We start from the raw sequence: 233,658 nt of genomic DNA on the forward strand, positions 1-233,658 counted from the left end.
CTTTGGATAAGGGAAACACCTAGGACTTCTACAGTCAGCAAGATCTTTGGGGGAAGGGGCTCACCATCACCAACATAGAAGAGGCCTGTGGACATAGTCACAGGCTGTGGCTTACTCTACCTGCTACTACACTACAGAAGGAAGAATGGGTTGGGGAAGGGAGAGGGAGGGGTAGTCACAAGTTAGGTTTTGGTCATGTTTCATTAGAGGGGCTTATAGTATATCTCCATAGATATGTCCTGTGGGCTGTGGATAACTCTGGCCTGAAGTTTGGGACCTTCAGAAGCATTTTTCAGTATTTTTCGGCAGGTGCTACTACTCTCTTGTAGGACCTGCTATATTATAATAAGTAATTAACTTGTTTCAAAATACCGGATTATTAGCTCCTTGAAGCCAAGGATTTGGTCTTTTTCATCTTTATATCCTCAGTGCCGGACACATAGTAAATGGTTAATAATTATATGTTGAACAAATGTGTAGTTGTGATTTAGAACCTGAACATTAGGGACGTTTCCAAGTAGACTGATAATACGATCATAACATCATGGTATTTTCCCCTATTTCGTACTTGAAAAATAAGAGAAGGGAAAAGAAACTTTTTAGCTTTTGATATCTTTCAGTACATATCAACAATTTATATAATCTTAGTTCAATGAATATCTTTTTTTTTTAATTTTTTTTTTCAACGTTTATTTATTTTTGGGACAGAGAGAGACAGAGCATGAACGGGGGAGGGGCAGAGAGAGAGGAAGACACAGAATCGGAAACAGGCTCCAGGCTCTGAGCCATCAGCCCAGAGCCTGACGCGGGGCTCGAACTCACGGACCGCGAGATCGTGACCTGGCTGAAGTCGGACGCTTAACCGACTGCGCCACCCAGGCACCCCGTGTTCAATGAATATCTTAACATATCATCTTCCATATTGTGTTTTTTTGTGTTTAGCATTCTTATGTACATGGATTTCCAGTGAGGTATCCATATAGTAGATATTTTTATGAACTTCCATTGTTTTGATATATCATTCTACTCAACCATGCCCCAGTTGTTGGATGTTGATAGTACAGTGTCAATCAACATAAGACTGGCGTAGGTGTATAAATTAACTTTAATCTCAATATAGAGGTTTTAATGTTTAAAGTCCCTCCACACTCCCTAGATAGCTACACAAGAATTCCAAATATCTTACTGAAATATACACAACGGTTTATTAATTAGTTGAGGAATATGAGAAACGATCTTTTTTAGATACAATTTTTTATTGGTGAAGTAAGTGAGTGGTGTTCAAGATAGGCTGTGTATACATCATTGCCTTTCAACAAGGTGTAAGAATCCAGGAGGGCCACAGGTTTTTACCTTTGATTTAGTGCCTGAGGTCTAGGGCTTTGTTTTATCTGGCCACTATCTCCTCGTGAAAGATTTTGTTTCCTAATAACTAGAGGATTAACTGTGTAGCTCCTGAGCCCGCTCAGAGTGAACTTCTGTTGCATTCAGAGTGCCTGAAGCCAGAAATTGTGGTCTCACCTAAGTTCATAACAACCAGCTACATGACTGCTTTTGTGTTTGCTTGCTTACAAAAGTAGTTTGGCAGAACTTAAGGTTTGCTTTTATTTTAACGTATCACCTGGAAGCCCGGTTGTGTGAGAGAGGCCCATGGATGCTCCACCTTTAATCATCCGACATCTAATGACCTGATTTTAACCTGACAAGTGTTGAACAAATGGGCTTACATTGGTTCACGATAGACTACTTGCAAATGTTCCCTGTCATAAATAAGTGACAAGAATGAGATTTTTAAATAGGAAAGTACAATCCCCTGAGATTAAAGTATATAAATCCCCTGAGATAAAGCATATAAGTAAACTGAGGGCCTCTAAAGGTGAAGTGATTTGTTTAAGACCCATACAATTGTTAGGGCAGGGCTGAGGCTAAACCCCAGTATCTTGTAGCCTGGAATGGTGAAAACATGTCTCTCCACTTTTCTAGGGACGTCCAAGTTTTCCCAGTAATGGGCTACACGGTGATGGTGAAGGCTCTATGAGGTTTTGTTGATTAAAATTTGTGTAAAAAAAAGTCCAAAGTTGGTATATGAGGACCGGAGTTTTTTGGAAGCTTCATGTGCATTGTTTGGAGGTTTCATTTATGCTTGTATTTCTTTTCAAGTTTATTAACCTTCGCAACTCCAGTTTCATGATCTAATTTTTACAACGTTAAACTGGAACATATTAAACTTATATAATTATGTTCAGCTTCACTTATAGTTACGAATCAGTCCAGACTGCTACCAAGACTCCTAGCTCCCATCAGTTATACAACGGTTAATATCCTCAGTGATGTATAGATTCATATAAGTTACTTCACTAGACAATTGTAGAGGCCTCAAGTATTTCAGAGAAGTCACAGATTATATACCATGCTCACTTTTATAATATATCCAATAGTTATATCCTAGCTGCATCCTAATGGGACATTTTTTCAAGCTGGCTTCCTTCATTAGTCTGGCTGATCTTGGGTAAATCATTTAACCTCTCCAGACCTTCTATTGTGAGAATCGAGGTATAAAATCTCTAAAAACAATTCTCATCTCAAGACTGCCCTTCATTTTTCACAACTTGGGTGCCTCTTAACATTCATATTTACTTCCAAAGTGTACCCCCGCCTTTTTTTTTACAACTTAGATTGGGTATTTTAGAAGGAACCTTCCCGTCCCTTGAGACTAGAACCAACCTTCAGAAGCCTTAACCTCCCCGAAATCAAAGGTAAATCTTAAGAAAAAGGAAACTCTCCTTTCTTACCCAACCTCAAAATGCACTTTTTCTCTACTCATACCTGATGTCCCACACTCTTCAGTTTTCCTGAGATTATAATGTTTTTCTCTTCTGGACAAAACACCATTCCCTGTAAATGTTTTATTTTCGGGGGCACCTGGGTGGCTTAGTCAGTTAAGTGTCTGATTCTTGATTTCAGCTCAGGCCATGATCTCACAGTTCTTGAGTTCAAGACCCATGTCAGGTTCTGCACTGACAGCACAGAGCCTGCTTAGGATTTTCTCTCTCCCTCTCTCTTTGCCCCTACCCTGCTCATGCATGCACGTGCTTGCTCTCTCTCTCAAAATAAATAAAAATAAATAAATAAATACATGTATTTTCTATTTCTAAGAAAGGAAGAAGGTATCAGCCAGCTCCCATTCATGACCCAAAGGATAGGTTTTTTCCAAACTCCAACCAACTTTAATATTTTTTCTTACTAGTTTTTCCTCACTCCTGTTCTATTTAATTAAATTTCTCTTCTTTTTTTTCATTATAAAAATAATCAGCAATCACTGTAGAAAATTTGGAAATTACATAAAATTACCAAAAAGCAGGGTAAAACCAGGGTTAATCTACCTACCCACAGAGAGTCACTGACCACATTTTGACTGTTTCTTTTAGTCTTTTTTGCTTCTTTTTGTGACCTCTCATTCTATCCATCCAGTTGTCTTTCCCTATATGCCTTCACAGTCTGAGAATTCTCAACCTACCCAAACCACCAGACTAAAAGATCCAAGAACTTGAAAAGGAAATTGAGTTCTGGAATATGCACAACAGTCCCCTCTTTTTCAGACCATTTCCTCCCCAATTTTTGAAATTATAAACATTTTCAAACACACACAAGAAAGTTGAAATAAAATTAAGTCCTGAATGCCTATCACCTAAGTTCAATAATTTTTAACATACTGCAATTTTATTTTATCTCTATGATCTACACATACCTTTTCTCTTCTGAATTATTTGAATGTAAGGAGGCAGACCTCATGGCACTTTATCTCTAAACACTTCAGCAAGCATCTTCTAAGAATAAGACATTTTTTAGATAATGACCATACCATTACTGCCCTAAAATTTTTATTTTTCAATGTTTATTTATGTATTTAGGAGGGGGAAGGGCAGAGCGTGAGAATCCCCGTCCCCTGCATCGTTAGCCCAGAGCCCGATGGTGGCTTCATCTCATGAACCGTGAGATAATGACCTGCGTCTAAATCAAGACTTGGAAGCTTAACCAACTGAGCCACTCAGCCACCCCTGCCCTTAAATCATTAAGAATAGTTTCACAATATCATCTAGTATCCAGTCCCTATTCAAATTTGCCCCATTATCCCAAGAAGGCATTTGTTGCTTTCTTTCGAACTAAGATTCAGTCACATATTGGCATACAATAGTCTCCCCTTATCTTTAGGGAATATATTCCAAGACCCCCAGTGGATGCCTGACATTGCAGATAGTACTGAATTCTATATAGGCTGGGGTTTTTTCCTATACATACATACCTATGGTAAAGTTTAGTTTGTTCACCAGGCACAGTCACAGATAAACAATAATAATAAAATAGAGCAAGTATAACAATAGACTGTAATGAGAGTGTCGTGAAATGGTCTTTCTTTCTCTCAAAGTATCTTACTACACTGCACTTACCCTTCTTAGGATGTGAGACAATAAAATGCCTACGTGATGTGATGAGGTGGGGTGAATGACTAGGCACTGTGACAGAGCTTTAGGCTACTGTTGACCTTATGATCAGTCAGAAGGAGGCTCATCTGCTTCTGGAGTGCTGTGAACTGCGGGTAAATTAAACTGTGTAAAGCGAAGCCACAAATAAAGAGGGACTTTTGTACTGTATTTACTTATCTCTTCAGGATCTTTTAATATAGAATGATCTCTCCTCCTTTATTATTTGTTCAAATGAGCTTTACTTTTTGAAGTCAGACCATGTTTTACCACCACGTTTTAAACTTATTCCCACTTTGGGGCGCCTGGGTGGCGCAGTCGGTTAAGCGTCCGACTTCAGCCAGGTCACGATCTCGCGGTCGGTGAGTTCGAGCCCCGCGTCAGGCTCTGGGCTGATGGCTCAGAGCCTGGAGCCTGTTTCCAATTCTGTGTCTCCCTCTCTCTCTGCCCCTCCCCCATTCATGCTCTGTCTCTCTCTGTCCCAAAAAATAAACGTTGGAAAAAAATAAATAAATAAACTTATTCCCACTTCAGAATTAGCACAATGCACTGTCTTTCACTTGTACAATTGCAATTACCTCCCCACTCAAGTTTTGACTCCAGTCTATCCAATACGTGTTGTTGATGAGATTATTTTCTTACAGAGCATCCCATGTCACCTTCAGTTTCAAGCCCAGTCATTCAGAGTCCTGCATCCACCATAGAAGCATGACTTGAACTGGGCCAATTAGAGTGAATCTCAGGATTTTTTTTTTTTTACTTTTTTTCAAGTATTTTTTTTTTCATTTATTTTTAGATAGCAATAGAGAGAATGAGCAAGAGAGGGGCAGACAGAGAGGGAGAGAGACTCTCAAGCAGACTCTGCACTGTCAGCTCAAAACCCGATGTGGGACTTGAACTCATGAACTGTGAGATCATGACCTGAGCCGAAACCAACACTCAGACACTTAACTGACTGAGCCACCCAGACGCTTATCAAGATTTTGATGGAAATGACCAGAAACTACTCTTACTGTTCTTGCTAGACTTTGAACTTGAGAGCTTTTGAGGCTAGAGGACCCACAACGAACTTGCCACCATTAGGGGAGAGACTCAAGTTGCTGTGGCTGCGCTTAGAGCCAGAAAAAGAAGGCAACATGACCAAAGGCAGAGCAGAGAAGTAGAGAGAAATAAAGCCTGGTCATAACTGGAGGCCTAAATCTAGCTATGTAGAAGTCAGAGCTACCTCCTGGACTTTTTAGTAACGCGAGCCAATAAATTCCCCTTTCTTGGCAAGCTAGTTCACGTTGGATTTCCTGTCACTTAACCACCCAAAGAGTCCCAGCAGATACATGCTTTACAAATGCACTTTCACAATAATCACTGATTCTTAGCAACTCTTTAAACTTGAGCCTCAGAAAAGTTTAAGAACTCTTGAAATGGAATACTGTTGTATGGTGGAACTGGGATGACACATAAATTTTGTGAATCCATAGTCATTCATTCTCTGCGTGCATTCTCTTCCTGTAAATTATTCAAAAAGGTCACGCAATCACATGGTTTGAAACTCGCAATACATAAAAAGGTTAACGATGTCTCTCATCTGCTCTGTTCCCAGCACCCTCCTCCCCATGGGGGGTTTCTTAGGTATATCTCCAGAATATGTAGTTTTCCATATTCCCTTTTTTACACAAAAGAATGGATATAACACACGGTGTTGCAAACTTTTCTTTAAATTAACATATATTGAAAATCTTGCTATATCAGTAACAATAACAAAAGAATACACTTACATAGTGCTTACTTTGTATCAGGCACTGTTTCCGAATGCTTTACATAAATTAACTATTTATTTAACCATCACAACAATTCTGCTGATAGGTAGTGTTTTAAAGAGGTGGAAACACAGATACAGAAAAGTAAGTAGGGGGCACCTGGGTGGCTCAATCGGTTAAGTGATCGACTCCTGGTTTTGGCTCAAGTCATGATCTGGTTTTGTGAGTTCAAGCCCTGAGCAGGGCTCAGGGCTGACAGCATGAAGCCTGCTTGGGATTTTCCCTCTCCCTCTGTCTCTGCCCCTCCCCAACTCGTGTTGTCTCTGTCTCTCTCAAAATAAATAAACTAAAAAAAGAAGAAAAAGAGAAAAAAGAAAAGTAAGTAGTGGAGCCAGGATGTGAAACCAGGCAGTCTGACTCCAGAATTCAGGCGCTAAATCACTATTCCAAACTGACTGACAATATTGTTTAGTGAATAGAGAGCTCTTTGTTGTTTCTTTTTTCTTTTGCACTCATATAGTATTCTTTTGTGCGGATGTAACATATGGCCATATATATGGGTCATTGCCAACAAGTTTCTATTTCAAAAAATTATGCAATGCATAACCTTATACACACATCATTTCATACGCAGGTATAACCTTCAGTAGATAACCAGAGCTGTAACTTCTGGGTAAAAGGGTATACGCATTTGTAGTTTTGACAGATATTATCCAGCACCTCTTCATATGAGTTATAACAATTACACCAATGTAAATTTATACTTCGCTACAGTGCCTGTGTCCCCACTGCTTTGGTATTACACGATTTTGTCTAACTTTTAGATTTTTACCAATCTAATAAACAATAAACGATAGTATCTCAGTGTCATTTTAAAAATTCTCTTTTCAGTAAAGAAAGTGAACAGATCACAGGTGTAGAGAGTTTCACAAAAGAACATCTGCAGAACCAATTTAAGAAACAGAACTCCTCCTCCCATCCACATATAATCACTGCATTGACTTCTAACAGCACAGATTTGTTTTGCCTTTTTCAAAACTTTATGTAAATTGAGTCACATAGTATTTACTATTTTGTGTTGGCTTTTTTTGCCTAAAATGATGTTTGTGAAATTTCTCCATATTGTTGCATGTAGTTTCAGCTCATTTGTCCTCATTGCTATATATGCAGTATTTCATTGTGGAGATATATCACAAATTGATTGTCTATCGTACTGTTTATGGAAATTAGGTGGTTTCCAATTTAGAGCTATTAAAAATAATCTCATACTTTTATTTGTTGAATGGAGATCCACACTGCGGCTGGATATATATCTAGGGTTGTGTTTGCTTGGTCATAGAATATATATACATTGAGCTTTGGTAGATACTGCCAAAGAGTTTTTCAAAATGGTTGGATCAATTTATGCTCCCACCAGCAGTATGTGAGAGTTCCAGTTGTTCTACTTCTTTACTAACACTTGTTAGTGTTAGTCTTTTTCTATTTTAACCATTTTTGTGGATATGTGGGTGTTTGCATTTCTCTGGTAACTAATGACACTGAGTACCTTTTCTTAATGTTTATTGGCCATCACAATGTTGCTTGTCGTGAAATATCTGTTCAGTAATTTTGCCTATTTTTTCATTGTATTTTCTGTCTTTTCCTATTGACTTGCACGAGTCCTTTATATACCTTTGATGAGAATCCTTTGCGAAATGTATTACAGTTATCTTCTACTCTGGATTGCCTTTTCATTCTCTCAGTGGTGTCTTTTAATGAACAGAAGTTCTTACTTTATATATATATATATATATAAATATATATATATAAACATATATATATTATATATATCTCTATATATTTATATTCTATATGGATTGTGAAATGACCTAGAATCATTTATTGAAAAGACCAGTCTTTCTGTAGTGCACCGAAGTATCAGCTCTGTCAAAAACCAGGTCACCATTTATATGTAAGTCTGTCTCTGAATTATATTTTATTACAGTTGTCTGTATGTCTTTCCCAGTGTGAGTATAATAATATTGTAATTACTGTAGCTTTGTAATAGATTTTATCTATTATAAATATGCCTAGGTATGTAACTACTACAAATTTGTTCTTCATGATTACCTCATATATTTTCATATAAATTAAAAAATTTTTTTAACGTTTATTCATTTTTAAGAGACAGAGAGAGACCAAGGGTGAGCAGGGGAGGGACAGAGAGAGAGGGAGACACAGAATCCAAAGCAGGCTCCAGGCTCTGAGCTGTCAGCACAGAGCCCGGCACCCGACATGGGTTTGAACTCACAGATGGTGAGATCATGTCTTGAACCGAAGTTGGCCACTTAACTGACTGAGCCACCCAGGCGCCCCATTTTCATATAAATTTTAGAGTGAGCTTGTCAATTTCCACAAAAAAATGTGACTTTTTAAAAAAAAGGATGAGAATTGTGCTGAACTCATGAGTACAAATAGAGTTGATATCTTTAAAATATTTATTTATAATCTGTGAACATGATGTAACCCTCCATTTATCTAGGTTTTCTTTAATTTAACTCAATAATGTTTTATAGTTTCATCTAGAGCTTTTGTATATCTTTTACTAGATTTATTGGTGGTTATTTTATGGGTTTGATGCTATTATAAATAATACTGTTTTTTTTTTAATGTTCATTTATTTTTGAGACAGAAAAAGAACATGAGCGGTGGAGGGGCAGAGAGAGAGGGAGACACAAAGTCCAAAGCAGGCTCCAGGCTCTGAACTGTCAGCACAGAGACAGATGCAGGGGTCGAACCCACAAACCGTAAGTTCATGATCTGAGCCGAAGTCAGATACTTAAACCGACTGAGACACCCAGGCACTGTGTTTTTAAGTCCAATTTTTATTTATTTGAAGCTTGAACATAAAAATATAATTGATTTTTAGAGTATTATCCTTGTCAGTGATCTTGATTAATTTATATATTAATTCTAATAGTTTGTCCATTCATCAATGGACATTTGTGCTCTTTCCATAGTTTGGCTATTGCTGATAGTGCTGCTATAAACATCAGGGTGCTTGTGCCCCTTCGAATCAGCATTTTTGCATCCTTTGGGTAAATACCTAGTAGTGCAATTACTGGATCATAGGGTAGTTCTACTTTTAACTTTTTGAAGAACTTTTGTACTGTTTTCCAGAGTGGCTGCACCAGTTTGCATTCCCACCAATCATGTGAGATGGTTCCCCTTACACATCCTTGCCAACATCTGTTGTTTCTGAGCTGTTAATTTCAGCTATTTTGACAGATGTGAGGTGGTATCTCATTGTGGTTTTGATTTGTATTTCTCTAATGATGAGTGATGTTGAGCATCTTTTTATGTGTCTGTTGGTCGTCTGGATGTCCCTTGGAAAAAAATGTCTATTCGTTTCTTCTGCCCATTTCTTCACTGGATTATTTATTTATTTATTTTGGTGGGGGGTGTTGAGTCTGATAAGTTCCTTATAGATTTTGGATACTAACCCATTATCACATACGTTATTTGCAAATATCTTCTTACCTTCCGTAGCCTGTTTTTAGTTTTCTTGATTGTTTCCTTTGCTGTCCACAAGAGTTTTATCTTGATGAGGTCACAATAGTTCATTTTGCTTTTGTTTCCCTTGGCTCCAGAGATGTGTCTAGTTAAGAAGTTGCTATGGTTGAGGTCAAAGAGGTTGCCGACTACGTTCTTCTTTAGGATTTTGATGGTTTCCTGTCTCACATTTAGGTTTTTCATCCATTTTGAATTTATATTTGTGTATAGTGTAAGAAAGTGGTCCAGTTTCATTCTTTTGCAGGTTGCTGTCTAGTTTTTGCAATAGCATTTATGTTGAAGAGACTGGGTTTTTTTTTTTCCATTGGATATTCTTTCCTGCTTTATTGAAGATTATTGCCTATAGAACCATATAGTTGTAGGTCCATTTCTGGGTTTCTATTCTGTTCCATTGAACTATGTATCTATTTTTGTGCCAGTACCATACTGTCTTGATGATTACAGCTTTGTAATGGAACAAAGCTTGAAATCTGAAATCGTGATGCCTCCAGCTTTGTTTTTCTTTTTCAAAATTGCTTTGGCTATTCAGGGTCTTTTGTGGTTCCATACAAATTTTAGGATTGTTTGTTCTAGCTCTGTGAAAAATGTTTGTGGTATTTTGATAGGGATTGCATTAATGTGTAGATTGCTTTGGGTAGTATGGACATTTTAACAATGTTTGTTTTTCCGACCCATAAGCATGGAATATTTTTCCATTTCTTTCTATCCTCTTCAATTTCTTTCATAAGTGTTCTATAGTTTTCAGAGTATAGATCTTTTACCTCTTTGGTTAGATTTATTCCTAGGTATCTTATGTTTTTTGGTGCAATCGTAAATGGGATCGATTCTATGATTTCTCTTTCTGCTTCTTCATTATTGGTCTATAGAAATGCAACGCATTTCTGTACGTTGATTTTATGTCCTGCGACTTTGCTGAATTCGTGTATCAGTCCTAGCAATTATTTTGGTGGAGTCTTTGAGGTTTTGACTTCCTCCTTGCCGATTTGGATGCCTCTCATTTCTTATTGTGTCTGATTGTTGAAACTAGGACTTCCAATACTATGTTAAATAACAATGGTGTAGTGTATACATACAATGGAATATTACTCGGCCATCAGAAAGAATGAAATCTTGTCATTTGCAATGACGAGGATGAAACTAGAGTGTATTATGCTAAGTGAAATAATTCAGTCAGGGAAAGACAGATACATGTTTTCACTCATATGTTGAAATTGAGAAACTTAAGAGAAGACCTGAGGGAAGGGAAAGAAAAAAATAGTTACAGAGAGGGAGGGAAACCATAAGAGACTTTTAAATACAGAGAACAAACTGAAGGTGGAAGGGAGTGGGGGAGTGGGGGGTGGGGGCCAGGGAAATGGGTGATGGGCCTTGAGGGGGGCACTTGTCAGGATGCGCACTGTCTGTTGTATGTAAGTGATGAATCACAGGAATCTACTCCCGAAGCCAAGAGCATACTGTATGCACTGTATGTTAGCTAACTTGACAATAAATTATACATTAAAAAAAATTTTTTTTAGGGTTTCTCAGCCAGTTTAGTGTCTGACTTCAGCTCACAGTTTGTGAGTTTGAGCCCTGCATTGGGCTCACTGCTGTCAGCCCAGAGTCCACTTAGGATCCTCTGTCCCCCTCTCTCTGCCCTCCCTGTTCAGAGTCTCTCTCTCTCTCTCTCAAAAATAAATAAATAAATAAAATTCAAAAACATTTAATGTTTTTGCCTTTTTTAATGCCTTTAATGCCTTTAATGTTTGTGCCATGACCTTTTTGCCATGCAAAGGCATGACACATGACCAACTGGAAGAAAATATCACCAATAATGGATAAATATTCATGACAACAAACACATCTCAAATCTAATAGCATATAGTGGGGTGACACCAATTAGGGAAACCCTGTGGGCAAGCAGGAACATAGTAGCATTCATTACCTAGCTCCCATTCATTTTAGGATTTAATACTGCAGTCTTAAGGGCAGAAAGGTAGGAAATGATTAAATTAATGATTATCTTTAGATAGACTCTACCAATTGTCAGAGGTTTCAAACCTCATGTGCATAGGAATTTCTGTCAAATCTATAAAAACAAAACATGTACACTATATCCTATGAAATATAAAGAGATTTCAAGAATATTTTTAACTCTGAAAATTTCCCTCCCCATACTGTTTTAAAAAAAAAAGTCCCAACATCCTATTGGAATTCCATTTTTACACTGATTTTAGAACCTAACCCCCACAGATAATATGACTCCTCTGTCTGGCAAAGATGAGATTTTAGATACTGGAAACAGAGTAATTGCATCTGTGTGTAAAAGCTCCATGAACTTCTATTTAACTACCCATCGGCTCTCTTGTCCTTTCTTTGAAATATTTACTGCAAGAAATGTTTGTTGATTTCATATGACTGTACAAGTTCCTGCTTAACAGTGTTTATTAGAGTCAGAGCTTCACTGTTAGAATCATCAACAACTACACCAGACCTACTCAGAGTCCAAGGATAACCAGAATAAGAAAATAAGACACCTTTAGAATGTGATTGATGAATGGAATACTATTGCCTAACCGTGAGAAGGGAATTATAATAATTTCAGGCCATCTTCTAAAATAGCTTAGGGAAACAATCAAAAGAGGCCCAATGGGAAGGTAAAGGAATGAAAATACCAGAAAGACCGGCATGGTAACCCATAATGCAGTCCTTCTAGAGGACATGTTACTCCTTGCCGAATCTCCTTCCTGCCATGTACCACCTTCGACTGCAAGTGTGGGAGACAATTCCTAGCAGGCTAAAAGCTTCTCTCCTCAAGAGCTCACTGTCAAGTCTTTCAACTTTTCCGCCTCAAGGTTTTTCCAAAGCTTCAGTACATCACTCCTTGTACACATACAGCTGGAAGTATGCTCCAGAGGGCATTTCTAAACCAAAGAAGGACTGGAGTTGGTGAATGAATGGTCCCACTGCATCCCACTATCCTTCAGAAGTGCATTTTACAGGGCTCTTCAGAGGTTCCCCAGCAGGGTTGAGCCCTACTTGTCCACAACGGCAACTAGCTGGATATTGGTTTTTCCTTCTTTCCCACTATATTGTGCATTTTTGTTCTGACTTTCTGGGATCATCCCCAAATAAGCTGTTTCACCTCAGTTTTTGACTCAGTCTTTGCCTTTAGGAACCCAAAGCAAGAAAGTCCTACTACTTTTCTCTGGTAAAAAAAAGGAACAGGATCAACGAAGAGGCAGGTTGAAGTTTCAGACTCCACTGGGCCTGCTTGAGAAAGCGGATCAGGAGGAAGTGGAAAATCGGGAAGGAGCACTTCACTTCACCTAAGGCCTGCTGGAATCAGGAGTCCTTCTTTCTCCGTACCACAACATTCTTCCCTCTTTTTCTTTTTGTTGGAGCGAGAAGGTCGCCTAAAGACAGAGACCAGTTGAACAGCTTCATTATCACTTTATTCCCTGTGAAACACAATGTCACGCAATGGCCAGGTATGGCCACCAGTTCTTTGAACTCTTTAATACAATTGGGATTATCTGGTGGCCCAACCAGTACTAGATTCCAAAAGAAAGATGTTTCCCTTGCAGAGGAATGAGATAGAGACATAGGGCTTTGTCCACCATTGGAAGCCAAGCACCGGTAGAGTTTCCAGAAAAACTCGCTCCATAAAGGGCCAGGAAAGGAAAAAGATTGTCCTGACTGCCTTCATTACCATCCTGAGGGCAAAATTATTAACCCATAGTGACATCAATTATAATTTTCTTTCAATAACTTTTATTGGTGTTCATGGGTCAGATTTCTTCCTAGAGTTATTTATAGTGACACATATTTCAAAAGAACAAGAAAGTAGTAGTTCTAAAAGAGGCACTGAAGAGAATATTTGCAGGTGTATTACGTTTTCCCTTGGGGAAGATGAGTGGCCTATTTTTCTGAAAGAAGCACAGAGGCCTTGGCAGTGTCTGTCTTGAGAATGGTGGGCAGTAGTAATCCTATTCACTTTCCATGAGAAGGAAAAAATTAGCTTTCAACATGTCAGACCCAGCTAGAGAGATTTTACCAAGAATGTCTCATAACATGCTGTCACTGAAGTAGCACAAATTACCCAAAGCCTAGAAAGTGCAAAATGGGAAGAAAGAAGTAAGATTTTAGGTATGGAGCCAAGACTGCAAGATTTATCAGTGTTCACTGGACCTCGAAGTCATGAGTTTTGGAAGCGTTACTAACTGTAGCTTTAGTTCAGTCCAGGGGAGACATGCAGAAAGTGCTGGAAACCTTCTCAGGGAGGCAGGATTCACAGGCAGAAGAAATTTCCAAGGGGGAGACAGCTATTGTCGCACAGAGTTAAAATAGCATAGAGAACCTGCTAGGTATTTAAAAATGCACAGGAAAAAGCAGGGGGTCTGGATAATGAGAAAATCAAGACAACTAACTGTTTAGAAAAATGCTGTATCACATGCATTCATTTAGGTGTCACAGGTGCTGAAGAGAGAGCAATGAATAAGACCATTGAGACCCTTTATTCTTTTTTTTTCTTTTTGTTTAGTTATTTTGAGAGAGAGAGACAGAGGGAGCATGTGCGCAAGAGAGCATGAGAGCACGTGTACGCGAGCAGGGGAGGGGCAGAGAGAGAGAATCCCAAGCAGGCGCCGCTGTTGAGCCTGAGGGAGCACCGGCCTCATCCCAGGAACTGTGAGATCATGGCCCCAGCAGAGATCACGAGTCCAATGCTTAACTGACTGAGCCACCTAAGTGTCCAAGGCCCTTTACTTTATTTTTTTTTTAATTTTTTTTTTTCAACGTTTATTTATTTTTTGGGACAGAGAGAGACAGAGCATGAACGGGGGAGGGGCAGAGAGAGAGGGAGACACAGAATCGGAAACAGGCTCCAGGCTCTGAGCCATCAGCCCAGAGCCTGACGCGGGGCTCGAACTCATGGACCACGAGATCGTGACCTGGCTGAAGTCGGAGGCTTAACCGACTGCGCCACCCAGGCGCCCCAAGGCCCTTTACTTTAAAAAGAGAGCCCACTTGGCTAGTTTACCAGATTGCTTCTTTACACTGGACCATTTGTAGCAGTATTCCTTTCTGGTGGATTTAGCTAAAAGTCAACTCTATGTGTTAACGAGAGTTCCATCGACATTTTAAGCTCATGTTTATAAAACATCTTTGATTTTAGGTTTATGTCCTTTCCTTTGCCCCCATATTCTTGATAGTAAAAACTGTTTCCTGTTTATGAGTTAAGCGGTCAGTAACTGTATCGGACCCTCATTGTGCGCTCACCCTGTATGGGGACAACAAGAAAGACAGAGAAGTGGGAGCCTTTCTTCAGGTTTGAGCTGGGCACGTTGCTGCTGAAAATGAGGATTCTATTCCCCAACTCCTTTGTTGCTAGATAAGGCATTCTGGTCATTGAGATAAAAACTGTGAAAAGAGAGCTGACTCAGTTGGGAAGGGCCCCTTTTTGCCCACTTGTTTTTTATTCTGCTCCTTCCAGAAGGATGAAAATGCAGATATGAAGGCTGGAGTTCTAGCTGCCTTCTTGGACTTCAAAGTGACTGTGAGGGTGGAAGACATGCTGAGGATGGTGGAGCAGACAGATAGAAGGGTCCTTGGAAGCATCCTGGACTGCCATGCTAATCCTAGGCTACTTATCTTCAGTTTCCTTTACCCAAGAAAGAAAGGGATGCTTATTTTGTTTAAACCGATATATTTTTTTTCAACGTTTATTTATTTTTGGGACAGAGAGAGACAGAGCATGAACGGGGGAGGGGCAGAGAGAGAGAGAGACACAGAATCAGAAACAGGCTCCAGGCTCTGAGCCATCAGCCCAGAGCCTGACGCGGGGCTCGAACTCACAGACCGCGAGATCGTGACCTGGCTGAAGTCGGACGCTTAACCGACTGCGCCATCCAGGCGCCCCTAAACCGATATTTTTAAATAGTTGTTAAATATTTTAGTTTAAGTTCTCTGTTACTCGTAACCAAATTTATTACAGGTGTGTAGCCCTGGGCAATTTGCTCTTTGGCAATTTATGGGGTTTCTTAGAAAAGCTGAGGTGGGCCTCTTTGGGCCATTATCCTTCTTTGTTTTGTTTCACACTTGCCTCGTGTGATCTTATCTACATCCTTGCAAGCTCTTCCTCTTTCCCCCTCACTCTTACAATCTTCTGCTGTCTCAACTGGGAGCCATACAAAGCTGGAAGGAGAAGATGGGATTGGAAAGATGAAGGTAAACAGGAGAAAGTTGTTGGGACATGACAAGTGAATTGGATACAGCCTTTGTCATCAACAGCACACTCCACTCTTATCAACTGAGACCAGGACCAGGTTTGTTAATGAGGGAGAAAAAACAGTGCTCATATTTCAGTTAAAATTCGTTCTTCCTTCCCTCATTCATTTCACCTCCTTTCTTGGTCTTTCATTGACTTATGAACCAGCCACCTTAGCCAAGAATCCCTAAGAATCTCAGGGATACACGACACTCACTCTGACTATAGATAGGCTGTTTCTACATTGTGTGAGGATTCTTTTTTCCTGAGGAGAGTAAATTCCTTTAAAAGAAAAAAAAAATTATTCCAATACAGTTCATACCTACTCCCAACAGATTCTGCAAAGCTGGCGGGGGTGGGGGGAGCCTAAGAAGAGGAATGGGGGAACTGTGAAGAAGAAAACAAACAAAAACACAGTTAAACAGTGAAAACAGGCTCGGTGGGCAGAAGACATGTCGAATTGTGTGCACCCTTTCCTGTGGAGATCTTTGTTCGGGACTGCAAGAGAGGCTCCTGCTGTGGGGTGCAGCTCTAGGAGGTTTTAGGCATGAACAAGAAGCAGAATTTTAAGTTTTGCTGCTGAACAAAAGTAGCAAAAGAAGAGAAGTAGCTGAGACTTTTAGCCCCTGTGAGATGTCACCTTGGGTGACAGAAACTTGGGATTTTCTGTCAACCTGCTCATGACTGCCCCACCTTTTAAATCTCTCATATTCCACAGTACTTTAATGTTTCTGCTTAAGTAGGGGCACCTGGGTGGCTCAGTCAGTTAAGCATCTGACTTCAGCTCAGGTCATGATTTTGTGGTTCAGGAGTTCGAGTCCTCCATGGGGCTCTGTGCTGACAACTTGGAGCCCGGAGCCTGCTTCGGATTCTGTGTCTCCCTCTCTCTCTGCCTCTCGCCTGCTCGTGCTCTGTCTCTCTCTCTCTCTCTCAAATATAAATAAACATTAAAAAAAAATCTCTGCTTAATTAAACTTTCTGCTCCTGATCCATGTCAACCTCCATTCTTATTCTCACTTAGCTGAAATAGCCTTTCTTCAAACCATTTCCTTCCCTTGTTCAGAATGTACTGCATCCAAACTCCATGCCCTACCTCTTTCTCACTGGACCCTCTGCATATTTCACTCAGAACACTGACTCTATTATCTGGAAAGGTTCTGTTTGTGTCTGTTTTCTTATTGAACTCTGTACCTTGGATGCCCACCCCTTTGCCTAGCGTAGAGACCCTTGTGTTGAGTATTTCTTGATCTTGGACAGGAGAGATAATCAATAATATTATCTGTCAAAGTTAAGTGGCCAATTATCACTTGCAAGGTACTAGTTAAAACACTATCTCTAAAGTTAAAAAAAAAAAAAAAGAGTATGTAAGAGAGAGAAAACTGCCTGAGGTTTGAAGATATAACTTTGAAAGCAGCTGAGAACAGTGAAAGGGAAATAAATAAGTAAATAAAGATGATTTTTCGTTGAGATTATGAAATATTTTTTGCAATGGAGTGTCAGAAGCTTAGGCAATCACAACATGTGCTAATACAAAGCAGTACATATTATGTTGGTGCAAAAGCTAGCACCGTGGAGTTGTTTAGAGCATCCACTTGGGAGCCAAATTTCAAACTTCATATTCTAACTCCACCACTTCCAAGCTGCATGAACTTAGGCCAGGGGCTTAATCTTTCTGTTTCTGTAGCTTCATCCCTCATGAAACGCAGATTCTACACACCTTTCTCATAGGACTGTTATGAGAATTAAAGGAGTTAATATCAATAAAGCACTTAGAAAAGTGTCTGGTACATAGAGTTATTTAAGTACTTATTCTTCTTCTTATTTTTGTTGTTGTTATAATTCTCTGACTTAATGCATGACCCATGACAATAAAAAGAGGGAAAAGTGAAGCTTGGAGGTCTAACACAGTTACATAGATAAATGCTAAGGGTAATATGGATTGAGATGGCAATTTGTACCGGGGCACCTGGGTGGCTCAGTCGGTTAAGTGTCTGACTCTCAATCTCAGTTTCAGGTCTTGATCTCAGGGTCTTGAGTTCAAGATCGCAATATGGGCTATCCATTACTTTAAAAGAGGCTCTTAAAATTATACTTTAGTTTTTAATTTTTTTTTTTTTTTAAGTAGGCTTCATGCCCAGCATGGAGCCCAACGCGGGGTTGAGCTCATGATCTTGAGATCAAGACCTGAGCAAAGATCAGGAGTTGGACACTTAACCGACTGAGCCACCCAGGTGCCCCAAAATTATACTTTAATAAACTCCTCGCTCTGAGAGTATACCCACAAGAAAAGAAGGCACATAGATTCCCTTGACCCCATCTCCCACTTTCGCCTTCTCTCTTGTGTCCATGCCAAATTTTGTGATTTATCATTAAGTACAAATAACAAGTTAAGTGCAATAAAAGATTCTTTTGAAAGACATTTTGGAACCCATATAGAAGTTGTTTTAAGTACATAAAACCAGACAATTAGCTTTTTGTTTGCTTTTGAACCCGTATATTCATTGGAATTCTCAATTAAGCAGAATTTGGGAACAAAACTTTCCAAATCTTGATCTAAAGGCTTTTGTGAAAACAGCTTCATAATCTTCCCTTGATTTTATATTAGTATTTGTATTATCTGTAACTTTTAATTCTGAAATATCTGACCTTTTAGGCTTCTAGGGACATTGAAAGTGTGAGTTTCTCAGCTATCAGTACTTACAGATTTTCCTCCCTCCCTCCTTTCCTTCCTTCCTTTCATCCATCCTTCTTTCCTTCCATCCTTCTTACCTTCCTTCCTTCACTCCTTCTCCTCCTCCTGCTTTTTCTTCTTCCTCTTCCACTTCTTCCTCTTTTTCTTTTCTCCTTCTCCTTCTCCTTCCTTTTGATAAGACTTAGAATATTTCAATCTTGTTTGGTTCACTACAGTCTTCTTCACTGTGAAAACGGTTTCCTTCCACTATAATTAATTCAATAAATATTTAATAACCATCTATTCTGTGAAGGGATATAAGGTTCATAAAGGCAATCTCCATGTCCGTCATGTTTGTCACTGTGATTCAGATGCCAACTATGGCATGTTGCATATAATGGGCCACCCAAAAATATTTGGTAAAGAGATGTGAATAAAGGTCATATACTGAAGCCGTGGAGTGTAGAAGAGCAAGCATAAGCTTTAGATGTGGGCTCCAATCCCATTTTTCCTAATTATTATCTGTGGTCTACAGTAAGTTGCTTAACTTTTTTTTTTTTTTTTTTGTAAATGGAGATAATACCTATTTTACAAGGATTATGGAAACTTAGCAAGATGATAGTTTATTAAAGCTCCTACGGAGTGTATAGTATGTTCCAGGGACTGTGTTTTAAATATAGGACTTTAAAAATTCAGTGGATTATAATTCCTGTTTCTAAGAAATTTCCACATAATAAGACAAGTCACAGAATATTATGGAAATATGAGTGTTCAAAGTAGGGAGGAATGACATGTGCTTGAAGGTATCAGGAAAGGAGGTGGCATATGAAATGGTCCTTAAACGATAGGATTTCAACAATTAAAATGGGTAGGTACATCCAGATTAAATAAAGAGAACATAAGCAGAGACGTATAAAGCAACCGAGTGTGACCGAAAAAAGGCCAGTTACTCTTGACTGAAACGTAGGGTTGATACAGGTAAGTGGGGAGAGATACAAGAAATGTTGGGTGGGACCATATTTGTGGTGTCAGGTTCTTTAATCCAGTAGACAATGAGCAACTCCAGGGGGGCAGTCCTATGGAATAACAGGATCGAAAGGTGCCTAAGAGTGGAGTTACACTATTTCATCTAAGAGATAATAAAGGCCTGCAGCGAGAGGAGGGAGAGAGAATGCAGAAGGCACAGTTGAGGCATATTTCAGAACTGACAGTGGTGTGTGACCAGCGCTCCACACAGAAGCACTGTGCAGGGGCAGGGAGGGACCCCAGTGACTGGAGCTATTTACACAGATGGGTAAATCGCAGGAAGGTGCTGTTTTTAGATTCCCAATATGGGTCAGCTTGAGGTTTGGGCTGCATCTCGCTGCCACCTTCTCTTTTTTCAGCCTCATCTCCACTTCCTTCCATCTCTCTATCCACTAAGTAATTGGGCTTTCTATCCTCAACCTGACTCTGCGTTTATTGTCAACCTCCAATTCTGCTTCTCACTGGTGTTTCCTATAGTACTCTCACAGCCGGGATGGCAACAGGTCAGGTCCTGGCCCGTAAGACACTCCACCCGCCAGATCCCCTATCGCCTTGGCCTGAGCACCTACCATGCTTGCGCCCCCAGGGCTCTTGGGCCAATAGGCAGGCCCTAGTTCTGGGACTCGACTAGCTATTGGCTGGCCGAGCCATGGTGAGAGATGGTGCGGTGCCTGTTGTCCGCAGCAGTGAGAGCTGTGGGAGGTTGTTAAGGCGACCGTTCGTGACGTAGCGCCGTGAGGCCCAGCAGCCCCCAGATGATTGGCTAGACGATCGGACGATCCTCTCTCATTGGTCGCAGGCTCAGCCGGCTCCGAGTGTGCGTAAGCCGAAGGTTCCTTCCGCTTCGCGTCTCCTTTGACTGGAGACAGACGGAGCGCCGGCGCCCCGGTTCGGTGACCTCTAGGGAGATCGGGAGGTGAGGCGGGCTGTGGCCCCGAAGTGGGGCGGGGGCGGCGGGGAAGCGGGATTAGGGCTGTGTTGATGGCGGTTCTCGGGCTCCGCCTGGCCCTGGAAAGGGGCAACCGGCAGCCCCTGCGGACCTGGCGGGAGCTGCAGTGGCGCCTTTGCGGGTGCGGGGGGCCTGGTCCCTGGGAGGTGTAAGGAGACGCCCTTGAGGCGCGGCTGAGCGGCGGCCGCACCGATGCCAGGGGGGGTCTGGGGCCCGGCTGGGCCTGAGGGGCGGGCGGCGGGCTGGCTTCTTCGTGGCTGCCGTCACCATCGGTGGTCTGGCGGGGCGTAGCCGCGTTTGCCAGCCTAGTCCGAAGTAGTCGGTGTGGGCTACGCAGTCACTATCATCCGGGCGGAAAGGGTGCCAGGTCGGGTGACCCCGGAAGCCCCTCGATCCAAGAAATGCTGGGAGTGTGTGGCATGTGTCCCGCCGGCAGCTCGCGGAGAGGACTCGAGAAGTACTATCTGGTGCAGGCGTTCACGCCCAGGCGCTGCTGTTCGTCAGCACCTTTCTTTAAAGTGCTGGGAAAGGTTTCTGTAAATGCTGCTGACTAACACAGAGCCATGGAAGAACCGTGCATCTGTAGAGATGTGTCTGGTCATTTACAGGAGCCACGAGTTGAGAGAATACGGAGCCCAATGTAGGGATTTGCCCAAGGACCTAAAGGATTCCTCGTCCTTCTTTTTAAAGTTTATTTTGAAGGAGAGAGAGTGCGAGTGGGGTAGGGGCAGAGGGAGAGAGAGAGCGGGGAGAGAGAATCCCAGTCTCTGCCTGTCAGCGCAGAGCCCGATGTGGGTCTGGAATTAACGAACCGTGAGATCATGACCTGAGTGGAAACCAAGGGTTGGAAGCTTAACCGACTCAGCCACCCAGGCGCCCCAAGGATTCTTCTTTTTCTATTCACCTTTCCCCCCTCTTCTCCCTCCTCATTTTTCTTTTTCGTAAGGGGCTTGAGTCTCCTTGGTGCTCATGTAATTGAGTCCAGACCTTGTAGATTTTCTGGAATTATTTGGTTTGGATTAGGAACATAGGTTTCAATATAGAATAGGCAATTTCTGCGGTGAGAGACGGCTGATGTACTCCATCTTAAATGGTCATTTGAAATATTTCATGGCTTGGTTGAGGACATGCCACCTTGGACTTCGTCGTGAAAAGTTATAGGAAACATTTTTTTCTGGGCCGTACTAAATAATCATGCATAATTTCAGCATCTCAATATGGAGGATGTATTTTTTTGCGTGTGAGTATATTTTACTTTTCATGCAATGAAAGTCGTTTTCTGATTTAGAGGTAATCTAGCAAAAGCCTGTAGTGTACTTTGGGATCGACTGTTTTTTGAGGTCCCGATTTGTTGTGTTTTTCTAGGATTTGTGATGAACTTGGCAGTAAGTACAAATGGAATTTAGTAACATGAAGGTTAAGAAACTGTGCAAAGATTAATCATTAATATATGAAAACTTGGGTGTGGCGTGAGCATTTCATGATGAAGTGTGTATGTGTGTGCACATCCTCTTTTTGTTCTTGTATGATCTCCTTTTTAAACCGTGGATGGATAACTACATGTGTATCAGTATCTATTTAGGTTTGACCCATATAAAATTGCAGATATTTGAAATTTGACTTTTTTTTAAACCTACACAAGTAGCAGTTTCAGATGGCTCCACATAATACTTGTGTTTGTTAAACAACTTTGGAGCTCTAGCTTAGTAACTGAATAGAGATGTGACTCATAAAAGCATGTAAGAGAGTTGAATGTAGAATCCTGGTTTCCTGATTTCCAGTACTATATATATATATATAGTATATATATACTACATATATACATATACATATATATGTATGTATATGTATATACGTATATATATGTATATGTATATATGTGTATGTATGTATGTGTATGTATATATGTATATATTTATTTATTTATTTACTAGAATACTAGTTTGAGCCGCAGAATGCTAAATCCTTTTGGAACTAAAAATGACTCAGTATAAGACATGGTTCTTGCCTTCAAAGAGTCAGAATGTACACAGCAGTTACTTTGAGAGCCGTGTAAGATGGTGTATAATCAGATGCTGGAATGTGTGGCACAGGAGGAGTGTAGGGTGGGAGGAAAGAATTAAAGTCAGAGGCCAAAGCATCCTTTTCTGCAGTTGGCCGTGGTAGGTGGTTTCTTTGGTGCATTGGATTGGAGTTTGATGATTCCATTGAATTTAAATGATCTCTTCTTTTGAAGAATCTGTGAAATGTTTGGGGAATACTTCATTGTGCATAGGCAAGGTATACATTGCCTATTTAACTGTTTTTTTTTTTTTAAGTAAAACTTATTTTTGTTGCTGCATGGCCTATATAGTGTCCATTGAATTCTCATGGGCTGTCCTGTAGCCTGCTTATGACACTTGCAACTGCTGATGAAGGTGGCATTTAACTACTTTGCATAATCACCAGGAAATGGGGAGGATGCCCGTGAGAAATGAGATGGTGTATAATTATATGGTTACTTTTGACACACCTTGTACATTTGATTACTGAGTTTGTATTTCCAAATAGGTGAGATTCTCTGTTTGGGGCTGGTTCACAGGATCATGTGTAATTTTTTCCCTGAATGTTGCAAAGATGACTTTACCTAGGAAAGAAATGTCCCAGTATTGAAAATGCTACCATGAAATCTTTTTAAGGGACAACATGATGTACCTAATATATAATTGTGGGTTAATGATGCTAAACCAATTTGTGATCGAATTGGGGTGGTTTTCTGCTAGCAGCTCAGATTTTAATTCAACAGAATTAACTTTTTAATAGTGAAGGATACATTGACTTAATATGGAATAATCTAACTTGAGAGTGTTTTTTGGTGGGGAGAGAGTGTTGGAAATTATTTTGACGTAGTGTTGAAATGTATTTTTAGTTGATTCATTTTCTGGAACATTGATGCTTGTTGATCCTTTAGACCAGCTTGCAGAGGTTTTGTTTTTTGCTAGAAGGATGTTATGTGATAGAAAACTCTCCTGAAAATCTAGGCTCTTAGAAGGCTTTTGGTGTAATGAAGTAGGATGCAAATCTATGATTATTACTCTCCAGTGCTTTAAGTCCAAGTCTCTGCTCATTTAATAGAAACTCTTTTTGTTATTGTTCATTTTCAAAAGCAGTGTATAGACTATAGCCTCTCTTCCCTACTCCATTCCGCTTTCATATGTTCCCAGAATTCTCTGCTTCAGCCCTTAACTGGGGTGGCGGGGTGGAAGGGGGAGGGCTAGCAGGTGGGCAGTTATATCTGTACCTTGTTGACTTATATTCATTTTTAGGTCTATTTCAAGATGTGTCAATAAAATGCATGCTACTCTAGTTTATGAGTTTATTTTCAATTAAGCAGGTATTTGTTGAGCAACCGCTGTATGTGGATGCAAGGTGCTGGAGGATAAAATGCGGAACAAGACTCAGGGAGGAAGTTTGAAAAAGCATGAATAAACGCAGGCAGATGCATGCCGCATTTGTAGATCTTAGTGACTGCAAACCTTTTAAAATTCAGACCCCCAGGAAGACATGGGAAGCCACTACACACACTCCTATATGTATAGTTTCAGGAACCCTAAACTTTTAAGAGATAATACCTAACCCATGCTACATGTTTACCTACAGCTGTTTTTTCTATTTTATTAAAAAATGTTTGTTCTGATTCGCAAAACTGATTTCATGATTTAATTGATCCAATGAAAGGTGGTTGCCTGCAGTCAGAAAGCCAGCTGCCCAGCTGGTGGCTGGAGCAGCTGAAATGGAGAGAATATAGAGTGACACAGTGTGAGATGACATTCAGTAATTACTTTGGTTCCTGAAAACTACTCTTATTTTCTGTCCCTTAGTCCTTAAGGTAGCGTATTTAACTTTCTTCTTCTTCATTTGTTGCCATTTAATTTACTGTCTTCAATAAATGAGTCATTTTCTTAGCTGTTACTGTAAACATGACATTCCTTTGAATTCTTGCTAGTGTGTCAACCAGTAGCCTTACTTTAAAAATCTTAATTTGAAATAGATTTTTATGGGTAATGAAATACGCTTTATTGTAAGCATTAATTTTAGTCTAAGACGTTTTACAAGTTCCTGTATTGGAGACCAGTGACTATCAGATTTTTTAAAAATCACAGTATCGGAATGAACAGAGTTGGCCACCAAGCATGGGGAAGTTTAGTCATGGTATTCGTTAGATCAGAATTACCTGTATGTTCTATTGGGAATTTTTGAATGTTACAGACATCTACTTTGGCCAGCCATCCTCTTCTTCTTTTACTGTTCTAGCATTTTATTAGCTGTAAAAATGGAAAAAGACTTTTTCTGGTGACAGCAACAGTAGGAAGTTTTATTAAACATCATTTTGCCACTAACAGTATGCCATGTTTTGAATGGAATGGAAGACTGTAATGGTTCTCTGCCTTCGAGGACAGGCAACAAGTAGATTGGTATTTGCCTTTTGTGTAATTGGAATACGGAGAATGAAGAGGGTGCTAATGCGCATTTTATGTCAGGGAAATTAGAAAACGAATGTGAACAGTTGTTTTTTACTTTTTTTTTTCTGTCTCATTGCTCTCCTCCTTAGCTCAGATAATATTGTGGCCTGAGATATTTATTTGGTTTCCTCATAAAAGCTTGAATTCTACAAATTGTAAGAAATAGCTGTTTTTAAGTTGGTTGCTAATAGAAGAATATTTAAGTGTTATGAGTAAAAAAGTAATATCAAAGTCCTCATTTTAATTTTATAATTATTTTCCAGCATTAATAAGGAACACTATCAAATAGTATTATTCATATGTATAAGACAGTGTGCCTACAAAAGCAGAGTTTACAATGCAGAATCTTCTTTTCCTAAAAATACAGTGAAATGTGTACTAAGTGTTCACACTTGATATTCCTTCCAGGATCCAAGGATTCTGTAGCTACAATGTTGTCAAGACTTTTCCGAATGCATGGCCTTTTTGTGGCCTCCCATCCCTGGGAAGTCATAGTGGGGACGGTGACACTGACCATCTGTATGATGTCCATGAACATGTTTACTGGTAACGATAAGATCTGTGGTTGGAATTATGAGTGTCCCAAGTTTGAAGAGGTTTGTGAAATTAATTTGATACTGACTAAATTACACTTTCAGTTTCTAAAGAGCATTTCCTCTTAAGAGATCATATAATCAAAAAAGTTCCAAGTAAAATTTTTATCTTAGTGTTCATGAACTTATCTCAAATTTCCATTTACTTACAGTGTTTGGAAACACACTGGAAATAACCTTTCTTCATGCCTTTTCTGCATAAGATGAGTGTAATTGACTTTACTTGAGAAAATAATAGCTTAAAGTGATTAACGGAGAAAAATGATGGGCTTTAAACAGTGGATTGTTGAAAACTGTATTTAATTTTTGATATACATATTTAATATTTTTTATTTGACTTGTATTGTGCCTGTATTTATATTATTGTGACAAATATATAAACTAATGATGCATACAAAATAAAAATTCTTACATATCGTTGCTTGTTTTAAAAAGTAAAACTGTTGGGATTATTTTTTTCTTGTGTCTTCCAACAGGATGTTTTAAGCAGTGACATCATAATTCTGACGATAACACGATGCATAGCGATCCTGTATATTTACTTCCAGTTCCAGAATTTACGTCAACTTGGATCAAAATATATTTTGGGTAATCATGTTATACATTCAACTTCTTTGTGCTATCAAATTTTTGTTTTGCTATAGAAATACATATTTTTGTTCAAATCCTGTATATGGAAACCTGTATATTGCTTAAAGTGCTGCCGCATAAATTCAGTGGTTTCCTTATTGGGAATAAATATTCTGATAGTTGAGATCTTAATAATCTGGAGAATATAATATTTCTTTCAGAATATTGTATGGGATTATGTTATTTTTATAATAAAGGATGATTTTTTTCTCAGTTTGAGTTTTGTCATTGTAGGTATTGCTGGCCTCTTCACGATTTTCTCAAGTTTCGTATTCAGTACGGTTGTCATTCATTTCTTGGATAAAGAATTGACAGGCTTGAAGTAAGTATTTAAAGCATAAATATACTTTTTTTCCCAAGAAACAATGTTAACAATTTTTCTTCTCCAAGTTATAAAGTATTATATACATTTTCAAAAATTTATAGAAAATATGGGGAAAATTTTCATGTAGTCATTTAGCTAATGATAACACCTTTTGGTATTTATCCTTTCCTACCTGTTTTTACACTTAAACAAAAATTCTGAGATCACACTGTATATATTGCTTTGTAACTTCTTTATGCCTAATGATAGTTTATCAACATCTTTGCTTGCCCTTAGTGCTAAACTAAATTATTTCTGAGGAGTTTCTCGTATCCCCCTATGTGAATATATTGTAGGTCATTTACTAAACCCTCTAGGATTCGATTCTTAGTTTATTTAATTTCCTCTATTAATAACACTATGGTGAATGTCTTTGTGGATAAATTTGTGTTCATATTTATTTTCAGAATATATTCCTAGGTGTGAGACAGTGGCTGTGTAAATTTTTAGGGCTTTTGAGTGCTGTTATTGCCAACTTTCTCTCCAGAAAGCTTGTTAAGTTTATCCTCCTACAAGTAGTGACCAAGTAAAAGAAATTACATGCATTTCACTTCTTTTCCCCATGTGAATTCAAGGAAACATTTTTTACCTAGGATGTTATTTTGCTATAAAATTATCAAAAGGTGTTTCTATGAAAATATATTGACATTTTTAACTTTACAAATAGTTTTTAATTTTGTTTGTTTATTTATTTTGAGAGAGATGGGGGGCGGGGAGACAGAGAGGAGAGAGAATCCCAAGCAGGCTATGTGCTGTCAGCACAGAGCCTGATGTGAGGTTTGATCCCACAAACTGAGAGATCATGACCTGAGCAGAAAGCAAGACTTGGATGCTTAACCAAATGAGCCACCCAGGCACCTCAACGTTACAAATAGTTTTAACAAATATTTTTGAGCAGTGAGTATGTTTAGCTTTGAGGATGTCACAGGGGAGTGAGTGTAAGGTATACCTTATGGACTACAAAAAGGTACCTATACTAAAGAATCATACAGTGTATGGGGCAGGGGTTTTGTCTTAGAAAGCATTTTTTTTTTTGTCTTAGAAAGCATTTTTAAGCTACAGTTTTTCATCTGGTGAATGTTCCTGATCATCTTGATTTTTTTGCAGTGAAGCTTTGCCCTTTTTCCTACTTTTGATTGACCTTTCCAGAGCAAGTGCACTAGCAAAGTTTGCCCTCAGTTCCAACTCACAGGTAAGTATTATTTTTAAGACACAGATGTCAATATTGTTCTTTTTTTCAGTTTGTTTACATTATTAGGGCAGATTAATAGCTTCTTCACAGTTGAAGATTCACGAATTGCCCACAGTTTTAATTGTCAGGTCTTAAGACTGGTCTTTTGGGTACCTAATAACTCAGTTATAATTGCATAGCTTCTGGAATTTGGGATCTCCATTTTCCTGTTTGAAGATTTCAGAAATTAAGGTAGTAAGACTTTTGGATAAGTAAGATGTTCCCCAGTGAAACCTATCAGAGAATAGGACAGGATGTAATAGAAGAGAGTCTGAGGGTAGATTGAGTTCTAAAATTTTGGCATTACCACTTGTATTTTTTTCCATCTAAAGTTTTATCTTGGTGTTCATTAGTCACTGTAAAGAACCTAATATTTTCAGTAATCTTGCATCAGAGTATTTGATTATAAAGTAGCTTGCCATTCTGCCTTGATTATGTATTTGATAACTGTCTCGAATACTTGAACATGTTGACAAGAGTATGATTTAGGTTTCATAGTATTAAGGTCTTAAAAAATTTGCAATTAAGAACTGTCAATTGTAGCCAATATAAAATGTTGTAGTGTTTCATTATGTGGTATTTAGATGGCAGGATTGACGCACCACCTCAAAGGAATCCTCCCAAGAAGTATCTCACTCGGTGGAAAGGGAAAGCAGGGCCCCGGATATGACTTTTTTTAATCCTTTGCACCTGCAATGCCTGTTAGTGGTATTATATTGTTTTACTCTTTGTATAGCACATTCGCTTTTAACAGAGGCCTTAGGATGCTCTCTGACTTTTTCCAAAGTTATTTTGAACCTTACCCTCATTGATATGTATGGTCTGTGTTTTAGGATGAAGTGCGGGAAAATATCGCTCGTGGAATGGCAATTTTAGGTCCCACGTTCACCCTTGATGCCCTTGTAGAATGTCTTGTGATTGGAGTTGGAACCATGTCAGGTTTGTAAGAGATTTTTAATGTTTTTTAAACTAAGTTTGTAGATGAAGGGAAAAAAGAACATCTGAGATTACATTGGTTATTCTTTTTTCTTAAAAAAATTTTTTTTGTTGTTTATTTTGAGAGAGAGACAGAGAGAGAAAGTGTGTGCATGCAAGTGGCGGAGGGTTAGAGAGAGAAGGGAGAGAGAATCCCAAGCAGGCTCTGAGTTGTCAGTGCAGAGCTCGACTTGGTGCTTGATCCCATGAACCATGAGATCATGACCTGAGCTGAATCCAAGAGTCGGAACTTAACTGACTGAGCCAGCCAGGTATCCCTGCATTGGTTATTCTTAAATTCTGACTTTTAAAAGTGTAACATTATTCTTAAGAGGTTTTAACTGAATGAATGTGTGGATTTATCTGACCTTAATGTCTGACTGCTTTTGTGAAAACTTAGTAGCAGGTTAGTGATACTTAGTTTTCAAGACTGCTACCTTCTGTTTCTGTACTCCACCCTTTTGCTGATTTTGTGGTGTTTATTTTTTTGCTTAGTTTTTAACCAAGATTGTATTCTACGCTTCATCTTAGCCAAAAGGCCGAGAAGCAATAACCAGGATTGTATTCTAAGGCTCATCTGGGGCACCTTCCAGTGCACCTGCCCAGACTAAGTTAGTGATTTGGTTCCTTGTGGGTTTTGTTTTTGTTGGTTTTTTGTTTTTTGTTTTTTTTGGTTCTTTGTGTTTTTATTGTCCTGTAGGAGACAGTGCAAGCGTCAGAAGTGGGCCAGATGTAAGTTAGGTCCACCTAATAGGCTGGTTGGCAAGATTTAATCAGATGGTATGCAGTACATCTTACCGAGTACCTAGCATTGATCTCAACACGTTTCTTAATCCTTAATTAGATAGTAGAGAATTAGATGTTAAATATCAAACACAGGACGGAAGTTGTGGCCTGGCCTGGCCTGGAAATTTGCCAGAGTGAATATATCATGCTGTTGTTGTGAAGATTTCCTAATCATTAAAACTAGACTTTATGGCTTCCTCAGGGAGCTACCCTTAGTAATGACAGTTGCAGCTTGTTTCCTGGTGCCTGAGTGCCCTGGATAAGGGGCTTCATTCTTCACAGGTAAATTATTTAGCTTTTATGAACGCAGTTGGTTGTCGTTACTTTTTTAGTCGAGGGCTCATCACTTGGTAGTATGTTAAATACATGTTTCTTCTTTCTGAGGGTAAATTTATTATTTATTGTTTTTTAATCTGTCATTCAACATTTAGCAAGGAAGGTATTTTTAAAAAATGTTTTTTATTTGTTTAAAAAAATGTTTTTAATGTTTATTTTTATTTTTGAGAGAGAGAGAGTGCGAGTGGGGGAGAGGCAGAGAGAGAGAGGGAGACACAGAACACGAAGCAGGCTTCAGGTTCTTGGCTGTCAGCACAGAGCCCAATGCGGGGCCTGAACCCACAAGCCACGAGATCAACATCCGACTCTGGCTCAGGTCATGATCTCGCACCTTGTGGGTTTAGGCCCTGCGTTGGGCTCTGAGCTGACAGCTCAGAGCCGGGAGCCTTCTTTGGATTCTGTGTCTCCATCTCTCTGCTTCTCCTCTGCTCACACTCTGTCTCTCTCTAAAATAAATAAACAATAAAAACATTTTTTTAAAATAAAACAAAAAAGTACTTAAAAATACAGTATGTGTTTTTGTTCTATTATTTAGTCATATGATCTGTTTAGAATTCAAAAATAAAATAGACTGTTGAGTTTTTTGTTATTCTAGTTAGCAGTTTTATAGGAAGAGGGAATGATTTTTTATTTACATTTCAAAAAATTTTTATATTTAATATGAGTGACATCAGAAATATGTGTTATATTCAAGTTTATTTGTAAAGTTGAGGGAATAGGATTTGGTAATCAAAGGTATTTTTCAGCTCTCTAATTCTGCTAACCTTCTGTTTGGGACATATACCACGTGATACCTTAAACATTTTGTAATGGAACATTTGTTAATTTTGGATCTTGAGTTGCCTTTTTGCATTATTTAATTTTTCAAACAGATCCATGAAATTCATCAAAATTATAAGAACAGCATTAGCCACGATAGAGGTTGTACTGAAATTAGAGTTCATTTAGTGCACATAAAGTATTTATTATGATACTGAATCCGGAATGGCATAACTGGCAGTATGTTTTACTTTAATCAAAAGTAAATCAAAGGTAAATCCACAGGTGAATTGCTTTTCTGGCGAAGAGTGGAATTGGATCCAGACTGTGGGAGGTTGACTCATCAGAGTAGCCTGGCCTTGTTAATCCCTATTTCAAAACTGATTGCTACCATTTGATAAAAGGGGATTATCATATGTAAATTAAATACAATGACTGTGCCTGGCATTGTGGTGTTGGAGACCTGGGAGGAGACAGGTTCTTTTCCCCGAGAGGGAGTTATTCCTGTTCTAATGCTTGGTATCACATTGGAGTTCCTCATTTCTTTTTCCAGTAGATAGGAAAGAGTTTAATATACTAATGTTTTCTTGTATTTGTCTACCTAGAGGAAAGGTCCCTGTGATGTATGTAGCATCAAAAATATAGGTACTTTACTAATTATACATTTAATTTTTCTCTAACCAGGGGTGCGTCAACTTGAGATTATGTGCTGCTTTGGCTGCATGTCAGTTCTTGCCAACTACTTTGTGTTCATGACTTTCTTCCCAGCTTGCGTTTCCTTGGTTTTAGAGGTAAGAGCTGTTCTTACGGCATTAGTAGAAGAGTAACGTTTCTCATCAAATCTGTTCACTTAAATAAAATCTGTACCTTCTAATGTAACACTGGTTTACTTTGTAGCTTTCTCGGGAAAGCCGTGAGGGTCGTCCGATTTGGCAGCTGAGCCATTTTGCTCGAGTTTTAGAAGAAGAAGAAAATAAGCCAAATCCTGTTACTCAGAGAGTTAAGATGATTATGGTAATTTCATAGTTTTCTTTTCCCTTCTGTATTTTCAGTTCCAGTGTTCCATATGTTCTGTTCATATGTTCTGCTTTTTGATTTTTTTCTCCTTCCTGTTATCTTTCTACATTTTTTGTCTCTTTCATTGATGTTCCTCTTTCTTTTTTTTCCTTGTCTCTCATTTCTTTGAGGCTCCTAGTGTCTCTCCCCTAAACAGATGTTTCAAATTCCTTTGCTTTATTTCTCTTTGCAAACCTGTTTTTTTGCAACGTTTTCAGTAGTTTAGTAGGCCACTACTTTAGTCCCAGAGCAAGTGCAGGGCTTTCTTTTCATGCTGAGGGGAGACCATGAAAGATGGTGCCTGGCTATCCAGTTGCTAAGGATGAGAAGTTTAGGTGGCATTGATATGCAGAGGATATATAATTTATAACATTTTATTTCAGTCTCTAGGCTTGGTTCTTGTTCATGCGCACAGTCGCTGGATAGCTGATCCTTCGCCTCAAAACAGTACGGCAGAAAATTCTAAGGTTTCTTTAGGATTGGATGAAAGTGTGTCCAAGAGAATTGAACCAAGTGTTTCCCTCTGGCAGTTTTATCTCTCTAAGTAAGTTACCTGAGACCTGCTTTGTTGTGTATTAATCATAGTAGTCTGGTTACTAAAAGTTTAGGTTGTACCATTTTAATTTCTGAGTAATAAGTTTTTAATTTCCTTTCTTTTATTTAGAATGATCAGCATGGATATTGAACAAGTTATTACCCTTAGTTTAGCTCTCCTTCTGGCTGTCAAGTACATCTTCTTTGAACAAGCTGAGACAGAATCTACACTCTCATTAAAAAACCCTATCACATCTCCTGTAGTGACCCCCAAAAAAGTCCCAGATGATTGTTGTAGACGTGAACCTATACTGGTCAAAAATAGCCAGAAATTCCATGCAGTGGAGGAAGAGACCAGGATAAACAGAGAAAGAAAAGGTGATTTCTTGTTCTCTTTATTTTCCATTTTTCCAATACTGATTTGTTCAGAAGCTGCGTTCGTTTTAAAATGTATGTTCACTGTTGTGAGATTTCGTTTGGTTTCTTGAACAGTTGAGGTCATAAAACCCTTAGTGGCAGAAACTGACACCTCCAGCAGAGCTACATTTGTGGTTGGTAACTCTTCCTTACTTGATACTTCACTGGAACTAGAGGCACAGGAACCTGACATTGAACTTCCCATCGAGCCTCGGCCTAATGAAGAATGTCTACAGATACTTGGGAATGCAGAGGTGAGGAAAATAAAGTTAATTCAAGCTTTGTATCTTTTTGCTTTTTTTAAGAAAGGAAGGAAGGAAGTTCTCGCTACTGAGTACTTAATAAGTTCTGGGCACCGTGTTATGTGGTTTGCAGGTAGTGGTCTTTTTTATTCCCCACAACTTTGTGAGATAGTTGGAATTACCTCCATTTTTCAGATGAGAAAGAGAAAGCTGAGGCTCCAGGAGGCGTATTTCCCAAAGTAATACATTATTTAGGAAATGGAAAAGCAGAGATCAAGAGTCCAAGATTTACTGACTCAAGAGACAGTGCTCTTTACCCTTTACTACCGTTTGCCAGAGAGATGAGCCACTACTCTATTCTCATGTGTGTTGGGGCCTAGAAAAGGTTTCATTCAAAAACGAGCTTCAAAGACAGAAGAAAAGTTTTTTGTTTTGTTTTCTTTTTGGTTTGCTTTTTAATAAGCTTCATGCTCACCAGACGCTTGTTTTCCTTTCTGATATCTGAGGGGGTATTCTGCCTACACGGCCGTAGGAGTTAATTCATGCTTTAGTGTGACTTTGTGTTCCATCCATATCTGCTTAATCATTCCTAATTTATGTGCACATGAGTGAGAGTAGCATCATGTTTGTTTTTCTTTCACTTTCCCTCATTGCTATTAACATGTGTGCCAATTTTTGAACTGTTTTGCTGTATACAGAGTTACCAAAACTTAGGGGGTGGCCATCAGAATCTGAATTGTGGTTTTGTTTTGTTTTGTTTTTCTATGAACTTCCCTTGCAAAATTTGGTGTTTTGGTTTTACATTTGTTTAGGGCCACATTTTTATAGAGAATTTGCTTTCATTTTGATATTCTTATTTCCATTCAAATCATCTTTAGAACTCCAAACTTCTTTGGGTTCTCCTCTGCTGAGCATTGTTTGTATTAAATGGTGTATTTGTTATGAAGAATACGAAGTGCGCTTCAAATTTTTTGTCATCCCCCTCCCACAACTCCTTCCCATTTTTTTTTTTCATTTCTTTAGAAAGGTGCAAAATTCCTTAGTGATGCTGAGATCATCCAATTAGTTAATGCTAAGCATATCCCAGCCTACAAGTTGGAAACTCTGATGGAAACCCATGAACGAGGTGTATCTATTCGCCGACAGTTACTGTCCAGAAAACTTCCAGAGCCTTCTTCTCTCCAGTATCTACCTTACAGGAACTATAATTACTCCTTGGTATGTTTTCTTGATTTGAGAAAGTTTGCTTTTGTAGCTTTTTAGTCTTGTAGCTTTAGTCTTCAGCTTTTTAGTCTTTTCTTTTTTTGTTTTTTAATTTTTTTTTAATGTTTATTTCTGAGAGAGGGAGAGAGAGCACAAGCAGGGGAGGGGCAGAGAGAGAGGGAGACAGAATTGGAAACGGGCTCCAGGCTCTGGGCTGTCAGCACAGAGCCCGACGCAGGGCTCGAACTCACAAACCGTGAGATCATGACCTGAGCCAAAGTCGGACGCTTAACCAACTGAGCCACCCAGGCGCCCCTAGTCTTTTTCTTGGCTAGTCTTTTGTATGTACATAATTTTATAAAACATTTGTTTAATCACTTCACTGTAATTTTGTATTCTGCTTATGATTATAGATCCTAGAAATTCAAAATATTTTTCCTGTTGTTTATAGTCATTGTCAATGACTTTTGTACTTTTAAATACTTACAAGGAGTAGATAAAAATGTTGAAAAATAAAGGGTTATGTTTGAAAACAGTTTTGGATGAGAAGGGCTGTGTATTTGTGATAGCAATTTTCACTCAGTACCTGACTTCCCCTTTTAGGTGATGGGAACTTGTTGTGAGAATGTTATTGGATATATGCCCATCCCTGTTGGGGTGGCAGGACCTCTGTGCTTGGATGGAAAAGAATACCAGGTGCCGATGGCGACAACAGAAGGTTGTCTTGTGGCCAGCACTAACAGAGGCTGCAGAGCAATAGGTGTAAGTAGGCATTTCTGTATTTGCCTGTTTTAAGATATGCACTAGGCCAGGCAATGAGAAGAGATCTGGGGCCAAGCAGAAGTGTTTTCAGGATTAACGTGCTTCCGTAACTTCCTCTGCATAGCTTGGTGGAGGTGCCAGCAGCCGAATCCTTGCAGATGGGATGACCCGTGGCCCAGTGGTGCGTCTCCCCCGTGCTTGTGACTCCGCAGAGGTGAAGGCCTGGCTGGAGACACCTGAAGGGTTCACAGTGATAAAGGAGGCTTTTGACAGTACCAGCAGGTGTGTGTGGGGTTTGTCTATGCATTTATGTTTATTTCAGAGCTGGTGTCGTCATCTGTGATCGCTAAACATAACTGTCGACATACTGCCTGCTTCGGGTAATGTACCAAAATCTGAACTTTAAGTCCATTTATTCAAAATGAGTAATATTTATCCTTGGGGCAGAATGTTGGTCCAAATGAATACCTCCAGAGGAGTAAATAGGGAAAAATAGTATGATCTAGTAAGTTTGTGTGTTGGTTTTATAAGACTCAGGTTTTGTTTTTTGGGTTTTGGTTTATTTAGTTTTTTGTTTTTTATTTTGTTTTTTTGATGTGTATTCATTTTTGAGAGAGAGAGAGACAGAGGGTGAGTCATTTTTGACAGAGAGAGAGAGAGAGACAGACAGACAGAGGGTGAGCAGGGGAGGGGCAGAAAGAGAGGGACACACAGAGTCCAAAGCAGGCTTCAGACTCTGACCTGTCAGCACAGGGCCTGATGAGGGGCTCAAATTCACTAGCCATGAGATCATGACCTGAGCTGAAGTTGGATGCTTGCTTACCAGATTGAGCCACCCAGGTACCCCTATTTTGGTTTTTTTTGTTTCAGTTTTTAAAAAAAATTTTTTTTTTTTAACATTTATTTATTTTTGAGACAGAGAGAGACAGAGCATGAACGGGGGAGGGGCAGAGAGAGAGGGAGACACAGAATCGGAAGCAGGCTCCAGGCTCTGGGCCATCAGCCCAGAGCCTGACACGGGGCTCGAACTCACGGACCGCAAGATCGTGACCTGAGCTGAAGTCGGATGCTCAACCGACTGAGCCACCCAGGCACCCCTGTTTCAGTTTTTATTTAAATGTTAGTAAGTTAACATATAGTTGTAATATTGGTTTCAGAAGTAGAATTCATTGATTCATCACTTATAATACCCAAGGCTCATCACAAGTGCCCTCCTTAATGCCCACCCCCACCCACTTCTCTCCATCAGCCCTCAGTTTGTTCTCTATCATGAAGAATCTCTAGGGATTCCTGGGTGGCTCAGTCAGTTAAGTGTCAACTCTGGATTTTGGCTCAGGTCATGATCTCATGGCTTGTGAGATTGAGCCCGAGTCAGGCTCTGTGCCAAATAGCTGGAGTCTGCTTGGGACTCTCTCTCCCTCTCTCTCTGCCTCTCCCCGACTCGTGTGCACATGCACTGTCTCTCTCTTTCTCAAAACAAATAATAAACATTAAAAAAGAAAAAGAATGAAACAGTTGAATTAGAAATCTCCATGAGTATTCTCTTATGTGTAAAATCAGCTAAAGTAGATTTTTAAGATAACTTGCATCTTCTTAACAAAATAAAAAACATTCACTTTTGTTTATAGATTTGCACGTTTACAGAAACTTCATATGAGTATGGCTGGTCGCAACCTTTATATCCGTTTCCAGTCCAGGTCAGGTGATGCCATGGGGATGAACATGATTTCAAAGGTGAGCCTAATAGACTATAATAGAGTTTGTAAGACTGAATTCCCCAGGGGAGGGGAACTGGGTGTCAGGGAGGTAAGAGTGGGGAGTAGACTCACTGTATATGTTCTCCTGTATTTTTGAATTTGGTGCTGTGTGCATATACTAATTCAAAGGGTTCATTGATGGAAAGATTTTTATTGAAAGCTAAATCTTGATTCATGTAACTTATCAGGCATTTATTGGCTCTGATATATTTTTGTATTTGATATGTTTAATTTAGGTGGAGTATTATGCATGTTCTGGGCCTACTCAGAAGGGGTGGGAGGATTCTTGGGGTTACTGCTCCTTGGCTTTGTCCTATAAACTTTGAAAGCTCACCTCTTTTAGAGACCTCAAGACTTGTATTTAAGAGGCCAAGTTCTTGTATGTAGTCCATTTATCTCCTTATAAGAATATTGTGTATGATTCTTAATCATTAGAGTATTTTATTCTACTGATGTTTTCTTATTTACAGATACTATTTTTTATTTACAAATATTCACAAATGTAAAATGTTAAAGTCAATTAGGTTAGCAAGATTTATTTTGTAGTTTAACCAGAGAGAGAAGAGGGGGGAATAATGACTAAAAACTTAAGTTTTAAAAGTTGCCAATAAATAGTATAGTGGTTCCTCAAAAAATTAAAAATAGAATTATGATCCAGCAATTCCACTTCTGGGTATTTACCCAAAAGAGTTGAAAACTAGGTTTCAGAGACTTATTTGTGCCCCTCTGTTCATAGCAGCAGCATTCACAGTAGCAGAGAGGTAGGAACAACCCAAGTGTTCATGGACAGATGAATGGATAAATAAAATGTTGTGTGTACATATAATGAGATATTATTAAACCCTAACAAAATAGGAAATTTTGACATGCTAAATGAACCTTGAGGTTCACTTGCTAAGTTAAATAATCTGGCTAATAATAAAGACAAATACTATGCGAATTCACACTTGCGAAGTACCTAGATTAGTTAAATTCATAGAGACAGAAAGTGGAAGGGTAGTTGCCAGGGGCTGAGGAGGAAGGGAAATAGGGAGTTGTTTAATGGGTTTGGAGTTTCAATTTTGCAAGACAAAAGAGTTCTGGAGATTGGCTGTACCGACAGTGTGAATGGACTTAACCCTGATGAACTGTACACTTGAAAATAGTTAAGATGGTAACTTCTATGTTATATGTATTTTACCACAGTTGAAACAGTTTTTTTAATTGCCAGTTAGTATGTTGGGCTACTGAGATATGGGTTGTTAACTGAATTAATTTCACTTAATTGGAAGTCTCGTTTACAGTTTTGTAAGGTAAATCCCAATGACTTCCCATTAACGACAGGATTTACTTTTATGTCTGACTTCTCTTTGCAGACTTGCTAACTTGGGTTTTTAGGTAACAATTTAATAACTAGAAGAGAGAATTTATTACTTGTTGATCATGGGTTGAGTTACTTACTACCAGTGACGTGATGATGAGTATTATATTCTCACTGAATGTTTTTTAATTCATTTTTTAATTTTACTATTCTCATTATTTCCCATCTACATCCTGTTCACCCATGACTATGAAGAACTTTGTTTTCATTCTTAGAAGGAAACATAGGAGTCTTATTTCTTTTCTTTTAATGTTTATTTATTTTTGAGAGAGAGAGACACACACACATAGTGTAAGCAGGGGAAGAGCCGAGAGAGAGGGAGACACAGAATCTGAAGCAGGCCCCAGGCTCTGAGCTGTCAGTACAGAGCCTGACGCAGGGCTCAAACTTACAAGAGGTAGATCATGACCTGAGCCAAAGTCGGACACTTAATCCACTGAGCCACCCAGGCACCCCCATAGGAGTCTATTTCTGACTGAGAAGTTAGTCACTGTGATGGTTAATGAAACTATTATTTTATGCTCACTTCCTTTGAAGTATATTATATTTAGAAATATTGTAGTTATTGTGTTTATAAGTATTAGTATTACTAGATACAAATAAAGCCTCTGATCTATCAATAGCTTTGTACATTTTAATTTTGTTGTGTTGTTGACAGGGCACAGAGAAGGCACTTTCGAAACTTCATGAGTATTTCCCTGAAATGCAGATTCTAGCAGTCAGCGGTAACTATTGTACTGACAAGAAACCTGCAGCTATAAATTGGATAGAGGGAAGAGGGAAGTCTGTGGTTTGTGAAGCTGTCATTCCAGCCAAGGTTGTCAGAGAAGTGAGTGATTGGATGATCATTTTATTTTGTAAATTGGTTTAAAAATTGGGAAAGGAATATTAACATTCTGAGTGAAGTTTAACATATGGATGGACGTGTTATGTTAAAGATGACTGTGGGATCACATCTTGCCCACCTGTGTATGGTATTCACAGGAACAAGCTTTACTGATACTCTTCACTGAGGACAAGGCCTCAGTGGGGCCATATCTAAACTCTCTTGGTTTCCGGAGGACAGAAAGATAGAGCTGGGTAACATGCCCTGAGTCTTCTGGGAGAACATGTAAAATGTGCACAACTCTGTTTGCTAGGTATTAAAGACGACTACGGAAGCTTTGATTGAGGTCAACATTAATAAGAATCTGGTGGGCTCTGCCATGGCCGGGAGCATTGGAGGTTACAACGCCCATGCGGCGAACATCGTAACCGCCATCTACATTGCCTGTGGACAGGTGAGGGCTCCAGCCTCTCCTTCTCTTGTCTTGGGTTGTTCTAAGTTGAGAGAAGTTTTATACTTCTCCTTTTTATTTTTTCAGGATGCAGCACAGAATGTTGGTAGTTCAAACTGTATTACTTTGATGGAAGCAAGCGGCCCCACGAATGAAGATCTGTATATCAGCTGCACCATGCCGTCTATAGAAATAGGAACTGTGGGCGGTGGGACCAACCTGCTCCCTCAGCAAGCTTGTTTGCAGGTATGACGCCTCAGCCCCAAAGCCTGGTGACCTCAGGCCAGTTCTGACTTGCTGGGATTCTCTGTTTCTGCCTGACATCCCATGTCACTCAGCTGTATTTTAGCTGGTCTTGTCATTCTTTTGCTTCTCACCAGCCTAACCCATTGTGTCGAAGCAAGCATGTTGAGACGTGTGCTTAGTAAATGAGAAGGTAGATTAAGAGAGGAAATGAATGTTCATCTATTCTGATTAAGTGCCCTGCAGACCAGGCTGTGGATGTTATGTTAACTATGGTGCATGTTATTGTGAGTACTGGCTGTCAAATCTTGGAGATTGTATACTTCTGGAATCCGTTCTATTCTTATGCCATTGTAGTTGCCCTTATTTTAGCTGATAGAGAAGGAAGTTGTTGCCATGAGTTTAAGGGCGAGTCCCGCTGTGTCTCTCCCTGGCTGCAGATGCTAGGTGTTCAAGGAGCATGCAAAGACAACCCTGGGGAAAATGCCCGGCAGCTTGCCAGGATCGTGTGCGGTACAGTAATGGCCGGGGAATTGTCACTGATGGCAGCGTTGGCAGCCGGACATCTTGTCAAAAGTCACATGATTCACAACAGGTAAGACTTACATATTTACTTAACATGTTTTCCTGTACTTAAAAATGCAGTACAAAAAACCTACTACTCACAGACAATAGTCCTAACTTAAAATTCTGCATTCGTGATATTTTATATATTCCTGCTTTGTCTTTTTCTGCCATAGGTCAAAGATAAATTTACAAGACCTCCAAGGAACTGGCACTAAGAACGCTGCTTGAATAGTCTGACAGATCTGAACTGAAACACGGGCATTGGGTTCTAAAGGACTAACATAAAATCTGTGAATTAAAAAGCTCAGTGCGGTGTTATGTTGACGATGAATAGACATGATCTGTGAGGTGACTGCTTGGTGTTTGGCTCTTTCAGGGATCCTTCTTTCCATGCAGATTTCTCGGATCTAAAAATAGTGTAGTGCTTTATGTGCTGTGCTCTCTGGAAGGAAAGATCTCAACATGGATATCATGCTCTGAACATCACAGGTTGTAACCTACAGCTCAGTTCTGAAAGAGAATACGAGATGGAAACAAGTGTTTTCTTTTGATGAAATCCATGGAGTTCGTGGTGATCAGTGTGAGATTGACCCTTCTCTCCATCCTCCCCTCCCTCCTGGTTGAAAATGGAGTTTTAAATTATACTGTAGCTGACAAACTGATTTCATAATTAATTTATTGAGTCTGGGTTATAGAACTTAAATAAGAGCTAAGTTTATTTTTTGTAAACTAATAATTCATTTGGTGCTGGTCTCTTTTGATTTCTTTTTGGGTAGCCATTGTGATTCTTCAGAAGGGGGCTTACTTTCTTCAAGGGAAGAATTACTCTTATTCCCAAACTACTGAATAATGTGCTAAGCAGTGCTAATAGTTCTCTGTCAAGAAAACAAATCACTGCATTCATCTCTGTAGGCTATTTGTTCAGAGAGCCCTCTTGTCTAAATATAAATGTCTGTCTAGATTGCTAGAACATTTCTTGTAGTGTAAGACTTTAAGAAACAAGAGTTTTGCACTCTTTAAATATACGAGAGCTCTTAATATTGCTTAGACAAAGGGGACTCTCTTTATCAAGAACGTACAAGTCTGACCTCTCAGAGCTCAGAGGTTGGAAAACACAGGCTTGAAAAAAATGCCGTTTCTCTAAGCCAACTTTAATTTCTTAAAAGACTTAAATTTATTTAGCTGAAAAATCTAGGTGGTTTTTTTGTAAAGAACTGTATCAAATCTGTATATGTTGTAATAAAACTTCTTATGCTAGGAGTTTATTGAAAGTGTTCAAGAAATAAATAAAAATCAACTTGTGTACTGATAAGACACTAAGCTTGGGCCAGAAAACAGAGTTGTTTAATGTTGTCCAGGAAACCCTGGCTTGCCTTTCAAGCCCAGTGAAAGGGAAAGTCAGCTTTCAGAGCCAGTGAAGGTGCCACATGAATGGCCCTGGAGGAGCGTACTTTGTTCCTGTGGCCAGGAGGTTGGTGACCAAAACATTCACACAAGGCTCTTTGGATAGACCCATAAAGGCTCTTTGCTTCCTCAGGGGGTCAGCAGAGTTGTTGAATCTTAACGTTTTTTTAATGTACAAGTTTTGTATAAATAATAAAGAACTCCTTATTTTATATTACATCTAATGTTTCAAGTGTTGGTCTTGGAGAGAGAAGATGGACTCTGAAGAATATTCCAGTAATGCCGTGGCAGCATGGAGAGCCTCTGAGTGATTGTGTCTGCATTACTGTTTTGGAAGATTGACCTTTGCTGTTGTATGTAAAGTTTAAATTGCTTCCGTTGTGACTTGCAGCCAGTGACTTATTTATCCGAACTTTTCATGGAAGTGGCAGTGAAAAGTGTGAGTCTTCATTCTGGTGACTGTAACCAATATTGTCTTGCTAAATGAATGTTTTGTACAATTACTAAATTGTATACATTTTGTTATACTTTTTTCCCAGTTCCAGTAAATTATGAAAAGGAGGTTAATATTGATTAGTGTAAGCAGTAACCTTTTTTTGTTTGGACTGACCGTTGGCCTGAGGCCTGAAAGCTTGAAAGTCAGGCCAGAGTGGTAACCTAAATACACCCACTGGGTGTCCCATGACCATTTATTATTCTTCGTCATATGCTCCAATTCCTACAGCATTAATGGCAGGCCAGTGTTGTATGTGCATTACATTACTTTCTTTATACTTAAGAGAGTTTGATTAGTTCAGATTGATCTCCCAGCTGGACCATTTTTGGATATTGGGAATGTGAGGGTTAGTTGAGAGGAATGGGGCATAAAGATTAGGCAGCCAAAACCAAATGGCCACTGTACATTTCAGCTGTATCAGCTGACTGGGGGAGTAGAGTTTAGCAAAGCTGAAGTTGGACTCTTTCAAGGCTGATTGCCATTTACTTGGAATTGTTGATTGCCCTTCTGCTATAGTTGGAGGTGAAAGGGGAGTATGAATCACTTAAGAACCAAGGCCCAGATGCTAGAAAATCAGTTTGAATTTTTTTCCTGAAAATGACATGTGATCACTTGTAGGGTCAACCCCCTCCAGAGTGAAGCAGGCTGGACAGGTGACCGTGGAGAGTTTTCAATGCCCTTATCTACTGGATGATGGATGAGCAGTGAGCTGCATGTGGCAGGACAGGATTTTTTCCTCCTTTTAGGAGAGGATAGAGAATTAAATTCAAAGGAACATCATAAGAGGACACAGAACAGCAGAACACATCAAATATAAATCCACTGTGTGCAGAAGGTTGAAATAAGGGTGGCAAAGTCATTATAGAATTGTTTTGAAGACTAATATTTTTCAAAAACTATCTGTTACGGATAAGACTTGAATTTATTGATAATGAACTTTGCCCAGTCAGCAAAAATAATGAATGGATAACCTCTACACTGGAAGTCGAGAGAGCATGGCAAATGATTTAGTTTACAATTACATTTGAACAGATTACCTTTTCATTGTGATGTACATGGAACACACCACCCTCTTGTTTTCCTTTCCTTCCTGAGCAAGTTTGATGGGAGGCATGGGTACCAGATTGTCACAGAACACGTGAACGGTTCTCAAGCAGCTGCTCCCTAAGGCCAATAGAAGAGCCCTGGGCTAACGGCTGGATTTAGGAGGTAGAGCATGAGAGTGTTCTCATCCAGTGCTTCTCCAATTTGAGTGTGCAGCACACTCACCTGGAGGACTTGTCCGTACAGAGTGCCAGGCCCCACCCCCGGAGTTTCTGATCCCCTTGGTCTGGGGTGGGGCCAGAACATGACAGTTACCTTGCAGCTGCTGCTGCTCTACCAGTCTTGGATTTCAGTATGAGGTACCTGGTATTCCTGTGAACGTGAGAGTGTTAGAATATTGTTTATTCAGAAGCACACGGTTGGAAAACACCTATGGAGAGACCAAGTGCCAGTCAGTAAGACTTAATTAGAATTAATCCTAGAGATTAATTAGTTAACAGAACAACCAACTAGAATGGGTTATTTGACTTTGGTGTCTCCCCTCCCACCTACCCTGTGACAACTCATCCCCCAACATTAAAGTCATCACATCTGTAGTTTTAGCAGCCTATTCCCCTCACTGTCCTCATTATTCCCCTTGGTCCCTACTCTCTCTCCCAAAGGTCCCACATAAGAGTAGGGGGGACAAAAAAAAGGCAAACCTACTTTTAAAGAGGTTTGTATCTACCACTATCCACTCACTGGCCTCACTCACCTACCTTGTAGCCCCAAAGTTTGAAGCCTCGCCTCACCCTCCTTGTAACCCCCCAAGTTTGACTCTTGTAGTTTAACTTCTGGGGATCTCAGGCCTGGAGCAGGATTACTCTTGACTGTTGAGTCAAGAAACTGACTCAACAGACCATTCCATTTGGTTAATTCTGAAGCCAGATGGCAGGGAGCATTTAAAGGAAGAAGGACCCTGTGCCAGCTGCTAACACAGAGCAGCACCTCGTGTGTTTTGTTGAGGAAACTCTCAGCATAAGGAAGTAATCCAGAATAGAAGGGCTGTAGTCATCTAGCCGATGTTGATTATGGAACTCCTTTGCTTTCCTGTCACTTGAAATTTGAAATGGTCAACAGGGCTTAGTAGATGAGGTGGGGTGGGGGGTGGGGGCCAATGGAGCAATTCTGTCTCAGTCTCCATCCTAAAACCATCTGGGATTGCATGTTAGGAACGTTGGACACAATAAAGCAAATCCAGAGTATTGATTGCCCTAAATGATATGGGACAGAAGAACCTCACTTGCCAGCTCTCTCGTACCCCTTGAAGCTCACAAAAGAGATCAGAGGAGTCTCTTCCTCCCTGCCCATTTCACTGTCTGGACTTGGGCTCTAGCCTCAAAGGGCTCTTAAAGTAAAACCATCCCGTTTTAATGCACTGCCTGCCTTAGTCTTTTGTGATCTAGGGTATATATAACCTGTGAGAGATCTACCTCATTCTTAAACTTTATTGCTCTTAAGAGCAAGATAGAGTCAGTGTGTATGGAGCAGCCCATTCACCTCTGGCCATCTGGATGCTCTCGCCCACATTGTACAACCCTTGGTAAGTAGCAAAAGCTTAAAGTTGGCTTGCTGGTATAGCCTGGATAATTGTAATTTTACATGGGAAGCTCTTGGGGAAATGCTCATCTTTTAACTTGTTTAGGACAGTGCCTACTTCAGCCAGTAGAAAACAAACCTTGAACACCACCAGAAAAAAAATGTTGGGCATACATCGCCAATAAATGTGTATTTCTTGATAAATTATATTGAATTATGTATATCGTCAAATAAAAGACTTGAATGATAAAAAAAATATATATATATAGAAATAAAACTGAAGATCTTTTTTTTCTTGTATTTTAGTGGTAAATCTTGCCCACATTTTCCTCCAGACTGGACAGAAGTCTAATGAAGACAGTGAAGGGACCATGCCTTTTCTTGTCACCTTAGTACAGCATCTTAAAGGTGCTCAGTGTTGTTAAATGGCCGACAAAATGAGTATAATTAGGACTTACTCCAAAGAGAAAATAATAGTCATTTACAACAGGAGGAGCACAGCAGTGTTGAGTTGGGAATCCAGAGACCTCCATTCCAGCCATGGCTTTGGCACTCATTGGCTGTGAGACCTTAGTCTCTTTTCCTTGGTTCCCTTGCCAAAGGAGATTGCTGGATTAGTGGCTTCTAAGGCCTTAAGTAGCTCTCTATGTTCTATGAAATGCTGTATTTATGCATATATATATATATATACACACACATATATATATATATACACACACACACACACAGACTCATTCTATTATCCAAAGATGGAAATATCTTTTTAGTGGCTGTGGTATGGATCTCACGTCTGTCCAGTTTAGGGAACAGCTTAGTTACCTAATGCACAGCACCACAGGGGCTCTGGGCAGAGGTCGCTTAGCCAATGGTCTTCCATTTTGTCATGTTTCATCAGCTGCTCAGCTAAGTCTACTTGTCTTTGCAGCCTAGACCCATGTGGGCTGTGACAGTGCTTTACAATTCCTTGCACAGCTGCTACTATCCTTGGCTGGGAGATTGGGATCTCTTTCTAAGGGCTTACATCCTAAGGGAAGAGAAGATAATTGTGTCCCTCTTGCTAGATCTTCTCCTTTTGTATGTAACATATCCTTCTTGGACAACCTCTCCTCCCTTTATCTCTTCGGTTTTCAAATCTGCACCTTTCATTGAAGTTAAAACCCTCTGCCCCTCTCTGCTCCATTTACTGTATTTCACAGCCTATCCATTTTTTCCCTCTTTACTGCCTTAAACATTCTATTGAAACTGCTGATTTTAGGTGGAGAGGGAGCTATGTTCTGAGGTTTATGTCAGTGGGGCTGAAAAGCTGGAGTCTAGCTTATTAGTTAATACAACAATGTCATACTGTTATATAATCCAACTCTGAAGGAGGAAAAGCACAATGGAACTGAAGAGGAAGAGTTGAAGGGCTGGTGTAATTAAGGTCAGAAATTGGGACCCTCAAGCAGGTTCTGAATGTTGACTGAAGGGAAGAGAGAGGAGTGCCTGAGAAGGTAACTTGCTTCTGATTGCTGAGTGACAGACATGGAGTAAATCCACCCGACAGGGATGATTCATTTGTAGAGGGACTAAGGTGAGTCGGGCTGGTAAGGCAGACAGACTAAGGCTAAACTCTTACAAGATAACTTTTGACATTAGACTGAAGTCAAGCAGTGTGGACTCCGTTCTAGAGAGCACTGGTAAAACATTTAAGCAAGAGGCATTATGTATTACGGTACAATTTCATAGTGGCAGGAGGGAGAACTGATGATAAATAGAAAGGCAAAGACATCACTTAGGAGACTCTCTACACGGATTCTCCAGCTCAGAACTCTTTCCCATTCAGCTGCTATTTTATAAACACGGGACAGACGGCCAGGCAGCTCTAGTTTGAGACACGATGCTATTGCTTCCATTTCTCAAGTTTTAAAAACTCATTATTTCCCCTCCCCATTTCTGACATTGTAATGAGAATTATGTACAAGTAAAAATGACATTAGCAAGACTTATTCCACATCCTAACAAAACCAGGCATCAAACCCCATTGAGTTTTTTCTCAGATGTGTTACACAATAATGCTCAAAACAGACCTTCAGTGCTGGTAGAATGAATCAAACTACTTCACAGAGCCTTCTGGGTTCCATGAAGTGGCTTTGTCTCTCTAGTTTTCTCCCTCACTAGACATACACCTGCAGGCAGAACCGCAGACAGACAAGGCAAGTAACTTACAGTTCAGCCCAAAGCCCAAAAATGTTTACATCCTTCAACTCAAAAGACAATATGCAGCATGCATGTGGTTGACTAAATAATCCCTAACATTTGCAGAGTGCTTTAAAAGTTTTCAAGAAATTCTAAATATGTTGTCTCACTCTTCCCCAAACAACCCTGTAGATGTAGATGATTATTACTTTACAGAAAAGAAAAATAGATGCAGACATTGAAATGACTTGGCAAGATCAAAACTGCTCAAGTGAGAATCCAAAAATTTCGTCTGTCTTCTCGTCTTGTCTTCTAAGCCATTCGTTCCTTTCTGGTATGTTAAACACAGGATTCCCAGGAACATGGTGAAAAATTCACTTAGAAATAACAAACTACTGGATGTTAGTAATGAAAAGTGAAAATTCACAAACCACAAATTACACAGCAGTTTTAAAATAAAGTGAACAATTAGACAATTTACCAATTTGGTGCTATCAACATTGACAGAAGTTGGTAACTTGTTAAAACACAGCAACAACCCATTTCTTACTTTTTCAGAACACAACTGAGAACCAAGAATCAAAAAACAAAACACTTGCATATCTTGAAGGTAGCTAAGTATATCATTCAATGCACCTTATTCAAATGTTCCTGATTGCAAAGCCTATTTCCTCTTAGTTTATATACATTCCTAAAAAGCTTGGTTATGACAAAAACAACATAGGCCAGATGTTCTGTTCATTGTTGTATCCCTGATCCTGTAACACCGCATGGCATGGAGTAGGTGCTCAATAAATACTTGCTCTTGGAATTGTTTTGAGTGTGGAGAATTAATGCTATCTGTACACAAGGCTAAAATTGCATGGACGGGGGACTAACCTCATGTAGCTCTTGCACATGGATCCCCCTGCTGCTGGACCCAGTTCCCACTTTGGCTTCCCAATTCTAAGGAAGAGTAACATGAAAGAACCAGAGTGAAATGACTGGAAGGGCATCTACAGCTTGCTTTACTTGCTACCTCAGGGGTCGTTTTGCTATTTTATAAACACGGGTGGTTCACAAAACAGTGGTAGCTATGCTGGAGGTTGTCTGTGGATTAAAAAACCCAATAAACGAAATTTCTTGGGCTTGTGGCTTTTTTTTTTTTTTTTAAATGATAAGAGTTCCTTGTCTTACCCCTCTAAGCTGGAGGACAGGAAGGCAGTCAAGGCATCAAATGATGGTCAAATTTAATCTTAAGATAAAACTTGTACATTTGGTAGGATTTTATGACATACAGGTATTTGGAATTTTTGTAAAGCCAATAATGAAGTGTGTGGTGTTAATACCCATACCTCAAAAGTGCTAGTCTTCATGCATGTCAATTCTACTCCATCAAACACTAATAGGTATTAAATACCTAAAGCGTTAAAAATCATCAGAATCTAATGGAAAGAAAAGACTTTGGAATCATTCAAGTAGGCCCGGAACCCAGCCTGGCCTGATACCTTACTGTAAAATAGGGGCGATACCACCACCAACCAGCAGGGGCGGCAATGCTGGAAGAAGGTAGATAAAAGGCAGTTAGGTGCTCATATTCCAGACACTTAATGAGAGAGACATCATCACTCAGCACCTCAACAATCATAAAACCTGGGTAAAATCCTGGTTGGATCTCCTTTTGTAGCTTTAAGAACAGTTAACATTTGTTCTAGTACTAAACTCGAATTCTGTGGAAGAGAGTTTAAGAGGCCAAAAAGTTTACCTTTATGGTATTTGTTGAATGCTATCCAAAGTATACAGACCTGGAAGGCTCACAGAAAATGTGTTTCAATGGGTAAATAATGCAAATACTAACAATATGAGTCCTGTTGTAATCTAGTATACACATGGCAAAATTTGGAACATGCCATAAAGTCAACCCAATTTGAAATAGTTAGAAGTACGCCTTATTTGCAGGTTACATTTCAGGTCAAGCCTAAGGCAAAAACTGCATATAGTTAAAGTCACTATTCAAAAACTTCTTACAAGTGTGCCACAGGGACCACAAACTATTTCTGTCAACAAATCCAACACATTAAAATAAAAAAATCCAATGCAACAGCCAGATTTTCTCGCCAGCACCCCACCAGTTTAAGTAGTTGGCCTGTTTTTAGAGGTCATGTTTTTTTAGATGGTATATATCTTTGAACATGAGGAGAGAAATATGCTCAGTGTCTTTCAATATAACCATGGAGGAACCCACTGACTGAACTGCAAATCCACACTTCCCTTCTCATGGTTGTCCTAGAGCATAGATTCCCTAAGTGTAACAAGTGGAGCTGTCCATGTCATTTAAATAAACGAGACAGGATTTATTTACCGCTACATGTAGTTGAATTTTAAGTGTGCATGACTGGCACTGTGCTTTCATTTTAGAAATACCCAACTATATATGGCCTTACTTTCTAGCAATCTGGAAAAACTTTGCATCAGCTTTCATAAGTAAGACATTCATTTCACACTATAATCCACTACACACACACACACACACACACATATGAAAAAAGATTCACAAAATATTTAAATATTCACGCGGCGCCTGGGTGCCTCAGTCATTTGAATGCCCGACTTCGGCTCAGGTCACGATCTCGCAGCTCATGAATTCCAGCCCACACTGGGCTCTGTGCTTACAGCTCAAGAGCCTGGAGCTTGCTTCAGATTCTCTAACCCTCTCTGTTCATGCTACGTCTCACTCTCTCTGAAAAATATAAGCATTAAAAAAATATATATATTCACATGCTATGTACTTGATCTATTCCATTCTGTTCTATTTTGTTGAAAAATATTTACGTGGCTTTCTTGATCCCTAACTGGGTTACAACCCCTAGTTTAAAAAATATTAAACTGGAGTTATTTCAAGCTCTTAACTATTTAGAATTATGCAGGCAAGGGCGCCTAGGTGGCTCAGTCGGTTAAGTGTCCGACTTCAGCTCGGGTCATGATCTTGCAGTTCGTGGGTTCAAGCCCCTCATCAGGCTCTGTGCTGACAGCTCAGAGTCTGGAACCTGTGTCGGATTCTGTGTGTGTCTCTCTCTCTGCCCCTCCCCTGCTCATACTCTGTCTCAAAAATAAATAAAAACATTAAAAAAAATTTAGAATTATGCAGGCAGTATCTAGGGGTTAAGGAAAACAAGCAAGCAAGTACATTTGTCCATAATATTTTAATACTTTTCCACTTTTAAATACTGGTTTTAATTTTGTGATTGTAACATGGAAGATCCAACTTTATTATTTTTTAAAAACATCATCAGGATCATAAAGCTATTATAGAATAGTTACACTCTACACACTCCCAAGGTACTTTAAAATGATTATGTTTTGAGTTTGTAGGTGAACAATGACAGTAATCCAAATACATTGTCTGTACAACTCGGACTAAATACTGGTGAAAGTGTTTAATTGAACAAACAATTGATAAGCTTAATTAACCAGCACAATTTCACAAGAGAACCAGCTCAGCCCAACTAAAATGTTCTCAATAGCAGTTGACACTGATGTTGTATAGGTGCACAAGTTAGCCGATGAAACTCAACAAACGGGAAACCCATTCTTCCTTTTCCTTATTTTGTGTTCTTACACCTCCCTCCCAGCCATCCCCTCCTCGGTCTACCTCGATCGCCTTTGTGGTGTTCCCAAACCAAGAGCTGCTGTGATCACCCTCCACCTCAAAATCAGGAGTCCTGAGTTCCAAGTGAAACACTGTGCTCTCCTGTCCTGTACAGTGGGCAGTCAGGGACAAAACCCATCATTACCAGTATTTTCCAAATTTCTATCACAGTACAAAAGAGTGAACTAGTTGAAAAGAGAGTAGTAAAAGGATCATTTTTTTTTGTTTTTTGTTTTTGTTTGGGAGACAGAAGAAATTACTGTGTTTGGGAAAACATCATGTATATTCAGATACTGATTAAAGAATTAGCCACACAAATAATTCTAGAGGGTCTGAATATTGTTTAAAATGGCTAGTACCTCTCCAATTTTGAGCTCTTTAAAACTCTTTTCGCATTCCCCAACTCATTTCTAAATCTGACTGGATGGGATTAACTCTAGTGAAGTACCTGTACAGTTATCTAAAGGTAAAATGTATCTTCTTTTTTTTTATACAAATATTTTTAGTGTAATCATTTCATTTACAGAATTGCAAAAGTGTATCTAACAGTTAGTGCAAATGCAACTAATGATAATTAGATTTAGACATTGCTTTGTTAAGTTTTCCATACCTTTGTAAAATGAAGCTATTCAATTTAGTTATGAAAGAGTTACTTGTCCATGTTCATGATAGTTACCAAAAATGGCAAACAGAGGAACATTTATAGTGGGCATAGAGAATTTTTTAGAAGATTCCCATCAGCGGCTTAAGGTTAATAAACCTTCCCTCCCCAACCCTCCCATATTCCCATCCCAACCCCACAGCTGATTGTAAAATAAAATACACATTTGAGGTATAAACTTTTCTTTTTTAAACATCACAATATAAAATGTTAACTGGTGATGTAGTAAACTCATATGATAATTTGTCTTATTTGCCTTACTAGCATTACCACCATATAGGCACTTTTCCACATAGTCAAATTATGAACAGCATTTTTCTGTATAAGGCATATTCCATGCACATCATTAGAGAAAGGTAAATTAAAAAATAGAAAAGATTTATGGAACATGAAATCTGCGTGCATGTAATATAAGCATATGTTTTATATGTATTTTTCTCTCTGTACAGAATAATAAATACCACTATATCTGATGCAAGTAATTCACTTCCAGGATTGTGCATATTAAGTGATCAGACTAATCCCATCATTAAATTATCACCTTGCATTTATCATTAAGACTCCATTACCATGTATGAAATATATACAGGACATGTTCCAAGTGACATGACTTTCTGCTTTACAAAATGGGTCTGATTTCTGTGTTTCTACAGAGATGAACAAGTCAGCATAGCATCTACAAAATGCCTCTGACATATGTAAGCACATTTGTGTATAAACACAATGAAGATTTTGAAGTGGGCAGTCATTTCTACTTCAGTGAGTACCATTCCTTGCCTCAACTCCATGCTTCAAGGTTTTTCACAGAGGCCTAAAACTAAAGAAGGTATTTTACATTTAAGCTCTTACAGCAAGTAAGGAAAGAATTTCAGTTTGAATCACATGGAATCCTTTACTGCTCTGCTGCAAATTCTGATCAAGAGGCAAACCGGAGCACTGCTCACATTTTATATGCATATCCTGCAACATATCTTTTAAACTGAGCCAAATTAGAAGAACTGACAAACATGCCTGTTATGAACACCAGAAATACTGAATCAAATGTCAAACCCCAACAGCCTGATTTACCTTAACAAGAAATACCGTATATCCTCTTACAAATTTTGAGAAAATATGAGCTCATTTTATCCTTACCACTGTACCAAAAAGTAGTTTATACCCACAAGATTTCTGTTTCCGTTTGGAGGCAGACAGAACCAATTTAGGAATTACCAAATTGTGTTTGTAAACAAACTGAAAAAAATCTGTAGCACACATTACACAACTAAAAATACAATAGAAATATAAAGATACCTGGGGGAAAAAATAAAGCTTTTCACTCTTTCTCCATCAGAACCAAGGTTCTTCATAGGAGTAAGACTATAGAAAAGGTGAAATCAGAGGTTATTTGACAGCCCTCAGTTATTAAGAGACACTTTACGTAACATGAATCATTATAGAAATCAGCAGCAATGAATTCTATGATTATACAAAGCAAAAAAGTCAAAAAATTCTGAACACAGATTTAACCATAGGCCTGAAAAAAGAACCCCATCCAGATATTTGGTGCACAGAAAGCACATGCCCCATGTGCATTCAACTTTTGTGCTTTTCTTTTGTGCACAAAACCTGATACAAATGAGGATCTTAGGCCGGACCATAGTAAATTAAAAATTCTGAAAAAGTTTCCAAAAATTAAAGCATCAATTCCTAGTTGTGATTCAAAGTTGATTTTTTTTTCTCTTCTAGGAGCAAGCAAATAAAAATATAGCCATATACATGTAATTTTACATGTATTTATAGTTATATGCTGAGCGAGGAGATCTAGCAGGAGACAGCTAGTGTTAGATGTTCACCTTTGCTATTGCAATATTTCTTCATTTTTGTACACAAGGCCAGGGTGTTGGGCCACAGACAAGGCTATAGATCCTACGTTCCAGCTTAGAGCATTCAATTTTGTTTTTTATTTTTTTCCTCCAACATGGAATGTCACACAGCCTTGCTTCAGTCACTGCAGGAAAGAAAATAAGTAAACAATTAAGAAATACATTATTACTGAGAGTGGCAAGACTACCAGAACAGATTCCTCCTACCCTGTGAATTCATGGAATACACAGATCTCTATTAAATATTTATGCTTTATAGATTTTCACCGTTAAAAATGTTAAAATTGTAAACCTTACATATTTGAAACTGATCAGCAAGGAACAGAAGGAACGTTTTGAAAACTCAAAAAAGAAGGGAAATATACCATAGATAAGCAAAGAGGGGATCAACCAGAATTCTCTGGGTTTACACCCCCAAAACCAGCATTTCCTTCTTCTTAGTCTTCAATAAAAATTATGCTATAAAATACCAGTTATCAAGAATTGACTATGAGTTTTAACTATCTTTGGACCTCATTAATTCTTTATGAAATTTCACTAAAGATCATAAACACTATTGGAAGTTATAATTTCTTCATCACTAAAATTAGGACAGCTTTCCTAAAATTTCAATGCTAGAATCCACTTCATACATACATCTGTCCAAACTTACTATGAAACAAATATTACTTTAGGTAAACAAAGATTTTCACTATGGTGTTAAGGTTTGAATTTGGTGCTTTGTCAGAAAGAAGCTCAACCTGGACTCAAGGCCAGAGCTAAGTTGTGGCCACTGAATCTTCATAGTTCTGTCTTTGCATACATACACATACATCCACAAACAATGCTACCTCCTTCCTCTGAGATGGATTTCAACCCCCTCCCTGCTAGGTACTGTGTGCACACACAGACACAGACTCACACAGACACATGCACACAGTCAATAAACAATGCCCTAAATCCAACAGTTCTGAGGCAAAATGCTGTTAATAATGTTAGCATGTATTTTACAAATGCTTAAGAAAATTCTTCTTTTCAAACATAGGTGAGAGCAAGTTCTACACATAACTGCATTCTGATTTCTTTTGCTTAATAGATGGTTATATTTTCTGCCCTGCTCATTTTAGCAAGGCTGGGGGTAGAGATGAAGAGAGAAAGCAGATTATAGCTGCACACTTGGTCTTGATTAGAGCAAATAGCATTCTTTAGAAATCTTAAGGCTCTGGGGAGAGACAACCAGCTAAGTCAGGTGACATGGCCTGCTGCCATGACACAGCATCACGTTTCTGGTTAATTTGAGGTAACAGGGCAAAGATAAAATCAGCAAATTTGTGTCCAGATCTAGCCATAACAATCCTAAAGTACGAGATATTCCAAAAGCTAGTACACTTATGCAATGCACTTGCACTTGAAGACAGAATCTCTCAAAGGTCAAGCTATATCCCAAAACACTAACCCTTCAGGTAAGATTAGAATCTGTTTAACATTTTCAGGTAAGCTTTTTCTTAGGAAAGGCTAAATATCTGGGACATCAATGCAACAACTCTGGTTTTAGCATCTGACAATAAATTTAGCCTTTTTTTTTTTTTTTTTAAGAGAGGCATACTATAAACAACATCAGAAACCAGAATTAGTTAAAAATATCAGTCATTATATAACACTATTGAACATACTAATTTAATCTAAAGACTCAAGAATAAAATAATCTAAGTTACTCAAGAATATAAACTTCTTGGGGCGCCTGGGTGGCGCAGTCGGTTAAGCGTCCGACTTCAGCCAGGTCACGATCTCGCGGTCCGGGAGTTCGAGCCCCGCGTCAGGCTCTGGGCTGATGGCTCGGGGCCTGGAGCCTGTTTCCGATTCTGTGTCTCCCTCTCTCTCTGCCCCTCCCCCGTTCATGCTCTGTCTCTCTCTGTCCGAAAAATAAATAAACGTTGAAAAAAAAAAATTAAAAAAAAAAAAAAAAAAAAAAAAAAAGAATATAAACTTCTCGGGGCGCCTGGGTGGCTCAGTCGGTTAAGCGTCCGACTTCGGCTCAGGTCATGATCTCGCAGTTTGTGAGTTCAAGCCCCACGTCGGGCTCTGTGCTGATAGCTCAGAGCCTGGAGCCTGTTTCAGATTCTGTGTCTCCCTCTCTCTCTCTGACCCTCCCCTGTTCATGCTCTGTCTCTCTCTGTCTCAAAAATAAATAAACGTTAAAAAAAAAAAAGAATATAAACTTCTCAGCCAATGATTTAATATCTAACATAGGTGAGAATAAGAGAACATTCATAAATACTGTAGTTTATGAATTATACTTTGGTAATATCTATTAAAAATTTAAATGTTAACACATACTGAGAGTTCACAGAAACAGAATTATACAAATTTCTCTCAAATGGACCAAGAAATGTTCAAACTATTCATAGTAAGAGAAAGACAATAAAAACTATAGAGAAAGTATTTCTTTCCTATCAAGGTGGGAATAATCCAAGTTTTATTTCATATACTGTGTGAGAGGGTAAAGAGAAATAGGCACTCCAATACATTATTGCTGGTGAGATGATAAATTAATACAACTTCTTTATGGGCAATATCTAAAATAAAAACACACAACCCCCCATCCCCGGAAGTGCTGGCAGTGTCATATCTAGCAATTTATCCCACATATAAACTTGTAAGTGGATATACTTGTAACACCGTTCCAGCAAAAATTGGAAACAACTTGAGTATCTAGCAAGGGAGGACTGGTTAGAAAATTATGTAAATCCATGCAATGGGATACTGTATAGCCACAAAAAAATAATGAGGAAGGTCCATACTGATATGCAAAGACCTTCAAAGTAAAGTAAGCGCAAAGACAAGATGCAGAACAATGTATTTTCTTCAACAACAACAAAAAGGTGTAAGTGTGGGAGACATACACTTGTATTTGCTTGCTCAGGCATAAAAAATTCTCTGGAGGGGTGCCTGGGTGGCTCAGTCGGTTAAGTGTCTGACTATGGCTCAGGTCATGATCTCGTGGCCCGTGAGTTTGAGCCCCGCGTCGGGCTCTGTGGTGACAGCTCAGAGCCTGGAGCCTGCTTCCGATTCTGTGTCTCCCTCTCTCTCTGCCCCTCCCCTGTTCATGCTCTGTCTCTCTCTGTCTCAAAAATAAATAAATGTGAAAAAAAAAATTAAAAAAAAATTCTCTGGAAAAGATATACAAATAGCACTTATACTCCTTCAGTTTGGGGGTGGAGGAAAGGCAAAACTGGGTGAGCAGGGGCAAGGGATAAATTTCACTGTTCATCTTTTCACACCTGACTTTTGAACCACGTTAACATATCATTTCTTGAAAAAGAATTAAAGATTCCAGCACTTTATGGAAAGATGTTCAACACAGCATTATCTGACAGTCAAAATATGGAACCAACATTATGATGGGACTGGTTAATAAATTCTGCAACATTCATGTAACAGTTGTTAATGGAATGAGATAGTTTTATATATCTCATGTCTTTATATGCAGTACTAGTCAAGATATATTGTTAAATAGAAAAAGCAAGCTGCAAAACAAGAAGTATAAACAAGTATTATTAACAAATAATCAAGAATACACATCATTCACTACATACATACAAAAGTATGGAAGAATAAACAATGAACCTCAAGTACTTTCTGGGAAGGGAAGAATACAGGGAATTTGTACTTCTAGAATTTTATAGCTCCATAATGTTAAAATGTCTTTGCATAAGCAAACATTGCCTCATATAAGCAGAAGGAAACAAGTTTTAAAGGCTTTAAAAATTACAACTTTGGGAACATTGTAAAACACATTAAAATTACTTTCAACAATTAACTAAATTTTAATATCTGCAGAGTCATATTAATTAAAGTTTTAAAAAAAGGGTAATATATATCTTCCAGTACCTGTTAATACTAGAACAAAATAGGTTTTCCTGCAGTTTTTTCTTGGACATAAGAAGTAAAGCGTTTTAGAAACTTTGGATACTCTCGCTTTGCCACTGCCCTTAACACTGAGGCTGGTGCCCATCCTCCAGGGTTCACTGCAAGATAAAGGAAAATTAAAATAAAGCCCGTTAAGATACAATTCTCCAAATGTATGGGAAGCACTCATTTACTTCCTTTGCTTTCAAAATTTTCTCGCGTTGGAACAGTTAACATCTCAAAGTCCTGACTGCTAATTCCTTAATGCTAACCACCAGACAAGGACACATAGCAAACAAGAGAGCATTTATTACCTATTTAATAGGTTCTTGGCTCCCTAAATTAAATGCAAATATTAATATAGCAACATTTCAGGTTATGTAAGATAAATCTGTCAAACTCTACTATAATCAAACAATATCACTCGGACATAACTGTCTCTTCAAACACAGTAGCAGTTACAGCCCTGTACGAAGAAGATTTGAGGATTTGATGGGAGGGATTCCAGTGACTACTGCAAGTAGGAAATGGGTGTAGTTAAGAATACAAAGCAGGCAATAATTCAGAAAACAAAAAAGCCTGACAATAAGAAAAAGAACTATTAATTTTCTTTACCATTATTGCTTTTATTTCTAATCATACATATATTCTATTAGGCAAATATATAATAGATGGATTTTTAAACCAAGCATATGTGATAGTGATCTAGAGATGAAGTTTAAATTCTGATACAGTAGTTCTGGGATGAAATTCAGATGTGGATATTTTCAAAGTTTCCTGATAATTTTGGTACACATCACTCCAAATTAAAAATAATTAATCTAAAAGAGAAAAACTAAAAAGGCATGGAGATCATAATAAGAAATTTAGGGGTGTTGGCTGGTGCAGTCAGAAGAACGTGCGACTTTTGATCTTGGGGTCGTGAGTTCAAGCCCCACACTGGGTGTAGAAATTACTAAAAATAATAAACTTAAAAAAAAAAAAGAAAATCTACATTACCAAAGTATCAAAAGAAACCTCAAAACACATACCATTAGCTACATACGTAATCTTGCATAGAATGTTGTCCCTGCTGATCTCCTGGTTTCCCTCTGGTGGGCTTACCAAGGTTTGACAAATCATAGCAATATTTATTTTGGCACGGACGCATCGATTGTTTAGCTGCCAAAACAAAAAATAAAAACAAAACACCAGTGTAATAGATGCCTTGTATTTTATAATCCCTACTGTTCTAATAGCACATTAGGTTATCCAAAACCATAGCTCATCAAAATGTCCAACAAAATCTTATTAGCACCACTAAATAACACATGCCAAGCTGCATGACATCAGGAATGATTTTCCCTCCTCTTCAGTAGTAGATGGAACTCAACTGAGATAGAAACCACAGGGGTTTTGCCAGTAGCTGATCATGGCTTGAGAGGGAAGCTTGTAGAAAGTAGCTTCACTTATGTACCCATTCAGCTCTGTCTCCGCGTTTTAACATCAGGGGGAAAGGAAAACAGCCCCTGCTGCATGTTCACAGCCATGACTACTGCCCTCAAGTAACACAAGGGCTATAGTGTTCCAAGGAGCCAATCCAATATAAAACAAAATCTAAGAAACGTTATCAAATCAAGTACCAGTGTGTGTCATATGTGTTTGTCACTTTTGTCCCACACTGTATATTTAGCTTTATATTATACAACTATACACATTTATACAAGTGCACTTACTGGAGCACTGTCGTGATCCACAGAAAAATTACACACTATCCAAGTTTCGGGGTCATTTTCAGTCAAGGCTGGTATCTTTCTAATGGCAGAGAGATATAATACATCTCGCTGAGAAGCAGGCCACACCCTCTGTGGAAAAAGTAAATATCTTTTGAAAAGCCGAATTACTTTTAAATTCATATGTAATACGGAACTAACAGAGACACAAATGTTAAACAAAAATAAATAAAACAAAAATAAATATCTTAGGTGAAGGTACAATCTGTCAAATTTTAAATGGAAAGCATCTGAAAATACCCAGCAAAGGATTAATTATGAACAGTGAATTAACTGCTTTGCAGAATATCATCAAAGTAATATTTTTAAAATTGTGGATATATATAACAAAAATTTTTGCCATTTAAAGCATTTTTAAGTGTACAATTCAATGACATTACATTTACAATATTATGTAAACATCAGCACAATGTCCAAAATTTTTTATCACCCTGAACAGAAACTCTATACTCAGTAAGCAATTAATTCCTTCCCTAGTCCTTGGTAATGTTCTGCTTTTTAGTATTAAACCTCTGTTTAAAGTGTTCAGAGACTTAAAAGCTAAGATTTTAGTAAGAAGACTGCTTCTTTGATATAAGCACATTTGAAGAATACCAAATCAGACTGAATCTTTCAACTTTACAGTATGCCAGGAAACATAAAACACGTTGGAATGATATGGAAATGAGGTCTCTGGAAACTGAGACTATGTACTTTTAAATAAGAGAAAATCTGTGCACTGACTTTCTTAAGCGTTGAGTTTCATTGGAAAGTAAAATGGTTATCTTTTAAACATGCTACATTTTATGAAATCAATGAAAGTAGTGTTGAGCAAAGCCAATAATAAAGGAAAATTGGGCCATGTTTGAATGAATGAATGCAAATCCACAAGGATGATGAGAAGATAAAAATTTACAGAGTGAGGATGACTTAAATATCAGGAGATAAGTAGCCCTCTTTAAGAAACCAGATTATAGGGGTGCCTGGGTGGCTCAGTCGGTTGAGCGCCCGACGTCAGCTCAGGTCACGATCTCACGGTTCGTGAGTTCGAGCCCCGCGTCAGGCTCTGTACTGACAGCTCAGAGCCTGGAGCCTGCTTCTGATTCTGTGTCTCCCTCTCTCTCTGCCCCTCCCCCATTCATGCTCTGTCTCTCTCTGTCTCAAAAATAAACATTAAAAAATAAATAAATAAATAAAAATACTTTAAGAAACCAGATTATAAAAGAAGCCAAACGTAAAGGGCAAGATGTTGCATAGCATTATTGAATTTTTTTGAAAAAAATTATGCTAGAACAATCTGTTTATTCAATTATAACTGTAATTTAAATTGTGTTAAATTTAAGAGGTATTACTTTAATAGTTTTTAGTTTTATTTTTCAAGTGACCTTAATATAACCTATATAAATTCTTCGCTGCATCTATGATTTACCAAGTGAAATACTTTCAGCAGACTGTTTTCAAGGATCAATTACCTTCAGATTACAAGATTCTTCTGATTCTAAATTACTGGTCATTTCTCTTCATTCCACATTATTGACAATTAATTAATTTTTTTAACATCTGCTAAGTTGTAGGTGTCACTTAGACTCCCCAAATCTGTATATTAAAGAAGAATCTTCATTGTTACACTTCTTTTTTAATTGAAGCGAAGTTGACATATAATGTACTTATTATACATTTCTTGAGCAGGTGCCATGTAAAAATCAAGCCTAGCTCACTCTCATTACATAGGAGATGCCTCATATGACAAAACTGAGTTTAAGAAATACGTAACAAACCTAAAATATTTTCATATATTCAGCTCAAATTAAAAAGTCATTTAAAGTAAAGAAAAATAAAGTACCTGTTGAATTACTGTATTTCTTATATAACATACAATATCACATTTGATGGATCTTTCCAAAATTATAATTCCTTTATTTCCCTTTCTTTAAAATGAACATGAGTCTCAGGTGTAAAACACACTGATCTGACAATTTTATACGGTATCCAGTGCTCACCACAATACATGTAGTCACCATCTGTTACCATGACGCTATTACAATATTATTAGCTACACTCCCCATGCTGACTTACTTTTTTTATAACTGGAAGTTTGTTCCTCTTAATTGCCTTCATTTATTTTGCCCATCCTCCCAACCCCTTTTATTATCCTTTATACAATATATTATTTGGCAATTTTCAGGGAACAGAGTAGAATCAGGTAAGGGAAATAATCTTTAATTTTTTTTAAAGTTTGAGAAAGAAAGAGAGGGAAGGAGAATAAGCAGGGGAGGGGCAGAAACAGAGAGGGGAGCAAGAGAGAAACCCAAGCAGGCTCCATACTGTTAGCACAGAACCTGATGTGGGGCTACATCTCATGTACTGTGCGATCATGACCTGAGCTGAAACTAAAGTCGGATGCTTAACTGACATGACAGAGCCACCTAGGAGCTCCTAATTCTTAAAATTTAAATACCTAGGATAGCACAGGAAGAAATGAAATGAATGTGAAATGAAAGCAATATGAAAGTGAACCAATTTAGGACAATGTTTCTGTATGCTCTGGTATATGACCAACTTCTTAATAGTTATGCATGGCAATTTTCTCTTGCTTTTAGATGATCTACTTACATGACTTTCTTATCAATCTTAACATACATTAATAACATAATTTCCATTCCACTTAACATTGTTGCCAGAGGAAACTATGATTCACTGTTTTAAATGTTTACTTATTTATTTAGAGAGAAAGATTTATTTATTTAGAGAGAGTGTGTGTGTGCATCAGCAGGGGAGGGGCAGAGACAGAATCCCAAACAGGTTCTGTGCTGCCAGTGTGAAGCCTGACATGGGGCTTGAACCCACAAACTGTGAGAACATGACCTGAGCCCAAATGAAGACTCAGAAGCTTATTAACCAACTGAGCCACCCAGGCACTCCTATGATTCTCTTTTGTAGGTGGTAACTATGACTTCTCTCCTATAAAGACTAGATGCTAGAAAAATATTTACTTGGGTTTCAGTATTTTCTTTTCTAAACTTTAAGTGCACATAACTAACTGGAGGTCTTTATCAAACACACTGTTCCTGGGTTATTTCTCAGGTTGTCTCAGGTTCTGCTTTAAAGGAGCTGATATCCTTTCAAATATGTGACATTCATGCATCATTAATAAAGTCTGTGGATCTTTTATGGCATTTAACTTCCTGCCAAATTTTACTCGAGAGAATTTCTATGTCTCAGTTTGAATTAGGGTGAAATCCTTTTGGGATGAAGAGATCTTTACCTTGTGCGTTTGATAAATGATGATTGCATTATCAGCTAATGTTTCCACCACATGAAAGTTTTCTATAGTTGCTGAAATGAAGAGAAAATATTAGTAGCCAAAAAGATACATTGCCTCTTTCTACAATGTGATTAACTCATTTATACTGATGGACATTGTAGTAACATGAGCAGAATTCTGCCCTATGTACGCTGTCTAAATGGAAGGTGGTTAAGACTTAATAGTAGGGCTACAGGGGCCATGACACCTGATCATAAGGAAATCTCATTTTCTTTGGCTCAATCTCTAGCTTCCACATCAAGAAAGCAATTCTACTCACATGTATAAATTACTCAGATGCAAATTCCTATCTAATACTATGACACTTTCCTATAATTCCTAATTTATTGATGCTGAAGAAACTGTCCTAAGCTTAGTTGGTTATATTTGTGAAAACAGAATGTCGAACTGTCATAGATAAACATCTTATGATGTTCAAAACTATCTCTATTTATGAAATTTGGTGACTAAGAGGCGCGCGCGCACACACGCATGCACACACACACACACACACACACACACACACACACACTCCAAGAATAACTCTCAACAGACCACAGCAGGATTTATCCAGGGTTTACAAGGGACACAAAACAATCTGGAAAAGGAGATGATAAAACAGAAACCTTTAATTTTAGTCCCAGTCTTTCCACTAACTAGGCTCTGTAGCTTCTGACAAGTCACTTAACCTATTTTTTTTTTTTTTACCTACCTATCATGCAGGATTATTGAAATACTGGATCAAATGCTATAATATAGCAAGAAGCATTCTGTACAGCAAAATGCTCCATTTAAATGCAACTTAAAAAAAAAAAAGTAAATGCAAGCTATTGTCAGATTCTCCAGGTATTTTCTACAATGACTTTGTAAACTGTAAATGAGATGCAAAAAACTAGGTTGGATTTGATATTAATTTTGAAATAATTATATTAAGATATATTAATAATGGCAGCTTACTTTCCCAATCATTGCGAACATCAACATTCCAGAAGTAATTGCAGACTTCGTGTCCTGTAACGCCTTTCACTGCATGGGTAGCTTTCAAAGGATCCAAAACAATCCCATTTTCTTCTACTTCCCTTCTATATACCTAAAGAGGATATATTTAAAAACCTGTTTAAAAAATAAGAATTAAACCCCTAAAGTACAAACCTGAAAGCAGGTTTTTAAATTTAGCTGCTTTTTAGAATTTTATTTATGAAAATCTATATATGGAATATAAATATTCTGCTAAAAGAAAATCTTAAATTTCAAATTATTAACACAGACAACACATAAAAAACAGTTAAAACTACAAATCTGAGGTAAACTTCAATTAGGAAAAACATGCACACGCAATGAACACCTAATTACAGGAGTTGTTAAACTAAGCCTGGTTTAGAATATCACCTCCTTAAGGATACCAATGCACAGCAGTTTTGTTCAATGCCTCAGACCCAGCATCTAAAATAGTATCTGAAACACAGTAGGCTCTCAATTATTTGTTGAATCAATGACTGAAAGCTAAAATGACACGAAGATCTATGCTATCTTGCTTTAAATACTGAAGTTGTGTACCTAAACTGCTAAGTAAAATTAATTATTTCAAAGTTATAGGTTACTTCAGAAAGTTTTAGAAGAAGTTAATTTCATCAACATGAAATGAATAATGTTATTATAAGAACTAGCTCTCAATTTATGGAGTGCTTTATGGGTCCAGATACTGTTAGGCATTTCACATACAGTTTCTTTTTTAAAATGTCCTTCACCAAACTACTTTTTCCTATATGCTCATTTATTCATGTTATTGGGACTGCTATTTTCCAGTCACCTGAACTGGAAAGTTTAGACTTTTAACTCCTCCCCTCACATTTCACATAGCTATTAAGCTCATTACTCATCATGTAGGAGATTCTTGACTCTTCTACTATTCAACAGCTTGACTTTTCTACTATTGGTTACTTCTTTTAGCTGGCTTTCATCACTATGTACCTGACCCTCTCAAGTGGTATACTTGGTCTCTGGTTTCTTCCTTATGAGCTTAATCTTCCTAAAATGTTACTTTGTAGGGCCGCCTGGGTGGCTCAGTCGGTTGAGCGTCCGACTTCGGCTCAGGTCATGATCTCACGGTCTGTGAGTTCGAGCCCCGCATCGGGCTCTGTGCTGACGGCTCAGAGCCTGGAGCCTGTTTCCGATTCTGTGTCTCCCTCTCTCTCTGCCCTTCCCCTGTTCACGCTCTGTCTCTCTATGTCTCAAAAATAAATAAGTGTTAAAAAAAAAAATAAAATGTTACTTTGTATACAGTGGCTAACCTACTGCTACAGACAATAGACTATTCTCTCGTCGGGCTATTTCACACTATCCACAATGCAGTCACTCTCTTTCCAATGTGGGCTGTAGGAACACTTATTCTCTATTCTTCATTCTGCATGGAGGGACTTCATCTAGACTATCAGGTTCTGGTTTCTCTGCACCCCTTCACTTTCTCCTCCCAAGGGGGGAAAGAATGTCCTAAGTGAATGTCGAGTACAGAATAAGGACTGGTAGGCTTGGCTCACCCCTTCCTCTACAGAGAATATGTATCCTGGTTTTCTTTTGGGGCTTACTCTTGGGGGAAGGCCTGTGATTATCTAGTTATGTCAGAAACATTATGCTTAAGTCTGGAGTAACAGATTATTTTTTTTAATGTTTATTTTTGAGAGAGACAGAGTGCAAATGCCAGGAGCAGAGAGAGACACACACAGAATCCAAAGCAGACTCCAGGCTCTGAGCTATCAGCATGGAGACCTACATGGGGTTCAAACCAACAAACCACGAGATCATGACCTGAGCCAAAGTCAGACACTCAACAGACTGAACCACCCAGGTATCCCTCAGCTTATTAGGTTTATAGCTAACATTTTGTTATCTCAATTGCTTGTCTCCTCTTTTTTTCTTCTTAATTCGTCCTCTATTCAGGAGGAAAAGAAATTCCAATATATTTAATATTGTGTCTCTATTGCTAGAATAATTCTGGTCAATACAGTCTATTCAAAACTCCTGAACAAGAAGTTTGTCTTCAAGATTTTGCTTGTGTTGTATTTTTTGTCTAAAAGACCCTTGCCTCATCTTTGTCACAACTTTGCTTCCATTTCTAGACATAGTTCAAATGCTTCTCCTCAGTGTAAAACAATCTAGCTGCTTCAAATCAGAGAACTCTTTCTTTTCCAATTTTCTTCACTACTCATCTGTGCTCTTCTTCAATACATTATCAGAAAGAGACAAGTAACAGTATCTTTAAAAGTCAACATCCTCCTTCCCCAATGAAAGTTTCAGGTTGGAAAAGTCTTATTAAACATCTCTTTATCTTTAGCATGGCCTTGGGCACGAGGTAATCCAAAATTCCATGCAGCTGCTGTTTAGAATCCATCTCTAAATCTTGTTCTTGCTCTATTCTCTGTCTCTGGTGTTTAAGGATATGAACAAGATTAGCAGACCCATCTCCAAATACTGAAAGAAGATGTAGTGAGAGAAAGGACTAGAAGTATATACCAAAAAGGGGAACAAAGTGATCTGGGTACATCATTTAATATATTAAAAAATAAATTAAGAGAAATATCCAAATAGAGAGCCATCAGCTAGTTATGATTTGCTCATATCTAAAACCCCAAATTTATTTTCTCCATGGCCCAGGGAAAACAGAATGGGTTGCACATTTCTTTGATCATATGTAACAATCTGTTTAAAAGGAATTTTACAACGCTATCCTCTTTCACATCACTGGGCAGTAATGATACTATGACTGTAACACAGCTGTATTTAGCAATCTAACATTTTACTGGGAATTACCTTCATTTCTCCTTCTTCTACAACCAACTGCCAATTAGCATCTCCACCTACATCCTGTAATGAGTAAGTCATGTGGTTTTGCACCATCTCTTCAACCTTGGAAAGAAAAATAAAATCATAACAATCCCAATCCAATGAATAGCCAAGTCATCATCTCTAAAAGAGAACGGTATTCAGTTTATTTCAGTTTAGAAATGATGTTTTTAGAAAGCTGAGCAACCAAATGCACAAGGTTAGTAGATTGTATACAGCGTTGAAGAGTTTAGTCCACATTCCAGATATCATATCCAGGTTAATGACAGGAGGGAGAAATGCAGAGAAGGAAGACGTTTCACTCATATAACATATATTGGCCTAATGTGCAGCAAGTCAGCAAAAATAAGCATTTTCTGGAAAAAAAAAAAGTTCCTTCCTTCACTAGAAAACGTTTTCTTACAGAAATAATTATTTAACACATAAAATCATGGGACACTAAGGGTAAAAGGGGCACAAAGAGACAATCTAGTCCAGTGCTTTTATGTTTAAGACTACACAGATAACAGTTTGTTATATGTATGGCAAGATTTCGCTACAAAATGATAAAAAAAAAAACTTCTATTACTTCACTGATAAACTTCACTTCACTTTTACTATGAATGAAAAATAACCAATTCCCTACTTACTTGACTCCAATTTCATTGTTTTGCATTCTTTTAGGGAAAATGCTAATAATCACATATGCAGACATTTACAAATAATCAATTTTTAGTGTCTTCTTTTAAATTAGTCTTTTTCCTGAAATTTAAATAAAACCTCTGCATTTAACTATCACCAGTTACTCCTCCACATCTTACATAAACTTTAAATAAAACTGAGTATTTCACACTCCCAGAATCCACAATCATTTATTGGTAAGATTTCATGTGAGTGCTATTTGCAAACTCTCCTAGTTTGAAACATGTTTTGAAACAGAAGTGAAGTGATAAAAAGATGGTTTCTGAAGGAGCTGCTTTATCCATCTACAGAGACGGTTTCTCTAAGCTCCATTTTCTAACCTTTTACTCATAATTTTGTTTTATATAATAAGTACATTAGAGAAGGCATGAAAAGAGTTGGAAATATGTATATTATACTTCCACTTAATTTATTCCTAAGTTTAACTACTTATTTTGCATGAAGTCTACTGTGCTCATTAGGGATACAGACAAGAACCAGGTTTATTTTTTGAAATAAATATATTAATGATTTGGGGGCAAAAATTCCTAAAATTATTAACTCTGAAGGTATAATTTTTCTACACAGAAAGATGTTACCAATATGTTACAGTGACATATACTTTTACTACATAAAGTTTTCTCGATTTCAGAATGCATTTTTGCTACTAAAAGTAGGTATGACTTTTAAGTGTCATTGGTAATAATCATAAAAGTTTTTGATAAAGATTTTATACTCAGGTTCTACAATCTATTTTTGTACTAAATGAACACGAACATAACATTTACGTCTTAAAAAAATTTTTTTTAACATTCTATAGCTTTACATATTATCTTCCAAACAACGTGAATGGCACTGGGCTACAGACTTGAAAGAAATTGAAAAAACGTAACTAATAGTATATTCTATAGTTTTAAAAAGGTTCCATTAGAAAACATAACTCCAGGGGTTGCATGGAAAAACTTATGTGCCTCCAAAAATGTGAAATCTGCTCTGAGACAGTAACGAGGACTAATGCAGGGTTCCAAATTATGAGGACATACAAAATTTAACTGAATTCCCAAAGAGGAAGGAACAAAGAAAGTTCCAATTAGTAGGCATAAACAAACAACCACCATAGCACTGGCTCGATTCATTTGTCTGTATTACATCGTGATTGGGAAAAATTCTTACCCTTTTTAGATCCAAAGATATTAAAAATCTTTAGATATGAAATATGTACTTTGTAGATGGGACACTAAGAGTTGAGAACACCTATATTTATTATGAGATAAAAGGCAGAAAAAAATTTCTTCCCAGAAATAAGACCTACTTCAAATAGACTACTTAGGAAAGAAGAATGAAAGGATTTTACTCTGTTAAAAAAGAGTTCTACTTAAAAAAAAAAATTTAGTACCATGTAAGCTTTTGTTGGAAAGTACACAGGCAACTGTGTTTTTGTTTGGGCGATAATTCTGACAAATTACTTCAAATGTTGGAATAATGTTTTTGTGTTTTGATCCCCCCAAAACTAGATTCCACAAATATAAATTGACAGCTGGTAACATAAGTTAAGACAATGTACAGTAAGCACATTTAACACTGTCTTTCTAGGTAGATGAAAAAATGGTATTCCTATCCTAGTTACCACTGCATCTATGGAAAAGTGTTCAGTCTTTTGTTCTTATACACTTACTAGACTTAAGAGGGCAAGAAATAAACAAGATGAATTTAGTGCTGTGCTTCTTTCTAGGAGATGAAAGAAATTGAAGTACCCAATTATTGTAGTAACCATCTCTGCAAAGCTTTTATCATGGAATCTTTATCCATATGGCATCTTCCTTGAGGTAACAACACTGAGATTAAGAAGAGAGGTGATACAGGTAAAATCTCACTATAAAGAATTTCATGTTCACTGTAATGAAATATGAAGTAGTAAATGTTACTACTGGGGCAATGACTCAGGCATTTGTGTCCACACTGACAGTTCCAATCTAACCTAATGATCTGTTTACTGTTTTCAGTTATGACTGCACATCCAAAGTGATTGGAAAACATTAAGTTGGGAGGACAAGGATAAATACAAGCAAAATTTACCATTTTATTAGGCTCAAAATTCGATATACTAGGAAATAATATTAAAAAAAATTTTTTTTAATGTTTATTTATTTTTGAGACAGAGAGAGACAGAGCATGAACGGGGGAGGGTCAGAGAGAGAGGGAGACACAGAATTTGAAACAGGCTCCGGGCTCTGAGCTGTCAGCACAGAGCCTGACGCAGGGCTCGAACTCACGGACCGCGAGATCACAACCTGAGCCAAAGTCGGACGCTTAACCAACTGAGCCACCCAGGTGCCCCTACTATGAAATAATATTACTAGTAACATCTGCCATCACTTTAAAAGACTGGATCAAAATCATTGAAGCAGGTTTCATCTGCTCTAATAGCATTCACTAGTTTTAATTAGATAGTATAATTTCAGGAATCATGCCCTTGATTTTTTTTGGACCTAGAGTCGAAAATGATGAGATGACATACAAAATATCTTCATAGCAAATGAACTATGAAAAATGGAGATGAAACACACTTTAAATAAGAGATGATGGCACTCCAATTCTAGCCTTTTCTTTCACTTCCCATTTGAGACACTCTGTATGCTATTTGAGGAAACTAAATGGATTTTTCTAACATTATCAGTACAGAAATTTTAAAAGAAAACTGCCTTTTGATGACAAAACAAAAACTGCTCTTTGATGTAATGATCAAAACTCTAATGAACAAGACTCTAGAAGGGCTCAAAGACTGCTCCAATCTCTTTCTCTTACCCATGTGGAAGGAATACAACTATGCTTATTGTTACAATCATAGAGGGATTTGTTGGATAGAATGATTTATTAATAACAAATTAACAGTGTACTATTAACGCAAAGGAAAAATGGACAAGGACATAAATTGTCAGTTCAATGAAGAAATGCAAAAGGCCAAGAAACAAAACTTTTAGTCTATCAGACTGGCAAAAAGTAACTGAATTATAATATTCAGTGTCAACATAACAAAAGAAAATTGACCTGGGAGTGTCACTGGTTCCACTTGTTTTAATGAACAGTTTGGCAATAAAAATTAAAAAAAAAAAAACAACAAAAACTTAGACATGTGTATGGCTTTTGTCCTAACAATTCTACTTCTAGGAATGTATCCTAAGGAAATAATTGGATAAGTGTACAAAGATACACACACACACACACACACACACACACACACACACACAAGGATGGTGTATTTAACAGGATGCTCCTGTAACACTATTTACAATACAGCCAAACTGAAAACAGGCTCAATGTTCAATATTAGATGAGTAGGTAAATCCAGTATGCACATCTGTACAACAGAAAAGGAGATAAAGATCCATATTTACCAGTGAGAAGATGGGCTTAATTATATGTTTAAAAAAAAAAAACACTGGTCACAAAATAGTATGTACTGACTTACTTACTTTGGTAGGAAGACAATTATTAAAGTCTGTGTACTTAATCAACATGTGACTGATTTTCTATATACATGGAAAAAGGATATGCATGAGAATATTAACAGTGATCTAATATTTTAATTTTATTTACTCTATTTTCTAGTTCTGCTAAAATTAACATGTATTATTATACAACAAACAGGGTGGGGGTTAAATAATTAATTACCACAATAATAAAGTGTTGCTGTGGACATAAAGGGGGGAAAGAGCTTTATACAGAACCGTGGTTGCAATAATGTCCACTAATGATTAACCTGATGTATTGCCCACCTTTTGATATATTTTTTTTCTGAATAGAGAAAGATTTTTTTAATTTTTGCTTTTTAATTTTTGAGGTGACATCAATAGTTGCTGTGATATACAAATAAATGTGATCCAAAAGATCGACTTATAAATTCAAGTTCTTTCTACTTTCTGTACAGTGTAAGAGCTACTTCTTTCTCCAAATCTGCCAATTAGATAGACTCGTGTGTTGCTACTAATTTCCTAGGAGATTCACATATTTTATTTGAAGTTATTTTCAGGACATCTCTCAGTTCTATGTTTAATTATTCTACTCAATCAGGAGCATGAATATAACTTCATCAAGAACAAAGTAGTCATAAGCCTAGATTTGTACACACACGGCAAAGCCAAATTAATAGTTAAGGGCCAGAGCCCAAATTTGCTAATGACAACAGATACTTTAGCAAGGACCATAAATACTTGAAGACCTCAAAGTCATTATTCTTCAATTTTGCCTCTTTTGGCATATAGAACGGTGGTGCGAAAAGGGGGACCTGGGTGTCTCAGTCAGTTAAGCGTCCAGCTCTCGATTTCTGCTCAGGTCCTGATCTCACTCACAGTCCTGAGATCAAGCCCCACATTGGGCTCTGTGTTGGGCGTGGGGCCTGGTTAAGATTCTTTCTCTCCTTTTCTCTCTGCCCCTACCCTGTTTGTGCATGGGCGCATGTGCTTGCTTGCTTGCTTGCTTGCTTGCTTTCTAAATACATAAATAAGTAAAATGGTACAATAATCAAAAGCTAAAAAAAGATTATAAATAATCACAAGCATCACCTATTAAAAAAATTCCACCAGAAGATCTTTCTCAACTTATATACATGAGTTACACAAAATATAAAGAAGTATGCTACAATGTGGCAAAGTCTTGTAAAAACATGGGCACCTGCGTCTCAGTAATATATTCATCTGTACGTGAAGAATTTCAGCTGTTTTATAGCTCTACAGCTTGGGTCGGAGGTCTGCATTCTGAGGCCTTAATTCTTAGGCACCTATCAGTAGCTTAACACTCATTTATCGCTCTCATTATGTTTTCATTCATAGCTTGTGTATTCCTGTATTTTAAGGAAAAATGGTGACTGGTACTGATGAGCTTTAGTCTCTTACTCTATTACTTTAATGCAAGGTGGAGCTTAGCAGAATAAACCAAAGCCTCCCAGTATTATCTAGTTTTGTCACGGATTTATTGCAAATATGATATGCCTTTAAAAAGCTTGCACAAATGGATGAACATGATTAAGAAATATTAGAATAAGTTCGGTTCTAGGTGGTTTCTGAAGCAGAACTGATACATCTCTCTCTCAAACATGTTCAAGGAGAAAAAGGCTGCAAAAGTCAAAGAATACATTTTGAGTCTTAAACTTAATTTTCCTCTTTCCTGCAGAGTTAAAAACAAATGTCAATTTTATTCATATGTATAAACTAAGAAATCTGTTTTAAATTAGGACTTTTAAAAAACTTTTACTGGAAGGCAATTGACCCTGGAACATCCAGGTTTGAACTGCGCAGGCCCACTTGAATGCAAATTTGTTTCAGTAAATAAAGTGCAGGACTGCAAATGCATTTTCTCTTCCCTACAATTTTCTTAGTAACAAATACAGTATATATGTAACATAAAAGTATATTTTAATCAGCGATTTATGTTCTCCTTAAGGCTTCTGATTAACAGTAGGCTGTGAGTAGTTAAGTTTTTGGGGAGTCAAAAGTTATATGTGGATTTTTGACCGGGGGGGGGGGGGGTCAGTGCCCCAATCTCAACGTTGTTCAAGGGTCAACTGTACTCTGATAGCAAAAAAAAATAATGTGGAAAATTTTGACTAGTTCAAAGAAATTGTTATTATTATAGTAACAATAGCTAACAAATAGCTATATAATAACTAATAAAAGCTCACACTTATTTAGCATTTACTTCAGGCCAGGCTCTAGCCAGATCACAGTCCTAGCTAGATCACAGAAGTGAAGCACAGAAGAGTTAGAAAAATTGTCCAAGATCATGCAACTAACCAGTATTTACACTTGGTCATTCTGACTGGAAAGCACAGTTTCTTAACATAAGATAACATAATGCAATCCAATAAAACACAATCACCATAAAGATACATAGCTCAATGGCAAAGATACAAGGATTAAAAAAACTTTAAAAAACGAATGCTGATACTAAAAAATATTCCTCTGATAATACTTGGACATTATTATGAGGGTAGAGACAGCAAGCATGTAGTTTCCAGTCTTAAATTCCTAAATCCTTAATGATGTATATGAAAAAGAACATTAATTTATAATATCCAAGGGTAATTTGCATAACAAAATACAATCTGTTCAATGGAGCTTAGTATAATAATAGTAATGAGACAAATATTATTTAAAAAGACATTTCCCTGTTGAAATATGAGATACTCGAGATTAAAAGGGAGACTATTAAAACCTACTTTTATGCGATAACATACTCTGTAAACCATGTTCATCAAAGTTGTTGAATCCTATCTAAAGAAACTACATGGTATTTAAAAACCAGGTATCTCCTACTTGTTACAATTCAATTAGAAATCTTTCAGGAGTGCCTCCTCCATGGCAAAATTCCAAGCTATTCACAGTACAGGATACAAAGGGCACATGCAAGCCTGATAGAGGAACTATTTAGTAGATAAGGAAGGCCTTTTAAATGCTTATTGTTACCATTTAAAATTCAAAACCAAACAAGTGGCCTAACAGAAAGATATCTAGGAACTGGGAAAGCAGGCTGAAATATAGCACGGAAAGACTCAAGTCCGCTCTATACATTCATACAGTACCTGGGAGCTGAATCTGTGAACATCGTCAGAGGCACTGACGAGATCAATGGAAGACATGGAGGAAGAGCGACTATAGGGCTACCAGAGACAGACAAAGAAAAAACCAAGTAATCAGAACAAAGGCACAACAGAGCATTCAGTACCAACTTCCAAACACAAGATAAAGAAAGAGAGAACAAAGCACCATATGAAACAGGCTCAGCAGCAAGTGCTGACTTCATGCACCTATTATGGTTTATGCTCCAAAATCTTTCTAAAAAGAATGCAGTGCTTCCAGTAATACAACATAATACCACTTAACCCCAAAGAAAAAAAGTGACTTAATATAACTAGTTATGCTTCTGGTTAACTATCAGATTAGCCACTCCTATCCACCCCCATCCCCCCCTTTCCCCTTAAAGAAAAAAGAAAGAACATTATATTCAGAAGATGATTTCTAACCATTTTGGAGGAAAAACATACAAAAATGTATGTTTGGAAGAAAACATAAAATACCCAAAAGTCTCATTACCTAAATTCAAGAAGAGAGAAACCTTATACAACAAGATAGTTCCATCCACACTGAAGAACAATACAATATATAATTTCAGTGAGCTGTGACATTAGCTTACCTTTTGGACAAACCTATGAGTCCCCACAGAAGAAAAGGCATCTCCAGATGGCATGGATGTAGGCCAATGTAATCTGACCTTTTCACTCTGTGACTAAGAAAACATGTAATGTTAGGTGGGAAGGTTTTAAAGTGTACTTTGTAGCTTGAGAATGGATAATATAACCTGGAACTATCAACATTTAATTACTGAACACTTTAGTACTTATAAATACTTGAATCACAAAAATACTCGAAAGATACAAGCCTTGCCAAATCCCGACACTTACTTCATGTATTCTAAATCAGTCTCTTCTTTCAGACGCCATAGGTACCACCTTTGACCAGGGATGGGTTCTTTGATTCTGCCCCTGGTCAGACTCTCCAATACCAGCATGGCATTATTTACCATGAATCTTAATTAACACTGCTGTTAAAGTAATTTTCTTATATTCAAACTCTGGCCAAATTATTCCAATCATTCTACTTCATCAGGGATGTGCAGAGCTATACCATCTGAACCAGTGTCATCGTTTGCTTCAGTTTTGTTCCAAAGACCAGGTCATGGATATCTTATCTCCTTTCCATTAAGGTATCACACCTGTTAAGCTGTCACTTAACCTGCTTCCTCCTCCTGAGCTTGCCTAGTTTCTTCTCACTTAGTCAATATTTACTAAATATAATGTACCAGAGCCTGTGCTGTGTTGTGTGTGTACTCATCTTCTAACTATGCAGAAGACAAGCAGTAATTTCTATTCAGCACTATCTGAACAGAACTAAGATCTCATTTCTTATTCACCACTTTATTAAAAATATCTTTCCTTATATTGGCAAATAACCTAGAACAATGTAAACTCAAAAATGTCACTGAAGAATACCTAAGTAGTGGCTGTGCTGTGGAGAGCCCCGTGCAATATCTAATGATCTGAATCTTTGGAACTTCACTTCATGAATTACTGAAGTTTACTACTCTAGAGCATTACCATACTATAATTATCTTCGCGATATCAACATGTCTATTAGGCAAGGAAAATCATGGTCTGTTTAATGACCTATTTTGTAGCGTATCTACCACAGGGTCAACAACAGACTGAAGTTAAATAGTCCCATGAATATTTTTCTTTTAAAATTTACAAAAGTGTTCATCGATCCTTTTAAACTTCAACTCAACCACTGCATTAGTATCCAGTAGAGTAGCATTTTGGAGCCAGAAGAGAGAATTTGAATCATCTTGTGTAACTCTTTGTTTTACATATTAGAAGACCAAGGCCCAGAGAATTTAAGTGATAAGTTTACAGCTACATAGTTAGTCATTTACAAAACTCAGACTGAAGTTGTCTCGACCTACTCTCCCAGAATAGCACACGACTCTCCCCCAAATAGCACAACTTAGTTTAAAACAAAATCAAAATAAAAAAACACCACGGTGAAGTAAAGCCAAACACAATGATACTCCTTCAGGTTACACTTTAGGCGTACAAATATGGAGCTCATTTAGGACCTGAAAGTTTCCACTCTTATTGAATGCTGCATAATCTCTTTTGAATGAGTGATATACTTTATAAATTAATGTAACAACACCTTTTTATCACTGATTTAGAATAATGAAAAATAAACATGAAAAGAAAATGTCACTGTTGGAGGTGATTTACCCTCAGGGAGACAAACCAGTAAATGGGCATAACGGTCATGACTACCCTAGCAATGACAAAGAATGACAAGCCAACTTATCTACGCAAGTTAATTTGTAGTACAACTGATACATTTACGAATTTATTTGCAAGATGCTTAAAGCCCTGTGAAGAGTGACTAAAATTCACCCTTAAGTACCATCTAGTGGTAATATATGGTAACTTCACTACTGCATAACTAAAAGAAGGCAAAGGATCATCATACTAATCCTGAGACTAGAGTTAAAGGATTTAAGAAATGTTTTCCTTCACTTTCCAAAAAGAGCTGGGTATGTCTGTTGTGAATTTGATAACAATGAAATACTGAGCAAAGTCAAAAGTGAGGAAGCAACTGAAGGTGAAAGTTGTTAAAGCTTTAAAGGAGTTCATAATAAAAATGGAATGGTAGTAATTTAGAAGAAAAAAAATACATTCTTGGTCTTCTTCCTTGTGAATTCATATGGTCAGTACTTTGTGGTAAAGAGAAATTCACAGAGACTGTTTTATTCAGATTAAATATATACTTGTTCTAAATAGAAAGATAATAAAAGTTGGATACTTCAAGGGGAACAGGTGGAATATTTCCGTTTAATTTCATGTAAATTATTCATGCTTCCTGTAAACAATCAGTGGTCTCCTTTCCATTGCTTAGAAATGAATCAATGAAGGAAGTGACTTGTAAAGATTCTTCTACATCTGTGACTCAGTGAAGACAGTTCATTTTCTGGGCTATTAGGTTCACAATTTTCAAATTTTATTTATATGAAATAACACACATCAAGAATGCCTAGTGTTAGAATTTTTGTGTGTGTGTGTTAGAATTTTTAAAAACAGATATACCTGTTCTTCTATTTTATCTTGTCTGTCAAGAGCAGCTTCAACAGCATCAAAGAACTCTTCTTCATTAATCAGACTGTTTGGACCTTCCTATTCAAACACACGAGAGGAAAAAAAAAACAGTTGATTAAAGAAAATATAAAACCTTTATAATCCTAGCATTAACTCTACAGGAAAGTTGAAATGTGACTTGACAAATATTTATAAACCAGTTAATATATAAAGTAATATCAAAAGACAAGTAACATATGTTCTGTGCAAAATCATGAGTGTCACAATTAATTCATATACTCAATATTCATATACCCACTGTATACTGACCAACACTGTGTTAGGGTGATAGTTTAGAACAGGGCTGTTGCTGAACTATGCCCTGGAGTTAAATTTAGTTCACTGCCTACTTGTGCATGGCCTCTGAGCTGAGAATTTCATTTTTAAGTGGCTGGAGAAGAAAAAATAGCAACATTTCATGATGTGAGAATTATAATATGGAATTAAAATAATGTTTTGTTGGAATATAATCATGCTCATTCATTTAGGAATTGTCTATGCCTCCTTTCATGCTACAGTGGCAGAGGTGAGTACTTGTGAATGAGTACCTGATAAGAGAAAACATATAAAATCACAGAAAAGTAAGTACAAAGTTACATAAGATCTATTGATAGCCGATAACAAGCACAGACAGGAATTTTCTGAGGGGCATCTTCCTAAACAAAGACTATTATTTCATGAAGAAAGAAAAACTGAACTGATGCTTGAAAGCCTGGTTAGATGGCAAAGCAGTGGTTCTCAATCAGCTAGGAAACTGCCTTGGGAACTTGTTAAATGGAAAATTCTTAGTCCCCGTACGCAGAAATTACTTTTCAGTGGATCTTGGGTGAAGCCAGGAATATGTATGTTTAATAAGTTCTCCAACCGATTCTCATGCAACTGGAACCTCAGCTGTATCAAATGTACAAAGAATAATAGAAAACAGAAATAAGCACAGTATGTTCCTGCTGACACGAAACAAGTGAGTGGACTGTAAGTGGAACAATAGCTTCATGTTAGGGGAAAAGCTGAGGCTGAAAAGGTAGGCTGGGTTTAAGGTTCCCTAAATTTTTAAATATCCAAAGTAAGACACATGAATAATTGCTGGTCTGTCTGGAGTTTTTCCAGTTAAATGATTACCCTAGGCCATCACTATCCCATTAGAAAGTACCTAACCTAGCAACGTGACATCACCTGGGGCCAAAGCAAAAAGGGTGGGAGGAACTAAGGTGTAATGCTCTTGTCACTTGTCACAGGCATATGAGACATCTTGATTTAATGCACTAGTTTTTTGTTTTGTTTTTTCTAAATTTTTGTAACGTTTATCTATTATGGACAGACAGAGAGAGAGCATGAGCAGGGGAAAGGCAGAGAGAGGAGGAGATACAGAATCCAAAGCAGGCTCCAAGCTGTCAGCACAGAGCCTGACACGGGGCTCGAACTCACAAATTGCGAGATCATGACCTGAGCCAAAGTCGGACACTCAACCGACCAAGCTACCCAGGCGCCCCAATATAATGCACTAGTTCTTTTAGAGCTATGAGGCTCCCTCATAACCACGTTAAACGCACACACACACACACACACCTTTTTATTCAGCTACAATATACAAAGAGTGCAAATTTCAATGAATTATCATTAAGTGAACACAGCCATCAAACGACCAGCTGGATCGCCAACAAGAATAGTAACAACACTCCAGAGGCCTCTCTCCTACAGGATTCCCTTTATAAGTCCAAACATTTCTGACATTCAAGTAACAGCAGTGTAACTTTGCTTAATGTAAGAAAAATACGAAATAGCCAAAATCTACTCTGAACTCAAACATATTTCCTAATGCTTTTAAAACCTCTATTGATCATAACCACATCTACACTTGAAAAATTTTAATGCTCATTCAATCTATGCAATCACTTCAGTCTCAGGAGTCTACTAATTGGGAACTATAGCATTAAAAAATTCTACTTTGGTAAGTGAAATGGGCAAATAAGACAGGTACATCTTTCCTTTGATGGCACATGTAAGGGAGAACTACAGTAACTGGAATAAAATTTACTTTATCAAAAAAACAACTTAAAAAAACCATTTTAACTCATCATGTTTACCAAGGAAAATAGCTATTTATTGCTAAATCTGTGGGAAACACCACTCTTTAGCTTACTTGCTCCATTAGCAGCATTTCTCATGTTAATGATGATCTTGGAAGAGATCTCTCTCCTTGGATTCCTAATTTCCCAATTCCTTTCTATCCAAGACTCCTCTTTGGACTCCCTTAAATGTGGGTGTTCCTCAGGGTTCTACTCTTGCTCTCCCCACAGCATTGGCTTCAGTCATGTGATGATTCCTGAAATCCACAGCCTATCTATCCATTTCTCACCTAAGGGTTAGATCTTTGTATCCAATAATACCTAAAACCTCCTCCGGTTAATGTCTCAAAATTCATATGCACCTCCAGTTCCCTTCATTCAATCACTACACTCTTTAATCCTAATTTTAAATATGTAAATTTATTTCTGGTGTCTGTTCCTATTACTGTATCTTAATCTAGGTTATCTTCAATTCTCACCTGCGAGCCTGAAGTCTTGGAAGCTGCCGGTCAATGGCTGTCAACTTCAATCCACTACCCTCACAGCAGGGAGCAAGAATGATTTTTCTAAATGGTTTATCTGAAAACTTTCACTTGCTTAAAACCCATTGCCTGAGGATATATAAGGATTCCTGTAGACCTTGCAAGCCTGGCTTACTACTCCCTCCTCTCAATAGGCTCCACCCTCCGATAAGGTCTTTCAGTTTCCCTGTGGGCAAAATGCTTTTGTTTTTTTTTTTTTAAGTTTTCCTTTTCAGCCCCTACAAGCAAACATTCTTGCTATTCACCTGGTTACTTTCTACTCAGACTACTCATTCATTTTTTTTAAAAATATCATTTACTGTCAAATTGGTTAACATATAGGGTGTACAGTGTGCTCTTGGTTTTGGGGGTAGAGTCTCATGATTCATCGCTTACATACAACATCCAGTGCTCATCCCAACAAGTGCTCTCCTCAGTGCCCATCACCCATTTTCCCCTCTTCCCCACACCTCCATCAACCCTCAGTTTGTTCTCTGTATTTAAGAATCTCTTATGGTTTGCCTCCCTCCCTCTCTGTTTGTATCTATTTTTTCCCCTTCCCTTCCCCCATCGTCTTCTGTTAAGTTTCTCAAGTTCCACATAAGAGTGAAAACACATGAGATGTGTCTTTCTCTGAATGACTTATTTCACTTAGCATAATACCCTCCAGTTCCGTCTCATTCTTTTTTTTTCTTTTTTTTTAATGTTTATTTATTGTTGAAAGACAGAGAGACAGAACACGAGCAGTGGAGGGCCAGAGAGAGAGGGAGACACAGAATCTGAGGCAGGCTCCAGGCTCTGAGCTGTCACCACAGAGCCTGACGTGGGGCATGAACCCATGAGCTGTGAGATCATGACCTAAGTGGAATTTGGATGCTTAAGCGACTGAACCACCCAGGTGCCCCTAGCTCCGTCTCATTCTTAAGATTTCAGCTAAGATGCTGGGAAGCCACCCCTGACTCAAAAACCTCTCGGTGCTAACAGTGTTAAACTCACCTGTTAAATAGCCTGTTTTCCCATTAGGTACTTGGGCAGGATCCTGTATATCCATGCCTAGTACAGTGTCTTGCATACATAGCATATCTTAAGGAATGAATTTAAGATTATAATGTAATTTCTGGGGATGCCTGGGTGGCTCAGTCGGTTAAGCACCTGACTGCAGCTCAGGCCATGATCTCGCAGTCTGTGAGTTCAAGCCCCGCATTGGGCTCTGTGCTGAAGCCTGCTTCGGATTCTGTGTCTGTCTCTGTCTCTGCCCCTCCCTTACTCGCACTCTGTCTCAGTCTCTCAAAAATAAAAATTAAAAAAAAAAATCACTTTTATTATGATAGAAGAAGATAAGATTCAGTAGGTTGAGAGGGAAAGATTAGGGCCTGAGGTCCCTGGGTGGAGAAAAACACATATTTTGGAACAATGCTGGGAGTGTCTGACCACAACAAACCCCCTCAGGAGTAAGGTTCCTCTTAAGAATGTAACAGACCCCACCTACTCCCTTTCAGGTTTTCCTCAGAAATTTGACAAAAGACCTAAGTATGGCCATAGACCACTCAATTCAGTGAAAAGGAGCCAACACCTACAGAATAACCCAGAACCTAGAGTGATCAAGCCCATAAGGGTAGAACCTGAGAAGGAACAAGGGGGAAGGGATGAGGGAAAGCTGACCAGAACTTTACAGAACAAGGACCCTTCTCTATGGTCCTTGCATTCACTTCCAAATGTCCCTTCTCTGTAAAGAGAACTTTCCTACTGTTCTTCTTTTCTAATCTTATACTCTAATAAAGTTTTGCCTACTGTTCATTTTGTGTCCAAGTCTTCATTCTTCAAAGCAGTGCGACAATGAATCCCGGGTATTGTGGTAAAAAAATCCTGCAACATTATGATAGGTATGACCTATATTTTCCTCCTTCTAAAATCAAAATGTAACTTCATACCTCATAATCTGGTCCTCCAAAGTGGGATTTTTTCTTGAGTTCTGTCATGGCATTTTTGTATGCTTCTTCTATTCTTCTTCTCTTCTCAGTTTCCTTAAAAAAAAAAAAAAAAAAAAAAAAAGGCAAGTGAAAAATTACATCTGAAGTGGAATTTTCTCTTCATTTCACTGAAATTTTATAATTTGGCTAAACAACAACAGTAATAAAAAGAAACATCCCACTCCTGTGAAAAATGAGCATTGTTCTGTCCAAGAAAACACTTTTCTCTGAGATATACTTTACACACAAACCACCATTTAAATCACCACTAAGAATTACCTTATAGGTGGGCTATATATTTAGGTGTATTAAGTAACTGTGAAAGTGCCTATGCTTAAAAAAAAAAGAAAAAAGATAAAATTAACACTAGAAATGCCTACAATGTATTTATGTGTTTGTTTCCCCCCAGTAAAGGTGTATTTATTTTGCTTTAAAGAAAGAAAGCAATGGATGTGAAGAAAATAACCAACAGGCGAAATCAATGAATGCTAAAACATATTCTAAGAAAGATGAATGCCTAGTACTTTTCTCACTGTTGGTTAAAACTATTTTAGAGCTGAAAAAGAGCTTAGATTTCTACTTTGACCCTCACCTTTAATCTATAGCCGTATGGGGTTAAAAGACCCAAAGTCAACACATTAAAAAAAAGGCTGGCCCTGGGGCGCCTGGGTGGCTCAGTCAAAAGAGTGAGAGTAATGATTTCAGCTCAGGTCACGATCTCAGCTTCCTAAGATCCAGATCTGAGATCTAGCCTCGCCATGGGCTCCCCCAGCTCAGAGCTGACAGTGCTGGGCCTGCCTGGGATTTTCTCTCCTCTCTCTGCCGCTCTCCTGTTAGCTCTCTCTCTCTCTCTCTCTCTCTCTCTCTAAATAAATAAATAAATAAATAAATAAATAAATATTTTTTAAAAAGGGCTGGCCCTGGCACTACCAATCTCAAACTTCTTTCTACAACACGAAATGTACTGCCCTGGTCAAATCTGATAACTTAAGTCTAACAAGCTTATAAGGAACATGTATTTATTCTCTTTATTCCCTTCCCTTACCTCAAATCCTTAAGGGCTAAGTTAAAGTCCACAGGAACACACACAAAGCTAACTACTTCCAAATATCCTATCTGCATTAAAGCTTGTACAAATCAGTTAATTGTTCATTGGACTTAAAGACTAATTTTTGCACACTCAAGAGAAAGCAGGTATATAGACCCACCAGAATGGCTAAAATTTAAAAACAAAACAAATTCCCACAATAACTTGACAATAACAAGTGTTACTAAGAGTAAAGAGGCAAGTGAATTCTCATCTATTGCTGATAGAAGTATAAAGTGACATGACCACTTTGGAAAACTGTTTGCCAATATCCACCACAGCTAGCATATACCCCATGAACCAACGATTCTACTCATAGGTATATGCCCAAGAGAAATGAGTGAATATCCTCCAAAAGCTATGTACAAGAAAGCTCATAGCAGCTTTATTCACAATAGCTAAAATATAAAAACCAAAGGAAAAACTGATAAGCAAACTGAAGTCATACAATGAAATACAACAATAAAAAAGAATAAACTACCACTAAATGTAACAATACAAATAAATCTCATGGTCAATGTTGAGGGAAAAAACAGCCAGACACAAGAGTGTATACGTATATGGTCACCTCTTGAGATGGTGGTATGGTATGGACCAGGAAAAGGCATGCAGGAACCTTCTGGGGTACTATAAAAATTCTTTATCTTAATCTGAGTGGCAGTTATAGAGGTGTATACATATGCATAAAAATCGTCACACAGGACACTCCAGACTGGCACACCTTACCATACTTATGCTATACCTAAATTTTAAAAACTGAACACAACAAAAACATACAGCACAATAATAATATTCAAAGGACTTAAGGGAAAATGAAAAACCACATGAAATTACATATGAGAGCCTATTAATGTAAGCAAACATCTTCAGTGAATTGATTTTCTCTTACTAATACCATTAATAAGTAAAATTGTTTAATCTTAGAATTTCTGGTCTTCTTAGACATGACTAGCTAACAATTCAGTATATGTCTTCTGTAATACAAGGGATTATTATAGGTAACCAAGAAAAATAACCACTAAATATTAATTTTCTATTACTCAGCTGAAAAAATAATAGAACTGACATTAGAAACAGTATAAACAATACTGCTATCAAATACCTGTTATTATATCACCTATTACCTATTTAATTGCTCTCAATAGATTAAGCTCTTTGAGGGACAATTTCCTGCTCATTGCTGTTTTCCCATTTCTAGCTTAGAGCTAGCACATTGGAAGCATACAAATACTTTTTGAAGGAAACAGAAATTTCACTTAAATCATATTAAATTACCACTGTACTTTCCTTCCCAATTATACGAATTACTTAAAAGACCTATTTGTTGATAAACTAGTCTCTCCACTCAAGAACTTTCTATTTCTTATAGAATGTGTCTTATACATATATAAATATATACATATATACTTATATGCATATATACACACATGTATATACACTACACATATACACGTATCTATATACATATCTGTATCTATCTATATACACGTAAGTATACACACACATACATACTGTGTATCACACCCACATTCTTACATTTCACATAAAATGTAACTGAGATCCAAAAAGAAAAAGGAAAGGACCCAAATAAATAAAATCAAGAATGAAAGAGGAGAGATCACAAACAACACAGCAGAAATAAAAACAATAAGAGAATATTATGAGCAATTATATGCCAATAAAATGGGAAATCTGGAAGAAATGCACAAATTCCTAGAAATATATAAATTATCAAAACTGAAACAGGAAGAAACAGAAAATTTGAACAGACACATAACCAGTAAAGAAATTGAATTAGTAATCAAAAATCTCCTAAGAAACAAGAGTCCAGGGCCAGATGGCTTTCCAGGGGAATCCTACCAAACATTTAAGGAAGAGTTAACACCTATTCTCTTGAAGTTGTTCCAAAAAATAGAAATGGAAGGAAAACTCCCAAGCTCTTTCTATGAAGCCAGCATTACCTTGATGCCAAAACCAGACAGAGACCCCACAAGAACTATAGACCAATTTTCCTGATGAACATGGATGCAAAAATCCTCAACAAGATATCAGCCAACCGGTTCCAACAATACATTAAAAAAATTATTCACCACAACCAAGTGGGATTTATACCTGGGATGCAGGCCTGGTTCAATATCTGCAAAATAATCAATGTGATTCATCACATCAATAAAAGAAAGGACAAGAACCATATGATCCTCTCAACAGATGCAGAGAAAGCATTGGACAAAATACAGCATCGTTTCTTGATAAAAACCCTCAAGAAAGTAGGGATAGAAGGAGCATATCTCAGATCATTAAAACCATATGCAAAAGACCCAATGCTAATATCATCCTCAATGGAGAAAAACAGACCTTTCCCCTTAAGGTAAGGAACGAGACAGGGATGTCCACTCTCGCCACTGTTATTCAACATAGTATTGGAAGTCTTAGCCTCTGCAATCAGACAACACAAAGAAATAAAAGGCATCCAAATCAGCCAGGAGGAGGTCAAACTTTCACTCCTCACAGATGACATGATACTCTATACAGAAAACCCAAAAGATTCCACCAAAAAACTGCTAGAACTGATCCATGAATTCAGCAAAGTTGCAGGATATAAAATCAATACACAGAAATCGGTTGCATTCCTATATACCAACAATGAAGCAAAATAAAGACAAATCAAGGCATCGATCCCATTTACAATTGCACGAAAAACCATAAAATACCTAGAAATAAATCTAACCAAAGAGGTGAAAAATCTATACACTGAAAACTATAGAAAGCTTATGAAAGAAATGGAAGAAGACACAAAAAAATGGAAAAAGATTCCATGCTCCTGGATAGGAAGAATACTGTTAAAATGTCAATACTACCCAAAGCAATCTACATATTCAATGCAATCCCTATCAAAATAACACCAGCATTCTTCACAGAGCTAGAACAAATAATCCTAAAATTTATCTGAAACCAGAAAAGACACTGAATAGCCAAAGCGATCTTGAAAAAGAAAACCAAAGCAGGAGGCATCACAATCCCGGCCTTCAAACTGTACTACAAAGCTGTAATGTTTATTTATTTTTGAGAGAGAGAGTGGGAGAGAACGGGGCGGGGGGTGGGGACAGAGATTTCTGCACAAAGTCAGATTTTGACTACTGTCTGGCCTAGTATTCAGAGCTGAAATATAACATAGAGTAAAATTCTTCCAACTGCTACTTAGCATTTCTGGACCAGTCTCTGTACCTCAGCTCCTTCTTTAAATGATGGCATTAGACTAGAACTAAATCTTCTAAGATATGTTACAGTTATAACATTTTATTGTTTTACTGATGTTGAATTCTAAATAGGAGTTTTCCTACTAAACAAATTCACTGAGCCAAAGGTGACATTAGGAACTAAAGACTCATATTGTAATGTTATTATGAATGCTAAAGTTTAAGCAAAGGTGTAAACAGGTGAATATGAGGCAAATGTTCAATGAACAACGTAATATATGTTAAATAATAGCACAATGACCCTGGAAGTATACACAGCTATGAACACAGTAAGCTAGTGTTTAACTTCATAAACTGGTGTTTAAGAACTTAAATACAGCTGCACGTATTTCACAATTAAGCTAGGTAATGTTAAATGGCTTATCACTTCTATTCCAAGGCATTTCTATTACTACAAAATTTTTTATATTAAAATCCTACCAAGAATTTATGTTGTATGTAACCAAATACATAACTGGTGAATCTCATTAGGAAAATGAGTTTAAGATGCCCACAAAATTTCAGAAGAGTAGTACCCCCTGCTACTTCTATCAATCCCAATAGATTTTTCCCTAAGAAATTACTATAAAGCTGAATCAAATTGGATCATTTTTTAAAAAGAAGAAAAACAACACTTACCTTATCCAGTCTTTTTTGCCAGCTGTCCTCACGTTTTACCATCAGTTCAATACAATGAGAAAGTGTAGCAAGGATTCCAGCAGTAGTTGCTTTAAAAGTTATCGCCTCCCCTTTGAAGTCTATACCATTAATTCCTCTTGGTGTTACATGTGGAAATACTGGGGGAAAAAAAGCTATTCACTGAACATCTTTGTAATGAAGAAATAAGTCTTCATCAAAATGTAAAACTAAAAAATGTTTAAAAACCCAGTAAGTCAGAGCAGGCTCTTGGATTCTAATTCTCCTCTTGATGGCCAACATTTAAAAATTTCCATCCATACTCTACAAGCAAAGAAGCTTGTGGCAGCGTATGTACTTTCATAGCTTTTTTTCTGGATGTTGTTTCATGAAATCTATTTGCTGTACTACACCCAGTGAACAAAGTGGTAGGAGGAATACTTTACCAATAATACTCTGACATCTTAAAGTGGGACGAAACTATGGCAAGAACTACCTTACATTTTGAGAGACCTAAAATTTAAAAAATACCTAAAGATAAACCATACAGAATTGAATAAGGTATGTAAAATTAAAATAAATGTCCAAAATTAAGTCTGAGACCAATGCACATGCTAAATGGCTCTTATGTTTATATTTTATAATTTTAACTCAGAGTTAGTCTTTGAATTAAATGAAAACTCTTACAACTCACAAGATGCAAGCAAGAGAGCATAGTACCTTATACCATTAACTAATAAAAAACCACTCCAAGAGAACTCCTTAAGAGAAATAATGATACTTTCAACTTTAAAAACTCCTATATAGATATGACTTAGCAAAGGTATAATCCACAAAAGAAGTAATAAAATGAACTTCATCAAAATTTAAAATTTCTGCTCTTGAAAGTACTGTTAAAAGAATGAAAGTTGTAGTTATGCAGAATGAATAAGTGTAAAGGTCTAATGTATGGCAAGAGGACTATAGTTAATAACACTGTAAATTTGCTAAGACAGATTTATCAACTTTGATATCTTTTCAAAGAACCAATTTATAGTTGGATTGTATTGTATTTTGAGTCTCTTCTTTTATAATAAAGGTGTTTCAGCTATAAATTTCCCTCTAAGCACAGCTTTAGTTGCAGTCCATCAGTTTTGGTATATTGTATTTTTGCTTTCATTCATCTGACAATATTTTCTAATTTCCTTTCTGATTTTGTCTTTAATCCACTGATTATATGTGAGGGTGTTAATGTCTATGTATTTGTGAATACCCTAAATTTCTGTCACTGATTTTTAATTTTATTCCATTGTGGTTAGAGGACGTACTTTGTATGATTTCAATCCTTTTAAATTAATTGACGCTTATTTATGGTCTCTCCTGAAGAATGTTACATATACTATTCTCCTATTGTTAAGGATATTGTTAAGAATATATATTCTCCTATTGTTAAGTGGAGAGTTCCATAGATGTCTACCAGGTCTGTTTGTCTTTATAAGTATTTTATTTCCTTGGTGTTCTTCCTACTTGTTGTATCCATTATTGAAAGCTGGATAGTCAAGTCTCAAACTATTACAATTCAATTGTCTTTTTTTTCCTCTTCAATTTATTCAGTTTTTGCTCCATGCATTCTGTTATTATATACAACTACAAGTATAATTGTTATGCCTTTTTGATGAATTGACACTATTATCATAAAGTCTCCCCTTTTGACTCTAGAAATATAAATTAAGAAAAGGATGCACAGAACATAACAAGAAAACTTACATTAGAGGTAAATATTGTTCACAAAAGGTTGAGGAAACAGTCCTTACATCATGATTTAGAACCGTGAGATCATGACCTGAGTTGAAGCTGGATGCTTAACTGACTAAGCTACCCAAGCGCCCCAGGAAGGTGTTTTCATATCCAAAAATTCCTCCTCTAGTCTAATATTCAAATTACCTTTAAGTGTCTTTATTATCATCTTAGAACCTGTGGAAGTTTTATTCTAATCTTCACATCTCACCCTCAATCCTATTCTTGGAATACATAGAATTTATTATCAGGTCGGTATACTAGTTCTAAATTTTTAAACATCTTAACATATTCACTAATCACAATAGGTAATCTTGACCAAATCTTTTTAAAAGTTTATTTATGTTTTAAAAAGAGAGCGTGCATGTGCATGAGTGGGGAAGGGGCAGAGAGAGAGGGAGAGAGAATCCTAAGCAGGCTCCATACTGACAGCACAGAGCCAGACGTGGGGCTTGATCCCATGGCTGTGAGATCATGACCTGGGCCAAAATCAAGAGTTGGGACCCTTAATCGACTGAGCCACCCAGGTGCCCCTAGACCAAAGCTTTAATGATGGCTCTAATGGTAAAATTTGTTACAATGACCACTCCCAAGAATCAAGTATCATTTCTCCCTTTTCTGATGTTGGCTGCATCTAGCACTAAGAGCCTGTCTTTTTTGAGAGATGACTGACACCCTAATCCCATGCTATGATCAAGTAGTACCAGATTTAAAGACTACATGTTCTATCCACTTTACCAGATTATATAGAAAACTTCTAACTCATTTCTAACTCTAACAGAAAGTTACTTTCCATCTATGGTAATTAACAAGAGTTACTTTGCATCAACAGTAAGAAAGGAATTATTCTGTTTATTTTTAAAGTTTTTATTTATTTATTTTTTCGGGGGGTGGAGAGAGTGAAGAGAGCACGAACACAAGTGGGAGAAGGGCAGAGAGAGAGGGAGAGAGCAGGGTGGGGGACAGAGAATCCCAAGCAACCTCTACCCTGTTAGCACGGAGCCCAATGTGGCAATGTGGGGCTTGAACCCATGAACCATGAGATCTGGACTGAGCTGAAATCAAGAGTCAGTTGCTTAACCGACTAAGCCACCCAGGTGCCCCAAGAAAGCAATTATCTTATTTTATTTTAATGTTCTTTTAATTTATTTTAAAATGAGAGAGAGAATGAATGAATTTTTATTTATTTTAAAAAGAGAGAGAGAGAGAGAGAGAGAGAGAGAGAGAGAGAAAATGAATTAATAAATAAATGGGGGACTGGCAGAGAGGAAGACACAGAATCTGAAGCAGGCTCCAGGCTCAGAGCTGTCAGCACAGAGCCCGATGTGGGGCTCAAACTCATGAACCGCAACATCATGACCTGAGCCAAAGTTGGACACTTAATCAACTGAGCCACCCAGGCACCCTGAAAGGAATTATTTTAAACAGTGCATTCCACAAGTGTACTTCAAACATGACTCATGATTTAAAAAATTATGTAAACATCTTGTAGGGTATTTCTCTAAATGACTCTAATAACTTTGCCTTCTGTTGCTTGGTTTCAAGTCTCCAGAAAAAGAGATTGGAGGCTTTCCTCAAATGTCTGGAAATCTGGCTATCTGTTCACATTTAAGAGTAAGTTACTAAAAGCTCTGTAAGCATTAGCAGGGTTTTAAACCCAGTGGACTTCATTTAAGGGTGATCTGGTAGTGAGACAGCTTCTTCATGGTAGATGTAGAAAATCTCTATAGGTCCCTTCCTTGTGGTCATTCAGCATCTAGAGTTATGTTCTATTTTTGTATCAGAAAATATACATCTGGTTGATGGGTATTCTGGAAACAGGGTAAAAGAAGGGAGCTTCAGTACACAGACTTTCATTTCGTGCCTGATCACCAGAGTTCTTGGAGATAAAAAGAACAATGAGGTTGCTAAATTTCAATACTCAGTTTGTAAATTTCTGCATAATCACTTTATTGATGATAGGCCAATACACCTATCTTTTGCTGTGCCAGGTATTCCAGAATCTAGAACCGTCCATTTCAATTTCTATAGAAAATAAATTTCTATTCTATTCTGGGGAGTGTAGGTCGGGGAACTGACTGGGCTGGAAGATTGGACTTGCGAGTTTTACAATTTAACAATTTTCCCAATGTCCAAACAAAATCTTTTTTCCATTAAAGCAGATTATTTATTGTGAAATTAAAATATAACTTGAAATAATCTTCCCCAAATAACCCTCTAATTTAATAAAGATAAGTCTAGATGGCTCAGTAAGGTGCAACATTTCAGTCCCAAGTCCCAAGTCCCAAGGATAGATAACCGTGTAGTAAGAAGCTAGTATTTCACAAGACTGAGGGGAGGGCAGGTCATAAGCAGAAAGAAAGCTATGATGAAACTAAGAAACAGGAAGAACCAAAAAGGAAAAAGTAGGGGGAGAGAAGTATCAGATTTTAGTATCAATAATAGAATATTCCACTGTGATCTACGAAAAAGAAAATTAATTCCACGCATACGACAGTTTGAAAAATTATTTGAAAACAGGCCACAAATTATACCTCACATTCTTTTACAACATTAGCAAAAATAAGCTTAATTAGATTAACTTATTTTTTCACAATGTCTTATTTTTGTAACTTAAAAATTTTTTTACAAATCTAATCCAGCTTTTTTGTAGGATATTTCAAAAGAAGAGTACTGACTATGGATCACAGGTTTCTGGATTTGTTTTTTTTGTTTTTTCAGGCTTAAGATTCCTCATGTAAATGATACCATGCAGTATTTGTCTTTGGCTTATTTCTCTTACATTAGGCCCTCGAGCTTCATCCATGTTGGTGCAAATTGTAGGTTTCTAATGAACAATTCAGAATTCCATCTAATAAGTTAGCCATTATAAATACAGCAAAAATAAATGGGTATATGAAATAAACCACCTTGCTCCTGTGTCTATAAACAAATACGTGGTGAAATCAGAGCTATTTTTAATAACTTACATTTAATAACACTGATTATATACTTTTTAATACCAGTTTATTAAGTGGAGACAGAAAAGTACGTTCAACAGAGAGAATATACTTTAAATAAACATTCAAGTTATATTATAATGCTTCCTCTCCAAGAAATAAACTTTGAGTGCTAGAAACTGATTTTATAAAATACTGCTGAAATAAGCAGGTCAATGTCTGGAATTTAGAACGAGTCTTTGTTAGATAATGAGCTGCCATTATTATTTAATGTCACAATGTGTATTTTACTCATATGTCTTTTCCTGGAAGAAACTTTCACTTTCCAGTAATTACACTGCTTTTTAAAAACTACTCAATTAGATAATTATTCTTGTTATATACTTAGTTATTATATAACTTTAGAAAGTACACTTAATCCAGCCAACCAGAAAAAATATACTACTTACACTTTTCCTTATTGCCATTAGTATTATGCAAGAAGTCTCCATCGGAACGTGTTGTAGGAAAGTCATCTTCATCATCTTCTACCACTAAAGAAAATATATTTCAGGATATTAGGATTAAATAGAAAACCAATTTATTCTTATGTTCGAATGAAGTCAATATATTCTAGATTCTGTGAGTACAAGACCTTATTTACCCTTGTATTTTCAAAGGTTGTCAAGGTATGCCCAATAAACATGCTGTGCAATGTCTTGAAATACATTAGAAAAATTGTACCCATTCTCATTTGTGTAAGGGATAACATTGAGATATGAATTGTTTTGCCCTTTAGTCATCCTATCCCTTCCTACCCAGCTTGGGGTTGGGGTGATTTCATAAGTCTACCAGAGGCCTGCAAGGGCTGAGCAGGACTGTAAGAGAGTAAGTTACATGCAAAAGATACCTTAACTTGCCTCTGGGAGTTCTTAAATTTACTATTTCTGCATGTGTAGGGAATGACTTACAGGTCATGACAACAAAATGACTTACAGGTGTGATATCAATTTGCATTCATCCTTATGTGTCTGTGCCTGGACATTCCTTTTAACTTACTAAGTTCCAGAAAAAACAGAATCCCCTATGTTCTCCTTCTGCATACCTTTTTGTTCTATGTCCTATCCCTTTTTCTACTAACATACTTTAATCCACTGTATTATGTATTCCACTCTTAATGCAAATTTATAAATCTTATTCTCTGCTATCACTTTTTTAATGGCTTCTTTCTTTTCTTTTTAGGTACTCCCTTTCTATGTAAGAAGTCTTCATTCTAAATTAATGTTTTACTTCTTGTCTGTATCTCTTTACATCAGGAGTAACTTAATCCTACAATAAACATTTCATCTACTTTAGCTCTCTCTCTCCAATGGATGTAGAGCCCACTCCTGTTTATTATTCCTCCCTTAAATGGTAATAATCACCATGAAAAATAAGTTTCTTCTGTACTGCCATTTTCTAGTTATTAGGCTATTTCATTTTTTCATCACTTAAAAATTTTGCTACGCATCTATAACAACTTTTTCAAATCATAAGCTATTATCTACTAATACCTACTATTCATTTCTACCTAGCAAAGTAATATCAATACCTGACTAACATTTTTCTTTTCTATGTCCATCATTCCTATAGACGTCAATATTCATATTGAAGCCTCTGCAGGCATCTTAGTCCCAAGATTCATCAGATTCCCAGATTGTGTGGATCTTCATCTTCTTGTCAATCATTTGCAAATATGGTCAATTCTAAGAAGTTCATTAACACAGCATATTGCTCTGTTTTTAAATCAGTACTTACCATCAAACAAGATCCTGACCTTGACGCAATACTACTTTGATCAACTGTTCTTAAATACTACTGAAAGGTTTGTGCTTCACTTATCTCACTAGAATCTATTTTGGGTTTTGTATCTCTAACCATCTAATAGCCTAGTACCACCAAACAGGGATTTTCAACTTTATTTTTCTAGCGCAACACTCAATATAAAATTGATGAAAATAAGAGCTGTTCTGGCTAAAAGAGTGGCGTTCCTCTTTTCCTTCCCAACCAAGCACTCCTTGTCCATTGTTGAGCTACCTTTAAGGGATGTGTGACATGATTTAAAGCTACTGTCCTAATATAAATCCCCCATCCCAATCAGACTGGTTTTCCTTACTAACATTCAAATCTATTATGCTAAATTGTATCTTTGGATCTTGCACATTCCTGCTTTCCCTATCCCTGCAATAATCTAAACGAACCACATTAAAAACAGCAGCTATTATTTATTGAATTGTTGCTGTTATGCACAGTTCTAATGTATGTATATTCTCACTTAATTCTCACAATCATATGTGCTGGATATAATATTCACTTTATAGCTGAGACAACAGATGTGAAAAAATGTTAAGTAATCTACTTCAAGTCAACAAACTAACAATGAATAAAAGAGCAAGATTAATAGAAACTTTCCTTTAATGTGATACATCTATCTTCTTTTAAAATCAAACACTATGTTTAGGGTAGAGATAATGTTTTCTACTTCTGCAAACCATACACACACACACACACACACACACACACACACACACGACTTTAAGGGTTAGTTAAATCCTACTGAAGTATGTGTGGGAATGTGGGTGGTCTGGCTAAGACTGCCTAACTAACCATTCTGATTAAATATTTTATATAAAAACACTGAACACCTAAAATAAATGAGAATTTGCTGTTATCGTTTCAATGACACACTTAAAAAGCACAGTGATTCTTAAAATTCTTTAAGCCATAAAAACACTTCAAACCAAGAATACTCTACCCAGCAACGTTATCATTCAGAATTCAAGGAGAGATAAAGAGTTTTCCACACAAGCAAAAGCGAAAGGAGTTTGTCACCACTAAACTGGCCTTACAGGAAATGTTAAGGAGACTTCTTTAGGCTGAAAAGTAAGTGTGTTAATTAGAAACAAGAAAATATATGAAAGAATAAATTCTCATTGGAAAGGTAAACAGAGTAAAGGTAGTAGATTAATAACATATAAAGCTAGCATGAAGGCTACATGACAAAGTATTAGAGCAATCCACTACCTACAATCCGCTGTTGTCATATTTTGATAATTTTTATCTATTTATTTAGAGAAAGATAAGAGAGAACGTGAACAGGGCAGAGAGGGACAGAGAGAGGGACAGAGAGAATCCCAAGCAGACTCCACACTGTCAGTGTGGAGCCTGATGTGGGGCTCAAACTCACAAACTGTGATCATGACCTGGGCTGAAATCAAGAGCTGGATGCTTAATCGACTGAGCCACCCAGGCACCCCCAAGGTATTGATAATTTAATGAAAGATCCTTAGATTCAGTTCAGCAACTCTGATCTACAAAGTAGGAAACTATGGTCCATGTCCTTATTTCACTTTTACCCAGCATGAGTTCTTAAAAATATCAGTATTTTTTATAATAGCATTTATAGGGAAATCAGTTGTTATGGTTTGAATTATGTCCCTGCAACATTCATATGTTAGAAGTCCTAACCTTCCATACCTCAGAATGTGACTGTATCTGGAAACGGGGTGTTCACAGAGGTAATCAAGTTAAAATGAAGTCACTAGGGTGGGCCCTAATCCAAGACGACCAGTGTCCTCATAAACGAAGGAAATTTAAACACAGGCACTTATAGAAGGAAGTGTCTTCACAAGACAAGGGAAGAGACAAAGGGAAGAGACAACCCATCTATAAGCTCAGGAGAGAGACCTAAAATAGATCCTTCCCTCATGGCCCTCAGAAGAAACCAATGTTGGTAACAACTCATCTCAGACTTCTAGCCTCCAGAACTGTGAGAAAATAAATTTCTCTTGTTTAAGCCACCTAGTCTATAGTACTTTGTGATAGTAGCCCTAACAAATTAATATATTAGTCTACCACTGTTGCTATTTATTCAAACATGAATAGCATTTAAAATTATTTTTCAAAGATTCTATACAACCTGGTTATCACTGTATCCCAACGTCTAAGCCTTCCATTATCACTTTTGTCCTCGAAATGTTCTTTACTACTGATAAGATCATTTAAAAATAAATAGATCAATTCTGTATGTATTCTCTTTTTGTTGAAAGGGCTATTTGCAAGCAAATGAAAGATGATGTGTAATGTTTAGTTTGATAAAAAAAGATATACACACATTTTTCTTGAGGAGAAACACAAGTTGAAGGGCCTTTATTTTTATAGAAATAAATATCAAATGTTAACCTAAAACTTAAAGTCTATGAAATATAAAGAACATTAAGGCTACTTAATTTAGATAAAATTAAGTACCTAAATTAAGTACTTTATGAGGAATATGGGTTTCTGCTTCTGACCAACATAGAAGAAACAGGCTACCCTCTAGAATGAAACTAAAAAACTCGAAAAACTACATGAAACAATGGTTTTCAAGACATTGGATATTAGGCCACAAAGGACAGTGATTCCTGAGAGTCAGGGAACAAATAACATGAGCCCTATGACTGCTCCAGGTTACTGTTTTGGGAGAGTTTCCAAGCTCTAGAGTAAGGAGGAAACCAGGAGTCTGGCAGACTCTCTAAGGTGAGAAGGAACTGACAGTACAGAGAATCAAAGGCAACTGGAATTCACAAGGCAGATGACTGGAGAGGAGAGGCCCGTACAGAGAAAGAATTCTGGAGATCAGCAGAAGGTCCCTTTGAACATTCAGTAGAGTACTGTTAGCACATACAAGTGAGGGAACTATAGAGGCCAGGGAAAGAACTGTATGAAAAAATTCCAGGGAAAAGTATCCAAAACCTACATGGTACAGGGAAAAGTATCTGTTTCCAAATCACGGACTGGAAAACCTCATAATTCACAGTGTACTGGTTAAAGAACACTGAAAACTCTTGCCTCAGTAGTGGGGAGAAATTAAAATACATAACTGTAAGGTTCTTATACTATGCTTGGAAGTGGCATGTTACTTGAAGGTAGTTAAATGTACATACTATGAACCATAAAGTAGCCACTAAAATAACGAAGAGTAATAGCTAAAAAGTCAAAGGAGGTGACAAAATTATTTACTAAATACTCAATCCAAAAGAAGGCAGAAGGGAGGGAAAAGAATAGAGAGAACAAAAAGTATCAACTCAGATCAAACACATTTAATAAGACCAAGAAATGAAACCTTGTCAAGCAACCTAGTTATACTGGGAATGAACATGGTGCTATTTAGGAATACTGAAGGCATTTTTGTCTTCACAGCAAAGTAAAGGAACAAATGAAGAGCAGATGTTAACAACATCAGTAATATCTTTAGCAGTAACAAAGAAAGAGTAACTTTAAAAACTTACACGAGTTAACTTAAGATCATGTCTCTTAAATTAAAAAATTCACTAAAGATTATTTTTAAACGTCTATGTAGCTCCATTATTGATTTCTTCTTCTATGAGAAAAAAGCCAGAGGAAGGGAGGGGGAGAGAGAGAAGTGAAGAGAAAAAGGAAGGGAGAAGAGGAGGAGGAAGACAGAGGAATACAGAGATCAAATGATTTCAGATTTAGAGGATTTAACATAAACATGCTTCTCTGTAAGACTCATCAGGGGGTAATTTTTTTTTTTTTTTAAAGTTAAGCTCTAGGCCTAACGTGGAGCTTGAACTCATGACCTGAGATCAAGAGTTGCATGCTCTACCAACTGAGCCAGCCAGGTGCCCCACAGGGTAAATTTATTAGACGTGATCATGTGAAATACCCCATACTACCGAGATGATAGATATATTTTTTAATGGAATAAAGAGTTTAAAAACCATGTAAAAGTCTTCAATGGCATCTGGTTTGGGTGATCAGATTAATTAGGATATGTTAATATAGTATACAAGTTATAATACTGAAATCTGTTACACTGGGGGTTTTCAGCAAGTGACTATAGTTACCTTTATCACTTAAAGACATTACCCTTTAAGATCAAGAAGCTTTAAATCCATTCATTCTCCAAGTAAAAATAGTGGTAATAGCCTAATTAACCTTTATCCCTTTGAAGTTCATCCTTGGAGACAGCATCAGCACAGGCATCAAAGTACTTCTGTAAAGTATCAACTTGTCTACACAGGATATCTCTAAAGGTTTCCATTTCAGCCAGTTTTTCACGTAAACTGTGACCTTTCTGCAAAACACACAAAGTGGCGAGGTAATCCAAGTTAACAAAACTGGAATTTATATACTCCTATGATGTTTCATCACCTTTTAAAGTCTACATCTTATTACTGAGGGGATGGGGTAGGGAGAGTTGTCAAGTTCAACGTAACACTCCCAGGAATAGACTTGAACATGACTAATTAGTGGCTTGACAGTGATAAGCCTGAAGGAAGTAGAGAACAGTTAAGTCTGACAATGTGCTAATATAACATTTAGTATTTTCAAATTAAACACTGTGAGGAAAAATTGTGAAAGACTTTGGGCAAACATATTACTCGGTGACCTTTCAAAGGAATAGTGAGTGTCATCTACAGAACTCTTAAGAGAGCGTGTTGTTTGATCATATAGAATTTAATTTCGTTGCACTGGAGTTATTTTACAACTCTTTAAGTAGTAGAAAACTGAGAGCAATGTAAAGTCCACAGAGGTGCAAATTAATTTTGTCCAGTGAACACACTTGGTTACTAATCTCTGAACAGAATATATTTGCATATATTAACAAAATCATTTCACTGTTCTTTACATTCTGCTTTGAGCCAATTTTTTTTACATCTTAACTCATTAATGAATGAAATAAAATCTGATATGTTCATTTTATATTTGTAAGAATCATGATTTTGCACCTTAAAAACCATAACAATATGAAATAAGTTACATTGTGGAATATTTCTTTCAAAAACCTATCAAGTTCTTTTCACAACACTCAGTACTCAATTTATGCTGCCCTATAGCATAACAACAAACCTTGAATGAAGAGGTGGATGTTGCAGAATAGCCACTTGCTCCAGACACCAGTGACACCATAGAGCCATGTCGACGCAAGCTGGATTCAGATCCATATCCAGATTCGGTCTAAAAAGGAAAGTAAACTAAGTGAAAAAAAAGTTAAATAAAAAATACTTCATTATTACAAGAAAAAAAAGTTGTAACTGTGAGGTAATGGGTGTTAACTAAACTTATCGCAATATTCACTTCACAATACATATATATCAAATCATTACTTTGTACACTTTAATACAATGTCACATGTCAATTATATATCAATAAAACTGGAAAAAACACTTAAGAGCAAACAAAAGTTTCCCATAAATAAATAAGGTGATTGTAACAATAATTAGCAATTTGAGTCCACTCAAGAAATACAGGTAACCCAATGGCATAAGTAATGCTTTTCAATTCCTAGTTGCCATTTAATTGGGAACTTTACTGAACAACAACTTCATGTTGGGCTAGTGGGCTAGGAGGGTTAAATAACAGGAAAACTACCTTGAGTAGTCAAATTCAGAGACAAAGTAGAATAGTGGTTACCAGGGACTAGAGGAAGGGGGAAATGAGGAGTTGGAATTTTACAGGCAGAGTTTTTGTTGCAGAAAAGGAAAAAGTTCTGGAGATGGATGGTGATGTTCGAGATGGATGTACTTAATGTCACAAAACTGTACACTTAAACATGGCTAAAATGACCAATTGTTACATGCATTTTACCAATAAAAATTGGACAGAACAAGGATAAAAAGATGATGATAGGAAAACTTTCAGTACTATTTCTTTATAGGTGAATCACTTATCCCGACATAGCTCAAATACAACTGTCTCAGTGAAGCCTTTCTTATTACACCAGGCAGTGCGTCTCTGTATTCTCAACCATTCTAGAGCATGATTACGGCACTCAATTAAAATAGTTTTACACTTTGTAATTACGACTGGAGTTGGAACTTCTAGAAGAAGATTGTATCTTTAAAAAATTTTATAGTAACTTCAATAGTTCATAACAGAAAGAAAGTTTCCAATTTAGTCAGTCTGTTAAGTAATCATACCATGGAAGATAATTAATTGAACTCCTGGATATTTGGGTACAGTTAGATTCCGTACTGTAGTACTACTTGGGGTTGGCATTCCTCAGAGCACCAATTTTCACTCTTCTTATAACAAAAGCAGTAATAATAATATATACAAAGGAAATGAACATTTGAAAAAAATACTTCCAAGTACCTGAAACCTGCTCAACTATTGGATTTCTGATTACTTTCTATTGTTATTTATTTTTTTTTTTAAATTTTTTTTTTCAACGTTTATTTATTTTTGGGACAGAGAGAGACAGAGCATGAACGGGGGAGGGGCAGAGACAGAGGGAGACACAGAATCGGAAACAGGCTCCAGGCTCCGAGCCATCAGCCCAGAGCCTGACGCGGGGCTCGAACTCACGGAGCGCGAGATCGTGACCTGGCTGAAGTCGGATGCTTAACCGACTGCGCCACCCAGGCGCCCCTCTATTGTTATTTTTAAAAAGTACTATGGATAATTTTAGTCTTAGTCACAAAACTTAAGGTAAAAAAATATCTAATCATTTCTGGTATCATGCCTAGTAGCAACATTTAGAAGGTTTTAGAAGTCTCAAGATTAAGACTAAGGAATCACTAAAATTAAGCACGATGTATTACAGAAACCATTTCTACTGGCATTTTTACATCCTCTGTGCTCTAGCTCCCGAAAATCCAGTACATTTCCTATATACCTATTGGTTTACCCAAGACATTATTCTAACTGAAAAACATTCTTTTAGGTATAAGAACATTAAGTTTTTATACTGATTTAATTACTAAATTAAATGTTTGTGTTATTGTCTTTATGTAAATGATACTAATACTAGTTCAAAACATTTCCCAGTTCAGTATCACTTCATTTAACCGAAGTTCATTATTCTAGGAAGAAGATGGAAAAGGAGGAAGAATGAGAAAGGAGGAAGAGGAATCCAAAATCAAAAGAGTAAAACAGCTCATGGAAAAGAGAAAAGTACCTTAGGCAAAGAGACTAGAAACTTATCCATGTGAAAACCTCTTAAAATTCAAACTTCCAGTATATACTGGTTGCCACACAAAGTGAAATTATCATACTTCAATAATGGTCATTAATAAAACACTCTGTGAAATATACTGCAATATGTTCTTAACTATGAAGTTACTAAGAAATTACATATAAACTTAAGACTGCATGGAATCAAAGCTCTTCTCCAAGATTTACATACATCATCCTAACACAATTCCATACCTCAAAGCAAAACAGTGTTTTAGTGATGAAGCAAAATATGTATTTTTGTGCCAGGAAAACTATTCATGAAACTTTATGTAAAATTGTACCTCAAGAAAATTGGTATTTTTTTTAGAAGATAAAACTAATCTATGACAAAAGAAAATAGGCCAGGGAACGGGGGGAAATGGTTACAAAGAGGCACAAGAAAATTTGGGGGTACAGGTTATAATTGTCCAAACTCAACTGTCCATTTAAAATGGATACATTTTGAGGCACCTGGGTGGCTTAGTCAATTAAGCTTTCAACTCTTGATATCGGCTCAGGTCATGATCTACACAGTTGTGATACCACGAGCTAGCTCAGTGTGCTCTCTCAAAAGTAAAAAAAAAAAAAAAAAAAAAAGGAGAGGTTTGAAGAATGTAATTTGTACCTTAATAAAATAAAAGAAGGTAAGCTTGTTTCAGTATCACAGAATCCTACCAAAAGAGAATTCTAACAATCATATAGTTTACAAAAAATAAGACTTTTGAAATAATATCCTAAGCTAGGTTCTTTACCTAAAATGGCTCTAGCTTCTTCTCCTGTCTTTTGATAATAATGTTAACTTTCTAAGGGTGGTGTTTCTACACTTTAATTGTATTGGTTTGGTAAAGGTTTTCATTCAATTTCAATACAGAAGACTGGGGGCGCTTGGTGGCTCCGTCAGTTAAGCGTCTGACTTCGGCTCAGGTCACGATCTCACAATTTGTGGGACCTCACACTTTGGGCTCTGCACTGACAGCTCAGAGCCTGGAGCCTGCTTTGGATTCTGTGTAGTCTCCTCTCTCTGCCCCTCCCCTTGTGCTCTCTCTCAAAAATAAAATAAACATTTTATAAACAAATAAATAAATATAGAAGGCTAGAATTAAAAGTGAGAGGAACCTATAAGACTAAAAATATAAGGTACTCCATAAGTCACTTATCTCAGACAACTATGCGTTATTCATTAATAAATAGAAATTAATCTGAATTGCCTGTTTAAATACAAAACCCTCTTTTGACTTACAAAAAAATTTTATAATATTAAAATAGATTTTGGATGTTTATTTGTAAAATATTCAAAACCAAACAATTTGAAATTTAAATAAATCTACCCTCTCCATCCAGTTGCATTTTATCAATGGGTCTTAGAGGAAGTAAAAACTGCTTATTTTTAAAAGATCTTTTCTTTTAAGATCTTGAAACAAAATAGAAATACAACAAAGTTTTTCTAAAAGTACCTTCACCATAAAACATACCTTTTATCTTCTTGTCTATTTTTTCAGGTTCCACTATTTCAAAACAAGTAATATCTCCTCACAACTAAGACGTGATAGAACAGAGACTCCACTGTAGCAATATTGATAGTGTTGTACATTTTAAGTAATGGATAGTAAATGAATGTGGAGGCTGCGAGTTTAGTGTAACTGTATTTCTACCTCTAATAAAGTTTCACTTAAATAAATTCCATTATGAATTATATAAAATCATTCCAATGAAAAAGAAATATACTAAGCAATTGCGTGGTTATTCATTTTAAACAATGGAGATTCATGTTACTCTATTTCAGTTAATAACTGCACTAGGATAAATTTAAATATAAATAAATGTTTAACAAATATACATACAAATACACACACACACTCACACACAAATGAATCCTCACTGTTTAAAATCTAGTCATTTTGGAAATGCTTGTGATTGTACAATGATACTGACATTGCATAAAACTTCTTAATGGTATACACCACAGCATTTAGAGTAATTTTATGACAGCCACAAAATGGACCAAATCATCTTTGGGAATCACAGAATAAAAATTGGAGAACACTCTCATTACTTTAAAAGAATAGATTCAAGGGATGCTTGGGTGGCTCAGTTGGTTGAGCATCCGCCTCTTCATTTTGACTCAGGTCAGGATTCCAGGGTCATGGGATCAAGCCTTATGTCGGGCTCTGAGCTGTCAGCTGGGAGCCTGCTTGGGATTCTGTCTCTCTCCCTCTGTCCCTCTTACCCCACTCGTGTTCTCTCTTTCTTAGATACATGAAAAGTGAAAAGCAAAAAAAAAAAGGGATATTTTCAAACTGTATAATTAAGCCTGACTGCCTTTCTTATTCATGTGATGTGGCTCTGATTTAGATTTCTCTAAAAGCATCTAATCTATCACCAAAGATATCAATATTTTAAAAACATTTGGTCATAAGTGCTAAAAATATTTCTAAAGGAAAAGGTATAGGGGCGCCTGGGTGGTTCAGTCAGTTGAGCGTCCAACTTCGGCTCAGGTCATGATCTTGCGGTACATGAGTTGGAGTCCTGTATCGGGCTCTGTGCTGACAGCTCAGAGCCTGGAGCCTATTTCAGATTCTGTGTCCCCCTCTTTCTCCGCCCCACCCATGCTTGTGCTCTGACTCTTTCCGTCTTTCAAAAATGAATAAACATTAAAAAAAATTTTTTAAAAAGTTATAAAACTATTCTGAAAAGGGACAATGTTCCTGGCATCTCCTTTGTCTTCCCAAGATATTCAGTTTAAAGGCAGCAATACTCATCCTGAATTTATAAGGTATGTTATTTGAAGGTGATGTGGGGTGAGGGAAGAAGGATGGAAATGGGGAAAAATTACTTTATTGTCACAACTGATATTCTGTTAAATGTTCTTAAAAACTGTAACATGCTTTTAAAATCTCATTGGTATGATTGGGAAACTTCAGAGGCATGCTAGCTTTTTCTTAATGTCACTTACTTTTCCACAAGAAATATAAAGTTGAGCTTAATTAAAACCTCTAATCACCAATATATATTTTGAAAACACAAAATTCTATCTAAAATTAATAATGCAGAATTCATATATAGTTACTATAGGAATATTTTCCTTTCAATATATCTGCTTAAATACTACAATGAGATCACACCTTTATTATAATATTCCTTTTTATTAACACCACACACACACACAAAAGTCCCAAAACAAAAACAAAACGCACTCTTTTGGCCACTAGATGGGATCAGTAGCATTTTCCAAGTAGCAGTACACTTGGAAAACTGAGGTTACTACTGGTCAAAGTACAATAGTAACGTTTAGACTAATTCCTTTATGTGACCTTTACCTTCTGTATTTTCACTTTTTGAAAAAACTTAAAAGCATAATAAATTAAATCATATAGTTCAAAGTTATGAATTTAATAAAACACCAGAAAAGCCTAAAAACTGATTTGAAAAGAAAACTCCCTCAAAGACACAAATTTTATGGTTTGGCTTAATCATGTGGGAGATAAACTTACATATTCTCATTTTGTACAATCTGTTCATCATCCCATCTAGATTCCAAAGGCCGTGGTTAAAAATCATAGCAAAAAGGCTGACTTATTTTAATAGCACCTGCCTTTTGAAAAGCTCATTCTTTTTCCTAGTAACACTCTCCAACAAGAAACACAGCAAAGAAATTTAGACAAATTAAGTAACTTCCTCATGGTGTCAAAAACCATCTAGTTATTAGTGGCAAAGTTCCCCCTAACTCCAACAACACTGTCTCTTTCCATTTTAATTACGGAGAGAATATACAAGACTAATATAAAAACAATGGAGCATTTTCTAGAAATTAAAATTCTGAAACCCATAGTAAAACCAAGTAAGCTTGCTATGCTATAAACATCCACACATCTACCTTCAATACTATTTTAAAGCAAACCACGAGAAGCAAGACACTATTTAACCAAAAGGACTGTGATTTAAAATATCATTTAAGTTGCAGTGGAAACAGTTTTATTCTTGTCTAAGTCAACATAAACATATTATTTGAGATAAGAAAATTTGGCAGAACAATTTCATGTCCGTAAATATTAAAATCTCATCCATTTAGACTTTCAAACACTGATGGACCCCCCTGAAACAACAGCGGTCTCCAGAGTAACAAGAACACAGGATAAGAGAAGACAAGGCTCTAGCATCACTGTAACCACTAGACAACTACACAATCAGTTACTACCTTCTTGGGCTTAATTTTCTAATGTTTAAAATGATATGAGTAGTCTAGGATCATAATTCTCTGTGCCAAACCTAAATACCAAAACTTAGGCTAAAAATGTACATATGCAGTGGAGGCCAAATGTAAGGCCAACTGTAATTCCTTTTTGTTGAACCAGACGGAAAGATGTAACACAATTCATCAATTTAATGTACCAGATAAAGAGAGGTTCAACCCACCCTGATTTCCAGGAATTGTAGCACTTCATGAATCAAAGAAATTTTAAAATATATTAAGAAAATGATACCACAGAGGATTTTTAACATATTCTGGCTGCCTAAATCCTAGCAGCCCTCCACTAAATACTATTTGCTTACTCTCAAGATATTTTTCTCAAATAATACTGGAAAATAGAACATTTGCTCAGATTAGTCCTATAGACCTTTTTCTTTTCAGATCCTAGTCATTCTTGTATCATAATTTAAAAACCAATATCAAGGGCGCCTAGGTGGCTTAGTCAGTTAAGCGTCTGAATCTTGGTTTCAGCTCACGTCACGATTTCACGGGTAGTGAGTGGTTAGTGAGTTCAAGCCCTGCATCAGGCTCTGCACTGGCAGTGTGGAACCTGCTTGGGATTCTCTCTCTCTCTCTCTCTCTCTCTCTCTCTCTCTCTCTCTCTCTGTCCCTCCCCTGCTCATGCTCTCTCTCCCTCAAAAATAAATAAATGAACTCAAAAAAATAAAAATCAGTATCAAGTAAATGATTTGAAGGTCATTTATGGAACCTGGTTATTTATTTTGCATTTTCTTCTGCTGGAACATGAGATGAGCTTTCGTTTACAGAAATATCTAAACATGCAAAGGGTTGTACTGAAATCAGACTGGAGGAGTTAACCAGGGCCTTATCACATGCCCTAGTTAAGTGTTAAAAAGAATGTTAGAGGAACAGAAGAAAATAAGACACTGCCTATTACAATCCCCCAAAATGCCCAAATACAATATGGTACTATAGAAATAGAGGGTAACAACACTCTCTTCTTGACGTTAGAACTTCCTTTCTTGCACTTAGAATTTCAGGCTTTAGATTCCATAACACATCCTTATAGCTAAAGGGGAAATTAGTAAGGTACAAAGTACTTCCTCTGTAGCAAAAGCTGTTGACACAACCAGTGATGCAAAAGATGATTCTAAACAATTGTGACACTCTGAAATTCAGACTTATCTTAAAAAATTTTTTTTCTCCTTCCTTTAAGAGAATCTGGAGGTCCAAGTGTCTTTTTTTTCTCAGTGACATTAAAATGGAGGTGAGAAATAACTAGATAGCTATCAAATGAAGCTGTATAAATGAAGTCTGTTAAATAATTTTTCCACTCTAGTTTTAGAAAACAAGTACCAAGTTTTAGAAAACAAGTAGAGAGATCTTTTTTGTTTTTCTTTCAGAGGAGGGCTGATGAGAGTTGAGTAACTTTCTAAAAAATGGATGTTTTAGATATTAATTCCAGAGAGCCACCTTGGATAAATTGTAACAACAACAGTAAAAGCCAATATTTAAGATACTTACTTTGTACCAGGCATCATGCTAACACTTTAAGTGCATTATCTCATTTAATTCTTTCCATAGCCTATGTGAAATAGGTATTATTAGTATACTCATTTTACAGGTGATTTTATTTATTGTCTTCAGAGTCACACAAATGGGAGCCAGGATTTAATTCCAGGTTCAAGAGCCCATGATGTTACTTATTATATGCTATATTGCCTCAATATCCAGAGACTTTGCTTCTACTTCTTTCAAATGTATCCCTTTTTCTATTTTCCTATTGCTATTCCCTAGTTCTGGCCAATGAGAGACTCATTTGGATAAATTCTCCAGCTTTCTAACTACTTTCAAGTCTTGTTCCTCTTAAAATCCTTTCTAGTATAACCAGAGTAGTCCTTTAAAAATAGATATCTGATTCTTTACTTCCTGTTTTAAATCCTATTTGGCTTCCTATTTCCATAAGATCAAGTCCATACATTGCCTATAAGGCAATGTTAGAGGGAGAAATAGAATTACTCTAAACGACTATCAGTATCCATAAGCATTTACTGGCCATTATTTAAAATGTGTTATGTCAGAATTGCTGTAATGGAGTCTTTTGTTCTAGCATATCTTTGTCGTAAGGAGATATCACCCGTTTTGAAATAGTGGAACCTGAATTAATAGACAAGGAAATAAGTGTGCTTCACAATGAAAAAATCTTTAATAATACTTTATAGTATTTATATTATATCATAAATGCTTGATAAATGTTAACTAATATATTTCTTCTTCACCCCCCTCACACAGGAAGGATATTCCTTTATATCTCTACTCCAAAAACACTTAACAGGGGAGAATAAATATAATAAATAAAAAAAGAAGCTAGCAGCAAATGTAACAAACTTATCAATACTACTCTTTAACTTTCTTATTTTATAGTTTGCCCTAGAAAAAAGGGTCATTGCATATCTTCTTTCAGAAGGAAGTTCCACAGGCACAGGATATAGAAGTCATAATTCTATTTTTTTTTTTCTCTAAGTGCAAAGAGATGACAGTGGCAAAATGACTTTTTGAAGCTCCCTTAAATGTCCCAGTAAGAGAAAAAAGCAGATTTTCAATGTTTAGTATTTGCAGGTTTACTGAAATGTTAAGAGTATAGTTAGCCAAGGAAACTGAACCATAAATTCTCTGCAAAGATCCTGAAAGAAATACATTCACATAAAACAATGGTAAGCAAATGAATGTTCTTTATTATTCTGAAACTTTGGCCTCAAACCTAAATTTTCTAAAGAAGGTAGCATTCCTTTATTAGGGGTTAAGGGAGAAATCTAGATCTATATCAAACACGAAAAAATACACATAACTTATTCCTGGATGGAGGAAAAGCAACAAAACAGTATATTATCATTTAAGTACAAATATAAGTCTGTACATGCAAAGGAAGTATCTGAAGAATGAATAGTGGTCATTTCTAAATGGCCTAAATATTCATTTTCTTTTTTGTAGTTTTCAGTATTGTCCATATTGTTTGAAGTATTTATAGTAATCAAGTATCACTTCTACAAAAATAAACACAAAAAAATAAAGTCACAGAACACATTTTTAATGTATCTCATTTAAAAAGGGTCAAAAAACTAATAATACTGGTAAAGTTGCAGTGAAATGAATACCCACAAATTCTACACATGGAATGTACATTAGTGCAATCCTTTCTGAAAGCACTTTTGACAACAGATATCAAAAGTGCTCATATCCTTAAACCTAGCAATTCTACCTCTCAGAAACTATTATAAAAACACAACTAACCTGCAGAAAAATGCTTTATGTAGGAAGGCAGTAAATACTAAATGCAAAAACCAAAAAAATCTAGAGGCCTAATAATATGAAATATATACTAAAATTACAGTACATTAAAACACTAACAAAGCTATATTGTAAGAAAAAAATTGTACTAGATGGAAAGGAAAACAGGATAGAAACTTTATCTCCATAAGGCTTTGGTGAGGGCATGGGATGTAAACACAGAAGGTAGTTTTGTATTTTTTTTCCTTATAATGATTAAGTATTACTTTAAAAATTTTTTTCAACGTTTATTTATTTTTTGGGGGACAGAGAGAGACAGAGCATGAACGGGTGAGGAGCAGAGAGAGAGGGAGACACAGAATCGGAAACAGGCTCCAGGCTCTGAGCCATCAGCCCAGAGCCCGAAGCGGGGCTCGAACTCATGGACCGCGAGATCGTGACCTGGCTGAAGTCGGATGCTTAACCGACTGCGCCACCCAGGTGCCCCTAAGTATTACTTTTAAAAACCAGAGTGGGACAATAAAATCTAATCAACAGAACTATTCTCAGGAATGATTTTTAAAGACTTGAATTAAATGATGACAGTACATAATTACTCCTTTATCCCTCTACAGACCAAAGGGATGCGTCTGAAAAGAAAAAGGGACTAGAAAATGAACAGTGATAAAAGCATTCCTACCAATGATCATAGCTGGTCTGTCAAGGACATGGACGTTCTGTGACTAAACACTGACAAAAATGTTTTCAGCTAGGATATTCATTTACTTTGCTACCTATTCTTATTGTTTCTAACCCAAAGCTATACTTCATCCTTCAATTCCAAACCAACACAGAATATTTACCAGACAATAAAGACGACAACGTAAGCAAATCTTTTTTAGGCTATTAGCTAAAAGGATTTATTTAATGAAAAGAGCAGTTTTGTGTTCTTTGATTTTTTAAGAAATATTTTCTCCCAGATAATGTCCAATATATTCAGCAAGTAAAATCAGAGAAGTTTTCACTGATGTCAATATGCATGAGCCATGCCACCCACTATTACTTTTCTACATCAAACACAGAAAGAACAGAATCCAATCTGTCTTGGTAACTGTCAGAAATCTTCCCTCCTGATTAAATAAAAATTCAAATATAATATTGAAACACTGTAAAAAATAACTTTTGTAGCATAAAGTCTCATTTTAATATTTTCTATAGTAATGATATAGAAGTTACTGAACTCTATATTAACTGACTCCTTTAGTCTTTCTTATCTAAAGAAACATTTTCAAAGCAAATTAGAGACTAATAAAGGATAGAAGAAAAAGCTGAAAAGTTAATAGTATTTATGTAAATTGTTAGTAGTAAGAATGCGGCAAGCATTATAAAAACTTGCAAATTTGGTAAATGCCATACAAAATTATAGATTACAGTTTCAGAATATTATGTGTGTATAACTGCCAATCAATCCCACCCTACCCAAAGCACATGTAAATATGCAATTAATTATAAATGGACCAAGAGTGGCCAGTTCCTAGAAACCTAGAGTGAAGAGGCAATCAGATTTATTTAAGATATTTACTTTGAGGAATGTCAAGAGATTCGGGCAGTTAGGAGTAGGAGCTGAAGCCAAACAGAAGCCAAACAGGAAAAGGTCATGACAAACCAACAAAAAGAAACTAAGAGTAGGATGGGAGAACAAAAGTTATGAATAAACAGGAACTATGAAAGAGGGAGAAGAACAGACTGAAACTAAGCTACATTAACTATAGGTGGGGAACAGGTGATGGGACAGTAACAGTTTTGTGAATAAGAGCACTCAGAGTTAAGTATACAGATCCAATTTTCTTTGTAGGCAGGGCATTCTAATTTTTCTTGGTTCATGGCAATATTCTCATTTCTCAAGGTTAACATGAGTTGACCTTATTTCCTGTAACTTAAAAAGCTTAATTAAAATGAATGGACCTATGGTCAATACCTATGGGATCTTTTCAAATTTTCAATATTTATCTGATCTGGACAACTATGTTCAGCTTTAGCAGATGCTACAAAAGTCTCCCAAAGTGTCTGCACCAATTTACACCTGTTACTCTACATCCTCACCAACACTTAGTATTAAGTCCTTTTTTCTTTTTATTTATTTATTTATTTATTTATTATTATTATTGTTGTTGTTTAAGGTCACCCTGCCTGGCGGATGTGCATTTCCCTGATAACTTAATGGCATAGAGGACCTTTTCACATGTTTATTATCCATTTGAATATCCTGTTTTATGAAATGCCAGCTCCAGTCTTTTGGATATTATTTTTTAAGTTTACTTATTTTGAGAGAGAAAGAGAGAGAGAGAGAGAGAGAGAGAGAGAGAGAACACAAGCAGGGAAGGGGCAGAGATAGAAAAGCTCAAGCAGGTTCTGCACAGAAACCAATGCAGGGTTGAATCTATGAATTGTTGAGATCAGGACCTGAGCTGAAATCAAGAGTCAGATGCTTCACTGACTGAGCCACCCAGGTGCCCCAACTATTTTTGTTAAATTGAACTGTAAACTCTTCTTACTGATTTGCAGGGCTCTCCCTGTCTTTTTGACATAAATGTTGTCAAGCTAGATCTCAACTAGCTACACAGTTAATGTGATTAGCTGCCTAAATATCTTCTTTTTTCCCTGATGTAAAATCCTCTGATTCCTCTTTTACCATCTAGGTAAAATATAAACACCTTCCACAATTAAAAGAGCATCGCTAAAAATTCTAAGTTAATGACATTCCCTCTTTTCTGTATGATATACTTTACTGAATATTTAGAAATCAATATTTAGAATTCCATCATATGGAAATGCAAACTGCAAATGGCAGCTCAGGTGAATTCAGCTTTCAAAAATTCTAGGTAACAAAACCTTACAAAGTTATTTTGAAAGCCCTTGGCAATTAAGTTATTTTTTATTCCAGAACACTAAGAATATTTAAGAGGGTTGGTAGTTTGTTTTCCTTGATTTCACCTCAAACCTCAAAAGTGCTGGCTGGTAGTATCTACATTTAGGTGTTAAAAAAATTATTAACCATGTATGGATTATCACTGCAAGCAATTTAGCGATTAATTCACTGGTAGGAACTGACCAAAGTCTTGACCTTAATCCAGAGACATAAGGAACTTTTTTTTTTTTTTAATTTTTTAAGTTTATTTATTCATTTTGACAGAGAACAGAGCTCATGAGTGGGGGAGGGGCAGAGAGAGGGAGAGAGAATCCCCAAGCAGCCTTTGTGTACAGCCAGCACAGAGACCGATGTGGGGCTTGAACTCACAAACTGTGAGATCATGACGTGAGCCAAAGTCAAGAGCCGATGCTTAACTGACTGAGCCATCCAGGCATCCCGACATAAGGAACTTCCTCTGCTAGTTCTTTGTAGTTCAGTTGTGATCCCAACCACTTGGGTTTTTCTACAGCTTATACGAGAAAATGACAGACCTTTGACTACTTCAGCAGCTGCTAAATTTGCACTTCTCTTAAAAATTAAAACTTTTTGGGCGCCTGGGTGGCGCAGTTGGTTGGGCGTCCGACTTCAGCCAGGTCACGATCTCGCGGTCCGTGGGTTCGAGCCCCGCGTCGGGCTCTGGGCTGATGGCTCAGAGCCTGGAGCCTGTTTCCGATTCTGTGTCTCCCTCTCTCACTGCCCCTCCCCCATTCATGCTCTGTCTTTCTCTGTCCCAAAAATAAATAAACATTGAAAAAAAAAATTTTAAAAAAAAAAATTAAAACTTTTGAATGTTAAGAGAAAAGTAAAATTTGATTCCATCTTATTCCCTCCATCACTATGGTATGATGCAAACAGGTAAATGGAGAACTAGTAATCCACCAATCTCATGAAATTACTTATATAAAGAATACACCATGGGTGCGTGACTGGCTCATTCAGACCTTGGGGTCATGAGTTCAAGCCCCATGTTGGGTGTAGAGATTACTTAAATAAAAACAAAACAAAACCAAAAATAGTCGTTAAAAAGTTACATTTGCATTCTTAAGCCTTTGCCAAGTAGATCAGATTCAAAATGCAAAGCTAGGTTTATATGATAATCATTTATAAAGCAGACAAGTATAGAATCTCCAGTATCTGTTAAGAACTTTTTCCGCTATTATAGTTCATTAAATATGGCAGAGATAGTATGACTTTACATGACCTTGGTATTTAAGAAGTGCTAAGAACAGGTGTATTCTATCATCTAGCTAGTTTTAAATAGTTTCCTAATAAGCGTATGTCAAATTTAAGACAAAAGAAAGTAAAATTTCAAATAAGCAGAAACTGCTCCTAAAGATAGAGAAAAAGCACCAAAATCAAGCTGACCATGAGACCGTACATAAAAAAATATTTAATTATGCCAAATAGCAACACAGTTTCTAAGAGATCTTCAAACGGAGTCTTGGGTATCATTTAGGTGGCTCAACCATGAGCACATTTCGGTAAGAAACTTTTTTCATACTCCATCTCATTTCAAGTAAAATGTGTAAGTTCTTTTCAAAAATTGTCTTCCATCTAATTTCCTCGGAAATCCCTAAACTTCTCAGACTAAGAATAAGCCTTTCTTCTGAAAGTATTCAACAGAACTTCAGATATGAATTAGTGGGCCTTCACAAAAGCATAGGAATAAATCAGCAAACATTAAATTATGGAACTGCCTACATGCAGATTCCCACTACAGAAAATGAACATCTGTATAATCATTACCATTTGGATTCTTCCTGCTTAACTATGTTATCTTCCTATGACTCCTCATGTTTTGGATAATTTCCAAAATGTGGGAAAGGTCTGTGTGGCCCCTGATCACCAACATTTCAGATCTACTAAGGTTTTTCCCTCATGGAAATAAAGGAATGTCATGACTACCACAAACAAATTATCTGAGCCAAAAAGCGTAACTTTTTCAATATGATTCTTAAATCTGCTAGTGCCAGCGGAGCCTTCCTGCTAGTTTTTTTTGAGGTGTGGGGTGGTACGGTGGGGCAGTATACTCATTTCACAGTAAGAAACTGTTTAGTTAAAATCATATTTATTGCAATTGTAGAAGATCCTAGGAATAATCCTATGACTCTTTTAGATAATACCATCAACAGACAGCTTATCACATTTCTTTGAGAAGCTAATTATGCAGAAAATGTTCACAGAGGCCCTTTGATAATAGACCTTTGATAATAGACCATCCATTTGATAATAGACCATCCATATTAGAAAAATGTTTAATCCAAATAAAAATAACACCTTATCTTTACCTTCATACAGCTTTTAGTCTTCAAATAATTTTCATGAACACCATCTCACTTGACCTCAAGACAATATGAGAGATGGCCAAGAGATTAAAAAATTACAAAAAAACTTTGTCTTTAAAAATCATTTTACTTAGTAGTGTCTCAAATCTTACGAAGAAATGCAGAATATGAATGGACTCCACACAATATTGCACACTATTGCATAATACTCCACACTATTGCAAAATAAAATTACTGGTCTGGTATACGTATGCCCCTTGGTATACTTTAAACCGAAGTAGATTCTTCAAATATAAGAATGAACTCAGGAATATCTTTCTTCCACAGGGGCTACTGTCTAATGTCACACCGAATTATGCAACTAACTTCCAATATAATGAGAGCATTTAAATCACAGAATCATCTTTCTTAAACTTTTCTTCTAGTAAGCAAGTTATTCTGAAATGAATACCAAGGAGAACAAAACAATAGCAGAGAATATAGAATGTAATGGATTTCTATTCTAAGATCAATCATGAAGAATGAAAGAAAAACAACTTCAAAAATTCCAAATTTCCCCCACAAAATTTGTTTTACAATACTGTAAATTGTTTCAACTGGAAAATTTATGTGCTCAATGCTTTGCTGATTCCTACAAAGTTGTGTATTTGAGTCTTTAGGGGAGCTTATGGTCTAAAATACACACAAGAGATATGAAGAACATATAAAAACTATGGGAATACTGTGATTCAAGAAGCCCAATGATTTAAGTCAACAAAATATATTCTACATAAATACATATTTATAAGGATGGCAGATGTGCTTGTTGGCTAAAAAACTGGTGCTCAGGTCAGATAGACCTGGACCTGAATGCTGTGGCTCCTTCACTGATTAGCAATTTGACCTTGGACAAGTTACTTAATTTGTTTCAATTTCTTAATCTATAAAAGTAGGATAAGAATCTTACAAGACTATGAGAGTAAAATGAGATAACGTGTACAATGTTTATCACCATATCTGACACACATTAATCCTCAAAACTGTTAGCTATCACCACCACATTGCTGAAGAAGTCCTGTAAGAATTTTTGGTGTATGTGAGCGTGTGTATGTGTGTGTGTGTGTGTGTGCACGTGTGTGAAATGGATTGATACACAGTTATTATAAAGAGTAAAAGGGCTACCTGGGAAGGAAGGAACAGAAACCTTTAATATCTTCCAGATAGTAAAAATTACTAAAGCCTGTCAGGAAAGCCCTAACAGAGGCCCAATAGCAAGAAAAGGCAATGAAGGGCCATCTGATGACATCAGAAGAGAAAAAGGCCCACTCTTCCAAGTGTTCTGTGTCCTCACAAGGGCAGGTGGTGAAATGAGGAATTAACTGTAAATTGAACTGAATGAGCTGGAATGATGGGAATTTATCAATTCTGAAGTACTCTTGGTTTATCATGACTAGGCTACTTTGCTTGCTTGATCATTTTGTTTTGTTTTTGTGCGGGTGGGGAGGGTGATGTGAGGGGGAAGGGATATATACAGCATACTGTCATCTTTCCTCCACTAAGTAACTTGTCAAGGTCACACAGTTATTATATAGTATAAGCAGTAGTGCCAAGATTCAATCCCATATCTGTCAGACCCCAGAATCCACTGCTCAAACAGTAACCAAATAATACAATGCTCTTTTTGAGAGCCCATGGGCAGAAAGATGAATTCGTATTTGTCTTGCATATATATGGCAGTAGAACTCAAATGATAAACGGATCTAATCTGCAGGAGGTGAGCTTATGGGAATGATTTCCAAATACTCAGTCTACCAATGGAACTGAGTGAAAGCAGAATCAACATAAAATTGAATCCTAAGCATCCAAGAACTAAAAGGTAGTAGAGTCTCATGCAAGTTACTTAAATTTAATCTAAACCTCCATTTTCTCTACTGTAACACAACACTTCCCTCACCTATCAGACGAGCAGGGAGAATATAAAGCACATGAGTACATAATGCAATCATTAATACTCGGGTGATCCTCAATAAGTAGTAGCTCCTATCATCATCAACATGCGTTAACAATTTGATATTAATTTTGAGTATCAATATAACAATGCATGCTAAAATAGTAAAATTACTAAATTTAGGTTCCGATATGTAATATTCTTTGGTAATGGTGAAGAATGAATTAGGAAATATATCCTCATTACCTCCCTGTTTCTGGTCTACAGAAAAAAACAACAAGAAACCAAAAAAAAATTTGCTGTTATGTTTGGAGATACCATTTGAATTTTTTCCCTCCTATTAGTTCACTAACTCAAACAATTTATTTTTGGAATTCATATTCAATTTAAATTTTCATTGATATGTTGCTTAGTTGGCATATATCACATATTTTATATTAAAAAATTATATATATATATATATATATATATATGCTTATTTATTTACTTATTTATTTTTAGAGAAAGAGCACGAGCATGGGAGGGGCAAAGGGAGAGGGAGAGAAAGGATCTTAAGCAGGCACCACACCCAGTGTGGAGCCAGACAGGGTCTTGATCTCACGACCTTGACTGAGGTCAGGACCTGAGCTGAAATCAAGGGTAGGACAATGCTTAATCGACTGAGCCATCAGGCTCCCCTACACTTAAATAATTATTAATAAAAATCATAATTAACAATGATTTCTTCTTGTCTATGAATAAACTATTTTTAGAAATCAGGAAGAAAAAGTCTGCATAATGTATCTGAAATCTTGCTGCTGAATCTTTTTTCTAAAAACTTAAAGTTCACCAAAAATCTGTTATCTCAGCTTAAGTCACACTGCACTAATAAAACTCAGATTAAACCTATCCATTGTTCAATGATGCAAAGAAATCAATGATACGGAAGAAATATATGCTTTATGCATCCTTCTTCACTTGTGGAGAAAATACAAAATGGGAACCTGCAAAGAATTCAGGTTCAGCTTTACTAAGAAAAACAAGCAAAATAAGATATGCTTAAAACAGAAAAAAAAAATCCTTATAATCAACTAATCAGTTAATCAACTGATTAAGCTTTTAAAAGTCATCTCAGTTAAAAATATAGAAATTAGTTCTACTAAATGATATCTTTAATCATTAGTAAAAGGGTTGGCCCTGATTAAATACACAAACCACGCTACTCTCTTTATGTGCATACACATTTAGCAACTCTCACTGAATGTAGAATACTTCAGTCAAAAACAACAGGTATAATTTAGTAAATTTAGTTGTCACTCTATAAAGCCCTTTCTTTTTTACTGTCATAAATGAGAAAATATATCAGCCACTCTGGTAAGTAATCTTACATATTTTATCTCATGTATTACTTATACACACCAAGAAGAGGTAAATTATCATGCCAAAAGTCACGTATGTCATACACAGCACAGGATGTAGTGTTTGAATCGAGGTCAGCCTGGATTCAAAGCATTCAGATTCTGGGATTTTAGCTCACCTCTTTTTTTATATAATAGAAAACTATTAGCCATTTTTTCAATTTTTAGACTCTTTTCTGAATAATATAATAACCAACATTCACACGATTTTAAGATTTTATTTAATTTTTTTACATTTATTTATTTTTGAGAGACAGAGAGAGACAGAGTAGGAGGCAGGGAGGGGCAGAGAGAGAGAAAGAGACATAGAATCCGAAGCAGGTTCCAGGCTCTGAGCTGTCAGCACAGAGCCTGACACAGAGCTCGAATTCACAAATGGTGAGATCATGACCTCCGCAGAAGTCGGATGCCCAACTGACTGAGCCACCCAGGTGCCCCTAAGATTTTATTTTGAAATGATCTCTACACGTAACTTGGGGCTTGCACTCACAACTTCGAGATCAAGAGTAGCAGATTCTTTGGACTGACCCAGCCAGGCACCCCAACACACAAAATTTTAAACCAGTTTTCAACTAAAGCTAAAACAGAGAGGAAAGAAATGGGCATTACAGCCAATTTTCTTTATGCCAGGAAAAATTTATAATCAATAATCAAGAAATAAAAGCTAATGCATGATTCATACCAAAAAGAATGCCTGTCGTACCTCAAATCAGACAGGTTCTTCTTGTTTATGTGTGTGTGCATGTTGTATGTGTGCATGTTTTGCATCTGTTAAGTGACCAAAACAGGTGTTTCAACTACAACTCTGTGAAACCCAAATAAACAAGTACAGACAAGTATGCAAAGCACAAAGTTCTCTTAAGTCACACTCAGGAATAGCATTGTGAATTTATACCTTTCCCTATTCCTTGTTTTATCATAATATACTGAATTCACTAATGCTGCAGATTTATTAATATCTACTTAGTCTACTTACCAATTATTATTCACAGCTTTAAATTACAATGTGGCTTATACATTTACCTAAGAAAGGCTTTCTAAAGGTTTATTATTAGATGGCTTCTTATTTACAAAAATTAAGTGATTTACAAATATTTACACTATGAATTTACCCAAACAGCTATAGAGGACTGCAAAAATTAACATGTAAGTTTCTAAATATTAGGGTATTATACCCAATATTATTTCAAAAGTCCTTTTATCCAGATCATAAAAGAGGCATTAACTATGAAGCAAATCCTAAGTATAAAAATCAAGAATATGTTTTATTTTAAAAAAGGCATATTTTTTTTAATTAACAATTAAACACATTTGTTGGGGTGCCTCTCAACTTGCTAGATGGGGTGCTACCCGACTCATGTATTGTTTAACGAAGTCAATTAAATCTTCAAAAAATAAATAAAAATATTTGTTGTAGCAAATTGCTTCAGAACAACTCAAGTGTTAGAAATAAAATTAGTTCAAAAATTTATAGGGACGCCTGTAAGCGTCTGACTTCGGCTCAGGTCATGATCTCATGGTTTGTGAATTCGAGTCCGGCATCGGGCTCTGTGCTGGCAGCTCGGAGCCTGGAGCCTGCTTCAGATTCTGTGTCTTCGTCTCTCTCTGACCCTCTCCTGCTCACACACTCTCTCTCTCTCTCTCAAAAGTAAAAATTAAAAAATTTAAAAAAATTTACACCTGTACTGCTTTAATCTTTACCACTCAAATATTGTTCAACTTTTCAATAACACGTTACATTTAAAAACTTTTTAAAAGAATTACTACCAGTCTCTTGCTTAATCCTTCATGGATGGATAAACATTGGAGACCCTACCTTGTGCTGTTCGATGGCATCTATCCATTGTTGTCTGTGATCTGGATCCTGAGCACGAAGATACCAAACGCTATCATTTACACTAATATCAAATCGACATTCATCAAAATCATGAGGCTGTGGAGAAAACAGTAGAAAATGAAAAGCTAGTTATATTCTTAGAAGTGTTACACCCTATAGCAAAAACGAACACATACATTCTGGCTGTTGCAAGACGCCTGTTATTCTTTTGTTTCTACTCAAATAACTTTTTTTGAAGATGTCTCACATAAAGAGCACAACAAGAGCATAGTTACCAAAAACTAAGTTTCATTCACTATTCTTATAAATGAGTTGATACGTAAATATATTTAAAAAAAGAACGGAGCTAATATTTTCATCAACTGCTTCCAATTAGCTTAACTAGTGGGAATGCCACCAAAAGCACACACACAAAATAGGCCAAGTTTTAGGGATGATATTTACTACTTTTTCCCCTGGCTCTATCATTCAAAAGTAAATGCTCATCATGAATAGTTGTATTTCATTCAATGTGATAAAATATTTTCACATTCTGTGACAAAATAATGTTAACATTTGCCCTCAAGTATTTCAAATTAACTTCTAGCTTTTTAAATATCTTTGATAGTAACAGCCAGGAGAGTTTTGAATGAAAAGAAAAATAAAATAAATATTACATCAGACCTCTATTAGATAGAGGAGATTGTCTCTATCAAAATGTAAACATCTCATAAAAATATCATTTGGTTCAGTCTTTCACATTCTTTAAAATGAATATTTTATATCCTTGACTTTTGTCCAGTAAATGAATTCAAATATGACAGGACCCCATCACATATACCACCTCTTCTTTTACCAGAGTATTGAGAGTCAACGAATTTCTTCTCCTGTGAACAATTTTATCTATAGAGGGGAAAAAGTTCTCCCTGCCCAATGTAACAATTAACTTATTTGATAAACAGAATCTACATATTGTATTTCTAAGGTTTGTTTATTCTTTCCTCCCTTTAACAGTATCAATCTTTTATCACCTTATGTGTTTGTTTAGGAAAAACATTTGAACTCTACAATGTCCTTTAGATTATGAAACAGTTTCTCTTTTAAGATTAATACAACAAATCATGGTTCTGACTAGCTAAAGGATATAAATTAAGTATTTTCTGAATCACTATATGCTAGACATCATAGTTCAGACTGTGGTGGGAGGTAGAATATACTAGAAAGAAGAAAAAGAAAAAAACAAGACAATGCATACCCTGCTTCAGTAATTAAGAATACAGAAACACATTAAAAAAAAAAAAACCAATACTTAACAATCATAAATACAATGATTACTAGAAATTTAATGAAATGCCAAACATTCAAGTCTTAAGAATGGAATTCAGTTCCTAAAAAAAGTTTCTTGGAGGAAGGGAAGAATACACACTATCTGAAGAACCAAGTAAATAATTTAACTGATTAGGTCTACTGTTCTAAATAGGCCAGAAGTTTTTAAACTTTCACTTCACAATCATTCTATTTCCAGCTACCATTCCTCAAAATGTTTTACAGTTTGTATTGGGCTTAACATCCTTAAAGCTTTAGAAAATAAGATCCTATTAGTTCAAAATTCACTAGTTTCTCCATCAAATGGTTTTCCTCCCTCTTTGACATCTTCAAAACTTGCTTACAATCTTCCAATGAGTACAATGCCACAATTAAAATATTCCTGAAAAGGTAAACTCACTGCTAGCCTTCCTCTGGATATGAGCGACTTAGTAAAATCTGAAGTCAGTGTTGAAGATTTGCCAAATTCCTAAATCTGCCAAAGTATACCAATTATGATCTCATCTCCCTCTTTCAAAGTTTAGAAATGCAGAAAAATGTCAAGCTTTTAATAGAGTTACAGAGAAATGGAATAAAATGATAATCTAGAAGGTGGAATTAAAGAATTTGAAAACTTACTATGAGATGCAGTATCTTGATACCTATACACAGAGGTGGTAGTTGACAGAAAATGTACAGTTAGCCAGTTCTACCATCAGCAATCTGACAGGCAGGTGGTAGAAAAGAGGGATGCACCAATTGTCAGATAATATATAATCTGTGAACACGGAATTCCCAAAATGCGAAAAAGTGAGGGAAGCTAGATCTATAGGGTAAAGAAAATTACGAACTTCTTAAGAGAATGTGTTTAAGAGAATAAATTGAAGTCTAGAGGTGCCTGGGGGCTCCATCAACTAAGCGTCCATTTTCAGGTCAGGTCATGATCTCGTGGTTTGCAAGTTCGAGCCCTGTATCAGGCTCTGTACTGACAGCGCAGAGCCTAAAGCCTGTTTCAGATTCTGTGTCTCCTTCTCTGCTCTTCCCCCGCAGACAGACCCTCTCTCTCTCTCTCTCTCAAAAATAAATAAACATTAAAAAAATTTTTTTTAAACGTGGCAGTACCCCCCCCAAAAGAGAATAAATTGAAGTTTAAGCAACCGAGCTTATATATTGTCTCAACACACATACAACACCTCCCAACATATAATCAATAATTGCTTCATTCAAACACAATTGCAATTAACACAAGTGAGTTTATCTCACTCTCCCCAAAACCAAGTTGTGCCCCCACTGAGAACGCACGCAATAGAAGAAAGCCAACATCAGAAAGGAAAACATCAAGGAAAATGTAGGTGGACCTCATACTTTACCATGTCAACATTCATTGTTAAGGACAGAAAATATACCAAAAAGTAAAATGGCACTTATACCTGTCTTGGTTTGTCTTAGTTCTTTGGGATTCTATAACACAAAAACCATAAAGTGGGTAGCTTAAACAGAAATTTCTCACAGTTCTGGAGGCTACAAGTCCAGATCAGTGCCAGCATGGTGGGGTGTTTGTTCAGGGCCCTCTTTCTGGTTTGCAGATGGTTGCCTTCTAGCTGTGTCCTCATGTGGAGAAGAAGGAGAGCTCTCTGGTCTCTTCATCCCCTCATAAGGATGCCAATGTCATCATGTAGACTTCAGTGTCATGACCTCATCTAAACCCAATTATCTCCCAAAGGCCCTGCCCCACCTCTGATTACTATCACAATGAGAATTAAGGCTTCAACACATGAAGTTGGGGAGGACACAAACATTCAGCCCAAAGCATCCATTATCTGCCAAAATAACCGTATAGGAACAAGAGGCATAAATCCAGAAAGAAAAAAAAAAAAGAAAAGTTTTCAACAAAATTTAAAAGTAGAATGCAGTAACTGACTCAGCAGGCTTGAAAAAAAACTGAAAATTAAACATCTACAAGAAAAAAAAAGGCAAAAGAATCAAGCCAGTTTGTATGCAATTATGGAAAAGCAAGGGAACTGGAAGCATCAGGTAGCCATAAAGGTAAAGGCAAGGGTGGAGTTGAAAACAAAACTGACCAAGAGTCATTAAAAGGTAAACTAGATCCCTGGAATCCCAAGCATTGGTGACTACTCACCTACCACTGTACAGTGTTAGAAGCCCCACCCTTGGCCCTCAGAGAGATGGTATGAGACAGGTGTAAGAAGTAGGGACAGTCTTACACAGCAGTGGGTGTGGGGTGTAGGGAAAGGGAAAAAAAAAGCAAATCAGAAAGTATTTATACTAAAGATCTTTCCCCTACTTGACTCCCAGAAACCTAGCACTCACACTCTCTCCTTCCATCCTCTTCTGTCTATAGGAAGATTCTTCCATGAGAAAATTTAGTCCAAGAAAAAAGACATATAGTAATGATATTTAAGGGTTTCACACCCAGGCACTTAATTGGTATGAAAGTTCTAAACCATGAAGATAAATAAAAATTTATCTTTCAAAACTGGGAGATATGCATCAGTAAAATGAGGGAGTAACAAAGAGAAGCAAGAAGTATTTGAGATCCATGAAAAGAAGAAGCAAAGGGACTTCCCAAGAAGACAATAAGGAAAATTCCAGAAGCAGCATTATAGAAAAGACCTAAAAGTCTAGAACAGTACCACAGGATACTTTAGAAGAGATTTCTCTGGTGCTGGCACAAGTAGAATGAAAGACTATCTGAAAGGTTAAAGTCAGTGGACAGAGTGTAAGAAGACATAGAAACTCAAAGTCAACTAAAATTTTAGTGAACTTCATATTGCTTATTTATTTACTTGTTGATGGACAATTGCTTTCACTTCTTGGTTATTTTGAATAAATTTGTTGTGAAAATTCATATCTTTGTAGGGACATACATTTTCACTTCTCTTGACCTAGAGTGGGATGCCTGGCTTATAAGGTAACTATATATTTAAGGAACTGCCAAAAATTAGTTGTATCATTTTACATTCTCACCAGCAGCCTATCAAAGTCCAGTTACTCCTCATCCTTGCTTGGGTTTACTTCTGGACTCTGTTCTGTTCCATTGACCTATATGTCTACTCTTGTGGCACCTGGCTGGCTCAGTCAGTAGAGCATGCAACTCTTGATCTGGGGGTTGTAAGTTTGAGCCCCGCGCTGGGTGTAGAGATTACTTAAAAATAAAATCCTTAAAAAAAAAAAAAAAGAAGTCTATTCTTACTCCCAACACCAAATTATTGCTGCCCAATAATCAGTCTTGAAATCATGTAGTGTACGTCTTCAAACTCTACTCCCCTTTTAAAACCTATTTGGGCTAATCTAGGTAGTTTGCATTTCACATTGTATTTCCAAGAACATTTAGTACCAGGTTGCAGGAATTCCATAGATTTTTCTATAGATTAATATGGAAAGGTGTGACCTCTTAACAATACTGAGCCTTCTAATCCATGGGCATTTCTCCAGTTATTCATGTCTTCTTTAATTTCTCTCAATAATCTCACGTAGCCTGTATTACACATGTCCAATCCATAATGCAGGACTGATTCCTAAGTCTTGTTATGTTACTGTACATGGAATTGTTTTTCAAATTTCACTGCTTATAGTATATAATAGATCTCATAATTGTATATTAACCATATATTCTATGATTTTGCAAAATTCACTTAGTACTTCCAACACCTAAAACACCTATTTTACACCTAAAAATATCTACAAAACCTTGATGCTACTGCAAAGTTTTTCTTCTGGCTTTCTGATCTTTATTCCCTTTTAGATCTTTTTTCTTGCCATACTGAAATGACTAGGATGACCAATACAATGTTAAAACTGAAGTGATAAGGGCACATACATTCTTGCCCTGACCCTAATCTTAGGAGAAAAGCATAAAATATTTCACCATTGAGCATGATGTTAAACTATGTGTTTTTGTAGATGTGCTTCATTAGGCTGATGTTCCTTTCTACTTCTAGTTCCCTAAGAATTTTTTTTTTCAATTTAAATGAATATTAGGATTTTGTCAAAACCTTTTTGATCTATTGAAATTTGTTATGAATTTTTGTCTTTAGTTTGTTAAAATGGTGTATTACATCAGGGAAATACAAATCAGGAAACAATGAGATACCACCTCAAACCTGTCAGAATGACTAAAATTAACAACTCAAGAAACAATAGATGTTGGCGAGGATAGGGAGAAAGGAGAACACTTTTGCACTGCTGGTGGGAATGCAAACTGATGCAGCTACTCTGGAAAAAAGTATGGAGGTTCCTCAAATAATTAAAAATAGGAGCACCTGGGAGGCTCAGCTGGTTAAGCGTCCAATTGGATTTGGGCTCAGGACATGCTCTCATGGTTTGTGAGATCAAGCCCTGCACTGGGTTCCACAATGATGGCATAGAGCCTGCTTGGGATTCTCTCTCCCCTCTCTCTATCCCTTTCCTGCTCATGCTTTCTCTCTCTCTGAAAAAACAAAACAAAACAAATTTTTAAATAGAGCTACCCTATGAGCCAGCATTTGCACTATCAGGTATTATCTGAAGGGGCACATGCACCCCAATGTTTATAGCAGTGCTATCAACAAAAGCCAAATTATGGAAAGAGCCCAAATGTCCATTGACTGATGAATGGATAAAGATGTGGTATAAAACCTTAGTTTGTGAGCATAATTTGTTCAGGAAACATGCTTGTAATCCAAAGCACTTGCATATCAAAGTGAATTTCCCCACAAGAAATAATGGAAACTCAGATGATTCGTTCTACAACCCAAAAATACCCATAAAAAATGATGACAATATTGTAATATAATACAAAATAGAGAGAAAAATAGACAAATTAACCTGCACTTACCTTTGAAAACCTTCATGGCTGGTGTGAGGGAGACAAGAGAGAGGAGGACAACTTTCACTATCACTAACAGAATCACTGCTATTTGTTGGCTCAATGGAATCTTTTTCTTCCTGGGGGCCACTGTATATGCTTGCACAGATGTTGACTACACTACAGTATTAATATACTCTTGTCAAATACCGTATTTAATGTAATTGGCAATAAAGCAGCAAAGGAAAGGGTCTATATCTGCAGGCAGCCTGACTAAAATGAAGTAAAGCATTTCTTTTTTTTTTTTTTTTTCAACGTTTATTTATTTTTGGGACAGAGAGAGACAGAGCATGAACGGGGGAGGGGCAGAGAGAGAGGGAGACACAGAATCGGAAACAGGCTCCAGGCTCTGAGCCATCAGCCCAGAGCCTGACGTGGGGCTCGAACTCACGGACCGCGAGATCGTGACCTGGCTGAAGTCGGACGCTTAACCGACTGCGCCACCCAGGCGCCCCAAGTAAAGCATTTCTAAGCTTACTCTTGTATGGAAAAGCAAAGGACTGTCCACAGGTGCTTTGAAGTGACAAAAACTACACTCGTGCCATTTGTGGGCGTCTTCCAACGTACTGGAAAATCACTGATTTCTGTCAAACACCGTGGCCTGAGACGGAGTATCCAAGCATGGGAGACCATCACCCACAATTCAACAGCGAGAGAGAGAGAGAGAGAGAGAGAGAGAGAGAGAGAGAGAGAGAGAAAGAAGAACCACTGGTTCATTTGTGATCATGTGATGTCAGTCACGTACTACTTGTATTGCAAGACATTGTTCATTTATCAAGTTAAAATTTATTAAAAATGTTTGCCTGTCTTGTGGAACACTTGCAGAACAAGTTACTCACAATCCAAGGTTTTACTATACAATGGAATAAAAAAATGACATCTTGCCATTTGCAACAACATGGGTGGAACTAGAATTTATTATGCTAAGCAAAATAAGACAGTCAGTGAAAGATAAATATTGTATGATTTCACTCATATGTAGAATTTAAGAAACAAAATAGATGAACACAGGGAAGGGAAGGAAAAGTAATATAAAAAGAGGCAAGCAAACCACAAGAGACTCTTAAATACAGAGAACAAACAGGGTTGCTGGAGGGGTATTAGGTGAGGGTGGGCTAAATGGGTGATGGGCATTAGGGAGGGCACTTGTTGGGATGAGCAGTGGGTGTTATATGTAAGTGATGAATCACTAGATTCTACTGAAACCATTATTACAGTATATGTTAACCAACTTGGCTTTAAATAAAATTAAAAAACTGGTGAATTATAATGACTGATTTGCTACATTAAATTAACCTCTAATTCCTAAGATAAAGTACATTTGTTTGTTCATTATATATAATCCACTTTTTTGTTTTTGTCCTGAGGGTGCAGGCAGTGCAACATGCCTGGAGGAACTGCAATACAAGGTCGATGTGTGGAGTGGATGGAAGAACCTCCTATTCCATCTCCCTGCTCCAAAAATCCATTTACTATATTGTCCATGGATAGAGGATGTATCAAATATTAAACTGATAAGAATAGATACTACACATAATCTTAGCCAAAAGGCTGAGAAGTTATACATAATTCTTCTACTATTGATTTGCTAATATTTTATAAAAGAATATGGTATCTATGTCTACCATAGAGCTCTAATATTCTTGTGATGTCTTCATCAGGTTTAGGTTTCACAGCTACGCTGTGTAGGAAAGTGTAGGAAAGAGTTTGTACAAGATTGGAACTATTTCTTTGGATGTATTAAACAACATACCAGGGAAATCATGTGGACAGGTTTTCTTGGTAGGGAGATATTAAGTTCAGGTTTTTAGATCTGGCTTATTCAGATTTTCTGTATCTTAAAAGCATTAAAAGGGAAAAAATAATCCTATAATTACCAACACATATTCACTTTTTCTGATGTTCTTCATTAGTTCCTAAAGATCTGTTTACCTCTGGTGTATTTCTCTCCAGCTTGAAAAAGTTCCCTTAGCATCTCTTGTAGCACAGGTCGTCTGCCCACAAGTTCTCTTAGTTTTCCTTTATCTAAAAATATCTTTATTTCACTTCATTTTTGAAGAGTATCTTCACTGAATCCATTATAAGATGTCTTCTAGCCTCCATGATCTCTAAGGAGAAGTATACAGTAGTTTGAATGTCCCCATTTATGTGTCATTTTTCTATAGCTAAGTTCAGGATTTTTTATCTTTGGTTTTCAACAGTTTGACTATGATGTATCCGGCTTCAATCTGTCCTATTGTCGGTTGAGCTTCTCAAATATATAAATTTATATTCTTCACCAAATTTGGAAAGTTGTACTATAATTTCTTCAAATATTTTTTCACTTTCTTTTCTCTCTGAAGACTCCTAAAACCCATTTAATTCTGCTCATTTAAAATAAAACAAAACAAAACAAAATAAAAATTGGGTTAAGAATGACTACTTGGGGGTGCCTAAGTGGCTCAGTGAATTAAGCATTTGACTTTGGCTCAGGTCATGATCTCATGGCTTGTGAATTTAAGCCCCACATCAGGCTCTGTACTGATAGCTCGGAGCCTGGAGCCTGCTTTGGACTCGGTGTCTTCCCCTCTCTTTGTCCTTCCCCTGCCTCTCGAAAATGAATAAACATTTAAAAAAAATGACTTCTTTTGATGTATATTCAAAATCCTAATTATTTTCTGTCATCTCTACTATAAATTCCAGACAGCGAATGGTTTTTATTTCAGATATCATTCTTCATGGTTCTAAAATTCCCATCGGTTCTATGTTTTCTTTTTCTCTGCTGAAATGGTCTACCTTTTCATTCATTACAAGCCTATTTTCTTTTACCTCCCACAAATATACAACCTGCTTTAAAATCCCTACCAGATAATTCATCTTGCTCATCTTGAATTTGGCCTTGGTTCATGTCTTTTCCCTTGAGAATGTGCTGTAATTTCCTGGCTTTTTGTATCTTGAGTAATTTTGAGTTGACCCTGAAAACTGTGAATGTTAGGTTGTGAACTCTGGATTCTGTTTTACTCTGAAAAATTCTGTTTTTGTTTCAGCAGGCAATTAACATGCTCAGACCCAAATTGCTAATTCTGTCATGTGTTCAATGGGCAGCAGCTAGGGTCTCAGTTTAGAGTACTTTCAGTCTGGCCTGTACACACACAAATGAAAGGTCAGGTACAAATTTGGACCGAGTTTTACATTTGGGGTTCCCTTTCTCTGGCTCTTTTTTTCTGGATTATCTCCTCACTAACTACATTCCTTCTCTTGGTACCTACAGTTAAAAAAATGGCAAATGTTCTTGAAAGCAGCTTTAGCTCCCCCACATCTCTCCCATGGTGGCAGTGACTCAGATCACATTTTAAGACTACTTTCTATCTGTCTCCCACATACATTGTTTAGGAGTCAACCAGAGACTTGGGTAGACTTTTTACACAACTTTGAGTTGCCCTTCTCTGGTTTCTCCTCTGTGGATTCCCTACTCATTTCCCATCAGCCCTGGTTGTACCACAACCTTTGTCAGGTTCTGTTGGTCAGGAAGATGCCTGGCTGGTTTTTCTGTTTAGTTTTAGCCACCTAGTACCACCACAATCGAGATTTCACCCTTATTCTACTCATTGCCAAATATCTTGTCCAATGCTCACTGAAGTTAAAGACAAAATTATCTAAGCTGAGCATCTAATTTTTTTTTACCAAGAAATGCAAAATATTAAAATATCTTTGTTCAACCAGAAAATAAAGCCTACCAGATTCAAATAAAATACATCAAACATTGCTCTAAATTACAAGTAAGAGAAACTGATGCTTGCTCACTGAAGAAGTTTCTTTTGAAAGTATCAGGCAGCTCATATTGCTAAGAAATATAAATAAACGAGGTCAGAAAATGGAAAGGAGCCAGGGGAGACTAGGTAAGAGAGAGAACTCTGAGACTGCACCCCACGGTGTCAACTGTACAGACAGGCCACTTCCTCTTCTGGACCCTGGAAGCCACTAGTGGCACTGCTGCTCCTAGAAACTGGATGCTGCAGTTGCCAATATTATCATAAGAAAAACTTTCTGTCATTGCTTCTCTTTAAGATCCTGCTTCACAATCAAGGTAGGGCTGGGGGAGACAAGGGGCAGTAGAGGTGGGGGAGGGTATGTATCAGCAGCCTGATTACCTAGGCCTAATTCACATGTAATATGTATAAAATGTAATAACATAATATACATAATAGATAACATATAAAACATATAATGTATATAATATATAATAATTCATTAATAATGTATAATGTATAATATACATAACAATCACATATTATATGTAATAATATATAACATAATATGTATAATCATGTAACAAGGGGAGTTGATGGGCTGGAGGGATGCTAGGGTGAGAGGGGAAAATGAGACTCTGGCTTTTGCAGATTCACTGAGAAGACCTATTCAGACTCATAGCAGGGAATTCTTTAAAAGCTCATTTGATAATGAGCTTGCCACTTCTTATTAACCATATCGGCTCTCTTAAATCCACCCTTCTATACTATTTTATGCTACTGGGACTGGGATACGGCAAAATACATTTCTCCTCTATTAGTCTTCTTTGTTGGTTCAGTAGGGCACCATTCTAGCCAGAGATTGGAAGCCAGGAGGAAGGCAGAAAAAGCCTGTGTTTTTTGTTACATACTGTTTTCATCAACATTTGTCTAGCAAAGGTCCTTAGTCCTGGAAATGGTAGTCAGTTCTGGGCTCCAGCCTCTTTTAGAACCCCCTGAACTAGCTGGCCACCTCAGATGTACCAGCATCAACTGTGCAAGGGCCACTTACTAGATACGTGAAGTGGAGCTCTACAGCATTCCCCTTCCAACTACTAAGATATTAATACCAACTACACTGGGTATAATCCTTCTTCTAGATGTCACAGTGCATTTCCTCTAAGCTTCTGAGATAGCAGATGAACAGTGTTCCCATCTCCAGATGCCTGAGTCTCAGCTTCTGAAAGTACTAACCAGGCAGTCCTTTCAACTCAGATGTTGAAGCCTCAGTCCCAAAAGGCTCCTGGGATACTGGTACCAGCACCAGTGGGCAACCCTTTCTCTTCAGAAGTCCAACTCCCAACTCGGCGGGGCTCTCCCTCCAACTTCTAAGTTCAGATAACCCCAACCTCGTCCCTTCGTTCCTCTGACCCAAGGAATAAAAGCTGGTTCCTGCAGTTACTACCTATGCACTACCCACAAAGTGTTTCTTTTGTTTAGTTCTAAACACTTTCTGGCTGAAAAATCTACAGCGATTTCTGGTTCCATGAGTGGACATCTGAATGATACAATAAGCAGTCCAAAAATGGCAAATGTTCATTTCCTAATGGAGTAGAAGATATCCATTCAAAAACAGTATTTCCAAAGTCTGGAAAGTGAACAACTTAATATGTGGGAAGATACAAAGAGGTTACAAAAGCACACAAAAAATGTGAGCCCAAACATACTGTTCAGGCATGTGTGATTACATACATATGTGATTAAACATATGTGATTAGAGACTGTGTACAAGAGTCCCTGATAGGTACACCAGTATAATTCCGGCCCTAGGACAGTGAGTGACTTTGAACAAATATTTATTTACTGAATGCGGAGACCAAAATTCAGAAAACTAAGGTCCACACAAAATCATGCACATCATTGTTCATGAGACCTTTATTAGTAACAGCCCCTCAATTGCAAGCAAACCAAATGTCCTTTGATTAGTTCTTGTTACACAAACTATGGTACATATACTACTTAGCAATAAAAGGAACATATTATTGACATATTCAATAGCCTGGTGCATCTTACTCATACTGAGGAAAAAAGCCAATCTCACAAGGTAATATACTGTGTGATTCCATTTATATAAAATTTTCAAAAGGATAAAAGTACGGAACTGACGAAAAGATGAGTGGTTATAGGGGTTAGGAATGAGAGAGAAGGCTGGAAGGAGAGAAGAGAGAGATAGAAGAGCCTATAAAGGGGTAGAATGAGGGATCTTTGTGGTGATGAAACAGTTCTCTATTTTTACTGTAATGGTGGTTACAAGAATCTTTGCAAGTGATAAAACTGCATACAACTACATACACACGTGCATGCATGCACACAGACATACACACAAATGAGTATACGTAAACCTGGTAAAATGTGAATACAGTCTGTGGGTATCTACAGCTATGTAAGATCTTACGATGCAGGGAAACTGGATGAAGGATAAATAAAACCTCTGGTTCCATTTCTGCAAGTTTCTGTGTAAGTACAATTATTTCAAATTTAAAGTTTTTTTAAAGTGAAAAGAAAAAGATATTCAACAAAATGTTCAAAGTGGACCACATAAGATTATCATCACTTGTACAGGCCAATGACAGAGGCATTAAAGCAGGCCAGCTGGCTATATTCAGAATCTAACATAGATGGTATGATCTTGGGAAAGTCCCCAGTGTAAGGAATGAAAATAGTGCTATGTAAATGCAGAAACTATCAATGAACATAGGTATCAATGAATACATCATATGATTTACAGGGAGGAATAAATGCTATGGTAAGCAGACATTTCCATTTTCTGGTAAATGCATTCCTTGTAAGAATTCCACCCAGAAAAATCATGATAATCTGAAAGTTTTAGCAGAGAATCAAAATGAGGAGAATCAAGTTGGAAGATTTTTAGTGGCGAATAATGAACCAAGCTTAATTCAATGTTTTTTCCAACTTTCTTTTTAAGTCATAGAACCCTCGTCCACCTCCCCACCCTTCAAATCTTAACCATAACATTTACATATAAAAAAAAGCAGACAGGTATCTGTGCCTCTAGTGAGATATACCCTGAGAAGGACACCACATCATTTTAGTGTATTTTGCCAAGGATGCATAACCTGAATCAAATCACAAAGAAACATCAAGTCCTAAATGAAAAACATTCTAGAAAATAACTTGCCCAGAGTCTTCAAAAATATGTTACACTAGACAAAGAAAGGCTAAGGAGCTAATTGGTCTAGATTAAAAGAAACTAAAAGAAACATGACAACTAAATGCAATACATGCTGTAGACTGGATTTTGTACTGAAGGGAAAAAATATGCTACAAAGGATACTGCCGAACAATGGACAAAACTGGAATACAGACTTAAATTAGAAAAAAGATATTACTACATGAAATGTCCTGAATTTGCCAGCTATATTATGGTTATACCTGCAAAGAGAATATCTTTGCTCTTGGAAATTATACACTGAAGTATTAAGAGGAAAAGAAGTATGATATACGAAACCTACTCTCAAATGACTCAGGGAAAGATATAAGGCATGTGTACATGTGTCTAGAGAACATGATAAAAGAAACATTAAAATATTGGTGAATCTAAGTGTCCACAAGAGTTATCACATTAGTCTTACAACTTTTTATATAAAATTATTTCAAAGTAAAAAGTTAAAAATAATACAAAAGTCTCTTTCCTTACAACCTTCCTCTTTCTATCCCACTGTTAACCAAGAGCCACACATTTGACAAATGTTTAGCAAATATCATCTAACATTTTACAAAACCACTAAAATTAAAATCAAAAATTAAACATACTGGGTTGGCGGGGGAGGGAATTCTGACGAAACAGTCAATGATATGAGGATCAAAAGATAAATTTGCACACATACCACTTGACACATGTACATTCACGTGTCCACAAACACACACAATTTATATTGTGTAATTTATATTACACAATTAAGAGCCAGGTCCTCTTTCCCTAACCTCCAAACTCTTACTTAATTGCCTCTTTTGTGTCTTTTCCTGACTATTTAAGAGGAATCTCAACACATCAAAACCAGGTCATGTGATTTGCTTCACCAAACTCTAGGCTTCTACATTTCCATAAATGGTAACCAACAGTTGCTTAGACCTGAAATCATCCAACTCATTTCACTGAATCATATAAGGCATTCATCAGCAAATCTGCAAACCTTGTCAGCTGGACCTCCAAAATAAATCTGGAATCCATTCACTTCTAATAAGCAATACTAGCTGGATCCAAACCATTGCTATGTCTCACCTGGATTATGTGTATAATTTCTTAGGGCTGCCTAATTCTGGTTTCCTGCTTCCATCTTCCTACAAACTATTCTTAAAGCAGCCAAAAGTGATCTTGTTACAAGGATCAAATCACTCCACTGCTCAGACTTCCATAACTTCCCTTTTCATTTCTCATACAAAGTCAAAGTCCTCACAAGGACCCACAAGGCTCTATAGAATCAGGAGCATACGTCTGCCTTCTTTTCCTACTACTTTCCCCTTGTCTACAGACCACCCAGGCCTCCAGTCACACAGGCCTCCTTACAGTTCCTTCAACTAGCCATGGAGGAACTTGACAACTGCTGCTTCCTACCACGTTACCTCTTACCACATTCATTTTCCTCTTTGAGATTTCTACTCAAATACCTCATTTCACCCATTATAAAATTCCCTGCCACACATACAAATTTTGTCTCTGAAATAAGGATGTCTTACAAATGGTATCAACTTGAAATGGCAATGTGACATATAAAATAACAGTGCATCTTAAATTTGGTGGCATCAGACTCATTAAAATACAGTAATATTTTGCCAGAAGAACCTTCCCAGACTCATCCTACAATAAAAAATGCTAAAATAATTAAAGCCACTTAATAAAAATGTTACTTTAAGAGAGCAGAACCTAAGAAAAGATTCTTAGACAAGGTCAGTTTGAATAATCTCACTGCCCTCAAATGCGTGATGTCTTTTCCAAGACTGTATTTTCCCTTCGTAACTTGCAAATCTTAAAGAAAATATATAGGTAAGCAAACTGTAAGTATTAAGTATTCATTTCAATTTTTTTCATTTAACACACTGATTTGATATATCTCAATTTTGGGAATTTGTGAATAAACAAAATCCTGCTTTCAAAATTTACCCTGAGATAAAGGCTGGACCATGATGCAGGCAGCCCCCAATTTCTTAATTTTTAATATGCTTTGACATTGAAACCTGTGCTGTCCAATATAGTAGTCATTAGTCATGTATGGCTAGTCTGAACTAAAATGAGCTGTAAGTGTATAATACACACTGGATTTTGAAGACTTGGTAAAAAACAAAATGTAAAATATCTTAGTAATAATTTCTTATGACTGTATATTAGGACGACAATATTTTGGATATATTAAGTTAAATAAAATATAATTAATCAATCTCACTTGTTTTTCCTTTTTTGATGTGGCTACTAGAAAATTTTCAACTACTTATATGGCTTGTATATGTGACTAACATATTTTTATTGGACAACCATGATTTAAACCTTTCATGTTTATTTATTTATCCACGTAACCCAACCAACCAACGAAATATTTATGAACATCTATGATTTACCAAGTACTATTCAAGGCACTGGGGATACAATGCCGAGGATAAACAGGCATGGTTCTTAACTTTGCAGAACTCACGCTAACCAAATCAATCACACAAGAAATGTAAAACTTCAACTGTAAAAGCCATAAATAGAAAGGTACATTATGTTGAAAAGCCTATATTAAAAGTAATCTAATCAGGGGCACCTGGGTGGCTCAGTCAGTTGAGCATCCGACTTCAGCTCAGGTCATGATCTTGTGGTTTGTGGGTTCCAGCCCCGCGTCGGGCTCTGTGCTGACAGCTCAGAGCCTGAAGCCTGCTTCCGATTCTGTTTCTCCCCTCTCTCTGCCTCTCCCATGCTCATGCTCTGTCTCTCTCTGTCTCTCAATAATAAATAAATGTTAAAAAAATTTTTTTAGGGGCGCCTGGGTGGCGCAGTCGGTTAAGCGTCCGACTTCAGCCAGGTCACGATCTCACAGTCCGTGAGTTCGAGCCCCGCGTCGGGCTCTGGGTTGATGGCTCAGAGCCTGGAGCCTGTTTCCGATCTTGTCTCCCTCTCTCTCTGCCCCTCCCCTGTTCATGCTCTGTCTCTCTCTGTCCCAAAAATAAATAAACGTTGAAAAAAAAAAATTTAAAAAAAAAAAAAATAAAAAAAAAAAAATTTTTTTTAAAAAGTAATCTAATCAGGTAGGCCAAGGTTTCCAAGAAAGTAATGGAATGGACAAAGGAAGAAAGAAAGAACATTCCAGACAGCAAGAAAAGCACATATAAATATTTATGGGCAGGAAAGAGTAGGCTTAGATAAGACACTAAAAGTGTAGCATGACTGGAGGGAGTCTGGTAAGAAACGAAGTTTAAGAAAAAGGTAGACCATGCAAAACCTCAAAACCCAAGATAGCCTGAAGCCCAGCAGAGAAAGGATAGTGTAATGCATTTTCTTTTCTTCCCTGGGCCTGAAATACTTCATTTCACTTTAGAAATTTAGATACTGGGGCGCCTGGGTGGCTCAGTCGGTTAAGCGTCCAACTTTGGCTCAGGTCATTATCTCGCAGTCAGGCTCTGTGCTGACAGCACAGAACCTGGAGCCTGCTTCAAGTTTTGTGTCTTCCTCTCTCTCTGCCCTTCCCCTGCTCACACACTGCCTCTCTCTCTCTCAAAAATAAACATTAAAAAAAATTAGAAATTTAGGTACTAATTCTTTCAGTGGGCTAACATTCAACTCCTGATTTTTGGCTAGGTCATGATCTCATGGTTCATGGGATCAAGCCCTGCATCAGGCTCTGTGCTGACAGTGCGAAGCCTGCTTGGAATTCTCTCTCTCTCTCTCTCTCTCTCTCTCTCTCTTTTTTCTCTCTCTCAGAATAAATAAAAACTTAAAAAAATATGTATATAAAGATTTGCTATAGGTCAACTGACAGGTTTTCACACAGGTACTGTGCTAGGTACTGGGAAAAACCACCCAGTAAGGAACTTTTATTCAAATAATTTGATAGTAGAACCATGAAGATGCATTTACATAATGATAACATTACTGGAATGTTACAAAACTTTGCCAGAAGTTATTTGATTGTAATAATTTTTTTGTTAAAAAAATTTTTTTTATCTTTATTTTTGAGAATGAGAGAGACAGACAGAGTGTGAGCTGGGGAGGGGTAGAGAGAGAGGGAGACACAGAATCTGAAGCAGTTCCCAGCTCTGAGCTGTCAGCACAGAGCCCAAGGTGGGGCTCAAACTCACAAACCATGAAATCACGACCTGAGCCGAAGTCACACACTTAACTGACTGAGACACCAAGGCGCCCCTGATTATAATTACTTTATGATCAAGGCATATCTTAATGACCTTAACTTGGCTTCTAAAACTAATTCTTTCCAAGCCTTCTAAGTATCAAAAACAATTCAGTAATTTGAAAATATTCATGTCTTTCAAAAAAATTTCACTTTTACATAAAACTTACAAATATAACTGGAATCTGTTTCAACAAGCCTTCTAGATGCACAATGACGTTTGGGAACCAATGGGCTAATGGAAATCCTTGTACTATGAAATAGAAGTGGTCAATTACCATTCTTCTTGAAATAAAAACCGAAGGCACAAACCAAGAAAAAAGCACGTATATGAAAAGGCTAAATATATGTTAATCTTTAGTTAGGTTATAAGGAGATTATTATGATGACTAAAGGAGGTAACATGTAAAACACCTAGCATAATGCTTAGCACATAACAGCTGCTTAGTCCATGTTTTATTTTGTTTTTAAGTCTATATATTTATTTTGAGACAGAGAGAGAGAATGGGGAAGGGGCAGAGAGAGGTGGGGAGAGAAATCCCAAGCAGGCTCTGGAGCTTCACTACTGGATAATCCAGTGCAGAACTTGACGCGGGGGCTTGATCTCATGAAGTGCGAGATCATGACCTGAGCTGAAATCGAGTCAGACACTTAACTAACTGAACCACCCAGGCGCACCAGAGTCTATGTTTTCTTTTTACAAAATCTTACAGTTAAGTAAAAAAGAAGAGCAATGGTTTGTTGAAAAGTTGTGGCTTAGGTTGGGCCCAGAGAAAAAACAGGCTTTTGATAGTGGAGGAGGGAAAAAGACATTTTAGATCATGGAAAATTCAATGAACAATGCTAGCAGAAAATGTCAAGATGCCATTTGGACCAGCAGTCAGATTGACATATGGTAGATGTTCATCTGTTCAACTCATAACTAGTCCGTTTCTGAGACAATTACCTGACTTAACAATTTACCAAAGTCTGAACCTTTCACATCCATTGTCCATTCAGATTGCTAGCACCAATAGCACAACTAATAGGAATTCTTCTGCCTTTATGTATAATGACTCCATTCAATTAAATGTTAGATCAAGGGGCACCTGGGTGGCTCAGTGGGTTGGGCAGCCGACTTCGGCTCAGGTCATGATCTCGAGGTCGGTGAATTCGAGCCCCGCGTCAGGCTCTGGGCTGACAGCTCAGAGCCTGGAGCCTGTTTCGGATTCTGTGTCTCCCTCTCTCTGACCCTCCCCCATTCATGCTCTGTCTCTCTCTATCTCAAAAATAAATAAACGTTAAAAAAAATTTTTTTTAAATAAAAAAAAAATGTCAGATCAAATATCAAAGTCCAGAGAACAAGCTGTTAAGAGAAATGAGATATCCATTCTTTACTTGAGCACAGCTATTTTTTAAGTGTGGCTCTCAAACTTCCGTATATATCAGAATCATTGAGACAGAATACCAAACCTCATAGCCAGAGTTCCTGATTCATTAGATCGGAGGTTGGGCCTGGGAGTCTACACTTCTGTCAAGTTCACAGTTGGTTTTGATGCTACTGGCCTGGAGATCATACTTTGAGAACAATGTTCTGTGCCCTATCTTCCTTTTTATTTATTACTTCCTTGTTTTCATGGAGCACATTTTCCAAAAGAAAGCTTTGTAGTAGTATGTGCATTTGTAAGTTTACTTTTTATTATGGGAATTTCCAAACCTATGCAAAAATAAAGAATAGGATAATAAAGCCCACACACCACTATTCAGCTTTAACAATTAACATTTCTGGCCCTTCTTATTTCATCTATACCCTCCACCAATTCAAGCCTTTCCAGATGAGTTATTTTGAAGTAAATTCTAAACTTATCATTTCATCTGTAGATATGTGAGCATGTATCTCTAAAATAAGACATTTTAAATGCTGCAACAAGTAAATGTTTTGAGACATTTCAAAATGTTTTTATCTGCCCTTTTGGCATTTGTTTAATGGTCTGGCTGGATAAAGTTCAGTGTTGAAAATAATTCTTCAGAAGAATGAAGGCATGGCACATTGCATTCTAGCTTTCAGTGTTGTTTTTGAGAAGTCCACAGTCATTTTGAATCCTTATCCTTTGTTGTGACCTGTTTTTCCCCTCTGGAAGCATCCAGGATCTTCGTTCTTCCCCGTGATCTGACTCACTACAATGACATGTCCTTAATAATGGGTCCTTTTTCATCTATTATGCTGGCCTTTCAATGTGTAAACTCACGTCCTTTGACCCGTTCAATGTGTAAACTCACGTCCTTTACTTCTATGGATTTTTCTTGTTTTCTTTTATTTATTTATTTTTATTTTTTTTAATGTTTATTTATTTTTGAGAGAGAAAGAGAGAAAGAGAGACAGAGCATGAGCGGGGGAGGGGCAGACAGAGTGGGAGACACAGAATCGGAAGCAGGCTCCAGGCTCCGAGCTGTCAGCACAGAGCCCGACGCGGGACTCGAACTCACGAAGTGTGAGACCATGACCTGAGCCAAAGTCGGACACTCAAATGACTGAGCCACCCAGGCGCCCCTCTTGTATTCTTTTATTGATGTTTCCTTTCTTCTCTGTTCTCTCTTCCTGAAGTTTCTACTCTTCAAATGTTAAAACTCTTGGATCATTCCTTCAATTTTATCTTTTCTCCTATTCACTATCTTTATCTTCTGGATTTTCTGGGAAATGTTTAAAATTCTATCTTCTAACCCTTCTGATTTTTTTAAATCATTGCTACCACATTTATAATTTACAATAGCTCCGTTTTATTCTTTTTCTTTTTTATAGTGTACATTTTTGTTTCATGATTCCAAATGCTCTCATCTCTGAGAATACAGAGAAAACAAACTTTCTTCTTTATTTTTGTGGAATATTAGAACAGTTTGTTACCTAGTCTTGTATTTACTCTCTTGATCTCTTTCATACTGGAAACTTCATATGCCTGGTGATCTTAACCGTTCATTTTTAAGAGTTGGGGATCTACAAAGCTGACTGGAATCTGTAAAGTTATGCATGGTTAGTTTATCAAAGATGAGCTTCACTGCTGGATAATCCAGTTAGGCTACTTTGTTGGGGAAGTTCTGATGTTATCTTTAGGTCTTTCCTCTTGGGCTGGTCAGATTCTCTAGGAGTCCCCAGCAATTTACTGCCCTCAATATCTGTCACCTAGTGTATGGGTAGCCAAGTGGGGAATGGGGTAAAGTTAAGGTCTCAGCACCCACTTTGCACATTTCCCTTAATCACCTCTATTTAGTATCATTCCTTGATTTCAATAGTTTCTATTGCCTATTTCCCCACTCTTCAGCCTAGAGAGCACTATTTTTTTCTCTCTATAGAATAAACCTCTCCTCTTTGTCAGGTTGGTACAGGGATAAGTCAATCACCCAACTGCACAGTTGGGAGAGAAAAATCTGGGGATACGAGTGTTTCTTAAACTGATAATCAATGTATCCTCTGTATTTTTTTTTTTTAATCAAATTCCATCTCCGAATTCTTGTTTCAAGAGGTATCTGGTACTGCTAAAGTATTACATTATTGTGATGTAAATCTAGTTCCTAACTTTTTCAAATGATAACTTAGGATTTGGATTTCTAGGATCTACTAATTTACTGTGCAGTCCATCAGTTTTTCAGCTTCTAAAATGCTCTCTTCTATTGTCTCCTCTCCTGTTCTCCCTTTTCAGGTTAAAGATTTTTTAATTCATTTACTATGGGCAAGGAAATAAAGTGGAGGTGATGAATTTCCTAATTTTTAATTTTTTTAAATGTTTTATTTATTTTTGAGACAGAGAGACAGACCATGAGCAGAGGAGGGGCAGAGAGAGAGGGAGACACAGAATCCGAAGCAGGCTCCAGGCTCTTAGCCATCAGCCCAGAGCCCGACGTGGGGCTCGAACTCACAAACCGTGAGATCATGACCTGAGCCGAAGTTGGACACCCAACCAACTGAGCCACCCAGGAAGCCCTGAATTTCCTAATTTTTAAAAAGCCAAATGCAACTCCTTGACATCTTTCATAACAGGAGAAAACTTCACTTCATGAAACTGGGTTTATGTGTAAGTTTCGGAAATCATTACCCAACCCTGTCCCTTGCTCTCAATACATTATCATTTCAGAGACCACCTTAATTTCTGGATGAGCTTCAACTCATCACAGCCTCTTGGGTCTCTTGGTTCCTTACGATCAATTTGTAAGTGACTTTTTCTTTTTTAAGTGATTAAGTATATTTTTAAAAGAAATAATTGTTGCAGAATATATATTCTGTAATGTGGTGACCAAGAGAACATCTCATTCTTTATCAGCCATGGTCTTCTTCCTTCAGTGAAGAAACAACAAAAGTCAAGCCTACACAGTACTCACTCCCAAGAAGCAGCTCAATGGCAGTACCAGTGAATTCACTACATGATGAGGTGTAAGCAGGTAATTTGAAAACTAAAGCTTTCTCAATTTAAAAAAAAAAATTTTTTTTTAAATGTTTATTTATTTTTGAGACAGAGAGAGACAGAGCATGAATGGGGGAGGGGCAGAGAGAGAGGGAGACACAGAATCAGAAGCAGGCTCCAGGCTCTGAGCCATCAGCCCAGAGCCCGACACGGGGCTCAAACTCACAAACCGTGAGATCGTGACCTGAGCTTAAGTCGGACGCTCAACCGACTGAGCCACCCAGGCACCCCTAAAGCTTTCTCAATTTAATTAAACAACAGTGCACCCCTGTACACCCAAACTAAAAAATAAAAATAAAAAAAAAAAGAGAAATATCACCTCTGTACAAATAATGTATTTAATATCTAATAATAGGGCCAGCATCTTTGTAAATTATACTGGGAAATAGATAGCCTTCAAGGGCTCCTAAGAAATCAAAGCAAAAAGTCAGCAAAATAGGGGCGCCTGGGTGGCTCAGTTGGTTAAGTGTCCGACTTCGGCTCAGGTCATGATCTCATGGTTTGTGAGTTTGAGTCCCGTACCAGGCTCTGTGCTGACGGTGCAGAGCCTAGAACCCATTCGAGTTCTGTGTCTCCCTCTTTCTCTGCCCCTCTCCTGTTCACTCTCAGTCTCTCTCTCTCTCAAATATAAATAAATATTAAAAAAAAAAAGTCAGCAAAATATACATTCAAACATGATTATTTTAGAAATAGAGCAAGAGGGAGAGCAGGGGAGAAGGGCAGAGGGAGACAGAGACAATCTTGAGCAGGCTCTACACTCAGCACAGAGCGCAATGTGGGGATCAATCCCATGATCCTGGGATCGTGACCTGAGATGAAATCAAGAGCTGGACGCTTGGGGCACCTGGGTGGCTCACTCAGTTAAGCATCTGATTTTGGCTCAGGTCACAATCTCATGGTTTATGAGTTTGAACCCCACATTGGGTTCTGTGCTGACAGCTCAGAACCTGGAACCTATTTCAGATTCTGTGTCTCCCTCTCTCTCTGCCCATTTCCTGGTTGCATTCTGCCTCTCTCTCTAAAAAGTAAACAATAAACATCAAAAAAATATATAAGAATTGGATGCTGAAGTGACTGAGTCACCCAGGCGTCCTACATTTAAATATATTTTAAATGTGATTTATTTTCTGATGATAGTGACAAAAATCAGTCTGTTAGGCTAGGAGAAGATATTTGCCAAATAGATGTCTGAAAAAAAAAACCTATGTCTGATAAAAGTTATGGTATTTGGTAAACTTAAAGAACTTTCAAAACTTAATATTAAGAAGACAAACAGAGGGCACCTGGGTGGTTCAGTCAGTTAACTGTCTCACTCTTGATTTCAGCTCAGGTCATGATTTCATGGTTCATGAGTTTGAGTCCCATGTGGGGGTCTGCACTGATAGTGTGGAGCCTGCTTGGGATTCTCTCTCTCTCCCTTTCTTTCTGCCCCTCCCCCACTCATTCTCTCTCTCCCTCTCTAAATAAATAAATAAACAAGTAATTGAAAAGGAGACAAACAGAAACAAAAGACTGAACGTGCATATCACCAAAGAGATACAAGTAACAAGCAGATGAAAAGATGTAAAACATCAGTTATTATGAAAATGCAAGTTGAAACCACAATGAGATATCACTACATAGCTACTAGAATGGTTAAAATAAAAAAACAAAAAGTAAAAAATAAGTGCCAACAAAAATGTTCAGCAACTGGAATTCACATGCATTCTGGGTAGGAATATAAAATGGTACTGCCACTTTGAAAAACAGTTTGGCAGTTTCTTTTAGAGTTAAACATACACTTAACCATATGACCCAGCAATCCCATTCTCAGTTTTCTACCCAAGAGAAATAAAAGCAAATATTTACACAAACAGCTGCATAGTGAATAGTGAATATTTACAGCAGCCTGCTTATAGCAGTCCAAATCTGGATACAAACACATATCCCTCAGTGGTGAATGGATAATTAACTGTGTGCATCTACATAGTGGAATAGTACTCAATAATACAAAGCAACAAGTTAGGGATACATGCAACAGCATGGATGACTCTCAATAGCATTATGGTAAAAAAAACAAACACCAAAAGCTTTATACTTACTGTATGATCCCATTTATATAATATTCCGGGAAAGGCCAAACTACAAGAGCAGTGATTTCCAGAGGGTGGGGATGGGGAGTCTATGGACTACAAAGGGGTAGGAGAGAACTTTCTGAGGTGATGGAAACTGTCTATATCCTGATTGTAATAGTGATTACATGACTGTATACATTGATGAAAGCTATAACTGTATACGTAAAAGGGGTGAATTTTACTGGATGCAAATTATACCTCAATAAATCTGAGTGGTTTTTTTTGTTTGTTTGTTTTTTTAAATTTTTTTTCAACATTTATTTATTTTTGGGACAGAGAGAGAGCATGAACGGGGAAGGGGCAGAGAGAGAGGGAGACACAGAATCAGAAACAGGCTCCAGGCTCCGAGCCATCAGCCCAGAGCCTGACGCGGGACTCGAACTCACGGGCCGCGAGATCGTGACCTGGCTGAAGTAGGACGCTTAACCGACTGCGCCACCCAGGCGCCCCAATAAATCTGAGTTTTAAGAAGGCATGACAAGACTTAAAAAAAAATAATCAATAGAACAAGGGGAAAAAAGTCTGTCAGGAACATGCAGAAAGCATATAAAAACTTAACATGTTTATATATATGTATTATAGAAAGACAGAAATTAAGAGACAGAGAAAGAAAGAGCCAGTAGGTGGAAGAAAAGTGGTCATAGGAAATGCATGAGAATATGTTGAAATAGGAGGTGAAACATATCTTGACTCAAATAAGTCACCTGCATCTTTTTCTCCCTTAATAAAGGCTTTGCCAGATTCTCCTTTTCCGTATTTTTTTTTTTTAACTGCAGACTTTCTTTTAAATATAAGTATCTCACAAAGTAAACTTAAAGAAATCTGGGTGCCTTCTTTATGCCAAGACTGGACAATCACCTTTATGTTATTTTGTTTAATACACATAATCATCCCATAGTTAGATCTTATCCCCCTTCATCTTTAATCAGGTAAGGAAGGTCAAACTCAGAGCAATTCAGTAACCTACCCGAAGGTAACTTTGGTGGTAAGAAGAGCCAAATGTAAACCCTGGTGTGACTTCAGAGACCATGAATGGTATGTTAAGCATTTTGGAAATTAAGATATAATGCTAAATAGGCACCTGCGTGGCTCAGTTGGCTAAGCGTCTGACTTTGGCTCAGGTCATGATCTCGCAGTTTGTGAGTTCAAGCCCCATGTCAAGCTCTGTGCTGCCAGGTCGGAGCCTGGAGCCTGCTTTATCTGTCTCTCTCTCTCTCTCTGCTCCTCTCCAGCTTGCGCTCTGTCTCTCTCAAAAATAAAATAAACATTAAAAATAAAAAGATATAATGGTAAATAAAAATACTAAATAAAAACTGGTGTATGTGAAGCTTAAAAGACCTTCAGGAAAATTAGGAAAACAAGCCCCTTGCTGTTTTAAGCACGGAAATCTAGAAAATTTTGTATATTTCTTGCTTTATGGAAACCTCAAGGCTAAAATACAGACTATATTTATTATAGAGATTTAAGAGAAGGCATTAATACTAAGTCACAAATTTAAAGAGCTACTTTATAAATATTTAACAGGCATGTTCCTGCAAGTCTTACACAAAATAAAATGCATCACATATACATTTTTTCCTATGTCATGACATGTGATACAATAACACCAGATGGGAATCAGGAGACTTGTGTTACAGTCTTAATTCAGATTATTTTGTATTATGGGTTGAATTGTGTGCTTGAAATGTATGCTGAGGCCTGCATACCTTAGAAATTAACTTTACTCAGAAACAGGGTAGCAGAGATGTAATTAGTTAGGATGATGTCACACTGGAGTAGACTAGGCCCCTAATTCATTATGACTGGTGTCCTTATAAAAAGGGGAAATTTGGACACGAATAAGCCCACAGAGAGAACACTATGTGAACATAAAAGCAAACATGGGAGAACTGCATCTACAAGAAACAGAATGCCAGATAGCCAACAAACAAACAAAAGCAACAGAAGGAACCCACCCTGATAACACCTTGATCCACCTTCTAGTCTCCAGAACTGTCAAACAATAAATCTGTTGTTTAAGCCACACAGTTTGTGGTTACTCTGTTATGGTAACCCTAGCAAACAAATTACATTCTGTAATTATATAATTCTGAGCAAATTATTTTGACATTTTGGGGCCTACATTTCAATAGATATACTTTTTTATATTTTTCTTACAAAAACCTTTTACCATTTTAAATATTTCCTATTACATTTGAATTATTTGAGTTACATTATACGAGTTACACTCGTTATCTAAAGATAGAAGATAGTATTTCCAAATGAACTGAATAGCTTATTATTATCTTATATTATTATCTTATATCTTATTATTATCTTAATAATCTAAGATTCTAATTTCTTTTAGAAATTCAGACGTGAGTGTTCTTAGAATAAGAATTATCAACTAATATCTTATCCCATGCTTATACTTGTGTACACCCTCCTCTTTCCACCAGTTCAATGTAGCAAAATTACACAGTTGATAAAAGGCCAACTTCTTAATTTCTCACTAATCTGGAGTTCCTTGTATAATGAATGATTGTTTATGGCACTACTCATCTTTGGTGATATCTAATTTGCTGAACATTATTCTGTATCATAATTTCTTATTTTATAATTTTTGGGGAGTCTGGGTGGCTCAGTCAGTTAAGTGTCCAACTCTTGATGCTGGCTCAGGTTGCAATCTTGCTGTCATGAGATCGAGGCCCGTACTGGGCTCTGCGTGGAGCATGGAGCCTGCTTGGGATTCTCTTTCTTCCTCTTTCTCTGCCCCTCCTCCATTGGTACATGCATATTCTCTTTCTCTCTCTCAAAATAAATAAATAAGTAAACACTAAAAAAAATTTTTTAGATCTAATTACTCTTTAACACTTAAAAATTTTGTTTAGTTTTATAGTTTTCTTCAATTTTGAACACTTCCTTCCCTTGCTTTTACATCTCTATTAGCTTCTTTAATTCTGCCAGAATCTTTCAACTTCTCCAACCGTATGTACCTAAGAACTATTTGGCTTTAATTTTTAAAAATCTAACCATACACATTTTCACTATCTTTCAGTTTTCCTTCTGAAAATATTAAACCATAAAATTGGTGGATAAACTTACGTATAACCAAACTCTAAGAGTAATAGGAATTTCATTCATTTGGTAATTAAAGAAGTTCTACAAAGTTTCAGGTACACAAAGGCAAATACCTAAGGTGAGACCTGGGACTACAGACCCTAGGCAAACCAATTCTAAAGACATTACTATTTCTGTTATACCAAATATCTCTACCTACCTAATTCCCAAAATATCTTATCTCAGTAAATACAAACAAACCACTTCTTTTATCTTCATGAAAGGATCATGAATTGTTGGTTGACAAACTATTAGTATTATAATTTTAAACATGGTACAAAGAGAAGGAATACACAAATCAAGTGAACAGAAGAGAGTGTAGAAACAAGTGCAAATACACATGGGAATTTATAGTGAAGGTGACATTTCAATCCAGTGGAGAAAAGGTGAATTATTCAATTAATGGCATTAGAATACATAGTCATTTGAAGAAAAATAAAAAAGCTAAATTCCCCTATCACTCTTTAGGCTTAAAATAACTCCTACAGGGGGCGCCTGGGTGGCGCAGTCGGTTAAGCATCCGACTTCAGCCAGGTCACGATCTCGTGGTCCGTGAGTTCGAGCCCCGCATCAGGCTCTGGGCTGATGGCTCAGAGCCTGGAGCCTGTTTCCGATTCTGTGCCTCCCTCTCTCTCTGCCCCTCCCCCGTTCATGCTCTGTCTCTCTCTGTCCCAAAAATAATAAATAAACGTTGAAAAAAAAAAAAAAACTCCCACAGGAATAAAACTCAAATATAAATTTTACATGAAAATATAATTACATATTATATTGTATATAGTCTCTGAAGTAGGAAATACCTATCTAAACATAACTAAATGCAGAAGCCATAAGGAAAGGTCAGTAAGAGTATGTAAAAAATTATAATTTCTGTAAGGCTATAGAAGACTATAAAACAAGGTAAGAATAAACAAATGACAAATTGGGGAAAATATTTGCAACAAATATGATAAATGGCCAATTATCATGTTATCAAGACCTTCTATAAATCAATAAGGAAAAAAAGAGAACAAGAGATGAATAAATGATTGGAAGAGGAAAAAGAAATATAAATGAGCTATAAACATACAAAGTACTCAATCTCATAAATAGAAAATGCAATTTAAAATATTAAGGTACTATTTTTATCTAGTAGATTGACAAATATTTTAACATTTGCCAAAACCTAACTTCCTCAATACTTCAGGGTATGGGGAAATAGAGACACTCATACATTATTGGTAAGAGTGAAAAGTGGTACTCTTTTGAAAGAGCCATTTGACAGTAACTATAAAGAAATTTTAAAATAAGTTTGTTCCTACAATAGTCATTCAGTAAAAAATCAGATATGTTCTACATGTCCAAAAAAAGGGAGGAGGCATATAAACAAGATATGGTACATCCATACAATTCAACAGAATGTAGTAAACACGTCCAAGTCATACTAAAAGAAAATAAGGTAAAGAACAAGAGATTTAGTATGATACTATTTGTGTAAATAAAAATGAAGGACATAAACATACAAACGCTTGTATGGGCATACAAATTATTGGAAGAAAACACCAGAAATTTAACTTTATTCCTTGAGTGCAGGACTAAGAGCAAAGAGAAACATTCACTTTTTCATGCCACAGATTACATCTTTTTATCAGGAGTGTTTTATTTAAAAACAGAACTTTAAAAATAAAGAACAGTTTAAATATTCCATAAACATTGTTTTTGATTGAAGAAATACAATTAACATATATTGAACACCTACCATGGCTAGTTTTGTAGCACAGACTGGATCTTAAGCAAATAAATTATAAATAAACTATTATAATTCTGAAATTCAACTTTATCTTTCTATAATCATTTACTCTACATACAGATAGTTCATTTTTCATAAAGTGAAAAAAGTATTGCTTTTCTTCTTACCCACTGCTTTCAATCCCTTCACATTAATTTTTTCCAAGTAACAAATTCTCCCAGGAATTATTTTGTTCCTTGAAAGTATTTCACTCAATTCATTATCACAAAGCTAAAAAACATGATTAAAATAATTAAGAATGACTTAATTGTTAAACTAAAATAAGAGCGAATTTAACAATAAATTAGGTTCTATCAGAAAAGGTGGGCTCAGATAGTAGGTTCACCAGTAAGTAGTATGTTAAGGTTACAGCAAAGTCACGATTCAAGTCCAGATTTCTCCACATATGAATACTGTCTATTTTATAAGATGCCATGTGAGCAAATTCAACACTGCCATTTATTTTTTGTCTTCAGAGGTGAAGTGATATATATCATAGCCCATATTTAAGAAAAGCAAAGGATACCTATTTAACAGAGATAATTAGTATTACATTTTTGTTATTTAACTCAAGTACATGTTCTATTTGTAAACTTCATTGTCAGAAACTCATAGAATTCAGTTGTATTTTATAACTTCCTTGATATATGGAACAGTGAACCTGTGAACCCACAGTCAAGGAAAAGACTGAAAGTTGAAGGAGTTCAGGAATATAAATGCTTGTGTTTCTCCTTACCACTTGTTTCACGGTCTCTAAGACTACCACTCAGAATTTGCTGCCTCATTCATCTTTTTAACCTTCCCTACCACTATTTAGCTTAGTGAACACCACTAGATTCCTTCCTCATCTCTTTCAAATTGTTTCATTTTCCCACCCATTTCTTTGACCCTATACCACAAAGAAAGATCTGTAGGCAAATATAGGTATAACAAAAACAACAACAAAACTACAAAGAACAGGTTTTTTTTTTTTCTGAGATGCAATGTAATTATTTACTAAAATTTTTTTTCCTTCAATAAGCCACACACTGTTACCATAGTTCATAACTCAAAACTATATTTAACTCTACAGAAACAAGCATAGTACTCTAGGAATACTACTATTTAGTAAACAATAAAGTTTCATTCCTCCCCATTTTCACATCAACCAACAGCTTATTTTCAAAGTGTAGTAGCTAATAAGCATCTGACAAGATACAAAAGAAGGAAGGATAGGAAGACTGGAGGAAGGACATTTCAAGATTGTAAAACACGTTTCTATCCACTGTTCTGTCCTCTAGCATATACAATAATCTATCTCAAGGGAAATAAAACCCCAAAATACAAAACTAGAAACAACTTCAAAATACACCATAATGTACAACATACAAGTCAAAATAAATACTGAGCTTTTATATGTTCAAAATATTTCTTTAAAATTGTCCCTAAAAATGGAGAGTAGTAGTTTCATTCTTAATTCTTACAAACAATTCCTCTATAGGTTTTTCCCACTCAACACTAAACTTTGTTTTCAAACTTTGAACATATATGAGGGGCAGAATGTACCAAAAAAACCCAGAAAAAAACTGTAGGATTTCCCTTAAATGTGTAACATATACATACCTGAGTCAGATTTAGAAATCGACACAGATTCAAAGTATACTTTTTATTTTTACAAGCAATATAAATTTTATCATAATGTGAATTATCTTTGAAAGTATCAGTATAATCTATCATTAAGTTTTAACATACCCATTTCTAGATTTTAAGACAACAGTTCCCTTAACTGACCTCCATTTAACAGACCTGTTTTAGCCAACACTTTTTTTTTACTTTTATTAAATAATGGCATACTGACTACTCTCAACTTGTAGGCTATTTTTAATATATTTAGGCACTTCTGATCTCACAGGTTGAGTTATGTTTAACAAATCAGTTGGTTGTTCCCAAACCTGTTTATGCCAGTTTACTTGTGATCCTTGCATAACTTAATTAATATTTGGTAAGTCTATGGAATACAAGTGCAAAGAGGGTTGTTTCTATGTAAACTAAGTTGAATGCAAACTAAGTAGAATGACTCAATAAAGGTGAGTCATTCTTTAAAAAGGTATTGAATTAGACAAAGGTGAGACATCTGTAAAATATTAAGGAAAACATAAAGTCAGAAGATCCTATACTTAGGTCTTTCAAAACTATCTTTAAGCATTTATCTCACTTTAGAGAAATCAAAACTGGAAATTGCAAATCATGCATTATGGATATATTTACAAGCACTTCTCTCAATTTCACATTTGAAGAGATGGTGTTAGCATTACATCAAAAAGCTGGCAAATGAATATAAATTTGCATATTTTAAGTTAAAATTTTAAAATGTTAAGATACATTTTTTTTTAGTTTTCTGCTTTACCTTTTTCAATAACCTACCATGTAATTGTCATTATCTCATCAGATATGAAGTCTTCAAATGTTTTTTTTTCTGCATCCCTTGTTTAAGGGCTTGCTGTAACAACTAGATATATAGTACCCGTCTTTATAAAGTAAAAGTATCTAGTAATAAACACTGTAAAATAACTTTATGGAAAGAAGTATTAGACTTTGTGCTCCACAGAGGCAAAGATCTTTACTTGTTTTGTTCACAGATATATCCCTAGGACCTAAACAAGTTCCTAGTGTATAGCTGATGCTCAATAAATACTTGTTGAATGAAGGATAGGAACTTACTGTGATGACAGCCTTGCTAAGACAGATGGATCCTCTGCAGCCGTACTCTGTCTCATCTTCAGATTTGTAGTAACTCAGAGTATTATTTTTCAAAACTACCCAACGATCCTGCCACCCATGAATGTAGTTTGTCCACTAGAGGTAAGGGGATGGGGTGCGAGGGAAAAGAAAAACAAAATATAAAAGTCAGTATTTTAGAAATCCAAACTTTCTGAAACAATCAATCTAATTTAAAACCAAAATGTGAAAAGCTCTAACTTACTTATAAACAAAATGATTATGGGGCACCTGGGTGGCTCAGTCAGTTAAGTGTCAGACCTCAGCTCAGGTCATGACCTCCGATCCATGAGTTCAAGCCCCGTGTTGGGTTCTCTGCAGAGCCTGCTTGGGATTCTCTCTCTCTCTCTCTCTCTCTCTCCTCTTTCTGCCCCTTCCCCACTCACGTGCTCTCTTTCTCAACTAAACTTTAAAAAAATTGCCAAAAGACGAACTGGCACTTCATAAAACAGGCTATTCTGTGCTGACAGCTCAGAGCCTAAAGCCTGTTTCAGATTCTGTGTGTGTGTGTGTGTGTGTGTGTGTCTCCCCCTCTTATGCTCTGTCTCTCAAAAATAATAAACATTTAAAAAAATGATTGTAGAAAGTGAAAAGTTGAGATTTTCTAGATATGATTTTCAGTAATTTTTACAAAATTACAAATAAATATTGTATTCTCTTCCATTTAATATTTGAGGAATAAAACTGTTTCAGTTAAAAATTCTGCTCTTCATTTGTGTGCTTCATCCTCCCCTCCTCAGCAACTTCATGAGACTTGGATTGTTTTGTCCCTGCCATAATTAACATATTCAACATAAAAGTCTGGTTATGTAGCCTCTCATTCTCTTACACCAAGTACTGCATGAAGCTTTGTAAATCAACAGAAGTATGAAGCTAATCATGGCCAAATTCTACTTTGGTTGTAAGTTACTAATATATGAACATATATGATATTTATGACCACATCGAAGTAAAAATACAAGATCATTAATCTTTAAAAGTCTGTATCAACTCTACTGTTTCCCCCACAGAACTCAATGCTACATATTTAAAAGTTATTCATTTTCCAAGTTTCTCTGAATATCTACTTTTTAAATTCAAGAGTAATAATATATTGTGTATTAAAAAAACTAGTTTTCAAAAACATACTTGGATTATCAGTTTCTGGTACCTACAAATGGTTTCTGTGTTGCTAAAGTCTTGATGCACAGTACAGATCACAATCAATAATCTTGCAAAGGCGGAAATGTAACCTCTATGGGAATTCTTGATTTTGCATATTTTAATGCTCTGGGGGTTTTATGTATGTAAAGACAATTCCAAAAACTATCTAATTCCAAAACTATCTGCCAAAAACTAATTCAAAATGGATTGTTAAAAATATATTGCATTGGCTCAGGCTCTTTACCCATTGAGAAATCTTTACTTTTCTATTTCCTACTCAGTATGTTTGAGACATTTCAGCTCTTAAATCTTCTAAGGTTCATCATTACAACCCCTCCCTAAGATTTTATCTATGTTGGCAATTTAATACATTCTCTCCTCTGAGCTCTCTAATCACCATTTCCTTATTTCTAATTCCCTGTGACTTACCATTAAATTACACAATGAGTTGAAATAATGATGGTTACATGTAAAATTGAATTCATCTCCTCTTATAAGGTGCATTTTCCTCCTTATGTTTCTATTTCCTTGGCTATACTGGTATTTGTGCAGCCTGATTCATATTCAAACCTGGCTCAGTGCTCCTGTACTATGTGGACAGAACAGAATATACAAAATCAGATAGATTCTATTAGTTGTGTGATGAGTTTTGACAAGTTATTTAACTTCTCTGTGCTTTAGTTCCTTTCCCTATTATTTGAATGGCTGAAAAAAATCATGAATGCCTCCACTACAGTTTTAACAGATACTGTTCCTTGTCAATGTCTATAGCCTGTCATCAACTCCTATTCATCTTTCCTTCATATAAAACCCTTACATTTGGCTCTTCTCTATTTTCAATTAATACAATGATTATCAGGTTACTAGGCTCTTGGGAAGGCTTAAGAACCTTACCTCTAATATCTTCTGCATTTTATTTCATAACTTACATAATTTTACTTATTAAGCACATAGGCTTACTTATCTCACATATTAATCTCAATGAACCTCTAGCTCCAAAACTTATGTGGACAACTCCCCATTGTCTGTAATACAAATTATTTAGACTGGCATACCTTAACGCTGCCTCATTCCACTTACTGCCCCTCAGAGGGCTGGTAACTGTGTGACTGTGGTCAAATTGCTTACTGTTTCTTTGTCAAACTTTAGCTCTTAAAGTTGTCAACATAAACAAGAATAGAGTTAGAATACTGCCAGGCACAAAGTACTTTCTCAGTTGGAGACAGAGTTATGCAGAGCTAATGAAGCTTAAGCTTCAGTGCAGTTCACTAAAACAGACCTCTTCCAGAGTGACAGAATGGGCCCCAGCAATTGTGTACCATAATTTTATACTTTTTTATAGAGGACCCATTAAATTACATAAGCTTCAGGCCCCTTTACTCAGTAAATGTTAGCTCCTACTATCACAACTAGAAGGTAGAGTTTTGGTTTCTCATAACATCTCCTCACTCTTCCCCAACTAACAAAGACAAAGCAATATGCTAGACACAGCAGAAGAATCAAAGATTTCTGTTGCCAAGAGTTCAGCAAGCACAATTTCAAGAGGAAAAAAAATCATTTACAGTAAGAGTCAGAACAAGTTACAAATAAAATACCTATGGGAACCCAAGGTAAGGAGATCTGAAATGGTTGGCAAAATAAAGAAAGGCTTCATGGTAAAAATAGTTTTTGAGATAAACTCTAAAGGTGGATAGAATTTCAGCCAACAGTTTGGTATGTGGGGAAATAGAAGATAAGGTAAACCTTGAAGGATTGAGAGAATTCATAATAAGTTAGATGAGATTTATTTTATCCAGGCTTAGTTGCTCTCAATTCCCACTAAGGCATGAATCTTTTCTCATCAATGATCCACCTTGATATTGTTATAACCACCTAGAATTATTGTCTATCCAGTATTTTTGGAACCTATGTGCTTAAGAAGTGATTCTACAGAAAATATGCTTCATAGGTATTTCCATGTATTTTAAATTACCATATACAAAATAAAACTTTGGACTAGTATATATCTTTTCTTAAAATTTTTTAAAATATGTATTTATTTTTGAGAGACACAGAGAGACAGAGCATGAGTGGGGGAAGAGCAGAGAGAGAGGGTGACACAGAATCTGAAGCAGGCTCCAGGCTCTGAGCTGTCAGCACAGAGCCTGACATGGGGCTTAAACCCACAGACTGTGAGATCATGACCTAAGCCCAAGTCAGACACTAAACTGACTGAGCCACTCAGGCACCCCAGGACCGGTATATTGCTTTAAAAAAAATTTTTTTTACATTTATTTATTTCTTTTTGAGAGACAGAGAGAGAGCACGAGTGGGGGAGGGGCAGAGAGAGAGAGAGAAAGACACAGAATTTGAAGAGGCTCCAGGCTCTGAGCTGTCAGCACAGAGCCTGACGCGGGGCTCGAACTCACAAACCACGAGATCATGACCTGAGCAGATGTTGGACGCTCAAATGACGGAGCCACCCAGGCGCCCCAGGACTGGTATATTTCTAATATAAGTTTATCCCCTCTGTCCATTCCAAATCCACTCAATTTTGGAAGGGAAGAAACAATACAAATTAGAGACTTACCTACATTATTCAGTTGAAGGAAAAGAACAGTTGCTGAATTCTATCTAACGCTTGTGTAAATTACCAAGTGAATACAAACGGATCAAAATATAGAAGTACTTTACATTTTAAAACATGTATTCAATATAAAATACTCCTGATTAAAAAGCTTCCAGAAATCATTTTATACAACCATATACTAAATTTCAGGGAAATTTCCTTCATAGCTGTTAACAAAAATACCAAAAACTATATTCCTGCTAATTCTACATATACAGCAATACCAAAGTTATTTACGTACCAGAGAAGTGATAAAAAAAATACATTTGTCCATATTTAAGTATCAGAGAGATACTCTTCCATTTTTTGTCATAAGGTATGTGTACTATACTGCTCTGTATATAGTGAATACTCAGAGTACTGGGGACTCTTTTCACCAGTCACTACTCCCGCCCCCCCAAAATAGTGGTATCAAATAGGTCAAAATTCAGCCTCTTTTATAAAATACCACTACTAGAGTACTAATTTGGAAGTCTGCTTCTCATTTAATGGGAAAAGTGATGAATCTACCAGAATTGAGAAGCAAATTCCTTCTGAAATTCCACCTGAAAATGTGTATCTACTACACAATGTGTTCGAGAGATTCCTAAATTACGAGATACATTTAATCTAAAGAAACCCTAGGGAGGTTCACTTTAATGAAAGCCTTTCACTGAAATTCCAATGATCACATATCAACACACATCATGATTTTTCTATGTAAATAAAAGTTAACACTTGGCAAGTCTTAGTTCTGACAGACTCCTGTCTTACCTAAGGCCTTTCTCATCAGCCTTCTAAAGACAACAGAAAAACCTAATATGAAACAAGTCCACAGAAATGTCCAAATGCTTAGCCAAAGTATGTATACTGGAAGCAGCATGGTTTCTTAATAGCCAGTAGGCTGCACATGATCTTGTATCTTATGACCAGCTTGCTGAGGGACTGGCCATTTCTAAAACTTTAACAGGAAGAGAGAAGGAAGTAATAAAGGCAATATGCATCTTATTAAGCAAAACTTTGAACGAATAAACAAGCAAACACCCATATATTACCAAAAGAAAAAAATCAAACATCTCAAAAAGGGCCTGATCGAATTTAATTAACTGGCCTTACAGTCCTACAACTATATGCTTTGCTAAAATTTTGAAAGACGGTATTTAAAATTTTCAGGAAAGATAAGATGTGTTTTCCTTACTCTGGCCCTTTGACTGCAATAATATTTTATTATTAACAGTGTTCTTCCTGGACTAAATAAAGGTTGGCCTCTATTCTGACTTGTTCCAAGTTACTTGGACTAGTTCTTGTACCTATCACGTGCCGAGTCGACAGCTCTTTTCTGAACTGGGGAATAGGATGAGGGGAAAAGTACAAAAGTCACCTTCCCTGAGATCTCTCACTGTATCTAACTTGGCATAGTTTACCGCCTCAGTTTTCCGCACCATATCCAGTTGCTCCGGCAACTGTCTACACAGCCGCGTTCAGCGAATCCTCCAACCCTGCTCTCCATCTCCGAACTAACCTCGTTTGCGAGGTCCGATCTGCACTGCTCCCAAACCCAGGCATTCGAACACTGCTGTTGCCCAACCCGGGCTCCTATGGCCAGGACAGATGCCGCTCTGAGTCCCAAGTCACGATACGCATGCCGCTCCCAAACTGAATTCGGGGCTGGGACGCGTTTTCTCCGGTCTTTGGCCACCGCCGCCGAGCCCCAGGGCAGGAGAGCAGGACAGTCCCCTTCTCCCTCCCACCCCCACCCTCACCCCGGCCCGGGCACTCCTGCAGCAGTACTCAGCCCCGCACCCAGGCACATTCCGCAGCCCCCGCCCCGGGACAGTCCACCACTCCCGCCCAACCCCACCCCATCCCCTCAGCGGCTTGCCTCACAGCAGGTGAAGTCTGAGCAGGAGGCCCTCGGACGCGCGGGCTGCTCACCTTGCTGAGGACTCCGCAGCGCTCCACAGGCGGCCCGGACTCCGTCTCTGGATCCTCCTCCGAGCCCGACGAGTTCCAGCTCTGGTTATCCGACATGGAGGCGCGACAGCCGAGCGGGAGACCGGCCCCCGCTCCCTGAGCTGCGCCGGAGGAGGCGCCCAGTAGCCGGGGTGAAGGGTCGGGAGATGGCGAAGGGAAGAGTGCCCGCTCCGGCGCCGGGGGGAGCTGGAGGAAGCACGAAGTCCGGCCGCTGCGCCGCCGCCGCCGCGCCTGACACCGAGCGGACCGGGGAAGGAGGACAAGCGGCGAAGGAAGCCTGCCCTTCCAGCCGTCAGCAGCCGCCGTCGCCGTGACCCCTGCGCTGCGCCCGGCGCCACCACCCGAACTCAGCCCCCTCAATGCCAATCTCGTAGAAGGAAAAGGAAAGAAGGGGAAAGAAAATCCAGTTGCAGAGACACGGGTCCACTCACACCTCCGCTACCGCCGCCATCTTCCTGCCTGGCCCACTATTTACCCTCCCCTCCCCTTTCCCCTCCCCTTCGTCCTCCCATTCTCCCCCTGCTCCCCGCCCCGTCCCCCTCCCAACGTCTGACGAATCACGCCGAGGGCTGGAGGTCCCCTCCCGCACCCTACCTCCGGTTCTCCCGGGTGACGCCGGGTAGAAAGGTGGGAGGAGCGGAGAAAGGAGAAGGGGTGGGGTCTCCGTTCTGTTGCATTCTGGGAAAGACGCTGCTCCTTGGGCCGTTCAGTCGCCTGGGAGTTGTAGTCACGATCCTGAGGTAACGGGTGAGTGCTCCGCGCCAGGAAGGCTCGTATCCTTAGGGACCGGTGGAGTGGTGGGAGGGCTTCGTTTGACAGTTGTGTGACCCACCTCCTCGGCCACGATTCTATCTCTGCCTAGAGTGTTTATGACGAGCCTGCTGAGCTTGCGGGCCCGGACGTGAGATAACTCTCCGCTGAGGATGCCGGGCCTGCCTTCCATGGCGGTTTCCTGGAAGCCGGGGAGTATCGAGCCGCTTTCCTGGGTGGGGATGTACGGGGCTCTTCTGCTTCAACCACGGGCCAGGGGTTTGCGACCTTTCTAGTGAGAAGGAGGTTTCATTCTGCCAACCCCACCCCCCTGCAAATTTTGACGGTCTTTCATCTCGCTCTTGAGAAGTTAAACTTAGCGCTTGACGTTTCCCGCCTTTGAAGGAAGAATTTTCAGTCACTTCTAACGTGAGCAAGTACTTCGCATTATTAGATTTACAGAGTGTCCTTTTTGTGGAAAGTAAGTTGAGGGTATCAAAGAATAAATGACGTTTGTGGAATTTTAAAAGTAAAATGAGAATGTGAAATGATAGCCTGGAGTTTAAGTTTTAAGTATCTTCCTGAGAGCTAGGTTAACCATCTCTACGGACCTATCTCTGAGACGTAGGGAAGGTTGTAGAGTAGAAGCTTTACGAGAAAAACCAAAATGCAGTAGTCTTATTGAATAATAAGAGATTAGACAAAATAGGACTAGAATTGAAGGGGTGCCTGGGTGGCTCAGTCTGTTGAGTGTCCGCCTCCTGCTTTTGGCTCAGGTGCTGATTGATCCCAGGCTTATGGGATCCAGCCACCCACCCCTCCTCCCCGGTTGGGCTGGTACTGAGGGTGGAGCCTACTCAAGATTCATTCTCTCCCTCTCTCTCTCCCTCTCTCCCTCTCCCCCCCCCCGCCCCTTTCCTCTGTTCACGCGTTCTCTCTCTAAAATTTAAAAAAAAATTTTTTTTTTCCTAAGGCTAGAATTAGGAAGACCAAAAGAAGATATAATAGATCTTGATCTATTTTTACATAAATTATAAGGATAATTTTTATTGTGAGATCTTTAATTTTGTAGCTTCAGTTCTTTACGTCTTGTCAATTTCCTAATGATTGCCAACAACAAAATTCGTTACTAAACCTTAGAGTACCTGCGCACTGCAGGGACTGAGGATGGGAGTGAAATTTTGAGTCTAGGGGAGAAGGCACAGTGGTCAGAAATAACTCTGGTAAGATAGAGGCCAACTAACTGTGATCTTTGGGAAAAACCAGAATGATAGGAATTGTCTGAGAAGGACCTGTGGTAACTTTTCATTTGCCTGATGCTTATAGACGCCGAGTCTGTTGTAAATAAATAGGTTACAGATTGTTTTTCCATTGTAAAATCAAGTAATCATTATTAACAGCCATTCAGATGAATAAAACCTTGAGATAACGCTTTAGAAAATACTTTGACAACCTGTTAATTAACACAAAATCCCAAGGTTGTCATTCAAAAGAGAAAAAATCCATGTAGCATATTTTCCTCTATTGAATTACTAAATTATGTCTTTAGAATTTTGAATACTGCAGCAATTAAGTTTTTTTTTCTCTTTTGATTACCTAATACATATGGTTAGATGTAATATTTGATTCTTTAAAGCTCTAGGTTTTATTTTCATTTTGTTTATTTTTATTTTAGAGAGAGGGAGGGCGAGCTAGGGGGGAAGTGGGGAAGAGAGAGAGAGAGAAAGAGAGAGAGAGAGAGAGAGAGAGAGAGGGAGGGAGGGAATCCCAAGCAGGCTCCACACTCAGTGCTCAGCCGGACCCCACAGCCTTGGGATCATGACCTGAGCTGAAATTAAGAATCGGTTGCTCTACCAACTGAGCCACCCAGAGGCCCCTTAAGCTCTGAGTTTTAAAAGGACATTAGTCTTAAGGGAATGATTGTGAATTTGAGAAATCTACTTCATAATGCAACTTAGAATCATGAGAGCATAGAATATGTTTATATTGAAATTGAACTTTTTATCATATTTTAGCATTGCTAAGTTTTGTGTGGTTGCAACCATAATCACTTACATCTCTGAGGTTCCCACTTTATTCAGTAGGAAATTGTTTCACTGTAGTAGTCTGTTTGTAACTATAGGAGTGGGAGAAGGGGCATTCTGAGAAATAAATCATTTAACATGTATGAAAGTCCCATTGTTGAACACCAAACATATTATTTCTATTCAAGGGCAAAGCACATGATAAATGTTTAAATGGATGTATTAGACTGAATATATTATTTTGTTCCACTAGAAGGTGAGTTCTGTGGGGACAGGAATTAAAATTTTTTTTCATCCATTTTTTTTCATAACTATTTTCGATCCTTAGTCCCTAGAATAGTGCTCAGCATGTATAAGGCATTCATTCGATATAATTCAGGTATTATATCCCATCTTCCAGTTAATAATTTAATTTAACAAACATACAATGTGCAGGATACTATGACTGGGTGATTTTAAGATAGTAAAAAGTTAAAAAAGAGGGGCATGGGGGCTTTTCCTTTAAGGAGATTATAACAGAAAACAAGGTAAGAAAGGTACACATGTAACTTTAATAGCTGAATACTATTTAAGAGAAGGTAAATGACAGACTGGCAATGAAAAACTCTCTTCTTTAATCCTGTTTTCTAATCCTGCATCTCTGTAGGCCACTTGCCCCAGGTCTTTTTAGTTAAAACAATAGCTATTTGGAATTTTAAAGAAAAAAGGATTGTCCTTATTTGCTGATCTCCTTATACGAAGTTATCATGTAAGCTATGTAATGAATCTTGTCACATTTAAAATAATATAGTGGCACCTGGGTGGCTCTGTGGGTTAAGCTGTTAAGCCTCTGGCCTCTTGGTTGCCGCTCAGGTCATGAACACACAGTTGGTGAGATCGAACCCCACTTTGGACTCTGTGCTGACAGCTCAGAGCCTGTGTGGGATTCTCTCTCTCTCTCTCTCTCTCTCTCTCTCTCTCTCTCTCTCTCCCCCCCCCCCCCGCCTCTGTCACGCTCGCACTATCTCAAAATAAACTTTTTAAAAATAAATAAATAAAATAATATGAATTGATAGATCTTTTATGACTTGTTACTGTGTTTGTGACATTCAGCATGTCCCCTAAATGCAAGTTTAGAAATAAAAGCTACTCTTCAAGTCTCTTTGCCTTTCCAATTTAACCAGAACTGGTTGTTCCTTTAAATGCATTTTTTTTTCATGTTTTGAATACTAATTGATCATATTAGCTTCTCAATGTTCCTGTCAGGACTGTTCAAGAACCATGTAGTTTGTGCCACTATGGTGATTCATGCTAGTTCAGGGTGAGCAAGTTCCTGAGTATGAATCCTAGCTGGCCATCCTTAATAATCATGATTTTGGATGCATATTTATACTAACTTAATAAATGACATTAGTTTAACTAGTTGCTGTTTATTACTATATATATTCCCAACTATTATGCTGTTAAATACATTTGTAAATGGATATTTGCATGTTTATCAAAATGGATATTCATTTTTATGGTAGTAAATGTGTCTATGTCCTTTTTTTTCATATAAAAAAATTTTTTTTAATGTTTATTTATTTTTGAAACAGAGAGACAGAGCATGAACGGGGGAGGGTCAGAGAGAGAGGGAGACACAGAATCTGAAACAAGCTCCAGACTCTGAGCTGCCAGCACAGAGCCCAACGCGGGGCTCGAACTCACAGACCGCAAGATCATGACCTGAGTTAAAGTCGGACACTTAACCGACTGAGCCACCCAGGCACCCCCCCTTTTTTTTTTGAGAGAGCAAGTAGGGGAGAGGCCGGGGGTGGTGGGGGGGAAGAAAATCCCAAGCAGGCTCCATGCTGACAGCACAGAGACCAATGCAGGGCTCGAACCCATGAACATGAAATCGTGACCTGAGCCAAAATCAAGAGTCCGATACTTAACCCACTGAGCCACCCAGGCGCCTCTCTATGTCCATTTCTGAACAAGTAAACACTAGTTTCAAAAATGTAAAGGGCTACAAGAAATTTTCATGTTTTCATCTTTTGTGATATTGTACAGAATTATTGTAAAATATCCTTGCAGGTGTATTCACAAAAGTGGATATACTAAGTGTGTAAAGTGAATATAGGAATACTGAAGTGGTTGCTCCCCATTGTATCTTAATCTTTTCTGTTGGTGCAAAAAAAGATTGTATTTTACCTATCTATAATCAACATCTGGCGTGCATATCTTCCAAGTTAACAGTTTTCCAGTTAGACCCAGATCATAACAGGTACATTTATATCTAGTGTAAGCAACCCAAGTATACTAGTCTATGAATGAACTTTAAAGGACTGTCAATTTTCTAAAAGAAAAAGGTAAGTAATTCAGCCAGCAAAATTGAGTTTATTCAAGAATAGCAGAGAAATTGTAGTTTGTGACAAACCATGGGGAACCATAGGCAAGTCCAGAGAACAGAGAAGATCTTCCGTTTATAAAGGAAAGGAGGAAGTTGGGAGGGGTTATTTTCTACAAAAGTTCATTGGGGGAAATGAGTGTTTGAAGTGGTGGTGGCTTCTCATTGGCTGCAGGGGAAGGCAGCTTACTGTTGACAGCAGAAGGCCATCTTCTGTCTTCCTGCTGGACTATGCAAGCTATGATGAGTGATGAGTTTGTGAGAGTCCTCTCTCCATGACTTCCCAACTCCAATTTTACTTTAGGTTTCCTTAATGTATTTTCACATTTCCCCCATTTGATAAAGAATTTTCTTTAAAAGCATTGCTGATCAAGAGTTGGGCCATTTCTTCCTTATTAGAGTCATTTTTGTCCATCACTGCCAGGAAGGACCTTTTCTGGGTGTCATGTCTGCAGATTGGAAAACTTTGAGGCCACTTTTGAGTGACTAGAGGTAAGAGGGAGAACTCTCAGGCATTTCCCATTTAAAGTCTGTATCTTACTAGGTTGTATCTGTTGGAGATCATCTTGAAATGCTGAACCAGCATCACTCTTTGGAGTATACCATTTCTACAAAGGTTTGGTAGGCTACAGTATATAATCTAAAAATGATTTTACAAAATAAATAAGAATAATGACCCTAGTTTGTATATTAGTTCTAAACCAGGAGCCCAGACCTGAAGATAGCCAGCTAAAGAGATCAAAGGGCCGTAGATGGTCAGGTGGAATTTGTGGTAGTCAGTATGCTTGTTCTATAATTTTATGAACTTGGGATTTTACTTCTCCAGAGGAATTTAGGTGCAACCTGTGGTGTTTGCTATTTCATAAACATCTTGTTTGGCAAGTAAGTAATCAAGGTCTATGCAATTATCCAAAACTATTTTAGCCAACAAGTAAAGTGATCGTTGTTGGACTGCTACTGCCTTACTGGTGGAATCAGCAAGTTTTCCCAGTTACAGAGAGAGATTCTTAATCATTTATTCACTGGCATGAACAGCCACCAATGGGATAAGTGCCCTTATGATGGAGGCAAATCCAGAATAATGTATACCTCCTGGGAGTTCCCATGTAAGGCAATAATGAAGGTTTGATGGGGAAGACCAGTAGGAGGACCAACGGAAGGCTTCATTTTTATAGTGGATGTCTGTGGGCTAGTTAGTAAGCCTCTAATCTGCCAACTATGTATTTTGGCCCGTTGAGTGGTCCACTTGCCACAGACAGATAAAACCAGGTGGTGCACATAAGACTTTTGCTAGGGTTTGATTATTAATTAATGCCATTAGTTGGGATTATTCAATTGGACCTTTGAACCAAGGGTCAGTGGTGGTTGGGGAACAATTAGGGAGAAACTGTCCTTTTCGGTGAACTTTATTCTTTTTTTTTTTAATGTTTATTTCAGAGAGAGAGAGAGAGAGAGAGAGAGAGCGAGCGAGAGAGAGAGCAGGGGAAGGGCAGAGAGAGAGGGAGACACAGAAGCCAAAGCAGGCTTCAGGCTCTGAGCTGTCAGCCCAGAGCCCAACCTGAGGATCGAACTCACGAACTGTGAGATCATGACCTGAGCCGAAGTCAGGTGCTTAACTGACTGAACCACCCAGATGCCCCTATGGACTTTATTCTTGAAGGGTGTGCAGAGGGGGGTTGTTTTGTTATAGTGAGCCGACCTGTAGTAGTAGAAAGAACAGGGAACCATGTGATTAGTTGCATCGAGAGCTAGGATAGCAGACAGCTCAAAGCAAAGCACAGGAAAACCTGGTTGTAGAAGTTTGACCCTGTAATATCTAGAGGGGTGTGGGTGTAGTTAGTGGTCACACTGGAGATGAAGGAAAAGTTTGCTCTGAGGAAGACTAAAGGGTTGCAAGTCTCATGGACAGGTCCAACAGTCAGAAAGGTTTCCCCTTTTTTTGAGGGATTGGGAAATACGAATGAGGGCATCATCTCATCAGGATAGATAAAGGAGAAAATGAAATGAGAAAAAGCAGAAAGGAGAGAATATACAGGCCCGATCCTGTCATCTTGGGGAAGCTGTCTGCTTCAGTATCCTGTGTTTCATTTCCTAGAAATCTTTAAATTTTTTTTTAAGTTTATTTTGAGAAACAGAGTGAGCAGGGGAGAGGGGCAGAGGGACAGAGAGACAGAATCTCAAGCAGGCTCTGTGCTGTCAGCATGGAGCCCCACGTAGGGCTCCATCCCCAAACCCTAGGTATTTGACCTGAGGTGAAAGCCAGAGTTGGACGCTCAACCAACTGAACTGCCCAGCTGCCCCATATTTCCTGGAAATCTTTAATTTGAGGTCAGCAGTGGATGGCAATTCCGGTCAGCGTTCGGGCTATCTTTAGATGAGACTTATAAATTCAGGAGTCAGTTCCTTGTAGTTAAGTGGTACAAGGATTGGTTCATAACACTTGATAAGGACCTTTTCAGTGTGGTTGAAGAGAGTCTTTTTGGAGATGTCTATTCCAAGAAATGAAATCCTCAGGTTGCATTGTCTGGTGTTTGAAGTTTTCATCTCCCAAGAATGTGATGTCAAAAGACTGTTCAACTAGAGCATGATTATTTTTGAGGGATGTAATTAGGCTTTTGCAATGTTAAGTATAGCTCCTTTTATTAGGTGCAGGTCAAAAAAGATGGAAGCTAGGGGTATAGAGCATCCAGTAATTATCTCAAAGGGTGAGAGCTTATGAGTTCCAAAGGGAGTGGATCTGAGCGTTAGAAGGACCATCAGTGCTACTTTTGGCCACGGTAGTTAGTTGGAGGGTTTCCACAAATTTCGCCGGTTGAGTTTTGATGATGCAGTTGGTTGGTGTGACTGGTTCTGAACAATGAGGATGATAGCAGTGAAAATGCTGTAGAACTGGCCAAACAGCATAGACTTGCTGTAATATTTGACCAGCATAATGGGTTTCCCAGTCACTGTGGAGCTCAGGTAGGGTTCCCCAAATAGGGATGATTTTTTCCCAATAGGATATTAGCTACTGAAGAAGTAGTAGCTTGTCTACATGGAAAGGCTTCAAACCAGTGGGAAAACCTGCAAATCATTACCAAGATATATTTGTGTTCATGAGATGGGTGGGTAGCTGAGTACAGTCCGTTTAGAAGACCTCAGATAGTCCTTTAGATAATTTAAAGTGCCCAGGAGCAGTGTGGACAGAATGCTTGGGCGATTTTTTGAAGAGGGCATCTTGCTATTGCTGGACAAAGGGGAAATCTTCCTGGTGGACTATGCAAGCTTCCACAAGTGGTATGTGGGTGTTAGTCTTCCCTTTATGGCTTCATGAATCCCAAGTTTGAATTATGCTTCCTTAACACATTTTCACAAGATCTATCAGATTTTTTGAATAGTAGAACAAGCTTTTGCACTTGGTGAAAGAAAAAGACCAAAAATTGACCATAAAATCTAGTTGAATAAAAAACTTGTAATTAATCTGACCAGATTATGTGCACTCTTTCCATATGAAGGGTCTTCACAGCCAGCCAGCTGCAGAATTTCTCTCTTCTTGCTGCATATGCTGATACTATTTTCTTTCTCCTTATTTCTCCCCTTCCCTTGCATTACCATTGTTTATATGTGTTGTGTTTTACTACTGTCTGTTAATATTTTCCCTCTTGTATTACTTCTCTACCATAGCAGTCATTGGCAGCAGTGATGGGAAAAGCAGAGGAAGGAATAGGTGAGAAAGAGTGAGAAGCTAGGAGAAAAAATCTGTATTGGAACCTTCCATCCTCTTTTAATTGATTCATAGGAAAAAGGAAAGGAAGCTTATGTTCTACCCACTCTTAATTTTTACTTCACTCTTGTTTCCTGCCCCAGTATCCCAAGAGCCCCTAATCCTCTCACATTTTTTCCGGCCTTGTGATTGCTCTTTGTATCCTGGTCTCAAATAAGAGGCTTGATGTTTTCTTCCTACATCTTAATCTCATATTTTTGTTTTCCTCCAAGGGGAATAATTATGATTCTAAATGATTAGTAGCGGTAAGTTAAGTTATCCCTGATATAGAGCACAGGCACTGTCAATGCTTACTTTTCTTGCTTAACCCACACTCTGGGTCAAAAGACTTTTATTAACATCAATTATTATTATTATATTATAGGTATACAGCTAGGTCTTATTCTGTTACTCTGATCCCTAAGGTGACTTTGTAAATATGTCTTGGACTCCCTTGTATATTGATTTTCAACTCAAGGACAACTGTATAGGGTGGGGGTGTACTCAACTGATAACCTTAATGCATTGCATGCACTTACTTAGGAATATGTCATATCCCATAGAAAGTTCTAATACTTGGCAATAAGACAGGGATTTCAGAAACAGAATTTCAAAGGGCATGTAGGGCTACCCTTTTATCTCATTTCATGTTGTACAGAGGAGAGCCAAGCCAGGCATGTTCCAAGCAGAAATATTCATTCTTACTGTTGAATAAAATTGAAATTGTATTCCTTTATCTTTTATTTTACATCTGTTTGGTTTTGTGGGATAAAAACTTGTCAGGGGTATTTGGTATTTCATGGGTTTCACTATAACAGTAAAAAATCCTTTAGTCTAAAAAGTACACAGTATGCATCTATTATGGATGAACAGTGCTATTAATATCCACTCTCTCCATGTACACATTTTGTTTTTTACCCTCAAGCTTTTGAGTCTCTAACTTTTAACCTCTTTTCCTGTTACATTGAGAAGTTCTTTTGTTAAAGTCAGACTATTTAAGCAGTATGGTATTTTTAAATATTTGTAGGATCCTCATGATAGTTATTTTGTAAATGTGTTTTGCTTCCTGTTTTTCTCCCCAGCCCTTTCATTGTTTCACTTTTACTGTAATTTCAGATCCTCTTCTCCTTAGTCAAGTAAGCTGAAAAATACTGTTATATAACTATACATGTTGTTATGGTGGTACAGTTTATGAACATACAGCTTATCTTCTTCCTCATTTAAGGTATTAAGACCTGCTCTATGATGATCCTGATTGGGATGCTTTAAAAATAAGAGATATATACCACATATTCCATGGATTCATTGTTTTCTAGCATTTTACTGTCTAGGAATACAGGCAATACTTAAGTGTATAAAGATAATGATTTGGTTTTAATAGTGACCATATTATTAAAGAGCAAGTAAAGATTTAAATTGCTTATCACATAATGTTCACTAAATATTTAAAGATGAATGAAGTAAGTTTAGGTGGTTGATGATTAAAGGGAAGCTGTAGGAACCACAATTAACAAGGCTGAGAAGAAAAGTAACTAACAGGTTAAAATTAATGAGAGACTAAAGAACCAAATTCCATCCTAGCTTTTTGTAAGGAACAAGTGTCATTTGTTAAGAATCTACTCAATGTTAGACGTTGTTTTACATCTATTACATCTAGTATTCATAAAAATCTTGCAAAGTACACATTCTTATTTTACATATAAAGAAATTAATGTTCATAGAAGTTAAATAAGTTGACCAAAGTCAAGGTAATTAATAGTCTAGCTCAGACTTTGAAACTCAGAGACTTATAATATACTTTCAATATATATAAAATTGATTTTAGACTAAAAAAACCCCAAAAACAAAGACAACTATTATCCTGAAATGATTAAACATTTGAGTATCTATTAGAGCCCAATTACATCCTAGTTTGTTGCATAGTTTTCTTTAGTTTGAAATTTTTCTTTGGAAGAAAATTCATCCACACACATTTTTAAGCTGCAGTGGTGTATTATGTAGGCAGTTTTCAATTTTTTTTCTATCATGACTAAAGAGGTATGCTAGCAAGTCTGTTTTAAGTTTTTTTTTTTTTTTTTTTTAATGTTTGTTTATTTTTGAGAGAGAGAGCCAGGGAGTGACAGAGAGAGGGAGGTGGACAGGCTCTATGTTGTCAGCGAAGAGCCGGATGCAGGGCTCGATCCTGTGAACCGTGAGATTGACCTGAGCCAAAGTCTGAATCTCAGCTGACTGAGCCACACAGGTGCCCCAGCAGGTCTGTGTCTTAATTATCCATAAATAATTTAAGTGATCTAATTTACAATCATTCTTTTGTCTAATGTTGATAAAGGAATTATATATTGCTTTAACTCTTAGTATATCAGGAAAAATAGTCATGGGTGTCATCATATTTTTTTATATTTTTGAGTAATTTTGAGAAGTAACAAGCAAGGGATAGTGGACAGTAACTTTATTGGGAATTGTAATAAATATTGAGACCTAGTAAACAAATTTTTATTCTATATTTTCCTGAAATGAGTAATGAATGTCCTTTGAAAGCAAGTAGCTGCTCATCAATGTCTATATACAATCCTGGGAACTATGCATCCTATAAATAAAGATTCCAGATATTATATGCATCTTTAAATTGATTCTAGCTTATCATTATGTTTGGTTCTTTATCGTGGGCTTATAATATCAAAATGTAATAACATTTGAAACTTTTTCAATAACTGTTGAAAACTTTGACATCTCATAATCTTTTTAGAGGGAAGTCATCCATATTCTTTCCTCCATAATTGTAAAATATTTTCATTTTTATATTTATAAACACTACTTAGAAGTACAAGTCAAATAAGATTTTCATTTCTATATTTATTTCCTTCATCTATTTCCTTCCTGACTTTGCATACACATCTATCTTAGTCATTTGTTGACTTACAAACTGTGTTAAATAACTTTTAGTGCACAAATACCATAAAGGATGAAAGAACACTGCCATAGTCCTATTAGCAAGTTGGGATATTCCAAATTCTTGTTGCATAATACTGTGTGATGAAGACCTTCCCGTTGGATGACTAACTGGATAGGAATGCCATATTTGCTTTTCTTAAAAATTCATTGCTGGGGCACCTGGGTGGCTCACTTGGTTAAGTGTCCAACTTCTGCTCAGGTCATGATCTCTCAGTTACATGGGTTTGAGCCCTGCATCAGGCTCTGTGCTGATAGCTCAGAGCCTGGAGCCTGCTTCAGATTCTGTGTCTCCCTCTCTCTCTGCCCCTCCCATGCTCACACTATGTGTCTGTCGCTCTCAAAAATAAACAATACTTTTTTTTTTTTTTCAAACTGGTGCAGCTGCTCTGGAAAACAGTGTGAAGATTCCTCAAAAAATTAAAAATAAAACTACCCTACGACCCAGCAATAGCACTATTAGGAATTTATCCAAGGGATACAGGAGTGCTGATTCATAGGGGCACATGTACCCCAATGTTTATGGCATCACTTTCAAAAATAGCCAAATTATGGAAAGAGCCTAAATGTCCATCAACTGATGAATGAATAAAGAAGATGTGGTTTATAAGGAATACTATTTGGCAATGAGAAATAATGAAATCATGCCATTTATAGCAACATGGATGAAACTGGAAGGTATTATGCTGAGTGAAATAAGTCAGTCAGAGAAGGACAGATACCATGGTTTCACTCATATGTGGATCTTGAGAAACTTAACAGAAGACCATGGGAGAAGGGAGGGGGGAAAATAGTTACAAACAGAGAGAGAGGGAGGCAAACCATAAGAGACTCTTAAATACAGAGAACAAACTGAGGGTGGATCAGAGGGGGTGGAGGAGGGGGAAAATGGATGATGGGCATTGAGAAGGGCACTTGTTGGGATGAGCACTGGGTGTTGCATGTAAGCGATGAACCACGGGAATTACCCCAAAAAACGAGAGCACACTTTACATGCTGTATGTAGGCCAATTTGACAATAAATTATATTAAAAAAAAAAAAGTTAAACCTACACAGAAGCAAGAAATGTATTATTAATTGTTGGATCAATTGTAGCAATAATTAATAATTAAACTCAAAGATTAAGAACTAAAAAATTTTAAATAAAATAAAAATTAAAAAAGTTTACTCATTGATTCTTAAGTTTGAGAAAATATCTATTTGAGTCATCTGAAAATTCATGATCTGAAATTTTGCTTGCATCAGTCAAGCAAAATAATGAGCAATTTCAGCATCCTCATAGTGTAGGGTGCTGTAAGTTTCTTTGCATTCATCTTTTGATTTGTCTAATAATTGTGCTCAGTATGGGCAGAAAATGTAAAATTCAGAACTTTCAACTATGTTTAGCTTTTATTAAAAGCTTTCATCAGTGAAAGTTTCTACCTCCCTCTCCCTCTTGCAAAAATGGTGTCTCTGTACTTCTCTTACGCTTTCTTTCAAAGATATAATATAGTGGGCAACACAATTAGAAAACTGAAGTATGCTGTTATAGTGATGATTTATTTCACTACCAGGTCATCTCTAGGTGATTCCATTATTTCATTTTCTTATGATTTTACCTTTTAGCATAAGTTGTGAATAATGATTAAATAATTCCTAGGATAATGAAGTAGCAAAATACTCAAGATACAGGAAAATAAGATCCCTAAAATAACATAATACATTTTCCATTTCTAAAGGGATCACTATAATGTATCTTCAGTTTATAAAAGCATCAAGTGGGGCGCCTGGGTGGCGCAGTCGGTTAAGCGTCCGACTTCAGCCAGGTCACGATCTCACGGTCCGTGAGTTCGAGCCCCGCGTCGGGCTCTGGGCTGATGGCTCAGAGCCTGGAGCCTGTTTCCGATTCTGTGTCTCCCTCTCTCTCTGCCCCTCCCCCGTTCATGCTCTGTCTCTCTCTGTCCCAAAAATAAATAAACGTTGAAAAAAAAAATAAAAAAATAAAAGCATCAAGTGAACTTTATTGTGTTAAAAAATGAATATTTTGTTCTTCAGAAGGTTTCTAAGTTCTTTTTCTTTGGAAGATAGGAAATACCAGTGCTGATAATAAATTTCAAAGAAGAAATTCAAAAACTGAAGCTGGGTCTAATAGATCCTTGTATACTAGAGGTTAATATAACTTTGTTCCTTAATTTATATTATAACTGAACACAAACTAGTTTGTATTTCTTTCTCCTATCTCAAGTGAAAGTGTTAACCATTGTAATTCCAAAATAATAATAATTTGACCAAATGAGGCATTCATCTTAAAAATCAAAGTACATATTGTTAAATTAGTTCATTTATCTTTATCCAATCCAGTGAATTTTTGCATTAAAAAATAGATATATAAAGTATAAAATTTGATATATAAAAAATCATTTATAAAGTTTATAATATTTTCCCATTGAGAATAGTTAATTTTTATACATAAGAAAAGCATGGCTATTATGGCATCCCACCATAACAAGCATTTAATGATAGAACCACACTTTATAAATCATGATCTGAGAGAATTATCAAAAACCAAAGTGAAGTCAAGAGGATGAGTGCCCTCCATGTAGTAATATTTACTTTTTCCCTGAAGCAGACATGTGAAAAGATGTGTGAAGTGAAGAAATGCTAGTAAATTCCAGAGATGAAGGCCTTTTCCAAAAATACCCCTGTTTCTTTCTACTGATTATTGCTAGTTTTTTTTATGGAATAAGAACCCAAACTATTTTGTGATTAACATTAGTGTATGATACTGTAGACAGAAGTTAAATAGGTGTGTAATTTAAACATTTTGTTAGTGATATTCTTGAAAAAAGGGTTGGGAATTTTTTAAGCCATGGAAAGTATTTTTTTCCTTCCTCATTAACGGGGTATTTTAGGGAAAAAAATGTAAATATATGCATTATAGGGGTGGAAGAGGATGAGGAAGGCAGTGCTGCTGTATATCAAGGGACAGAGAAAATCTTTCAGATATTTAAAACGGCAGATGAAGGGGCACCTGGGTGGCTCAGTCGGTTAAGCGTCCGACTTCGGCTCAGGTCATGATCTTATGGCTCGTGAGTTCAAGCCCCGCGTCGGGTTCTGTGCTGATTGCTGGGAGCTTGGAGCCTGCTTTGGATTCTGTGTCTCCTTCTCTCTCCCTCAAGAATAAATAAATGTTTTTTAAAAATAAATAAAAAATAAAAGGGCACATGAAGAAGCAGGCGTAAGGGAAAGTGTTCACAGAAAATACAGGAACCTGGTCTAGCTCTGTCCTTTGAAGGAAGAGATGTGCCTGGACACATCATGGCCAAACTGATGAAAACCAAAAATTAGGAGAAAAATTTGAACGCAGTCAGAAAGGCACATTACATAGAAAGAACAACAATTTGAACTATCATGATCTTAACAAATAATGGAGGCTGGAAAATTGTGAAGCTATATCTTTAAAGTACTGAAAGAAAAAAAGCCTGTCAATTCTATACCTGATGGAAATACCTTTCAAGAATAAAGATAAAATAAATCTGCTGGCATACTGATTAGGAATGTAGGCTCTGGAGGAGCGCCTGAGGCTGAGTGTCCAACTCTTAATCTTGGCTCAGGTCATGATCTCACTGTACATGAGACCGAGCCCTGCATCAGGCTCTACACTGATGGTGAGGAGCCTTCTTGGGATTCTCTCCCCCCCCCACCCCCTCTCTCTTTCTGCCCCTCTCCTGCTCACTTGCTCTCAAAATAAATAAAACATTTTTAAAATTGTAGGCTCTGGAGACAAAATCTTGGATTTGAATTTCAGCTTGGACGCCTCTGGTGATCATGGATGAATTACATAAATTCTCTAAAGTTCAGTCTCCTTATGTGTTTTACTAACATATATACTTTATTGGGATAACACCTAAATTAGTAAGTAATTGAGAAAAATAAATGAGAGAATGCTTTTTAAGCCCTTAGTACCTGCTTGACATATGTTAAGTTGTTAGAAAGTGTTAGTTACCATTTATTCAGATGTATTTTTAGCTAGTGTAGCCAACCTTTATGGAATTTTATGCTTTCTATTTTTATCCCTCCCCCCACCCCAGCTTTAGAGAAGTTGGCTACACCTTGAAAAAGGAAGAAACCATTAACAATATTGAAAATGAGAAATCACTTTTGCTGCTACTTTGACTTGTACAAAGACAAGATTTAGGAAGCTCTCATTTTCAGAGAAAATTCTTATAAATAATGCTTTCCCTTTATTTTCTGCATAGCAATGCATAGGCAGAAATATAGGGTGTTTTTGATCATTGATTTTTACGGAAATTATTACATAAGGCAATCCCTGGTAGAAATGAACTCTTTGTTTTAGATGCCATGATTATTGAAGATATTACACTTTGGATCACTAAGAAGATCTGCAGTTGATCTCCAAATGTATTTTAGTAAAGTATGAATGGACATCATATTTTTATAGTTTCATTTTAGTTTCCTTGTTTCATATTCTTCATTTGAAGATTTCTTAGGCTTTTAGAGAGTATTCAAAATAATGATGTCATTTAAAAATAAGTTTAGACCATAAATTGTGTTTTCTATTACAGTAATAAATGATATTTTATCTATTATTTATGACACTTTCACATTACTTCCATGAAATCTATAAAAAACCTGTCCTTCCCCCCCCCCACTTTTTTTCAATTTTAGAGGGAAGGAAAGCGAGCAGGGGAGAGGAGCAGAGTCAGGGAGAATCTTAAGCAGGCTCCATGCTAAGCGTGGACCCTGACCCAGGGCTTGATCCCGTGACTCTGGGGTCATGACCTGAGCCAAAATCAAGAGGTGGACGCTCAACCGACTGAGCCACGCAAGCACCCTTGTTCCTTTTTTTTTTTTTTTTTGAATGTTTATTTATTTTTGAGAGAGAGAGAGAGGAGCAGGGGAGGGTCAGAGGGAGAGGGAGACACAGAAGCCAAAGCAGGCTCCAGGCTCTGAGCTGTCAGCACAGAGCTCTACATGGGGACTGAACTCACGAACCGCGAGATCATGATCTGAGCCGAAGTTGGATGTATAACCAACTAAGCCACCCAGGCACCTCTGTGTTCCTTCTTTTTGATAAGATTTCAATAATTTTGTTTTACCTTCTTTGTATTTATAATGTAATGGCTAAGTGTGAATGTTTTGATACTAGACCTGAAATATAGTCTCAAATCTACCAATTATTAACTGTTTGACCTTATCTAAGGTATATGTAAGTCTACACCTCAGTTTCCTCATCTCTTAAATAGGATTATACATGTAAAACACTGTAAGATCCAAATATTACTTTTTATATTACTGCATTTAAAAAGACTTAACTGAGTGGTTAGCATATTCTGTTCTGTATATTAACCTGCCCATCATTCATTCATTCAGCATATAGTTATTAAGTAACAGGCTCAGTGGCCTACCACTATACCAGGTTTTGCCCTCTTGAAATTTATATTTTGGTTGTACTAAGTGCTGCAAAGAAACACTGTCTTATTTTTTCTTGCACAAATTCCAGGAGAAAAAGGTATTTGGCATAGAAGTTATTCAGTTGATCCATTTATTAGTATATTTAGATTATTCACTTTTATTCAAATGAAACATTACTAATCTTTAAGATACAACTTTTTCGTAGCAGTGTTACTTACATTTTGATCTATGTACCAGTGCTAATCCATAATGAGATAATTACAGAATTTGAGAGTCAACTATAAATTTATTATCTCACAGTTTTGGTGGATCAAGGATCCCAACATGGCTTTAACTGGATGTCTCTGGATCATGAGGTTGCAGTCAAGCTGTTGTCTAGGGCTGCAGTCTTATCTGAAGACAACTGGAAAAGGTTCCACTTCCAAGCTCACTTACATGACCTGTCAGAGCTGCCTCAGAAAGCAGCTGACTTCCCCAGAGTGGGTAATCCAGGTTGAGAATGAGAACATTCAAGATGGAAGTCACATTTTTTTTATAACCCATTTTTGTATATGATATCCCATCCCTTTTGCTGTGTTGTATTTGTTAAGAAGTGAGTCATTTAATTACATATTATAGTATTTATTTGTTGTACCTTTTTCTTTATTTTCCTAGCATCTATGAAGTATTTTTAAAGGTAAGTTAGTAGCATCAAGAAATGTATATTTCATTTGTAGATTAAATTTTGCTTCTTAGTATATTTGGCATTATAGAAATGAATAATTCATATGCTAGAAGCTACTGTCAACATATGACCAGTTTTCATAAGGCTGTATACTATAGGCAGATTTAATAAGAGGATCAGAATTAACTATAATAACTTATTGGCATTGGGAATGTGGTTTTGGCAAAAATATTAACTGACAAAGTTTTACAAATATGCTAAAGCTATTATGGTTTAAAGTTTTGAAATCTCAGAAATTTAAGTTAACTTTAATAGTGATGAATACTTTATTTTAACATTTTAAAAATGGTAGTCACATAGTGAGAATCCAGATTTTAAGTCCCAAAACTAGGTTGCTATTATTCTTAGCTTCAAGCCTTTCAGTAAAGGCTATATGGTTCTAATCTCTTCTTAAATAAGTGAATTTCAGAGTCTACTTTGACTCCCACACGTTTGAGGCATGGTCAGGAAGAAAAAAGCATTTCCAATAAATACTAGATTAGAAATTAAAAAAAAATATGTCCACGAGGAAACCAAAGCATGGAATTCATTTCCCTTTTCTAAGTAAAATTATGGTGTCCTCCAGAGGCCGATGTATCTTGCTTACCTGTGAAGGTTATATAATACAAGTGAATTTTTAGATTGAGGAATTAGATGAAGGGATTAAAATCTGATTATATAAACATTTAGCATATATTTATATTTTTTTAAATGTGCATGTTCTTTTTTTTTTAATTTTTAAATGTTTTTATTTATTTTTGACAGAGAGAGAGAGACAGAGCATGAGTGGGGGAGGGGCAGAGAGAGAGGGAGACACAGAATTGAAAGCAGGCTCCAGGCTCTGAGCTGTCAGCACAGAGCCCGACACGGGGCTTGAACTCATGGACTGCGCGATCATGACCTGAGCCGAAGTGAGACATTCAACCGACTGAGCCACCCAGGCGCCCCCAAAATGTGCATGTTCTAAAGTAGAGTTCTAAAGATTATTTTGGGAATATTCTGGGATTTAATTTATAATTTTACTCTGAAGGGGCACCTGGGTGACTTGGTTGAGTGCCCAACTTCAGCTCAAGTCATGAACCAGCGGTTCATGAGTTCAAGCCCCACCTTGGACTCACTGGTGTCAGCCTGTCAGTGCAGACCTTACTTTGGAACTTCTTTACCCCTCTATCTCCCCCTCTATCTTTCTCCTCTGCTTGTGCTCTCCCCAAAATAAATAAATATAAAAAAATCTTTAGAGGTAAAAAAAAAGTAAAATTTTATTCTGAAACTTGATTTATTCTTAGAAGTTTATTAATGTAATTTTTTACATTAAAAATTATTTGTCAAGCTTCATTAATAGGAAGCATTTCTGTGCATATTGTAGATAGTCTATATGTGATTTTTATCAGTCATGCCAAACATATGATGAGAGTTTATTCATACAGTTAAGTATGATACTAAGTATTAGGCATTAATGTTGAAATTTCATATGTGTCTAGACTTGCTTATCTTAATATTGTCTTCATTGACTTGAAGTAAACTGAAATGTAACTCCTACTACCTTGATTTGAATATTAGGATCATGTCAGTGGTAAAGCCTTAAAAACCATGAAGAATATTCTCTTGTTGGTTCACTAAATATCACAAGATCCAAGCAGTGGGTGCCATTTGTTCTTTTGAGTTCCCTAAACTCGGGTGGCTGTGTGTGTGTGTGTGTGTGTGTGTGTGTGTGTGTGTGTGTGTGTGATTTTTTTCACTTGTCATTTATTTAGTCATGAACATTTTTTTTGTTTTTTTTCTATGATTTCTCAATCAATTACATGCCCGTATTTGCAGCCACATTGATCACATTGTAGAGAAATAAATAAGAATGAAAGTGAGAGGAGAGAAACCACATTTACTGCATGCTTACTTAGTATGTGTTTACTTTGCTAGGGACCCTTACATATCACACACTTAATCATCAACAACCCCTGGAAGTAAGTTTCACAGAACAGGATACCAAGATTCATACACTTTGAAATCATATAAATTTCCTGGGAAGACACAACTAGTTAAGTTTTAGAGTTGACATTTCAGTCCAGGTCTATCTGGCTTCAAAGCATATACTTTTTGCACTATATCAAAATGTCTCTTAGCACTGAACTCTTTTAATTAAGTACTGTACATTAAAATAAGCAGTATAGGGGCGCCTGGGTGGCGCAGTCGGTTGGGCGTCCGACTTCAGCCAGGTCATGATCTCGCGGTCCGTGAGTTCGAGCCCCACGTCAGGCTCTGGGCTGATGGCTCAGAGCCTGGAGCCTGTTTCCGATTCTGTGTCTCCCTCTCTCTCTGCCCCTCCCCCGTTCATGCTCTGTCTCTCTCTGTCCCAAAAATAAAAAAAAATAAAAACGTTGAAAAAAAAATTTATAAAATAAGCAGTATATTTAGATCTCATTAAGAAAAAAATAGGTAACAGTTAATCTGGACTGCTTTTTCCCTTTATTAACAAGAGTTAATAGCTCTCGTTAGCTAAAATAAATCACTCATTATGTAACAGATGATAGTGTAATAAATTATTCTATGTCAATGTTTTGCAACTTTTTCTAACCTATACTCCCTTTCATAGACCTTACTTTTTAATGTTATTTGAACCTTCAAAACAATTATCACTAAAATAAATCATTATTTCTCCTTCCCCTCCAGTTACAGCATATAACTCTGGGAAGGGATGAGAAGTCATCTCATCAATTAAGAATAATTATTTTTGCTGATTTGGATATAAATTCCAGATACTGTTGTTTGGTATCAGATATTCTTTATATATCCTATCTGTTTAAATGTATTTTTATAACATTTGTTATAACATTTGTTAATAGTCATTAACAAATGGATTGTTACTGTTTTAAAATGAAAGTTCTTTTAACAGTATGATCTAACAGAAGTCAGGTTATATGGAGTTTTTGATCTATTAGGTTTAGGGGAAAGTGTGTTTTAAATCATTTTGGGTTAATTACTCCAAAATCACAACTTCTTGCTGATATTATTTCCTCATGTTTGGCAAATCTTGGAATAGTATTTTCTGGATGTTTAGTTTTTTGTTTATGGTTTTCAGGAATATATAAGATCAAGCAGAAAACATAATAAGAATGATTTTCAGAGCCTGGCTTCATACGGAAACCACCTTTTAAAATTCATCAGTAGTAAACAACTATTTGATTGCACAACAGTGTGAATGTACTTAACACTACTGAGCTGTAAACTTACAAAATGCTTAAGATGGTAAATTTTATGTTATATGTTTATTTTTACAATTACAATAAAATAAAAAGAAACAGCAATTGTTATCTGAACACTGCTAGTGCAGTCTTGGAGTTGATAGCAATTTCAGTACATATCAGTGTTCGCTCCGATGCTTCTAGGTAGTTTGAATCAAAAAAGTGGAGATCACTATTAACTTTCCCTTTTCTGTAAGCTGCCTGTTTATTCTTTTACATTAGTGATAGAATATATATGATGAAATTCTAGGAGAGCTGCATAGCATCCATAGAACAAAGATTTAAGGAAAAATCTGAGGTTTTACTTAAGATATCATTTGAAGAATATTATGTTGCTACAATGTTTTAAATACCTGAGGTAGATTAGTTAGAGCTATAGGAAACTGAAACAATCAGCAGCAATGGATCAAGAAATAATATGGAGAATATATCAAGAAAACACTGGAACATGGGGCGCCTGGGTGGCTCAGTCGGTTGAGCGTCCGACTTCAGCTCGGGTCATGATCTCACAGTCTGTGAGTTCGAGCCCCGCGTCGGGCTCTATGCTGACAGCTCAGAGCCTGGGGCCTGTTTCAGATTCTGTGTCTCCCTCTCTCTCTGACCCTCCCCCATTCATGCTCTGTCTCTCTCTGTCTCAAAAATAAATAAACGTTAAGAAAAAGAAATTAAAAAAAAAGAAAACACTGGAACAATGTGGCAGGGGGTAAGTGAAAGGATAATTTTTCCAGGATAGGAAAATAATACTTTGTACACCTTTTTCTGTTATTAAATATTTTCCTTCCTATAATGTAGGATGTAACATATTTCTTTTTTTTTTTAATGTTTACTTATTTATTTTGAGAGAGAAAGATTGCAAGCTGGGGAGGGGCAGAGAGAGAGAGAGAGAGAGAGAGAGAGAGAGAGGAGGGAGAGAGAATCCCAAGCAGGCTCCACACTGTGAACACAGAGCCTGACCCAGGGCTCCATCCCACAAACTGCAAAATCATGACCTGAGCTGAAATCAAGAGTTGAACACATAAGCAACTGAGCCACCTACGTGTCCCAGAGAGCCATTTAAAGTAGTATTAAATTTCACTTCCACAAAAATATGGAAAATACTTTGTGATCATAATTTTTGTGCATCTCTTGTGAATATTATGTGATCATCTCTGCTGGGAACTAGCTCTCTCTTTCAATTTATGGATTTCTAAAGTAAGAACTAATGGGGAGAATAGAGATAACCAGGACTAATGAGAGATTCTAGAAATTTGAGAATAACAAATACTAAGCAATAAAAACAAAAGTAGGCTCACCACAGAGACATAAATGATAGTACTAAAAGGAACTCATAGGAATTAAAATATACTGAAACTTAGTATGTTTTATTAACTCTCTCCAGTAATTTTTTGTACATTTAGATATAACTGGAAAGTAATCACAGAAATTAAATTTAACAAGGCAACTTAATTTCCCAAAGAATAAATATAAACTAGAATCTTTTGAATATTAATGGAACATAGCAAGTAAACTCAAACATGTAAATTCAAAATATTGTTTAAAAATTTTTTTTAATATTTATTTATTTCAGAAAGAGACAGACAGAGAGTACAAGCAGGGGAGGGGCAGAGAGAGAAGGAGACACAGAATCCAAAGCAGGCTGCAGGCTCTGAACTGTCATCTCAGAGCCCGGCGCGGGGCTCAAACTCATGAACTGTGAGATCGTGACCTTAGCTGAAATCAAACACTTAACCATCTGAGCTACCTAGGCACCCCTAAATTCAGAATATTCTTATATTGTAATACAAGTCCCCAAAGTTTTAATAAATTAATATAACTATCAAATACCTTAGGAAAATAAGGCTTATAAAATGGAAGGTTGTTTAACTCATATAGCTGTCCTTACATATTTAATATTGAAATAAGGGAAAATTACAAGAATTTTATGGGTGCCTTAAGAGTGACTGCATGGCTTAACTTGGTTAAGTGTATGACTCTTGGTTTTGGCTCAGGTTATGATCTTGCAGTAAGTGGGTTTGAATCCTGTGTCAGATTGTGCATCAGCCTGCTTGAGATTCTCTGTCTTCCTCTCTCTCTGCCCCTCCTCTCTCTGAAAAAGGGGAGCCTGGGTGGTTCAGTTGGCTGAGTGTCTGACTCTTGATTTCAGCTCAGGTCATGATCTCACAGTTTCATGAGTTTGAGCCCCACATCAGGGTCTGTACTGACAGTGTGGAGCTTGCTTGGGATTCTCCCTCCCTCTTTCTTTCTGCCTTTCCCCTGCTCACACGTTCTCTCTCTCTCTTTCTCAAAATAAATAAGCAAATAAATAAACATTAAATAAACATTAAAAAAGAAGTTATAAACTTATTAACTCCAGAAAAGTTTTTCTCACAGTCTTTCAATATAACTATGTAACCTTGCTATGTGAATAAAAGGATGAGAAAATGATATTAAAATGATATAAAATGATATAAAATGAGAAAATGATATAAAAAAATGACTGAGTTCATTCATTCCACAGATTATTTTTTGAGCCCCTGCTCTGTGTCAAGCACTGTTTGAGGCATTTGGGATATATCAGGTAAAGCAAAAACAAAAATCAAAGTACCCTGTCCTCTTGGAGTGTCCATATTCACAGGAGAGATGGATAAAAAGCATAATAAGTATGTAAATTTATGTTTATTATGTTAGGAAATGATAAGAGTTATGAAAAACATGGGGCACTGGGGAGAAGGGGTGGGAGGTACTAATCAGGTTGAAATTTAAATAAGGAGGTCAGGGTAGCCCCTCACTGAGAAGGTAACATTTAAGCAAGACTTGAAAGAGTTTAGTCAATAGGGTATCTAGCTGAAGAATCCTAAAGGGGAAGGGAATAGCCAGGGCGAAAAGTTTCAAGGTTAGAATATACTGACCAGATTTGAGGAATAGCAAAGAGATCAGTGTGGCTGGAGAGTAGTGAGCAACGGGGAGAGTATTAGGTATGAGGGTCGACAGGTAATTGGGATCCAGATTCTGTTGGGACTTTGCTTTTATTCTGGAGTAAGATGGGATGCCATTGTACAGTTTTCAGCAAAGGAGTGATTGTGACCTACCTTGTGATTTAGAAGAATCGTTTCAGCTACTGTGTTGATAATTGATTGCATGGAGGGCAGAAACAGACTATTTAAGAGGCTATTACATTAATCCAGGCAAGAGATAATGGTGGTTCAGACTAGAGTGACAGAAATGACAGCATTGAGAAGTGGTTAATTCAGAGTATGTTTTGAAAGCAGAGTCCATAGTGTTTGCCAACAATTTGGATGTGTGGTGTATGAGAAAGAGTGAGGTTAAGTATGACTACAAGATTCTTTGCATGAGGAATTGGAAGCGATTGGAGAGTTGCCCTGAACTGAGATGAGGAAGGCTGCATGCAAGTGGAACTGGTTTGAGTGATGGAGGCAGATGAGAAGATCAGTTTTGGACATGTTAAATTTAGGATACCAGACGGGCATTTGGACTGCAGCTATAAACTTGGAACTTCTTAACATATAGAGGATAGTAAACTATCCTCATGAAACTAGGCTTGGTAATTGAGCATCAGCAAGACAGGAAGGTAGCTGAAAACTAATTTTACCTATCTCACAACTTTGCCTGGTGCCAGTGTTGCTAATAATAACCCAGTTCTTCTGACCCAATAAGGGACCAAAAGCAATTCTTCCTAGAGTTTTTGGGCTAAATAATATATTCTTTGTGAAATAGTAGGCATTCATAAATGTTTCTGTTCTTTTTATACATTTCAGTTTTTAAAGGAGAAGACAGCTTAAATGTAACATTTGTGCATTCAACATCTTCAAGCTTCAATGGTGGTGGTTTGGGAAAATATGAATGAATTACATTCACCAGTTTTATTAGAAAATGAAAAGTAATTGGATTACTAAAGCATGAGACAAAATATAGGGTGATATTAAGTTGAATGTGATAGTTGAAGAGAAAAATCAAACGATAAAAACAGAAAACTAGCCTATATTCTCTTGGGTACTGGGAAACAATAGCACCAGTGGTTCCCATACTTGGGGCACATTGGAATAACTTGGGCATGCCTTAAAAATACTGATATCTGGTTCCTACTCTCAGACCTTTGAATTTATTTATGTCACATGGGATCAAAACAAACAAAAAAACAAGCTGAACTCAGATGCACAGAACAGATTGGTGGTTGCTAGAGGTGGGGTAGGAGTAGGCAAAATGGGTAAAGGTGGTCAAAAGGTACAAATTTCCAGTTATAAAATGAGTAAGTCACGGGGGTATAATGTGCAGAATGGTGACTGTAGTTAATATCGTATTGTATATTTGGAAGTTGCTAAGAGATTAGATCTTAGAAGCTCTCATCACAAGAAAACAAATTGTGTAAGTATGTGTGGCGATGGATGTCAAGTTAAAAAAAAAAAAAAAGGAAAAGGTCCTCAACAGCGTAGAATAAATGAACCCTCTCTAAATCATGCAAATAAAAAATCACTGGCCTAATTTGTTATAGGTTCATGACAGCTGTTTACCTGGTCATTTCTTTATAGCATACATGCACTCCAAATTGGAAGCAGCTGTGATGTTATGGCAGCTGTACTAGACTTGAAGAAGACTTGGATTCACATCCCAGTTCTTTTGCTTATTAGCAGACTTATGATGGCCAATTCACTTAACCTTCCTGAATTCCAATTTCTATCTTTCCTATGAGAATAAGCAAATCTCTGTTGCATGGTTATTATATTTTTAAAAACTAATAAATATGAAAGTAAATTATAAATTACTATTTAAAGATATTAAAGAATTATTTGGGGTGCCTGGCTGGCTCCAGCTGGTAAAGCACGTGATTCTTGGTCTCAGGGTCATGAGTTCAAGCCCATGTTGGGTGTAGAGCTTACTTAAAAATAAAAAAAGAGTTATTATTTGAGAGGATTTTTCTTAATCTTAGATGTGACATAACATTATAAAATGTATTAATCTCCCAGAAGTGACTAGATTATTATTTTGTCTGTATTTTTTTCACTGCCTTAAGAAATAGAGTTCTGGGGGTGCCTGGGTGGCTCAGTCAGTTGGGCGTCTGACTCTTGGTTTCAGCTTAGGTCATGATATCATGGTTTGTGAGTTGAGCCCCACGTTGGGCTCTGTGCTGATGGCACGGAGCCTGCTTAGGATTCTTTCTCTTCTTTCTCTCTTGCCCTCCACTGCTCCCTCTCTCTCTCTCAAACTCTCTCAAAATAAATAAATCAACATTAAAAAAAAAAGAAATTGAGCTCTGTATACAGAGTGCAATAAATGCCACTGCACTTAACATGTTAAGTAGATGAAGTGTTATTTCATATTTGTTTCCTATACAGTATGTTAATATCTGAAAAACATGAACTTTGGACTCAAGTCTGTGTTTCAATACAGATATTGTCACTTATTAGCATATTTATGTCAGTAGATATGTTCTAAGACTCAGATTTCTTCTCTCTTTATTTTGGGGGTAATAAAATTTACCTTTCAGGGTAGGGCTACTGTGTGAGATTCAAGCATAAAGTGCCTAGCATAGTGAGTGGCTGGCTCAAAACTTGCAGGAAATGTTCATTTTCTTCCTTCTGAGAGTACAATAATCTTGGGATAGTAATTTTAAACTCTGAATAATAATAATTTCTCAGGGCTCCTGGGTGGCTTAGTTGTTTGAGGTTTGATTAATTTGGCTGACGTCATGATATCATAGTTCATGAGTTTGAGCCCTGCGTCAGGCTCTGTGCTAATAGTGCAGAACCTGCTTGGGATTCTTTCTCTTCTCTCTCTGCCCTTCCTCCACTCACACTCAATCTCCAAATAAGTAAATAAATATTTAAAAATAACAATATCTCAATGGCTAACAATTCTTATATTCTTAAATGTTTTTCTTGTTTTGCTTATTATCATCTTAACTTTTAAGTGTCCACCTCCTCACCATGAATGCTTTGAAAAGCAGTGTTTATTTTGTATGTTTTTTTAGGTAATAAAAAAACCTTTAAGTTTATACCATGCATAGCACCAAGGAGAAGAATGACAACAACAAAGATGACCTTCTGCTTAGGATGGGACTTAATGATAATAAAGCTGGAATGGAAGGATTAGATAAAGAGAAGATTAATAAGATTATAATGGAAGCCACAAGGGTATGTTTCTTGTTTCTTTTGATATCATTAATTTAGTAGCTTTTTAACTTTCTGTTTAAAAGAAAATCAGTAAGTTGTAAATATTTTTATTGTAATTTTTAATATTTTAATGTATCTTGTTACAACAAATGGGTATGGAATAATCTCCCTTCTGTTCTGTTGCTCTTCCTCTTGCCGTCCAGTTTTCCTGCTTCATGTACACATTATATGCATGTGTTTCAGTAATGTAACTTGGAGGTCTTTCCATAAAGATCTTTCCATAAATATCTTCAGTTTTCATGCCTGCATGTGTAGATATAATTTATTGAACCAGACGAAATGTTCATTTATGAACCCATACATCATTTCTAGTCTTTTGTTTTTACAAACAATATGACAGTGAATAACCTTTACAACTTTCACAACTTTACATATGTGCAGGTAAAATTATAAGAGATCGTAGAAGTAGAATTATTCCACCAAATACAGATAACAAAAAAGGATATACTCATGTGGAATTTTTTTAAGTGTTTGTTTATTTATTTGGAAAGAGAGCGCGAGGGAGGAGCAGAGCAAGGAGAAAGAATCTCAAGCTCTGCTGACAGCGCAGAGCCCAACCCGGGGCTTGAACTCCCTAACCACGAGGTCATGACCTGAGCCCAAATCAAGAGTCAGATGCTTAACTGACTGTGCCACCCAGGTGGCCCACATATGGAATTTTTATGAATTGCTCAAGTTGCCCTACATAGTTTATGTATCAATTTAAATTTTCACTGCCAATATATGTGCAACCATGCCTGCCCAGTGTGTTACTAAGCTTTTGGATTTTCCTATCTATAGTAATGTAGTGTAGGCTTAATTTGCATTTCTCCTATGAAAAGTGAGATGGTGCATCTTTTCACATGTTTAACAAGCGACTTGGATTTTCCCTTTTTACAAACTGTCTCTTCTCGTCATTTGCACAATTTTCCATTGGATTATTGTATATCTTTTGATTTTGCTTATGATACTTAATCCTGTGCAGAAGTTTTCTGTTTGCCTTTTTTAAAAATTTATTTATTTTGAGAGAGAGAGAGAGAGATGTATGAGCAGAGGAGGGACACAAAGAGAGGGAGGGAGAAAATACCAAGGAGGTCTGTGCTGTTAGCATGGAGTGAACAGTGAGATCGTGACCTGAGCCAAGAGCAAAAGCTGGACACTTAACTGACAAAGCCACCTTGTTTGATTTTTCATATGTACTTGAATTAGTCAACTGCGTATGGCTTTCTCCAAGGTCATAAATATTTTCTTCTAATATTTTTTTGTTTTATTTATATATTATGAAATAAGTACCCTTCAGAAAGGTCTAAAATTTGGGGCGCCTGGGTGGCTCAGTCGGTTAAGCGCCGACTTCGGCTCAGGTCATGATCTCGCGGTCCGTGGGTTCGAGCCCCGCGTCAGGCTCTGTGCTGACAGCTCAGAGCCTGGAGCCTGTTTCGGATTCTGTGTCTCCCTCTCTCTGACCCTCCCCCGTTCATGCTCTGTCTCTCTCTGTCTCAAAAATAAATAAATGTTAAAAAAAAAAATTTTTTAAAAATAAAAAAGAAAGGTCTAAAATTTAAGAGAATATACTTATTTTAAAGAAATGCATGCTGGTATCTACAGCAACTTACTTTTAAATGGTTTAACCAAAAAGAGGGGGAGGAGTGTGTGTGTATGCATGCATGTTTGTGCAAGTGCATATGTTGGAGTGGGGGTGTGTGTATTGTGTATTCCTAGAAATTGTGGGAGAAACTAAATGTATCAGGATATTAATAGCTGATGAATCTAGGTGAGGACATAGGGGTGTTCTTTGTACTATTCCTTCAAATGTTGGAAGATTTAGAAATTCCAAAATAAAACCTTGAGGGAAAAATAATTTTTTAAGTGTATAAAATATAGATAAAATTTTAAAAGTAAAAAAATTGAGATGAAGTAAGCAAACATAGTATATGGACCCTGGTTGGATCTTGGTTTGAACAAATATATTTGGAACAGTTAAGGGAATTTGAATATGGACAGGATACTAGATTGTACTAAGGAACTATTGTTAATTTTATTAGCTTTGAAAATGCTATTATAATTACCTAGGAAAATGACCTCATTTTTAAAAATGCATACTAAAACACTGTATAGAATAGCTAAATATCATTATATCTGTAATTTACTTTAAAACAGTTTACTTAAAAAAATCAGTGAAGCAAATAAGACAAAATGTTAAATCTCAGTGATAGTTTTATATAGTGTTTATTGTACTAATCTGTATTCTCTGAGATTTTTTTGAAATTTTCATCTTAAAACTTAAAAAAAGAATTAAAACCTATGACCCTAGTTTTCAGGTTAAGAAATAGAATATTTAAGTCATCCCAGGTTTTATCTTTCCTCTCTCTTCTCTGTGTCCCAGTAACACGTATTAAATAGTTCATCTAGATCATCATTTCTTACTGATCTGCAGTACTTTCTTCTGTTCCACTGGATTGTTTGTTATTATATCATTACAACATGACCTGCATTCCAGTATTGTCTAGTAAGTCTAGACAACTGCTAGAACAAGTTCTTTTTTTGCTCTTTATTCTTTTTCAAGAATATCTTAAAAAAAGCATTTGCTCTTCCATATAAGTTTTATGTGATATACAGTTGACCATTAAACAGTGCGAAGGTTAGGAGCACTGCCCCCCCCCCCCACACAATTGAAAATCCATGTACAACTTTTGACTCCTCGAAAATGAACTGCTAATAGCCTACAATTGACTGGAAGCCTTACCAGTAACATAAACAGTCGATTAACACAAATTTTGTATATTAATGTGTATTACATACTGTATTCTTTAATAATAAAGTAAGATGGAGAAAAGAAAACGTTAAACAAATTGTAAGCAAGAAAAAATATATTTACAGTACTGTACTATTTTTTTTAAGATTTTTTTTTTAATGTTTATTTATTTTGAGAGATAGAATGTGAGCGGGGGAGGAGCAGAAAGGGAGGGAGACACAGAATCCAAAGCAGGCTCCATCCAGGCCCTGAGCTGCCAGCGCAGAGCCCAATGAGGGGCTCGAACTCACGAACCATGAAACCATGACCTGAGCTGAAGTCGGATGCTTAACCAACTGAGCTACCCAGGCACCCCTGTATTGTACTGTTTTTATTGAAACAAGTCCATGTATGAGTTGGCCTACTGCAGTTCAAACCCATGATGTTCAAAGGTCAGCTGTATATACATACATAGAACTATATATACATATCATCTGATTGATATGTATCTATCATATAAAATATATACTTTATATATATTTTATATACCAATATATATTAAAATATTTATATATTTTATATAATATATATTCCTCTAGTGTGGGGGGTTGGGGAGTTCATCATAAATATCTTTTTTGAATTGAAATTTTCTAATTGTTACTGCTTCACAGAAATGCAACTTCTTTAAAATTTTTATCAGAAACATTTTTTGTTGTTATTTATTTATTTTTTTAGAGAGAGTGTAAATCAGGAAGACAGGCAGATGGAGAGAGGGAGAGAATTTTAAGCAGACTCCATGCTCAGTACGAAGCCTGATGGGGCTTGATCCCACGACCCTGGGATCATGACCTAAGCTGAAATCAAGAGTCAGACACTCAACCAACTAAGGCACCCAGATGCCCCTATCAGAAATTATAAACATACAGAAAATGAGATACTAAAGTGAATCCCTGGGTAATCATCACCCAGCATCATCAGACATCAACTTATTTGCAAATATTGTTTCATCTATCTCACCCCTCCCTACTGAATTTTGGAGGTAGAAGATGGAGTATTTTAAAACAAATCCCAATAAATTGGATAAATTTCTAGAAATTTAAAGTTTTCCAAAACTGACTCAAGAAAATAAGAAAATCTAAATAGACCTTTAATAAGGAAAGAAATTAAATCAATAATTAAAAATTTCCATTCCCCACCCCCCCGAAAAAAAAAAAAAAGTCAAGATGGCTTCAGTGGTGAATTTTATCTGACACTTAAGAAGAAATAATACTGGGGTACCTGTGTGGCTCAGTTGGTTAACCATCTGACTTCAGCTCAGGTCATGATTTTGCAGTTCATGAGTTCGAGCTCAGCATTGGGCTCTGTGCCGACAGCTTAGAGCCTGGAGCCTGTTTCAGATTCTGTGTCTCCGTCTCTCAGCCCCTCCCCCGCTCATTCTCTCTCTCTCTCTCTCTCTCTCTCTCTCTCTCTCTCTCTCTTTCAAAAATAAATAAACATTAGAAAAAAATAATAAGTAAACATTTAAAAAAGAAGAAATAATACCAGTATTCCACAAGTTCTTCCAGAAAATGAAGAAATATGTAACATTCGCCAACTCATTCTATAAGACCAGTATCACCTTGATACAATAGCCAAACAAGCAGAATATTATAGATCATTGTAAATATAAAAGCCCTCAACAAAATGTTAGCAAACTGAATCCAGGAGTATAAAAAGAAGATTGTGTTCCATGACCAAGTGGGATTTATTCCAGGAATGCACTTTTCTCCTAAAATCAGGAACAAGACAAGGAAGTCCACTCTCATGACTTCTCTTCAACATAGTCCTGAAAGTTCTAGCCAGTGTAGTCAGGCAATAGAAAGAAATAAAAGGCATCTAGATTGGAAAGGAAGAAATAAAACTATCTCTTCACAAATAACATGATGTTTATGGATAGAAACTCTTACGGATTTCAAAAGGAGTGCAACAGTTGTACCCTGAAAATAACAAAAGTGTGTTGAGGGAAAGTAAGGATATAAAAATGAAAGCATCCTATGTTCAACAATGAGAAGACTCAACATTGTTAAGAGGGTAGTTCTCCCCAAACTGATCTATGGATTCAGTGTAATTCTTCATCCAAATTCAAGGGGCTTTTTTTCCTGCCGAAATTGATAAACAGACCCTAAAATTTATATGGAAATGTGAAACACCTAAAATAGTGAAAACAATTTTGAAAAGGAACAAACAATAAGGTCTTTGGCTTTCCTGTTTAAGAATGTGCTATAAAGCTACAGTTATCAAGATAGTGTGTTACTGTCATAAGGCTAGACATATTGAACAATGGGGTAGAATTAAGAGTCCAGAAGTAAATCTTTGCATTGATACTTTATTGGTTTTTGATGAAAGTACCAAGGCAGAAGGATCATCTGTGCAGCACATGATGCTGGGACAACTGGATATCCACATGCAAAAAAAAGATGAACCTAAACCCTCACTTCACACCATATACAAATTTAACTCAAAATCAAGTTAAATGTAAGAGCCAAAGCAGTAAAACTTAATGAAGGTATGAGCAAGTCTTTGAGACTTTTGGTTAGACAAGCATTTCTTAGATATAACAATAAAAGCACAGTCAGTAAAAGAAAAAGTTGACAAGTTAGACTCATCACATTTGAAAACATCTGCACTTCAAAAGACAATTAAAAAATGAAATGATAAGCAACATAGTAATATAAAATATTTGCAAAATACTTATCTGATAAAGGACTTATATCCAGAATATAAAGAGAATTTTTATAAATTGTTAGTAAGACAACCTAGTTAAAAATGGACAAAAAATATAAATAGACTTTTCACTAAAGATATAAAAATAGAAAAATAGAACCCTCATACTTTGCTGGTGGGATTATAAAATGGTTCAGCCACTTTGGAAAACAGTCTGGCAGTTTCTCAAAAGGTTTAGAATGGAGTTACCATATGACTCAGAGATTCCACTCCTGGGTACCTAAGAAAAGTGAAAACATATGTCCATGCAAAAATGTCTGTATGGATGTTCATTGCAGCATTTCTAATAAAAGCCAAAATAAAAATAATCTAAATGTCCATCAACCTAGGGCACCTGGGTGGCTCAGTTGGTTAAGTGTCCAACTCTTGGTTTTGGCTCAGGTCATGATCTCAGGGTTTCCTGGATTAAGCCCCTGGTCAGGCTCTTTGCTGACTGTGCAGAGCCTACTTAGGATTCTCTCTCTCTCTCTCTCTCTCTCTCTCTCTCTCTCTCTCTCTCTGCCCCTCCCCTACTGAGTTGCTCTTGTTCTCTCTCTCTCTCAAAATAAACACATTAACATTAAAAAAAAATTCATCAACCTGATGAATGAATAGATGTTATGTTCAGTGACGGGATGATAGGTGATTTTCTAAAAGTGATTTTCTACATTTTCTTTAATGACTAACATTAAAATTTTGTAAAAGCTTTTTTAAAAAATTTTTGAGAGAGTGCAAGTGGGGATGGGGCAGAGAAAGAGGGAGACACGGAATCCAAAGCAGGCTTCAGGTTCTGAGCTGTTAGCACAGAGCCTGATGTCGGGCTTGAACTCATGAGCCATGAGATCATGACCTGAGCCGAAGTCGGACGCTTAACCGACTGAGCCACCCAGGTGCCCCAAAATTTTATAAATGCTTTTTACATAAAAGTGAAGGAGATAACTGATAACCCAAATGACTGAGGGCTTGGATATGCCCATGGATCCTGTCTAGGACACATTGTTATTTTCTGAGTGCCAATCTGTACTCATCTCAGAGTTTGCAGCGTATAATTACTGTCTCAACAAGCCTATGATGTAGGTAACTATAAATTCATTTTGCAGGTAAGGAAATTGAGACATAGAAAGGTTAGTAGTTTTAGGGTCACCCAGCTAGCAAGGAGTGAGCTAAGTTTTGAATTCAGTAATTGTGATTCTAGTCTATACACTTAGGTACCATGGTTATACATACTACAGTGATGCTTTCCTTCTGACATTTTCTTATGCTTTGTTTTGTTTTCTTACAAAGGGGTCCAAATTTTATGTAAATGAGCTCAAGAAAGAAAAGCAAGTCAACCAACGAATTGAAAATATGATGCAACAAAAAGCTCAAATTACCAGCCAACAGCTAAGGAAAGCCCAATTACAGGTATTAATTTAATTGCTAAAGAAAGTGAAAGCTGGTAGAATAGTAATTGATAGTTAAAATGCATCATGGTCAAGTCACAACTGAAAACAAGGTAAAATGTAAATGTTCATTATATTATAAAGCATAAAATTTAGCAAACATGCATACTTTGTTAAATATTGGTCTACTCTTTTACATAAAGACCCCATACCTAGGCATTGTCACCTCCATTATACAGAAGAGTTAATGGAACCTTAATTAGGGTAAATAACTTGCCTAGCTTCAGAGCTAGGATTTAATCCAAAGCTTATGTTCTTTTTGTTATATACATACTTTGCAGCTACAAAAGGCCACAAGATAAATGTGGCATGTTTTCTTCAATGCTGATTTTGCAAAACAGATTTAGGGGAACATGTTCACAAATTAAATTATAAAGCAATTTAAAACATAATTGTGTTGTACTAAAACTAAGGTAGAATGCCAAATGTGCATGAATTTTTAAGATAAAACACCAGACTTCTAAAAATTTGGAGGCTTTTGGCTTCTCCAGTATCTTCAGGGAATAAATACTCAAAAGAGTTTCCTCTGGTATTTAAAAGCTATTCCAGGAGAAGAGTTTGAGTAGAGCAACACTGCAGGGCATCATGTAGTAGATTGAAAACTCAAAATAGTCAAGGTTTTGCTGGTAAACCTAAGGTTTACTTTTATATATTTAAAAAAAAATTTTTAAATAAAGTTTACTTTTAAAGACAGTTTTTATCCTCTATCAAAATCTGATTCAATTTAACAAAGCAGTTTAGGCTGTAACATGATGATAAAATCATATTGATCTAGGCCACACATTTCTTCTCGTGATAGAGTTCAGAGATGCCAAACTTTATGTTTTTTTCTTTGCCAAATTGTAATGTGTCATTGTCTTCATATATGCTTTCCTAGAGCACAAGCTAGTTTTTTATTTTATGTGATAAGTGGTCTCTTCTCATAAAGAAAGATCACTTGCTTTTGCCTTCCCAAATTATCATTTAAAAAATTTTTTTTAACATTTATTCATTTTTTGAGGGACAGAGAAAAAGCACGAGCAGGGGAGGGGCAGAGAGAGAGGGAGACACAGATCCAAAGCAGGCTCCAGGCTCTGTGCTGAAGCACAGAGCTCTATGTGGGGCTCAAACTCACAAACTGCGATATCATGATCTGAGCCGAAGTCAGACGCCTAACTGACTGAGCCACCCAGACGACCCCCAAAATTAGCATTTTTAGTGCTTCATAGCATTCTACTGTATGGAGGTACCATAATTTATTTGCCTTATCCCACATGGGTTTCAGTTTTTTGTTTTTATATATAACCTTGTGATGATTGTTCTTATTTACATATCTTTGTACTCTTGTCCTGTTATTTTCACCAAAGATTGTACAGTTTCACATTTTCAACACAAGAGTGCTAGTTTCCTCACATACTTGTTTCAAATTAAATTTTATTAATTTTATCAATCCTTTAGTTTTTGCTGGTAGTGTCTAAATATTATTTCATGGTTATTTTAATTTGCACCTTCTTTGATTATGACAGAAAAAGAATGTCTTCCCTTGTATTAGCCATTAATATTTCATTCCTATGGGAATTCCTTTTTTATTGTTAGTATATAGGCTAAGTAGCTGGCACAAGATCCCAAAATACGGTGGTTCAGATCAGTTAAGAGTTTATTTCTTTCTCACATAATAGATAAGTATTCCTGGGGTACCTGGGTGGCTCAGTCGGTTAAACGTCCAACTTCGGCTCAGGTCATGATCTCGCAGTTCCATGGGTTCAAGCCCCATGTTGGGCTCTTGCTGACAACTTGGAGTCTGGACCCAGCTTTGGATTCTGTGTCTCCCTCTCTCTCTGCTCCTGCCCCACTCATGCTCTGTCTCTCTCTCTCTCTCTCTCTCTCATAAATAAATAAACATTTAAAACAATAGATAAGTAGTCCCAACTGATTGGGTGGTTCTGCTCACTGTAGTAATTTAGGGACCCAGGTTCTACATCGTGTTGTTCTGTCATCCCCTAAGTGTTATCGTTACCTGGTTTACAAAATGGGATTACCTCCAGTCTATATTCTAGACCCCAGTAAGGAAGAAAGAATGAGGAAAAAAAATCAAAGGCAAGTAATTTGCTATTCAACAAGTGAAAGAGAAATTGCACACATTACGTCAGCTCACGTGCTTTCTCCTTTTAATTTTTTTTAATGTTTATTCATTTTTGAGAGACAGAGTGCGAGCAGGGGAGGGACAGAGGAGAGGGAGACACAGAATCCAAAGCAGGCTCCAGGCTCCAAGCTGTTAGCACAGAGCCCCACGCAGGGCTCGAACTCATGAACTGCAAGATCATGACGTGATCTGAAGTCGGTCACTTAACAGACTGAGCCACCCAGGCCCTTTCTTTCTTCTTATACTAAATTCTCATTGTACTTGAATTTGTTTCTGGATTCTCCCTTCTACTCAGTTGAATCTTTTCCTCTATCATACCATGCAATTTTAGTTATTCAATAATAATAATATGTTTAATATGTTCCTTCACTACGATTCTATAAATTTTTTTCTCATGCATTGTTTTTTTCGCATAAATTTAAGCATTGTTTCATCAAGTTAAAACAAATCCATTCTGTGTATAATAACATTATTTTTAATTGATATTAATCCTTAGGCAATTTATTTTCAGAACCTTTTTTTGGTAAGTTTTAATCATCTATACAAATATCTCTTATAAAGCTTTAAAGATATAATGCATATGAGTCATTCAATATAAGAACTTTTTGCTGTTCATGACTCTTTTTAAAGCTCATAATCCTTAAATATGCTAATAATCTGAAGTATTAGAAAATACTTTATATTGTGTAACAGAGCTTCAGATATTGTTACAGTTTTTGTGACTATTTCATGAGAGACTCTCTGACATCTTTTGAAAGGGGAGTGGCAGGAAATCTGTTTTATGTTGATTGTTAAATTGTTTCACTTGTTGAGCTTCCTTTAAAAGAAATTGTGTAAATGGGAGGGGATTGAGGAAATCCTAAGGAATCTAGAAGATCTGAGAGTAAGAGAGGTTTTCCATGGGAATGTGTTTCTATTCCAGTGTCATGAATTTTCCAAATAATAGATTTTTGTATGCATGCTATGATGGTAGGAACTATTATTGTTAGTCAAGCTGAGGTAACTAACCTCTATAGTCTCCCGGAGTATTTATTCAGAACCTAAGTGTTCCCCACTCCATCCTACCCTCTTTAGACTTCTTAAAGGCACAATCATTTTTGTAGCTGCCAAAACATCTTGTTATAACATGGATTCATAAATTAGATAGACAAATATCTGAGGTGCCTGGGTGGCACAGTTGGTTAAGTGTCCAACTCTTGATTCTGGTTCAGGTCATGATCTCACAGTTTGTGAGATCGAGCCCCACATCGGGCTCCATGTTGCCATTGTGGAGCCTGCTTGGGATTCTCTCTCTCTCCTTCTCTTTCTGCCCCTGTCCTGTTCACGGTCTCACTCTCTCTTTCTCTCTCTCAAATAAATAAATAAACTTAAAAAAAAAAAAAAGAATAGACAAACATCCATGTTATATTAAATGGAAACTGCACAGCAAATCTGTGCATTTTGACCATTTTAACAACTGATTTTATGGACCTGGGTTTATTTACCAATTTAGGGTAGTAGTAAGTCAGGAAAATGAAAAACGATATTTCTGAAACAGTTTCCTGAGTGTAATCAAAAAAGGGGATTTTTAAAAAAAGTAAATAAAGCATAATGTTGATATAAAATACACTATTTGAGTTTGGTTTGAAGTTATTTCAATATTAAAGACTTTTTAAGATCCATTTTAGGGAAGCTTTATAAAATAATGGAAAGAGCACAGCCTTTAGAGTAACTTGGTTTATAGGTCTAGTGCTAACATTTACCAGCTGTATGACTTAGGGCAGATTATTTCCTCTTACTGAAGTTTAGTTTCCTCATCTACAAAATGGGAATAATAATTACCATCTCAGAATTATTTTTATCACTAAATGAGTTAACATAGAAGTGTTGATTCTAATCTGTACACTTAGCCACCGTGGTTATAGGACACATTTGATATACTCAATAAATGTCACTTCTGTTTTTAAAATTATGGGTAATATCATGAAGCCCTTTCCATATCCCTGGATGAGTACATTACATGAGTAGCTCTTTTAATTCTTCCAATCGTTGGGGATTGGTTTAGTCCCACTTTTCAAAAAAAGTAAGAATGAGGGGAGTTAACTTGCCCCCTATCATGTAACTGAAGACCCAGAAGAAGCTCTTATTCTTAACCATGGTCACACACACTAGTTTTGAACTGTGGCAAAAGGGATAACATACACGTGAGAGGCTCAGATCAGAACATGGAAGTTATTTGTAAGGGAAAATAGAAGAATGGAAAACATGAATGAGGATTTCATTAGAAGAAATTTGAGAAAAGCAGGGTGGTGTGCATTTGGTAGTTGCAGAGAGAAAAGTGTTTAGACAAGGGTGAGTAATGAGAGTAGAGGAAAGCGGAATGTGTGAGTCACTCAGTGGAGAGGTTTCCTTTTGCCAACTGTACTTTTGCTTGAAGCACAGAAAAGATAATAGATTGCTGAAGGAACTGTCATAAAATTAACATATGAGGCTAAGGAAAGCTTTTTTCCACCTGGTTTGCTTTCCATTTATTATCTTTTTCCTTTCCAATATTTATGGGTTAAGATACTTCAAATGCTGCTCCTGTATTCTCAGTCGATTCCTATCATAGGTATATTTTCTGGATTAAAATAGAGTAGTTTTTAACCCACCCTTATTTTTATTAGCCTCCATGATTTGTCTACATCTTTTTTTTTTTTTTATGTTAGGATGCTATTCTCTAATTTAAAATCGAAGTACTGGAAAAAATAGTTGTTTTAAATCTGGATGATAGATTGGAGTCATGTGAAAGTTCCACTTATTAGGTATCTCACTGCATGAGATCAGCCTTCTGCAAAATTTTTCTGCACATTCTACTTCCTCTTTTTAAACCAGAAAAAAATATATATATTTATCAGTGTAAACTTTATGTATTTTCTCCTATAAGTCTCACCTCTTTCTCTCTTATAAGAAAAGAATTTAAAGGCAAATCAAGTCTTTATCCTGATAGAACTCATAATTTAGTATCTAATATAGTAAGTGCACCATAAGGGCAGGAAAACAACTAAGGGAACATTAAATTCTGTGGCATGGAGGACAGAGAGCTAATTAAGCCACAGAGAGGTATCTGAGCTGACTCTTCAAGGCTTTATGACAGAATGAGGAGGATCATCCTAGACAGAGGAACAGCCTGAAAAAGGCACAGAGCATCTCAGTGAGTTGTAGCCTAAACAGAAGCAGACCCTCTAGAGGTTCACTGGAACCAACTGGAAACAAATATGGTTCAGGGGAGTATTTCTTTTAATATTTCTAATTTTGAGAGAGAGAGAGAGAGAGAGAGAGAGAGACAGAGTGCAAGCCAGGGAGGGGCAGAGGGAGAGGGAGACACAGAATCCGAAGCAGGCTCCAGGCTCCAAGCTGTCAGCACAGAGCCCGACGTGGGCCTCGAAATCATGAACTGTGAGATCATGACCTGAGCCCAAGTCGGACGCTTAACCAACTGAGCCACCAGGTGCTCCTCGGGATTATTTCTAAAAGAGAAGTTGCAGTCTTAGCCTGCAGCTAGTGGGGAAACTAGTGTCACTATAATGCTAAGAAGGAAGACCATGAAAAAAATTCTCCAGAATGGAAGCAGAGTTGAAGTCTAATGAGGAGGAAATACTGAATTATACCCCTGCAACTTTTCACTTTTGAGAAAACCTGCTATAGAGATCTTCACATGATGGAAATTGCTTTCATTCCAGAGCTTACCCCTATTGCTTATATCTATTTTCCCCTCAGTTTTTTATTCCTTTGCTGTGCAGCTATCCTTTGATCCTTTAGTAAGAGATTACATTCATTAAACTTGTCCCATTTGCTAGCCACTATTCCATGCTCCTTATGTATTCCATCTTATTCAAAGTGATCATAGATCAAAATGGTCACACTACCACCCTCGGCTACGGGGAAAGCTGGGAAGCATATTTAGCTTCTTTTCTCTTCAGCCTCTATAGTAGAGGCCACAAAAAAGGAACACTTGGAAATGGGTCTGTCTGTTACATAAACCTTTTTCTTACTGCCTGCCATACTTTGGTTATTTTTACCTCCTTTCATTTCCCTTTCTTCTTATCAATCCAATTCTTTCTCTCTAGAGAAATAAAAATGCTTTAAAGATAAGTTTCTTGGCTATTATATTTGACGTATATATTGATTTCATGAAAGAATAAATTATAGCTTAAATTTTCAATTTTGATTTGTATTGACTAACGGTTACCAAATTTTAGCCTTATAAAAACAGTTCTACAGAGTGAATGTTTACATTATGATTTGTACATTCACTTGTACAGTACTCTTCAGCATAAAGGTAATATGCCAAAGAAGTATATAATCTTTCGTTGTAGATTTCCTTTGTTGCTACTTAAATGTTAATGTTATGAGTCAGTGAGAGTTGTTTATTTTACCGTAGCTTTTATTTACCATTAGTTGATGTCCAAATTTATAAAGCAGAAGAATCATTTGATACAAGCACTTACAATATTTCATTCATTCAAGAAATATTTATTAAGTACCTATTATGTGATTGTAGTGAGTGAGAGATGGAAGACTTGGTAGGGTAAGATATTTGAGAATCAACTCCCTATCTTCATGAAAATAGAAGCAATTATCAGCCTTAATAAACAACAATAAAGTGTAAGTAGATAGGGGTACCTGGCTGGCTCAGTCGGTGGAACATATGACTTTGACTTTTGACTTTGGGGTTGTGAGTTTGAGCCTTATGTTGGGTGTAGAGATTAATTAAGTAAAAAAAAGTTAAATAAATAAAAAAGAAACTTCAAAAAAATGTATACATAGATAGGTGGGTCAGTGGGTGGGTGGAAAGATGGATGGATAGATGGACAGAGATAGATACCTACTAAACGAGAGATTAATGTTATGATTATGGTGTTTTGATATCATGTTGACTAAAAATATGTTAACTTTTTAAAAAATTAAGCTTGACAGATTTGCAATGGAATTAGAACAGAGCCGGGATCTGAACAATACTATAGTGCACATTGACATGGATGCTTTCTATGCAGCTGTAGAAATGAGGGACAATCCAGAACTGAAGGATAAACCCATTGCTGTAGGATCAATGATGATGTTGGTAAGTAGGTAAAGATCAAAGACAAAAAAGGAAATTTGATAACATATTCAAGTAAAGCTTACTGGTTCATGAAGGGGGAAGGGGAAGCCTTTGGTAAGCTTTACCAGTTTGCTGGGCGTTTTTCTGTGTGCTTTATATGTGCTCAATTACGGAATCCTTTCAACATCACTTGAGGAAATTTTTATTTCCATTTGACAGACAAGGAAACTAACTCAGAGGGGTGTTTAAAAACTTCCCCCAAAATTACAAACCTGGTGAATGGTAGAGTGACATTGTATCTTTCTGTTGCAAATTATATTTTTTAAAGTAACTGTTCTAGTTAAAGAGAACTGGAGAAGAAAGAAAAGGAAATGTTATTCTAAAGCAGGCTTGCACACAGTGGCTTGCAGGCCAAATCTAGTCCTTTTTTTTTGTAAATAAAATTTTATTTGAACTCTGTCACATGCCTTCCATTTGTTGTCGCATTGAAAGAGCAGAGTTGAGGGGCTCCTGGGTGTCTCAGTCAGTTGAGTGGCCAACTCTTTTTTTTTTTTTTATTTTTTTAAAATTTTTTTTTTTCAACATTTATTTATTTTTGGGACAGAGAGAGACAGAGCATGAACGGGGGAGGGGCAGAGAGAGAGAGGGAGACACAGAATCGGAAACAGGCTCCAGGCTCTGAGCCATCAGCCCAGAGCCTGACGCGGGGCTCGAACTCACGGACTGCGAGATCATGACCTGGCTGAAGTCGGACGCTTAACCGACTGCGCCACCCAGGCGCCCCGAGTGGCCAACTCTTAATTTCGTCTCAGGTCATTATCTCACAGTTGTGAGATTGAATCCTACGTCAGGCTCCACGCTGAGCATGAAGCCTGCTTAAAATTCTCTCTTCCTCTGCCCCTCTTCCCTGTTTGTATGTGCATGCTTTCTCTATCTCTCTCTGATTAAAAAATAATAATACTAAAAGAGCAGAGTTGAGTAGCTGCAACAGAGACCCTATGATCTGCAAAGTTTAAAGTAATTACTATCCAGACTTTTACAGAAAAGGTTTCCCAACCTTAGTTCTAGAGTAACATACTTCATTAAAATAGGACTGTAATTAGTTTTTCCCATGGCTTAGAATCTTAACTTTTGTGATTGCCATGTTGCTCTCCCTCATTGCCACCCTAACCATAGAAGGTAAAGATGGCCAGGATTGCTATATGTGGCTAAAACTGTGTGGGGAATTAGAAATAACACCTGGAGTAGATGGATTTTGGTATAAAAAAACATATCTATAAGAGAAACAAAGAGAGTTCTACCCTGTTTCTAACTCTTTCAAATGCCTTAGCTATAAATCTGCTTCCTACTGAGTTACTGTTTTATTATAAAACTATAATCTGTTTGTTCATTATCTCTGCTCCCATAAGTATGCAGACAACTAACAATTGAAGTTTCAAAACAGTGTTTATTGCAAGACTACTCTCCTTTTCCTATAATCAGCCTATATTTGAAAAAATGCGTTTATTTTTAAGAACATATATCATAATCTATGTGAAATTATGTGTGTGTATATATACATACACGAATGCATACCGTAGCCATGTTAAAGCTAAGTCCATTGCTAGATCTGCAAAATATTTTCTTTCCTATAAATTCTGTCCTCCTAAAAATGGGTTATTATTTCCAAATTCAAAATGATTATTTGCCATATTTAAACAAAGATTACTGCTTTTGTGTGCTCAGCTAATGGACTTCCCTTCTAATGAGATTTGAAGTATAATTGCTATTGTTCTATTAAACTCATAAAAGTATATTTAGAAATTAATGGTAGTGATAGCACATGTTTGATTATTCCAGTCTGTTACAGTTAGAATTCTTCTTTGGGGCACCTGGCTGGCTCAGTCGGTTAAGCGTCTGACTTCAGCTTGGGTCATGATCTCACAGTCTGTGAGTCCGAGCCCCGCATCAGGCTCTGTGCTGACAGCTCAGAGCCTGGAGCCTACTTCAGATTCTGTGTCTTCCTCTCTCTCTCCCTGCCCCTCCCCCACTAGCGCTCGCTTTCTCTCTCTCTCTCTTTCTCAAAAATAAACATTAAAAAAAAAATTAAAAAAAATTCTTTTTTGATGAATTGGGTAGATCCTTGAAATGTTCTAAGTTGGGATTTATAGTTAGACCTCATGGCAGTTATTTATTGCTGCATAACAAACCCCTCCAAGTACTTAGTGGACACCATTTATTTGTTCATGATTCTCTAATTTAAGCAGAGTACAATCGGGATAACTCCACTCTTCCTGAGGTTGTCTAGAGCTATTTAGCAGGGGCTGGAGGATCCAAAATGGCTTCACTAACATGCTTGGCCCTTCAGCCAAGGTGGCTGGAATGGTTTCCAGCCATTGAGCATTCCTCTGTCCATATGGTACATCATCATCATTTAGCAGTTTAACCCAAGATCTTTACACAGTTGCTGGCTTCCCAAAAAAGCAAAGGCTAAAGTTGCAGACTTCATAATACCTAGGCTTCAAGACTCACATAATGTCACTCTTTCACATCTTTTTGATCAAAGCAAGTCTCAGTGCTATTCACTTGGCATGAGACACTGGAGCCCACCCTTGGATAGGAGGAACTGTAAAATAGTGTGGCTGTGATTTACATGTAGTCTACCTAACACAAACCTGAAAGTTAAAGGAAGTTGTATTATAAATTTTATTTCAGCTCTACTACAGATCTAGTTTTTGTATCAATTCCATTAGGTTTATTTATATTTAACATATTGATTTGTTTTTCTAGTGCTATCTGCATTTGCTGTTCCAGAATACTGACCAAAGATTAGCATAGTTTGGAGTGCTATCAAGATTTTTATTAAATGCCATTTGAAAACCATTAATGGCAAATTGATGTTATTCTGAAGTAATCCCTTTCATATGGTAGATTCTGTTTTGCATTCCTTTGAATTTTCACTTGAGATTTCAAAGATGTCACTTGTGATAAAATTTTTTTGGAAATGGTACTGTGTGTGGTATCATCATCAACAAGACTTAAAAGTAATGTTCTCCTTCTGACTTTCATAATTTTTTCACCAAAAGTGTTTCACCAAAAAGGGTATTCAAGCCTGAAAAAATAAAACGTAATTTTCAAAGTTCTTTTAAGCTTTATTCACTTATATTTTTGACATATAATTTGGCTGACAATATATTAGAACCTTTGACTTTTGTTGTAAATGAAAAATTTCCCAAACCCCAAGTATAGCAAATTCCAAATCTATACTAGTATACTATACTATTATTTTCTATACTATTACTTTCATGTAACATCTATTTGTACTATAACATTACTTTATAACTATTAGTTCCATGTAGCATCACCCACCATCATCCAAACTTTGCTGTATACTATATTAGGTATGCCTTAGAACCAGTACAGTTTAGGGACCCCTGGTGGCTCAGTCGGTTAAGCGTCCAACTCCTGATTTTGGCTCAGGTCATGATCTCTTGGTTTGTGAGATCGAGCCCTGCGTCGAGCCCCACTTCGAGCTCTGCATCAGGCTCTGTGCCGATAGTGTGGAGCCTGCTTGGAATTCTCTCTGTCTGTCTCTCTGTCTCTCCTTGCCCCTCCCCTGTTCATGCACTCGCTCGTGTGTGTTATTTCTCCAAAAAAATAAACTTAAAACCATCTAGCCTCATGGCACTTAAAAAAAAAAAAAAGAACAAGTGAAGATTAGTTATTGGAAATATAAGAGAACCTTTTTATTAGTCTTGTTTATTTCCTGGTATCATGTTATAAATATGGAGACAGCAGTGAGAGAGAGGGTCATGGTATAATACTATGATAGGATAAAGTCAAAGCTCAATTCGAGGCAGTGGCCTATAAAAGAAATGTCCTTGACTTGAAAATACACATCAGTAATGTGTTTCTTATGAACGTATTGATCAAGTGTCCATTTAGGTTTGTATATTTTTTCCTATGTGGTCTGTTTTCTTTCAGTCTACCTCGAATTACTACGCAAGGAGGTTTGGTGTTCGTGCAGCTATGCCAGGATTTATTGCTAAAAGACTCTGCCCACAACTCACTATAGTGCCCCCAAACTTTGACAAATACCAAGCTGTGAGTAGAGAGGTAAGTCTGATGAACTCCTATTACAGACTTTGACTGATTTCTTTTCACTTACAGAATCAAGTCCAGATGCCTTAGCACCTCATAATTTGGTCTTAGCTTATCCCTTTAAATCTTACCTCTCTATCACTTGTCCAGCTTATTTATTGAAAACCGAACTGAGGGGAGCCTGGGTGGCTCAGTTGGTTAAACATCTGACTTCAGCTCAGGTCATGATCTCGCAGTTGACGAGTTCAAGCCCCACATCGGGTTCTGTGCTGACAGCTCAGAGCCTGGAGCCTGCTTCACATTCTGTGTCTCCCTCTCTTTCTGCCCCTTCCCTGCTCATGCTCTGTCTCTCTCTGTCTCAAAAATAAAGAAACATTTAAAAAAATTAACAAAAAAAAAAAAAAGGAAAACTGAGCTGAGTATGCAGAGTACACCCTTCTATTTCCCAGATATTTGCTTTTCCATATATTTTTTTCTTCTGTTTAGAAGCTCTTATTTCCCCAGAAAACTTTGGATTGCCTTAATTTTAACCTACATTAACTTCAGCCGTTTTTTTCTTACTGTACAAAATATATCTTTCTAGAATCACCTTATATTTATAATTTATATAATCCACTCAAGTTATTAATTTCAAACTCTTTTGCGAATAAATTTTTTTATCAAATGTTTTTAAACAATAATAAAATTCCTGTATTTTGATTAACTGTTTTCCTTGCCTCATAGTCTAGTGAAGATGCTTATGAGCATTTAATGTCCAAGAGACTGATAATGGAAGAAAAAACGGAATAATCTTGATTTGAAAAGGGTCTTTGAAATATAAAGATTTAATTCAGTAAAATTGCCTAAACTGTCTTATAGGAAAAGCTGCTATTTTTCTCTATTTTTGATAACTGGACTATCATGCTAGTGCTAAAACTTAAGTCATAAATTAAAATTTTAGAATACTACGTGAAACACTTTTAGCCTACTGTAGTACAAGACAGTGTTAAAGACGACTGTCTGAATTGAAACCCTTAAGAAACTATGAGCTAGCACTTATTACCATTTAGTCATGTGAAGAATCTTTAGATTTGCTCCTCTTATTTGTTTTCCACCTCATGTACTCTAGAAATGACTCCCACCGAAATTAAAAAGGTGCTCTACCCCAAATAAAAAAGCAAATTCTTTTTTTCATTCTTTCAAAAACAGTCTGTGGCAGCAAGTGCTTTTTGTCTCTCTCTGAAAAGGTGGTGGTGAAGGGGGAAGCACGTTCACAGGTGGTTACTGCTTATGTCTTTTACTGTATTCCTAATGTAAAAGGGTAGAAATGCTACCCGTAAATATTGTAGGCTTTCAGTAAGTTTGAAAATCCTTCAAAAACCTTGTAAGAAAGGATTTTTTTGTGTCCTATTTTATTTAACTCATTAAAACTTCAGATGATACGATGAGACCTGAATTATTTTTAGTTTCTTGCAGTCTTACATATATTGAAGAAATCTTTCAAATTTGAGCAGGATCTAGCTAGTTTTTTTGCAGATAACGAGTGAGTTCTTGTGTGTAAATGAACTACAGCACAAATTCCCTGACTATAAGGGTGTTAATATGTGTGGCTTGGTTTAAAAGTTTAAGGAAAAGCCATTTTTATTTTATCCAAAAGAATGGAACAGCTTTAACTGTTCTGGAAGGCAGAGTGCTTGAATTTTACTGGAACATGTCTATTTTTGTTCTTGAAGCAGTATCCTATGAAAAGGAAGTTAGTGAGTACTCCGTGTCTCTAGGGAGTACTTCTCATTCAGAATAATCGTAGTTGGCTGCCAACTACAGACTTTCCAGAGTTTCATTTTCACTAGAAAGATTCCATTTGAGTACATTATAAAACTGGTTTCTTCTACAAGAACAAAGCTAATTAAGGTACTCTCTGAGTAAAGCATGGCCAAGTTTTATATCACCATTTTCTAAAATTACCTTTGACACAGCTGTTCATAATTAAAATAAGCTAAAAAGCTTTCTTTTTATAAAACTTCAAAAAAGTTCTCATTATACAGCAGACAGATTTTAAATACTAGATGGAAGTATAACATAATTCAATAAATACTTTTTTCAAATATATATATTATTTTGGCAACTACTTCCTCTAATTTCAGGTAATACTTCAGTGGTTAAAAAAATTCATAGTTTCACATAATAAAACTGTCTTATATAAAAGTCATTTCTGGAATCATACAGAAATTCTGATCTCTTCATTTCTTTTATCTCAAGATGCAGCTCCAGACTTTTCCTCATAATTTAATATAGTCACAAACTTCCACTGTAGAGTTGTCCTCTTTCCCGTTCCAAATCACGATAATTGAACTTTATTTTCTGAATGGATACATGCATTAATGTATGTTTTGAGTGGAGTTTTATGTACATATTATAATTAATTAAAATAGAACTACTTTCTAAAGCATCATAGTACCTTTATGTAAGATTATTCCTTTTTATTTTTTTTAAATGTTTGATTGTTTTGAGAGAGCACACACACTCAAGAGGGCAAGTGGGGGAGGGGGAGAGTCAGGGAGAAAGAAAAAATCCCAAGCAGTCTCTGGTTTGTCAGTGCAGAGCCCGACATGGGACTTCATCTCATGAATCCTGAGGTCATGACCTGCGCCAAGGTCAAGAGTCAGATGCTTAACCTACTGAGCCACTCAGGTGCCCCAAGATTATTGCTTCCTAAAAGGAACAGAAACCATTGGGGCACCTGGGTGGATCAGTGTCTGACTCTAGATCTTCCCTCAAGTCATGATCTCATGGTTCATGAGTTTGAGCCCTACATCGGGCTCTGTACTAACAGTATGGAGCCTGCTTAGGATTCTCTCTCTCTCCCTCTCTCTCTCTGCCCCTCTCACTCTCTCTTGTCTCTTTCAAAATAAATAAACTTAAAAAACATTATAAAGAAATAAATAAAATGAACAAAAACCATCATAAAAGGTGAGAGGGAGCAGGGTCCTATTGTTACCACTTCTACTCTTGACCAGTTATTTAAAATTATGTTACTTAACTGTTCTTTCTGTGCCAGCAGAAGGATGTCTGAGATTTATTTGAGTCACTTATTATATCTAGATAAAGATGGCTGAATAGAGATTGTATCAAATGAAGCTGTTTCATGGTCTTCTGCCTTCATGATCTATTTTAATGCAAAAGAGAATTTGAACAAACTTGCCCTAGCAATAAATTATTTATTCCCTAAATCTATGAGCTATTGATTGTAGGATTTTTTCTATATTTCAAAGTAAGAATATTAATGTTTCTTATCAGCTGTTATATGACAGGTTTTGCTGTGGCAGCAGAATTTAAACCATTTTGTTCCTTTTGAAGGTTAAGGAAATACTTGCTGATTATGATCCCAATTTTATGGCCATGAGTCTTGATGAAGCCTACTTGAATATAACAAAGCACTTACAGGAAAGAAAAAATTGGCCTGAGGACAAAAGGAAGTATTTCATCAAAACAGGGAACTCTCTAGAAAATGGTAAGCAATTAATTAGAATGATCAAACTAAAAAACAAACAAAAAGCCCTTTGAATTAACCCAGTTAATGCATTAGCATCCATAGATGGTAGAACTAGTTAAACCTTTATTATGAAAAAATATTAAAAATGAAAAATCAGAAACTTAAAATGTACTAGTGGAATTTCTAAGTTAAATTTGTAGAATGTCACTTTTAAACCAAATGAGATTGTTAAATTTCTTGAGTTTAAGAGTGTGCACTAGTTTGCATTCCCACCAACAGTACAAGAGGGTTCCCGTTTCTCCACATCCTTGCCACCATCTGTTGTTTCCTGAGTTGTTTATTTTATCCACTCTGACCTGTGTGAGGTGGTATCTCAGTGTGGTTTTGATTTGTATTTCCCCTATGATGAGTGATGTTGAGCATCTTTTCATGTGTCTCTTGGCCATCTGGATGTCTTCTTTGGAAAGTGTCTATTTATGTCTTCTGCTCATTTCTTCACTGGATTATTTGTTTTTTGGGTATTGCGTTTGGTAAGTTCTTTATAGATTTTGGATACTAACCCTTTATTCGATATGTCATTTGCAAATATCTTTTCCCATTCTGTCGGTTGCCTTTTAGTTTTGTTGATTGTTTCCTAGGGTATTATGCTAAGTGAAATAAGTCAGAGAAAGACAGATATCATATGTTTTCACTCATATGTGGAACTTGAGAAACTTAATAGAAGACCATGGGGGAAGGGAAGGGAAAAAAAGTAGTTACAAACAGAGAGGAAGGGAGGCAAACCATAAGAGAGTCTTAAATACGGAGAACAAACTGAGGGTTGATGGGGGTTTGGGGGAAAGGGAAAAATGGGTGAGGGACATTGAGGAGGGCACTTGTTGGGATGATCACTCTGTGTTGTATGTAAGCAATGAATCATGGGAATCTACCCCAAAACCAAGAGCACATTGTATACACTGTATGTTAGCCAATTTGACAATAAATTATATATATATAAACAAAAAAAAGACTGTGCAGAATCCCTAAACAAAGTAATTTCATAGCAGTTCTTTTCTCAAGATCTAATTAAGAAAATGTTGGGTTGTATTGAATCTGAGGAGGTTGTCTTTTGTTGTAGTTGTTAACAGATAATAGAGTTTTTAAAAATTGACCTGAAACATATGAAAACATTGGGTGAGTTTTTTCCCTCTTGTTTTCCAAATTATCTATAATCTGGTTATACAGTGATTATGACTGTTTTCAGCCTTGCCAAAAGTCATGACTCCCAACTCTCTTCTTTGGTTTAGACCTTATTTTGATTCCTTTGTATACAATGAAATAGAAGTTTCATGACCCTAAGGGTTTTTTCAAGGTCTCTTTGTTGCCTATCCAGAACCCTGTCAAGGAACATGTAGATATTATGCATACTACTTTCAGCCCTCTGTCAGAGGTATGATTACTTCAGATATCTTAGCTGTCCTAGACCCCTGAGCAAAATTCACCTGGATGAAAAGGTAGAAACAGAGAGTTTGTTCACAACCCACAACTGTATTTCCTGTGCACAACTCATTGACTTCTTCGGGGGTGGGGGGACAGACAGTGGTAGCAAAACCCGTTTGTAACTTTCCCTGAGTCAACAATGGTGGATCTTTGATGGCATAAAAATGGTGGGTTTTCTTCAGTGACATAAAATTCTCTCATATTGTTTAGAGGTCACATCTTTAGAGCAAGTTTAATGGGGACATCAGATCACAACTTCACCATCTTATTTAGAACTCTAAGGAATAGGTCTCTCTCTTTAATACAAACATTAAACGATAAACAAGCATGATTCCTGGACACAGAGGCTTAGAGCAAAAGATTTTCTGTAGTATAACTTTATTGTTTGGGGGAAGCAGCACAAACCTGGTGTCATGTTTGCTTTATATCTTAATTTATTTCCTTACTTTTCACAAGAGAAGGTGGGGGAACCATTCAAAGGTTGTATCAGAGCATCTCCATGAGGGTCTCCTATAACAATTATTTTCACAATATATTTTAAAAAATTACATTGAGACTAAGGTAAATGTTTTCATTCTCTACTACCGTTCTTTTCATTTATTATACTACATTCAAACTCACTTTGAGCATGTGAATTTTTAATATAGTTATTTATGTACTTTTTTGTATTTCACATTTTTAAGCCATTTAAATAGTTGTAGCTTTTTTCCCTCATATATAAATCCCTGTGGGCTGGACTTTTCAGCATACCTGATTTCACATTATGCCATGGGAAGCGGTCAGTAGTAAGTTGGAGCCATGGCAGGTGACTGATACATCTTCCTCTGAAGTCTAAGACATTTTTCTGCTGTTTGCCTCTTTTCTGAAAGGTGCAGTCTTTGGAAAAGTATTGCTAACTACTTTGTCTATGTGCAAATAAAATAATTAATATTTTAAAAAAATATTTATTTATTTTGAGAGAGAGACCGCATGCATGGATGTGTGCACAAGTGCAGGGTGGCGGGACAGACAGAGAGGGGGAAACAGAGAATCCCAAGTAGGCTCCATGCTGTCAGTGCAGAGCTCAACACAGAGCTTGATCTCAAGAACCTAACATCATGACCTGAGCCGAAATCAAGAGTGGGATGCTTAACCGACTGAGCCACCTAGGTGTCTCAATAATTATTATTTTATGTTTATTCTGCCATATAAATCTGGATGGTGAGTGTGAGGCAATACAAGAAACTGAAATACCATATACTTTTAGCACTTGCCATCCAGATGGGATGCTTTCATCCTAGTGTTTCAGATTATAAGAAATCTTAGTTTTGTATTCAGATCACTTCAGTTATGGGATTATAAAGATTTTTTTTCAAAAAGCTAATAAGAAACTATTGTAGCAGTAGTTGTAGAGGCAGGCCTAACAGAGAACTAGACAGATGGAATAATAGGAGACTGCAACATTCAGCAGCTGTTCTAACAATGAACCTAAAGGCAGTATGCTTTGCTTCCTATTATGGTGTTCTATCAGTGACCCACTTAAGAGTACTGTGATGGACTCATGAGGTACAAAACATGGCATAAGGAACTCTGTATAAGGGGCTTATGAACTGGTTTGCAGTTTTTCTGCAGCTCTCTTTACCTTGACTTTTACGCATACAGATAGGGAAAAGGGGACCTTTCAACTTTGCCACAGTCATAATGCCTTATGAAATGTTTAACATTTTATTTATTTATTTACTTACTTATTTATTTTAAAGATTTTATTTTTTTAACTTAATTTACCCACTTGGAGAGAGAGAGAGAGGAACAGGGAAAGAGAGAGAGAGAGCCCCAAGCAGGGTCTGCGCTGTTAGTTTAGAGCCCAATGTGGGGCTTGAACTCATGAACTGTGAAATCATGACCTGAGCCAAAGTCAGATGCTTAACTTACTGACCCATCCAGGTGTGCCTGAAATGTTCATCATTTTAAAAATAGAATATGGAAAATGAAAGCAGCTGAGGCACATAAATAACTGCTAATGTTAAGTTTATAAATAAGACTTATTTTGTATATGGCCTAGGAATTCAGATTTCCTAGGAATTCAGATTTAGAAAACATCTTTCTGTAACTTAATTCAAATTAGATGCTTTAAAATTTGAAACTAATCTGGTGGTTTGTCATACTATTTGTATTATCTTTAAAAAACCTTCCTTGGGGCGCCTGGGTGGCGCAGTCGGTTAAGCATCCGACTTCAGCCAGGTCACGATCTCACGGTCCGTGAGTTCGAGCCCCGCGTCGGGATCTGGGATGATGGCTCAGAGCCTGGAGCCTGTTTCCGATTCTGTGTCCCCCTCTCTCTCTGCCCCTCCCCTGTTCATGCTCTGTCTCTCTCTGCCCCAAAAATAAATAAAAACGTTGAAAAAAAAATTAAAAAAAAACAAAAACCTTCCTTAAAAGTCCTAGTTGTTCGTTTTTTGTTTTTTTTTTTTTAATTTTTTTTTTTTCAACGTTTATTTATTTTTGGGACAGAGAGAGACAGAGCATGAACGGGGGAGGGGCAGAGAGAGAGGGAGACACAGAATCGGAAACAGGCTCCAGGCTCTGAGCCATCAGCCCAGAGCCTGACGCGGGGCTCGAACTCACGGACCGCGAGATCGTGACCTGGCTGAAGTCGGACGCTTAACCGACTGCGCCACCCAGGCGCCCCAAGTTGTTCGTTTTTTAAGTAATATGCATTTATATGTGTCTTGAAACCAGAAATTTAATTTTTGCTTCTGCATTTATCTTAATATAGAAAACATTTATATGTAATAAAATTATGAAGAGATCAGAAATTTCTGTTGTTAATCTTAATTTTTATAAATACATTTAAACTGCATTTCTTTTCCATTAAGCCCTGAAAGTAGTCTTTAATGGATTTAATGGATTTAATGAGGACATTTTTGATGTTGGCATAAATTTGAGTATATTTTACAGTCCAGTTGTGAAAAATGCAACTAAAATGAGGCAATAACTAGACTACTATTTTTATTTTACTTTCAAGGTTATAGCCTACTGGTAATAATAAAGGCTTCTTTCCCTTAAACTTGGACCAGAGTTAATCTGATCAGACCTTAAGAATTTGTGTATTTAAAGAAGCGTAACTTCCAACAGTAATTACTATTTATTTCAAGTGTGCCCTAGTAAAAGTGGTACTTTATAAGTAAGCAAGTCAAAATTAAAATCAGCATTTGAAAGAGGGAAATTGAGAGTATTTTAATGTCTGAAAAGTTTCTTCCGTGAAGAAAATGGAAGGTTTTTTTCTCTCTAAAAAAACTTTATTTCTCAGCATAATTATTCTTGATTGCTAATGCATTTTTCCTCAATCCTAAATTCTAATTTAATGAGTAAGGGAAAAAAGGTTTTTTTTAAAAAAAAAAAAAAGAAGTAATGTGACTAGGCCCATTTCTAGATTTTAGTTAATTTAGGTATGGTACACAAATTGGTGAGTTTTACATAGGATGTTTCTTCTTAAAGTGTATACCATGGAAATAGATAATATTCCTTTTAAGAAAAACTTAGAATCAGTATTTTCTTTGTTAAACAGTTACAATATATAAATAACATTTGTCATCTTGGTTCTTAGAAACAAAACTAAAAAAAAAAAAGAGAAACAAAACTAAACTAGATTTGCTTTGTCTTTAAAAAGAATGTAGGGAAACCTAATTTATGAAGTATGTACTTTTGTATTTATGAAGATTTATGAAGATAATTACTGTTCCTGCTTATAATTTAGGTAAACCTGGAGAAGAAGTGAATAAAGTGAGTGAGCAGGAGCGATACATCCCTCCACTACTCTTTAATGACATTCCTCCTGATTTGCACCCCCAAGGAAATCCTTTCCAAGCAAACTCTGAAGAGCAAAATAATCCTCAAATACTCCAAAATGCGATTGTTTTTGGAACATCAGCCGAGGAAGCCGTAAAGGAAATTCGTTTCAGAATTGAGCAAAAAACAACATTGACAGCCAGTGCAGGTACTTAAAAGGGATTTGATGGCTACCCCATAGTTAATTTTTAAGTGTAATATTAGTAGTTTCTGGTTATGAAGTATATAGTGACATTTTACTTACCCTTTATGATTTCAATTTCAAATCTAATGTAGCTATCCTTTTTTTAAGCATTCAGTATTTTAATTGGTTTAGCTTTATTGGTTTTCCCTTTGAAGACTTCAGCCCTGTCCAGGATTACAGTTCAGGAAAGACCCCAGCTGACCACAAAGTAGAAGATAGAAAAAACCCCAACTAGCTACATAGCAATCTAGGGCCAGCTAGTGAAGGGAAAAAGAGCTTCACAAATGTCAGTAACCCATGAGGGTATCACTGTGTCTTAACACTATCTTATAAAAGCCATATTATGATTACATTAATCTTTCCTTTCTATGCCAAAGTGTGAGAATAAGTAACAAATTTTAGTAGGATGTGTACAAAAATAGAAATGAATCACTTAATGACTCTATTTGAGTATTTTAAGTTATCTTACTCATTGAGACTCCTAGAGATTTTAAAATATCTTCCTGAAAAGTATTAATTTGCTTTGTGTATAACATGAAAAGAATGCATGTATTTTATTATCATTGTTTTAAGTATAATGCAACCTAGAATATTTGATTTTTTAAATTTTATTTTATTTTTTATTTTATTTCTTATAGCATTTACTTATTTTTAAGAGACAGAGAGAAACAGAGCATAAGCAGGGGAGGGGCAGAGAGAGAGAGAGAGACACACAGAATCCGAAGCTTGTTCCAGGCTCTGAATTGTCAACATAAAGCCTAACGTGAGGCTCAAACCCACAAACTGCAAGATCATGACCTGAGCCAAAGTTGTATGCTTGACTGACTGAGCCACCCAGGCGCCCTGATTTTTTTTATGTGGATAATCTATACAGAAGACCTTTTCAAAGAGTGAACATCCATCCTAAGTTATATTCTGGATCTTTTCTATAAGTCAGCCCTGTATTGCTGCTAAAAATGGTACATAAACTAATGATATTACTTAAACTCATAAATTACTCGTAGACTTTAAAATACCATGGAGAGAGGGGTACCTGGGTGGTTCAGTCAGTTAAGCATCTGACCCCGGCTCAGGTCATGATCTCACAGTTAGTGAGTTTGAACTGTGCTGACAGCTCAGAGTATGGAGCCTGATTTAGATTCTGTGTGTCCCTCGCTCTCTGCCCCTCCCCTGCTCATGCTGTGTCACTCTGTCTCTCCCAAAAGTATAAATAAACATTAAAAATTTTTAAAAATAAAATAAGATACCATGGAGAGATTAAATGTTCCTTATTTTTGCTGTCACAGTAACTACTACATTTCCTTTTCCTAAAATCATATCGAGCCCTGAGGAGATAGGAAGTTATCAAATGTTATTTTTAAAGTACCATTCCACATCATTTCAGATGCTTTGCACTCACCATTTTTTTTCAGTATTGTCATCATATATTTTAAAATCATATATGTCAACTTCTTTGAGTCATCAGGGTGTTCTTCTTTTAAGGCATTGCCCCAAATACAATGTTAGCAAAAGTATGCAGTGATAAGAATAAACCAAATGGACAATACCAAATTCTCCCCAATAGAGAAGCTGTGATGGATTTCATCAAGGACTTACCCATTAGAAAGGTGAGATTTTATATAGAATTTATATAAATTTTATTTATATAAATAAACATATATGTATTCATATAAATACACTCGGAAGAGACACTATTTAGGATGGTAATAATCATTCTTTGCTGAAAAGTTCTAGAGGTATAGGTAACAAGCAAGAAGTAAAATGGATGATTGAGTTTGGGCTTGAAGAAATCTTTGTATGAAACCCTAAACTGAGGTTTAAGAAGCTTGTTTGCTGAAAAATTTTAAGAAAGTAATAGATGAAAGATTTTTAAGTGTACTGCTACTAAGAAGAACAGAAATAAAAAGAATACTTGGAAGAGTCCTTTCAGCTATCACTTAATATACTATTTGAGTTCTAAAGTCTAGGTGCCACCAGATCAATAGGTATGAGACTTCAGAGATTTAGAAATTTGTTTTGACCAAAAAAAATATTATCTTTAAAATGGTAAAATGATCCCTCAGGGTAAGAGAAAGGGTGTGTTTTACTATTTTTTACAGCTTGTAGATTTTTCTGCATATATATGCTTTTTTAAAAAACAATAATTACACTAGACACTATTTGGTGTTCTGGGGGCTTAATTTTCTTGCTCAACATAATGTATAGGAGTAGATTTAAATAAAAATCTCTCAATGCTCAGAACAAAGGCTGTAATCAAAGAATATAATGTACTACACTTGATCTTAGCCAAAAGGCTAAGAAGCAGTTCAAAGAATATAATGTGTGATCACTGAATAGTTTAGAATATATAACATGTAACTATAAAGCAGCATTTTCCAGTGTGGTTTTCAAGGTATGAGTAGATGTTCCATTAAAAAAAAAAAGTTCTGGGGTCAGAGAACTTTGGAACATAACAGCTTTAGTGGGTCACAACAGATAATAGTATACTAAAGATTCATAAGTTTTGCTGTTTATTTTTAATTTGTTTATTCCATTTTCTAAGTTTCTGTAATAGAATTCTTTTTTTAATACTTTTTCAAATTACCTGAAATTTAAAAATTTTAATTCCTTATAGCACTTGTTTAGATGTGCCCAAAAATAATTAAAGCAGTTTTCTTGCATGACTTGTGAAGATAGTCACATTATTCGTACCTTTTATTGGTTATGAAAGGTATAATGAGGTTAAATATCTGTTCTTGCCTTAATGTAAAACTTTCTTAATGATAAATATTGACTCTTTTCTAGGTGTCTGGCATAGGAAAAGTTACAGAGAAAATGTTAAAGGCCCTTGGAATTATTACGTGTACAGAACTCTACCAACAGAGGGCATTACTTTCTCTTCTTTTCTCTGAAACATCTTGGCATCATTTCCTTCATATTTCCCTGGGTCTAGGTTCAACACTCCTGGCAAGGTATCTATGTGTATAGTCATTTTGTTTTTTCTTTATCATTTGCTGAAATAGCAATATTAACCATTGACATGGAGGCTCTAAGGATAATATGTTTAAAAATTTTTTTAGGCTAGTTCATTCCAGAATATAATTTTTGAATTAAAGTCAAAAGATTGGAGGTGGGAGGAAAGGAAAAGAGGAACAAAGAATCACTTTTTGGCTGTTGGCCACAGCAATTGGGTAGATAGACAAGAGGCATGATGAGTTCTTTCTTTTCTGTACCTGTCTTATTTTTCATTTAGAACATAACGACAATGGTGTTCTGATTGCTGAGGAAGGAAAGTGGCTCATATTCCAGAATTTACCCCTTAAGCAAAGAGATTTAATCTCTTTGATTTAATCTCTTTAATTCTTTGAAAGGCTTTCTGAACTAACAACTATATTTCTTTTCTTTTCCAGATTTGTAAATAATTGACAGATTCATTCAATACTGACTAATTACGTTGTTAGGTACTGTTCTAGGCACTGGGAAGAATACTAGGAAACAAGACAAACTCCTGCCTTCATGGAGTTTACATAATAGTGTGGGAAACAGGAAGTAACCAAATAAACAAATGAAGAAAGTAAGGCAGAGTAAGGGACTGGAAAATGACTTGGGCCTTAAGAGTAGGGGGCTGCAGCCATGATCCAGAGGCATGATCCATAATCTAATTGAAGTTCTATTGAGTAGTAAAAATGAGTAGTAAGTATAGGAGAGCGAAGTTAATATACATGACCAAAAACTAGGTAATTGATATTTAATTACATGTATAACTGCAAACGATTATGTCCCCCCCAGAGGCAGGGACCTGAAGTGGCCAGCCATACAAAGATGTAGGAGAAGAGGAAACAGCTAGAGGAGAGGCCCTAGGATTTTTCCCTGCCACTCTTTGATCTCAGTCTTAAAAAGAAGTATCTTAGAGCTAAAGCGTACACGGTTGGGAGTGGGTGAAAAGAAGGAATTTTAAAAAAGAATGGGAATTAACAATGGGCACTATTTTTATAATTTTGTTATCATCCTGTCAGCCTGCCCTCAAAATAACTCCTTGGTATTCTGATTCTTAAACTAAAGGAAAGCAGGAAGATTACTGAGGAGACATATGAAAGAAGTTTGATAAAATAATTAAACCTGCTAAATCTTGTAGACATTGCAGGCTGTGCAGTATCTCCATGTTCCTCATTCTTTTTTTTTTTTTTTTTTTATAAATTTTTTTTTTTCAACATTTATTTATTTTTGGGACAGAGAGAGACAGAGCATGAACGGGGGAGGGGCAGAGAGAGAGGGAGACACAGAATCGGAAACAGGCTCCAGGCTCTGAGCCATCAGCCCAGAGCCTGACGCGGGGCTCGAACTCACGGACCGCGAGATCGTGACCTGGCTGAAGTCGGACGCTTAACCGACTGCGCCACCCAGGCGCCCCTCCATGTTCCTCATTCTTAAGCTCATAGTGAGCTGACTTTGATCTTAAGTGGATATAATGAAAGATCAGAGAAGGAAATCACATTACTATGCATAGTCTAATATTTGAAGGTAATGGGAAATAAGACTTTCTTCTTTAATCTAAGAATTATCCTCTTTTTATTTCCATAGTGCTTGAAAATAATATAGTTCTTGATATAACATAGCATATATTAAACTGTGGTATTTAAAGATGTAGGTAATGCTCTGAAGTGAAACGCATAGGTAATTTATAATATATCAAACCTCCCTTCTCTTCTATGTACATTCTCTATTCCCCTATCCTGCTTTATTTTTTAATCTATAGTTATTCTCAACTGCTAACATATTCCATATTTACTTCTGTATTTGTTTACTTGTCTCCCTCCACTAAGATATGTTTCTTAAGGATAGGAACTTGCTCTGTTTTGGTCATAACTATATGCCCAATGCCTAGAACAGTGCCTTATTCCTAATAGGTTCATTCAGTATGTGAAAAACGAATAATCTACATATCATTTCAGCTTTTTGGTTTCAATTACTCCTATCAGGACAGCTAGAATCCAACCAAACTAGATGGATTAGATTCCCAATCATCCTACTACTGTGTCCAAATTCTAACTGAAGTTTATATAGAGTAGTAAAAATGAGTAATAAGTAACTATAAGAGAGTGAAGTTAATATACATGGCCAAAAACTAGGTAATTGATCTTTAATTACATATATTGTATAACTGCAAATGATTATGCTTCTTACTCCTATTGGTTTCTGTAAGTCATGGTTTTGATATTCAGGCTTTTAACAGAAGCAATTTATAATATCAACCTATTTTCATATTTATTCTCTTTGATAGAGATAGACTGGATCCTTTACACACATAATCATATTAGCATCTTATCTGTATTCTTTGTTGATAGTTTTATTTTGAGATTTAAAAAACTCAGTTTCTCACGGTGTATAAATTTTAACAAAAAACATTACTGAGATTTTTAAATGGTAATTGATATATTAAATCCTCTTAGTTGACTAAATGGAACTGAGGCTTCTTTGAGAATGCAAAGAAAACTTTTTTCTTTTTTTTCATTTCAAGGGATGGAGATAGGAAAAGCATGAGCGTTGAGAGGTAATGTTTTGTTATTATTAATTGTTCATAATTCATGTTCTTTTTAACTGATTTTTAATTTTTAGTAAAATATCACTGAAACAGAAAAATCTGTTTGCAAACCAAATGACATTTTTCAGTAATTGACACTACTAAAGTAAATATCCCAGTACAGTGCTTTATTACCTTTGCTTGCCATTCTCTCAGTGGGAAAAAATTTAACTGCAGTTAATTTTTTTAGTGTTAGTTTTGCTTCTCTTCAGTGAAAACCAAGCATTTTAGGATTCTAAATCTTAATTTTTAGCCTTGTTGATAAGAAAAATTATACTGGGTAGTTATTTGGGAGATTTAAGAAGGCACCATGGAAATTACTCCTGAAACTTTCCAAATATTGGTGAATGTACATAAGCATCAAATAGTAAGCTTGATGAAAGAGAGCTTAGAGGGGACCTAGTTCAAGTGGTTTGTAATCTTGTCTGGCAGTCAAATGAAATCCCGAGGGGAGTTTATTGTTTTGGGAAATATGTCATTGAAAAGTCCCTCAATTATCTCTCCTCCAAACACCAGAGTTCCACTGAAATGTTTAAGAACCACTGGTCTAGTACAAGGTTGTGTTCATTTTTCACATATATTATATTTAAGTTTACTTATTTATTTTTAGTAATCTCTGTACCCAATGTGGAGCTCAAATTCATGATCCCAACATCAAGAGTCCCACACTCTTCCAACTGAGCCAGCTGGGCACCCCTCACATATACTGTTTTTTTTTTTTTTTAATTTTTTTTTTCAACGTTTATTTATTTTTGGGACAGAGAGAGACAGAGCATGAATGGGGGAGGGGCAGAGAGAGAGGGAGACACAGAATTGGAAACAGGCTCCAGGCTCTGAGCCATCAGCCCAGAGCCCGACGCGGGGCTCGAACTCACGGACCGCGAGATCGTGACCTGGCTGAAGTCGGACGCTTAACCGACTGCGCCACCCAGGCGCCCCTCACATATACTATTTTTGATCAGAAAAGCTGAATGACTTTTACAAGACAATATATTCAATAAATGAGTTTGATAAAAATTTCTGTTTTAGGCTGTGATTTACATAAAAGCAATCAAAGGAAAAGAAGTGGTGGGGGGGGCGCATCCAAAATTGAGATAGTACTGTCCTATTTAATGAATTTTTTTCTTCCATTTTCTCTTTTGTTATTGAGAATATTACTTACTACCCAAGAATATTAATATTAGCTATTATTAACATTTGTTAGGAAAGGGCCAGCAGAATGGGAAAGAATATTTGCAAATGACATATCCAATAAAGGGTTAGTATACAAAATATATAAAGAACTTACAAAATTCAACACCCAAAAAATTAATAATCCTGTTAAAAATGGAAAGAACACATGGACTTTTTTCCAAAGAGGAAATCCAGATGGCCAACAGACACATGAAAAGATGCTCAACATCACTCTTCATCAGGGAAATACAAATCAAAATTACAATGAGATATTACCTCACACTACCTCTGTCAGAATGGCTAAAATCAGCAACACAAGAAACAACACATGTTGGCAAGGATTTGGAGAAAGGGGAACTTTCTTATACTGTTGGTAGGAGTGCAAACTGATGCAGTTTGGAAGTGGAAACAGTATGGAAGTTCCTCATACTGTTGGAAGCAATCCAGCAATTGCACTACTGGGTATTTAACCAAAGAATACAAAAATACTAATTCAGAGGGATACATGCACCCTGATGTTCATAGTAGTATTATCTGTAGTAGACAATTTATGGAAAGATCCATCAACAGATGAATGGATAAAGAAGATGTGGTATACATACACAATGGAATATTATTCAGCCACAAAAAAGAATGAAATCTTGCTATTTGCAACAACATGGATGGAGCTAGAGAGTATAATCCTAAGCAAAATTAAGCCAGTCAGAGAAAGAAAGACAAATACCATATGATTTCACTCATATGTGGAATTTAAGAAACAAAAACAAGCATAGGGGGAAAAGGGGCAACCAAGAAACACTTTAAATTTTTTTTTTTTAATTTTTATTCAGTTTTGAGACACAGAGCATGAGCGGTGGAGGGGTGGAGAGAGAGGGAGACACAGAATCAGAAGCAGGCTCTAGGCTGTCAGCACAGAGCCTGATGCGGGGCTCAAACACACAAACGATGAGATCATGACCTGAACCCGAGTAGATCGCTTAACTGACTGAGCCACCCAGGTGCCCCTGAATACTCTTAACTATAGAGAACAAACTGAAATTACCAGAAGGGAGGTGGGTGTGCATATGGGTGAAATAGGTGATGGGAATTAAGGAGTTCACATGTTGTGATGAACATCAGATGTATGGAAGTGTTGAATCACTGTATTTTACACTTGAAACTAATATTAAACTGTTTCCTAACTGGAATTTAAATAAAAACTTAAAAAAAAAAAAAAAGAAAGAAAGACACTACACAGTGGGGGAGGTGAGGTGGGAGAAAGGGCCAGCAAGCCAATAGGAAAAAATTAAGAAAGAGCTAGTTACTCAACAGAGAAGCAAGTACAGATGCCTCTTAAAACATTGGAAATATTCCCAATCTTTATAGTTTAAGAAATACAGATTGAAGGTTCTCTGAGAAAGCCTTTTCACCAATGGGTTGGCAAAGATACCCTATTGATAAGACTGTGGGAGTAAAATAGCTTATAAACTCTGGAGGGAGTGTACTGGTTTCTTACTGGTCCTATAACAAATGACCACAGATCTAGTGGCTTAAAAGAACACAAATTTATTCTCTTACAGTTCTGAAGGTCAGGAGTCCTAAAATTAAGGTATTAGCAGGGTTGCTAAAATTAAGGTATTAGCAGGGTTGCATGCTTTCTAAAGATCCAGGGGAGGATCCATTTCCTTGCCAAAAGCTTCTAAAGGCGGCTTGTATTCTTTGACTCATCATCTTCAGACCTAACATCTCATCTTTATCCGACTCACCCTCCTGCTTTCTTCTTAAGGGAATCCTTGGGATTACATTGGACCCACCTGGACCATTTAGGATACTCTCCCTATATTAACTTAATCATATCTGCAACGTACCCTTTATCATGTAATGTACTGGGTTCCAAGAGATTAGGATTTGGACATCTTTGGGGACTATTATTTTGCCTACCCCAGGGGTGAAGCATTTTGGCAATGGCTGTTAAAATCACAGATACACTTGTACTTTGATCCCATAGTTCTTTTTCTAGGAATTCATTTTGCATATGTAATCACATGTCATTTTACATGTATACAAGATTATTCATTATGTTTTTTTTGTGATAGTAAAAGAAAGTAACGTAAATATCTAGAGAATTGGTTCAATGATCTTACATCTTTAAATTAAAATATTAGGCTGCCATGTAAAAATGAGGGAATTATTTATTCATAAGGAAATCTCACCAGGATCAATTGAAAAGATGCTAAACAGTGTGTCTAATATTCTACTGTTTATATAAAAAATTAAGAGAAAATGTTTACTTGTTTGCTTATACATAAAATATTCTGGAGAAATTTAAATGATTGGGAAGCTGGAAACATTGGTTGGAGGAGAACTGGGTATTCTTCACTGAATAGTCCTCTGCTCAGGATTTTTAACTCATTACCCTGGTCTCTTTTTAGCATCTTCCTCTTTTATGTTAATATGATCCCTTGCCTACTTTCAATACTCGGGTGCAGATGAATTCAAATTTCTACATTTAATATCACCAGCCCTCCATTTCCAGTTGTCTGTTAGACTAACTCTACCTAGGTGCCAGGAACAACCCCCTTAAGTCTACTTGAAAATACTTCTATTCCAAAAAGTAGATGAACAGTAATTGGAATAATGTTCTCATATATACTTTGTTAAGATAACCCTCTGTAGCAGTCTACGTACACGTATATAATAATGTGTTATAAGTTCTGAGGGCATTATCATAATCTGTTAGTGACTGTAATCAACTTTTTAAAAATCCCAGTATATGTAGTTAATATGTTATATTAGCTTCAGGTGTACAATGTAGTAATTCAACAGTTCCATATATTGTTCAGTGCTCATCAAGATAAGTATTCTTAATCCCGTTCACCTATTTCATCCATCCCCCTAACCACCTCCCCTCTGGTGACCATCTGTTTGTTCTCTAGAGTTACAAGTCTGGTTTTTTGTTTGTTTGTTTGTCTCTTTTTTTCTCCTTTGTTTGTTTTGCTTCTTAAGTTCCATATGAGTGAAATCATATGGTATTTGTCTTTCTCTGCCTGGCTTATTTGCTTAGCATTATATGCTCTAGATCCATTTGCATCATTGCAAATGGCAAGATTTCATTCTTTTTTAAGGCTCAGTAATGTTCCATTGGTGTGTGTGTGTGTGTGTGTGTGTGTGTGTGTGTGTGTGTGTGTGGTATACATATATACCACATCTTCTTTATCCATTTATCTATCAATGGACAGTTGGGTTGCTCCCATAATTTGGCTATTATAAATAATGCTGCAGTAAACGTAAGGGTGCATATGTCCCTTCAAATTAGCGTTTTCAAATTCTTTGGGTAAATACCCAGTAGTGTGATTACTAGATTATAGGTAGTTCTATTTTAAAAATTTTTGAGGAACCTCCATACTGTTTCCACAGTGGCTGTACCAGTTTACATTCCCACCAACAGTGCAAGAGGGTTCCCCTTTTTCCACACCCTTGCCAACATTTGTTGTTTCTTGAGTTTTTTATTTTAGCCATTCTGACAGGTATGAGGTTATATCTCATTTATTTATTTATTTATTTTTAATGTTTTATTTATTTTTGAGACAGAGAGACAGAGCGTTAACAGGGAAGGGGCAGAGAGAGAGGGAGACACAGAATCCGAAGCAGGCTCCAGGGCTCTGAGTTGTCAGCACAGAGCCCGATGCGGGGCTCAAACTCATGGACTGTGAGATCATGACCTGAGTCGAATTGGATGCCCAACCGAATGAGCCACCCAGGTGCCCCTAGGTTATATCTCATTTAGTTTTGATTTGTATTTCCCTGATGATGAATGATGTTGAGCATCTTTTCATGTGTCTCTGTTGGCCATCTGGATGCCTTCTTTGGAGAAATGTGGCTTCTGCCCATTTTTTAATTGTATTATTGGGGGGGGTGGTATTTAGTTGTATCAGTTCTTGATATGTTTTGGGTACTAACCCTTTATCAGATATGTCATTTTGCAAATATCTTCTCCTATTCAGTAGGTTGTCTTTTGTTTTTGTTGGTTGTTTCCTTTGCTGTGCATAGGCTTTTTATTTTGATGTTGTCCCAATAGTTTATTTTTGCTTTTGTTTCCCTTGTCTCAGGAGATGTATCTAGAAAGATATTGTTATGGCCAATGTCAGAGAAATTACTGCTTGTTCTCTATTCTAGGATTTTTATGGTTTCAGGTCTCACATTTAGGTCTCAGGAGATGTATCTAGAAAGATATTGTTATGGCCAATGTCAGAGAAATTACTGCTTGTTCTCTATTCTAGGATTTTTATGGTTTCAGGTCTCACATTTAGGTCCTTAATCCATTTTGAGTTTATTTTTGTGTTTGCTGTAACAAAGTGGTCCAGTTTCATTCTTTTGCATGTAGCTGTCCAGTTTTCTCAACATAATTTCTTAAAGAGACTGTCTTTTTCCCATTGCATAGTCTTGCCTCCTTTGTCGAGTTTATTTCTGGGATTTCTATTTTGTTCCATTGATCTATGTGTCTGTTTTTGTCCCGGTACCATACTGTTTTGATTACTATAGCTTTGTAGTATAACTTGAAATCTGGAATTGTGTTATCTCCAGCTTTGCTTTGCTCTTTGAAGACTGCTGTGGCTGTTCAGGGTCTTTTGGGGCTCCATACAAATTTTAGGATTGTTAGTTCTAGTTCTGTGAAAAATGCTGTTGGTATTTTGACAGAGATCACATTTAATCTATGATTGCTTTGGGTAGTATAGACATTTTAACAATATTTGTTCTTCCCATCCATGCACATGGAATGTCTTTCCATTTCTTTGTGTTGTCTTCAATTTCTTTTACCAGTGTTTTATAGTTTTCAGAGTACAGGTCTTTCACCTCTTTGATTTAGTTTATTCTTAGGTATTTATTATTTTCAGTACATTGTAAATGGGATTGTTTTCTTAATTCCTTTTTCCATGGCTTCATAATTAGTGTATAGAAATGCAGTGGATTTATGTACATTGATTTTGTATCCTGCAACCTTACTGAATTCATTATTAGTTCTAGTAGCTCTTTAGTGGAATCTTTCAAGGTTTTTATATATAGTATCATGTCTTCTGCAAATAGTGAAAAGATTTACTTCTTACCAATTTGGATGCCTTTTATTTCTTTTTGTTGTCTGATAGCTGTGGTTAGGACTTCTAGTATTTTGTTGAATAAAAGTGGTAAAAGTGGACATCCTTGTATTGTACCTGACCTCAGAGGAAAGGCTCTCAGTTCTTCCCCTTTGAGTATGATGTTAGCTATGGGTTTTTCATATAAGGCATTTTTATGTTGAGATATGTTTCCTCTAAACCTACTTAACGTTTTTTTAATGTTTTATTTATTTTTGAGAGGGAAAGAGACAGAGAGCAAATGGGGGAGGGGCAGGCAGACACACACACACACACACACACACACACACACACACACACGCACACAGAATCCGAAGCAGGCTCCAGGCTCTGAGCTGTCAGCACAGAGCCCAACCCAGGGCTTGATCCCACGAACTGTGAGATCATGACCTGAGCCAAAGTTGGTCACTAAACTGACTGAGACACCCAGGCACCCCTCTAAAACCTACTTTGTTGAGTTTTTTTTTTTAATCATGAGTAGATGTCATACTTTGTCAAATGCTTTTTCTGCAGATACTGAAATGATCATATAGTTTTTATCCCTCTCTTATTGTTGCAATATATCAGACTTTAACCTCCTTTTAAAAAAACTACTGTAGGTGAAATCAGTTTAACTATAAATGATCTCCCATTATTCATGTAGATCTTAGATGTTTCTTCTTAATTATATCTTAGTTCATCTGAAAATTTTTTTTTGTACTGCAGAAAAATAAAACTTAATGCCAGGCCATTAAAACGTACTATCTCATTCCTAAATTATCCTGAATTATAGTTTACTCTGTGCACCAAAATCATTCTTGTCTTTTTAGGACATTCAGTGAGATGAGTAAAGCAGACGAACAATATAGCTTGTGCCAGGAACTTTGCAGTGAACTTGCTCAAGATCTGCAGAAAGAAGGATTAAAGGTACTTTATTTAGATGTAGTGTTCTTAGATTTAACATTTTTTAATAATAAAATACTACCTTAAAGGAAGAGTTAGATTTTGCATCTGAGTACAAATTGAGAAATATTGAGTATCCCCAATAAATAAAGAGTAATCCCCAATAGAGATAAATTCAGTTTCTCAATAAATTGAGAAATATAGAGTATCCCCAATAGAGACAGATTCAATTCTGACCCATAATTGAGGCCTATACTGAGATCAGTCGATGAAGAAACAACTTCGGAGGGTAGGCTGGCTCCAGTATAATTCCAGAGTTTATACTACTTGAGGAGTACATTTGAATACGTTCAGAATCAGACTTATAATGGCATTAGAGAATAAAGCAAAGGTAATGATTTCCCTAGAACTGTATTTACTTACTACAAATGTCTTTCCAACCATCTTTTAATGTTTTCCTCAGGTAGACAACGATTTTCTAAAATAGGCATTTTGTTTCAATTCTCGAATTCCAGATTGTTTAACATACTGAGAACAAAACCTTGAAGACCCTGAATTTCTATTTTATAACCTTCACTCACAACAATCTATATGTAGTATTTTTCCAAACTCTCAAACCAGAGGTGGCGTTTTTACAAAGCGTAGCACAAAGGTATTCAAAAGTTATTACCAAAAAACCCCCCAAAACAACAAAGGTTATTACAAAGAATGGGATATCTATATAAGTACATTATATATCTTATAATCCTTTTCTATCATACCTGAGTGTGAAGATTTTTAAAAAAAAATTGTTTTAATAAACCTGTAATTTGGGAATCATCTCAGATTTGTAAGAAAAGTAGCAAAGATAATATAGAGAGTTCTGATATACCCTGTATTATCATAGCTATATTATTATAGTACATTTGTTGAAGCTAAGAAACTGACATTAGCACATTTCTATTGGCTAACCTCCAGACATTATTTGGATTTTACTGTTTTTCCCTTAAAGTCCTCTTTCTGTTCCAGGATTCAGTCCAGGGAACCACACTGTGTTTAGTTGTCGCGTCTCCCAATCTCCTCTAATCTGTGAAAGTTTATCAGTATTTCCTTGTTTTTCATGACCTTAACAGTCTTAAGGAGTATTGGCCGGGTATCCTGCAAGATGTCTTTCCATCCAGGTTTGGGTGATGTTTTTCTAATGATTAGACCAGGTTATGAATTTTTAGAAAGAATACCAGAAGTGAACTGTCCTCATTACATCCTATCAAGGTATATGATAACTACAAGGTATCATAAATGATACTAACCGTTGTCACCTGGTTAAGTTAGTGTTTGCTAGGCTTCTCCACTGTGAAGTTACTATTTTTCCCTTTCATACTCTATTCTTTGGAAGTGAGTTAATAAGTCAACCCACACTCAGAACCTCCAGGGGGTAATAAAATACACATAACATAGAATTTATCATTTTAACCATTTTTAAGTTACATTTCTGTCATATTAAGTTCATTCATATTGTGCAACCATCACCACTATTAATCTCCAGAGTTTTTTCATTATCCCACACTGAAACCCTGTACCCATTAAACAGTAACTGTAAAGGGAGTTCTTATGTGCAAATGGTTTAGCATAATATCTAGCATACAGTAGACACACAGTAAGTGTGAGGGGAGTAATAATTATTGGCTAAAATGGGATTTTTAGATATTTCAGTTATTCTTTTTAGCAGATTCCATTACCATGTTTTATAAATAATTGATTATACTTCTATATTATGTGTATTTAAGAGATCTTTCTAAATTTTTGTAACCTACAAATTAACTTTTTTCTAGAAGTTAGAAAGCCATATGTAACAATGTTCTGTTTGTTGCAGGGTAGAACTGTTACCATTAAACTGAAGAATGTAAATTTTGAAGTAAAAACTCGTGCATCTACAGTTTCATCTGTTGTTTCTACTGCAGAAGAAATATTTGCTATTGCTAAAGACTTGCTAAGAACAGAAATTGATGCTGATTTTCCACATCCCTTGAGATTAAGACTTATGGGTATGACTTGTTTTTCCTTAAATCTGCTAGACCTTCCCAAATAAATTAACTTGGGAAATAGTCTCTCCTTCGTTTTATCTCTTAAACCTGTTGAGGAGTTTGTACCTATGCTGCCATTTTTCTTAATTCTTAGAACCTGATGTAGGTGGAACAATGCTCATTAATTTAATCCCCATAAGAACCAGATAAAGTTGTTCTTTTCCTTACTACTTAGTGAAATCCTTCGGGCTAGGTATGTTTCAGAATTTTAAACTTTTCAGATTTTATGAAAGTGAATTTAGTGCATATACTCCATATGTTTTGTAATACTGATTTGGTATCTGAGGCACCACCTTATGATAAACACATTAATATTTTTGTAGCAAACAAGAAAATATCACACTAGGTTAAAGAGAATTGGGTGAGAGGATGTATATGGACAAGCACTCCAAATGCCAACTTTACTGCTAAGAGTGGATCATTAGCCATGCTTTCATGTATGAAAGACAGCACACACTTGAAATTGATTGAATAAAGTTCTTTAAATAAAAGAGCTAAAGAGCCGGGGCACCTGGGTGGCTCAGTCAGTTAAGCTTCCAACTTTGGCTCAGGTCACGATCTCATGGTTCGGAAATTCGAGCCCCTGCCTGGGCTTCCACGCTGACAGTGCAGAACCGGCTTGGGATTCTGTCTTTCCCTCCCTCTGCCCCTTCTGTGCTGTCTCTCTCTCTTGCTCTCTCTCTCAAAATAAATAAATAAACTAAAAACAAAACCCCAAATCTAAAGAGCAGATGTTAATGACAGCATCATTCATAATTGCCAAAATTGGAAACAAAAATGCACATAAAAAGACATGGAGGCACCTTAAATGTAAATTATATTATTATGTTACATTTATTATTAGTAAATGAAAGAAGCCAGTTTGAAAGGTTAAATACTGTCTGATTCAAACTTATGAAATCTGGAAGAGACAAAACTGTGGAGACAGTGAAAAGATCAGTGTATGTCAAGGGTTAGGGGTGAGGAAGGGATGAATAGACTTAGCACAGAGGACTTTCAGGGCAGTGAAACTATTGTGTATGATTATATAATGGTGGATACAAATCATTAAACACTTGTCAAAATCCATAGGATGTACAACACCAGGAGTGAACCTAATGTAAACTATGAGCTTTGAGTGTTAATGTTGTGTCACTATACATTCATCATTTGTAACAAATGTACCACTCTCGTGCAATATGTCAGTTGGAGGAGGCTGTGCATGGTGTGGGCAGAGGATATGTAGGAACTGCACTTTCTGCTCACTATTGCTGTGAACCTAAAAAAGAGCTAAAGAGTTTTTGAAATTGACTCCAATAGTTGGGTTTTTTTTTTTTAAATTTTTTAATGTTTATTCATTTTTTGAGAGACAGAGTGTAAGTGGGGGAGCGGCAGAGAGAGGAAGACACAGAATCTGAAGCAGGCTCCAGGCTCTAAGCTGTCAGCACAGAGTCTGATGCAGGGCTTGAACCCACACTGTGAGATCATGACCTGAGCAGAAGTGGGATGTTTAACCAACTAGCCACCCAGGTGCCTCAGTTAGTTGATCTTTAATGGTAACTTATGTCAGATGTTAATTGGAAGACTTATATAATCATGCGAACTCCCAACAGATACTATTTAGTGACACCCAGTTTTATAAAGGAACGTAAATTTCATGCTAAGTACCTGTTTTGAAAACTCATCCTTTAATTCAGAAAATATGCAGTATTGCTTATTATTTTTCTCTAAACAGCCTTTTGTATATATGTCACAACAATATTATGCAAAATATTTTTATGCATTATGAGTGAATTGGCTTTGTTAAGCAATTAATTGTCGTTGGTTTAATTTAGGTGTACGGTTATCTAGTTTTCCCAATGAAGAAGACAAGAAACAGCAACAAAGGAGCATTATTGGCTTTTTACAGGCTGGAAACCAAGCTCTGTCAGCTACTGGGCATATGCTAGAGAAAACTGACAAAGATCAGTTTCTAAAACCTCTAGAAATGTCTCAAAAGAAGAGCTTCTTTGATAAAAAGCGATCAGAAAGGAAATGGAGCCAACAAGACACATTTAAGTGTGAAGCTGTGGATACACAAAGTTTACAGACATCAGATTCATTCCAAGTTTTAAAGAAGATGAACGAGAATTTAGAAACATCAGAGAATTCAAATAAGTCTCAGATATTTACCTGTCCCATTAGCTTTAGGGAGCAAGGAAGCATCAGTCTGGAAGGCTTTAATAAACAAGTAGATGCCTGTCTTGATGGACCTTCAATTAATGAAGACCATAAAATGTTCTCATGCTCACATGCTTCCTCTACAGAAGTTAACAGGAAAGAAAATGTACATCATTCTTTTTCACTCCATGAGAAGCAGGATTATGAAACCCATCAGAAGCATTCAGGAATCAATTCAGTAGATTGTGCAGAGCTAGTAGAGACTAAAGGTAACCCACCTAAAGCAGAAAGTGTAGGTGCTTTAAGTGATAAGCACAGCAAAGAGGAATGTGCTGTTTTTCCAAGAGAATCGTTTAATACTGAGCAACATTATCAGAATTCTTTCTCTACTGTTTTACTGGAAGATATGGGGTCAAGTCAGCAAGAATCCCCCCAGCCTTATTTACCTGAAGTGATAATAACCCAAGCTCTAGTTTGTCCTATTTGTAACCTGGAACAAAAGACTTCAGATCTTACCCTGTTCAATATGCATGTGGATATATGCTTAAATAAAGATATTATCCAGGAACTGAGAAAGGATAGTCTAGCTAATCAACCCACAAAAAGCACCAAAAGTACTGGTGAGTTTGTAGTCATTTTTATTTTATTTTATTTTTTATTTTTATTTTTTAACATTTATTTATTTTTGAGACAGAGAGAGACAGAGCATGAACGGGGGAGGGGCAGAGAGAGAGGGAGACACAGAATCGGAAGCAGGCTCCAGGCTCTGAGCCATCAGCCCAGAGCCCCATGCAGGGCTCGAACTCACGGACCGTGAGATCATGACCTGAGCTGAAGTCAGAGGCTCAACCGACTGAGCCACCCAGGCGCCCCCTGTAGTCATTTTAAAGAACTTGATTATATAGGAATGTTTTATTAAAATTGAGATTGTTGTTAAATATGAAGCATATACAATTAAAGGGATAGTTTGTGTATGCTGCCATTTAGGAAAATGTTATTTACCTTATTAGCATAGGTTAGAATTAACTGAAGCCATTAGATTTTACATTTTGGGAAAACTCCATTTGGGGCTTGATTTAGCACAGAACGAACTCATAAATTCAGGGAGCTAAGTGATCTCATAAAAAATGAGATTCCTGTGGAAGGAATAAGTCACAAGGATAAAAGGTACAGCATAGAGAATATAGTCAATGGGACTATAATAGTACTGTATGGTGACAGATGATAGCTCCATTTGTGGTGAGCACAGCATATCATTTGTTGAATCACTATGTTGTATACCTGAAACTAATAGAACACTGTGTGTCAGTTATACTTCAATTTAAAAAAAGAAGAAAGAAAAATTCGTTAAGAAAACTTTTGCCAAGGCACAGTGGTAAATTAACTATAATCACACAACCAGAAAGCCTCTTTAAGTTGTTTTTTGGTAGTCTGAGTCTAGCTCAACTTCAAAAATAAAATTAAGTGTATACTAATAAAATAAGTAAATTACAAAGAAATAATGCTATAAAGTTAGTTTCTGGTATGTCTACATATAAATTATGTAGTACTAAGGAAGTTTTTATTATCTTTAATCAGTCAGCTTTACCTCTTTAGATTTTTATACAGCTTTATAATTATTTCATGTTGTTCATTATGGAATTTCTTGACTTTTCTTTCCTCTAAAGATACCTCAGGCCAAGTACAAAAGACTGCAAGAAAAACAAAAAGGTATGGCTAATTTGAGTTTTAACAAAGCTGGCTATAAAATTGTTATATTTTGAGGTCTAATTTTTAGGGAATGTTAAAATCTGCTCTTATAAATCAACTACAATTTTAAAAATCAGTGATTTGCAAAACAGTTAAAAAATATCTTCTTGCATTTTAATTGCATGTTCTTTTTCATTCCAGGCCAGGAATGTACTCATCGTCAAAGAAAGTAAAACCAAACAGACCCAGACACACTCTTGATATATTTTTTAAATGAATATTGAACATTTTACCATGGAACATTTTATTCTTACTTGAAACTTGTTACTTTATAGTCAACAAATCTCTAGTTCTTCATTAAGTTTACAAATTCATTTAGTGAAAGACAAGTGCAATAATTCCTTCCCAAATGACATTTCCTTCATATGAATTTGGAATATAGACTAGTTTACTTCTTTACACATTTTGGATAACCAAGAGAATTTCACTTCTATTCTACATCAATCAGAAATCAGTCCTGTTACAGATCATTTTAAAATGAGAAATTAGGAATTAAATCAGAAAGTGATTTTTTTCATAATTACATTTTATAATAAATATAAAAACATATTTATAAGGGCTCTCAGAGGTTCTCACAAACCTATGTTAGCATAATAATATTTCAGCACTTAACCACTTTGTTGGCATTGGACTGCTATATTTGATTTTGGTAACTTCTACAACTTCATATATTCGTAGTTTACCTCCTGGGATATTCAAATACCTTGTGAGCCTTCGTAATTAAAATTTATTCTAAGTTCTATGAAGAATATTAGCTGGGCAGAACAAGCCTGAAGGTTTCATTATCTTCAGGAAAATGATATCACAGTATTATCTTCTGTGTTAAAAGAGTTCTTTAAAATTTGATTATCCCTTTTATTTTTTTATTTAGAATTCCTTTATGAATAAGCATGTGGCTCACTTTAACAATATTTAGTGTAAGATTCAAGGTGTTAGTTTGTGTATAGGACTTTTAAGTGGTGGTATTTCATTTCTTGACAGTTATGTTTATACTTTACACAGATCTATAAAAAAGGATAAATTGTATGCTCACTTTATTTTTATTGTAACCCTTTAGAAAGAAGTAATTCAAAAGATTAATGTGTATTAAAGCATCTCATTCATCTTAGTTATATTTCTATCACATTTTTGTTAATATTAATGAAAGAAGATAGCTTAATAGAGATCATTGTAGTTACTGCAAATACTTTTGTGCTATTAATAGAATTTTTTTCAAAAAACAACTAATTTAAACATGAAATGGAAGCCATTTTCTGTTACTCCTTTAAAGAACTGAATCTTTTGCCTCTTATATTTTTGTTGTCTCTTTTCCTACTTTTCATATGTTATAGCTCATTATCTGAATTTATAAAGAAATAATATTTTAGGAATAGGTTAAATTAGAATCTCATACAGCTTTTGGCCAGAGTGGTAACTGACTTTAAATTATTGTATTATTATATTTATTATGCCAGTCTCAGGCCTAATTATTATCATATGCTATGGCAAGTTCAGAGTTCTTATGTGATTTATATATCTCAGTTCTGTACAAAATTAAGTTTAGTAAAGCACTGATTTAATGTCTTGAAAAGTTAATAGTATCATATTTTGTTTTTTCCATCTTGCCTCAGATTTATTTTTACTGTATTTTCAACTTTAAATATGAAATTATTTTCAGCTACGTGATTCATGTAATTGAATGTTATCGTTTAGTAATATTTAATAATAATTTAAAATAAAATTGGAAGTGTTTCATTGATCTTTTAGCCAATAAAAATGGTTTTCTTACTTTTCTACTCTTTTCCCACCTCTGATTCTTTGTCTTTGATTCTCTTTGCCCCGAATTCTCTCCACATTTTCTTCTATTTAATGTATCCAACTTATTTACTTTTCATTATGATTTTGCTTTGGGGTATTTTTAGGAAATACAGCAAAACTACAAAGAATAACCACCTATGATCTTATCTACTTAGAGGGTCAGAACATAGGGAACCACCTGAGAGAACATATTTGCAACACATTTAACTGGCCCAAACTAGTATCCAGAATATATAATCCAGAAGGTAAAAATGACTCCTCTGTATTAGTAAGAAAGAGACAGATAGCCAATAGAAATTTGGACAAAAGACTTTAAATGTCACTTTACATAAAAAGAAGTCCAAATGGCCACGAAATATGAAAAATTCTCAGCCATTTTAGAAATAGGGAAATAAAAAATAAAACCACAAAGAAGTATCACTACATCCCTACCAGATTCACAAAAATGAAAAGATCCAATGATATTAAATTTTGGTGATGTTGTGGAGCAATGTAAACTCTACTTTTGAAAACAATCACTTTGGAAAACAGTTTGCCCTTCTTCAATAAATTTGAAGATATGTACACTTAACCTAGCAACTGCACTCCTAAATAAACACCTTTGTTGGTTTTCTTCCATTTGCTCTCCAAATTACTGGCCAAATTATTGGCCCTTGGCCATGCTTTTGTCTAGTAAGGGGCCATGGCAATGGGGAAACCACTACAGGAGATTACAGGGAGGAAAGCAGATGAAGTTGGGTATTTATTCCCACATGTAAGTTTGGTATGATCATCTTGAGCAGGTTAGGTCCCTTGACCAAAGGTCACAACTGTTTTTTTTTGTGTTTTTTGTTTTAATGTTTATTTTTGAGAGAGAGCATAAGTGAGGGAGGGGCAGAGAGAGAGAGACAGAGACAGAGAGACAGATGTTCCAAAGCAGGTTCTGCACTGAGACTGAGTGTGCAGAGCCCAACAAACTCACGAACCTTGAGATCATGACCTGAGCTGAAGTCAGATGCTTAACTGACTGAGCCACCCAGGTGCCCCTAGTCACAACTTCTTTATACTGTGTTCTCTGCTCTCTTCAGTTTCTGATAATCCTTTCCTTCCCTCACCCCATCAGCCTGGGAGTGGCAACAGAGCCTTGCTCTTATTAGTTTTGGGGTGCTGCGGTATCTTTTGTGGTTCCCCCACACCTTTGTAAATGGTCCTTAAATTCATCTCACAATACAAACGTTTTTCCTGCCCAGAGCCCTAACTGATACAATGTCTTGGGGAAAATATTGAACATGTTCCTTAGGAAGTATGTACAAGAATGCTCCTAGGGTCCCCTCCCTATGGAAAATAAAAAAACAACCTCAATGCAACCTGGCTATAAGCATACATGACAACATCCCTCACAACCTTGTGACATGAGACCACTTAATCAAAGAAGTAAAAAATATGTAAAGAACTATGCCACGTGACGTTCAGGGCTCAGTTCTTCAGGTACAAACCCAACTGAGCAATGCCAGCACGAAGAAAGTTGCCTCCTGGAAAGAAAAGCCTCGGTATCACGACTCTGTGTAAGAATCCTGCTAAACTAGCAGCACTGTAATAGCCAAAAATGGAAAATAAACCAGATATTAATTTAATTCTACCATTGTATATTCATGTCTATTCAAACAATTCAATTCTATACAGTGGCAAAAATGAAGGCAGTAAGCCAACAGTAGATGAATATCACAAACAATCTAGAGTAAAAGAAGTAAGTCATAGATGGCAAGTCATGGCATGCCATCAGCATAAATACATTTGTAAGCAGTGCAAAATAGTTAAAACTGTTGTGTTGAGGATTTATCCATATGAGATCAGATTACTAAGAAAAGCAAGTATGTTACTGTCCTGAAAGTTAGAATAAAGGTTTCTTCTCTAGGGAGATAGTGAAATGTGACTGGGGAGTGGTACATAGAGCTGCTGGGATACTATCAGTGTTCCATTTCTTGGGTGGTTGATTCCATGGAGGTTGCGTTTAAAAATATTCTTTAGGGGCACCTGGGTGGCTCAGTAGGTTGAGCATCCCACTCTTGATTTTGACTCAGATCATGATTTCGTAGTTTGTGGGGTCGAGCCCCACATCAGGCTCTGTGCTGACAGCATACAGCCTGCTTGGGATTCTCTCTCCTCTCTGCCCCTTCCCCTGCTCACTTGCACACACACACTCTCTCTCTCAAAATAAATAAGTAAACATTAAAAAAATTCCTTAAGCTGTGCATACATATTTTATACACACTTGTTCATATGTGGCCCAAAATCATAATAAAAAACCAATTCACAAAGTTCCTGAAAATTTAACAATCTGATCCTGCAAGCCAGTACAAGCTAGCTGCTACATATCATTCTCCATGATACACTCCAAACATAGGCTTGGCATTCAAAGCCATTCAAGTCCGACTGCACAGCTTATAGTTTCCTGAATAGACCAAGCTATTTCTCCCCTCTGGTATGAAGCTTGCTCCCTCTGTCCTGAATGTGCTTCCTGAATGTGTTTTTGCTGTCTCCCACCATTCACAACTACTCATCTTTCAACTCAGTCCAGGGGCTGCTTTCAGGAGAGGGCCCTGCCCTCTGGAAAAGCTGATCAGTCATCCCTTTGTGCTTCCATTTCTCTATGAGGACACTGAAACATTCTTCACTATGGCTTTGCTGTGGTCTTGTCCCACTAGACTGCAGATTGCTAGAGATCCTAGGCTGTCTTCACTGATCTCCAAATTCTAGGTGTGAAGTATATGGCGTGGCGCTTAGTGCTACTATCATTTGATGACCTATAAATGAATAAATAATATGTAACCAAAGAGTGGTGTCTATTACTATCTTACTGTTTTTCTCTGGGAAGACAGGTGGTGGCTGATGTAAGTGGCTGCACTCAAGCTGGGCTCTAAGGGATGGGCCTTCCAGAAAGAAGGAATTGTGTTTCTTTTCCTTTATTGGACATTGGCTTGCGTTATAAATGTTTTATCACTGTGTGTGGCCTTTTGGGTGGCTTGGAAGTATTTGGAAGAAGGCTCCAAATGTTACTATTAACCTAAGGCTTAAAAAAATGCTTTTTGAGGAAATATTCCATTTTGAAAACCATACTTGGTGCCTAGTGCTGATTTTTTTTTTTTAAGTAATATTCCATTTTGAAAAGTGGTAATAGATTTGAACATACCTGGTGCTGGTAGGATTTTAGTGAACTTCACAGAGCAATGGAGTTTATTTCCCTGGAGCAAAAACTGTTCTTTTGTTGTATAATTCAGGGATAATCACTTTTGCTTTGTAATGCAGAGCAAAACAGTTGGATTAACAGTTGTTCAAGAAAAACTCAAATGCTATTATGGTGAGTAATGGAAACATTCCATTTGTTAAGCAAACCATAATATTGAACTGTTCTTACAAATGTGATGTAATTTCTAATTGTTGCTCAGCGAGACTGAAGATAATTCAGAGGCAAATAGTGTTAACGCTTTACTTCTAACCCGTCTCTTTTTATTATGATTTCAAACTCCTAAAACATTCATATACATAGATATACATACCTTAGATATGTGTGCACACACACACACAACCTCTACCAAACCCTTGTCTATTGCAATCTGTCTACCCTTGTAAGACCTCTTGAAAATGTCCACTTCTTTACATTTTTTTCATTAGCTTATTTCTCTTTAAATCATCTTGTGCATTTTTATAGACAATGCTCTCTTATGCGTGTGTGCGTGTGCGCGACCTTGCGCACGCGCATGCGTGTAAAAAGGTGGGTCAGTTCTGGGGTCAAATCTAGTTCTGTTTTATGAGGACTTAGGTTTTTGGGTTTTTTTTTTTCACTCCTAGAATGTGCTAATGTGAGATGTGCCATTGTTTTGTTTGGTTTTATTTTGTAACCCGTTGAACCCACTGTGCTCAGGTGCTGTGGATTCAGGGCAGAAGTTCCGGTTGTCCTCCAATACTCTGTTTTTCTTCACTATTACTAGAATTTCAGCTAGGCACACGGTTGTCCTGAATAGATTACTCTATTGGATCAATTTTATAAACCGCTAAGAAACAATACCCAAGACGGGGAGTCCAACAGCTCACGACTGCATTAAAATGGGATACCAAGGTTTGGGAGAAGAAACTGAGAGACTTACTTTATTGCAAGGAAAATTCTGGAAGCCCGTTTAGGAGTGATTTAATACTGAAGTTCTAAGTGTTGGTTACAAA

The 233,658-nt window shown here is 36.8% G+C and overlaps 3 protein-coding genes and 1 non-coding gene across 17 annotated transcripts; 2 read left to right on the top strand and 2 right to left on the bottom strand.

Annotated features, from left to right (window-relative positions):
* The first annotated feature begins 20,535 nt into the window (after window positions 1-20,535).
* On the top strand, window positions 20,536-42,251 carry HMGCR (3-hydroxy-3-methylglutaryl-CoA reductase). 4 transcript variants are annotated; one of them, XM_043592137.1, is made up of 20 exons: window positions 20,536-20,647; window positions 25,591-25,778; window positions 26,252-26,363; window positions 26,640-26,727; window positions 27,877-27,961; window positions 28,834-28,939; window positions 31,541-31,647; window positions 31,754-31,870; window positions 32,296-32,456; window positions 32,577-32,824; window positions 32,939-33,117; window positions 34,129-34,323; window positions 34,912-35,070; window positions 35,195-35,352; window positions 36,699-36,804; window positions 38,846-39,016; window positions 39,327-39,467; window positions 39,552-39,710; window positions 40,148-40,302; window positions 40,448-42,251. In XM_043592137.1, exons 2-20 carry the CDS (start codon window positions 25,614-25,616, stop codon window positions 40,500-40,502), a joined length of 2,667 nt encoding a protein of 888 aa, XP_043448072.1. In that variant the 5' UTR covers window positions 20,536-20,647; window positions 25,591-25,613; the 3' UTR covers window positions 40,503-42,251. The 4 variants fall into 4 exon arrangements, with proteins under 4 accessions (XP_043448072.1, XP_043448058.1, XP_043448080.1 ...); XM_043592145.1 differs by lacking the exon at window positions 20,536-20,647 and adding an exon at window positions 20,655-20,801; XM_043592123.1 differs by having other exon boundaries at window positions 39,327-39,710.
* Window positions 42,252-50,160: 7,909 nt separating this feature from the next.
* CERT1 (ceramide transporter 1) lies at window positions 50,161-155,213 on the bottom strand. 2 transcript variants are annotated; one of them, XM_043592237.1, is made up of 19 exons: window positions 155,103-155,213; window positions 154,470-154,875; window positions 148,748-148,882; window positions 117,358-117,474; window positions 97,397-97,504; window positions 96,482-96,620; window positions 90,973-91,056; window positions 85,812-85,969; window positions 80,811-80,903; window positions 76,245-76,331; window positions 73,757-73,849; window positions 73,146-73,223; window positions 65,876-65,971; window positions 63,026-63,158; window positions 62,030-62,100; window positions 58,729-58,857; window positions 58,045-58,174; window positions 56,996-57,132; window positions 50,161-53,250 (listed from the first exon to the last, which is right to left on the bottom strand). In XM_043592237.1, the coding sequence occupies exons 1-18, from the start codon at window positions 155,183-155,185 to the stop codon at window positions 57,005-57,007; spliced, it is 2,268 nt and encodes a 755-aa protein (XP_043448172.1). In that variant the 5' UTR covers window positions 155,186-155,213; the 3' UTR covers window positions 50,161-53,250; window positions 56,996-57,004. The 2 variants fall into 2 exon arrangements, with proteins under 2 accessions (XP_043448172.1, XP_043448179.1); XM_043592244.1 differs by lacking the exon at window positions 73,146-73,223.
* Window positions 124,902-125,092, bottom strand: LOC122496870. Its single transcript, XR_006300974.1, has one exon. It is a non-coding gene; the product is annotated as a U2 spliceosomal RNA (small nuclear RNA).
* POLK (DNA polymerase kappa) lies at window positions 155,138-229,439 on the top strand. Of its 10 annotated transcripts, XM_043592167.1 has the most exons (16): window positions 155,328-155,687; window positions 162,751-162,754; window positions 181,665-181,827; window positions 188,603-188,722; window positions 195,813-195,965; window positions 199,908-200,039; window positions 203,361-203,514; window positions 208,712-208,951; window positions 210,470-210,594; window positions 211,772-211,938; window positions 214,485-214,517; window positions 221,641-221,737; window positions 223,566-223,737; window positions 225,591-226,535; window positions 227,583-227,625; window positions 227,806-229,439. In XM_043592167.1, exons 3-16 carry the CDS (start codon window positions 181,693-181,695, stop codon window positions 227,879-227,881), a joined length of 2,592 nt encoding a protein of 863 aa, XP_043448102.1. In that variant the 5' UTR covers window positions 155,328-155,687; window positions 162,751-162,754; window positions 181,665-181,692; the 3' UTR covers window positions 227,882-229,439. The 10 variants fall into 10 exon arrangements, with proteins under 10 accessions (XP_043448153.1, XP_043448145.1, XP_043448089.1 ...); XM_043592154.1 differs by lacking the exons at window positions 155,328-155,687; window positions 162,751-162,754 and adding an exon at window positions 155,144-155,255; XM_043592186.1 differs by lacking the exons at window positions 155,328-155,687; window positions 162,751-162,754 and adding an exon at window positions 155,144-155,255 and having other exon boundaries at window positions 208,808-208,951.
* Window positions 229,440-233,658: the final 4,219 nt, after the last annotated feature.

This window comes from Prionailurus bengalensis, chromosome A1 (genome assembly GCF_016509475.1).
Source record: "Prionailurus bengalensis isolate Pbe53 chromosome A1, Fcat_Pben_1.1_paternal_pri, whole genome shotgun sequence".
Taxonomy (NCBI): Eukaryota; Metazoa; Chordata; class Mammalia; order Carnivora; family Felidae; genus Prionailurus; species Prionailurus bengalensis.

Bases quoted from the DNA above. Each gene is read 5' to 3' on its own strand.
- HMGCR (XM_043592123.1), top strand. From the start codon at position 25,614: ATGTTGTCAAGACTTTTCCGAATGCATGGCCTTTTTGTGGCCTCCCAT. The intron at 32,825-32,938 runs GTGATTTCTTGT...TTTCTTGAACAG, and splicing joins GATAAACAGAGAAAGAAAAG to TTGAGGTCATAAAACCCTTA. The intron at 35,353-36,698 runs GTGTGTGTGGGG...TTTTGTTTATAG, and splicing joins GCTTTTGACAGTACCAGCAG to ATTTGCACGTTTACAGAAAC.
- CERT1 (XM_043592237.1), bottom strand. From the start codon at position 155,185: ATGCAACAGAACGGAGACCCCACCCCTTCTCCTTTCTCCGCTCCTCCC. The intron at 154,876-155,102 runs GTAGGGTGCGGG...TCCTTCTACGAG, and splicing joins GTCACCCGGGAGAACCGGAG to ATTGGCATTGAGGGGGCTGA. The intron at 57,133-58,044 runs GTATGTGTTTTG...TTTATCTTGCAG, and splicing joins GATTACGTATGTAGCTAATG to TGAACCCTGGAGGATGGGCA.
- POLK (XM_043592154.1), top strand. From the start codon at position 181,693: ATGCATAGCACCAAGGAGAAGAATGACAACAACAAAGATGACCTTCTG. The intron at 208,952-210,469 runs GTACTTAAAAGG...TCTTCTTTTAAG, and splicing joins AACATTGACAGCCAGTGCAG to GCATTGCCCCAAATACAATG. The intron at 221,738-223,565 runs GTACTTTATTTA...TGTTTGTTGCAG, and splicing joins TGCAGAAAGAAGGATTAAAG to GGTAGAACTGTTACCATTAA.